The sequence below is a fragment of the Oncorhynchus nerka genome, linkage group LG12, assembly GCF_034236695.1.
Source record: "Oncorhynchus nerka isolate Pitt River linkage group LG12, Oner_Uvic_2.0, whole genome shotgun sequence".
In the NCBI taxonomy this organism is placed as follows: Eukaryota; Metazoa; Chordata; class Actinopteri; order Salmoniformes; family Salmonidae; genus Oncorhynchus; species Oncorhynchus nerka.
Genome location: NC_088407.1, coordinates 26478039 through 26721831, shown reverse-complemented (window position 1 = coordinate 26721831; position 243793 = coordinate 26478039). Strand labels below are relative to the sequence as shown.

The window sequence follows — 243793 nt, the reverse complement described above, 5'->3', positions numbered from 1 at the left end:
ACGCCCACACTACATCCTTCCTCGGGTACATCATCTCCAGGGGTGAGATCAAGATGGACCAAGAGAAGGTTCGGGCGGTTCGGGATTGGGCCCGGCCCGGTACGAGATTGCAGCTCCAGAGATTCCTGGGATTTGCGAACTTCTATCGGAGGTTTATCCGTGATTACAGCCGGGTGGCCGCGCCTTTAACTGCTCTGACGTCTTGCACCAGAATTTTCTGTTGGACTCCTGAGGCAGACCGAGCATTTCTGAACTTGAAGAGCCGATTCACCAACGCGCCGATTCTCTCTCAACCTGACACTTCCCATCAGTTTGTTGTTGAGGTGGACGCGTCTGATGTGGGGGTGGGCGCCATCCTGTCCCAGCGTAGCTCCACTGACGGTAAACTCCATCCCTGCGCCTTCTACTCTTGTCGTCTTTCACCAGCTGAGAGAAACTACGATGTGGGTAACCGAGAGCTTCTCGCTGTGAAGCTTGCCTTGGAGGAGTGGCGTCACTGGTTGGAGGGAGCGGAGCAACCGTTTGTGGTCTGGACTGACCACAAGAATCTGGCTTGCGTGCAATCGGCTAAACGTCTCAACTCCCGTCAGGCCAGGTGGGCTTTGTTTTTTGGACGCTTCAATTTTTCCCTGACGTTCCGACCTGGGTCAAAGAACGGCAAAGCGGACGCCTTGTCCCGGATGTTCTCCAAGACGGATGAGAGTGGGGCCAAGACTGAGACGATTCTTCCCCAGAACCTTGTCGTGGGATCCGTTACATGGAGGATTGAGGAGGATGTGATGGCGGCCCTTCGGACGCAGCCCGGCCCCGGTAACGGTCCACCCGGTCGGTTGTTTGTGCCTGAGTCGGTCCGTTCTGCTGTTCTTCAGTGGTCCCACGCAAGCAAGATAGCTTGTCACCCTGGCGTTGCTCGGACTATGGCGCTACTGCGCAGACGATTTTGGTGGCCTGCCATGGGAGAAGATACCCGGAGGTTTGTTGCCGCGTGTCCTGTTTGTGCTCAGAACAAAAGTACCAATCGGCCCAGCTCTGGGCTTCTTCACCCCCTACCTATTCCTCGGCGACCTTGGTCGCATCTGGCCCTGGATTTTGTCACGGGATTGCCCCCATCTGTTGGGAACACGGTCATTCTGACCATTGTGGACAGATTCAGCAAGTTTGCTCATTTTGTCCCTCTCTCCAAGCTTCCATCTGCCACGGAGACGTCCGAGATCCTGGTTAGGGAGGTTTTCAGGGTCCACGGATTGCCCAGTGACATTTTATCTGACCGTGGTCCTCAGTTTACCTCTGCTGTCTGGAGATCCTTCTGTTTGGCCATTGGAGCTACAGTCAGTCTCACTTCTGGATTTCACCCACAATCTAATGGTCAGGCGGAGAGAGCCAACCAGAAGATGGAGTCCACGCTGCGTTGTCTTGTCTCCTCTGATCCCACCTCTTGGTCATCTCAATTACCCTGGGTCGAGTATGCCCATAATACCCTTCCTTCATCTGCCACTGGGATGTCCCCCTTCCAATGCCTGTACGGACACCAACCTCCCTTGTTTCCTTCTCAGGAGAGGGATCTTTCGGTTCCTTCTGTCCAGGCCCACAGTCGCCGTTGCCACCGGACCTGGCATCGGGCCAGGAAGGTCCTCCTTAGAGTTTCTGACCGGTATCAGATCCAGGCGAATCGTCACCGTATTCCTGCTCCCGCTTATACCATCGGAGATAAGGTTTGGTTGGCTACACGGGATCTTCCTCTACGGACTGAGTCGGGGAAACTGTCACCAAAGTTCATTGGTCCGTTTGTGGTGGAGAGAATCATTAACCCTGTTGTGGTCCGACTCAAATTGCCGGCAACGCTTCGAGTACACCCCACCTTTCATGTCTCCTGCCTCAAGCCGGTTCTCCTCAGTCCTCTGTTGCCCCCTCCTCCTCGTCCTCCTCCTCCTCGGATGATCGGAGGTGGTCCTGCCTACACAGTGCGCCGCATAATGGATTCCAGACGGCGGGGTCAAAGTTTCCAATATCTCATGGATTGGGAAGGATATGGTCCAGAGGAGAGGAGTTGGATTCCTCGGCGTCAGATCCTTAATGACGACCTGCTTCGTGACTTCTCCCGCCTCCACCCTGGTGCTCCAGGTAGTCGCCCGGTGGCGTTCGTCGGAGGGGGGGTACTGTCACGAATCCCGCTTCCTGAGTCTGTATTTGCCTGTGTTTCTGTCCTGGAGTGTGTTTCCGGTGTCCTGGAACGCACCCTGTCTGGTTGCCGGGCGAATTACCTTGTTGGGAGATCGATGTTCACCCGCACCTGTATCCCATCAGTAATCTGCACACCTGTCCTGATCATCACCTCTCCCCTTCAAAAGCTCTGACCTGACATCCATTCCCTGCCGGATCGTTAGCCATGAACACCATTTACCCGGAACCCATACCCCATCCCTGTCTGCTCGTCGCCAGTATGTTGTTATCCATTGGATCTGCCTATCCACTCCCATCAACCCACCTCCGCTGCCCGCTCCTTCACCCGGAACTATCTACCTCCACGTTCTCATTGATTAATAAATATTCACCATCTTTTTACTCACCTTGTCCTGGTCTGCTTCTGGGTCCAATTCTGGTAAACCCTGACATACATAACTTCTATGAAGGACTTTACCTGTTACATACATCATTGATTTAATTGGTATGGACTTCTCTTACCTCTATACTGCAGACACTTGCTCTTGTTCATCTTGTACGTGATGCTACCAAGGACAATGATCAGAATGAACGAGAGACCAAACGTTGGGCTCAGTCAATACACCAAGAGAAGAGGGTGTGCTCCATTGTCTGTGAAAATAAATATTGTGCTAGAAGTATAGTAACTTCAAGGATGGTTGCATGTTTTCTTATGTGATATAAATAACTAGTGCTGTGTACAGTTTAACATAGTATATTATACAATAGATATGAACAAACTTGTAAGATGAATCACCTACTCTTGATCTCCAGCCTAGTCCCGTTTCCGAATGGTATCTCCCCACTTGAGGCCACAGCATAGCATTAAGTACTAGCATCAGAGAGGCTAAGGTTCCTCTTGGGGACCTCAAGAGAACACTGTTGTCCTGCACAGGTCTCAGTGTGTATTGTGCAGTTCAGAGGCACAGTCTCCAGGCTGGACTGACTCAGACACAGGCTGCTGTACAACGGTGGTGTTTCTGGATCCTGAACCTGATAAGAAGGTTTATATGTCAGTAAATATATGTGTTTAGATCTTAATTAAACATATGTCGAACACATAAAATAATATTTGATTATGGGAATACATCATTTTGTAGTCAGTATCATTGTATCCAGACGGTAAAGTGGAGAAAGTGCTCAAGATGTTCCCTCAGTTGCAGTCCATAAGTAACTAGTTATTTTCTCTCTAAATGTGAATTTTGTACCTTTTACAATAAGAATGTATCCTCCACATTCCACCATATTGTATTGTCTTCCTTCACACGTGGTTCTAATCCCATCAATTCCATGTTGTGTATTTAACCCTCTGTTTCCCCTCATGTCCTTGTCGGAGATTGTTTTGATTGGATGTGATGTGCTCTTTAGTGTTGGTGTCTGACGGGTTTTGTACTCACTTTGTTATTTTGTACATTTTGGTTGTTTTGGAGTTTTGTCAGCATTTATTAAACAACTCCGTTTATACCAAGTTCATCCTCCCGCGCCTGACTTCCCTGCCACCAACACACACCCCTTACAACGTCTGAGATCTTTAGGTGGTTTATTCCATTGCCGCTTTCCACTGAGACACGAGGGTTACCCTTAAAGTCATGGTAAAATATAGCATTCGTTTCATACTCATAAAAGGTTGACATGAGCTGAGGATTATTTCCAAAGGGTTGCTTGTACCATAAGAAGTGCATTGTCAAATTGCCTTCATGAAAGCAGTGCAAAGTCACTGTGTCTCCCACATTGGCTGACATGAGACGGATGGCTAAGCATTGTGCCACAGCTAGAATACACAAAAGTACAGAACTTCATTATATACCTCAATATACATGTATGAATTGTATCAATAAAGGTGTACATCCTATAAGCAGAGAAATATATATGTGTGACTTACCCATCACTCTGAAAAGTGGAAGTATGATACACAGTGCCATGACCATCTTTGATGTTGTCATCCTCTTTACTAAATGTGTCTTAAGTGGAAAAAGTCTACTATGTAGACAACACTTCTACAATTATTGGTGATTGGTCTGACTGGACACATGCGTCATTATTGTAAATGCATTATTCAGCTCACCATGGTCTAACTGAAAATCACTCATTTAATCAATGTTTAAAGTGGACCAATGCTTATTTTATAGGATATTTTGTGCAGGGTGGGTGAAGGACATTTTTTGTGTTTTGATGATGTCATTTTAAAAAAAACATTGTGTTGATTGCAAGTCTGGACAAAGCTGTCCAATCCTGAGGTTTCACCGTGGACAGAATAATATAAATGTCCATCAGTAATTGGGTTTGAAGTAATACTGTTGTCTGGTAAGCATGCAGAACATTTAAGCATACATTACATATACAGCACATACCTTTGTATGCTCTTAGTATCAAACTTAGTTGTGATAGAGTTGGCCCCACCCCATACCACAGTTACAGTTCTCCTGATGACCTATAGGAGGTCTGTTTGGTTTACAACAGGTCTTGATATGTAGCAGGGTGAACAGGGATGGAGCATCATGAGTGTATATGTGGGAATCACTGACAGGACTAAACAAGTCTACTTATATGTCAGTCTCATTAACTACCATTCACAGAATCATGCTCTATCTGAAGTGTAACACCTGTAGGTTTGGTAGGGGTCAGGGGTGAACCTGGGTGGGTAGGGCTTTTATCTGTAGCCTAGTACACATGTATACAACTGCTACTTTAAATCAATTATCGTAGTTAAGGACTGAACATGGACATGCTTCTAGGTCCAGGACTAGTCATGATCTGTGTCTGGGAAACTGGCCCATGTGATAGATAGAGGCTATATAGCATGAAGTATGTCAGTGGACTGTATTTCTAATTGTCATGGTTGTGATCAACAATGTAAACATGAGAGAAAACACACTGAGACCACATAGATATCCTGCTGAAACCACATAGTGAGTCAAGGCCAACCAGGCCTGTCCAAAGCAGAGACGGCGTCATTTTGAGCTCACATTAGGCCAAAGTGTTCAGGTACCTGTGAACAGTTCACTGAGTGCATGATGAGTGGATGGGTTTAGCATGGTAAGAGTAGGTTGTGTCTGCAGAAACCCTCTGGACAAACATTCATACAGACATACTGTATGTACAGAACACAAGAGAAGGAAGAATTCTATTTTAGTCTGTATCAGTTGTTAAAATGGATATTTATTCATGCAAAAAGGCATATTCTGTATACATGGTTTTCAGGAGAGCAGTTCAATCAATTACCACATACAGCATAAGCAAGGATGATGACGCTCAATTTAATTAAAAGTCGCAGGCAAATATTTTTCAAATGCAATACGAGCAACAAAGCAATCTCAGTTAATCATCATTTGCAATGCATAGCAATGATACAATATCTCCAACTTTATTCCAAAACCCATCTCTAGTCTATTGACACTGGTCTTATCTTTATCTATTTCCTGGTGATATAGACGATGATTATGATGATCAGACAGCAGAGGAGTATTCCAGATCTTATGATGGAGAGAAGGACCAGGATTTCCATCTGTGGATCAACGCCACAATCTGAAATAATAAAATTGCTCTATAAATGCCATAGACTTGTAATGCACACGGTAGGAGAGAGAGCTGGTTTCAAGCACAGAGCGTAGCAGGTGTTTATTGGAAGGAACCATGGGAGGAGGCAGGTAGCTGGGTCCAGGGGCAGGCAGAAGGTCATACACAGTTGGTACAAAATGGCAACAGTACAGGCAGGGAATAGGCGTTGTGAGTCAGTCAGGCAAAAACTATCATACACAGGAGGAGCGCAGGACGAGAAAAAACCAGCACTCCAAAAGGAGTTTGTCTCAAAACAAACAATACCTCACAGTGATGGGTTGCAAGGAACTGAACTAAATAGTGTGGGATGATGACATGCAGGTGTGTGAACAGGTGACTAGAATTCCGGTGATTGGGATCTGGAGAGTGAGCTGGAAAGTGGGCTGCGTTCTGGGATCTAAGTGTTTGGGAGTGTGAGTTGGTCGCAGACGTTACAAGACTGACCAGGTGAAAGCTATGATCTCGTATTGATGTAATTTGTTAAATCCACTTCAATCAGTGTAGATGAAGGGGAGCAGACAGGTTAAAGAAGGATTCTTAAGCCTTGAAACAATTGAGACATGGATTGTGTGATTCAGAGTGTGAGTGGGCAAGGCAAAAATATTTAAGTGCCGAATGGGATATGGTAGTAGGTGCCAGGTGCACCGGTTTGTGTCAAGAACTGCAACGCTGCAGGGTTTTTCACGCTCAACAGTCTCCTGTGTGTATCAACAATGGTCCAACACCCAAAGAACATCAAGCAAACTTGAGACAACTGTGGGAGGCATTGGAGTCAAGATGGGCCAACATCCCTGTGGAACGCATTCAACACCTTGTATAGTCCATGCACTGACTAATTGAGGCTGTTCTGAGGGCAAAAGGTGGAGGGGAGTGGGGGTGACATTTAAATATCAACATTAGGAAGATGTTCCTAATGTTTGGTATACTCAGTGTATACTGTATCCCTCCACTATATTGCAACGGTAAGTAGTCGATACCGCAAATCAATAATTAACCGTAATGTTTGTATTTTTAATAATAGCTTAATACATTAGGAAATGTAGTCTACCTTCAACATCCAGCTTGGTCCCGTTCCCAAACAGTATCACCCCACATGAGGCCACAGCACAGTAGTAAGTCCCAGCATCAGAGAGGCTGAGGTTCCTCTTGGGGAGGTTGTAGACACAGCTCTGTGTAGGAGACCCAGCCTCAGGGCTCTTCTCACACTGATCACTCCTGTCTCCATGGGTGTAAATGATTCCTGGATGGGATTCTCCTGAGCCATGTCTAAACCAATAGACACTGTGTTCTCCTGCACAGGTCTCAGTGTGTATTGTACAGTTCAGAGTCTCCTGGCTGGACCGACTCAGACACAGGCTGCTGAAGTATAGTCATATTTCTGGAATCTGATCTTGACAAGAAGGCCAAAAAAAACTATTTCATCTCTCTAGAATATCCCTGTGGCAAGTGTTTGTAACTCAACATTTATTCAATAAAGATCTCATCTGAGAATACCTCGTATTTACAGTGCATATCTGTATATTCGGATTTACAAAAAGTAAATAATAATAATAATGACTTTCTCTTTACCTTTTATGATGAGAATGACTCCTTTTCCAAGTAAAATGTTGCACTCCTGTCATACTTATAGATGGTCGAGATGAGCTGAGGAATAGTTTCAAAAGTTTGCTTGTACCAGGAGAACATTACTCCCACCTCGCCTTTGTTGAAGCAGACCAAAACCACTGCGTCTCCAACGTTGGCTGACATGAGACCATTCTTCTGACTGATGGATGAGGATTCAGTCCCAGCTACTCCATGAACTAGAGAACATGAAAAAATATTAGCTGTTACATACCTTAAATACAACTTTGGATTGTCATAGTGTCCGTAGAACAATAATGACATACCTTGTGTCTCCAAATCAAGAAATATAAAATGTGTAAGATGTACTTACCCATCTCTACGAGAAGTGGAAATATCAGACACAGTGTGATCATCTTTAAAGTTGTCAGCTCTTCACAACTTGGGTCTTGAGTGGAAAGAGTCCACCCATGTAGACAACACTTCAACAATGAAGTTACAGGTGATTGGTCGAACTGGACCGCATCATATTTGTTGACGCCTCATTCAGGCACGACTGTGGTCTTTACGTGTATCTTTTACAGTTCAGAGTCTCAGAATTGTCCTACAGGTAGAGTCTCATAGTTTAGTTTTGTACAAATTGAGCACACATTTTTGAAGCACGATTTCCCTCAATCTTTATCACTGCAGCTACTGTTGTCTAAGAGACTATTGTGTGACCTGTTTTGAACATGCATGCTATGACACTGTCATCCACTAGTGCTTCTATCAGTCACTTTAGACATGTGACATCTATGAAGAAAATATGACAAACACAGCTTATACAATACAGTAGTTTTATTCTAGTGATCTCCCCTTCAAGATTTACACTCAAATGAAAAGATAGATGGAATGCCCTCCTATGATATTGTTATTGAGTAGGTCCATGGTTCTCGTGGCCTAAAATCACACTGATTGAGAATACTGTACTGATCTCTACGTCAAATTACCTAATACATAGCTCATTGTGTTTTTTCATACATTTCAGTTGACTTGGTATTGCTAAGCTGCCTCCTTAAAATTGTTGGTTTACTGTTGCTAAAATGGTCAGTTGAAGAGTAAGTAGTAGAGCCTACAGTATGAGAGAAATGAGAGTTCAGAGACATCCGGCTGAAAAGCACAGAAAGAGAAAAAGAGATAGTGGGAGAGTAAAGAGCTGAGAAAGAGCGAGATAAGGATATTGCTTGCAATAGGCCAGCAGGCCCTAACAAAGCATAGATACATCCTCATTTTGTGTTCATCACAGACCACAATGTACCTGGAAATAAGTTGCTGTGTGTGTGATGGGGTGTTAGTGGCATGAGAACAGGAAACACTTTTCAACACTACAACTTACAGACGGCCCAAATAAATACATAAAACTTCCTTTGTCTTGATTATTGTTGAACAGTTGATTAATCTTATCACAAGCAAGTCAATATCAAATGGCAGAGAAGCAATTATTAGTAGCTGCAGTTACAATAACAAAGCTAATACAGTTAATGAAGCTCATTAATTTGAATGGAAATCTGTTTTAATTGTTCTGCTGTCTGATCCCAGAGTACACCTTCTCTTCCATGTTGCTTCTCTGTCTTCTAGACCTCTTTTCCTTGTTACTCAGATTCAGAGCTACCAGTGGAGGCTCCCCTAAGGAGGAAGGGGAGGACCATCCTCCTCTGTAAATTTCATGAATATAAAAATGTTAAATCATTTAAAAAGTTATACTTTTTTGATAACACTATTCTAAATATAATCACGTCACCAAATAATTGATTAAAACATACTATTTTGGAATGAAGGTCTACCGTAGCCTCAAAAGCACTCTGTAGGGTAGCAACATGGTGTAGTCGTAGGACAGCTAGTTTCCGTTCTCCTCTGGGTACATTGACTTCAATTCAAAACCTACGAGGCTCATGGTTCTCACCCTCTTCCATAGACTTAAACAGTAATTATGACAAATTCCATAGGACGTCCTCCAACCTATCAGAGCTCTTGCAGCATAAACTGACATGTTGTCCGCCCAATGAAAGGATCAGAGATTGATTCTGGAACTGGAAGCGTAAGCTACAGCTAGCTAGCACTGCATTGCATAAAATGTGGTGAGTAGTTGACTCAAAGAGAGAGAAAGACAATAGTTTAACAGTTTTGAGCAAATACATTTCTTGAAAAATGAAGGAGAAGCAAGAGAGAGATGGAAAGAGATGTTATCCTTTTTTTCACTTTCACTTACTTATCTAGCAAATGCAACTAGCTAGTTTAGCCCACTGAAACACTCTGCTCAAACAAAGAGATGCTATGTTAGCTAGCTGGCTATGACTATCCAACACAACATTGGAACTCTTCCAAGTCAAGGTAAGCTTTTGGTTTTCCTAATTCATTGCCCCCGGGGCCCACCGGTGTAAGTGCTAAACTGCTAACTGACTGCACACTGTAATGTTACTGCATGATTGTAGCAGGTTTACTAACACTTTAGTTCAATTAGCTATGTTGACTATGAAGTTACTTTAGCTAAAATGCTGACAACGATGTAGGCTGTGTGTAGCGGTTATGATATGGTTTGGCTTTGAAAGGTTTTTTCACCTGGTCACGTACAGATGATGTGTTGTGTATTGAAGTCCACAAGCATAGGGATGATGTGAGGGGATGGGGAGATCATAGATGCAAGAAGGAATACAACTAGGCTCTTATGAAAGTGAATTGGGTTTATGAGTGATCAGGGGTGTATTCATTACATTCTGTTGAAAAACATTTCTTATGGCTATGGAATCCTGACCTGTTCACTGGTCGTGCTACCTGTCCCAGACCTGCTGTTTTCACCCAACCGAGCCGCAACGCTTCTCGACACAATGCCCACTTAACCCAGAAGCCAGATGCACCAATGTGTCGGTGGAAACACCATACACCTGGCGACCGTGTCAGCATGCACTGCACCCGGCCCACCACAGTAGTCGCTAGTGTGCAATGGGACAAGGACATCCCTGCCGGACAAACACTCCCCTAATCCGGACAAAACTGGGCCACATGTGTGCTGCCCCATGGGTCTCCCGTTCGTTCGAGCCTGGACTCAAACCCAGAATCTCTAGTGGCACAGCTAGCACTGCGATGTAGTGCCTTAGACCACCATGCCACTTGGGAGAACCATGATTGAACTTTTTCTTTACCTTTCACTATGAGAATGGCTCCTTCTCCAAACTCCATGTTATTGCTATCAGAGCTCCCACAGTAGTATGTGCCTGAATCTGACAGCTGCATGTGTGAGATCCGTAGGTCATTATTTCATTGGCCATTTTCCACTGAGAAGCGAGGGTTATCCTTAAGCTCACTTTAGAATGTTGCGTTCCTTTCAAACGTTAAGACAGTTGAGAAGAGCTGAAGTTTATCTCCCAAGGTTTTCATGTACCAAGAGAACAATACAGCAATGTTGCTGGGCTCCCGAGTGGCGTAGCGGTCTAAGGCTCTGCATCTCAGTACTATATAGGTCTTTACTGACACCCTGGTTCAAATCCCGGCTGTTTCACAACTGGCTGTGATTGGGAGTAATATAGGGTGGTGGACAATTGGTTCAGCGTTATCCAGTGTAGGCCATCATCGTAAATCAGAATTTGTTCTTTACTGACTTGCCTAGTTGAATAAAGGTAACATTTTATGAAAGCAGTGCAAAATCACTGTGTCTCCGACATTGCCTGACACAATACCACTCTTTTGACATATTGATAAAGACTTAGTTCCAGTTTGCTTATCAAATCAAACTGTATTGGTCACATACACATGGTTAGCAGATGTTATTGTGAGTGTAGCAAAATTCTCATGCTTCTAGATCTGACAATGCAGCAGTATCTAACAGGTAATATCTAACAATTCCACAACAACACCTAATACACACAATCTAGTAAAGGAATGGGATGAGAATATATACAGTTGAAGTCTGAAGTTTACAACCACCTTAGCCAAATACATTTAAACTCTGTTTTTCACAATTCCTGACATTTAATCCTAGTAAAAATTCCCTGTCTTAGGTCAGTTAGTATCACCACTTTACTTTGAGAATGTGAAATGTCAGAATAATAGTAGAGAGAATGATTTGTTTCAGCTAGTATTTCTTTCATCACATTCCCAGTGGGTCAGAAGTTTACAATCACTCAATCCGTATTTGGTAACATTGCCTTGAAATTGTTTAACTTGGATCAAACATTTCAGGTAGCCTTCCACAAGCTTCCCACAATAAGTTGGGTGAATTTTGGCCCATTACTCCTGACAGAGCTGGTGTAAATGAGTCAGGTGTGTAGGCCTCCTTGCTTACACATGCTTTTTCAGTTCTGCCCACACATTTTGTATGGTATTGTGGTCAGGGCTTTGTGATGGCCACTCCAATACCTTGACTATGTTGTCCTTAAGCCATTTTGCCACAACTTTGGAAGTATGCTTGGGGTCATTGTCCATTTGGAAGACCCATTTGTGACCAAGCTTTAACTTTCTGACTGATGTCTTGAGATGTTGCTTCAATATATCCACATCATTTTCCCATCCTCATGATGCCACCTATTTTGTGAAATGCACCAGTCCCTCCTGCAGCAACGCACCCCCACAACATGATGCTGCCACCCCCGTGCTTCACGGTTAGGATGGTGTTCTTCGGCTTGCAAGCACCCCCCTTTTTTCCTCCAAACATAATGATGGTCATTATGGCCAAACAGTTCCATCATTAATTTTTGTTTCATCAGACCAGAGGACATTTCTCCAAAAAGTATGATCTTTGTCCCCATGTGCAGTTACAAAGTGTAGTCTGGCGTTTTTATGGCGGTATTGGAGCAGTGGCTTCTTCCTTGCTGAGTGGCCTTTCAGGTTATGTTGATATAGGACTCGTTTTACTGTGGATATAGATACTTTTGTACCTGTTTCCTCCAGCATCTTCACAAGGTCCTTTGCTGTTGTTCTGGGATTGATTTTCACTTTTCACACTAAAAAACGTTCATCTCTAGGAGACAGAACGTGTCTCCTTCCTGAGCGATATGACGGCTGCGTGGTCCCATGGTGTTTAAACTTGCGTACTATTGTTTGTGCAGATGAACGTGGTACCTTCAGGTGTTTGGAAATTGCTCCCAAGGATGAACCAGACCACAATTTTCTTTCTGAGGTCTTGGCTGATTTCTTATGATTTTCCCATGATGTACAACAAAGAGGCACTGAGTTTGAAGGTAGACCTTGAAATACATCCACAGGTACACCTCCAATTGACTCAAATGACTTAAATGAGCCTATCAGAAGCTTCTAAAGCCATAACATCCTTTCTGGAATTTTCCAAGCAGTTTAAAGGCACAGTCAACTTAGTATATGTACACTTCTGACCCACTGCAATTGTGATAGAGTGAAATAATCTGTCTTTAAACAATTGTTGGAAAAATTACCACTCCACAAAGTAGATGTCCTAACCGACTCAGTTATCTTCCTTAGACTTGGCCCAACCCCATGTAACAGTTACAGTTCTCCTGATGACCAATAGGAGGTCTGTTTGGTTTACAACAGGTCTTGATATGTACCAGGGGGAACAGTGATGGTGCATCATGAGTGTAATATGGGGGAATAACATACACTACAGAATGAAACAAGTCTATTTTTACGTCAGTCTCATTACCTATTATTCACAGAATCATGCTCTAACTGAAGTGTAACACCTGTCGGTTTAGTATGGGTGTAACGGTTAACTGGCAAGACCTTCTGGATGCAGCCTGGGATAAATAGATAAATGCTATTTAGAAACTATGAGCTAATGATTGTAGTCCAATAATTAATTCAACCTGGCCTTCTAGTCAGTTTTGGCGATAATATACTGTGTGGGTCTTACATGTCAGTGGACTGTGTTTCTAATTGTCATTGTTGTCAACAACAATGAGAGAAAACAGTGAGAGCACACAGACATCCTGCTGAAAACCACATACAGAGAGGGTGTGTAGAAGGCTTTCACGCCTGTCCAAAGCATAGTAGTGGGCTCATTTTGTGCTTACAGGAGACCGGCTGTATATACTATATATATGTATATATATATATTACCCTCTGTGGATAGGGTTCTACCTGGAACCAAACATTGTTCTTAAGAGGGTTATAATATGGGGACAGCTGAAGAACCCTTTAAGTTTCTAGATAGCACCCTTTTTTCTCAGAGTGTACAGTGTACTTTTTACCAAGGCCCATAGGGCTCTGCTCAACATTGCATCCTGGTCAAATGTAGTGCCCAATATTTGGAAGCACACTTGTCATTTGGTTGATGTTGTAGGTAGATGACGGTTTTAGAAAAAGTTAACTACGCCTTGATGAGTGCATGGCCTTACTGAATCCTCCTGTCCTCCTAAACAATGAGAAATGAGAAATGAAATCCGTGGGCTGTAAGTGTCACGTTCTGACTTTAGTTCTTTTATTATGTCTTTGTTTTAGTATGGTCAGGGCGTGAGTTGGGTGGGTTGTCCATGTTCTTTTTTCTATGATTTGGGATTTTCTGTGTTCGGCCTGGTATGGTTCTCAATCAGAGGCAGCTGTCAATCGTTGTCCCTGATTGAGAATCATACTTAGGGAGCCTGGTTTCACTTTTGAGTTGTGGGTGTTTATTATCCGTGTTAGTGTTAGTGCCACACGGGACTGTTTCGGTTTGATTACTTCACGTTTATTGTTTTGTTCAGTGTTCATTGCTTTATTTAAAAAACATGAACACTTACCATGCTGCGCTTTGGTCCTCACCTTCTTCCACCACAGATGATCATTACAATAAGTGTAAGAGGTCAAATTAAAGCTGTGACATTTGGTTTTCAACTTCTTCTGAATCCCTCTGTTCAGAACAAATATAGAAATTGAAAAAGTGCATGATGACCAAAGACATCACAAGGCTCATCACAGGCCTTAGAAACACAATGGGACAAATGATCTGCATTGGTATCAAACCATAACAAACAGTTAATGTCACACTAATAGATGAGGTGTGAACTCAAAAGTACCTAAGAAAAGTTGATACCAAATGTGTGAAGGCATAATGTCTGTTTGTTTAGTTGTTGAGTGGAAACTTCTGACCACAGAGATCTTTGTATGAGGTGTGTGTTATTTTCCATCCCTGTTCATACCAGCGAGGTGACACTGACCACAGGCCGGGGATGTAGCGTCTGCAGCGAATGCATCAGATGAGAGTCTGCAGAGAGGGTTGACACCTGCCTCTGTACACTCAACATTAGAGCAGTAAGTCTATTGTTTATGGATGAATTCACTCTGCATGCAAATACATAATGGATGCACCAAAACTGAAGTAGGCCTACAAGAGCTCCAAAGTGTTGAAGATGTTGCATAGAACACATTTATGGTCTTTTTAAAGATAGCCCACTAAAGTATGGTTATTGTACTAAAAAGCAGATTGCATTGTGCAGGTGTCCCAAACCCCCAGGTGTCCAACATACAGTATCATTGTACATCGTGCATCCAATTAAATTCATCTGTATTATGGTTTAGATCAGGGAGAGAGAGAGAGGTGTGATGAGAACAGAGAGAGATAGAGAGATACAACCTATGTATTATTATTATTTTATTCCCATTTTGTAATTTAACTATTTGCACATCATTACAACACTGTATATAGTCATAATATGACATTTGACATGTCTTTATTCTTTTGGAAGTTTTTTTAAAGTGTATTGTTTACTGTAAATTTGTATTGTTTATTTCACTTTTGTTTATTATATATTTCACTTGCTTCAGCAAGGCAAACATGTGTTTCCATTGCCAAGAAAGCCCCTTAAGTTAAATTGAAATGAGAGAGAGAGTGGTGTGAAGAGAACAGAGAGAGCACAAGAGATAGTGTCAGAGAGGGAGAGAGAGCGTGAGAGAGAGAGCGCGAAAGTGTGAGAGAGAGATTTCAGTGTTGTGAGAGCTGATAGCTCCAGGTCAGTCTTCCTGTGGTTCAGGTTGCTCGTCTTCAGCAGAGAGAGAGAATGAGATGAGTTTACCACAGTGGAAAATAACTAGGCCTATCAGTGTCACCATTATACATACACATTCAATTAACTTCAGCAAAACAATTATGATAACAACAGTAAATAAATATAATAGTGTTTGTCTTTGTTTGTACTCCTCTTACGTTGAACACAACTTTCTAGTCTAGAACCTGGTGTAGTTTGGTTATCAAATCAAATCACATTTTATTGGTCACATACACATGGTTAGCAGATGTTCATGTGAGTGTAGTCGAAATGCTTGTGCTTCTAGTTCTGACTACGCAGTAATATCTAGCAAGTAATCAAACAAATTCACAACAACTACCTTATACACCCAAATACACACAAATGTAAAGGGATGAATAGAATATGTACATAAAAATATATGGATGATCAATGGCGTGTGGCTTAGGCAAGATGCAATAGATGGTGTAGAATACAGTTTATACATATAAGATGAGTAATGTAGAATATGTAAACATTATTAAAGTGGTGTTATTTAAAGTGACTGGTGTTACCTTTCTTAAGTCCATTTATTTAAGTGGCCAGAGATTTGAGTCTGTATGTTGGCAGCAGCCTCTCTATGTTAGCGATGGCTGTTTAACAGTTTGATGGCCTTGAGATAGAAGCTGTTTTTCAGTCTCTCGGTCCCAGCTTTGATGCACCTCTACTAACCTCACCTTCTGGATGATAGCGGGGTGAACAGGCAGTGGCTCGAGTGGTTGTTGTCCTTGAATTATCTTTTTGCCCTTCTTGTGACATCGGGGGGTGTAGGTGTCCTGAAGTGCAGGTAGTTTGCCCCCGGTGATGCTTTGTGCAGACCTCACTACCCTCTGGAGAGCCTTGCGGTTGAGAGCGATGTAATTTCTGTTCCAGGCAGTGATACAGCCCGATAGGATGCTGTCGATTGTGCATCTGTTAAATTTTGTGAGTGTTTTAGATGACAAGACACATTTCTTCAGCCTCCTGATGGTGAAGAGGTGTTGTTGCGCTTTCTTCACCATGCTGTCTGTGTGGGTGGACCATTTCAGTTTGTCCGTGATGTGTACGCCAAGGAACTTAAAACGTTCCACCTTCTCCACTACTGTCCCGTCAATGTGGATGGGGGGGTGCTCCCTCTGCTGTTTCCTGTAGTCCACGATCATCACCTTTGTTTTGTTGATGTTGAGTGAGAGGTTATTTCCTGACACCACACTCCGAGGGCACTCACCTCCTCCCTGTAGGCCGTCTCTTCGTTGTTGGTAATCAGGCCTACCACTGTAGTGTTGTCTGCAAACTTGATGATTGAGTTGGAAACGTTCATGGCCATGCAGTCATGGGTGAACAGGGAGTACAGGAGAGGGCTGAGAACGCACACTTGTGGGGCCCCAGTGTTGACAATCAGCAGGGTTTAGATGGTGTTTCCTACCTTCACCACCTGGGGGCGGCCAATCAGGAAGTCCAGGACCCAGGTGCACAGGGCGGGGTAGAGACCCAGGGTCTCAAGCTTAATGACACGTTTGGAAGGTACTATGGTGTTCCTCTTGTCCAGATGGGACAGGGCAGTGTGCAGTGTGATGGCCATTGCATCACACTACACACTGTCAGTGGACCTATTGGGACAGTAAGCAAATTGGAGTGGGTCTAGGGTATCAGGTAGGGGGAGGTGATATGATCCTTGACTTGTCTCTCAAAGCACTTCATGATGACAGAAGTGAGTGCAATGGGGCGATAGTCATTTAGGTCAGTTACCTTAGCTTTCTTGGGAACAGGAACAATGGTGGCCATCTTGATGCATGTGGGGACAACAGACTGGGATAGGGATTGGTTGAATATGTCTGTAAACACACCAACCAGCTGGTCTGCGCATGCTCTGAGGATGCGGCTAGGGATGCCATCTGGGCCGGTCAGGTGTTTTTAGTCTGGAGTTATGGATGGAAAGAGATGTGGGGCCTGATTGGTGGAAAGAAGAAGAGAGAGTGTGACTTAGATGCAGAGAGAGAGAGAGAGAGAGAGGTGGAGAGGTGTGAAGAGAACTGAGAGAGAGGGGGGGTTTAAACAGAACAACAGATCAGTGTGGTGAGAGATAAGAGCTCCAGGTCAGTCTTCCTGTGGTTCAGGTTGCTCGTATTCATCAGAGAGAGAAAGAATGAGATGAGTTTACCACAGCGGAATATAAATAGGCCTATCAGTGACGCTATTATAAACACAAAGTACCCAAAAATGTATTTGCAGAAAATGTATTTATATATGTGTTATTTCCACTTAAATATAAAGTACAGTATACCACCACAAGTATTATGCGTTTGGTTAAAAGTTCCTTACCTCAGCTGATATCTCAAAGTGCTGTACAGAAACCCAGCCTAACACCCCAAACAGCAAGCAATGCAGGTGTAGAAGCACAGTGGCTAGGAAAATCTCCCTATAAAGGTCCGATCCTAGGAAGAAACCTAGAGAGGAACCAGGCTATGAGGGGTGGCCAGTCCTCTTCTGGCTGTGCCGGGTGGAGATTATAACAGAACATGGCCAAGATGTTCAAATGTTCATAGATGACCAGCAGGGTCAAGTAATAATAATCACAGTGGTTGTTGAGGGTGCCACAGGTCAGCACCTCATGAGTAAATGTCAGTTGGCTTTTCATAGGCGATAATTCAGAGTATCTCTACTGCTCCTGCTGTCTCTAGAGAGTTGAAAACAGCAGGTCTGGTACAGGTAGCATGTCCGGTGAACAGGCCAGGGTTCCATAGCCGCAGGCATAACAGTTGAAACTGGAGCAGCAGCACGGCCAGGTAGACTGGGGGCAGCAAGGAGTCATCAGGCCAGGTAGACCTGAGGCATGGTCCTAGGGCTCAGGTCCTCTGAGAGAAAGAAAGAAAGAAACATTATACTTAAATTCACACAGGACACTGGATGAGACAGGAGAAATACTCCAAATATAGCAGACTGAACCTAGACCCCCGACACAAACTATTGCAGAATAAATACTGGAGGCTGGGACAGGAGCGGTATCATCCTGATTCCTCCTTACAAGCAAAAAACTCAAACAGGAAGTACCAGCTACACCCTCAATGCGGAGGTGTTCCAATGAAGCGGATGTTAAGCTACACGACTGTTTCACTAGCACCAACTGGACCAAGACAGAATACTACTACACCGGTTCTGATGCTCGTCGAATGTGGCAGGACTTGCAAACTATCACAGATTACAAAGGGAAACGCAGCTGTTAGCTGTCCGGTGACGCAAGCCTACCAGACGATCTAAATACCTTCTATGCTCAAGTGTGATGTTAGGCCACTAGAACAATGCACCACCTCAATAACACTATCATGGGAGGGCATTCTATCCATCTTTTCATTTGAGTGTAAATAATGAATGAGAGATCACGAAAAAAAGACTACGTTGCTGTGTTTGTGTAGCCCCCCGACACCTAAACTACTGCAGCATAAATACTGGAGGCTGAGACAGGAGGGGTCGGGAGACACTGTGGCCCCATCCGACGATACCCCCGGACAGGGCCAAACAGGCGGGATATAACCCCACCCAATTTGCCGATGCACAGCCCCCACACCACTAGAGGGATATCTTCAACCACCAACTTACCATCCTGAGACAAAGCCGAGTATAGCTCACAAAGATCTCCGCCATACACAATACAATTCCAATACACAACTCAATCCACATAATTCGATATATTACCCAAGGGCTATGTCATCTTTAATTTCAAAAGATGGTAACATACAGGGAATCGATTCTAAATAGTTGTTCTTTAAAAAATATTCCACTGTCTCCACGACAAATGTTACGTCATGAGGCTAGTCTTGTTCACCTCAGCAGTGGTGAATCTCAATTGCAAACTCCTCACGTCCTCTCGCCTCTCTTCTCGCCTCCTTCTCTAAACTCATTGGATGAGAAAGCCAGAGGTCCCTCTCCTCTAAATATTTCATGCAATGGGATTTGAGAAGGTGGTGATACGTTGCTCACTGGTCCCTCCTACTCTACCTCAGACCCTGACCATGAAGCCTGCCAGAAGGGTATTTTTGACTACTGCTTGGAATACGGGGACAGAGCACAGCAACAACAACAACAGTCAATTATAAAACAACCATTCAATATCCACTGCGTGTACAAATCATTAAGATCAACTTCCTGATATTGAGTTGAAATGATCAACAACCAATTTGACAGAGCTTGATGAATTTGAAAAATAATATTGGCAAATGTTGCACAAACTAGGTGTGGCAAGCGCTTAGCGACTTACCCAGAAATTGTTATGCAGGTGAGTGAGGACCCAAAAGCGGTTTAACAGAAACAGAGTCTTTTAATGTCCAAACACAGGGAAGACATAAATCCTCTTCAGATGTATCGGTAGACGAAATAGACAACCCGCAGAGAGGGCGACAAATAAATCATAAAGTCCTCTGATCTTTACAGGAGAGTCCCCTTCTAGCAGTAGAGGAGAATAGCAGGGTTAGCGGCAACAGACTGCTGGTCTCTCCGGGTAGGCGCGGGTTGTAGAGGACAGAGGTACCTGATCACATGTAGCATCTGATGAAGAGGCAGATTACGACAGGACGGGACAAGGGTGAAGCAAACGAGAATCTGACAAAGACAGAAGCAGAAACAGAGAGAGAAATAGAGACCTAATCAGAGGGAAAAAAGGGAACAGGTGGGAGAGAGTAAACGAGGTAGTTAGAAGAGATGAGGAACAGCTGGGGGAAGGAAAGGGAGAGAAGGTAACCTAAAACGACCAGCAGGGGGAAACGAAGTGAAGAGAAAGAACAGGAACAAGACATAACATGACAATACATGACAGAAATAGTCACAGCTTTAATCGCTGGCAAAGGTGATTCCAACATGTATTGACTCAGGGGGTTGAATACTTAGTGAATCAAGATACGTTAGTTAGGGTTCAATTTTACATTAAGTTTTTACAAATGTAAAAAAAATTCTTCCACTTTAACATAGCAGAGTATTTTGTGTTAAAAAAAAGACAATTAAATCCATTTTTAACACAATAACATTTGGAAAAAGTCTAGGGGTGTGAATACTTTCTGAAAGAACTGTACAACCCTCAGTGCATCAAAACAACACACATTCTATCCACACTTCTCTTCATCTGTTTATCTGGATGATAAACACCAAGCACCTTTGCTGCTCAACAAGATGTTCAAACTATGTATGTAAAGAATACAAACAATGAGCTAAAAACCTTTAAATTCCCGAAAGCATTCAACAAGTGGAAAATATGCAGATACTTTGTAACCTTACAAAAATGTTAACTTTATTAATACATTTGTCAACTCTTTTCCTTCATGAAAACCTCTGACCCGTGCACTCAAAACATATCGACTTCAGTCAGTATCAATTTTCACAGTACTATTTATTAATTCTTACATACAACAGGTGCATATACAGTGCTTGGCGAAAGCAAGATTCATACTGCATATACTCTATTGATATTGGCCTTAGCTTTATCTATTTCCTGGCGGTGTAGATGATGATGAAGGTGGTCAGACAGCAGAGGAGAACTCCAGTTCTTGTGATGGAGAGAAGGACCAGGATTCTCATCTGTGGATCAGCAACTGAAATGATACGAATTCTCAGGCGAGGTTGATATAAGCTGCTATTGTACTTTATTTCTATTCTGTGGTACTTTCATGGTACATCATATCAATTAATTTCTGAAAGATTCTCACTTAAAATTACAGAATGAATATACCTTCTTCATGGTGCTCTGTAGACTCCTTGTCATAATCTTTGTGACCTTTTGAACATTTAGGTGAGTTAAATATTCTACTGTTATTCAAACTGTAATACTAGATAGTATTGTATCTCCAACATTAATTAAGTCAAAATTATATCATATACCTAGAATAAATGGTTGTGCATTTGGTGTCATAGCAGACAATGTATTGAAAAGATTACCTTGCACCTTCAGGACAGTCGCGTTGGTGAAGATTAAATAGTTATCCAACATTCCACAGAAGTACAGACCAGAATCAGCTACTTCCACCTTTGTGATTGTGAGAAAGATAGTTATATTGGTCATGACCATTTTCATATGATTGCCCTGAAATCCATTTTGATGATGAACAGTTGGCACGGAGCTCCACATAGACGTGATGCACAGCGGCTCTGAGCCGTTGACTTGCTTGAACCAGCCGACTTGTCCGGGTTTTTTAAGGACATTGATGCATTGCAGGGTGACATTTTCTCCTGAATGTACCACAATTAAGGGTGGCGGAGAGACACACACAACACGGGTCAGATCTGAAAGAGAGAGAACAAAAGTTAAGAAAGAGTTGTGAGTAAAACGTCACAACTATGTGAGAGACCAAATCTATTGATGAATCACAAAATCTGAACTGAAGATACAGTCACTTACAGAAGCCGTAGAGGACGAGGGCTGGTACATATATGCGTTCCATTCTGTGTTTAGATCTACACTGCCAGACCATGAATGAAGGACTGAATCTTCAAATAAGAGAGATGAAAGTAATTTGAGATTATGGGCGGACATAATGACAACCATAGCTGAATACAATGACCACAGATACAAATAATCTTATCACCAACCACTGATGTTCCACTCTTGCATTTGGTTTGATAGAGAGAATGATAAGATGTTTTAGTTGTAGAGTGTAGTTTATCATCATAGAGATTTGCAGACTTTTAAATAGTCATAATTGATCAAACGTACAGTTGGTCAAACATATTTTGTCCACTTTAAAGTAATACAATTTGAAAAGTGTCTGGATTACAGTAGATATTCGACATCTAAATCCGTTCTCACTGCGAGATTCTCCTCACAGTTGGGTTTATTTATTGTCGTGGGCAGAAAGACCTCCTGGAGTAGTTAACTATTGGCTGGAATTGGAACAACTGAGATAGCACCCACACTAACGTTAGCAGCAACAACAGCCACATTGCTTACACTACCTATGGTAGCCTAACACCATCACTATCACACTATCACCAAAATAGACAACAGGAGCGCTGTTTCAACAGGATGTGCATTTCACAGGCTCAGAATGCTGAAATGACAGCGACCGTAATACCTACCAGCTACAGCTAATGGGGATCCTAATTTAAAAAAAAATAAAAAGTAAAAATACCAAGCTCACTCCATGTAGGAGAGTGCACATTTTGCAAAAATACATAGGCCCGATAGAAAGACAGCAGTCACACACAGCATGATGCCAAAGAATAAGCAGTCCATTCACTCTGATATAATATCCAGTAGGTCTCATTCATAAGAACACAAAAAAGTATTTCCCAATCCTAATGTACAACTATTACTTCCCATTGCAAACATTTTTAGCAAATTAAGCACACACACAAACCAGTGATTTAATGGTTAAATGCAACGTTGATTCACTCTCATAAAACACACTAGTCTACAACAAACACTAGCTAGCTTAAACTGTGGGAAAACTACTTGCTCGCTATGATTCGAATCATGATTCGAGAAAGGCGAAAGTTTCCGTATGTTTTTGTAAAAATGTGAAATGGACTTGGGAGGAGTTATTAGACGGAGCAGGACCCTGGACACAGCCGGAGGAGTATCGCAGTCTTAAGGAGGAGTTAGAGGCAGCAAAAGCAGAACGGCGATACTATAAGTAGAAATACCGGAGAATAGAGGAACCTCGGCGATATGAAGGTACACGGCTAGCACGGAAGCCCGAGAGGTAGCCCCAATACATTTTTGGGGTGGGGCACATGAGGAGATTGCATGAGTCAGGTAGGAGACCTGAGCTTTCTGTGGGGAGCGCACAGTGACTCCAGTGCGCTATTCTAGCCCGGTGCGCTCTATTCCAGCTCCTCGCATTGGCCGGGCATCCAGCCAGGAAGGAGGGTGCTGGCTCAGCGCTCCTGGTCTCCAGTATACCTCTTTGGACCAGGATATCCTGTGCCGGCTCTGCGTACTGTGTCTCCAGTGTGCCTTCACAGTCCAGTACGTCCTGTGCCTGCTCCTCACACTCGCCCTGAGGTGCGTGTCCCCAGCCCGGTACCACCAGTGCCGGCACCACGCACCAGGCCTACAGTGCGCCTCCAGGGTCCAGTACGCCCTGTTCCTGCTCTTCTCACTCGCCCTGAGGTGCATGTCCCCAGCCCGGTACCACCAGTGCCGGCACTACGCACCGGGCCTACAGTGCACATCGGCAGTCCAGAGCGTCCGGCGACAGTAGCCAGTCCAGAGCGTCCGGCGACAGTAGCCAGTCCAGAGCGTCCGGCGACAGTAGCCAGTCCAGAGCGTCCGGCGACAGTAGCCAGTCCAGAGCGTCCAACGACAGTAGCCAGTCCAGAGCGTCCGGCGACAGTAGGCAGTACAGAGTGTCCGGCGACAGTAGGCAGTCCAGAGCGTCCGGAACCTCAATGGGCCACAGTCCGGAACCTCCAACGACGGGCCACAGTCCGGAACCTCCAACGACGGGCCACAGTCCGGAACCTCCAACGACGGGCCACAGTCCGGAACCTCCAACGACGGGCCACAGTCCGGAACCTCCAACGACGGGCCACAGTCCGGAACCCCCAACGACGGGCCACAGTCCGGAACCCCCAACGACGGTCCCCAGCCCGGGGTCTCCAGCGACGGTCCCCACCCCGGGGTCTCCAGCGACGGTCCCCAGTCCAGAACATCCGGTGATGATCCACACAGCGAGGGTACCCAGCGCGGGGCCTACGGCGAGGATCCGCAGTCCAGAGCCTCCGACAATGATCCACGGGTCAGTGATACAAGAGCGGACTCAGTGTAAAGAAGGGGTGTGGCATCCAGAACCAGAGCCGCCACCGAAGTTAGATGCCCACCCAGACCCTCCCATATAGGTTTAGGTTTGCGGCCGGGAGTCCGCACCTTTGGGGGGGGGGTTACTGTCACGCTCTGACCTTAGTTATCTGTGTTTTCTTTATTATTTTGGTTAGGTCAGGGTGTGACGTGTACTTTTGTCTTGTCTATGATTTTTGTATATCTATGGGGTTTTGGTATGTCTAGGTAAATGTAGGTGTATGGTGGCCTGAATTGGTTCCCAATTAGAGGCAGCTGTTTATTGTTGTCTCTGATTGGGGATCCTATTTAGGTTGCCATTTTCCATTTTGGTTTTGTGGGTAATTGTCTATGTGTAGTTGCATGTCAGCACTCGTGCAGAGTGGTCAGGCAGGCGGGCTCGGAGTCAGGGCAGGCAAGGGTCAAAACCAGGAGGATGAGGAAAAAAAGAGACTGGGAAAACCAGGAGCTGAGAAAAAAAATGGTTTACTTGGCAAACAAGATGAACTGGCACAGACAGACAGAAAACACAGGTATAAATACACAGGGGATAAGTGGGGAAGATGGGCGACACCTGAAGGGGGTGGAGACAAGCACAAGGACAGGTGAAACAGATCAGGGTGTGACACACTAGCTCGCCATTAACTTGTAAATAATGATCTTGTTATGATTTTATTTTCCTGAAATAATAAATACAAATTAGTTCAAGTTAAAACGTTGTCAGCTATATGATATGGTCATTATTTGGGTAGGTGGGTAGGTGCTCTCTTTGTAGGTGTACTAAAACATTCAAGGGACATTTTCTCAAAAGTGGGGTTTCAAGTTGATCAACTTTCAAAGCAGAATTACTTTCCCATTGTTCCTCAACTGTAGTGAACGATATACCATTTTCTAGCTCTGAGTATCTACTTTTATCCAATGTCAAAATCACAATTTCAAATGTTGCTGCATAAGACTGAATCGAGCCTGTTGGTCACAAATGGTTGGTCACAAATGGACTCTATGAACAAGTCAAAATGTGATTGGTTGATTCCGCTTAAACTCCAACATTCTGCTCTAATACGGTTGAATGGCAGATGCCTTCTATCGAGCTTCTGAGGACCTAGCCAATGGGGAGCTATCTAGTCATATTTATCAGAGCAGAGACCATGAAAGAAAAATCATGATTGGATATTTTTTCAAATATTATTGAAAAGATTAAATAGATATTCATATAAAAAACCCACAACAATTATTTTATAAATTCTTAGGCCTTCTCTAAAGGCGTAGGCCTTGACCGTTCCTTACTGCCTAAAGGGGAGTGGGTTGTTAAAACAACAATATCTATCCTCTGAAAATGAAGGCCAGGCTTTTGCTAAACTTTACACTTCATCCCAAAAAAGTGAAATTCTAACCTTCGCTGCATTACATTTGAAAGCATAGATAATATAAGATCAACACAATAGTGTCAGCCCAACAGGATGCTCATCTCTGTCCAGCCAGTCTCTTCTGGGTTATCTGGATAACGTCAAGCCACCACAGGGGCGCTTACTGTAGCCCACCTTCAGCATATCCTCGCTGTTCACTGCAGAAACTCTGAAATCTGCTGAAATACTATGCATCTCAGAAACGAAATAACCTAATTTGAGAAGTGTTGTTCTACAGAGGTAGACTGTTCCCGCTCCTTCTCTCTTCTTCTCTCCCTCTTCTTTTTCTTGGAGGTGAAATTCAGGGCAGCATAATTCAGTGCATCAGGATCTTGGTTCAGTAAACACCATGAAATACAATTATACATTTACACTGTTTCTGAATTTATCATATTTTCAAAATAATGTCACTGAACAAATAGCATTTACCTGATCTATTTGTGGTTGTCGTTGCGAGTCAGGTCCTGAATATGATATAAAACAGAGATGATAGAAGATATCAACTGATCATTCGATTGTAGTGTTCACAATATAACTTTTACTGACTCTTACAATTCTCAGTGTACAGTATGTCAGGGGTAGGCAACCCTGTTCCTGGAGTGCCACAGGTATTGCAGGATTTTGTTCCAAATAAACACCACACCTTCCTAACTAAGCTAATTGATCAGTTCAGTGATTAGCTAAATTGAACACACCTGTTCTTCCAGGTTGGTTAAATTAAAACAAGCACTCCAGTACCAGGGTTGCCTCCACCTGCAGTATGTCACCTGCAATATGTCATGTGAAACATTTTCTATGTCAGTGTTAGTCAAAAATATTTGGTCAATTTTAATGTAATAACCTTTGAAAAAGGTCTGGACGATAGTGAGTTTCCCAAATCCAAATAAACTCAGCAAAAAAATAAACATCCTCTCACTGTCAACTGACTTTATTTTCAGCAAACGTGTAAATGTTTGTATGAACATGACATAATTCAATAACAGAGACGTAAACTGAACATGTTCCACAGACATGTGACAAACAGAAATTGAATAATGTGTCCCTGAACAAAAGGGGTGGGTCAAAATAAAAAAAGGCAATATCTCCTCCTCATGGACTGCACCAGATTTGCCAGTTCTTGCTGTGAGATGTTACCCCACTCTTCTACCAAGGCACTTGCAAGTTTCTGGGGGGAATGGCCCTATCCCTCACCCTTCCGATCCAACAGGTCCCAGATGTGCTCAATTTGATTGAGGTCCAGGCTCATCGCTGGCCATGGCAGAACACTGACATTCCTGATTTGCAGGAAATCACGCACAGAACGAGCAGTATGGCTAGTGGCATTGTCATGCTGGAGGGTCATGTCAGGATGAGCCTGCAGGAAGGGTACCACATGAGGGAGGAGGATATCTTCCCTGTAACACACAGCGTTGAGATTGCCTAGAATGACAACAAGCTCTGTCCGATGATGCTGTGACACACCGCCCCAGACCATGACGGACCTTCCACCTCCAAATCGATCCCGCACCAGAGTACAGGTCTCGGTTTACCGCTCATTCCTTCAACGATAAATGCAAATCCGACCATCACCTCTGGTGAGACAAAACCGCAACTCATCAGTGAAGAGCACTTTTTACCAGTCCTGTCTGGTCCAGCGACAGTGGGTTTGTGCCCATAGGCGACGTTGTTGCCGGTGATGTCTGGTGAGGACGTGCCTTACAACAGGCCTACAAGCCCTCAGTCCAGCCTTTCTCTGCCTATTGCGGACAGTTTGAGCACTGATGGAGGTATTGTGCGTTCCTGGGAGAGAGTTATTGTCACGTTTTTGGAAATGAGGCGGATCAAGGCGTAGCGTGAGTATAGTTCCACATATTTATTTAAATGAAACTAACAAAATAACAAAACTTACAAAGACCGTGAAGACATAGTGCCCAAACACACTAACAAACAATCAATATCCCACAAAACACAGGTGGGGAAATAGCTACCTAAATATGATCCCCAATCAGAGGCAACGATAAACAGCTGCCTCTAATTGGGAACCATATTAGCACCAACATAGAAATATATATACTAGATCACCCCCTAGTCACGCCCTGACCTACTACACCATAGAGAACTAAGGGCTCTCTATGTTCAGGGTGTGACAGTTACACCCGGTAACCAAAGATGGACCGTCATCAGAGAACTCACAATCCGGTCCACGCAGAGACCCCATCGGTGACCTTCGACACGTAATTACATCAATATATTCTGACCCATAAGAGCAGCAGTTCAGGGCAAGGTTAGTTTTAAAATAAGCATATAGACAAATGCACCCAACTGTGTTTTTCTCTCATGCACTCTCACTCTCTCTCTTTCTCTCTCTTTTGAAATCCCCATATTGTGTTGCCTGCTAGGGACCTGTTTTATCGTACTAAGATCTAATCAATAGCCTAGACTGTGTGTTTGTGTATGTGAGTCTTATATTATCATTTTAGCTTGTTAGCAAATAAATAATCAACTCAATTGGTGTGGTACGAACTTATTTGGTGAGACTCGGGTTTGTGCAGATCCCTGGATTATGCGAAGTTCAGAATGAGACTATAGAGGAAATTGATTAATTAGTCACTGTTGTAAAATCGATATTCTGATATTCTTTGAGTTAATTTGGGAAATAGAAACTCAATAAATAAATTTTCCTAGGTAGCCCCAGATTAATGAGTTAAGGAGAGGTTTATCTAAAATTCCATGCATAACAGTTGTATCTTTTAGCAATGTTTATTATGAGTATCATTTAGCAATGTTTATTATGAGTATTTCTGTAAATTGTTGTGGCTCTCTGCAAAATCACCGGATGTTTTGGAACTACAGAACATAACGCGCCAATGTAAACTCAGATTTTTGGACATAAATATGAACTTTACCAAACAAAACATACATGCATTGTGTAACATGAAGTCCTATGAGTGTCATCTGATGAAGATCTTTAAAGGTTAGTGATTAATTTTCTCTCTATTTCTGCTTTTTCTGACTCATTTCTTTGGCTGGAAAAAATAGCTGTGTTTTTCTGTGACTTGGCTCTGACCTAACAAAATCGTTTGGTGTGCTTTGGTCGTAAAGCCTTTTTGAATTCGGACACTGTGGCTGGATTTACAACAAGTGTATCTTTAAAATGGTGTAAAATACTTTGTTTGATTAATTTTTATTATGGGATTTCTGTTGAATTTGGCGCCCTGCAGTTTCACTGGCTGTTGACGAGGTGGGACTCTACCGTCCCACATACCCTAGTGAGGTTAATGCAACCGCTGTGTCGGATTTCAACAAAACTTTACGGAAAAAGCACACCATGTAATAATCTGAGTACAGCGCTCAGAGACCAACACACCCAAAGAGATATCCGCCATGTTGTGTAGTCAGAAGTCAGAATTAGCATTATAAATATTCATCTACCCATGATTATCATCAGAATGCACTCCCAGGAATCCCCGTTCAACAATAAATGTTTGTTTTGTTCCATAATATCCATCATTTATGTCCAAATACCTCCTTTTTGTTCACGCGTTTAGCCCAGTATTCAAAATTCATGAGGCGTGATCACTAGGTGCAGACGAAAAGTCAAAAAGTTCCATTACAGTCCATAGAAACATGTCAAACGATGCATAGAATCAATCTTTAGGATGTTTTTAACATAAACATAAACCTTCAATAATGAAGAAGATAATTCCTTTGTCTGTAGTATTGCAATGGAACGCAAACTAACTATCACGTGAATGCGCATGGCCAGCTCATGGCTCTCTGGCAGACCTCTGACTCATTCCCCTCTCATTCGCCCCCAATTCACAGTAGAAACATCAAACAAGGTTCTAAAGACTGTTGACATCTAGTGGAAGCTTTAGGAAGTGCAATATGACCCCATTGACACTGTGTATTCGATAGGCAAAGAGTTGAAAAACTACAAACCTCAGATTTCCCACTTCTTGGTTGGATTTTTTTTTGCCTGCCATATGAGTTCTGTTATACTCACAGACATCATTCAAACCGTTTTCGAAACTTCAGAGTGTTTTCTATCCAACTCTACTAATTATATGCATATTCTAGCTTTTATGGCTGAGTAGCAGGCAGTTTAATTTGGGCAATCTTTTCATTAAAAATTCCCAATGCTGCCCCCTACCCTAGTGAAGTTAATAATTGCCTGATTCATTTAACCTCACTAGGGCGTCCCACTTGGCCAACATCCAGTGAAATTGCAGAGCGCCAAATTCAAAAACAGAAATACTCATAATGAACACACATAAAAGATACAAATATTATACACCAGCTTAAAGATAAACTTTTTGTTAATCCAACCGCCGTGTCAGACTTCAAAAAGGCTTTACGGCGAAAGCAAACCATGCGATTATCTGAGAACAGCGCCCAGCAGACAAATCATTAAACAGTTAGCAGCCAAGAAGAGGTGTAACAAAAGTCAGAAATAGCGTTACAATTTATCACTTACCTTTGATGATCTTCATATGGTTGCACTCTGAAGACTCCATGTTACACAATAAATGTTTGTTGGGTTCGATAATGTCCCTCTTTATGTCCAAAAACCTCAGTTTTGTTGGTGTGTTTTGTTCAGCAATCCATTGGAACAAAGCGCGGTAATCAATAATATTTCAACCGGACAAAAGCCTCGTCAATAGAAAGGAGAAACAAGAAAGGCGCGCTTCCGATTGCGCACTGGACTCATGTCTGGAAATTTCCACTGTCCACTCATTGAAAATGTTGTATCTCCCTCATTTTTCAGAGTAAAACCCTGAAACAATGCCCAAAGACTGGCCACATGTAGAAGAAGCCATAGAGATTGTGAACTGGGTACTAAGTCTTTGTATGGTGGATAGGGTTTCAATGGAAAAGCAGCCTTTCAAAATAATAGTACTTCCTGGATGGATTTTCCTCAGATTTTCACCTGCCATATTAGTTCTGTTATAGTCACAGACATATCTGTAAGGGATTTCTTCCATTGACGGAGAGGCGTACCAAAGCGCAGCGTGGTTATTTTGATTCATGTTTTAATAAATCACTTCACATGAACAAACTAACAAAACAACAAACGTGCGAAAACCTAAACCAGTCCTATCTGGTGCAAAACACAGAGACAGGAACAATCACCCACAAACACACAGTGAAACCCAGGCTACCTAAATATGGTTCCCAATCAGAGACAATGACTAACACCTGCCTCTGATTGACCAAAACATAGAAACATACAAAGCAAACGGACAGAGCACCAAATTCAAATAAAAAAATATAAAAATCAAACTTTCATTAAATCACACATGTAAGATACCAAATTAAAGCTACACTCGTTGTGAATCCAGCCAACATGTCAGATTTCAAAAAGGCTTTTCGGCGAAAGCATAAGATGCTATTATCTGATGATAGCACAATAGTAAACAAAGAGAGAGTAGCATATTTTAACCCTGCAGGCGCAACACAAAACGCAGAAATAAAATATAAATCATGCCTTACCTTTGACGAGCGTCTTTTGTTGGCACTCCAATAGGTCCCATAAACATCACAAATGGTCCTTTTGTTCGATTAATTCCGTCGATATATATCCAAAATGTCCATTTATTTGGCATGTTTGATCCAGAAAAACACAGCTTCAAATTTGCACAATGTCACTACAAAATATCTCAAAAGTTACCTGTAAACTTTGCCAAAACATTTCAAACTACTTTTGTAATACAACTTTAGGTATTTTTAAACGTTAATAATCGATAAAATTGAAGACGGGACTGTCTGTGTTCAATACAGGAAGACAAACTCATGCATGCTTTCAAACTGTACACATAATGTGACACTTCTTCAAGATGGCCGTACTTCTTCTTTACAAAAAGGAATGACCTCAACCAATTTCTAAAGACTGGTGACATCCAGTGGAAGCAGTAGGAACTGCAAACAAGTCCCTTAGAATTCTGATTTCCCAATGAAACCTCATTGAATAGACAGTGACCTCAAAAAAAGAAAAAATCTAAATGGTTTGTCCTCTGAGTTTTGCCTGCTACATCAATTCTGTTATACTCACAGACATGATTCAAACAGTTTTAGAAACTTCATAGTGTGTTCTGTCCAAATCTACAAATAATATGCATATTTTATATTCTGGTGATGAGTAGCAGGAAGTTGAATTTGGGCACGCTATTTATCCAAAAGTGAAAATGCTGCCCCCTATCCCAAAGAAGTTTTTAAGTCAACAATATCTATCCTCTGAAAATGAAGGCCAGGCTTTGGCTAAATTCGGACCTTTAGTGCATTACATTTGAAAGCAAAGATCTTAGAAGATAAAGACAATAGTGTCAGCCCAACAGGATGCTCATTTCTGTCCATCCGTTCTTTTGTCATCTGAGTTAGGTCAAGCCACCACATGGGCACTTATCCTACCTTCAGCATGTCATCGGTGCATACTGTGGAAACCTTGTAATCTGATGAAATGCTAAATGAGATAACACAGACTATACAATGCAACTCAGAAAGTAAATCAACTCATTTGAGAAGTGTTGTTCTTTAGAGGATAGACTTTTCCACTCAAGACACAGGTTTTGAAGAAGATGATAGCTATCAGGATGTTCGCACCACTGTGCACATTTTTTCTTCTTGGTGAGTATGGTATGTTTTATTTGCTTTCATTATGATGGCATGTTCAATATATACTGTATATATATTTTTTTTTACTCAGCCATAGCCATCATTAGGGAGTACAATGATACAATTTATTTTGATTGAAACTCTGAGATGTATTCCAGTCTTGTATTTTAATGTAATATACATTAAAATACAAGACTGGAATAACAGTAAATATATTGTATAAGATGTCTTTTCTTTAGTTGTAGTTTATGCGCGAGCTGGGACTGAGCTATACAACAGGAGAGTGGTCTCATGTCAGCCAACGTTGGGGACACAGTGACTTTGCAGTGATTCTATGAAGCGGCGTGGCCATGCATTTCCCCTGGTACAAGTAACCCTTGGGAGAAAAATCTCAGGTCATCTCAACCATCTATCTATAAGTATGACAAGCGTCCTACATTTTATCATGAGTTCAAGGGTAAACCTTGATTTTCAGTGGAAAGCGGCCAAGAAATCAGACATGAAAGCTCAGATTCAGCAATCTGAGGGAGCGTTCACTCAAATGTGGTAGAATTTGGAAAAAGAACCATCCTCAATATAAAAGGGACAGTACTGAGAAGAAATGCTTTCAATATACTTAAATATTTTCAGGGAAAATCAGGATTTTAGATCGATAAAGAGTAGTGATGAGTTAGCCTAATTCTTATTTTTTTCCTGTCTTACAGGAAATAACAGGTATTCTCACAATGTGATGATTCTCTCATTGAGTAAGAACACTTTCTATGGCGAAGTTGTAGATTGTTAACAGATTTAATGACATATTTAAACCCTCTTTTCAGATTCATGCTCCAACAGCAAGACAGTTGTAGAGCAGTCTGTGTCTGAGTCAGTCCAGCCAGGAGACTCTGAACTGTACAATACACACTGAGACCTGTGCAGGAGAACACAGTGTCTATTGGTTCAGACATGGCTCAGGTGGGGCTGTGGCGGCCATGACATTTTTTCAGCAGGTGATTGTCAAGCTGGACTTGCGTTAATTGACTGTTAATTAACACAAACACATATAGCATCTCCTGGCCTCCACGCATAGACTACAAGCCACCTTTCGGTCATCTACATTTAAAAAAGTCTAATAAATCCATATAATATAGCCTACACCATTACAATAAATCCATTATTACAAGACTAAAGAAACATGATATTAAGAAAATGAAGTCTATTTCAGAAGAATAGAATAGCATACTCTGAGTTGTCCTTGTGTTGAGCCCTGATCTGTTTGCTACACACGTTCATTAAGCAGACAAAATTTTCCTCGAATTCCGTGGCATTATTTTATATTATTGTACAGTATGAAAAATGCAATTGAAAATAGCTGAATAAAATAGAAAGGATATTTTCTCCAAACGATTTAAGCGTGCACATGCGGCTATTCTGTGTTACTCCTATATGGTTAATTTGTAGGTATTTGTGTAACTTTAGCTATTTGTTTAGATTTTTAATACATTCTAAGGCTGCATGATGCGACTCTAATGATGATTTGAAAAACTTGTATGAAAGGCATGAGCTCTGCTTGTTTTTTTTTTGTGCAGGCTGTACACACTTCATCAGTCTCTCATTCACAATTTGACAAGCACTTGATAATGCCTCGAATTTCCCATCTGTATCCCTTTTGTGTGGCCGTATTGCCCCCTAAAAACATCCTTGCCTTTTGTGGCCAGTGTCCATTGTGTCCTTGGGCTGAGTTTAATAATTATAATTCCCTTCTCCCGTCTGCGTGCCGAAGCACCTCTCACTCACATGGCTCTCAGTCTTTCTTACATGCTACAAGTGAAGACAGAAACATTGGGGACGCAACTGCACACGTCCTTATCCAATTCCGAGGCGTATATTGAAGATATTGGAAGTACTGTCCACATTTACTTTTTGTCAGCCAACAAGATGAACAGGCCTAACGAACAGCAAAAGCACTAGCCAATGTCAATCTACTTTCCCCCATAGTACAAAAGTTGACCTTTGGAAAATATTCAGACCCCTTCCCTTTTCCCATATTTTGTTAAGTTACAGCCGTATCCTAAAATGTATTAAATAAAATAAAAATCCTCATCAATCTATACACAATACCCCATAATGACAAAGCAAAAACAGGTTTTAACGACATTGTTTCAGCATTGAAGGTCACCAAGAATACAGTGGCCTCCATCATGGAAGTTTGGAACCACCAAGACTCTCTTCCTGAGTCTGTCCTCCCCGAACAAACTGAGCAATCAGGGAGAAACGCTTTGGTCAGGGAGGTGACCAAGAACCCAATGGTCACTCGAACAGAGCTCTAGAGTTCCTTTGTGGAGATGGGAGTACCTTCCAGAAGGACAACCATCTCTGCAGCACTCCACCAATCAGGCCTTAATGGCAGAGTGGCCAGACTGAACCCACTCCTCAGTAAAAGGCACATGACAACCCGGCTTGGAGTTTGCCAAAAGGCACCTAAAGGACTCTCAGACCTCGAGAAAAAAAAAGATTGTCTGATGAAACTTGTCCCGCAGCCACACTTGCGTTGTCTTGGCTGTGTGCTAAGGGTTGTTGTCCTGTTAGGGTCCTGTTAGGGAAACATGAAAAGAGGGTGAAATTCGTTAGTTAGTGGGGGGCTGTAATCTATATATCACCTCATTGACCCTCCAGAGTACCTTGAACGGCCCCACAAACCAGGGACTCGACTTAAGGGGCAGGCGGAGTGGGATGAACCAGATGGAGAGCCCGACGCAATCACCAGGATGGAACACAGGAGCCTCACTGTGGTGGCGGTCCACCTGCTCCTTCTGACGGCTGACGGTGCGCTGGAGCCTCATGTGAGCATCATTCCAGACCTCTTCTGAGCACCTGAACCACTCATCCACCACAGGAGCTTTGGTCTGGCTCGGGGTCCATGGAGCCAGGGCAGGCTGATAACCCAGAACACAGTGGAAGGGAGTCAGCCTGGTGGAGGAGTGAAGTAATGAATTCTGGGCATATTCCACCCAGGGAAGGAATCCGGCCCATTCATCCTGCCAGTGACTCCTCAGGAACCTCCCCAGCTCCTGGTTCATCCTCTCCACCTGCCAGTTAGATTGAGGCCGGTACCTCATGGTGAGAGTGAGTGGTGCTGTGATGTGCGTAATAGTGTCATATCCCAATGGTTGTTTATCCAGGGCTCGGACCGGAAGATGAGAGGAGAATGGGTATGTGGTGATGTTCAGGGAGGAGACGAGGGACTGGTCGATAAAATTCCCTGCCACACCGGACTCGACTAGAGCTGTGGAGACAACACCTGAGGGACAGCCAGCCAGTGAAATAGAAACCAGAAAGGGTTTGGTGGAAAACGAGGATGAAGGGATACTCTCGCCTAGCCTGGGAGATGGATGATCATGGGGCAGTCCTTCTGCCCTATTGGATTTTGAGTTGGGACGTACCAGCCACCGCCAGAGCTGATACACCTCCTGCCCGCAATAGGGACACAGAGTGACAACGTCGGAGACAGCTGGGGATGTCACGAACAGGTGTGTGACCCCTATCTCCATGGGTTCAGGCTCTGCCCCAGGATGGCCAAAGGAGGAGGGCGAGGGGCGCGCCGACGCTCCCGAAGAAGGTTGTCCAGACGGATGGTCATTGCGATGAGCACGTCCAGGGAAAGTTTGTCATCCCGGCACGCCAATTCCGTCTGAACCTCCTCGTGCATTCCTCTTCGTAATAGGGTGCGCAGCGCCGGCACATTCCATCCGCTGCCACGGTCCAGAAGATGAGGGCGTACTCCACAGCGGTCTGGGCATCCTGCCGGAGTTGGAGTTTTTGCTCACCTCCCTCTCTGCCCTCCGGTGGATGATCAAAGACCACGCTGAACAGAGCCATGAACCCCTTGTAGGAACCCAGCTCTTCCTCTCCTCTCTCCCAGACGCCCATAGCCCACGCCCATGCCAACGCCTGCCCGGTCAGCAGTGAAATGACCATGGCAACGTTGGACCTCTCGTGGTGGGGGCTCCCGTCTCCTGAGCGAAATAGAGGGAGCACTGGAGTGGGAAGCAGCTGCATTTGGATGGAGTCATATTTGTCCGGGAGTGACAGTTGGGCATCTCTGACCTGGGCGGACTGATGGGTAGGCTGGGGGACTGGCTCGCTGGTACGACTCATTGTAGAAGGCCCTCCGCTATTTGAAATGTAATCCTCTCAGGTGGTGTCGAGGTGGTGGATGACCTAATCGATAGTCGCACTCAGTTGTGCCATCTGATCGTGGTGTTGGTGGCGTAGGTGTCCCTGTTCGTCGACTGTCTGGTACATATCGTTCTCTTCTGCTTCTTCCATATTTTCTGAGAGAGTATTCTATAACGTAGATGCAGGGAATCATGAAACAAGTGCAGTGTGAGTTAATGAACATGGAACGAAAACAAAAAAGAGAAGCTTACAAGGAAACAAACAATACTACATGATGACTGACAGAACAGATGGTAAGTAATCAAGTTAGTAATGAATTCCAGGTGTGACTGATTATTTGGTGCAAGTGTGCATACTGATGGTTGCCAGGTGTGCGTAATGATGGTTGCCAGGATGGTGGTTAGTAAAGCTGCAGTTGAGCGCTGGAGCGGGGAACGGAAGTAGATGTGACACATGAGGTGTGCGCCTATGCTTTGAAAAAGTCACAATCATTCACAAGTGATAATATATCATTCACAAGTGATAGGCTAATATTGTCACCCATCACACTATTCTTGATTTAATCTTGTCTTTACATATAATAAATAATATATGTGTGAAATTTGTTTTGATTTAGAATGGACCATTATCATGCACCTGTCTCGAAACCGGTGCAGCGAAAGAAATGTAATCTATGCACTTAAATAGTGAATGGAGAATGCTTTTCCCTGTGGTTTATTTTCGTGCCAGCCAGGCAGGCTATTCTCCTGCTATAAAGAGTAGCTATGTGCTTAATATTAGGAAAGTTGAGAAATAAACAGATATAGTAGGCCTAGCCTACAGAAAGCTGATGGGATCCTCCTCTTCTTATTAGAGTCCATCATTTGTCCCACACAATTGCATAGGCTACAAAAACATTGCGCAACATGCGCTCATGGGATCTCATGAAGTGTCTGATTAGATTTTCGATTACATTTGCATTCATGTCAGAGTTATTAGAGGCACAATAGAGTACAGAGTATCAGGCAGTTATCAAGTTTGGTAGACTACTAATGACCATCAGCAGAATCAAAGCTTGGAGAAGCCTAATTACCGTGACTAAACGGTATCCTCTGTTGTTATCATCTATGCATAGTCTCTTTACTAACTCTACCTACATGTATATATTACCTCAACTAACTGGTGCCTCCCGCACACTGACTCTGTACCGGTACCCCGACTGTATATAGTCTCTCTAATGTTATTTTACTGCTGCTCTTGTTACTTTTATTTCTTATTCTTTTATATATATATTTTTAACTGAATTATTGGTTAGGGTCTTGTAAGTAAGCATGTGACTAATACAATTTAATTTGATATATATATTACCCTCTGTCGACCTGGAACCAAAACGTTTTCTTAAAAGGGTTATAATATGGGGACAGCTGAAGAACCTTCTTTTGCTGTTTACTGTTAACTTTTGGGATTGCTTATTCTGCACGTTGAACGGTGGAACGTGTGGATTGCTGAATCAAATGCGCCGACTAAACTGACTTTTTTGGGACTTTATTGAACAAAATGACCATTTGTTGTGTAGCTGGGACCCTTGGGATTGCAAACAGAGGAAGATCTTCAAAGGTAAGTGATTTATTTTATCGCTACTTCTGATTATTGTGATGCATCTGCTGGTTTGGAAAATGTTTTTAATGCTGGTGTATGTGGGCCACTGTCCTCAGATAATAGCATGGTATGCTTTCGCCGTAATGCCTTTTGAAATCTGACAAAGCGGTTGGATTAACAAGAAGTTAAGCTTTTAAACGATGTAAGACACTTGTATTTTCATGAATGTTTAATGTTACGATTTTTGCATTTTGAATTTCGCGCTTTGCAATTTCACCGGATGTTGTCGAGGTGGGGCACTAGCGGCACGCCTAGCCCAAAGAGGTTTTATGGTTCTAGACAGCATCTTCTTTTGTTAGAGTGTACAGTGCACTACTTTTTATAAGGGCCAATAGGGCTCTGCTCAACAATGGATCCCGGTCAAATGTAGAGCTCAATATTTGGAAGCACACTTGTCATTTGGTTGATGTTGTAGGTAGATAACGGATTTAGAAAATGTCAACTAAACCTTGAAAGTGCATGTTCTTACTGCACCCTCCTGTCCTACTAAACAATGAGGACATGAAACCCGTGGGCCATAAGTGTAAGAGGTCAAATTGCAGCTGAGACATTTTGTTATTAACTTCATCTAAATCTCTCTGTTCAGAACAAATACAGAAATTGAAAAAGTGCATAATGACCAAAGATATCACAACACTTATCACAAGCCTTAGAAACACAATGAGACAAATTATCTACATTGGTATCAAACCATAACAAACCGTTAATGCCATGAGGTGTGAACTCAAAAGTACCTAAGAAAGAAAAGTTTATACCAAATGTATATGTTTCTTTAGTTGTTGAGTGGAAACTTCTGACCACAGAGATCTTTGTATGAGGTGTGTGTTGTTTTCCATCCCTGTTCATACCAGCGAGGTGACACTGACCACAGGCCGGGGATGTAGCGTCTGCAGCGAATGCATCAGATGAGAGTCTGCAGAGAGGGTTGACACCTGCCTCTGTACACTCAACATTACAGCAGTAGGTCTATTGTTTGTGGATGCATTCACTGTGAATTCAAATACATCGTGGATGCACTATGACTGTTGGCCTACAAGATGTTGAACACAACACATTTATGTTATTTTTTAAAGTATGGTTATTGTACTAAAAAGCAGATGGTGGTGTGCAGGTGTCCCAAACCCCAGGTGTCCAACATACACTATCATTGTATATCATGCATTCAATTAAATTCTACTGTATTATGGTTTAGATGTGGCAGAGAGAGCGAGACAGAGAGAGAGAAAGAGAGAGGTGTGTTGAGAAGAGAGAGAGATAGATACGACCTATATATTATTATATATAACGACCTATACATTATATATTATATAATTTGACATTTGAAATGTCTTTATTATTTTAGAACTTTTGTGTAAAGTGTAATGTTTACTGTTCATTTTTATTGTTTATTTCACTTTTGTTTGTTATCTATTTCACTTGCTTTGACAATGTAAATATATGTTTCCCATGCCAATAAAGCCCTGTAAATTAAATTGAAATGAGAGAGAGAGCAAGTGGTGTGAAGTGAACAGAGAGAGCATGAGAGAGCTTAAGAGAGAGATTTCAGTGTTGTGAGAGCTGATAGCTCCAGGTCAGTCTTCCTGTGGTTCAGGTTGCTCGTCTTCAGCAGAGAGAGAGAGAATGAGATGAGTTTACCACAGTGGAAAATAACTAGGCCTATCAGTGTCACCATTATACATACACATTCAATTACCTTCAGCAAAACAATTATGATAACAACAGTAAATAAACATAATAGTGTTTGTCTTTGTTTGTACTCCTCTTACGTTGAACACAACTTTCTAGTCTAGAACCTGGTGTAGTTTGGTTATCAAATCAAATCAAATCACATTTTATTGGTCACATACACATGGTTAGCAGATGTTCATGTGAGTGTAGTCGAAATGCTTGTGCTTATAGTTCTGACTACGCAGTAATATCTAGCAAGTAATCAAACAAATTCACAACAACTACCTTATACACCCAAATACACACAAATGTAAAGGGATGAATAGAATATGTACATAAAAATATATGGATGATCAATGGCGTGTGGCTTAGGCAAGATGCAATAGATGGTGTAGAATACAGTTTATACATATAAGATGAGTAATGTAGAATATGTAAACATTATTAAAGTGGTGTTATTTAAAGTGACTGGTGTTACCTTTCTTAAGTCCATTTATTTAAGTGGCCAGAGATTTGAGTCTGTATGTTGGCAGCAGCCTCTCTATGTTAGCGATGGCTGTTTAACAGTTTGATGGCCTTGAGATAGAAGCTGTTTTTCAGTCTCTCGGTCCCAGCTTTGATGCACCTCTACTAACCTCACCTTCTGGATGATAGCGGGGTGAACAGGCAGTGGCTCGAGTGGTTGTTGTCCTTGAATTATCTTTTTGCCCTTCTTGTGACATCGGGGGGTGTAGGTGTCCTGAAGTGCAGGTAGTTTGCCCCCGGTGATGCTTTGTGCAGACCTCACTACCCTCTGGAGAGCCTTGCGGTTGAGAGCGATGTAATTGCTGTTCCAGGCAGTGATACAGCCCGATAGGATGCTGTCGATTGTGCATCTGTTAAATTTTGTGAGTGTTTTAGATGACAAGACACATTTCTTCAGCCTCCTGATGTTGAAGAGGTGTTGTTGCGCTTTCTTCACCATGCTGTCTGTGTGGGTGGACCATTTCAGTTTGTCCGTGATGTGTACGCCAAGGAACTTAAAACGTTCCACCTTCTCCACTACTGTCCTGTCAATGTGGATGGGGGGGTGCTCCCTCTGCTGTTTCCTGTAGTCCACGATCATCACCTTTGTTTTGTTGATGTTGAGTGAGAGGTTATTTCCTGACACCACACTCCGAGGGCACTCACCTCCTCCCTGTAGGCCGTCTCTTCGTTGTTGGTAATCAGGCCTACCACTGTAGTGTTGTCTGCAAACTTGATGATTGAGTTGGAAACGTTCATGGCCATGCAGTCATGGGTGAACAGGGAGTACAGGAGAGGGCTGAGAACGCACACTTGTGGGGCCCCAGTGTTGAGAATCAGCAGGGTTTAGATGGTGTTTCCTACCTTCACCACCTGGGGGTGGCCAATCAGGAAGTCCAGGACCCAGTTGCACAGGGCGGGGTAGAGACCCAGGGTCTCAACCTTAATGACAAGTTTGGAAGGTACTATGGTGTTACTGTTGTCCAGACGGGATAGGACAGTGTGCAGTGTGATGGCCATTGCATCACACTGCACACTGTCAGTGGACCTATTGGGGCAGTAAGCAAATTGGAGTGGGTCTAGGGTATCAGGTAGGGGGAGGTGATATGATCCTTGACTTGTCTCTCAAAGCACTTCATGATGACAGAAGTGAGTGCAATGGGGCGATAGTAATTTAGGTCAGTTACCTTAGCTTTCTTGGGAACAGGAACAATGGTGGCCATCTTGATGCATGTGGGGACAACAGACTGGGATAGGGATTGGTTGAATATGTCTGTAAACACACCAACCAGCTGGTCTGCGCATGCCCTGAGGATGCGGCTAGGGATGCCATCTGGGCCGGTCAGGTGTTTTTAGTCTGGAGTTATGGATGGAAAGAGATATGGGGCCTGATTGGTGGAAAGAAGAAGAAGAAGAGAGAGTGTGACTTAGATGGAGAGAGAGAGAGAGAGAGAGAGATTTAAACAGAACAACAGATCAGTGTGGTGAAAGATAAGAGCTCCAGGTCAGTCTTCCTGTGGTTCAGGTTGCTCGTATTCATCAGAGAGAGAGAAAGAATGAGATGAGTTTACCACAGCGGAATATAAATAGTCCTATCAGTGACGCTATTATAAACACAAAGTACCCAAAAATGTATTTGCAGAAAATGTATTTATGTATGTGTTATTTCCACTTAAATATAAAGTACAGTATACCACCACAAGTATTATGATTTTGGTTAAAAGTTCCTTACCTCAGCTGATATCTCAAAGTGCTGTACAGAAACCCAGCCTAACACCCCAAACAGCAAGCAATGCAGGTGTAGAAGCACAGTGGCTAGGAAAATCTTCCTATAAAGGTCAGATCCTAGGAAGAAACCTAGAGAGGAACCAGGCTATGAGGGGTGGCCAGTCCTCTTCTGGCTGTGCCGGGTGGAGATTATAACAGAACATGGCCACGATGTTCAAATGTTCATAGATGACCAGCAGGGTCAAGTAATAATAATCACAGTGGTTGTTGAGGGTGCCACAGGTGAGCACCTCATGAGTAAATGTCAGTTGGCTTTTCATAGCCGATCATTCAGAGTATCTCTACTGCTCCTGCTGTCTCTAGAGAGTTGAAAACAGCAGGTCTGGTACAGGTAGCATGTCCGGTGAACAGGCCAGGGTTCCATAGCCGCAGGCATAACAGTTGAAACTGGAGCAGCAGCACGGCCAGGTAGACTGGGGGCAGCAAGGAGTCATCAGGCCAGGTAGACCTGAGGCATGGTCCTAGGGCTCAGGTCCTCTGAGAGAAAGAAAGAAAGAAACATTATACTTAAATTCACACAGGACACTGGATGAGACTGGAGAAATACTCCAAATATAGCAGACTGATCCTAGACCCCCGACACAAACTATTGCAGAATAAATACTGGAGGCTGGGACAGGAGCGGTATCATCCTGATTCCTCCTTACAAGCAAAAAACTCAAACAGGAAGTACCAGCTACACCCTCAATGCGGAGGTGTTCCAATGAAGCGGATGTTAAGCTACAGGACTGTTTCACTAGCACCGACTGGACCAAGACAGAATCCTACTACACCGGTTCTGATGCTCGTCGAATGTGGCAGGACTTGCAAACTATCACAGATTACAAAGGGAAACCCAGCTGTTAGCTGTCTGGTGACGCAAGCCTACCAGACGATCTAAATACCTTCTATGCTCAAGTGTGATGTTAGGCCACTAGAACAATGCACCACCTCAATAACACTATCATGGGAGGGCATTCTATCCATCTTTTCATTTGAGTGTAAATAATGAATGAGAGATCACTAAAAAAAGACTACGTTGCTGTGTTTGTGTAGCCCCCCGACACCTAAACTACTGCAGCATAAATACTGGAGGCTGAGACAGGAGGGGTCGGGAGACACTGTGGCCCCATCCGACGATACCCTGGACAGGGCCAAACAGGCGGGATATAACCCCACCCAATTTGCCAAAGCACAGCCCCCACACCACTAGAGGGATATCTTCAACCACCAACTTACCATCCTGAGACAAAGCCGAGTATAGCTCACAAAGATCTCCGCCACGGCACAACCCGGCACAACCCAAGGGGAATTCCAATACACAACCCAATCCACAGAATTCGATATATTACCCAAGGGCTATGTCATCTTTCATTTCAAAAGATGGTAACATACAGGGAATCGATTGTAAATAGTTGTTCTTTAAAAAATATTCCACTGTCTCCCCGACAAATGTTATGTCATGAGGCAAGTCTTGTTCACCTCAGCAGTGGTGAATCTCAATTGCAAACTCCTAACTCCTAACTCTAAACTCATTGGATGAGAAAGCCAGAGGTCCCTCTCCTCTAAATTTTTCATGCAATGGGATTTGAGGTGGTGATACGTTGCTCACTGGTCCCTCCTACTCTACCTCAGACCCTGACAATGAAGGCTGCCAGAAGGGTATTTTTGACTACTGCTTGGAATAGGGGGACAGAGCACAGCAACAACAACAACAGTCAATTATAAAACAACCATTCAATATCCACTGCGTGTACAAATCATTAAGATCAACTTCCTGATATTGAGTTGAAATGATCAACAACCAATTTGACAGAGTTTGATGAATTTGAAAAATAATATTGGCAAATGTTGCACAAACCAGCTGTGGCAAGCGCTTAGCGACTTACCCAGAAATAGTCACAGCTTTAATCGCTGGCAAAGGTGATTCCAACATGTATTGACTCAGGGAGTTGAATACTTAGTGACTCAAGATTAACTAGTTAGGGTTTAATTTTACATTAACATTTTACAAATGTAAAAAAAGTTCTTCCACTTTAACATAGCAGAGTATTTTGTGTTTAAAAAAAGACAATTAAATCCATTTCTATCGCACTTTGTAACACAACAACATTTGGAAAAAGTCTAGGGGTGTGAATACTTTCTGAAAGAACTGTACAACCCTCAGTGCATCAAAACAACACACATTCTATCCACACTTCTCTTCATCTGTTTATCTGGATGATAAACACCAGACAAGACCTTTGCTGCTCAACAAGATGTTCAAAGTATGTATGTAAAGAATACAAACAATGAACTAAAAACCTTTAAATTCCAGAAAGCATTTAACAAGTGGAAAATATGCAGATACTTTGTAACCTTACAAAAATGTGAACTTTATTAATACATTTGTCAACTCTTTTCCTTCATGAAAACCTCTGACCCGTGCACTCAAAACATATCGACTTCAGTCAGTATCAATTTTCAAAGTGCTATTTACTAATTCTTACATACAACAGGTGCATATACAGGGGTTGGCGAAAGCAAGTAACATACTGCATATACTCTATTGATATTGGCCTTAGCTTTATCTATTTCCTGGCAGTGTAGATGATGATGAAGATGGTCAGACAGCAGAGGAGAACTCCAGTTCTTGTGATGGAGAGAAGGACCAGGATTCTCATCTGTGGATCAGCAACTGAAATGATTCGAATTCTCAGGCTAGGTTGGTATAAGCTGCTATTGTACTTTATTTCCATTCTGTGGTACTTTCATGGTACATCATATCAATTAATTTCTGAAAGATTCTCACTTAAAATAACAGAATGAATATACCTTCTTCATGGTGCTCTGTAGAGTCCTTGTCATAATCTTTGTGACCTTTTGAACAATTAGGTGAGTTAGATATTCTCTTGTTATTCAAACTGGAAGATAGTATAGTATAGTATAGTATTGTATCTCCAACATTAAGTCAAAATTATATCATATACCTAGAATAAATGGTTGTGCATTTGGTGTCATAGCAGACAATGTATTGAAAAGATTATCTTTTTCACCTTCAGGACAGTCGCGTTGGTGAAGATTAAATAGTTATCCAACATTCCACAGAAGTACAGACCAGAATCAGCTACTTCCACCTCTGTGATTGTGAGAAAGATAGTTATATTGGTCATGAACATTTTCATACTCCTGCCCTGAAATCCATTTTGATGAACAGTTGGCACGGAGCTCCACATATACGTGATGCACAGCGGCTCTGAGCCGTTGACTTGCTTGAACCAGCCAACATGTCCTGGTGTTTTAAGGACATTGATGCACTGCATGGTGACATGTTCTCCTGAATGTACCACCATTAAGGGTGGTGGAGAGACACACACAACATGGTTCAGATCTGAAAGAGAGAGAGAACAAAAGTTACAAAAGAGTTGTGAGTAAAACGTCATCTTCATGCACATTAAATACACACCTTTAACACAGCTATGTGAGAGACCAAATTTATTGATGAATCACAAAATCTGAACTGAAGATACAGTAACTTACAGAATCCGTAGAGGACGAGAGCTGGTACATATATGCGTTCCATTCTGTGTTTAGATCTATACTGCCAGACCATGAATGAAGGAATGAATCTTAAAATAAGAGAAATGAAAGTAATTTGTGATTATGGGCGGGACATAATGACAACCATATCTGTGGACAATGACCACAGATACAAGTAATCTTATCACCAACCACTGATGTTCCACACTTGTATTTGGTTTGATAGAGAGAAATATTAGATATTTTAATTATAGACTGTAGTTTATCATCATAGATGTTCGCAGAATTTTAAATTCTCAGAATTGATCAAATATTTTTTAACAGTGTAGCGAATCTCATCGTCGTCTGAGGAGAAGTAGGAAGGATCGGACCAATATGCATCGTGGTAAGTGTCCATGTTAATTTATTAGACTGAACACACAAAACAAAATAACAAAGTGAATGGAAGAAACAAAACAGTTCTGTCACGTGAATACACAAAACAGAATAAAACTATCCACAAATCATAGTGGGAACACAGGCTACCTATGTATGGTTCTCAATCAGAGACAACGATTGACAGCTGCCTCTGATTGGGAACCATACCAGGCCAAAAGCAGAAATACAAAACATAGAACAAAAACATAGAATGCCCACCCCAACTCACGCCCTGACCAACCTAAAACAGAGACATAAAAAAGGAACTAAGGTCAGGCCGTGACAGTACCCACCCCCCAAAGGTGCGGACTCCGGCCACAAAACCTAACCCCATAGGGGAGGGTCTGGGTGGGCATCTGTCTGCAGTGGCGGCTCCGGCACGGGACGTGGACCCCACTCCACCATAGTCTTGGCCCACTTAAGTGGTGCCTTTGGAGCAGTGACCCTCGCCGCCGACCTCGGACTGGGGACCCTTGCAGCGGGCTCCGAATAGACGGGAGATTCCGGCAGCGCCGGACAGGCGGGAGCTTCCGGCAGCGCCGGCGTAAAGGGTGACTCCGGCGGCGACGGAGTGAAGGGCGGCTCCGGCGGCACCTGACTGATGGGTGGCTCTGGCGGCTCCTGACTGACGGGCGGATCTGGCGGCTCCTGACTGACGGGCGGCTCTGGCGGCTCCTGACTGACGGGCGGCTCTGGCGGCACCAGACAGGAGGGAGACTCTGGAGGCGCCGGACAGGAGGGAGACTCTGGAGCACCGGACAGGAGGGAGACTCTGGAGGCACCGGACAGGAGGGAGACTCTGGAGGCGCCGGACATGAGCGAGAACCTGGAGGGAGGAGACTGAGAGACAGCCTGGTGCGTGGGGCTGCCACATGAAGCCTGGTGCGTGGAGGAGGCACCGGATACACAGGGCCGTGGAGGCACACTTGGAGGTCTCGAGTACCGAGCCTGCACAACCCGCCCTGGCTGGATGCTCCCTGTAGCCTGGCAAGTACGGCGGGGTGGAACAGACCGCACTGAGCTGTGCTGGTGAACCGGCGACAGCGTGTGTAGGGCTGGTGCCATATTACCCGGGCCGAAGAGACGCACTGGAGACCTGATGCGCTGAGCCGGCTTCATTACTCCTGGCTCGATGCTCACTCTAGACCGCCGATACGAGGAGCTGCGATGTAGCGCACCGGGCTATACGTGCGCACTGGGGACACCGTGCGCCTCACTGCATAACACGTTGCCTGCCCAGTCACTCTCTCTCCACGGTAAGCATGAGGAGTTGGCTCAGGTCTCCTACCTGACTTTGCCAATCTCTCCGTGTGCCCCCCCGAGAAATTTTTGGGGCTGCCTCTCGGGCTTCCTTGCCAGCCGTGTTCCCTCAAATTGCTGGCTCCCTTTACCTGCTGCCTCCGCTCTCCTGGCTGCCTCCACCTGTTCCCATGGGAGGCAATCCCTTCCAGCCAGGATCTCCTCCCATGTCTATTCCTCCTTATAGCGCTGCTCCTCCTTACCATGCTGCTTAGGTCCTTTGGTGGTGGGTAGTTCTGTAACGGTTGTCGTTGGTGGAAGGAGAAGAGGACCAAAGTGCAGCATAGTACATATCCATAATACTTTTAATAAAGAATGAATACACAAACAAAAACAACAAAACGATAAACTAACAGTTTTGTCAGGTGAATACACAAAACAGAAAACAACTACCCACAAATCATAGTGGGAACACAGGCTACCTAAGTATGGTTTTCAATCAGAGAGACAGCTGCCTCTGATTGGGAACCATACCAGGCCAAAAGCAGAAATACAAAACATAGAACAAAATCATAGACTGCCCAACCCAACTCACGCCCTGACCAACCTAAAACAGAGACATAAAAAAGGAACTAAGGTCAGGACGTGACAAACAGAACAGTTGGTCAAACATATTTAGTCCATTTTAAAGGAATAACCTTTGAAAAGGGTGTGGTTGACAGTAAACATTCAAAATCTAAATCTGTTCTCACTGTGAGATTCCCCTCACTGTTGTGTTTATTTATTTTAGTGGGCTTTAGGACCTCCTGGAGTGGGTATCTATTGGCTGGAATTGTTGATGGTTGGTGTAGGAGCAAAACTCATGACAATGATTACATTTCCAGTATCCGCAGTATCCGGACTGTCCACTTTGAAGTACTGAGACAGAATTATATGTATAAGGGATAAAACAAATGTGAGCTGAACTTAGGTAAAGGGACAGAGCTAGATAAACAAAGAGTTCAGCATTTGTCTACAGAAAAGCATAATGTCAGCAGAAAACAGAACTAATACTGGAAACATATGTATGCAATAAATGTATTCTTTTTAAAATTATAACCAGGGCCCCGCCAACATTATAATCTAGAACGGAGCAGATGTGGGCGTTAACAAGCAATAACTGAGACAGAAGATAATGAGGGCGAAAGGCCAAGGGGAGTTATCATCCATATAGAGGGACGTGACTCTATGTGTTATATAAAGAAGAACAACTATAAAGACAGAGCTCTGTGTTAAGAAAGTTGGTCATTCCATGGAATCGCTCGGCTCTGTTACTTTGTAATGAAGTCTAACGAATCTACAAGTTCTGGTATCGGTGCAAATATTTGACTCAACATTTGCCAATAGGGGAACTCTTCCTACTGCACCTACAGACCAATGAATTGAGGAACTCCTGCGATTGCCAGGAGCAGTAGCTTGTACTTCACCCACAGTATACCTTAAAGCCAGTGGCGTACCCTGGCTTTTGGACCTAGGCCTTCAGAGGGGGAAAAATCTTCCAAAACATTGTACCAAACTCAAAATCAAGATAAACAGAGACAGAACTGGCACTAACATAATAAGCAACAACAACCATATTGCTTACACAGCCTATGGTACCCTAACACCATCACCATCACACGATCACCAAACCAGACAATTGTGACACATCAAAGGATGTGAGTTTGACAGGCTCGTGATGCTGAAAGGACAGCAACCGTAATACCTACCACCGTAATACCTCACTCCATGTAGGAGAGTGCACTTTCTGTAAAACACTTAGACTGATAGAAAGACAGCAGTCACACACAGGATGATGTTAAAGGTATAAGCAGTCCATTTACTAGGAAATAATAGGCCAATAGCTCCCAATCGTAAGATCACAAAAACACAACCATTAGGCTAAACATTTACCAATAGAAATGTACAATTATTACTTCCCATTGCAAACGTCGTTATGACATTACGCACACACACTAACCATTGATCTAAAGTTTCACACGCATAACAGATTATTTTCAAAGGGATAGCTAACAACAGCAAGTGAGCTGCAATAAAAAAAACTGTTCCACGCACCAGATGATGATAATTTGAAACAACTTCTTGTTGAAAGTTAATTTCGAAAATCATGAGGCTAACAATATAGCATCAACATCTTCTGAATTTTCACCAACAAGAGCAGCCGCCGCACACTAGCCTACAACAAAACTAGCTAGCTTAGACAGTGGGAAAACTACTGCTTGCAATTGTGCGGGGACCTATCGGTCCTTAACTTCTTTGGAGTAGGGGGCAGTATTGGGTAGCTTGGATGAAAAATATGCCCAAATTAAGCTGCCTGCTACTCAGCCGCAAAAGCTAGAATATGCATATAATTCGGATAGAAAACACTCTGAAGTTTCTAAAACTGTTTGAATGATGTCTGTGAGTATAACAGAACTCATATGGCCGTCAAATCTGAGGTTTGTAGTTTTTCAACGTAGCCCCCATTGAAGATACAGGGTGATATTAGTTATGTTTCACTTCCCAAGGCTTCCACTAGATGTCAACCGTATTTAGAACCTGTTGTGAGGATTCTACTCTAAAGGAGGGGCTCATAAGTGCTCTTTGAGTGAGTGGTCTGGCAGAGTGCCACAGCCTCGGTCTGGCACGCTCACGTTCCACTTAATTTGTACAGACAAAGGAATTGTCCTGTTGGAACATTAAGTTTTATGTTAAAAACATCCTAAAGATTGATTCCATACTTAGGTTGGCATGTTTCTACGGGCTGTAACGGAACTTTTTGAACTTTTTGTCCGACGTTCGGCGCGACCTGAAAGCGCTTTTGGATTTGTTTACCAAACGCCCTAAAAAAAGAAGATATATGGACATAACTGATGGACATTATCGAACAAATCAAACATATGGTGGAACTGGGATTCCTGGGAGTGCACTCTGATGAAGATCATCAAAGGGAAGTGAATATTTAAAATGCTATTTATGAGTAATATTGACTACCCAATATGGCGGGTATCTTTTTGGCTGCTTTGTTGTCTAAAGGCTGTACTCAGATTATTGCATGGTGTGCTTTCTCCGTAAAGTAAAAAAAAAAAAATTTGACACAGCGGTTGCATTAAGGAGAAGTTTATCTAAAGTTCCATGTATAATAGTCATATCTTTATCAATGTTTATTATGAGTATTTCTGTAAATTGATGTGGCTCTGTGCAATATCACCGCATGTTTTAGAACTACTGAACCTAACGTGCCAATGTAAACTCATATTTTTCGATATAAATGTGAACTTTATCAAACAAAACATACATGTATTGTGTAACATGAAGTTTTATGAGTGTCATCTGATGAAGATCATCAAAGGTTAGTGATTCATTTTATCTCTATTTCTGCTTTTTGTGACTCCTCTCTTTGGCTGGAAAATGGCTGTGTTTTTCTGTGGCTTGGTGGTGACCTAACATAATCGTTTGTGGTGCTTTTGCTGTAAATCCTTTTTGAAATCAGACACTGTGGCTGGATTAACGAGGATTTTATCTTTAAAATGGTGTAAAATACATGTATGTTTGAGGAACTTTAATTATGAAATTTTTGTTGTTTTGAATTTGGTACCCTGCACTTTCACTGGCTGTTGTGGGGGCCAGTCCTAGACAGGTTAAAGAATGGTGGAAGTTTCCATGCGTTTTTGTAAAAATGGTCCCACTCTCGTGAACTGAAAAAATTATATCAGAATGTCATTGAAAAAATAATATAATCAGAATACTTTATAAGTCCTTGTGCCTTCTGTGAAGACTTAGAAGGCCTTGCGCAATCCCCACTCCTTAAAGGGGAGTGGGGAGTGAGTTGTAAAGGGGAGTGGGTTGTGAAGATGATAATTTTTGTCCCATAAAAAGGCCAGGCTTTTGTTAAACTACATTTTTCATCCAAAATGTGAAATTCTGACCTTTCATTTACATTTGAAAACATAGAACTACATTTGAAAACAGAAAACAAAATAACCTCATTTTAGAACTGTTGTTCTATAGAGGTAAACGTTTCCACTCAAGACACAGGTTTTGAAGAAGATGCACAATTGTAAGCATTTTTGCTTCTTGGAGAGATAGGTATGTTTTATTTACTTTTATTTTGATGGCATTTTTACTCAGCCACGTTAAAACATAGCCTTCACCAGTGAGTGCAATTATACATTAAAAAAATAAATGCATCTTTATTGAAATAACATTTAAAAAAATATTCAATTCTGGCAAAATTACACATGACATACATTATGGAATGTTAATATATTCAAACAACACTATTTCACAGCTGTTGCTGTATTGGAGCATAAACAAACATCTCCACACTGCCCTCTCCCTCTTCCACACTCAGATCTGTTTATTGAGAAGCTCAGTGCAGCATAGTTCTCTCTGTCCACGTTCAGAATCTAAAATAAAGAGAGAGATACATACTTCCTCCACAATTACTAAATTACTCCATCTACCTACAATAAGCATGAGAATGTGAAGCAATTTAACATCATGCCAAATATGTAATGCAAAATTACTCACTTGGACTGAGGGTGAAATGTCCTTGGTCACCCCTAGATTAAATAACAAAACATATACTTTTTGTGTATTATTGTTTGCCATTAATACATGATATAATATACATTTATTCATCATATATTTTGTATAAGGCATGACAAAGATACACTTTAACACACTATTTAAATTCTTGCAGAACTCTCCTCCACAAGATTGTCAGGAGAATGTGTGTTACTATCAGGATAATACTGATAGCAACAATGTAATGTAGCTCAGCAATTCTGTTTTTTTTTTCTCTTGAGAAGGTGAACAATATATACATACAATAAGGGATTTCTTAATGTTGCTGACCAGAAAAACACAAACACATAATTTATAACACTCTACCTACATTTGGTGCCCCGTGTGAGGATAAGATAACATGTACAGACATTTTCAGAGATCAGCTCTTCAAATGTCTTACCTTCATTGTCAGACTTGGTTCCTTTCACTTGAGTAGATTCATTGGCTAAAAAGAACCATGCAACATTTAAAAATTCTTAGTGGGAAAAAAATTGGAATATTTATACTCAATGTTTTTACTGTCTTGCAATCTCTTCCCATTTCTATACTGACCTTGAATCATGAGATATGCACCATTTCCAAAATAGCATTCATTATACCAGAATATTCCACAATGATACAATCCAACATCAGTGAGGGCAAAGCTTCAGATTAAAGTTTATTTAATCCTTTGCAACATGAAATTGCACTTTTTAATAGTAGGCTGTTACAATGGGTAAAAGTCCATGTCCTTGGGTGTGTTTCAGCCATTACCAGGATAACACTGAGTCTAATGTGGAGAAACATTCAAGGTTCACAGACCCCCCAGGGTCACTGGTTCTGTCCACACAGGCTGAGATACATTCAGATGCATGGACATGTCTGGAACTAACAGGACAGCGACCATAGTTGGAGAGGAAAATATCTGCCCACAGTGTAAACCATTTAGAGGTAAAGGGCTCACTTTTCGCTAAGATTTAGACATAAAATAATCCATTTGCATTCTTATTTGCATACAGTATGGGAGTTGTGCTAAGGTAGAGGGCAATTTCAGTTACCTTACAGTCAAGGTTGGGGTCAATTCCATTTAAATTCCAGTCAATTCAGGAAGGACACTTTGCAATAAAATGCAAATGAATTACTTAAAAATCATACAATGTGATTTTCTGGATTTTTAGATTCCGTCTCTCACAGTTGAAGTGTACCTATGATATAAATTACAGACCTTTACATGCTTTGTAAGTAGGAAAACCTGCAAAATCGGCAGTGTATCAAAAACTTGTTCTCCCCACTGTATGTATGTATGTATGTGTATATATATATATATACATATATTATCTATGAGCTAGCACATTGTGGACCACACCGCTCCACGTCATTCATTATTTTCCACTGAACGCATAGCCCCTCGTTCATTATCCCTTAAATAAACGGTACCAGTCAAAGGTTTTGACACACCTACTCATTCAAGGGTTTTTCTTCATTTTTTATTATTTTCTACATTTTCTACATCAAAACTATGAAATAACACATATGTATTCATGTAGTAACCAAAACAGTGTTAAATACATCTAAATATATCTTATATTTTAGATTCTTCAAAGTAGCCACCCTTTGATGGATGACAGCTTTGCACACTCTTGGCATTCTCTCAACCAGCTTCATGAGGTAGTCACCTGGAATGCATTTAAATTAACAGGTGTGCCTTGAGAAAAGTTTTCAAACAGTATCACTGTATAACATGAGGCCACAGCACAGTAGTATGTCCCTGCATCAGAGAGTCTGAAGTTCCTCTTGGGTAGGTTGTAGAACCAGCTCTGTGTAGCAAACGTTATTATTAATTTCCCAGAGCTGTTTGCTTTTCTAGTTAGAGACTAAAGTTAGGCCGTGTTTGCACTTTGTTCATTGTTGTTTAACAAGCTAACGTTAGCTGGCTGTCTCGTTAGCTAACGTTACGTGAAGTGGCTACGACACCCGTTGTATATGGCCGGTGTCAGTAAACATCTGCAAAAAAAGCGTAATGAAATTGTTGCCAGCAGAGCTGGTTAGGCTGTTTTCACGTTATCCAAAACTAAACAAATCATCGGCCAGAGTGTCAAGTGTGCGCTCCAAGAGCAAAACGAGATGGGTGGGACTAAAGCTTAAGAGAGTGTGAACGATGCTGAATGGGTGTAGACAAAAAAGAGCTCTTCACTAGATATCAAAACATTCAATGGCGATTTTCTCAAAAGTGAATTTACAAGTTGATCAACTTTCGAAGAATAATTACTTTCCCATTGTTCCTCAAATGCAGTGTATGATATACCATTTTGTAGCTCTGAGTATCTACTCTTATCCAATGTAAAAAACACCATTTCACATTTTTCTACATAAAACCGAATCCTAAAACCGAAACCAGTGAGTCACATTTGGAACATGTACGATATGACACTGTCATCCACTAGGGCTTCTATTACCATACAGTCACTTCACCTCACCAAAAACATACAGTATATGGAAAAAACACAGCAAACACAATACAGTAGTCTTTAGTGATCTCTCATTCAGGATTTCCATTCTCCTGGACAGGTCTCAGTGTGTATTGTACAGTTCAGAGTCACAGAGTCTCCTCACTGGACTGACTCAGACACAGACTGCTGTCAAATAGACTTGCTGGATCCTGACTGCAAAAATAGTAAATGCAGTTGTGAACTAACGTAACATCAGAATAAGTAACAACGTACTGTAATGACCCGGCTAGATCATAAATTAACAATTGTCCAGACAGAGCGTTGAGTTCACGAATTCCTGGTGTATTAACCCAACTCAACACAGGCAACTGTTTGGCCGTAGCCCACGCCAACTAAATCAAGGATACCTGTGTAAAACAACCATGAACATCTCTTGTTAAGACCAGAGGTAAGAGAGAGAACAATGGTTAAACATGGTCTTAAACTTCCAATGCTAGGAATCCAGCCAGACAACGTTAGCTAGCTAGCTAACAGTAAACAACTAAATCAAGGATACCTGTATAAAACAACCGTGACCATCTCTTGTTAAGACAATCTTGGTTTCATCAGACCAGAGAATCTTGTTTCTCATGGTCAGAGTCCTTTCGGTGTCTCTTGGCAAACCAAGCGGGCTGTCGTGCATTTTACTGGGGAGTGGCTTCCGTCTGGCCACTCTACGATAAAGGCCTAATGGGTAGAGTGCTGCAGAGATGGTTGTCCTTCTGGAAGGTTCTCCCATCTCCACAGAGGAACTATGGAGCTCTGTCAAAGTGACCATCGGGTTGAGTGACAACCTCCCTGACCAAGGCCCTTCTCCCCCGATTGCTCAGCTCTAGGAAGAGTCTTGGGGGTTCCAAACATTTTCCATTTAAGACTGATGGCGGCCACTATGTTCTTGGGGACCTTCAATGCTGCAGAAATATTTTGGTACCCTTCCCCAGATCTGTTCCTCGACACAATCCTGTCTCGTAGCTCTACGGACAATTCCTTCGACCTCATGGCTAGATTTTTGCTCTGCACTGTCAACTGTGGGACCTTTTTATAGACAGGTGTGTGCCTTTCCAAATCATGCCCAATCAATTGCATTTACCACAGGTGGACTCCAATCCATTTCTAGAAACATCTCAATGAAACAGGATGGACCTGAGCTCAATTTCAAGTCTCATGGCAAAGGGTCTGAATACCTATGTAAATAATGTATCAGAGTTTTTTATTTGTAAGAAATGTACAAAAAATTCCCAAAACCGGTTTTCACTTTGTCATTATAGGGTATTGTGTTTAGATTGATGAGGAAAAAAAATTGATTAAAATACATTTTTAATAAGAATGTAATGTAACAAAATGTGGAAAAAGTCAAGGGGTCTGAATACTTCCCAAATGCACTGATTGTCTTAAAATACTATAAAGTCAGAGTTAATGGTTTGTATTTTTTCATCATTTGGGTCGGTGGCTGAGACTACTGGTACATATGTCCTGTTTGGCCCTGTCCGGGGGTATCGTCGGACGGGGCAACAGTGTCTCCCAACCCCTCCTGTCTCAGCCTCCAGTATTTATGCTGCAGTAGTTTATGTGTCAGGTGGCTAGGGTCAGTCTGTAATATTTGGAGTATTTCTCCCTGTCTTATCTTGTGTCCTGTGTGAATTTAAGCATGCTCTCTCTAATTCTCTCTCTCTTTTTCTCTTTCTTCCTCTCTTTCTTTCTTTCTTTCTTTCTTTCTTTTCTCTCTTTTTATTTTTATTTATTTCACCTTTATTTAAACAGGTAGGCAAGTTGAGAACAAGTTCTCATTTACAACTGCTACCTGGCCAAGATAAAGCAAAGCAGTTCGACACATACAACGACACAGAGTTACACATGGAGTAAAACAAACATACAGTCAATAATACAGTATAAACAAGTCTATATACGATGTGAGCAAATGAGGTGAGATAAGGGAGGTAAAGGCAAAAAAGGCCATGGTGGCAAAGTAAATACAAAATAGCAAGTAAAACACTGGAATGGTAGATTTGCAGTGGAAGAATGTGCAAAGTAGAAATAAAAATAATGGGGTGCAAAGGAGCAAAATAAATAAATAAAATACAGTAGGGGAAGAGGTAGTTGTTTGGGCTAAACTATAGGTGGGCTATGTACAGGTGCAGTAATCTGTGAGCTGCTCTGACAGTTGGTGCTTAAAGCTAGTGAGGGAGATAAGTGTTTCCAGTTTCAGAGATTTTTGTAGAATGTTCTAGTCATTGGCAGCAGAGAACTGGAAGGAGAGGCGGCCAAAGAAATAATTGGTTTCGGGGGTGACTAGAGAGATATACCTGCTGGAGCGTGTGCTGCAGGTGGGAGATGCTATGGTGACCAGCGAGCTGAGATAAGGGGGGACTTTACCTAGCAGGGTCTTGTAGATGACATGGAGCCAGTGGGTTTGGCGACGAGTATGAAGCGAGGGCCAGCCAACGAGAGCGTACAGGTCGCAATGGTGGGTAGCATATGGGGCTTTGGTGACAAAACGGATTGCACTGTGATTGACTGCATCCAATTTGTTGAGTAGGGTATTGGAGGCTATTTTGTAAATGACATCGCCGAAGTCGAGGATTGGTAGGATGGTCAGTTTTACAAGGGTATATTTGGCAGCATGAGTGAAGGATGCTTTGTTGCGAAAAAGGAAGCAAATTCTAGATTTAACTTTGGATTGGAGATGTTTGATATGGGTCTGGAAGGAGAGTTTACAGTCTAACCAGACACCTAAGTATTTGTAGTTGTCCACGTATTCTAAGTCAGAGCCGTCCAGAGTAGTGATGTTGGACAGGCGGGCAGGTGCAGGTAGCGATCGGTTGAAGAGCATGCATTTAGTTTTACTTGTATTTAAGAGAAATTGGAGGCCACGGAAGGAGAGTTGTATGGCATTGAAGCTTGCCTGGAGGGTTGTTAACACAGTGTCCAAAGAAGGGCCAGAAGTATACAGAATGGTGTCGTCTGCGTAGAGGTGGATCAGAGACTCACCAGCAGCAAGAGCGACATCATTGATGTATACAGAGAAGAGAGTCGGTCCAAGAATTGAACCCTGTGGCACCCCCATAGAGACTGCCAGAGGTCCGGACAGCAGACCCTCCGATTTGACACACTGAACTCTATCAGAGAAGTAGTTGGTGAACCAGGCGAGGCAATCATTTGAGAAACCAAGGCTGTCGAGTCTGCCGATGAGGATGTGGTGGTTGACAGAGTCGAAAGCCTTGGCCAGATCAATGAATATGGCTGCACAGTAATGTTTCTTATCAATGGCGGTTAAGATATCGTTTAGGACCTTGAGTAGCAGGACTAACTGGCCTGTTGACTCCTTGCTGTCCCCAGTCCACCTGGTCGTGCTGCTGCTCCAATTTCAACTGCTCTGCCTGTGGCTATGGGACCCTGACCTGTTCACTGAACGTGCTACCTGTCCCAGACCTGCTGTTTTCAACTCTCTGGAGACAGCAGCGGTAGAGATACTGGGTGGTTACTTTGAAGAATCTCAAATATAAAATATATTTTTATTTGTTTAACATTCTTTTGGTTAGAACTGGTTTTGATGTCTTCACTAGTATTCTACAATGTAGAGTAAAAATAAAGAAAAACCCTTGAATGAGTAGTTGTGTCCAAACGTTCGACTGGTACTGTATATATTCAGCAAAATTAGGCCCCTGCAATGACATCCGACAGTAAATCAGAAGTGTACAAAATAGCCAGGTCACAAGGACAATGTCAAGATCAAATTGGAGTTCAGAGAAGGGGTGGGGCTTAACTTAGAATGATGCTGATTGGATGACCCTACTCTGTTACACCCTGTCTTGATGACTCACACCTGAGTAGATGGTTTCTTCCTCTCTCTGTTCTCTCCGTTCTCTCCTCTGTCTCTGGCCTGGTACTATTCTTGTCAGTGAACTTCAGGGCAGCTTAGTTCATGGCATCATTCCCATCCTGTAGCTACAGGATGAAGATGAAACACAGCCTCATTCAATTAAGACTCTGGGTCAAATGTAATGCTGTAATATTTTGCTTTAATACTCTTAAAAGTCTCATTCTTGATACAGCAATCCTGCTGACCTGTTGGTCTGATGTGTTGGCATGAGGATTCCCATAATTTCTCTGCTGAGGCGTCCCCGCTAAAAGATGAATTATAAAACATTGAAAACACTTGAAACATACTACGTCTGTCATTTTATTCTTAAAGTCAAATGTCTGCCCTGCTAAAGCTGCCCTGGTCAACTGGTCAAAGTGCTGTTATTGTGAAGTGGAAACTTCTAGCAGCAACAACGGCTCAGCCGCAAAGTGGTAGGCCACACAAGCTCACAGAACAGGACCGCCGAGTGCTGAAATGTGTTGCACGTAAAAATAGGATGTCCTCTTCCAAACAGCCGCTGGAATCAGCATCAGCACAAAATCTGTTCGTCTGGAGCTTCACAAGTGTGACAACCCTCCCACTCTGTCTGCCGTATTCTCTCTTTGTTCTTGTTTCCTTATTAGGATGCTGGTGGGCGGAGTTGGGAGGGTCGTCAGCTACATGGGAAACGCCTGGGCCAGGTGTGTCCCAGGATAAATACACTACTTCCCCATTCATGGAGGAGACTCTCTCCATGCAGACACCTTTACAGATTTTGTTGTGTATCTTGGTGGTCTTTTGGTTGTTTGCTTTGGCACCTTTCAACACCCTGCATTATCACATTCATGCATGCAAAACACTCACTTACATTACTGATTACACACACCATTGTATATTGTACTTAGTGTACTTTATTCAATAAATATATATTTTGTTACTCCTTATCTCTACGTTGTCTCCCTTTTGTTATGGGCTTTGAGCCGGTTTGTGACACAAGCCTAAGATCACCATGCGCAATGCTAAACGTAATCTGGAGTGGTGTAAAGCTCCATGCCATTGGACTCTGCAGCAGTGGAAACGTGTTCTCTGGAGTGTTGAATCTTGCTTCACCATCTGGCAGTCTGACGGACAAATCTGATTCGGGGCTTTGTGGAAAGAGTTTGGGGAAGGCTCTTTCCTGTTTCAGCATAACAATGCCCCTGTGTACAAAGCGAGGTTCATAAAGAAATGGTTTGTCGAGATTGTTGTGGAAGAACTTGACTGACTTGCACAGTGCCCTGACATCAATCCCATCGAACACCTTTGGGTTGAATTGGAACTCGGACTGCGAGCCAGGCCTAATCGTCCAACATCAGTGCCTGACCTCAATCATTTTCTTGTGGCTGATTGGAAGCAAGTCCCCACAGTAATGTTCCAAAATCTAGTGGAAAGCCTTCCTAGAAGATTGGAGGCTGTTATTGCAGGAAAAGGGGGACCAACTTCATATTAATACCCATGATTTAGGAATGAGATATTCGACGAGCACGTGACCAGATACTTTTGGCCATGTAGTGTAGGTCACCATATCAGATGAACCAAAGCAAGGGATAGTCACACTACCTCCCATCCCAGAACAAATCCCAGGGTTGAATAATGTCCTTAGACAATGCACAAACTGTAAAAGATCTGGTCAAAAATAATTTCTACCCATTATGGAGACAGTACATCTCATTATACTTTTCATATGCATACTACTAGTCATTTAAATGGATTCATAAGACTATGGCATGAAATTATTTGAAAAAGCATCCACATTCAAAATTTGTACTTACTGAAGTTGGTGTAAAACAAAAACATTGACCAATGTCTGATCTTCATTGTAATGTCAAACCTTTCTGCATTGTATCGTGTGAAGGTTTGACAACAGGAAACCTCTTTTATGATGACACTTTACATGTAGCCGTCATACAGTAGAAGGGAACACTGAACGGAGAGACTTTATTGGCTGTCTGAACAGGAATAAAAGCTACTGTTTAGCAAGTGTATTTATCATAGTTTGAGAAGCCCAGACAGACTTTTAAAGAAGACAATCAAGTCAGAGTTATTAGATCAAGCCGACAAAATCGTGGCTTGATAATCTGCTTATTTATCTGGGAAATGACATATATTAAGACCAGTTTTCTTTTGATGTTTGGACAAATAGTAAAGGATCCTATTCCCCTCTCTAGTGCCTGGTACTGAGCCCATCCCAACCCAGCCTAGCCCAAGCCCAAGTTAAGTTTCTCCCCTACAGCATATACAATCTCCAATTTTGTCTCTTGGTTTTCATCTTAGGCCTCCAACATGACATAATATTACCAGATGTGGAATTATAGCATGGTCTATTAATTTCAGACCTTTTTTGGTTGTCAATGCCCTTTTAAATATGGAATGGCTACATTTTTTGCCCTTTTTTATGTGTTAGCCCATATCCTTTAATTAACCTCAGTAGTGCCACTCAACTGTGTCCCTTATAAGTGTACAGTATTTTGAAACTAAAGTTTTTGAAAGAAAATACATATTTTTTGGTCCAGCTGGTCAATTTATTAAGACAGTTATAGTACTCCAGATGACCCATAGAAGGTCTGTTGTGTCTAGAACATGTCTTGCCATGTACAGTATAAAGGCGAAGGGGGATGGCAGAGTACATATGGGAAAACACCAACAGAATGAAACAAGTCTATTGTATGTCAGTCTCATTCCCTCTATATCCTTCACACTGACTAATGTGTAACACCCGAGAGTGCATGTCTGATTGGACACCAGTCAACCAGTCAACCATTACATGACACACTTCATCTAGTCTGTTTCACTCTCTGTTTAGTGTTTTACAATTTGATTTGATTCTCATACATCTATCAGAATGAGGATCCTCCTCTCCTCTCTAAAGATTGTGTAAAAATTGTGAGAAGTGAAGTGGAGGAGATTATGAGAACAACAGTGACACCACATAGACATCCTGCTGAAAACCACATAGAGAATCAGAGACACAGAGAGCAGGTAGGAGGGTCCTGTGTGCACAAAGCCAGCAGGCCCACCTGACCAAAGCATAGATACAACCTTTTTTGTGCTAAAAGAAGACCGCAGAGTGCCTCTGAACTTGTTCACTGTGTTGGGGTGGTTGTAAGTGACAAGCTATCAACACTACTAAAAGAGGACAACACATTACAGAGGAGAGATGCCGGGATTAAATAGATTGTCTCCCATTCTTATTCAACTACTCCCTGGAACTCAATACAAATGTACACGTCAACACAAGTAATTATCTTTGTCATATACAGATCATTCTGCTACCAATTTTATTTGGAGTATTTGTGACTCCTAGTTACTAAACTTTTAATGAATTAGCTGATGTTAGTAGTAATAGTCTAGTGATGATGACACCCTATGCTGTTTGATGCATGTGACTTTATGACGCTGAAATGGGTGTATAACATGTTATAGATGTGTAATAAGAATGTAATAACTATATCACCCATGTTATAGAGTCTAACATACATCTTTGTTGGTCATTTGCATTTGTTTGACAGCTATTTCGACTATGCACATGAACCATCACAGGAAAGCAAGTTTTCAAAGATACTTCATCAAATTAGTGAACAATTTGAACCTTTTGACAACTTCTTAAAGTTGCTGCGAATCTACTGGTAAAACAGTGACAGGGACTTGTATATGCACTGCTGCCCCCTATTGAAAGATATTTGAATTGCAGTCCTGCAAGGTGGACTTATATATTCACATTTTGTCAATAGTTAACATTTTACATTTGAGTAATTTAGCAGACGCTATTATTCAGAACGACTTACAGGAGCAATTAGGGCTTCAAGGGCACATCAATAGATGTTTTCAAATAGTTGGCTTGTGTAAGGAATTGCTATTTCGTATGCAGGTGACTAACTTACTGCTAATTACATGGCTACAACTCACAGTAAAGCCTGTGGGGTCCCCTACAGGATAGCTCCCACATTACACACAATCTCCTTTTAATTTTAACCGAACACTGTGTGCCCGAAGAAGATCCTACGATGATGGACAGACAACTGAGCCAATGGCAGAAGACTACAGACTACAACCAGCTGAACCAATCCGGAGATCCGATCTTCCTAGGGTCAACCTACTTTCTGTGACGTATATAAGAGCTGTGCGGACTGTTTACGCTCTCTGCCTGCCGTTCCACACGAACTAACGGAAGAGCCGTAATTACGTTGTAATACATATTTTCACTCTGAATAAACTGTTTACTTGTCATAAAATTTACCACTTAGTCTGAATCGATCCTTGACCGGCTCACCCATCTACATATCCAATTGCTAACACTTGGTAACTGGCCCAACGCTCAACGCATTTAACCGCAAGGTTACGTGCAGTTTTGTTAAAACTGCTCAGTCACAATGTGCACATTGTCATATTTGAAACCAGTCTCTCAACAATACAAAATATGTTGAAAATGTACTCAGATAAGAAGTTTGTTTGTATTTCAGTCTTTTCTCAGTAAAAGAGAGTTGTGATCTTAGGGGCCGATTCCGACCCAACCTAAGATCGCGTGAATGGAACATAATTTCCTTTTATGCACCTTTCTCTCTAAGCGTATTCTGACTTTGAATTTAAGTTTGAGAATAGCATGCTATTAATACACTATTCGTTTTGTGTGGAGTTCAAAGAAATGAAGGTGTGTCTACAGACACGCCATATTCTGACCTCATAATATCACCAACTTTATGCACAATGAAGTTTTATAAAGGTCCAGCAACCTCAGTTCCAAGTGGAACAACAACTACATTCTTTTTTCTGATAGAAATACAGTTTTCCATGCGCTGTAATTTACAAATTGATAAAGGCTGTTGATAAGAGCAAGATAAATTAGTAATATTTTGGGATGAAGGGATTGTAAATATACATTACAATTGTTTTATATCTATTTTACCTAATGATCGCTTGAGACAAATATGAAACCAGTCACATAGCAGCAAACTGAAGCATATCAACACATCACCTTTTCCACAGTGAAATTCTGGCCTCATAACTATAATTCTATAATGTTTTAATTATATGCCCAAATTGTTCACTGTATCTTTTACAATTTGTATCGCGTTACACCCTAATATTAGGAACAGTTCCCTCTATATATTCTAGTGAGACTGGCGAGAAATTCTAATTAAAAGGTACACCAAATGTAGGGATAGTAAAAAAAAAAAGAAGGTACTTAATACCTGATTGAATGAAAACTCCATTAGAAAATCAGCTGGTCAGTAAGTGGGAGGGTTTTCAGCGGTTGAATTGAATTTATTCAGAGTACGCAAGGGAACCACGCCTGCAAAGCCCGTTACACACCTGCATAAAGTAAGTCTGAATAGCAACTTCTGAGAAGTGTGTAGGAAAGGAGTGCGTAGGAAGGGTGTGTATTGCCTAAGTCTGAAATGGGCCCTCAGTGACATGGGTGTGTTGTGGTTACAATGCACTAAGGTGTGTGTAGAGAGCGTGTGATGAGGGCTGACAGTCATTGCTGGGGGTTAGAGATGAGTTTACATGAGTGGAAAATCTATTTAGGGGCATTCAGAACACCACAGAGAGATGTGATACAGGATACAGCTTACAAAGGAGAGATGACTGAAAGAGTTAGTCAATAGAATGGACTCCATGCATGCATATATGCACATATTGTCATCAGGATGAGATAATGTTACATTGAGCATAAACCTCAATCTACTCTGATGTTGTTGCCCAAAATCAGTTGTGGTGTTATTGTTCTTCCCTGCAAACCCACCAGTGAAACCGCTGTAGAAATTTAAGAGCGAGAGAGAAAATCACACAATACCTCTGTATGACAGCAGTTTAGTATTTGATTTAATCTGCACAACATTACCAATGTAAAAAGGAATTTGACAGAATACAAGGCATTGAAAGACACTTCACTAATATATAAAGCTTTATACAGTGAGAAACACATACAAGCAATTCAAGTTAATAAAGAGGCAACGCTGACGTTTCAGTCCATGTTTTCTTGTAAGACACAATGAAAACTTCCCTGATATATTAAGCTATATGCAGTGGGAAACACATACAACTAATTCAAGTAAAAGTCTACATTTCAGTCCATGTTTTGGCGTCTCACCCCAGAGTAAACAGTGTCTCTCTCCATGGCGCTCCTCTCTCTCCCGGCCTTCACTTTCTTGTGGACGACGTTCAGAGCGGCGTAATGGAGTGTGTCAACATCTTGATCCTGAGAGGAATAACAACAATAAAATCAAAATATTTGGTATTAGACTAAAACATTAATGGCGAAGCAAAAATTGAAAGTGTAAATTTTCATGTTTTGATTGAATGAAAAAAAAATGTATTCAGCGACAGCTCAACAAATGCAAGGTCTGTGTACCTGGTTATGACTGGGGACCTCCGGAGTACTTGGCTGAGGGGGCGCCCCTTTTAATCAAACATTATCATCATCATTAACAACAACAACATCATCATCATCATCAATAACAATATCATCATCATCAACAACAACAATAACAACAACAACATCATCATCATCAACAACAACATCATCAACATCATAATTCTAATCAAACAATTAATTAGTCAAGTTTTATGATCAAAAACATGTCATGTTCCCTGTACCAACAGTTTCAGCATATTGTGCACATTGATAAGACTTACCTCTGCACTGTTCACATTCTCCCCTGCTGATCTTATACAAAACACAACCAAGGACAATGATGATGATGAAACACAGACCCAACGCTGCACCCAGACAGTACACCAAGAGAACACGGTCCTCCTTACAACCATCTGTAGAAATTCAGACAGTGATAGAGGAGATTCAGGACATGTTGCTCCACCAGACATTGAGTTTCTTCACAGCACCATGAAAGAATATCAGAAGTAACACTTACGGACAACATCCAGCTTGGTCCCGTTCCCAAACAGTATCTCCCCACATGAGGCCACAGCACAGTAGTAAGTCCCAGCATCAGAGAGGCTGAGGTTCCTCTTGGGGAGGTTGTAGACACAACTCTGTGTAGGAGACCCAGCCTCAGGGATCTTCTCACACTGATCACTCCTGTCTCCATGGGTGTAAATGATTCCTGGATGGGATTTTCCTGAGCCATGTCTGAACCAATAGACACTGTGTTCTCCTGCACAGGTCTCCGTGTGTATTGTACAGTTCAGAGTCACAGAATCTCCTGGCTGGATTGACTCAGACACAGACTGATGTATAACAGGCATATTTCTGGACCCGGAACCTGACAAGAAGGTCAATAAACACATTTCATCTCTCTAGCGTATCCCTATGGCAAGTGTTATAAATCAAAATTGATTCAATGAAGATCGCATCTTATTCAGTGAATGCATCATATTTACACTGTATACCAGTAAATTCAGATTAACAAAAAAAAAAATCATAATAATAAACTTTCTCTTTACCTTTTATGATGAGAATGACTCCTTGTCCAAACTCCACATTGTTTCCAAAAGCACTTCCACAATAGTATGTGCCTGTATCAGAGAGTTCCACATCTGCTATCATTAGGTGATTTTTTCCTTGGCCACCTTCTACTGAGAAGCGAGGGTTATTCTTAAACTCGTGGTAAAATGTTGCATTCCTGTCATACTTATAGATGGTCGAGATGAGCTGAGGAATATTTCCAAAACTTTGCTTGTACCAGGAGAACATTATTCCCACGTCGCCTTTGTTGAAGCAGAGCAAAACCACTGTGTCTCCAACGTTGGCTGACATGAGACCATTCTTCTGACTGATGGATGAGGATTCAGCTAGTCCATGAACTACAGAACATTATTATATATTAGCTGTTACATATCTCAATTACAACTTTGGATTGTCAGAATGTCTGTAGAACAATAATGGGATGCTTTGTGTCTCCAAATCAAATGTGGACATCACATAAGCAGAGAAATGTAAAATATTGACTTACCCATCTCTACGAGAAGTGGAAATATCAGACACAGTGTGATCATCTTTAAAGTTGTCAGCTCTTCACAACTTGGGTCTTGTGTGGAAAGAGTCCACCCATGTAGACAACACTTCAACAATGGAGTTACAGGTGATTGGTCGAATTGGACCGCATCATATTTGTTTACGCCTCACTCAGGCATGACTATGGTCTTTACGTGTATCTTGTACAGTTCAGAGTTTCAGAATTGTCCTACAGGTAGAATCTCATCGTTTAGATTTGTACAAATTGAGGACACATTTTTGAAGCACGGTTTCACTTATTATTTATCACTTCAGCTACAGTTGTCTAAGAGACTCAAATTTGTGACCATTTTGAAATTTGCATGCTATGACATTGTCAAATCAAATCAAAATCAAATCAAATGTATTTATATAGCCCTTCGTACATCAGCTGATATCTCAAAGTGCTGTACAGAAACCCAGCCTAAAACCCCAAACAGCAAGCAATGCAGGTGTCAACCATTCGAGCTTCTATCACAACACAGTATCTTAACCTCTTCAACCTATGGGGGCGCTATGTCATTATTGGATAAAAAAACGTTCCCGTTTTAATTGGCAGCTTTGGAAAGAAAACACTCTGACGTTTTCAAAACTGCAAAGATATTATCTGTGAGTGCCCCAGAAATGATGCTACAGGCGAAACCAAGATGTAACCTCAAACAGGAAATGAGCTGAATTTCTGAAGCTCTGTTTTACTATCGTCTCCTTATATGGCTGTGCATGTGGTGTGAACGAGCTTATGCTCTCTGCCGTTCGTCCAAGATGTCTGCAGCATTGTGACGTATTTGTAGGCATATCATTGGAAGATTGGCCATAAGAGACTACATTTGCCAGGGGTCCGTCCGGTGTCCTTTGTCTAAGTTGGTGCGTAATTCCCAGTGGCAATCATTTTACCATACGATAACAGAGGGAGAAGCACACTTCCAGGAACGATACATCATTGAAGAGATATGTGAAAAACACCTTGAGGATTGGTTCTAAACAACGTTTGCCATGTTTCAGTCGATATTATGGAGTTAATTTGGAAAAAAGTTTGGCGTTTGGATAACTGAATTTTCGTTTTTTTTTGGTAGCCAAACGTGACGCACCAAACGGACCGATTTCTCCTGCACAAAAATCTTTCAGGAAAAACTGAACATTTGCTATCTAACTGAGAGTCTCCTCATTGAAAACATCCAAAGTTCTTCAAAGGTAAATTATTTATTGAATGTTTTTGCTGGTTTTTGTGAAAATGTTGCCTGGTGATGCTAACGCTAAATGCTAACGCTAAATGCTAAATGCTAGTTTTGCTATGGTAGAGAAGCATATTTTAGAAAATCTGAGATGACAGTGTTGTTAACAAAAGGCTAAGCATGAGAGCTAGCATATTGATTTCATTTCATTTGCGATTTTCATGAATAGTTAACGTTGCGTTATGGTAATGGTCTTGAGGCTGTAGTCATGATCCCGGATCCGGGTTGGCTCGACGCAAGAAGTTAACCTCACTTAAAACATCTATGAAAAACATATAACAAACACATCAACGTAGTCTTTTTTTAGTGATCTCTCATTAATTATTTTCACTTAAATGAAAAGATGGATAGAATGCCCTCCCATGATAGTGTTATTGAGGTGGTGCATTGTTCTAGTGGCCTAACATCACACTCGAGCATAGAAGGTATTTAGATCGTCTGGTAGGCTTGCGTCACCGGACAGCTAACAGCTGGGTTTCCCTTTGTAATCTGTGATAGTTTGCAAGTCCTGCCACATTCGACGAGCATCAGAACCGGTGTAGTAGGATTCTGTCTTGGTCCAGTCGGTGCTAGTGATCTCTCTCTCTCTCTCTCTCTCTCTCTCTCTCTCTCTCTCTCTCTGCATGCTGGGTGTTTTTGGAGTTTGGGTGTTTGGTGTGGAGAGCTCTATCCTAACTAACTTTCTTGATTCTTTTCTTTACATGTTATTTTCTATGGTGGAGGGTTAATGCAATATTTGTTTTTAGCGGTATCCAAAGTTTTTTTTCAAAGTTAGGGTGGAAGAGGACAGAGTAACTTTCCTGGGGGTTGGAAGGTGTTGTGTGCGCAATGGCTTCTCAGCCTAGCGCGGAGGAGACGCTGTCGATATAGCATGGATTCAGGTGTGTTCCTGAGAACGGAGTTAAGGTGGAGGAGGTTCTGCTCGCGGTCGGTGAACAGGTAGGAGCTGAGTTTATACATTCTGCTTCTAGAATGAACAAAGCGGTGGTTGTGTTCATGAAAAGGGCTAATTTGGTCGGTAGGCTAATTGCTAGCGGAATATTTGTAAGGGATGTGTTGGTGTCAATTTCACCTCTCTCTACCTCTGTCAGCAGGTTTTCAGGCAGATGCCGTTAAGCACGTTGTTTCGTTCAGGAGGCAAGTGTTTATGTTTCTGAACAATAATGAGCAACAGCTAAATGTGCATTTCAAAGTGAGGCATGGGGAGGGGCTCTATGCAGGTTTTGCCAGCACAGATAGTCTACGGTGTTTTGAATGTGGGGATTTGGGGCACAAGAGCTTTGCGTGCCCACATAAAGGCCATAGACAAAGTGAGGGTACTAGCGCAAGTGGGGGAAATCGAGGTCAAAATGCAGGGGGTAAGGAGATGCAGACAGCAGAGGCTGGGCCTAGTCAGTCTAGAGATGGTGGTGTAGATGAGGCTGGGCCTAGTCAGGCTAGAGATGGTAGGGTAGTGGAGGCTGGGTCTAGTCAGGCTAGAGATGGTGGAAAAGCAGAGGCTGGGTCTAGTCAGGCTAGAGATGGTAGGGTAGTGGAGGCTGGGTCTAGTCAGGCTAGAGATGGTGGAGAAGCAGAGGCTGGGTCTAGTCAGGCTAGAGATGGTGGGGTAGCTGAGGCTGGGCCTAGACATGCTATGGAGGGTGGTGCAGATGAGGCTGGCCCTAGTCATGCTATGGAGGGTGGTGCAGATGATACTGCGTCTAGTCAGGTTATTCTAGTGGATGAGGAGAGTATAGTGGGGAAGTGTAAGAGATTAGGGGGGGAGGAGGAGGGTGTCAAGAGGAAAAAGAAAAAGGGTGTGGACAAAGGCACCATGGAAATGTTGCCTGTTGCTGTGGGTGAGGCCCTAACCAGAGAGAAAGGGCAGGTGGTCAGGGTGGGAGATCGAGAAGAGGAGGAAAGTGAGTCTGAGGAAGAGGATGATGAGTTATTTTTTTCAGACTCCTCTTCAATTGGCCCGGAGCTGACAGCCAGTCAACCAGAGGGGTCTAAGTACACGTTGAGAGAACTGACAAGGTTCCTGAATGAGACGAAGGGGAAAAAAGTTAATCTTGAGGCTTTTTTTCCTGATCCTAGAAAGTTTGTAAGATCAGTACAACATGCTATGAGTAATGAGGGGCATGGTGTCCTCTCACCCAGGAAACGGTTTAGGTTGAGGAAGTGGGTCACAACAGTGCGTAAAGGTTTACCTTCAGACACTGTTTAAATGTTTAATTTCTTACTGACACTGGGGCTTTTTGAGCTTTGCTATTGGTCTATTTCTCTGCTGGCTTTTCTCCCACTTCTTATGGAGACTCTTCGGGTAGGCTCGCTCAATATAAATGGCGCCAGAGATGCGGGAAAGAGGAGTGTGTTGGGTGAATATGTAAAACAAAAAAAAAGTACAGGTGTTGTTTCTGCAGGAGACGCATAGTGATGTGGTGAATGAAGTTGATTGGGGGCTCTGGTGGAAAGGGGCAAGTGTGTTGAGCCATGGGACAAATCTTAGTGCAGGGGTGGCAGTCCTTTTTGCACCGGGTCTGTCTGTAAAAAATTGCTCATCAAAGGAGGTGTGTAGGGGTAGGTTGCTTGTTGTTAAAGCAGAAATTAACAACATGTGTTTTGTCTTTATAAATGTGTATGCGCCTAACACAGGGAGAGAAAGAGGGGTTATATTTGGGAGTCTTAGACAGGAACTCTCACAAGTAGCGCCTGAGGAGACGCTGGTGATCGGAGGTGACTGGAACTGTACAATGGATTTTACAAAAGACAGAAATGGGGAAGAGCCTCATTCAGTGTCAGTGGGAGTGTTAAGGGACATCTTTAATCAGTTTGACCTAGTGGATGTTTGGAGAACTAAACATCCAAACACAAGACAGTATACGTGGGTGAAGGTTTTTGGGGCTAGGGTGAGTGCAGCTCGGCTGCTGGGTGCTACCATTCTCCCAGTGGGGTTTTCGGATCACCACATAACCATGGCTCGGCTGTCTATTTCACCAGGGCCCCGGCAGGCATCTTATTGGAAGTTCAATGTAAAGCTCTTACAAGATGCCACTTTTTGCTCAGGTTTCCAGACTTTTTGGGAAAGATGGGGGCAGCGAAGAGAGGAGTATGAGTCTCTGAGTCAATGGTGGGATGTGGGGAAAGTGCAAATTCGGCTTTTCTGTCAACAGTACACAGCTCTCTCATCCTCAGAGGCTAGGAGAGTATTGGGGGAACTAGAGCGGTGTATTAGTGAGATGGAGGTAGAGATGGTGGGGCAAGGCAATGTAGGCCTCCAGGCTAACTTAGCCGAATTACTTAGGGACCTGGGCAGTTTTTTTCCAGGTTAAAGCAAAAGGAGCACTTGTAAGAGCTAGGTTCTCCATGCTCAAGGAGATGGATGCTCCCAGCTCCTTCTTCTTTGGTTTGGAAAGACAGAGCAGTGAAGCCAAGGGTATGCATTGTCTACGGCTGTCTGATGGGCGGGTGACCTCTGTGGTGGGGGAGATGCGGGAGCGGACTGTGGAGTTTTATACTGAATTGTATAGGGCAGAAATGTGTGATCCTATGTGTGCTCAGGTCTTGTTCGCAGGACTCCCTAAGCTCTCTCGGGCACAGAGGGATGAAATGGACATTCCTCTGTTGTCACATGAACTGGCAGAGGCAGTAACCCAGATGTCCCCCGGTCGTGCACCCGGGGTCGATGGACTTCCAGTGGAATTTTACAAAAAATTCTGGGGAACAATTGGACAGGATTTCTTTTGCGTGTTGCGTGAATGCGTCGGGGTAGGAGAGTTGCCGATGAGCTGCCGTCGGGCGGCTCTGACTCTCCTGCCCAAAAAAGGGGACTTGTGTGAATTTAAGAACTGGAGGCCTGTGGCATTACTCTGTGCGGACTACAAGATTTTTGCCAAGGTCCTCTCTAACAGACTGAAGTCCCATCTGGACTCTATAATACACAAGGACCAGACATATTGTGTACCGGGACGCTCAATCACGGACAACTTGTTCTTGATTAGGGACATGTTGGACTTGTCGAGAGGTTCTAATGTGAACTTTGGACTGGTCTCTTTAGATCAAGAGAAGGCTTTTGATAGAGTGGATCATGAGTATCTGTTTAATGTGATGTCTGTGTTTGGGTTTGGGAAGAGTTTTGTGACCTGTGTGAAGCTGTTGTATGCTGGGGCATCATGTATGGTTAAGGTGGGAGGGGGGCTCAGTAGGCCAGTCTGGGTGAGACGGGGCATTAGACAAGGATGCCCTCTATCTGGGCAGCTGTACACAATAGCCATTGAGCCTTTTTAGGACTGCTACGCAGGAGACTGCGGGGAGTGTGCTGGACAGGCATGGATGTGGTGACAGGAATAGCAGTCTCAGCATATGCAGATGATGTTTCTGTGATGGTCAGGGATGGGCAAGATATGCAGGAAGTAGAGACCAGTCTGAAGGTGTACGAGGGAGCTTCATCAGCTAAGGTAAACTGGGGAAAGAGCAAAGCTCTGTTATGTGGGGCATGGGGGATAGGGCTCCTCCTCTGCTTCCAGGGGTTTGCAGTGGGGTTGTGAAGGGCTTAATGTGTTGGTGGTGTACCTGGGCTCGGAGAGGTGGGTCAGCAAGAACTGGGAGGGGCTGTCACAGGCAGTGGTGTCAAGACTGGCCAGGTGGAGGTGGCTCCTGTCCCAAGTGTCATATAGAGGGAGGGTGCTGATAATCAACAACCTGGTGGCATCTTCCTTGTGGCATAAACTGGCTGTCCTCAACCCCCCCGCCGGTCTGCTTGCAGACCTGCAACGCAAGCTGGTGGACTTCTTTTGGTCGGGACATCACTGGCTGAAGGCAGCAGTTTTGTACATGACCGTCCACGAAGGAGGACAGGGCCTGGTGGAACTGGAGAGCAGGATGGCTGCTTTCCGACTAAAGGTGGTGCAGAGACTGCTGTACCACACTGATGTTGGCTGGAGGGAACCAGCATGCGCGCTGCTGAGGAGAGCTGGCGGATTAGGGTTGGACCGGCAGCTGTTCCTTATGAAGCTGGAGAGGCTGAGTACAGCAGGTCTCTCAGAGTTTTACTCTGCGGTGCTGAGGGCCTGGCAGCTGCTAAGGCCCACACGAGAAGGGGGTGTGGAGCCTGGGCAGTGGGTGTGGGAGGAGCCTATCTTCCACAACCCAGCCATCCCTTTGAGATCGGTTCAGTCGGCCACCCTGCAGAGGCAACTGATGGCAGGGGTTTACAAAGGCTGGGTGACCTGAGACTGCTGGGAGAGGAGGGGTGGAAAACCCCGGAGGTCTTGGCGCAACAAACAGGAATAATGTCTCTTAGGCTGCTGGAGAGATTCCTGGAGGAGGTCCAGGAGGCACTGTCTGAGCCGGTAAGGGGGGTGTTTGAGAGGCCAAAGGGAGAGGGGCCACCAATGTTCCCGCCACTGCAGGTGACGGCAGAGACTGGAGACTGGCAAGGGGGTCTGGAGGACTTGTTAGATTTTAACACTCCGAGCCTGGGGGAGTTTGAGGGGGTGGGAGGTAAAGCCCTCTACAACCTCTGCGTTAAGGTTAGGAGCATTAGAAGCCTAACAGGAGTGAAGGCACATCAGTGGCAGGGGGTATGTGGGGCGGAGAGTATGGTGGGTTTTAGATGGAGGGCGCTCTACAAACCCCCAGTACCAAAGAGGTCAGGGGACCTCCAGTGGAGGGTTCTTCATGGAGCCCTGGCCACTAACAGCTGGTTGGCACGGGTTGATCCGGGAAATGGGCAGGGGTGTCCTTTCTGTCAAATGAAAGAAACTGTAATTCATTTGTTTTCTGTGTGCACCAGGTTAATGCCATTAATGTCTCTGTTGGAATGTCTGTGTGACAGGTTGGGGGTGGTTTTTGCTGTTGGGATGTTTATAATGGGATACAGGTATTCGAGTAAGGAGAAAGAAAAATGTGTTTTGTTGAATTTTCTGTTTGCTCAGGCAAAGTTAGCTATTTGGCTAACAAGGAGGAACAGGGTCAAAGGTGGGGGGATAACAGACCCTTTACTACTGTTTAATGGGATGGTCTCTGCGCGCCTTAGGGTTGAGTTTGAGTTCTATAAAATGATCAAATGTGTGGAGATGTTTGAGGAGATATGGTGTGTTGGGGGGGCTGTCTGTATTGCTGGGGAAGATGTTTTGGATATACGGTTGTAGGAGAGGGTTTTTGTGTATGGTGATTTGTACAGGATATATTTTTATTTTATTTTTTATTTTAGGAGTTTTAAATGAATTGAGAATGTTTCAATAAAGAAAGACCAAAAGTCAAAAAGTCTCTCTCTCTCTCTCTGGACATGATCCCTAGGACCATACCTCAAGACTACCTGGCCTGATGCATCTTTGCTGTCCCCATTCCACCTGGTCATGCTGCTGCTTCAGTTTCTACTGTTCTGCCTGCGGCTATGGAACCCTAACCTGTTCACTGGATGTGCTACCTTGTCCCGGACCTGCTGTTTTGGACTCTCTCTCTCTTCCGCACCCGCTATCTCTAACTCTGAATGATCAGCTATGAAAAGCCAACTGACATTTACACCTGAGGTGCTGTCATGTTGCACCCTCTACAACCACTGTGATTATTATTATCTGACCCTGCTTGTCATCTATGAACGTTTGAACATCTTGGCCATGTTCTGTTATAACCTTCACCCAGCACAGCCAGAAGAGGACTGGCCACCCCTCAGAGCCTGGTTCCTCTCTAGGTTTCTTCCTAGGGTCTGGCATTTCTAGGAAGTTTTTCTAGCCACTGTGCTTCTACATCTGCATTGCTTGCTGTTTGGGGTTTTAGGCTGGGTTTCTGTACAGCCCTATGTGACAGCGGCTGATGTAAAAAGGGCTTTATAAATAAATTTAATTGATACAGTTATGGTCATATTTAAATGGTGTGCCAGGGAGAGCTATGTATGCGTCTCTGTGTGTGGAGTAAAGGTGATCTAGAGTGTTTTCGCATCTAGTTACGCAGGTGACATGTTAACAGAAGTGAGGTAAAACAGATTTTACTTTTCCTGCATTAAAGGCTCTGGCCATTAGGAGCTCCGCCTCTGGGTGAGCATTTGGTTTGTATTGGTAAATAGTATGGTCTACACCTTATCATGGGGTATTCTAACTTAGGCGAGCAGAGCCTTGAGAATTCCTTAATATTAGATATTGTGCACCAGCTGACATTAACACAGAGACACCCCCTCTCCTCAGTTTCCCCAAAATCACTTATTACAAATTCAATGCCGGTGACTGTTATCAGCACCTCGCAACCCTGAGCTGCACACTCCACTCCTGTTCCTTCCTCTCAAACTCGCCCTGATAGGTTTCTAGGGAGGTTACTATGGGGCCGGACACTTGCCCACCCTCTTAACTATACAGGTCACACTGGCAGCGGCAGAGGCCCTGCCGTCCTCTGACTCTCTGCCTGTCGCTGCATTAGGAGACCCTTCAGCAGCACTGAACCCACCTGCTGCTAACTCTGATGACTAGTCCAGCCCTAACCTGGGCCCATTGGGGGCCCCAGCCACACCACTGTCACCAGCTGTAGACAGTACAGCCTCAACTGACCCAGCCACAGCCCTGGTCCTGCTACCACTGAGCTCAACCTCCCAACCTGATTATGGGGGACATACTACCTATTCCTGCTCCTGTGGTCCGAGCTGTTCCTCCATCTACCCTGGACACACCATCACTGCCTCCTGATCTGGCCCTGACCCTGGGTCTACCATAGGGGCCTGCAAGTAGAGATACTGTGGAGCAAAAGAGCAAGAGGGTAAGTAATAATATGGGGATGAGGTAGTTGGGTGTGCTATTTACAGATCGGCTGTATACAGGTACAGTGATCAGTGAGCTGCTCAGACAGCTGATGCTTAAAGTTAGAGAGGGAGATACAAAACTACAGCTTCATGGATTTTTGCAATTCGTTCCAGTCATTGGCAGCAGAGACCTGGAAGGAAAGGCGGCCAAAGGAAGTGTTGGCTTTGGGGATGACCAGTGCAATATACCTGCTGGAGTGCATACTACAGGTGGGTGTTGCTTTGGTGACCAGTGAGGTGAGATAAGGCGGGGCTTTACCTAGCAAAGACATAGATGACCTGGAGCCAGTGGGTTTGGTGATGGATATGTAGTGAAGGCCAGCCAACGAGAGCATACAGGTCGCAGTGGTGGGTAGTATATGGGGCTTGGTGATAAAACGGATAGCACTGTGATAGACTACATCCAGTTTGCTGAGTAGAGTGTTGTTGGCAATTTTATAAATGACTTTGCCGAAGTCAAGGATCGGTAGGATAGTCAGTTTTATGAGGGTATGTTTGGCGGTATGAGTGAAGGAGGTTTTGTTGCGAAATAGGAAGCCGATTCTAGAAGGAGAGTTTACAGTCTAACCAGACACCTAGGTATTTGTAGTTGTCCACATATTCTAGATCAGAACCATCCGGCGTAGTAATGCTAGTCGTGCGGGAGGGTGCGGGCAGCAATCGGTTGAAGAACATGCACTTAGTTTTACTAGCATTTAAAAGCAGTTGGAGGCCACGGAAGGAGAGTTGTATGGCGTTGAAGGTTGTTTTGAGGTCTATAGAAGGGCCAGATGTATACAGAATGGTGTTGTCTGTGGAGAGGTAGATCAGAGAATCACCAGCAGCAAGAGCAACATCCTTGTTATATGCAGAGAAAAGAGTCAGACAAAGAATTGAACCCTGTGGCACCCCCATAGAGACTGCCAGAGGTCCGGACAATAGGCCCTCTGATTTGACACACTAAACTCCATCAGAGAAGTAGTTGGTAAACCAGGCGAGGCAATCATTTGAGAAACCAAGGCCATTGAGTCTGCCAATAAGAATGCGGTGATTGAGTCGAAAGCCTTGGCCAGGTCGATGAAAACGGCTGCACAGTACTGTCTTTTGTCGATGGTGGTTATGATATCGTTTAGGACCTTGAGCGTGGCTGAGGTGCACCCATGACCACATCTGAAACCAGATTGTATAGTGGAGAAGGTACGGTGGGATTCTAAATGGTTGGTGATCTGTTTATTAACTCGGCATTGAAGATTCCATAAATGTCAGGGCAGGACAGATGTAGGTCTAGATAGGTCTAGAGTGGTCTAGATTGTCTAGAGTGGTCTAGAGTGACTAGAGTGGTGTCTCCCCCTTTGAAGACGGGGTGGGGGGGGGGCAAGTTGCTGCAAGGGGTGCTGAGATGTTGGCTAGGGTAGGAGTAGCCAGGTGGTAAGCATGACCAGCCGTGAAAAAAAAAGCTGCATATCGTAGGAGATATTCGATGCTATTGCAGAATGCCGCAGTATAAGGGTGAACAGGGGTGGAGCATCATGAGTATATGTTACTCGTTTCAGGAAACTAGGGGTATGTTGCGCGTCACTACTTCACAGGAGAGCCATTTTAACGTAAACTTTTTTTTATAATCAAACATTTTGGGGGGGGGCAGAAATTCCTCCTGGAATATGTGAACGTTCATATGCCTTATTAAAAAACTTGTATGCCAAATTGTTAAATTAGGAGCACCTCTTGGTGCACCTATCCCTTTAGCGGGATAATTGTCATCAACTTCCGCTGAATTGAAGAGCACCAAATTCAAATTAAATTACTAAAACTATTTCATTTTCACGAAATCATAAGTGCAATATAGCAAAACACAGTTTAGCTTGTTAATCCACCTGGTGTGTCAGATTTCAATAAAGCTTTTTGGCGAAAGCATAACAACTGACCATCCTACCGATTCTCGACTTTGGCGATGTAATTTACAAAATAGCCTCCAACACTCGACTCAAAAAATTGGATGCAGTCTATCACCAGTTTGTCACCAAAGCCCCATATACTACCCACCACTGGGACCAGTACGCTCTCGTTGGCTGGCCCTCGTTTCATACTTGCCGCCAAACCCACTAGCTCCAGGTCATCTACAAGTCTCTGCTAGGTAAAGCCCCGCCTTATTTCAGCTGACTGGTCACCATATCAGCACCCACCCGTAGCACACGCTCCAGCAGGTATATCTCACTGGTCAGCCCCAAAGCCAATTCTTCCTTTGGCTGCCTTTCCTTCCATTTCTCTGCTGCCAATGACTGGAACGAACTGCAAAAATCACTGAAGCTGGAGACTCATCTCCCTCACTAACTTAAGCACCAGCTGTCAGAGCAGCTCACAGATCACTGCTCCTGCACATAGCCCATCTGTAAATAGCCCATCTGTAAATAGCCCATTCAACTACCACATCCCCATACTGTATTTATTTATTTATCTTGCTCCTTTGTAGACCAGTATCTCTACTTGCACATCTACCATTCCAGTGTTTAATTCCTATATTGTAATTACTTCGCCACCATTGCCTATTTCATGTGTAACTTCCATAGGCGAGAGAAAGTTGTTTTATGTGTCGAACTGCTTTGCTCTATCTTGGCCAGGTCGCAGTTGTAAATGAGAACTTATTCTCAACTAGCCTACCTGGTTAAATAAAGGTTTTAAAAAATATGTGGGGGGAAACACTTAAAGAATGAAACACGTACATTTTAGTCAGTCATACATTCCCTGTATATCATTTACAGAAACATGCACTAACTGATGTGTAACACCCGAGAGTACATGGCTGACATGACACCCCAGCTTATTAACTAATTCATGTGACACATTTCATGTAGTCTGTTTCATTCTCTGGTTAGTGCTGTTCTAATAGGAAGCAATCTATCAGAGGGAGGATCCTCCTCTATTGCTCTCCTTCTGACAGAGCATCCTGCAGTAGTCTTATAAGACTTGTCTGATTGAGAATGTACTGAAAGTTCGCCCATGACATCATCATAAACTGGCCCCTCCCCCTGAGCCGATGAATCTAGAATAAATGTATCACACATGAGTCGGTTCACTCAGAGAGTTCAAATACGGTTCATCAGCAGTTCTCTGTGGCGTGTAACTGATTTCAGGTAACTAAATATATTTTGGAGTCAGTTTAATAAATAACTGTTTTGCTGTGGCTGTAAACTGTCAGGGGCAACATGAATCACAAGTAAAGATAGGAAGAACAACAGTGACACCACAAAGACATCCTGCTGAAAACCACATAGAGACAGAGAAACAGAGAGCAGGTAGGAGGGTCCTGTGTGCACAAAGCCAGCAGGGCCACCTGACCAAAGCATAGATACGACCTCATCTTGTGCTTACAGTAGACTGCAGAGTACCTGTTAACTTGTTCACTGTGTGGGGGTGGGTGTGAATGACATGCTATCAACACAACTAAAAGAGGACAACACATTACAGAGGAGAGATGACGTGAATAAATAGGTTTTCTCCCATCCTTATTCAAATACTCTGGAACTCGATACAAAATTACACACAAACACATGAGTCATTGTCTTTGTCATATAGAGAGCACTCTTACTACCCATTTTTATTTTGAATGATTGTGTGGCTCCTCCTGGTAACTAAGCTACACTTTATAATAACTTAGTTGATGTTAGTAGCAATGATCCAGTGATGATGACTACCTACCCTGATGGATGCAAGTAACTCTATGATGCTGAAATATAGGTGTGTTTTTCCCATGTACTAAAGGTGTATATTACATTTTTATAGATTGTTAACAGCAACACAATGTATTTTTGGGGTCTTTGTTGACAGATATGACTATACAGATGATCTATCACAGGAAAGTACATTTTCAATGATTCTTAGGGAACAATTTGAACATTTTGACAATTCTAAAAGTTGTTGACAACTCTACTGTTCAGGCAGTTATAGGGACTTCCTGGTACACTGCTGCACCCTATTGAAAGATAATTGAAGTGCAGTAATTCAAGCTGCACCTATGCATATTCACATTTTGTATTGTTTGTGAAAACGTCTCAGTTACAATGTTTACATTGCAAAGCAAAGGTAACTGAACTAAATTAATTTCACCCCGTAGCACCCACTTCTGTCATCATTAAGTGCTTTGAGTGTCAAGTTAAGGATCAGATCACACCTACCTTACCTGACACCCTAGACCCACAGCAAATTGCTTACCGCCCCAATAGATCCACAGACAATGCAATCACCATTGCACTGCATACTGCCCTATCCCATCTAGACAAGAGGAATGCCTTCGTCAGAATGCTGTTCATTGACTATATCTCAGCCTTCAACACCATAGTACCCTTTAAGCTCATCATTAAGCTCGGGGCCCTGGGTTTGAACCCCACCCTGTGCAATTGGGTCCTGGACTTCCTGACAGGCTGACCCCAGGTGGTGAAGGTAGGAAAAAAGACCTCCACCTCGCTGATCCTCAACACAGGTGCCTCACTAGGGTGCATGCTCAGCCCCCTGCACTCCCTATTCACCTATGACTGCGTGGCCACACACACCTCCAACTCAATCATCATGTTTGCAGATGACACAACAGTAGTAGGCTTGATTACCAACAATGACAAGACAGTCTACAAGGAGGATGTGAGGGCTCTGACGGAGTGGTGCCAGGAAAATAACCTCTCCCTCAACGTAAACAAAACGAACGAGCTGATCGTGGACCACAGGAAAAAGCAGAGGGAGCATGCCCCTATCCACATTGCCAGGATCGCACAACTGAGAGCATCCTGTCGGGCTATATCAGTGACTAGTATGGCAACTGCACTGCACACAACCACAGGGTTCTCCTTAGGGTGGTGCGGTCTTCCCAACCCATCACCGGGGGCACACTGCCTGCCCTCCAGGACACCTACAGCACCCGATGTCACAGGAAGGGCAAAAAGATCATCAAGGACATCAACCACCCGAGCCACGGCCTTTTCACCTCGCTATTTTCCAGACGGCGAGGTCAGTACAGGTGCATCAAAGCTGTGACCGAGAGACTGAAAAACAGCTTCTAGACTTTTAAATAGCCATCACTAGCCAGCTGCCACCCGGTTAGTCAACGCTGCACCTTAGAGGCTGCTTCCCTATATACATAGACATGGAATCACTAGTCACTTAAATAATGTTTACATACTGCTTTACTCATCTCATATGTATTTACTGTATTCTATCCTTCTGTATTTTAGTCAATGCCACTCCGACATTGCTCATCCTAAAATTAATTAATTAATTAATTATTTTACTTTTAAATTTGTGTATTGTTATGAATTGTTAGATACTACTGCACTGTTGGAGCTAGGAACACAAGCATATCGCTACACCCGCAATAACATATGCTAAATATGTGCATGTGACCAATACAATTTGATTTGACATGATTTGACATTTAGATGATCTTTTCAACAATATCAGCTCTCTTCAAAATATACTCAGGTAAGAAGTCTATTTTTAGTTCAGGCTTTTCTTAAGAAGAGAGGGAGTTGTGCTCTTAGTGACATGGATGTTTGTGGTTTTGATTCACTGAGGTGATGGTCATTACTGGGGGTTACAGATGACTTAAACTGAGTGGAACATCTAATTAGGGCCGGAGAGATGTGATGCAGGAAACAGCTTAAAAATAGTTTAAGACAACTAAAGTGTTAGTCAATAGAATGTACTCTATGCATGATACTATGTGCATTATGTAATCAGGATAAAATGTCCCTGCAAACTTCAAAATCACATGCACCGAATACAACCTTACGGTAAAGTGCTTACTTACAAGCCCTCAGTTTAAAGATTTTTTTTTTAAAAGAAATAAAAGTAACAAATAATTAAAGAGCAGCAGTAAAATAACAGTAGTGAGGCTGTATACAGGGGGTACCGGAGTCAATGTGCAGGGTCACCGGTTAGTCGAGGTAATATGTACATGTAGGTAGAGTTATTAAAGTGAATATGCATAGATTTACTAGGCAAAGCAGTTAAGAACAAATTCTTATTCACAATTAAGGTCTAGGAACAGTGGGTTAACTGCCTTGTTCAGGGGAGAACAACAGATTTTTACCTTGTCAGCTCGAGGATTTGATCTAGGAACTCTTCGGTAACAAGCCCAACACTAACCACTAGGCTACCTGCCGCCCCATAGATAACAACAGAGTAGCAGCAGCGTTAAAAAGGGGGAGGCAATGCAAACAGTCTGGGTAGCCATTTGATTAGATGTTCAGGAGTCTTTTGGCTTGGGGGTATAAGCTGTTTAGAAGCATTTTGGACATAGACTTGGTGCTCCAGTAATGCTTACCACACGCTAGCGAAGAGAACAGTCTATGTCTAGGGAGGCTGGAGACTTTAACCATTTTTAGGGCCTTCCTCTGACACCGCCTGATAAAGAGGTCCTGGATGGCAGGAAGCTTGGCCCCAGTGATGTACTGGGCTGTATGCACTACCCCATGTAGGGCCTTGCCATACCAGGCAGTGATGCAATCCATCAGGATGCTCTCGATGGTGCAGCTGTAGAACCTTTTGAGGATCTGAGGACCCATGCCAAATCTTTTCAGTCTCTTGAGGGGAAATAGGTTTGTCGTGCCCTCATCATGACTGTCTTGGTGTGCTTGGACCATGTTAGTTTGTTGGTGATGTGGATGCCAAGGAACATGAAGCGCTCAACCTGCTCCACTACACCCCATCAATGAGAATGGGGGCGTGCTCGTTCCTCCTTTTCCTGTAGTCCACAATCATCTCCTTTGTCTTGATCACGTTGAGGGAGAGGTTTGTGTCCTTGCACCACACGGTCTGTTCTCTGACCTCCTCCTTGTAGGCTGTCTCATCATTGTCGGTGATCAGGCCTAGCACTGTTGTGTCATCAGCATACTTAATGATGCTGTTGGTGTCGTGCCTGGTCATGCAGTCATGATTGAAAAGGGAGTACAGGAGGGGACTGAGCACACACCCCTGAGGGGCCCCTGTGTTGAGGATCAGCGCGGTGGATGTGTTGTTACCTACCTTTACCACCTGGGGGCGGCCCGTCAGGAAGTCCAGGATCCAGTTGCAGAGGGAGGTTTTCAGTCCCATGGTTCTTAGCTTAGTGATGAGCTTTGAGGGCACTATGGTGTTGAACACTGAGATGTCATCAATGAATAGCATTCTCACATAGATGTTCCTTTTTGTCCAGATGTGAAAGGGCAGTGTGGAGTGCAATAGAGATTGCATAATCTGTGGATCTGTTGGGGCAGTATGCAAATTTGAGTGGGTCTAAGGATTCTGGGATAATACTGTTGATGTGAGCCATGACCAGCCTTTCAAAGCACTTCATGGCTACAGACGTGAGTGCTATGGGACGGTAGTCATTTAGGCCGGTTGCCTTAGTGTTCTTGGGCAGAGGGGCACCCGAATGTCGGAAGACCTGCTTTCCCTTCCCTGTGTTCCACGTCAGTTGAGAGTCCTAGGGTTGCCCTTCAGCCAACATCCCGGGGGTATACCAGGATCTTTGGGAGTTTTTTTTCCAAGACCCGCGCCACCTGTCTCCTTCCTTATCGCCCCTGGGACAGTGCTATGGACATGCTTGCAGGCTCTGCGTCTCCGCATCTACCCTCTGAAACCAAGACTATGTAGGAGTACATCCAGGAGGCTCTCGAGGGTTTAATTCACACGTCCACCTCCCCTGCCTTGGCACTCCCCTTCTTCGTGACCAAGAAAGACGGAGGATTGCGGGGCCCGTTTTTTTTTTTTGCCAAGTTGGACCTGCGGAGTGTCTACAATTTGTTCTGCTTTCAGTACGATGTCTGGTCACTACGAGTACTTGGTGATGCCTTTTGGATTAGCCAATGCTCCGTCAGTGTTCCAGGCATTCGTCAATGAGGTTTTCTGGGACATGCTTGGACTCCAGGTGATCGTGTATATTGACGACATCCTTGCCTACACATCTACCTTGGAGAATCACATCACTCATGAACAAGTAGTCCTGGAATGCCTCCTGGCCAACCACCTGTACGTCAGAGCGGAGAAGTGCCAATTCCATCAGGAGGATGTCTTCTTTTTGGGTTACCAGATCGGCCCACAAGGAGTCATGATGGATTAAAAGAAGATGGGATGCTGTCAGGTCATAGCCAGTCCCAACCACCATAAAGGGGTTACAATATTTTGGGGGATTTGCAACTTCTACAGCTGATTTTAATTGTTTTATTTAACCTTTATTTAACTGGGCAAGTCAGTTATGAACAAATTCGTATTTACAATGACAGCCTAACAAAAAGCGAAAGGCCTCCTGCGATTAAAAAGGGGATGGGATTAAAAATGAAAAATAAGTCAAATATAAATATAGGACAAAACACACATCATGACAAGAGAGACAACACTACATAAAGAGAGACCTAAGACAACAATATAGCAATGCAGCAACACATGACAAAACAGCATGGTAGCAACACAACATGACAACATGGTAGGATCACAACATGGTAGCAGCACAAACATGGTACAAACATTATTGGGCACAGACAACAACACAAAGGGCAAGAAGGTGGAGACAACAATACATCACACGAATCAGCCACATCTGTCAGTAAGAGTGTCCCTGATTGAGTCTTTGAATGAAGAGATTGAGATAAAACAGTCCAGTTTGAGTGTTTGTTGCAGCTCGTTCCAGCTGCTAGCTGCAGCGAACTGAAAAGACGAGCGACCCAGGTATGTGTGTGCTTTGGGTCCTGTAACAGAATGTGACTGGCAGAAAAGGGTGTTGTATGTGGAGGGTGAAGGCTGCAGTAGATATCTCAGATAGGGGGGAGTGAGCCCGAAGAGGGTTTTATAAATTAGCATCAACCAGTAGGTCTTTCGACGGATATACAGAGATTACCAGTTTACAGAGGAGTATAGAGTGCATTGATGTGTCCTATAAGGAGCATTGGTGGCAAATCTGATGGCTGAATGGTAAAGAACATCTAGCGGTTCGAGAGCACCCTTACCTGCCGATCTATAAATTATGTATGGGTAAATTAAATTTAAATTTAGCATGGGTAAAATGTTAATCTGAATCAGGGTTAGTTTGGCAGCAGGGGTGAAAAAGGAATGATTACTATAGAGGAAACCAAGTCTAGATTTAACTTTAGCCTGCCTGAGAGAAGAATAGTGTACCGTCTAGACATACTCCCAAGTACTTGAATGAGGTGACTACCCCCATCTTTAAACCCTGAGCGGTAGTAATCACACCTTACCAAACCACATGACCTTTGTTTTGGAGGTGTTCAGAACAAGGTTAAGGACAGAGAAAGCTTGTTGAACACTAAGAAATCTTTGTTGTAGAGCATTTAGCACAATATCCAGAGAGAGTCCAGCTGAGTATAATACTGTATCATCTGCATATACATGGATGAGAGAGCTTCCTACTGCATGAGCTATGTTGTTGATGTAAATTGAGAAGAGTGTGGGGCCCAGGATCGAGCCTTGGAGTACTCCCTTGGTGACAGGCAGTGGTATGTTCGTTATCATTAAACTCACTAACTGCACCTGCTTCCTGACTCCCTGTGTCTATGTTACAGTAGGTCCCAACGTCCTCTTGCTTTGTGGCAGAAATATTGAGGTGAAATGTATTTTTGTCAGCCATCACAGTGAATCACCCATCATCAAATTTATTGTAGAATAGCACATCCCTCAGGTACTTAGAAGATTTAGCAATGTACTGAAACACTGATGTTGTACCATACCATGTAGTTTATGTTCTCACTTGTCATGTGTCGTTCAATAGTCACATTGTCGCCCAGCTTTGCTTTCTGAGAAGACGTGGGATAGACAATAACTGGTGTTTGAGATGCTACTGAAAAAACAACTATATTTACTGCATTTAAAACATTTACCAAACGCCTATGGTAAACACTTTAATTGTATAGTAAACATGTATAACAGTCAATTGAGCTAGATGTTACTTCCATGCTTTCCAGAAAGGTGAGGAGCTTATTAATCTTTTATGCTCCTTCAAGGGATGAGACTGACTTGTGTAAAATGCAGTCTCTCTACAGAAAATAATGGAAACTTGCGTTTGCGATCATTGGTTCATCTCAGGTACCGTCTGTTTTTGATGGTCAAATTTGATTGGCTGAACATTCGATAGAACGCACAGTAGGCCACGAATGGAACAAACACTGTCCTCTTATTTTGTTGTACAGCTTGATTCTGTGTTGCACAACTTTATCACATAGCAAATTTGAATATGTCGATGTTCAGGTTTATTTTTTCAACAATGTCACTACTGTTGATATGTCCTTTATTAGGTATAACTACAGCTCATACTGTCTGCAATACTATGTACTGCAGCTGGCCAACAAAGGGCTTGTCCACACAAAGTAAAAAACACAACAGCAAGCATCAATGGATCCCTTTACTTAATGTTTTTCTTGCCATTGTGGTCCATGGGAGTCATACAGTAGTTAGGACCTGGTTGGCCACATGTTATGACACTGTCATCCTCTAGGGCCTCTATGACTTCCACACAGTCACTTAGTAACACAGAGAAACAATTTATTTTCTAATGTATTGACGGATAAAATCCCTTGGGTTATATAATTAGGAGGCTCTTTCTTCTTGGCCCCGATGATGCTAATACTTTACATCACACTTCAAACCACGGTTTGTGTTTAACTACGGACTTCAGATCTCCATGTCTAATTACCTAATAAATAGTTAATTTAGTTTTTTCACAGATGTCAGTTGACTATATATAGAGAACTAGCTACCTCATAAAAATAGTATTATTTTGTTGATAAAAAAGGACAACATGAAGAGCAAAAGAGTATGTGACTGACACCACTGAGACATCCTGCTGAAACCACACAGAGAGACAGAGAGAGAAAGACACAGAGAGAGAGAGACAGAGGGTCCTGTGCAGAAGGCCAACAGGCCTTAAAGTGTAGATGGCCTCAGCCTTGTGTATTTTTCACAGCAGACCGCAGAAAACCTGTAAATATTTTGCTGTGTATGTGAAGGTTTGTGTGGCATGCAATCTGTAGGCCTATGTCTTAAAGAGAAAACAAAGAAGAAAACCTCCTACAATTTCACTATGAGTAATTATGTTGAAAGAGGCCTACGTTATTTAATGTAACATGATGGATGGGACCACCTGACTTCACATAAATGAGAAGACATTGACCTTTACATTGTAAGCACTGTGTGAAGAGACCATTTGTGCACTCAGGGGTATGAACAGTACTTTGGCCCTGAGAGGAAAAGTATAGTGAAGTGTGTTGCTGCAGGTCAGTCTTCCGGTGTTAAAGGTCTATGAAAGGTTAGTTTCCAATATTGGAAAGTCACTGTAACACCCTCCACTATGACCACAGAGGTGTGTGAACAGAATGCATTCAGTTCAACTTATTAAAATATATTTGGTTTAACAGTTGAAAATTATTTATTTTTCTTGACAAATGCAAATCAAATGTAAAATAAGTTTGACAGAGAAGCAATGCATGAAATGATGCATATTACATTAACAAAAGCGTTAACAACTGATTTCATAACCTTTTCCCGCATATCCATTCATAGAATTAGCTAATGAAGCTAAGAGCTAGTTAAAGAGCTAAATAGTATGAAGGGTAAAGTATTTAAATCATCCAGTACTACTTGTCAATCCCTGATCTGTTTTACCTGTATTTGTGCTTGTCGCCACCCCTCTCCAGATGTCGCCCATCTTCCCCATTATCCCCTGTGTATTTATACCTGTGTTCTCTGTTTTTCTGTTGCCAGTTCGTTTTGTTCATGAAACCTACCAGCATTTGTTCCCCTGCTCCTGTCTATTTATTGCTCCTGTTACCTAGTCCTTCCCGGTTTTGACCTTTCTGCCTGCCCTGACCCTGACCCTGAGCCTGCCTGCCATTCTATACCTTGCCCTACCTCACTGGATTATTGACCCCTGCCTGCCCTGACCCTGAGACTGCATTGACCCCTGCCGTTCTGAACCTGTTGCACCTTCTCTGGATTACTGACCCCTGTCTGCCTTTGACCTGTCGTTTAACTGCCCCTCTATTAGAAATAAACTTTTGTTTCTTCGACACTGTCTGCATCTGGGTCATACCTGAAACGTGATACTACTGTCTAATTCCAGAGTACATGACCACTGTCTCTTCCTCCATGTTTCCTCTCTGTCTTCTAGACCTGTTCTTCTTGTTGCTCAGAGGCAGAGCTACGTAATGGAGACTGTCTGCATCTTGGCTCTGTGAAGAACAAAATTGTTTTGTTGATATTAGGTGTATTACATTTGGCACAATTTGGTAAAGCAAGCCAAGTCTAATAATGTGTATTTGTATAAGGCATGCAACGTTTTTTTTAAAATTTCCTCTTACCCCTGCATCTGACCGGGAAATTGTAGGACCTCTTGTCTGAGAGACCAGTTCTGAGAAAAAAGACACAAAACACTATAGATACTGCCACGTCTTCCAGTTTTTCTACATATAGAGATGGTGACATCAACGAAAAGCCACTTTTAAATCACTTACCACTACACTGCAGACATGTTGTCTTCTTCATCTTGTAAATCATGCAGGCAAGGAGAATGATCAAGATAAACGCAAAGGCCAATGCTACGGCCAGGCAGTATACAAAGAGAAGAGGGTCTACACTCCCGCCTGCTGAAATTTTAGACAAAATAGAAGAAACTCAGAATAGCAACCATATGTATAGGAGATATGAACAACAATGAAAGCTGTTTAACCTACCCTCAATATCCAGCTTGGTACCATTCCCAAACAGTATCTCCCCACATGAGGCCACAGCACAATAGTAAGTCCCAGAATCAGAGAGGCTGAGGTTCCTCTTGGGGAGGTTGTAGACACAGCTCTGTGTAGGAGACACAGCTTCAAGGCTCTTTTCACACTGATCACTCCTTTCTCCATGCGTGTAAATTATTCCTGGATGGGATTCTCCTGAGCCATGTCTGAACCAATAGACACTGTGTTCTCCTGCACAGGTCTCAGTGTGTATTGTACAGTTCAGAGTCACAGAGTCTCCTGGCTGGACTGACTCAGACACAGGCTGATGTATAAAAGGCATATTTCTGGAACCTGAATCTGACAAGAAGGCCAATAAACCAATTTAATCTCTCTGGAACATCTCTGTAGCAAGTGTTGTAAATTAAAAAGTATTAAATCTAGATTTAGTTTAATTAAGAGAATACATAATATTTACACTATATCTGTAAATTCAGATTTACAAAACAATGTATGGGAATAATAACTTTATCTTTACCTTTTATGATGAGAATGACTCCTTGTCCAAACTCCACCTTGTATCCATAAGCACTTCCACAGTAGTATGTGCCTGAATCAGAGAGTTCCACGTCTGCGATCATTAGATTATTTTTCCCTTGGCCACCTTCCACTGAGAAGCGAGGGTTACCCTTAAACTCATGGTAAAATGTTGCATTACTGTCATACTTATAGATGGTTGAGATGAGCTGAGGAATATTTCCAAAAGTTTGCTTGTAAAAGGAGAACATTATTCCCATGTCGCCTGCATTGAAGCAACGCAAAACCACTGTGTCTCCAACGTTGCTTGAAATGAGACCAATCTCCTGACGGATGGATGAGGATTCAGACCCAGCTACTCCATGAATTAGAGAACATAAAAATATATTAGCTGTTATATACCTTAAATACAACTTTGGATGGTCAAAGTGTCTGTAAAACAATAATGGGATACCTTGTGTCTTCAAATCAAGTTTGGACATCACATAAGCAGAGAAATATAAAATATTGACTTACCCATCTCTACAAGAAGTGGAAATATCAGACACAGTGTGATCATCTTTAAAGTTGTCAGCTCTTCACAACTTGGCTCTTGTGTGGAAAGAGTCCACCCATGTAGACAACACTTCAACAATGAGGTTACAGGTGATTGGTTGAACTGGACCGCATCATTTGTTAACGACTCATTCAGGCACGATTGTTGTCTTTACATGTATCTTGTACAGTTCAGAGTCACAGAATTGTCCTACAGGTAGAATCTCAAAGTTTTGTACAAATTGAGCACACATTTTTAAAGTATGGTTTCCCTTATTCTTTATCACTACATCTGCTGCTGTCTATGAGACTCAAATGTGACCTTTTTGGACCATGCATGCTATGACACTGTCATCCACTAGGGCTTCTATCACCACACAGTCACTTCACTTCACCTCACCAAAAACATCTACGAAAAACATAACATAGCAAATACGATACAGTATTCTTTTAGTGAGCTCTCATTCAGGATGTACACTCAGTAGAATAGATGGATAGTATGCCCTCCCATGATATTGTTATTGAGTAAGTCCATGGTTCTAGTGGCCTAACATCACACTTAAAATCAGGGATTGTGTTTACATTTACATTTAAGTCATTTAGCAGACGCTCTTATCCAGAGCGACTTACAAATTGTTTGATTGAGAATAATGTACTGATCACTACATCGAATTACATAATACATAGCTCACAGTTGACTTGGTATAGATAAACTGCCTCGTCAAAATAGTTGGTTTATTGTTGCAAAAATTGTCAATTTGAATTGGAAGTAGTATGACCTACAGTATGAGAGAACTAAGAGTTCTGAGAAATCTGGCTGAAAACCACATAAATAGAGAAACAGAGGGAGAGAGAGAGTGAAAGGAGTAGAGAGACAAAGGTATTGTGTGCCTGAGGCCAGCAGGCCCTAACATAGCATAGAGACATCCTCATCTTGTGTTCATCACAGACCACAGAGTAACTGTAAATCAGTTGCTTGGTGTGTGAGGGTGTATAAGTGGCATGAGAGAGGAAAACAATTTTCAACACGACAACATCAAGATGCCTGAGTATGGCCCAAATAAATACATTCAACTTCCTTTGTCTTGATTATTGTTGAAAGCTTTATTCATCTTATCACAAGCAAGTCGATATGAAATGGCAGAGAAGCAAAGCATTTCTTGTATTAGTTGCTACAGTTAAAATAACAAAGCTAATACAGTTAAATAAGAGCTCATGAATTTTAATTGACGTCTGTTTTATTGTTCTACAGTCTGATCCCAGAGTAGACCGTCTCTTCCTCCATGTTGCTTCTCTGTCTTCTAGACCTGTTCTTCTTGTTGCTCAGATTCAGAGCTACATAATGGAGACTGTCTGCATCGTGGGCCTGTGAATGACAATGATAAAATGGAGGAGAATATTACTAACTATATGTTATTATTAATTTTAACTGAAACAATTTAAGCAATTCTACTTACCCGAGTATCCAAAGACGAGACTGGCTGCACCTCTTGTTTGAGAGATACAACCCCTCACTACTGATACAACTGTAGATGGTGATATCAAAGAAGAGCAACTTCAAAGAATAAGTCACATACCTCTGCACTGCAGACATGCTCTCTTGTTCATATTGTAAATGAAGCAAGTCAGGAAAATGATCAGGATTAGAGAGAGAGCAAATGCTACTCCTATGCAGTACACCAACAGTGGAGAGTCCATTGTCTGTGAAAATAAATATGGGGGTATAAGTATAGTAACTATATAGATGATTGCATGTTTTCTTATGTGATTTAAATAAGTAGTACTGTGTACAGTTTTACATAGTTGATTATTCAATAGATATAAACAAAACTGTAAGATGTATTACCTACCCTTGATCTCCAGCGTGTTCCAGTTTCCAGACAGCATCTCCCCATGAGGCCACAGCACAGTAGTAAGTCCCAGCATCAGAGAGGCTGAGGTTCCTCTTGGGGAGGTTGTAGACACAGCTCTGTGTAGGAGACCCAGCCTCAGGGCTCCTCTCACACTGATCACACTGATGGGTGTAGTTGATTACTGGTTGGGATTCTCTTGAGCCATGTCTGACCCAATAATCTCTGACAAGAGAATGAGTAAGATCATTTCCCTATTTTCCTGCTAGATTAATTCATTTAGCATTTTATGAACACAAAATGAAAGAAGCAATTTAAGTTTCCTTTGACAGCTAAAAGAGTTCCTTCTCCAAATGCGTTGTCAGTTATGAATAAAGCACACTACAATAGTATGTAGCTGAGTCCCCTGACTCTGTCTTGGAGATGGTCAGGTCACAGCTGTCAACTCCTCTCTTCACACTCAGATGTTTAGTTTCCAGGGAAGATAAAGTTGTTGTATAAAAACTATCTTGATTGGTTTGAAGTGATGATGCCATGAGTAAAGGCATATGTCCAACAGCCTGATTGAACCAATCAACATAGTTCATCAACCTAGATGGACAAAAGCAAGGGAGAGTCACACTACCTCCCAGATGAGTTACTATCATCATATCTGGTTGTCCATAGTAAATGCACAAACTGTAAAATACAAAAAAGAAAATGGATCAGAGATATAGATTCAAAAACATATATACCCATCACAGGCAGTTGAAGTTGACACAATGCAAAGTTGTTATGCTTCCAACTTTGACAGATACTATAGACAAAGGGCTGACTGGGACTGTGTCACAGATATAAACTTGATCTAGACACAAAAACAACATTACTTATTCAAATATATTAGCCATTATACAAAATACAACCATTCCAGTGTTGGATATAGATACCCCAAAGTGTGTGAATAATACAAAAATACCTCTTGTATTTTTTAGGAAGCACATTAACAGAAATATTAAGGTTTAACTCACCCATTTGTTTGTGAAATATCATACACAGTGACATCATCTTTGAAGAGATTATTGCGTGTGGAAAGTGTCTACCCATTTGAACAACACTTCAACAATGGAGTAAAAGGTGATTTGATCTACTGGTAGGCATAGGGTGTTTCTCAATATGCATACTCCGTGCTCCACACTCTCATGCTCCAAGTGGATTCTCCTAGGACGTTCTCTTGAGTATGTTCTTGTGAGGACGAGAGTGGGGAGAATGCATAAAACATTACATTTGAGAAGCACTCGCACTCCACCTACTGTATTACCACACGCTGCCCCTCCCCATTCACTTCACTTCACCTTCTTCCAGCCATGATAACGGCAACAATAGACGAAACAAGACCTACACAAAGCAAACGTTTTCCTTAATGATTATAAGCTACATGTGTGAATCGTAATAATCTATCTTGCCATATAGTTAAACAGGCAAAAATCACCTAAAACTAATATTATACAAGGTAGATGTACATTTTTCATGGGTAGCTACCAATTCTTTGTGGCTAGCTAGCTATCCAGTTAGCCCTATTGATTTACTATGGACTTGGGACTTACCCATTCACTAAACCATCTTCCAGCCAGGACAATGGCAGTAGAGAGGAAACAAGATATACACAAAGCAAACATTTTACTTTATAACTATCAGTTACTGTACCTATTTGTAAATCGTAATAATGTAGCTAACCAGATATTTTAACAGGCAAAAATGTTAAGGCGATGGGTTCCCCTACAGGAACTCCCCCCCCTCTCCACCCCCCCCCTCTCCAGAAACTGTAGAAATGTCATTTCCATCACAGTCCTTTCCATCACAAACTTATGTGTGGAGGAAATTACAAAGTGGTGGAAATGACACAAATCCATTATCTTATTCGTTTTTACTTAACTTATAATTTTTTTTTTTTACTTTAGGCTTATTTAATCATGTTTAAAATGCATTGAATCTAGAAAATGCTCCAAGGTGTGCACAAATTAAAAACTAAGTAGTATTTGTCTTTATTTTTAGAAGATGCCACATAAAACAACACAGAGGTCACAGACACATAGAAACAACATTTTAAAAAATCATATATGATACCAGGAACATCTGCAAAAAGACAGGGAGAGATACTGGAAGAAAAAAATAGAAGGGAGAAGTGAAAGAACAAAGAAACAAGAGATTGTAATGTAACCAACGGAATAGAAGACAGACTTTAAAGAAAACAGTTGCAATGGAGACCTATCAGCCAACACACCACCTCAGTCAACAGATGACTTGCAGCCAGAACATGAGGCTAACATGCCTGCCCCTAACTTACCTACTACCCCTGATGCACACCCTGGTACCCCTTCCTCATCATCTGCAACATGAATGAGATGTTGAATACTTACTGGAAGGAAAAAGGTTGGAAGAGGTCGCTCAAAAGCATACAGAGATCTTAGTATGACAAATGTCAAACTTGATAATGCTTTAATAAGGAAAGTGAAAAATACAAAAAAAGGTATGATCGACTGATGAACAAAATGAAGAGACAAGATTCCCCAAAGACAAAGACAGAACAGCAAATGAAGGGAACTCCGAAGAACTTGAGAAGGACTTTATTGTTTCGGAATGCCATCATTGAAGAGTTGAAACAAAAGTATAAAAAAATGTGCAGTGTCAAAGACAAACAAATGGCATCAAAAATTCTCAGAGGCAACATCCTGAGAAAGTATGGCCTGGTCAAAGCGCAAACAGAGAATTCGGATTTTCAGCAAAAGCAATGAGGGCAAATGAAAACAGGCCATCAAGTCTTCAATACTCCAGGAGGAATCAGTATAACAGAATTAACAGAGCCACAGAAAAGAACATCACTAAATTATATGAACGTGATGACAACCGCAGAGCAACAACAGGGGAAAGGGACACACTAACGAGGAACAAGAAGAAAAAGCAGAAGCACTTCTTGAACGGCACAAAACAGAACCTTTATCAGAAGTTTAAGAGGGAATATTCAGAAATTCAAATGTTCTACTGTGAATTCTGCCAAATACGTCCTTTTGGGGTTGTCAAGCTAACAGTCCAGGATAGGGACACATGTCTCTGCAAAACCCACACCAACCTCCAGTTCATGGCAGACAAACTTCAGCATCACAAAGTGATCAACTGCAGCAACGTTGAGAACCTTAATGAGTCTTTGTGCTGTGAGAACCTTTCTTATGTCTTTGTGCTGTGAGAACCTGAAGAAAGAGTGCATGTATAGAGAGTGCTCCCTTTGCCAAGCAAAATAGCTTAAAACATCTGACTTTGATGCTGTGAGAAAAACAAAGCTGAAGAGAGAGAGAAGAAAAACAAAGTGGGAAACATGGAGAAGTTCCCTGTACATTTGACAGTAAAATAAAATGTATGTGGCACACTGCAAATTCTGTTGGAGGACTTCTCCAAAGGTTTGAAAGAGAAGTTGGGGAAACACGTTAAAACATCTGAACTTTAAGAGAATGCATGTGCATGACTTTGCAGACATGGTGGAAATTTGACCCTCCACACCTGTGTTGGATATACCACAAATTAAACAGTTTCTGCTCACTGAGCTCTTCTAAATCTGGGCCCATTTCTCAAAAACAAACTTGCTCTGCCCATCAGCTACTGCTGTACACTTTGTGAGTGATGGGCCTACTACCCAGTATAGGTCTGAAATGTTTAATTAAAATGGTTGTTGTTCAAAATGTTTGCAATAAAATATCGTTTTCATACTATTTTTTTTTTTATGCATAAATGTCATTTCCACCAACATGGAGATATTATGTATAATTTACATACATTTATATGTTTTAGATATGGAAATCATATGGTTGTTAATCTCATAAAAAGGTTGTATGGAAATTTGATTTTTCAGTAAAATAAAATTTTCAGCTTTCACCAAGGAAAGTTTATACACACTGCAAATCACTTTAAATAATATTCAATACAAGTTCATGTAGAAATGTAATTGAAATCCATTATAAATAAATTGTATGATATTTCATTTTCAACTAAAATGTATGTTTAATGACTTGATGGAAATGACATTTGTGTATGTGTCACGATCGCCGTAATGAGCGGCAATCGTGGCGCAGCGTGATTGAAGTTCCACATCTTTATTTCGGTGGAACTTTAAACATAAACAATAAACCAACAACAAAACGTGAAGAAGTGGTGCACATCCTCAAACACAAAACAATATCCCACAAACACAGGTGGGAAAATGGCTACCTATATATGATCCCCAATTAGAGGCAACGATTACCAGCTGCCTCTAATTGGGTACAATAAAAAAACACCAACATAGAAAATTTGAACTAGAACACTCCTTTGTCACGCCCTGACTTACTACACCATAGAGAAACAAGGGCTCTATATGGTCAGGGTGGGACAGTATGGCTGTCTGGGAAAATTGACAAAAATATATAAATTCCTGAATAGTACAATCGCAGCCATTATCAGATATAGTTTCTAGACAAACAAAGACAAGTACAATACTGGTAAAATGGTGTTTGAATAAGTTTTCATTTCTGAATGTTTGCACGGCCAAAGTGCCCGAAGTTGCATAATCACCCGTGTATTCATCGATGAATCACTGATGCCTCTCTCTAAAAATGCATACTCTATCAAGAAGGTGTTCAAATGGTATGAAGTCAGAGTTACTGGTATGTATTTTTTCATCATTTGAGTTGGTTTCTGAGACTACATTTACATTTAAGTCATTTAGCAGACGCTCTTATCCAGAGCGACTTACAAATTGGTGCGTTCACCTTAAGACATCCAGTGGAACAGCCACTTTACAATAGTGCATTTAAATCTTTTAAGGGGGGTGAGAAGGATTACTTTATCCTATCCTAGGACTAGTAGCACATACAGTGCCTATAGAAAGTCCACACTAACATTGGGTTTCTTCACATTTCACTGTGACACAAAGTGGGATTCAAATGGATTTAATTGCCATTTTTATGTCAACGATTTACACAAAACACTCATGTCAAATTGGAAGAAATTCAAACATAAGATTAATGGTAAGAATTGGGCAAGTCATTAAACATATGAAATAAAATCATGTTTATTGAACCATCACACACATATAGGCAGGTTACAGAGTTCCATGTTACAACTATTATCATCAAAGGGAGGAGTTCAGACATTTGCAAAATCATTATATACATTTTGTTGTACACTTCTACAAAAACAAATGTGTCCAGTCAGTCAACCTCAGCCACTGTTGGTGAGTATTTGAGACTTCTGAAACCATCCTAGTATCAGGTTTCACACTTGCTGGACACTTATGCTCTGCATCTGAGCGATTCTATGTCATTATTATGAGAATATGCCAATGCAGTGACTGTCTCTACAGCTATTACATTTTATAGCAAATGAGGAATGTACAAAACAGAAAAGTCACACAGACACAGTCAAGCTCAAAGTGGAGGTCAGTAGGGCTCAACTTAAATAATGATGCTGATTGGAGGACTGTCACATCCTGACTTGATGACTCACACCAGAATAGATGGTTTCTTCCTCTTTCTGTTCTCTCCTCTGTCTCCTGGGCTTCTTGTCAGTGAACTTTAGGCCAGCATAGTTCAGGCCATCATCGTCACCGTGGAGCTGTGGGGATGAAACAGACTCACTCAGTTCAGACTCTGGGACAAATCTAATGCTGTACTCTTATGCTTATCCAGACGCACTCTTGATACAGTGGAACTGATCCAGCTAACCTGTTGGTCTGTGGTGTTGGAATGAGGATTCCCATAGTGGCTTTGCTGAAAAGGGGTCCCCGCTAAAAGGCAAAGGTCAAAATATTCAAAATATTCTAAACCTTTTCTTGTTTACTAATAAAAATACATACTTCTGTGAATGTCATATTTTCTGCTTCAAAATGAAGTAGGCCAGAGAGGTAAGTGGTAGAAGGAGGTCGAGCCTTCACCATTCTTTATGATCTATAACTATTATTACTATTACTATTAGTATGAAGACATTTACTGTACCTGCACAGTGTTCACATTGTGACCTCTTCATTCTCACACAGAGGATAATGTTGACAATCACACTCAGAATCACAGTAGTTGTCAGGCAAGATATGATGATGAGGAAAAGAAGATTACTCTGATCGCCCAACAGGTCTGAAACTTAAAAAGCAAGGCTTAATTATTTTCTATATTTATTTATTCCTCAATGCATTTGACATAAAAGTTAGCTATTAAAGTTTTATCATTTGAAATCTACTATATTTCAAACCATTTGAGAGAAAAGTAGTGCTGTATTTTGGTTATGCACAACTTACCTTCAACATCCAGCTTGGTACCATTCCCAAACAGTATCTCCCCACATGAGGACACAGCACAGTAGTAAGTCCCAGCATCAGAGAGGCTGAGGTTCCTCTTGGGGAGGTTGTAGACACAGCTCTGTGTAGGAGACCCAGCCTCAGGGCTCCTCTCACACTGATCACTCCTGTCTCCATTGTTGTAAATGATTCCTGGATGGGATTTTCCTGAGCCATGTCTGAACCAAAATACACTGTGTTCTCCTGCACAGGTCTCAGTGTGTATTGTACAGTTCAGAGTCACAGAGTCTCCGGGCTGAACTGACTCAGACACAGGCTGCTGGAGCACAGACATGTGGTTGGACCATGAGTCTAAAGAGAGTGAGTAAGATCATAGTTTGTACATTCTTTCCTGCTAGATTAATTATTTTAGCATTATATGAATGCACTTCAGTACCAACATTTAAAAAAACACAAGTTACCTTTGACAATTAAAACAGTTCCTTCTCCAAATATGGCTTCCCTCGCTAACAAATTAACACAGTAGTATGTAGCTGAGTCCCCTGACTCTGTCTTGGAGATGGTCAGGTTACAGCTGTCAACTCCTCTCTTCACACTCAAATGTTTAGTCTCAGTAAAGTCTTTGTTAAAGTTGTTGGAATAAAAACTATTTTGAGTGTGATAAAATGATGATGCCATGAGAAGAGGCTTCTGTCCAACAGTTTGCTTGAACCAAGAGACTTTGATCAAATGAGATTGACAAAAGCAATTGAGTGATACACTTTGTCCCAGTTGTGTAACTATCACAGGGTCTGGTTGGATTACATCCTTGTTAAGTGCACAACCTGTGAAGCAAACAAACTAAATCAATCAGACAAAGGTAAAGTACAGAATTATACATTATTGTCATTATTCAGACTACATAGTCATTCAAATGGATTCAAAAAGACTGACATAAGTAAAAGGATCCAAAAATATCTAAAGAAACCGTATTAAAAAGGCTTACTTACCCAAATTGGCGTAAAACAAGATTGTCCAATATATAATCATAATTTCCTTTCTGAACTGTATAGTGTGAGGGGTCTGACAACAGGGCACCTTTTATATGATGACACTCATTGGGTAATCATTATGAAGTAGGAGGAAACACTGAACTTAGTGATTTTATTGGCTGTCTGAACAGGCATTAAACGTGTAATAAAATCTACAATGTAACATGTGACCTGTGTCATACCATAGTTAGAACAGCTGTTCAAGTTATGTAATGTCAGAGTTACTGGTCTGTATTTTTTCATCATTTGAGTCGGTGGCTGAGACTACTGGTACATACAGTGGGGAGAACAAGTATTTGAAGCACTGCTAATTTTGCAGGTTTTCCTACTTACAAAGCATGTAGAGGTCTGTAATTTTTATCATAGATACACCTTAACTGTGAGAGACAGAATCTTTTAAAAAAACATAAAATCATCACATTGTATCATTTTTAAGTAATTAATTTGCATTGTATTACATGACATAAGTATTTGATCACCTACCAACCAGTAAGAATTCTGGCTCTCACAGACCTGTTAGTTTTTCTTTAAGAATCCCTCCTGTTCTCCACTCATTGCCTGTATTAACTGCACCTGTTTTAACTCGTTACCTGTATAAAAGACACCTGTCCACACACTCAATCAAACAGACTCCAACCTCTCCACAATGGCCAAGACCAGAGAGCTGTGTAAGGACATCAGGGGTAAAATTGTAAACCTGCAGAAGGCTGGGATGGACTACAGGACAATAGGCAAGCAGCTTGGTGAGAAGGCAAAAACAATTATTAGAAAATGGAAGAAGTTCAAGATGACGGTCAATCACCCTCGGTCTGGGGCTCCATGCAAGATCTCACCTTGTTATGCATCAATGATCACGAGGAAGGTGAGGGATCAGCCCAAAACTACATGGCAGAACCTGGTCAATGACCTGAAGAGAGCTGGGACCACAGTCTCAAAGAAAACCATTAGTAACACACTAGGCCGTCATGGATTAAAATCCTGCAAGGTCCCCCTGCTCAAGCCAGCGCATGTCCAGGCCCGTCTGAAGTTTGCCAATGACCATCTGGATGATCCAGAGGAGCAATGGGAGATGGTCATGTGGTCTGATGAGACAAAAATATAGCTTTTTGGTCTAAACTCCACTCACTGTGTTTGGAGGAAGAAGAAGGATGAGTACAACCCCAAGAACAACGTCCCAACTGTGAGGCATGGAGATGGAAACATAATTCTGCACGACTGCACCGTATTGAGGGGAGGATGGATGGGGCCATGTATCGCGAGATCTTGGCCAACAACCTCCTTCCCTCAGTAAGAGCATTGAAGATGGGTCGTGGCTGGGTCTTTCAGCATGACAACGACCCAAAACACACAGCCAGGGCAACTAAGGAGTGGCTCCGTAAGAAGCATCTCAAGGTCCTGGAGTGGCCCGAATAGAAAATCTTTGGAGGGAGCTGAAAGTCCGTATTGCCCAGCGACAGCCCCAAAACCTGAAGGATTTGGAGAAGGTCTGTATGGAGGTGTGGGCCAAAATCCCTGCTGCAGTGTGTGCAAACCTGGTCAAAAACTACAGGTAACGTATGATATCTGTAATTGCAAACAGAGGTTTCTGCACCAAATATTAAGTTCTGCTTTTCTGATGTATCAAATACTTATGTCATGCAATAAAATGCTAATTAAGTACTTAAAAATCATACAATTTTATTTTCTGGCTTCTAATTAAATAAAGGTTAAATAAAATAAAAGTGATGACTATGTATTTCATGTCTGTACGCTTGTGTTTCATGTCTAAACGCTTGTGTTTGTTATATTGTTCTATGTTCCGCTTATTATTAAACTCACCAGATGCACTTGTTTTCCCACTCCCAGCATATACATTACAGAATACTGCCTAAAGAAATGGAAGCAGCAGTTAATCAAGACATCTCCCAGACGGTTGAAGAGAGTGAGCCAGCACCAAGTGAGCTAGCACACCAGTCCACTCAGCAGTAAACCCAAGTTAACGGATGACCATCTGTCCCTCCCAGATAAATATGATGGAACCCTATCTAAATTCTGTGGAATCCTAATCCAGTGCTCCCTCTATTTTGCACCCAGATGGGAGCTCCCACCACTGAGAGGTCCAAGGTTGCCACGGTTTTTTCTCTGCTGACTAGGAGAGTGTTGGAGTGGGCTACAGCCGTCTGGGAGAGAGGAGAGGAGGAGATGATTCATTTAATTCATATGGCTCTATTCAGAGGTATCTTCGATCATCCACCGGAGGGGGGTGAGCGCCTATTCCAACTATGGCTGGATGACCAAACCACTGCTGAATAGGCGCTCACCTTCCGGACAGTAGCAGCATCCAGCTGATGGAATGATCCGGCATGTCGAGATGACAACCTCTCCTTGGATGTACTCATCGCGATGGCCATTCGTCTGGATAACCTACTTCGGGAGCGTCGGTACGCTCATCAATGTAGACGGAAACAGCTGGGGCTCTGTCCCTATTGTGGTCAAGGAGTGCTTCAGCAGTGTGCGGTACGGCCTCACTCGGGATCCAAAGGAGCAGAGGGACAGTCATGTGATCTTCCACCCCCTGGGGCAGGTGTGAGTACCTCATCCTTTTCTGCCAGACCCTTTTTAGTGTCTATCACACTAGCTGGCTGTTCCTCAGGTGCTGTTTCTACAGCGCTAGTGGATTCCGGTGCCGCGGGGAACATTATTGACCAGACCCTTGCCTTCTCTCTTAATATCACCTCATACCCTATTTCCTCTCCGTTTCCGGTCCAAGCCCTTGATAATTGACCACTAGGATCTGGAACACATCACCACACCACTCACCCTCACCGAGGAGTCCATTCATCAGGAGAATATTCCCTTCCTCATCACGAGTGCACCAGCTCCCGATCATCCTCAGCCTCCCACGGCTCCAACACCACCTTCTTGCGGTTAAGGATGAAAATGCCATAGAACCTGAATGCCATAGAACCTGCTTTCCTGTTCAATTCTCATATCGTATCCCCTGTGGTCTGGGACGTAGATGTGGACATTCGCCAGGCTCTGGAGAGGGAACCCACACCCACTAACTGTCCTCCTGAGCGCATCTATGATCCCATAGAGGTAAGGGAGCGGCTGTTGACTTGGGCACACACAGCTGTTGTCGCTGGACATCCTGGGATCTCCCATACTATTCAATCTTTCCGAGTATTGGTGGCCCAACTTGTCACAGGATGTTATTCGGTACATCAACTCCTGTTCGGTGTGTGCTCAAACTAAGTCCCCCCGGCACGCTCCAGCAGGGAAGCTCCTTCCGCTTCCTGTGCCTCAGCAGCCTTGGTCTCATCTCTCCATTGACTTTGTTGCTTTGTTATCTCCCCTCTGACAGTTTCACCACCATTCTTGTCGTTGTGGACACATTTTCAAAATCATGCCAGTTTATTCCTCTCTCTCGTCTCCCCACAGCAATCCAGGTCGCTGAGGCACTGTTAAAGCAGGTCTTCTGGCACTATAGCCTTCCGGAGGACATCGTTTCTGACCGTGGCCCCCAATTCACCTCACGGGTATGGAGGGCTTTCATGGAGAAACTAGGAGTCATGGTCAGCCTCACTCCGGGTACCGGCCTCAGTCCAATGGGCAGGTGGAGAGGATGAACCAGGAGCTGGGGAGGTTCCTGAGGAGTCACTGCCAGGACTGACAGGGGGAGTGGGCCCGATTCTTTCCCTGGGCAGAATGCAACCAGAATTAATTACGTCACTCCTCCAATGGCTTTGTCCCTTCCAGTGTGTCCTGAGTTATCAGCCGGCCCTGGCTGCGTGGACTCCGAGCCAGACTGAGGCCCCTGTGGTGGATGAACGGTTCCGACGAGCAGAGGATGTGTGGAGTGATGGTCATGTGAGGCTCAAGTGTGCCGTCCACTGTTGGAGGACATTCTGGACCCCAACATTGTCCGTGACTTCCAACTTCGCCAACCGGCCCGCTCCTCATCCTCCAGGCCGCCTCTCTGGCCGGCGTCGTCCTGCGGTTGGAGCCACGCTTTGGGGGAGGGGGGGGGTACTCCCGCTCCTCCCGCTCCTCCCCTCCGGCGTTCGACATTGCCGGTTTACCAACCACCGGTCATGGCATTCATCATTACTCTCACCTGGCATTCATCATCACATGCACCTGCAATTCATCGTTAGGCTAACCTGGAGTCCATAATTTCACTGGTTACATCCCTTATATCTGTCACCTCCTTAGATCCTGTCACGACTTCCACCGAAGGTGGCTCCTCTCCCTGTTCAGGCGGTGCTCGGCGGTCGTTGTAGCCGGCCTACTAGCTGCCATCGATCAACTTTTCCTTTTCGTTTGTGTCTGTCTGTATTGCTAACACCTGTGTCCTATTAGTTGATTTCGGTGGCTTTATTTACCTCCGCTGCCTGCTAGTCTTTGTGCGGGATTGTTTGCTGTGGTTATTTTGTTAGGGGTGCGTGTCTGCACCACAGGGTTTTCTTTCACAAATGTACCGTTTTGGTATGTGTTTAGGAGTAGAGGTTTCTCCTCAGTGTTGCGTTTCTTTCCCTGTGTGTGGCGACCTCTTTTGGGCGTATTCCCCCCCATGTTGTTGTTGAGTTGGGACTTCTGAATAAACTATTGTGCCACTGGGACTTCCTTGCTCTCCTTTGCTCCTGATTCCTGCACCTCCCTCCTTCAAGGAGACATGTAACAGTTCCATTCCTAACGCAATATTGACTGTGTGTTTCCTGTCTGTTTGCTATTTCTGTTTGTTCTATGTTCCATTTCTTATTAAACTCATCGCTGCACTAGCTTTCTGACTCCCAGAATGTACATACACCTTTGTCTTGATTATTGTTAAATGCTTCATTTATCTTCTTACAAGAAAGTCATTTTCAAATGAGTTTGGCAGATAAGCAATGCACTTAATTCATTACAGTTACAGCCAATAAAGTTAACAATTAAGGCTGTCATTCATCCAGTTCTACTGTCTGTTCCCAGAGTACACCGTCTCTTCATCCATGTTGCTTCTCTGTCTCCTAGACCTGTTCTTCTTGTTGCTTAGATTCAGAGCTACATAATGGAAACTGCATCGCAGGTATTCTGCTTACCCCTGCATCTGAAGGAGAGACTGCTGGACCTCTTGTGTGAGAAACGGGTCCTGAAAAAAAGATACAACTGCTTATTCCATTACAGATACATCTGGTGATATCAAGAAGAGCAACTTCTAAAAAGGAATTTACTTGCTACATGCAATATTCATTTGTTTTTTATGGACTTCCCTTACCTCAAGGTTTTCCTACTTACAAAGCATGTAGAGGTCTGTAATTGTTATCACAGGTACACTTCAACTGTGAGAGACGGAATTTTGGCCCACTCCTCCATACAGAACTGTGAGAGACAGAATCTAAAACAAAACTCCTTAAAATCAAAAGTAAAGGGATTAATTACTTTAAAATCATACAATGAGTATGATTTTAAAGTAATTAATCCCTTTTGTTTTTCTTCCATTGTGGTCCATGGGAGTCATACAGTAGTTGGGACCTGGTTGGCCACATGTTATAACACTGTCATACTCTATGACTTCCATACAGTCACTTTATAATAAGGAGAAACAGAAAACATAGTCTTTGCTTAACCAACAATATCTCATATACTATTTATTCTTATAAGGGCACAAGGCGAGACCCAGATGCAGACACAGGATGCAGATGGTTAAAGTCCAAGATGTTTATTAACAATCCAAAAGGGGTAGGCAAGAGAATGGTCGTGGACAGGCAAAAGGTCAAAACCAGTTCAGAGATCCAGAAGTTAAGAATGGCAGGCAGGCTCGAAGTCAGGGCAGGCAGAATGGTCAGGCAGGCGGGAATGGAGTCCAGAAAACAGGAAAAGGTCAAAACTGGGAGGACTAGTAGAAGAGAATAGAAAGTAGGAGCACGGGGAAAAACACGCTGATTGACTTGAACATACAAGACGAACTGGCACAGAGAGACAGGAAACACAGTGATAAATACACCAGGGATAATAAGCTACACCTGGAGGGTGTGGAGATAATCACAAGGACAGGTGAAACAGATCAAGGTGTGATAATTATTTAATGTATTGATGGAATAAAGCCCTCCCGTTATTTAGTTTGAAGGAGGCTCTTTCTTCTTGGCCCAGATGATTTTGATACTTTGCATCACTCTTCAAACCATGGTTTTGTTTAACTACGGACTTCAGATGTCAAGGTCAAATTACTTAATAAATAGTTGGGTTTTTACACAGATTTCAGTCTACTATGTATAGTTAACTAGATGCCTCGTAAAAATAGTGTTCTATTGTTGATAAAAAGGGCAACATGAAGAGTAAAAGAGTATGTCATACATCTAACTGACTGACACCACTGAGATCCTGCTGAAACCACATGAAGAGAGACATTTAGAGACAGAGACAGAGAGGATCCTGTGCAAAAGGCCAACAGGCCTTACCAAAGTGTAGATAGGTACAGCCTCATGTTTTGTTGATAGCAGACCGCAGAGTACATGTATATATGTTGCTGTGTTTGTGAGGGGGTGTGTGGCATGCAATCAGTAGGCATACTGTATGTCTTAAAGAGAAAATAACTACAACTGGCCTGTCCTCCTTCTGTGGTGGGGGCTGTTGTGCCACTTTCACTGTGAGTAATTATGTTTAAAGGGGCCTACGTTATATACTGTAACGTGATGCAAGGGACTACCTGACTACACATAAATAAGAAGACATTGACCTTTACATTGTAAGCACTGTGTTTAGAGACCATTTGTGCACTCAGGGGGAGGAACAGTAGAGTACAGTGTGTTGCTGCAGGTCAGTCTTCCTGTGTTAAAGGTCTATGAAAGGTTAGTTTCCAATGGTGGAAAGTCACTGTAACACCCTCCACTATGACCACAGAGGTGTGTGAACAAAATGCATTGAGTTCAATTTATTCAAATTAATTTGGTTTAACAGATGGAAATGCTTTATTTTTCTATTTGCACTTTATATTACACTTGAAAAACTATGACCACTGATTACAACACATTCTACTGAAGCATTCATATAAAGCTAATGAAGTTAGGGCAAGTTAAAGAGCTATCTGGTCTAAAAGGACAACTGTTTAATTCATCCAGTTCTACTGTCTGATTCCAGAGTACACCGTCTCTTCCTCCATATTGCTTCTCTGTCTTCTAAACCTGTTGTTCTTGTTGCTCAGATTCAGAGCTACATAATGAAGACTGTCTGCATCTTGGGCCTGTGAAGAACAATTATAAAATGGAGGGTGAATATGACTACACGTTATTGTTAAATATATTTTTTTTACATAGTAATAGAAAATATAATGAATTTTACTTACCCCTGTATCTGAAGAAGAGACTGTTGGACTTCTTGTCTGAGAGACAGGTCCTGAAAAGAAAGACAGAAAAGATAAAGATAAACTCCTTCTTCCATTACAGATACATCTGGTGAAACCAAGAACAACTTCTATGAAGGACTTTACCGGCTACATACATCATTCATTTATTGAATTTGGATGTTTCTTACCTCAACACTGCAGACACTTTCTCTTGTTCATCTTGTACATAATGTAACCAAGGAAAATGACCAGGATAAAAGAGAAACCCAATGCTCAGCTCAGGCAGTACAATAAAAGAAGAGGGTCTCCGCCAGTGTCTGGGAAAATAATTTGACATTTTCTTACATGATATAAATAACTACAACTGTGCACGGTTGGACACAGTAGTTTAAACAATAGATATAAACAAAAACTGTAAAGATGTATCACTTACCTTTGATCTCCAGTTTGGTCCCATTTCCAAACAGTATCTCCCCACATGAGGCCACAGCACAGTAGTAAGTCCTAGCATCAGAGAGGCTGAGGTTCCTCTTGGGGAGGTTGTAGACACAGCTCTGTGTAGGAGACCCAGCCTCAGGGCTATTCTCACACTGATCACTCCTGTCTCCATGGGTGTAAATGATTCCTGGATGGTATTTTCCTGAGCCATGTCTAACCCAATACACACTGTGTTCTCCTGCACAGGTCTCATTGTGTATTGTACAGTTTAGAGTCACAGAATCTCCTGGCTGGACTGACTCAGACACAGACTGCTAAGTAAGATGCTGGTTTCTGGACTCTGCACCTATTACTCAATATAACGAAGGTCCTAATGTTGTCCTTGATGATCTTTTTGGCCTTCCTGTGACATCGGGTGGTGTAGGTGTCCTGGAGGGCAGGTAGTTTGCCCCCGGTGATGTGTTGTGCAGACCTCACTACCCTCTGGAGAGCCTTACGGTTGTGGGCGGAGCAGTAGCCGTACCAGGCGGTGATACAGCCCGATAGGATGCTCTCGATTGTGCACCTGTAAAAGTTTGTGTGTTTTTGGTTACAAGTCGGCTTTCTTCAGCCTCCTGAGGTTGAAGAGGCGCTGTTACGCCTTATTCACCACGCTGTCTGTGTGGGTGGGCCATTTCAGTTTGTCCGTCATGTGTATGCTGAGGAACTTAAAACTTTCCACCATCTCCAGTACTGTCCCGTCGATGTGGATAGGGGGCTGCTCCCTCTGCTGTAGCCTGAAGTCCACAACATGCTCCTTTGTTTTGTTGACGTTGAGTGTGAGGTTATTTTCCTGACACCACCTCCTCCTTGTAGGCCATCTTGTCGTTGTTGGTAATCAAGCCTACCACTGTAGTATCGTCTGCAAACTTGATGATTGAGTTGGAGGCGTGCATGGCCATGCAGTCATGGGTGAACAGGGAGTACAGGAGAGGGCTGAGAACGCACCTTTGTGGGGCCCCAGTGTTGAGGATCAGCGGAGTGGAGATGTAGTTTCCTACCCTCACCACCTGGGGGAGTCCCGTCAGAAAGACCTGGACCTAGTTGCACAGGGCGGGGTCGAGACCCAGGGTCTCGAGCTTAATGACGAGTTTGGAGGCTACTGTGGTGTTAAATGCTGAGCTGTAGTCGATGAAAAGCAATCTTACATAGATATTCCTCCTGTCCAGATGGTTTATGGCAGTGTGATTGCAATTGCGTCGTCTGTTGACCTATTGGGGCGGAAGCAAATTGGAGTGGGTCTAGGATGTCAGGTAGGGAGGAGGTGATATGATCCTTGACAAGTCTCTCAAAACACATCATGATGACGGAAGTGAGTGCTACAGGGCAATGGTTGTTTAGCTCAGTTACCTTAACTTTCTTGGGAACAGGAACAATGGTGGCCCTCTTCAAGCATGTGGGAACAGCAGACTGGGATAGGGATTGATTGAATATGTCTGTAAACACAGCTGGTTTGCGCATGCTCTGACGATGCTGCTAGGGATGCCGTCTGGGCCGGCAACCTTGCAAGGGTTAACACGTTAAAATGATTTACTCGCTTTGGCTGCGATGAAGGAGAGGCTGCAGATTTTGGTAGTGGGCTGTGCCGGTGGCACTGTATTGTCCTCAAAGCGAGCAAATAAGTTGTTTAGTTTGTCTGGGAGCAAGACATCGGGGTCCACGACGGGGCTGGTTTTCTTTTTGTAGTCCGTGATTGACTGTAGACCCTGCCACATACCTCTCGTGTCTGAGCCGTTGAATTGTGACTCTACTTTGTCTCTATACTGACACTTAGCTTGTTTGATTGCCTTGCGGACGGAATAGCTACACTTTTTGTATTTGGTCATGTTTCCGGTCACCTTGCCCTGATTAAAAGCAATGGTTCCCACTTTCAGTTTTGTGCTATTGCTGCCATCAATCCATGGTTTCTGGTTGGGGAAGGTTTTAATAGTTGCCGTGGGTACAAAATCACAGATGCACTTACTAATAAACTCGCTCACCAAATCAGCGTATACATCAATGTTGTTGTTCGACGCTGTCCAGAACATATCCCAGTCCACGTGATTGAAGCAATCTTGAAGCTTGGAATCAGATTGGTCGGACCAGCGTTGAACAGACCTGAGCACGGGCGTTTCCTGTTTTAGTTTCTGTCAAAAGGCTGGGACCAACAAAATGGAGTCATGGTAAGATTTGCCAAAAGGAAGGCGAGGGAGGGCTTTGTATTCATTGCGGAAGTTAGAGTAACAATGATCCAGAATTTTGCCAGCCTGGGTCGCGCATTCAATATGCTGATAAAACTTAGGGAGCCTTGTTTTCAGATTAGCCTTGTTAAAATCCCCAGCTACAATAAATGCAGCCTCAGGATATGTGGTTTCCAGTTCTTTCAGGGCCGTCGAGGTGTCTGCTTGGGGGGATATACATTCCTGACGGAAGCCACTCCTCAGTAAAAGGCACATGACAGCCCCCTGGAGTTTGCCAAAAGGCACCTAAAGACTCTCAGACCATGAGAAACAAGATTCTCTGGTCTGATGAAAGCAAGATTTAAATATTTGGCCTGAATGTCAAGCGTTATATCTGGAGGAAACATGTCACCATCCCTACGGTGAAGCATGTTTTTCAGCTTTAGGGACTGGGAGACTAGTCAAGATCGAGGCAAAGACAAACAGTGCAAAGTACAGAGAGATCCTTGATGAAAACCTGCTCCAGGGTGCTCAGGACCTCAGACTTGGTTGAAGGTTCACCTTCTAACAGAACAACGACCTTAAGTACACGGCCAAGAAAACGAAGGAGTGGCTTCGGGACAAGTCTCCGAATCTCCTTGAGTGGCCCAACCGGAGCCCGGATTTGAACCCGATCGAACACCTCTCGAGAGACCTGAAAATAGCCTCGCAGCAACACTCCCCATTCAACCTGATAGAGCTTGAGAGGATCTGCAAAGAAGAATGGGAGAAACTCCCAAAATACTTGTGTGTCAAGCTTGTAGTGTCACACCCAAGAAGACTTGTTGCTGTAATCGCTGCCAAAGGTGATTCAACAAAGTACTGAGTAAAGGGTCCGAATACTTATATAATTGTGATATTTAGTCTGTTCCCGGTTCCGACCAAAATTTTTGCTTAAAAATGGATCTGTGGACACCGTAGATCAACATTTCTTGCATTGAGCAATAGCGCTGGTTCCCACGGACACAGAGGTATATTTTTGTGTGACATAGGATGTGAAATCTGAAACGACTTAAAGATGGGATGTCCCTCCCACCATTTAATTCGCTCATCCAATCAACCCGTGGCTGAACCCTACATCACAGCGCAGCAGGAGAGAGTTGTTTCATCACTATAGCACATTAAGAGATCGATTTATGGTCGTTCATCTAAAATAATTAATAGATTTTAAACAAAAAACACTTTTTGTTTGTCATAGATGGACAAGATTAGTACGAGATGAAAGACAAGTTCCTAAAAAGTTCACTAAACATACAAATATGCATTTTACAGTTATAAGGAGGTTTAAATCTGTAGTTAGGGGTTTTATCATTTAATTTTACTATATTTAAAAAGTGTTTTCAAGTCTCACTCATGCAGTTTTGTTGAATAGAAAATGTCATGCAATTTTTTCACATTTGTACTGTGTACTTGAGCTTTGTCCTCAGAAGTGACTAAGCAATTTATAACTATTTTTTTTTACCAGAAAGGTGCAATTTGAGTATGCAGCATTACTACTTATTCTTTATGTCCGTCTCATGATAAATTATTACTTTTGGGGATTTCATAGTTTATATTTTAGATTACATTTTAAGTTACATTGAAGAGGTTAAAGTATTTTGTTAACATTGTCAGATGAATATCATGACAACAACAGGTTGTGGTCTGCATATAAATGTAATGTGTGTATGATTCAGACAGAGGGTTTGGTGCAGAGGGTGAGGACGGAGACCTTGGTTGCATCCAAAATGGCACCTTGTTCCCTATATAGTGGGACCATAGGGTGCCATTTCAGAAGCACACTTGTCATTTTGTCGTTTTGTTATCTATAAGTAAACAGAGTGCATGGCCCTACCTCCCTGAAAAGTGTGAAAACTATGGTCTGACAGTGTTGGACCTGAGGGTTGGTCATCAACCTCCTCAGAATCACTCTGTCCAGCAGAAATAGTGACATTGAAAAAGTGACAAGGCTCATCACAGGCCTTAGAAACACAGTTAGAAAGTATCTGCATGCAAATCAAACTGCATTGGTAGCAAACCATAACAAACCCCTTAATGTCACAGTAACAGAGGAGGTGAGAACTCAAAAGTACCTAAGAAAAAAAAAGTTCAAGCCAAATGTGCGACGGCATGATGTCAGTGTGTTTAGTTGTTGAGTGGAAACGTTGGACCACAGAGATCTTTGTATGAGGTGTGTTTTTTCCATCCGTGTTCACGCCAGCGAGGTGACACTGACTACAGGTCGAGGATGTTGCGTCTGCAGTGAATGCATCAGATGAGAGTCTGCAGAGAGGGTTGACACCTGCCTCTGTACACTCAACATTAGAGCAGTAGGTCTATTGTTTATGGTGAATTCACTCTGCATGCAAATACATCAAGGATGCACTATGACAGAAGCAGTCCTACAAGTGCTCAAAGTGTTCAAGATGTTGCATAGAACACATTCTTTTGAACATAGCCCACTAAAGTATGGTTATTGTACTAAAAATCAGATGGTGGTAGGTGTGGTAGGTGTCCCAAACCCAAGGTGTCCAACATACAGTATCATTGTATATCATGCATTCAATTAAACTCAACTGTATGATGATAACAACAGTAGATAATTGTTTGTCTTTATTTGTACTCCACCCACGTTGTGCACACATCTAGTCTAGAGCCTGGGGTAGTTCGGTTTTGGTTTTGGTCAGGTATTTATAGTCTGGCAGTATGGATGGAAAGAGATGTAGGGCCTGATTGGTGAGAAGAGAGTGTGTGGTTAACATGTGCAGAGAGAGAGAGCGAGAGACTGAGTGAGAGAGTGAGTGAGAGAGAGTGAGAGACTGAGTGAGCGAGAGAGAGACTGAGTGAGAGAGAGGGACTGAGTGAGAGAGCAAGAGGAAGAGACTGAGTAAGAGAGAGTGAGAGGAAGAGACTAAGTGAGAGAGTGAGAGAGAGAGAGAGAGAGAGAGAACTTCTGTGAGTGTAATATTTACTGTTCATTTTTATTGTTTATTTCACTTTTGTTTATTATCTTCTTCACTTGCTTTGGCAATGATAACATATGTTTCCCATGCCAGTAATGCCCTTGAATTGAATTGAATTGAGAGGGAGAGAGAGTGGTGTGAAGAGAGAGAGCGAGAGAGAGAAAGAGAGAGCGAGAGAAAGAGAGAGTGGAGTGAAGAGAGAGAGAGACCAAACCTGATAATATACATTAAAGGGGGAATCAGCAGTCGCTACAAGACATTTTCGAACTTATAAATTCATGATATGTACCCATTGATTCTTCAACTGTCGTACTCCACCGAAAATATAAGTTTGTTTTACTCAAACATTTGTAAACAAAGAAAGTGTAAACAAACACTTTACAGGCTCAAAACATGGTTAAAACTATCATTTTGATATCATGGATCGGCAGTCCTTAGAAGTTAACCGTAGTTATGTCTATTAATTTGAGTGGTTACAATTATCCAGCCCAATCCCTCAGCTTTTTCTGTGTGTCTTGTTTCTTACTGCTGATAAATTTGCTAAATTAAATGTATATTTAGCAAATTAGCTAAGATACTGTGCTTACCATTCTGTTGGCATATACTCTGTCCTCATATTAGATTCTAGGATGGATGATCCAGTCAATCTTATTTTCTATGTTATGTTTAACAGTAGCCTACTTACTCAATACATAGACCAGTAGAGCTGGTATAGAGTAGAGCTGGTTCTCACCATTATGTGTGTAGATCTGATCTCCCTCGTCTAGCTGTGAATCAGAGAATATCTCTTAATTCACTCTGAGATCAGACTGGGTCAAAGGGCATTTCATTGGCAGGGGGAGCTGTTGTTGGTTTTGGACCACAATGTCAAGTTACAGAAAGCAGAATATACACTCTTACAGAGGTTTTATGGTGGAATTCTCAGGGTATCAAAATAGACAAGTGGTTTATAGATCTTACAGTAAAATCCATAACCCGTAGCATTTGACATGTTTGGGGAAACCCTAAAGGTAACCCTTGACTTCTAGTAGGTGACCACAAGGCCATTCTCAGGGTTACTGCTGCTGGTGATGCTTTATTTGGAGAAGTGGTTTATAGATGTTCAACTAATTATGCGCTAACCCCAGCCCGATCCATAACCCTAGCCCTACCCCTAGCCTAAATCTAGCCCTAGCCATAACCCTAAAGGTAACCCTATAGCCCTAGTGCTAATGATAAAGATAACGCTATAGCCCTAGTCCTAACCCTAAAGATAACCCTATAGCCCTAGTGCTAATGATAAAGATAACCCTATAGCCCTAGTCCTAACCCTAAAGATAACCCTATAGCCCTAGTCCTGACCCTAAAGCTAACCCTATAGCCCTAGTCCTAACCCTAGTCCTAACCCTGTAGCCCTAGTCCTAACCCTAAAGCTAACCCTATAGCCCTAGTCCTAACCATAAAGCTAACCCTATAGCCCTAGTCCTAACCCTAAAGATAGTCCTATAGTCCTAGCCCTAACCCTATAGCCCTAGTCCTAACCCTAAAGCTAACCCTATAGCCCTAGTCCTAACCCTAAAGCTAACCCTATAGCCCTAGTCCTAACCCTAAAGCTAAACCTAGTCCTAACCCTAAAGCTAACCCTAGTCCTAACCCTAAAGATAACCCTATAGCCCTAGTCCTAACCCTAAAGATAACCCTATAGCCCTAGTCCTAACCCTAAAGATAACCCTATAGCCCTAGGCCTAACCCTAAAGCTAACCCTATAGCCCTAACCTGACCCTAAAGCTAACCCTAGCCCTAGTTCCCTAAAGCCCTAGTCCCCTAAAGCTAACCCTGGTCCTAACCATAAAGCTAACCCTAAAACCCTAAAGCTAGCCCTATAGACCTAACCCTAAAGCTAACCCTATAGCCCTAACCCGAAAGATAACCCTATAGCCCTAGTCCTAACCCTAAAGCTAACCCTAGTCTTAACCCTAAAGATAACCTTATAGCCCTAGTCCTAACCCTAAAGCTAACCCTAGTCCTAACCCTAAAGCTAACCCTAGTCCTAACCCTAAAGCTAACCCTAGTCCTAACCCTAAAGAAAACCCTAAAGCTAACCCTATATCCCTAGTCCTAACCCTAAAGCTAACCCTATAGCCCTAACCCTAAATATAGCCCCAGTCCTAACCCTAACACGGCTGTAGCTACAGCTACAAAGGCAGACAGGTCTTTCAGAGACAGGTCTTATAGCTCATCATCAAAGCCTGCAGTTTCAGAGCTACTAACCAATAATATCAGGTCATCTCTGGCTCCTGACTTGTAGTTCCTGTCACCTCACGGTGTAGGCAGTCATTGTAAATAAGAATTTGTTCTTAACGGACTTGCCTAGTTAAATACAAATATAAAACGTTTTACAATTCGGAGGGCATGGACTACAAGGTGTCAAAAGCATTCCACAGAGATGCTGGCCCATGTTAACTCCAATGATTCCCACAGTTGTGTCAAGTTGGCTGGATGTCCTTTGGGTGGTGGACCATTCTTGATACACACAGGAAACTGATGAGTATGAAAAACCCATGCAACATTGCCGTTCTTGACACAATCAAACAGATGTGCCTGGCACCAACTACCATACCCCATTCAGAGGCACTTGCATCGTTTGTCTTGTCCATTCACCCTCTGAATGGCACACATACACATTCCATGTCTCAAGGCTCAAAAATCATTTTTAAACCTGTCTCCTCCCCTTCATTTAGACCAATTGAAGTGGATTTAACAGGTGAAATCAATAATGGATTCACCTGGATTCAGCTAGTCAGTCTATGTCATGGAAAAAGCAGTGTTCTTAATGTTTTGTACACTCACTGTATATTTATGTATATTTGTGACTATCAGGATCTCCTAGTGGTTATATTGTAATTTAACAAAGAGGCTTGAGGCTGGGTCTCCTACACAGAGCTGTGTTTACAACCTCCCCAAGAGGAACCTCCGCCTCTCTGACGCTGGGACTTACTACTGTGCTGTGGCCTGAAGTGGGGAGATACTATTTTGGAAAGGGACCAAGCTGGACATTGAACATAAGTGATATTTCTGTCATTTCTGAAAATGTTGAACATTCTTTCACATTGCTGTGAATACAACGTATGCCTGGTTGAACAAAATGTTCTGAATTTCCTTTATCACTATCTATATTTCCACAGATGGTTGTAAGGAGGATCCTGTTATCTTGGTGTACTGTCTAGGTGTAACGTTGGCTCTTTGTGTCATCATCATCATTGTCCTTGGTTGTGTTAAGTATAAGATGACCAAGAAAACCTCTCTGCTGTGAAGAGGTAAGCATTATCATTGCCCACAATATAATATATATATATATATAGAATGTGTCGGAGAGGATGGCTGATGTTTTACGTGCTCCTGACCAACTGTGTGATTTTGTTAGTTTTTTTGCAATGTTTATAACTTATTTTTTTACTTATTTTGTTCAATAATGTTGCTGCTACTGTCTCTTCTGACCGAAAATAACTTCTGGACATCAGAACAGCGATTGCTCACCACGAACTGGTAGAAGCTTTATTCCTTTATTCCTATATGTTTCACTGAGTCGTGGCTGAACGATGGGTGTACAGCTGACGGGTTGAACAGCTGGCGGGTTTTACACTGTCTCAGCAGGAGAGAACAGCAGCCTATGGTAAGGCAAGGGGGGACAGTCTATGTATATTTGTAAACAACAGCTGGTGCACAATATCTAAGGAAGTCTCAAGGTTTTACTCGCCTGAGGAAGATCATCTCATGATTCATCTGTATTTTTCGTAGCTGTCTACATACCACCACAGACCAATGCTGGCGCTAAGACCGCAGTCAATGAGCTGGATACTGCCATAAGCAAACAGGAAAACGCTCATCCGGAGGTGGCGCTCCTAGAGGCCGGGGACTTTAATGTAAGGAAACATTATTCCGTTCTACCAAATTTCCACCAGCATGTTAAATGTGCACCCAGTGTGGAAAAAAACTCTAGACCACCTTTACTCCTCACACAGAGACGCGGACAAAGCTCCCCCTTGCCCTTAATTTGGAAAATCTGACCTTAATTCTATCCTCCTGATTCCTGCTTACAAGTAAAAATTAAAGCATGAGGCACCAGTGACTGGGTCAATAAAAAAATGTCTCCTTTCTCGTCCTCCTGGTTTTGACCCATGCCTGTCCTGACTCAGAGCCCCCCTGCCTGACCACTCTGTCTGCTCCTGTCCCTGAGCATGCCTGCCGACCTGTACCTTTCACCCATCTCTGGTTTACTGACCCTTGCCTGGCTTTATCTGTCTATGGCCTGCCCCTGTTGGAATATTTGATCATTGTCAATTTGACGTGTCTGCATCTGGATCTTACCTTGATCCCTGATAGTACGAACTGGCCATGACTGACCCAGCATACCAGGGCCAGCTGCGCAACGTCATCTCCACCCAGGGAACCACAATCAGTAGGCACGAGGAATTGCTTCATGGCCTTGTAGATGGGGTCCAAACTTTGGCTGAACACCATGACCTGTGTTGGACAGTTTGCTGGAGCAATTCCACGGGTAGTCTGGGAGGCCGCCTACCATGGTGGTAACCACACAGCTACTTTGCGACTCAACTGCTAGCAGCGCCATCTCATCGGTCACTCCACCTTCTCGGGAGCCCTGCTTACCTTCTCCGGAATGCTTCTATGGAGTGGAGAGCACCTGTCGGGCATTCCTTGCTCAGTGTGCCCTCGTCTTTGAGCTTCAGCCCTCCACCTTTCCCTCGAATTGCTCCAAGATAGCCTACCTCATCATGCTGATGTCCGGGAGGGCACTCGTCTGGGAACAACAGCCGGCCACATGCGCTAGTCTGGAGGGGTTTGTGGTAGAAGTGAGAAAGGTTTTTGATGCTCCGCCTGGAAGCTAATCCAGATTTGTAAGCACTCCCTCAGTGTAGCTGATTATGCAGTGGATTTACACACGTTGGCAGCGGAGAGTGCTTGGAATCAAGAGGCACTGTTCGATATGTTCCTGCACGGCGTCTCGGAGGAGGTCAAGGATGAGCTTGCAGCCCGGGAGTTACCTACGGAGCTCGATTCCCTCATCGCTTTGACGATCCGTATCGATGGGCACTTACGGGAACAATGGAGGGAGAGGAAACTGGATTTCGCTCGCACGCCCAGGGATCACACCGTGCCTCCGAGTCATCCAGGAAGCTCCCGACGGTCTAGTGACCGAAAGAACCTGATGGCTTCCCGCTACCACAAGAGTGTCAAGCCAGATGCACTGTCTATAGCCCCACAGGTACCACCTCGCAGCCCGAGACCATCCTTCCCACCTCGTGCCTGGTGACGGCACTCAACCGGCGTATAGGGAAACAGGCCCGGGAAGGTGCAGTGGTCCAAGCTGAACCCAGGGGGTAGGGGCTGATAATCGGATGTTTGTCCCTGAAGCTTTCCGCTCTACGGTCCTGGAGTGGGCCCATTCCTCCAGGCTTTCCATCCACCGGGGATCACGTTGAACACATGCAATCATGCAATAACGCTTTTGGTGGCCTACAATGTCTCCGGATGTTGCCGCATTTGTCTCCGCCTGCATGGTCTGTGCTCAGAATAAGACTCTTCTGCAAGCTCCGGCTGGTCTTCTTCAACCACTGCCTGTCCCTCATCGTCCCTGGTCCCACATATCCCTGGATTGCGTCACGAGTCTCCCCCATCTGAGGAAAACACTGAAATCCTGACTGTGGTCGACCGGTTTTCCAAAGCTGCTCACTTCATTCTTCTCCACTAAACTACCCTCGGCCAAGGAGACGGCCCAGCTCATGGTGCACCACATCTTCCAGATATATGGTCTGCCGTGGACATGTTCTCCGACCGGGGGCCTCAGTTCTCGTCCTGGAAAGCATTATGCGCCCTCATTGGTTCGTCGACCAGCCTGTCTTCTGGGTTCCACCCCCAGTCCAATGACCAGTCGGAGCGAGCCAACCAGGATCTTGAGACTACTCTGCGCTTCCTGGTCTTTGCCAACCCCTCCTCCTGGAGCCAGCACATGGTGTGGGTCGAGTACGCCTGTAACAACCTTCCGTGCTCTGCCACAGGCCTTTCTCCGTTTGAGAGTTCCCTGGGGTCTTAGCCCTCACTCTTCCCCGAGCAGGAGGAAGACGTCGGGGTACCTTCTGCCCAGATGCTTGTCCGCCACTGTTGTCACACCTGGAGAGCCCGGTCGGCTCTCCTCAAGACCACCTCCAGGTATTGACGACAAGCGGATCGCCATCGGACACGGGCTGCCCGATATCGTCTTGGCCAGAAGGTATTGCTATCCACCCGGGATCTGCCCCTCTGGGTGGAATCCCGCAAACTCTCCCCCAGTTCATCAGCCCATTTCCCATCTCCAAGATTATTAGACACACCGCTGTTCGTCTTCTGTTGCCACGTACCCTTCATATACATCCCACCTTTCATGTGTCCAGAGTCAAACCTGTGTCTCAGAGCCCTTTGTCTCCTTTTTCCAGGCCCACTCCTCTTCCTCGTATCATCGACAGTCAACCGGCCTGCACGGTGAGACATCTCCTGAAGTTTCGACCTCGGGGCAGGGGGTTCCAGTACCTGGTTGACTGGAAGCGTTATGGCCTGGACGAGAGGTGCTGGGTCCCCGCCAGGGACATCCTGAACCCAGGCCTTATCGTGGATTCTCAACGCCGACACCACGGTCAACCAGGTATTCACACAGGTAGGACGCCAGGTGGTGCCCCTAGGGGGGGTACTGTCACACCCTGATCTGTTTCACCTGTCTGTGTGCTTGTCTCCACCCCCTCCAGGTGTCGCCCATCTTCCCCCATATCCCCTGTGTATTTATACCTGTGTTCTCTGTTTGTCTGTTGCCAGTTCGTCTTCTTTGTCAATTCAGCCAGCGTTTTTTGTATCAGCTCCTATCTCTCTTTTCTCATCCTCCTGGTTTTGACTCTTGCTTCTCCTGACTCTGAGCACACCTGCCTGACCACTCTGTCTGCCCCTGACCCTGACCCTGAGCCTGCCTGCCGACCTGTACCTTTGCTACCAACTCTGGTTTACTGATCCATGCCTGCCTTGACCTGTCTATTGCCTGCCCCTGTTGGAATATCAAACCATTGTCAATTCGACATGTCTGCATCTGGGTCTAACCTTGATCCCTGACAGGAAGCTCATAAGAAATCCTGCTATGCCCTCCGACGAACCATCAAACAAACAAAGTGTCAGCTCAGGACTAAGATCGAATCATACTACACAGGCTCGCAAACTATTACAGACTACAAAGGGAAGCACAGCCGAGAGTGGCCCAGTGACATGAGCCTACCATATTACTTCTATGCTCACTTCTAGTCAAGTAACACTGAACCATGCATGAGAGCATCAGATGTTCCGGATGACTGTGTGATTATGTTCTCCGCAGACGAAGTGAGCAAGACTTTTAAACAGGTCAACATTCACAAGGCAGCAGGGCCAGACAGATTACCAGGAAATGTACTCCAAGCATGCGTGGTTCAACTGGCAAGTGTCTTCACTGACATTTTCAACCTCTCCCTGTCTGAGTCTGTAATACCAACATATTTCAAGCAGACCACCAAAGTCCCTTTGCCCAAGAACACTAAGGTAACCTGCCTAAATTACTACCGACCCGTAGCGCTCACGTCTGTAGCCATGAAGTGCTTTGAAAGGCTGGTCATGGCAAACATCAACACCAGTATCCCAGAAACCAAAAACCAGGGCTGCCCAACCCTCTTCCTGAAGATCTACAGTCCTGTGGGTTTTCAGTCCAACCCTATTTTAACACACCTGATTCTACTTATTAGCTGCTCAACAAGACCTTAGCTAGCTGAATCAGATATGCTAAATTAGGGTTGTACTGAAAACCTACAGAACAGCAGATCTCCAGGAAGATGGCTGAGCAGCCCTGCCCTAGACCCACTCCAATTTGCATATCGCCCTAACAGATCCGCAGATGATGCAATCTCTATTAAACTCCACACTGCCCTTTCCCTCCTGGACTAAAGGAACCCCAATGTGAGAATGCTATTCATTGACTACAGCTCAGCGTTCAACACCATAGTGCCGTCAAAGCTCATCACTAAGCTAAGGACCCTGGTACTAAACACCTCCCTCTACAACAGGATCCTGGACTTCCTGACGGACCGCCCGCAGGTGTTAAGGTTATTTAACAACACATCCGCCATGCTGATCCTCAACATAGGTGCGTTGTCAGTCCCCTCCTGTACTCCCTGTTAACTCATGACCGTACGGCCAGGCACGACTCCAACACCATCATTAAGTTTACCGATGACACAGTGGTAGGCTTGATCACCGACAACGACGAGACAGCCTATAGGTAGGAGGTCAGAGTCCTGGCCATGTGGTGCCAGGACAACAACATTTCCATCAATGTGATCAAGACAAAGGAGATGATTGTGGACTACAGGAAAAGGAGGACCGAGCATGCCCCCCTTTTCATCGACGGGGCTGTAGTGGAGCAGGTTGAGAGCTTCAAGTTCCTTGATGTCCACATCACCAACAAACTAACATTGTCCAAGCACACCAAGACAGTCCTGAAGAGGGCACGACATTACCAGTCCCCCTCAGGAGATTGAAAAGATTTGACATTGGTCCTCAGATCTTCAAAATGTTCTACAGCTGCACCATCGAGAGCATCTTGACTGGTTGCATCACTGCCTGGTATGGCACTGCCTGGTATGGCAACTGCCAAGCTTCCTGCAATCCAGGACCTCTATACCAGGCGGTGTCAGAGGAAGGCCCTAAAAATGGTCAAAGACTCCAGCCACCCTAGTCATAGACAGCTCTCTCTGCTATCGCATGTCAACTGGTACCAGAGCTCCAAGTCAAGGTCCATGAGGTTTCTAAACAGTTTCTACGCCCAAGCCATAAGACTCCTGAACATCTAATCAAATGGCTACCCATACAATGATACTCTCTGTTATTATCAATGCATAGTCACTTTAATAACTCGACCTACAGGTACATAATACCTCAATTACCTCGACTAACCGTTGACTCTGTGCTGGTCGGTTCCCCTTGTATATGGCCTCGTTAGTTATTTTACTGCTGCTCTTTATTAATTTGTTACTGTTCTTATAGGTATTTTTTTATTATTATTTAAACTGCATTGTTGGTTACATTCCTTGTAAGTAAGCATTTCACTGTTTGTTATTCTTCTCAGGATGAAGATGCTGAAAACTCCATGACACTGCTCTGAACGTCATCCACAAGAAAGTAAACGCCGGGAGACAGAGGAGCGCCATGGAGAGAGACACTATTTACTCCGGGTGAGATGACAAAATATGGACAGAAATGTAGACCTTTGCTCTTCAATAACTTTCATTGATTATCTTTTCTACACTATATGTATAACTATGGCTTTTTCATTGTGTGTTACAAGTACTTTCTGTTAATCTCCTTTTAACATTGATACTGTTGTGCATTATAATTCAAATAAAGCATTCAAATGCTTTCATATAGAGATATTGTTTGATTTGATATTTTTCGCTGTCCTTAAATTTCATCCACAGATTCAGTTTGCAAGAACCATATTAGACTGATGCTCAATGTAACAAAGCTATCTTAAGTTGCATAATGCACTGTGAATATGCATCTATTGACTGGTGTTTTAGTTTGTCTCAAACTCTTTTTTAGCTGTATCCTAAAAACATCTCTGTGGTGTTCTGAATACCCTAAACAGATTTAACACTCAGCTAAACTCATCTCTAACCCCCAGCAATTACTGTCGGTCCACACCATGTGCTCTCTACACACACATCTGCGGCTCTAAACCACACACAATGTCACCAAGTGTACAACTCACTCTCTTCATGAGAAAAGCCTGAACTAAAAATACAAATACTATAATTTGAACAGTGCATTGTTGAGAGACTGGTGTTAAATATGATGTACACATTGTGATTTGGCCGTTTTCAGAAACTATTGACAAAATCTTAACGTATAATTCCAAATTTCAGGATTGCAATTAATTTATCTTTCAATAGGGAGCAGCAGTATTTACAGAAGTCTCTGTGACTGCTTAACCAGTAGAGTTGGCAGCAACTTTTAGAAGATGAAAATGTTCAAATTGTCCACAAATTTTATGAAGAATCGTTGAAAACATACTATCCTGTGATAGTTGATGTGTGTAGTCATAATATCTGTCAACAAAGGCACAACAAAGACACTGTGTGGCTGTTAAGAATCTATAACAAGGTAATATATACATTTATTACATACATATTACACATCTGTATCATGTTATAAATCCATTTTAGAATCATAGAGTCATTTGCATCAAACAGTCTGGGTAGTCATCATCACTGGATCATTACTACTAACATCAACTAAGTTACTATAAAGTGTAGATTAGTTAACACAAGGAGCAACACAATCACTCAAAATGAAAGGGGCAACAAAGTGATCTCTATATGACGATGATAATGACTCTTGTTGACGTGTAGTGTGTATTGACTGCCAGGGAGTCAACCAATTTATTCAAGTCATCTCTCCTCTGTAATGTGTTGTCCTCTTTTAGTTGTGTTGATAGCATTTCAATCACCCCCACCCCGACACAGTGAACAAGTTCCCAGGTACTCTGCACTCTTCTGTAATCCCCAGACGAGGCCATATCTACTCTTTGGTCAGGTGGGCCTGCTGGCTTTGTGCACACAGGACCCTCCTACCTGCTCTCTGTGTCTCTATGTGGTTTTCAGCAGGATGTCTATGTGGTGTCACTGTTGTTCTCACCATCTTTACTTGTTGTTCATGTTTCCCCTGACAGCTTACATCCAACATAAAACAGTTATTTATTAAACTAACTGTAATATATATTTAATTATCCAAAATCAGTTATGAACCACAAATAACTACTAAATAACCCTTTTTTAACCATCCGAGTTAAGCACCTCATGTGTCATACAGCACCATCTATTTTAACTTGTGGTCCGGGGGGGAGGGGCCATTTTGTGATGATGTCATGGGAGAACTTTCAGTACATTCTCAAACAGGCATGTCTTGTGAAGCACAAAGTCAACTGCAGGTTCCTCTTCCAGAATGAAACTTGAAAAAGTAGGATCCTCCTTCTGATAGATTGCTTCCTTTCAGGACCACACTAACCACAGACGTAAACAGACTAGATAAAGTGTGTCACATTAGCTGAGTGGCTGGGGTATGCAGTCAGGCATGCACGCTCAGGTGTTACACTTAGTGAATGTTTCCGTGAATGATATACTAGGAATGGAGGAATGACGTGCACTTGTTTCATTGGGTAGGTGTTTACACTTACTCATATTCACTCTTGTACATATATACAAAAGTATGTGGACAGCCCTTCAAATTAATGGATTTGGCTAATTCAATCACTGAGCCTTATTGAAGAGCTAAGTGACTTCCATCATTGGATGCCACCTAACTAACAAGTCAGTTAGTCAAATTTCTCTCCTGTTAGAGATGCCCCTGGTCAACTGTAAGTGCTGTTGTTGTGAAGTGGAAATGTCTAGGAGCAACAATGCTCAGACGCGAAGTGGTAGGCCACAGAAGCTCACAGAACGGGATCGCCAGGTGCTGATGCATAAAGCGTGTAAAAAATCGTCTGTCCTCGGTTGCAATACTCAGTCCGAGTTCCAAACTGCCTCTGGAAGTTGTCAGCACCCGACGTCAGCACAAGAACTGTTCATTGGAAGCTTTATGAAATGAATGTCAAAGAATGAGCAGCCCTATACGCCGCTCTGAACATTGTCATTTAACATTTACATTTAAGTCATTTAGCAGACGCTCTTATCCAGAGCGACTTACAAATTGGTGCTTTCACCTTATGACATCCAGTGGAACAGCCACTTTACAATAGTGCATCTAAATCTTTTAAGGGGGGTGAGAAGGATTACTTTATCCTATCCTAGGTATTCCTTAAAGAGGTGGGGTTTCAGGTGTCTCCGGAAGGTGGTGATTGACTCCTCTGTCCTGGCGTCGTGAGGGAGTTTGTTCCACCATTGGGGGGCCAGAGCAGCGAACAGTTTTGACTGGACTGAGCGGGAACTGTACTTCCTCAGTGGTAGGGAGGCGAGCAGGCCAGAGATGGATGAACGCAGTGCCCTTGTTTGGGTGTAGGGCCTGATCAGAGCCTGGAGGTACTGAGGTGCCGTTCCCCTCAAAGCTCCGTAGGCAAGCACCATGGTCTTGTAGCGGATGCGAGCTTCAACTGGAAGCCAGTGGAGAGAGCGGAGGAGCGGGATGACGTGAGAGAACTTGGGAAGGTTGAACACCAGACGGGCTGCGGCGTTCTGGATGAGTTGTAGGGGTTTAATGGCACAGGCAGGGAGCCCAGCCAACAGCGAGTTGCAGTAATCCAGACGGGAGATGACAAGTGCCTGGATTAGAACCTGCGCCGCTTCCTGTGTGAGGCAGGGTCGTACTCTGCGGATGTTGTAGAGCATGAACCTACAGGAACGGGCCACCGCCTTGATGTTAGTTGAGAACGACAGGGTGTTGTCCAGGATCACGCCAAGGTTCTTAGCGCTCTGGGAGGAGGACACGATGGAGTTGTCAACCGTGATGGCGAGATCATGGAACGGGCAGTCCTTCCCCGGGAGGAAGAGCAGCTCCGTCTTGCCGAGGTTCAGCTTGAGGTGGTGATCCGTCATCCACACTGATATGTCTGCCAGACATGCAGAGATGCGATTCGCCACCTGGTCATCAGAGGGGGGAAAGGAGAAGATTAATTGTGTGTCGTCTGCATTTACTTGTTGTCCACAAGTAAGTAAACGCCGGAAGACAGGGGAGCGCCATGGAGAGAGACACTGTGTACTCTGGGGTGAGACACCAAAACATGGACTGAAATGTCAACTTTTGCTCTTTAATAACTTGCATTAAGATTGTGTTTTCTACACTATATGTATTACTTGTATTGCTTTTCATTTGGTGTTACAATTACTTGTATTCTGTCAAGCTCCTTTTAACATTGATACTGTTGTGCAATTTAGATCAAATAAAACATTTCATACAGATGCATTGTTTGGTTTGCATTCATATTTTTCTCTGTCTTTAAATTTCACCCACCAATTTAAAATGCAAGAACCATATTGGGCTTATGCTCAATGTAACAAAGCCATGTTTGGTTGCATAACGCACTGTGAATATGCATCTATTGAATGGTGTTTTTGAACTGTATCCTGAAAACATCTCTGTGGTGTTCTGACGGCCCTAAATAGATTTTCCACTCTGCTAAATTCATCTCTAAGCCCCAGCAATGACCTTCAGTCCTCACCACGTGCTCTCTACACACACCTCAGTGCATCTAAACCACAAACAACCATGTCACTAAGAGCACAACTCACTCTCTTCATGAGAATAGTCTTGAAGTAAAAATAAACATCTTAGGTGAATATACTTTGAGCAGAATTTATATTGTTGAGACTGATTTCAGATATGACAATGTACACATTGTGACTGAGCAGTTTCCACAAACTATTGACAAAACGTGAACGTATAAGTGCACCTTGCAGGATTGCAATTCGTGTATCTTTCAATAGGGAGCAGCAGTGTATATGAAGGTCCCTGTGAATCAAATCGAATCAAGTGAATGGCGCCAGAGGGGATGGCTGCTGTTTTACGGGCTCCTAACCAATTGTGTTATTTTAAATCGTTTGTAACTTATTTTGTACAAAATGTTGCTGCCACCTTCTCTTATGCCCGAAAAGAGCTTCTGGATATCAGAACAGCGATTACTCACCTCGAACTGGACATAGATTTTTTATTTAATGAGTCTGACACTTAGGATATAGTGTTGCTCCCGGACAAGGCCCAAATCCCCATTATTCACATGAAGAAAATAAGGAAATACAGGGGTAGCAGATCAGGGTGCCTTGTGTGAATTTGTCAGCGAGTGGGTAACCCGCCTCTACCATACATTCTATTGGCCAACGTGCAATCACTAGAGAAAAAATTCAATGAGCATAGTGACTTTACAAATGACCTTGACTAACCTGTACCCCTGCACATTGACTCGGTACCTGTACCCCATGAATATAGCCTCGTTACTGTTATGTCATTTTCTTGTGTTTTTTAATTTAAAAAAATGTACTTTCTATTTCTTGAACTGCTTTGTTGATGTCATCCACAAAGTAGATAACCGACTTGCCAAAACTATAGCTTGCTAACAAGAAATTAGTGGAGTGGTTGAAAAACGAGTTTTAATGACTCCAACCTAAGTGTATGTAAACTTCCGACTTCAACTGTATATCGAAGTATCACTAGCCACTTTAACTATGCCACTTTGTTTACTTTGTCTACATACTCATCTCATATGTATATACTGTACTCGATACCATCTACTGTATGCTGCTCTGTACCATCACTCATTCATATATCCTTATGTACATATTCTTTATCCCCTTACACTGTGTATAAGACAGTAGTTTTGGAATTGTTAGTTAGATTACTTGTTGGTTATCACTGCATTGTCGGAACTAGAAGCACAAGCATTTCGCTACACTCGCATTAACATCTGCTAACCATGTGTATGTGACAAATAAAATTTGATTTGATTTGATTTGATTTGACTATGAAACAAATAGGACATGGCCTGCTTATGAGTTGCCATGAAAGAAAGCTAGATTAATTCAACTGAAAATGGCAAGAACAGGTGTTCGTAGCTAAATGCTTTTGGTTAGCTTGAGAATAATAATTGAGTGATTTATCATTCTATGGTATGTAATATAGTAGAATGTTATAAACCGACACTGAATCATAGGAGCTAACTACTAGCTATGTAAAAGTTGAACAGAAGAATGCCCAGTGCTGCTTACCTGAGATGCTATCATCACACAGTCCTTCTTCAAGGGGGCCGCTATGACCTCCTTTTTGCCAGAAAAAAATTACTTTTTTAAAACTTTTGATAGAAAATAAAAAAGTTTTGCTCTCGACAAAAAGACATAAATGTACCTCCATTACATTTAACAATTTGCCTGTGAACAACCACACCTTCATACAAACATGCTACTGTATGCAGAATTCCTGACGCACAACCGAAGTTGCTGCCGTATCCTGACAGCACCTCCACTAGCGAGCCACTCAGGCGCAGAATAATGACACTTGGAAGAGGGAGATGAACGAGATGGGAGTAATAATTTGTTGCAAGTTGGGGAGTGGGGCTAATAGCTGAACAACAGACTAACCCCCCCCCCCCCCCCCCCCTAATCACAGACCAGATTTTCCCTAACGACCAAGGGGTAGCTTGCTGCTCAATGTAATAAAGTACTTACTTTTCAAATAAGTTACCTTACACGTTATGTTGGCTGACAATTTGTTAGCTACGCCGTCCTTACGGACCACATAGCATATCATTACAGCAGTATGTACCAGTATGTTAGCTAACTATCTAACGTTAGTAGTTATACATCAAACTTGCCAGTATATTAACAAAATCTAACTACGCAACGTGTATTGACTTGATTATTCCCGTCATTCTTAGTTTAGCTCAAGGGTATAGTCATTGTGAGTTCTCAATGGACATTCGGGTGCTTTCGTAAATTCGCTCCGGCTATCTACACCGATTTCAGAGCACTCTTGTCTGAGTGTACTGCCAACTCTACTGTTAAGGCGGTAATAGTGATTTCCATGTACACTGCTGCATCCTATTGAAAAATAAATTAAGTGCAGTGCTTCGATCTGCGCGTATGCATTTTCACATTTTGTATTGTTTGTGAAAACGTCTCAGTTACAATGTATACATTGTCATATTTTGATTATATTTTCAACAATATCAGCTCTCTTCAAAATCTACTTAGCTAAGAAAACTTTTTTATTAGTACAGGCTTTTCTCATGAAGAGAGTGAGTTGTGCTCTTAGTGACATGGATGTTTGTGGTTTTGATGCACTGAGGTGTGTGAAGACTGGGTGATGAGGACTGATGGTCATTGCTGGGAGTTTGAGATGAGTTAAACTGAGTGTTCAATCTATTTAGGGCTGTCAGAACACCACAGAGATGTGATGTAGGATACAGCTTTAAAAATAGAGTTTTGAGACAACTGAAAGTGTTGGTCAGTAGAATGTACTCTACGCATGCTATTATAAACATCATGTAATCAGGATGCAGTGTACCTGCAAACCTACCAGTTTAACTTGAAGAATATAAGAGAAAATCTACATTTCAGCGAATTAAAGTTGTATTTGATCTAAAATGCACAACAGTAACGTAGAAAGGAGTTTGACAGAATACAAGAAATTGTAACACAATTATAATGATAAAAACACGTTCTGTAACAGAAAAAGCAACGTAAAAAATCTGAAATGTCACGTTTACATACATTTTCAGACCCTTTACTCAGTACTTTGAAGCATCTTTGGCTCTGATTACAACCTCGAGTCTTCTTGGGTATGACACTACAAGCTTGGCACACCTGTATTTGGGGAGTTTCTCCCACTCTTCTCTGCAAGTCCTCTCAAAATCTGTCAGGTTAGATGGGGTGCATTGCTGCCCAGATATTTTCATGTCTCTCCAGAGGTTTTCGATCAGATTTAAGTCTGGGTTCTGGCTGGGCCACTCACGGACATTCCGAGACTTGCCCTGAAGCCACTCCTGCGTTGTCTCGGATATGTGCTTAGGGTCGTTGCCCTGTTGGAAGGTGAATCTTCGCCCAAGTCTGAGTTCCTGAGTGTTCTGGAGCAGGTTCTCATCAAGGATCTCTCTGTACTTTGCTCCGTTCATCTTTCCCTCGATCCTGACAAGTTTCCCTGTCCCTGCCGCTGAAAACCATCCCCATCCCTTAGTAAAAGGAACATACCCATGATGGTGCGACCACCATGATTCACCATAGGGATGGTGCCAGGTTTCCTCCAGATGTGACACTTGACATTCAGGCAAAGGAATTCAATCTTGGTTTCATAAGACCACAGAATCTTGTATCTCATGGTCTGAGAGTCTTTAGGTGGCTTTTGGCAAACTCCAGGCGGGCATTCATGTGCCTTTTACTAAAGTGTGACTTCCATCTGGCCACTCTACCATAAAGGCCTGATTCGTGGAGTGCTGCAGAGATGTTTGTCCTTCTGGAGGCTTCTCCCATCTCCACAGAGAAACTCTGGAGCTCTGTCAGAGTTACCATTGGGTTCTTGGTCACCTCCCTGACCATGGCCCTTCTCCCCCGATTGCTCAGTTTGGCCAGGTGGCGAGCTCTAGGAACGAGTCTTGGTGGTTCCAAACTTATTCCATTTAAGAATGATGGAGGCCACTGTGTTCTTGGGGACCTTCAATGCAGCAGAAATGTTTTGTACCCTTCTCCAGATCTGTGCCTTGACGCAATTCTGTCCCGGAACGCTGCGGACAATACCTTTAACGCAGATGGACTCCAATCAAATTGTACAAACATCTCAAGGATGATCAATGGAAAGAGGATGCACCTGAGCTCAATTTCGAGTCAAATAGCAAAGGGTCTGAATACTTATGTAAGTAAGGTATTTATGTTTTAAATTATTTATACATTTGCATTTAGTGTACTGCCAACTCTACTGTTAAGTAGGAAGTAGGAAAACCTGCTAATTCGGCAGTGTATCAAATACTTGTTCTCCCCACTGTATATGTTGTCATTATGGGATTTTTAGAATAACGATGTAACATAACAAAATGTTGAAAAAGTCAAGGGGTGTGAAAACTTTCCAAATGCACGTTATACTGCACCAACAGTTTATTCCTATACTGTGGGCAATGATACCGCTCACCTCTGGACAGCAGAGAGGTTTTCTTGGTCATATTATACATAACACAAGCCAGGACAATGATGATGATGACACAAAGAGCCAAAGCTACACCCAGACAGTACACCAAGAGAACACGATCCTCCTTACAAACATCTGTGGAAATATAGACAGTGATAGAGGAGATTCAGGACATTTTGCTCCAACAGGCGTACCATGTTAGAAACATTTTAGAAATGTCAGAAATATCACTAACAGTCCATTTCCAGCTTGGTCCCGTTCCCAAATAGTATCTCCCCACATGAGGCCATAGCACAGTAGTCCCAGCATCAGAGAGGCTGAAGTGCCTCTTAGGGAGGTTGCAGACCCAAATCCTCTCTTCACATTCAAATCTTTAGTCTCAGTAAAGTCCTCTGTCAAGTTGTTGAAATAAAAACTATTTTAATTACCGTAATATGATGATGCGACAAAAGCAATTGAGAGATACACTTTGTCCCAGTTGTGTAACTATCACAGGGTCTGGTTGGATTACATCCTTGTTATTGGCTGTCTGAACAGGCGTAAAACATGTGATAAAAACTACAATCTAACATGTGTCCTGTGGCATACCATAGTTAGAGCAGCCCTTCAAATGATGTACAGTCAGAGTTACTGGTTTGTATTTTTTCATCATTTGGGTCGGTGGCTGAGACTACTGGTACATATGTCCTCTTTGACATACACAGGGGGTTTACATTTCTTACTTCATGTCTGTAGAAGGTAATTCAAAGCTTTCAGGAGGAAGTGAACTCTGGTGAGGTTGGCACATTTTTGACAAAATAAAGATGTGATCCTTTGATACCTGGTGCAAATAAGTGATAATAAGTAAGAAGTCATTAAACTAGGGAAAAAAAACATCTTTACTGAAATATCACACAATCATAAACGCATGTTACAGAGTTCCATGTTACAACTAGTATCATCAAAAGGAAGAATTCAGACATTTGCAAAATCATTATATACATTTTGTTGTACAATTCTACAAATATAAATGTATGCTGACAGTCAACCTCAGCCGCTATTGCTAAAGATGTGAGACTTCTTAAACCATCCTAGTATCAGCTTTCACACTTGCTGGACATTTATGCTCTGCACCTGAGAGTTTTTACATTAATATAAGGTGAAGCTAGGACCCTGCTGTCAGGATTTGGCCAGGGTTGTTCCGGTTTTTGGTCACTAGATGCCCCCATTGTGCCTTTTGACCTTTTGTTTTCCCTTGATCCCCATTATTATTTGCACCTGTGCCTCGTTTCCCCTGATTGTATTTAAACCCTTTGTTTTCCTCAGTCCTTTGCTCTGTGTTTGTATGTTAGCACCCAGCCCTAGTATTCTGTTAACTCTTGTTGATCCCGGTGGACGCTCTTGTGGAATTCTGTTTTTTGTTCTTGTTTATTTATTTTTGAGTATCTTTTGAGGCTTTTTGTGCTATACCTACCACCTTGTGGATTTACCTTTTTGTCTTGGAGGATTACCTTTGTTCTTGTGGAATTCCTTTTGAGGTTGTGGAGTTACATGTGTTCCTGAAGGACTTCACTTTTTACTACATTAAATACACCGTCTCAAGTACTGCTGTGTCTGCCTCATCTTCTGGGTTCTGCCGACTATTCGTGGCTCAGTTGGTTAAGTGACTGTTTCTCACTCCGGAGACCCGGGTTCGTAACCGGGTCCTGACAGAAACACAGAGCCAAAAATGAACCCAGAGGCAGCCAGTTCCCAGGACCTTGTTGCCATGCTGTCCCACCACCAGGAGACTGTCCAACGCCACGAAGCCGCCCTGGTTCAGCAAGAGGCCTTAATGGCTAGACATTCTCATCTTCTGTCGGAGATGCTGACTTCCATAAAGCAGATATCTGATCGACTTACCTTGGCAACAGTTCCCGTCCCAGTACCTCAGATTCACGTACCCATGGCAGTTAACCCTCTGACTGAACCTCGCCTTCCACCTCCCCAACGGTTCTCAGGTGATCCAAGTGCTTGTAAAGGGTTTCTCACCCAATGTTCTCTCTCCTTCGAGCTGCAACCCTCGTCGTTCCCCACCGACCGGTCTAAGATCGCATATATCATCACCCTGCTGTCGGAAAAAGCCCTGGCCTGGGCTACTGCTGTGTGGGATGCCCATAGTTCCTGCTGTGCCAGCTACTCTGCCTTTGCTGAGGAATTCAAACGAGTGTTTCAAGGCCCAAGCAGTGGTCCTGACTCAGCCAAACAGCTCCTGACTCTCCACCAAGGTCGGCGCAGCGTGACGGACTATGCCATCCAGTTCCGCACGGTGGCAGCAGCGAGTGGTTGGAACAACGAGGCGCTCACTGTGTGCTTTCTGAAAGGCCTTTCCGACACTATCCAAGATGAACTGGCCACTCGGGAACCACCGGACAATCTCGAGTCCCTGATCAAGTTGGCCTCACGCATTGACCAGCGTCTGAGAGAGAGAACTCAACCGTAGACCTCTATCCCCTATCAGTCCCAGCTCCGAGTCCCCACCTTTATCCTCGCTGGCTCCACCGGAACCCATGCAGATTGGACGCATCTCCCAGGCTGAGAGAGACCGCCGGATGAGGGAGCGACGCTGTCTATATTGCGGCAAACCGGGCCATTTCCGTTCCACGTGTCCCGGGCTCCAGGGAAACGCTTTGTCCCGTACAGACCGGGGGAACTGTAACGGGAAACATAACCTCCTCCCATCCGTCCAACTCCCGTCTGCTCATTCCAGTCACCCTTTCCTGGGACAACCACAAGCTTCACCTTCAAGCCTTGGTAGACTCTGGAGCCGCAGGTAACTTCATGGATGGTGTCTGGGCGAAGGAGAATGGCGTTCCCTCTGAACCTCTAAGTGACCCCATGAGGGTTACTACATTGGATGGAAGCCCTTTGGGATCTGGACTTGTCACTCATGTCACTACCTCCTTGCGACTTTCAGTTTCACAACACAAGGAATTGATGAACTTTCATTTGATCTCCTGTTCCGAGTTCCCTCTCGTCCTTGGATACCCCTGGCTTCACAGCCATAACCCTCACATCGACTGGTCTGTGGGCACTATCAAGCAGTGGGGTCCTACGTGGCAAGCTACATGTATTTTCCCGAATTCCCCTAGTTCTACTCCCGAGTCTATAGAATCCATCGACCTGACCCGAGTTCCCGAGTGTTACCATGACCTCAAACTGGTATTTAGCAAACAGAGGGCCACCATGCTACCACCCCATAGACCTTATGATTGCCCCATCGAACTGTTTCCGGGCACTTGCCCCCCCAGGGGTCGGATCTTTTCCCTATCTCCACCCGAACGAGCTGCTATGGATACCTACATCAAGGACGCTCTGGAAGCAGGCCTCATGCGTCCATCCACCTCCCGGCGGGAGCAGGGTTTTTCTTTGTGGCCAAGAAAGACGGTGGATTACGTCCTTGCATCGACTACCGGGGACTCAATGCCATAACCGTCCGTAACCGTTACCCGCTACCCCTTATGGCCACAGCCTTCGAGCTGCTCCAGGAAGCAGTTGTTTTCACTAAGCTTGACCTGCGGAACGCATACCATCTTGTGCGGATCAGACCTGGTGACGAGTGGAAGACCGCGTTCAACACGCCTACTGGTCACTATGAATACTTGGTGATGCCCTTCGGCCTGACCAACGCCCCAGCGGTGTTCCAAGCGCTCATAAACGATGTGCTTAGGGATATGCTTAACATATTTGTGTTTGTTTACTTGGATGACATCCTCATCTTTTCGAGCTCTCTTCAAGAACACACAAAGCATGTCAGACAAGTACTCAAACGCCTCCTAGACAGCCATCTGTACGTTAAGCCGGAAAAATGTGAATTCCATTCATCCCGAGTACAATTCCTGGGATTTGTAGTGGAACCCGGTCGAGTCCAAATGGACCCCAGGAAGGTAGGGGCGGTAGCGGATTGGCCCACCCCCAAATCCGTTAAGGAAGTTCAGCGTTTCCTGGGCTTCACAAACTTTTACCTCAAGTTCATCAAGAACTTCAGCTTGGTGGCAGCCCCTCTCTCAGCTTTAACCAAGGGTGGCAATGCAAGGTTTTTGTGGGGAAGAGAAGCTGAGACGGCCTTCCAAGGACTCAAGCAGCGCGTCCTCTCTGCTCCCATCCTGATACTACCGACTACAGATGAACCGTTTGTGGTGGAGGTAGACGCCTCAGAGGTTTGTGTTGGAGCTGTCCTGTCTCAGAGGGGTGAAGACAAGAAGCTTCATCCGTGCGCTTTCTTCTCACACCGGCTTACCCCGGCTGAGGAGGAACTACGATGTGGGGATCGTGAACTCCTAGCGGTTAAGATGGCATTGAAGGAATGGAGACACTGGCTCGAGGGGCTTCTCACCCGTTTCAAGTGCTTACGGACCACAAAAATCTGGAGTATATCCAGCAGGCGAAGCGGTTGAACTCTAGACAAGCTAGATGGTCTCTTTTCTTCAATCGATTCCAGTTTATCCTCACCTATCGGCCCGGATCGAAGAATCTCAAACCGGATGCCCTGTCCCGAGTCTACGCTCCTGCCATTCGAGATGACACGGACATGCCTGTCCTTCCTGCTGCTATGATCGTGGCTCCGATTTCGTGGCAAGTTGAGGATACCGTGAGACGAGCTCAAGCTATCGAACCGGACCCGAAAGGGGGTCCTGCCAATCGGTTGTTTGTCCCCAAGGCAGTGAGGACTCAGGTCCTTCTGTGGGGGCACTCCTCTCGCCTCACCTGTCACCCGGGCGTAGGTCGCACCTTGGAGTTCATCCAGCGTAAGTTCTGGTGGCCTACCATAAGAAGACGTTGCCTCTTTCGTCAATGCCTGCCCCGTGTGCTGCCAGGGCAAATCTTCTCACCTCCGCCCTCAAGGACTCCTTTACCTATTCCCCACAGACCCTGGTCCCATATCTCGTTGGACTTTATTACTGGCCTTCCTCCATCCCATGGCAATACTACTATCCTAGTCATAATCGACAGGTTTTCAAAGGCGGCCAGGTTCGTCCCTCTGACTAAGTTACCTTCTGCCAAGGAGACGGCTGAGTTGGTAATTAATCATGTGTTCCGAGTCTTCGGCATTCCTCAAGATATGGTTTCTGACAGAGGTCCCCAGTTCGCCTCAAGGTTTTGGAAGGCCTTCTGCCAACTCATGGGTGCTTCTGCCAGTCTATCTTCAGGGTACCATCCGGAGTCCAACGGCCAAACAGAGAGGATGAATCAAGAGCTGGAAGCCACCCTCCGATGTATGACTCGTAACAACCCGTCCACATGGTCGTCCTTCATTGTTTGGGCCGAATACGCGCACAACACCTTGCGCTCCTCCTCCACTGGTATGTCCCCGCACGAGTGTCAGTTTGGCTATGCCCCTCCATTGTTCCCAGACCAGGAGGCAGAAGTCAGAGTGCCTTCAGCCTTGAAGTTCGTCAGACGCTGTCGGCTTATGTGGAGGAAGACCCGTCTTAATCTTATGCGTTCCTCACAGAGGTACCAACAACAAGCCAACAGACGTCGCCGTCCCGGGCCTACCCTGCGCCCCGGCCAGAGAGTCTGGCTCTCCACAAGAGACTTACCACTACGGGTGGAGTCTCGCAAGCTGTCCCAAAAATACATCGGTCACTTTAAGGTTGCCAGGAGAGTTAACCCAGTTTCTTATCGCCTACACTTACCCAGATCCCTTAAGATTAATCCCACATTTCACATTTCCTTATTAAAACCTGTTGTTTTTTCTCCCCTTGTCCCGGCAGACAGACCTCCCCCTCCGCCTCGTGTCATTGGAGGCCAGCCGGCTTATACCGTCCATCGGATACTGGATTCCCGCCGGGTGCAGCGGTCCTGGCAGTATCTGGTGGACTGGGAAGGCTACGGTCCCGAGGAGCGCTCCTGGGTTCCTGCCAAAGACATACTGGACCCTGACCTCATTCGTCAGTTCAGGGCTCTCCACCCTGAGAGAGCTGGTAGGAACGTCAGGAGCCGTTCCTAGGGGGGGGATTCTGTCAGGATTTGGCCAGGGTTGTTCCGGTTTTTGGTCACTACATGCCCCCATTGTGCCTTTTGACCTTTTGTTTTCCCTTGATCCCCATTATTATTTGCACCTGTGCCTCGTTTCCCCTGATTGTATTTAAACCCTTTGTTTTCCTCAGTCCTTTGCTCTGTGTTTGTATGTTAGCACCCAGCCCTAGTATTCTGTTAACTCTTGTTGATCCCGGTGGACGCTCTTGTGGAATTGTGTTTTTTGTTCTTGTTTATTTATTTTTGAGTATCTTTTGAGGCTTTTTGTGCTATACCTACCACCTTGTGGATTTACCTTTTTGTCTTGGAGGATTACCTTTGTTCTTGTGGAATTCCTTTTGAGGTTGTGGAGTTACATGTGTTCCAGAAGGACTTCACTTTTTACTACATTAAATACACCGTCTCAAGTACTGCTGTGTCTGCCTCATCTTCTGGGTTCTGCCGACTATTCGTGGCTCAGTTGGTTAAGTGACTGTTTCTCACTCTGGAGACCCGGGTTCGTAACCGGGTCCTGACACCTGCAATAGCATCCTACAATAAATGAGATATGTATTTAATAGTCAGATCACACTGGCTCTGTCAGGATCAAAGTGGAGTTCAGAGGAGGGGTGGGGCTTAACATAGAATAATGCTGATTGAATGACCCTCATATGTCACATCCTGTCTTGATTACTTACACCAGAGTAGATGGTTTCTTCCTCTCTCTGTTCTCTCCTCCGTCTCCTGGGCTTGTTCCTCTTCTTGTCACTGATCTTCAGGGCATCATAATCACCGTTTAGCTATGTGGATAAAACAAGGATTCAGAGTATGGGTGAAATCTAATGCTGTAGTATATTGCTATAATACTATTTCCCTGTCTCATCCTACTAACCTGTTGGCATGAAGCTTCCCATACTGGCTTCGCTGAGAAGGGGTCACCGCAAAAAAAAAAGACTAAATGTTTTAAACATTTGAAACCTCTTTTTTTTTTTACAAATTAAAAGGCATACTACCAAGTCTTAAGTTCTTATTTGTTAAATAACAGAGTACCTGTAAATAGGTTGCTGTGTGTTTGAGCGGTTGTTAGTGGCATGAGAAGAGAAAAATACTGTTCATCACTGGAACATAAAGATGCCTGAGTATGGCCTAAATAAATACCTTCGCTTTTTCATGTCTACTTCCGTTCCTCACCTCCGTTGTTCGACGTCGCTGGTTTAGTAACCACCAGTCCTGGCATTCAACATTATGCACACCTGGACTCCATCACTTCACTGATTACCTCCCCTATATCTGTCAGTCCCCTAGTTCCCGTCCCCAGGCAGTTCTTAAACTGACTTGCATAGTTAAATAAAGGTTAAATAAAATAAAGGTTTTGACTGTGTTTCATGTCTATACGCTACTTGTGTTTGTTATATTGTTCTATGTTCCATTTATTATTAAACTCACCAGCTGCACTTGTTTTCCGACTCCCAGTGTATACATTACAGAATACGGCCTCAACAAATGGAAGCATCAGGTAATCAGGACATCTCCCAAATGGTTGAAGAACAGGGATACCTACTTCTTCAACACCACAACCAGCTGGTGAAACTGGGGAAGACTATGGAAGAGGTTCTTCGCAGTCTTCCCGAGAAGCGTTGCCTTCATCTAGCAGACAATACTCTGACACCAGTCGACCCAGTGAGACAGCACACCAGTCCACTCAGCAGTCCACCCAGGTCAATAATGACCGTCTGTCCTTCCCGGATTAATATGATGGAACCCCATCTCAGTGCCGTGGCTTCCTACTCCAGTGCTCCCTCTATTTTGTGCACCAGATGAGAGCTCCCACCACTGAGAGGTCCAAGGTTGCCACGGTTATTTCTCTGCTGACTGGGAGAGTGTTGGAGTGGGCTACGGCCGCCTGGGAGAGAGGAGAGGAGGAGATGGATTCATATGAGGGGTTCATGGCTCTATTCAGAGGTATCTTTGCTCATCCACCGGAGGGAGTGCAGAGAGGGGGGTGAGCGCCTAGTCCAACTGGGGCAGGATGACCAGACCGCTGCTGAGTACCCACTCACCTTCTGGACTGTAACAGCATCCAGCTGATGGAATGAGCCAGCAGTTCGTATGCTATTCAAAAGAGGACTGCACGAGGAGGTCCAGACGGATCTGGCATGTCGCGATGACAACCTCTCCATGGACACACCCATCGTGATGGCCATCCGTCTGGATAACCTACTTCGGGAGCATCAGTACCCTCATCGGTGACCCTCAACGCTCGGTGACCCTCAACGCTCGGTGACCATTCTGTAGCAGAGCCTGAGCCCATGGAGGTAGTGGTCACACACTTCCCCGTGGCTGAACGACGCAGATGGAAACAGCTGGGGCTCTGTCCCTATTGTGGTCAAGGAAGGCTCCAGCTTCAGCAGTGTCTGGTACGTCCTCCACAAGAGCAGAAGGACAGTCATCTTCCACCCCCTGGGGCAGGTGTGATTACCCTCATCATTTTCTGCCATTCCCTTTTTAGTGTTGATCACACTAACTGGCTGTCCCTCAGGTACCGTTTCTACAGCGCTAGCGGATTCTGGTTCCACGGGGAACTTTATTGACCGGACCTTTACCACCTCTCTAATATCACCTCATACACATTCTCTTCTCCGTTTCGGGTCCAATCCCTTGAAACTCGACCACTAGGATCACATCACCACACCACTCACCCTCACCTTGGAGTCCATTCATCAGCAGAATACTCCCTTCCTCATCACGAGTGCACCAGATCACAAGATAAAACTCAGCCTCCCTTGGCTCCAACGCCATAACCCCTCATGGTCGAGGATGAAAATCACGGACTGGTCAGCCAAATGCCAGAGGACCTGCTTTCCCGTTCCATCTCGCATCGTATTCCCTGTGGTCTGGGACATAGATGTAGATTTTCGCCAGGCTCTGGAGCGGGAACCCACACCCACTAATTGTCCTCCTTAGCGAATATACGATATGGGATAAGGGAGTGGCTGTTGACTTGGGCACACACAGCTGTCGTCGCTGGATATCCTGGGATCACCCGTACTATTCAATCTATCTCCGATAAGTATTGGTGGTCCAACTTGGCACAGGATGTTATTTGTTACATCAACTCAAATCAAATCAAATCAAATTTTATTTGTCACATACACATGGTTAGCAGATGTTAATGCGAGTGTAGCGAAATGCTTGTGCTTCTAGTTCCGACAATGCAGTGATAACCAACAAGTAATCTAACTAACAATTCCAAAACTACTGTCTTATACACAGTGTAAGGGGATAAAGAATATGTACATAAGGATATATGAATGAGTGATGGTACAGAGCAGCATACAGTAGATGGTATCGAGTACAGTATATACATATGAGATGAGAATGTAGACAAAGTAAACAAAGTGGCATAGTTAAAGTGGCTAGTGATACATGTATTACATAAGGATGCAGTCGATGATGTAGAGTACAGTATATACGTATACATATGAGATGAATAATGTAGGGTAAGTAACATTATATAAGGTAGCATTGTTTAAAGTGGCTAGTGATATATTTACAACATTTCCCATCAATTCCCATTATTAAAGTGGCTGGAGTTGGGTCAGTGTCAATGACAGTGTGTTGGCAGCAGCCACTCAATGTTAGTGGTGGCTGTTTAACAGTCTGATGGCCTTGAGATAGAAGCTGTTTTTCAGTCTCTCGGTCCCAGCTTTGATGCACCTGTACTGACCTCGCCTTCTGGATGATAGCGGGGTGAACAGGCAGTGGTTCGGGTGGTTGATGTCCTTGATGATCTTTATGGCCTTCCTGTAACATCGGGTGGTGTAGGTGTCCTGGAGGGCAGGTAGTTTGCCCCCGGTGATGCGTTGTGCAGACCTCACTACCCTCTGGAGAGCCTTATGGTTGAGGGCGGAGCAGTTGCCGTACCAGGCGGTGATACAGCCCGCCAGGATGCTCTCGATTGTGCATCTGTAGAAGTTTGTGAGTGCTTTTGGTGACAAGCCGAATTTCTTCAGCCTCCTGAGGTTGAAGAGGCGCTGCTGCGCCTTCTTCACGACGCTGTCAGTGTGAGTGGACCAATTCAGTTTGTCTGTGATGTGTATGCCGAGGAACTTAAAACTTGCTACCCTCTCCACTACTGTTCCATCGATGTGGATAGGGGGGTGTTCCCTCTGCTGTTTCCTGAAGTCCACAATCATCTCCTTAGTTTTGTTGACGTTGAGTGTGAGGTTATTTTCCTGACACCACACTACGAGGGCCCTCACCTCCTCCCTGTAGGCCGTCTCGTCGTTGTTGGTAATCAAGCCTACCACTGTTGTGTCGTCCGCAAACTTGATGATTGAGTTGGAGGCGTGCGTGGCCACGCAGTCGTGGGTGAACAGGGAGTACAGGAGAGGGCTCAGAACGCACCCTTGTGGGGCCCCCGTGTTGAGGATCAGCGGGGAGGAGATGTTGTTGCCTACCCTCACCACCTGGGGCGGCCCGTCAGGAAGTCCAGTACCCAGTTGCACAGGGCGGGGTCGAGACCCAGGGTCTCGAGCTTGATGACGAGCTTGGAGGGTACTATGGTGTTGAATGCCGAGCTGTAGTCGATGAACAGCATTCTCACATAGGTATTCCTCTTGTCCAGGTGGGTTAGGGCAGTGTGCAGTGTGGTTGAGATTGCATCGTCTGTGGACCTATTTGGGCGGAAAGCAAATTGGAGTGGGTCTAGGGTGTCAGGTAGGGTGGAGGTGATATGGTCCTTGACTAGTCTCTCAAAGCACTTCATGATGACGGAAGTGAGTGCTATGGGGCGGTAGTCTTTTAGCTCAGTTACCTTAGCTTTCTTGGGAACAGGAACAATGGTGGCCCTCTTGAAGCATGTGGGAACAGCAGACTGGTATAGGGATTGATTGAATATGTCCGTAAACACACCGGCCAGCTGGTCTGCGCATGCTCTGAGGGCGCGGCTGGGGATGCCGTCTGGGCCTGCAGCCTTGCGAGGGTTAACGCGTTTAAATGTCTTACTCACCTCGGCTGCAGTGAAGGAGAGACCGCATGTTTTCGTTGCAGGCCGTGTCAGTGGCACTGTATTGTCCTCAAAGTGGGCAAAAAAGTTATTTAGTCTGCCTGGGAGCAAGACATCCTGGTCCGTGACTGGGCTGGGTTTCTTCTTGTAGTCCTGTTCTGTGTGTGCTCAAACTAAGTCCCCCGGCACACTGATGTAGATTTTCGCCAGGCTCTGGAGCGGGAAACCACACCCACTAATTGTCCTCCTTAGCGCATATACGATACGGGATAAGGGAGTGGCTGTTGACTTGGGCACACAGAGCTGTCATCGCTGGATATCCTGGGATCACCCGTACTATTCAATCTATCTCCGATAAGTATTGGTGGTCCAACTTGGCACAGGATGTTATTTGTTACATCAACTCCTGTTCTGTGTGTGCTCAAACTAAGTACCCCCGGCACACTCCTGCAGGGAAGCTCCTTCCCCTTCACGTGCCTCAGCATCCCTGGTCTCATCTGTCCATTGACGTTGTTACTTTGTTATCTCCCCTCCTCTGATGGTTTCACCACCATTCTGGTGGTTGTAGACAGATTTTCAATATCATGCCAAAAGGGGGAGTGGGCTAGATTCCTTCCCTGGGCTTAGTCACTTCCAATGTGTCCTGTGTTATCAACCGGCCCTGGCTCCGTAGACTCCGAGCCAGACCAATGCCCCAGTGGTGGACAACTGGTTCCGGTGCGCAGAGGATGTTTGGAGTGATGCTCATGTGATGGTCCAACTTGCCGTCGTCGCCAGAAGGAGCAGGCGGATCGCCACCGCAGTAAGGTGCCCATGTTCCATCCTGGTGATTGCGTCTGGGTTTCCACCAGGACCTTCCCACTCCACATGCCCTGCAAGATGCAGAGCCCCCGGTTTGTGGGGCCGTTCAAGGATCTCCGGAAGTTCAACAAGGTGACATATAGGTTACAGCTTCCCAGTGACTACCGTATCTCACCTTCGTTTCATGTCTTCCTTTTCAGGCCGGTGTTTCCTGGTCCCTTGGCTGACGCTGTCCCCCCACGACACCCCTCCGCCAATAACTGGTGTTTGAGATGCACATGAAAAAAACACTATATTTTCTGCATTTTATTACATTTACCAAATGCCTCTAGTAAGCACTTTAAATGTATAAAGAACATGTATAACATTAGTCAATTGAGCTAGATGTTACTGACATGCTTTCCAGATCAAAGAAAGGTGAGGAGTTTAATCATTTTGGTTGCTCCTTCACTGGACGAGACTGACCTGTGTAAAATACAGTCGCTCTACAGAAAGGAATGGAAACTTGTGTTTGCGTTCACTGGTTGATTTCAGGTAACGTCGGATTTTGATGGTCAAATTTGATTAGCTGAACACTCGATAGGCCGCCTAGTAGACCATGAATAGAACAAACACTATCCTTTCATGTTGTTCTACAGCTTGATTCTGTAATGCACTACTTTATCTCATAGCAAGTTTGAATATGTCGATGTTCCGTTTTTTTGTTGATTTTTTAAAATGTCACTACTCTGGATTTATCCTTTATTAGGCAAAACTATGCTCACACTGTCTACAATACTATGTACTGCAGCTGGCCAACAGAGGGCTTGTCCATCCAAAGTAAGGGACACAACAGCAACAGAGACACAACAACACAACAGCAACATCTGACTGACACCGCGGAGACATCCTGCTGAAACCACATAGAGAGAGACAGAGAGAGAAAGACATAGAGGGTCCTGTGCAGAAGGCCAACAGGCCTTAACAAAGTGTAGATAGCTACAGCCTTGTGTATTCTTCATAGCAGACCACAGAAAACCTGTACATATGTTGCTGTGTATGTAAGGGGGTGTGTGGCATGCAATCTGTAGGCCTATGTCTTAAAGAGAAAACAAGGAAGAAAACCTACACTAACTGGCCTGTCCTCCTTCTGTGGTGGGGGCTGTTATGCCACTTTCACTATGAGTAATTATGTTTAAAGGGGCCTACGTTATTCACTGTAACGTGATGCAAGGGACTACCTGACTTCACATAAATGTGAAGACATTGACCTTTACACTGTAAGCACTAAGACCATTGTTGCACTAAGGGGCGTGAATAGTACGGTGGCCCTGAGAGGAAAAGTAGAGTACAGTGTGTTGCTGCAGGTCAGTCTTCCTGTGTTAAAGGTCTATGAAAGGTACATTTCCAAAAGTGTAAGGTCACTGTAACACCCTCCACTATGACCACAGAGGTGTGTGAACAGAATGCATTGAGTTCAACTTATTCAAATTAATTAGGTTTAACCACTGGAAATGCTTTCTTTTTTCTTGACAAATGCAAATCAACCATAAAAAAAAGTTTGACAGAGAAGTTAAACATGAAATTATTTATACTTTTAATTACATTTAAAAAAAGATTTAACAACTGTTTTCATCACATTTCTTCAGCATATCCATTCAAAGAAATAGCTAACGAAGCTAGAGCTAGTTAAAGAGTGTCTACTGTCTAATTCCAGAGTACATGACCACCGTCTCTTCCTCCATGTTTCCTCTCTGTCTTCTAGACCTGTTCTTCTTGTTGCTCAGAGGCAGAGAAACGTAATGGAGACTGTCTGCATCTTGGCTCTGTGAAGAACAAAATAGTTTTTTGACATTAAATGTATTACTTTGTGCACAATTTGGTTTTGCAAGCCAAGTGTGAAAGTTTGTATTTGTACAAGACATGCAACATAAACTTTTTTCTGCTTACACTTGCATCTGACCGGGAAACTGAAGGACCTCTTGTCTGAGAGACCAGTTCTGAGAAAAAAGACACAAAACACTATAGATACTGCCACATCTTCCAGTTTTTCTACATATAGAGATGGTGACATCAACGAAAAGCCACTTTTAATCACTTACCACTACACTGCAGACATGTTGTCTTCTTCATCTTGTAAATCATGCAGGCAAGGAGAATGATCAAGATAAACGCAAAGGCCAATGCTACGGCCAGGCAGTATACAAAGAGAAGAGGGTCTACACTCCCGCCTGCTGAAATTTTAGAATAATTAGAAGAAACTCAGAATAGCAAGCGTATGTATAGGAGATATGAACAACAATGAAAGCTGTTTAACCTACCCTCAATATCCAGCTTGGTACCATTCCCAAACAGTATCTCCCCACATGAGGCCACAGCACAATAGTAAGTCCCAGAATCAGAGAGGCTGAGCTTCCTCTTGGGGAGGTTGTAGACACAGCTCTGTGTAGGAGACACAGCTTCAAGGCTCTTTTCACACTGATCACTCCTTTCTCCATGGGTGTAAATGATTCCTGGATGGGATTCTCCTGAGCCATGTCTGAACCAATAGACGCTGTGTTCTCCTGCACAGGTCTCAGTGTGTATTGTACAGTTCAGAGTCACAGAGTCTCCTAGCTGAACTGACCGGGACAAAGGCTGCTGAAGCACAGACATGCTGTTGGACCCTGAATCTGAAGAGAGTGAGTAAGATCATAGTGTGTACATTCCATTTTTTTGCTAGATTCATTAATTTAGCATTATATGAACACACATTAGGAAGCTATTTAAGTTACCTTTGACAATTAAAAATGTTCCTTCTCCAAATGTGACTTGGCCCACTTCCATAACACCACAGTAGTATATAGCTGAGTCCCCTGACTCTGTCTTTGAGATGGTCAGGTTAAAGCTGTCAACTCCTCTCTTCACACTTAAACGTTTAGTCTCATTAAAGTCCTTGGTAAAATGAAAACTATTTTTAGAGAGATAATATGATGATGCCATGAGAAGAGGCTTCTGTCCAACAGATTGCTTGAACCAAGAGACTCTGAACATCAAATCAATTTGACAAAAGCAAGTGAGAGATACACTTTGTCCCAGTTGTGTAACTATCACAGGGTCTGGTTGGATTACATCCTTGTTAAGTACACAACCTGTGAAGCAAACAAACTAAATCAATCAGACAAAGGTATAGTACAGAATTATACATTATTATCATTATTCAGACTACATATTCATTCAAATGGATTCAAAAAGACTATGAAGTAAAAAAGTAAAAGGATCCAAATTTATATTTCTTGCTTACCAAAATTGGCGTAAAACAAAAAGATTGTCCAACAAATAATCATAATTTGAATGTCCTTTCTGCACTATACACTGTGTGGGTCTGACAACTGGGCACCATTTATATGATGACACTCATTGGGTAATCATTATGAAGTAGGCGGAAACTCTGAACTGAGTGATATTATTGGCTGTCTGAACAGGCATAAAACATGTGATAAAAACTACAATCTAACATGTGTCCTGTGGCATACCATAGTTAGAGCAGCCCTTCAAATGATGTACAGTCAGAGTTACTTGTCTGTATTTTTTCATCAGTTGGGTCGGTGGCTGAGACTACCGGTACATATGTCCTCTTTGACATACACTCTTTGAAATACATTGTATTTCTCACTTCATGTTTGCAGAAGGCAATTCAAAGCTTTCAGGAGGAAGTGAACTCTGGTGTTTTTGGCACCTTTTTGACAAAATAAAGATTTGAAAAATCTATACATTTTGTTGCACACTTCTACAAAAACAAGTCAACCTCAGCCACTACTGCTGAGGATTTGAGACTTATGAAACAATCCAAGTATCAGCTTTCCCACTTGGAGGACAATTATGTTCTGGAAAATAGTTATTTTACATTTATATCAGGCAAAACTAGGCCCATGCAAAGGCATCCTACAGCAAATGAGAAATGTATATAATAGCCAGTTCACACTGGAACAGTCAAGATCAAATTTGAGTTCAGAGGAAGAGTGGAACATAACTTAGAATGATGCTGATTGGATGACCCTTACATGTCACATCCTGTCTTGATGAGTCAACCAGAGTAGATGGTTTCTTCCTCTCTCTGTTCTCTCCTCTGTCTCCTGGGCTTGGTACTCTTCATTTCAGTGAACATCAGGGTAGTATAGTTCAGGGCATCATCGTCACTGTGGAGCTATGGAGATGAAACACAGACTCACTCAATTCAGACTCTGGGTCAAATCTAATGCTGTACTATTTAGCTTTAATACTCTTATCCAGTCTCACTTTTGATACAGCAATTCTGCTAACCTGTTGGTCTGACGTGTTGGCATAAGGATTCCCATACTGGCTTTGCTGAGAAGCATTCCAATCTAAAAGACAAAATACAAAAGATTTCAAACCTCTTCTTGTTTACTAATTTAAAGCCGTACTACCGTGTCTTATTTTCTGAGTATGGCTGAGTATGGCCCAAATAAATACCTTCAACTTCCTTCGTATTGATTATTGTTAAATGTTTCATTTATCTTATCACAAGGTAGTCATTGTCAAATGAGTTTTGCGGAGAAACAATGCTCCTTATTCATTCCAGTTACAGTGAATAAAGTTAACAATTAAGGCTGTGTCATTCATCCAGTTCTACTGTCTGTTCCCAGAGTACACCGTCTCTTCCTACATGTTGCTTCTCTGTCTTATATACCTGTTCTTCTTGTTGCTCAGATTCAGAATACATCATGGAAACATCATAGAAACATAGATAAAAAAGATACAACTTCATCTTCCATAACAGATACATCTGGTGACATCAAAGAAGAGCAACTTCTATGAAGGTGTCAGCGATTGGGTGCAGGGATGTAGCGGAGTCAGGCACAGGACACAGGTTTGAGCAACACAACGGGGTTTACTCACAAAAGTCAAGCAAGATTCCAAATAGGAAAATACATACAAACTAACACCTACAACAACCACTAAGACACCAACAATCACGGACAGAACAGAAATGTATGCCAGAGGGTTAAATAAGGAAGATAATATGGGAATTGAAACCAGGTGTGATTAATACAGACAAAACAAAACGAAACTGAAACATGGTGGAACCCGAACAAGGAGAGGGACCAACTTCGGCGGAAGTCGTGACAGAAGGACTTTACCTGCTACATACATCATTCATTTATTTGGTATGGACTATACTTACCTCTACATTGCAGACACTTTCTCTTGTTCATATTGTACATGATGCAACCAAGGACAATGATCAGGATAAACAAGAGACCCAATGCTGAGCTCAGGCAATACAACAAGAGAAGAGGGTCTGCGCCATTGTCCCGGAAAATGATTGGACATTTTCTAATGTGATGTAAATAACTACAACTGTGTACAGTTTGACACAGTAGATTAAACAATGGATATAAACAGAAATGTAAGACATTTCACCTACCCTTGATGTCCAGCTTGGTCCCGTTCCCAAACACTATCTCCCCACATGAGGCCGCAGCACAGTAGTAACTCGGTTCCTCTTGGGGAGGTTGTAGACACAGCTCTGTGTAGGACACCCAGCCTCAGGGCTCTTCTTCTGACACTGATCACTCCTGTCTCCATGGGTGTAAATGATTCCTGGATGGGATTCTCCTGAGCCATGTCTGAACCAATTAACACTGTGTTCTCCTGAACAGGTCTCAGTGTCAATTGTACAGTTCAGAGTCACAGAGTCTCCTGGCTGGACTGACTCAGACATAAAGTGCTGAACAACAGTTGTGATTCAAAACTTAAAGTGCAAAAATGCTGAAGATTAATTTCAAGTTATTTTCTCTCTAAATTCAGATGTTGTACCTTTAACAGTAAGAAAGGATCCTTCTCCAAAATCCACCTTGTTGGAATAAGAACTTCCACAGTAATATGTTGTATCTGAGAGCTGCATGTCTGAGATCCTTAGGTGTTTTATTCCTTTGCCGCTTTGCACTGAGAAGTGAAGGTTGCCTTTAAATTCATTGTGGAATGTAGCATTAATGTCATACTTGAGGATTGTCACCCAAGGTTTTCTTGAATCATAAGTGCAGTGCTAAGTTGCCTTCATGGAAGCAGTGCAAAGTCACTGTGTCTCTTATGTTGGCTGACACAAGGTGCATGGCTGAGGATTGTACCGCAGCTAGAATACACACAAAGACAAATATGAATAGCATCAATAAAGTTCCTGGGTGTCTACAAATTTAGGGTGTACCCCCTCCCCTATAAGCACTTAAAAATACAAGTTGGACCTACCCATCTCCCTGAGAAGTGGAAATATCAGGCAGAGTGTGATGATCTATCTAGACACCGTTGCCCTAGAGCACACAAAAAACTATACATACCTCGGCCTAAACAGCAGCGCCACAGGTAACTTCCACAAAGCTGTGAACAAACTGAGACACAAGGCAAGAAGGGCCTTCTATGCCATCAATAGGAGCATAACATTTGACATACCATTTAGGATCTGGCTAAAAACACTTGAATCAGTTATAGAACCCATTTCCCTTTATGGTTGTGAGGTCTGGGGTCTGCTCACCAACCAAGAATACACTAAATGGGAAAAACACCAAATTGAGACTCTGCACACAGAATTCTGCAAAAATATTCTCTGTGTACAATGTAAAACAACAAATAATGCATACAGAGCAGAATTAGGCCGATACTCGCTAACTATCAAAATCCAGACATGAGACGTTAAATTCTATAACCACCAAAAAGGAAGGAATTCCCAAACCTTCCATAACAAAGCCATCCCCTAGAGAGAAGAGCCCTCTAAGCAAGCTGGCCCTGGTCCCTAACACAAACAGACCGCACAGAGCCCCAGGACAGCCACACAATTAGACCAAAACAAATCATGAGAAAACAAAAAGATAATTACTTGACACATGGGAGAGAATTTACAAAAAAACAGAGCAAACTAGAATGCTATTTGGCTCTAAGAATTTACAAAAAAACTGAGCAAACTAGAATGCCATTTGGCTCTAAACAGAGCGTACACAGTGGCAGAATACCTGAACACCTTGACTGACCCAAAATGAAGTACATCTTTGACTATGTACAGAATCGGTGAGCATAGCCTTGCTATTGAGAAATGAAGGCAAACCTGGCCCTCAAGAGAAGACAGACTATGTTCACACTGCCCACAAAATGAGGTGGACACTGAGCTGCACTTCCTATCCTCCCGCCAAATGTATGACCATATTAGAGAGACATATTTCCCTCAGATTACACACACCCACGATGATTTTGAAAACAAATCCAATTTTGATAAACTCCCATATATTTTGGGCAAAATACCACAGTGTGCCATCAGAGCAGCAAGATGTGTGACCTGTTGCCACAAAAAAAGGGATGTTTTTATTGTTTATTTCACTTTTGTTCATTATCTATTTCACTTGCTTTGGCACTTACGTTGGCACTTGCTTCGCCAATAAAGCCTTTTAAATTGAATTGAATTTGAAATGAAAATTGAATTGACATTGAATTGATCGTCTATTAGGTTGTCACCCTCTTTACTAACTGTGTCTTGAGTGGAAGCAGTCTACCCATGTAAACAACATTTCAACAGTGGGCACTTTGGTGATTGGTTGAACTATACGCATCCTTTTTGTTGATGCCTTATACCGCCCACCATGGTCTTCACAGGTTAACTGAGAATCACTGACTGTATATAATCAATGCTAAAAGTGGACCAATTCTAGTCATTTGCAACAACTGGCTGGATGAAAGCTGTCTAATACTCTTATCTGGATAGTCTGAACAATTCAAATATCATCCAAAAACCATTTTTCTTTTTTTGGCAATCATCGTTTTCTGTACAGCACTTTGTGACATCGGCTGATGTACATTTGATTAATTGATTTAACACCTGATTTACCATCACAGGTTGTTGTTGTTTTTTAAATAGTATTTTGCACTTTGTACTTTTTAAGCATACATTACATGTACCTGTATGCTCTTGGTATCAACATCAGTTGTGTGCCTTAGATATCTTTGGTTCCACCACACGCAGCAGTTACAGTTCTCCTGATGACCTATAAGGAGGACTGTTATTCATAGAACATCACTTGATACTGTACGTTCAGGATGAATAGGGGTGGAGCATCATGAGTGTATAAGGGGGTAACACCTACAGGATGAAGCAAGTCTATTTTATGTCAGTCTTACTTTCACTATTTCACAGTAACATTAAGTGTAACACCTTAGAATTTAGTAGGGGTCAGAAGTGTACCTGGGTGGGTAGGGATCTTGGCTGTAGCCTGGATACACCTTCTACTCTACACTCTGTAAACTAATGATTACAGTTCAAGATTTGATAAAACCTATGATCTTGTAAGTGATAAGATGTTAGTCTACATGTCATGCAGTATGTCAGTGGAACTGTGTTTCTAATAGTGATGGGCATGAACAACAACTGAAGAGAGTAACTGACTGACACCACATAGACATCCTTCTAGAACCACATAGTGAGTGAAAGGTCAACCAGGCCTATACAAAGCAAAGAGACAGCCTTGTCTTGAGCTCACCACAGATCAAAGTGTTCAGGTACCTGTGAACAGCTCACTGAGTGTATGATGTGTGGGTGGGTTCAACATGGTAACAGTAGGTTGTCTCTGCAGAAGCCCTCTGCACAAACATTCATACAGACATACTGTATGTACAGAACACTTCTACAATGGGCTTATTGGTGATTGGTCGGACTGGACGTGTGCGTCATTTTTGTAAATGCCTTATTCAGCCCACCATGGTTTGCATATCTGAAAATCACTCATATAATCAATGTTTAAAGTGGACCAATGCTTACTTTCTATAATATTTTGTGCAGGTTTGGTGAATCACACGTATTGTCTTGATGATGATGTCATTTTTTTTGTAAACATGGTGTTGTTTGAAAGCACTATCTGGACAAAGATGTCCAATCCTGAGGTTTCACTGTGGAAAGAGAAATATAAATGTCCATCAGTAAAATGTGTTTAAAATAATAGCATGCAGTATGTCAGTGGACTGTGTTTCTAATTGTCATGGTCATGATCAACAATGCAAGCATGAGAGAAAACGCACAGACACCACATAGACATTCTGCTGAAACCACATAGTGAGTGAAAGGCCAACCAGGCCTATCGAAAGCAAAGAGCTCACAGCAGACCAAAGTGTGCAGGTACCTGTGAACAGTTCACTGAGTGCATGATGCATGGGTGACTTTAGCATGGTAACAGTACAGTACAGAAACTAAGAGATGGAAGAAGTCTATTTTAGTCTGTATCAGTTGTTTAAATAGATATGTATTAATGCAAAAAGAAGGCACATTCAGTACACAGGGATTTCGGTTCAATCAATTAACACATACAACATAAGCAAGGATGATGATGCTCAATTGAATTAAAAGTCGCAGGCTAATATTTTTCAAATGCAATACGAGCAAAAAAAAAAAAAGCATCATTTGTAATGCATAGTGATGATACAGTATCTCTGACTTTACTAAAAAACCCATCTCTAGTCTATTGACACTTTATCTATTTACTGTTGGTGTAGATGATGATGAAGATGGTAGGACAGCAGAGGAGAATTCCAGTTCCTATGATGGAGAGAAGGACCAGGATTCTCATCTGTGGATCAACATCACCATCTGAAACCATAAAATTGCTCTTTCCATAACATAGACTGACCAGGTGAAAGCTATGATTCCTTATTGATGTCACTTGTTAAATCCACTTCAATCAGAGTAGATGAAGGGAATGAGACAGGTTAAAGAACAGGGTATGGTAGTAGGTGCCAGGCACACCGGTTTGTGTCAACAAATGCAATGCTTCTGGGTTTTTCATGCTCAACAGTTTCCTGTGTGTATCAAGAATGGTCCACCACACAAAGGACATCCAGCCAATATGAGGAACGTGCCACAAGAGCATTCATGAGGTTGTTCACTGATGTTGGGCGATTAGGCCTGGCTCACAGTCGGCGTTCCAATGAATCCCAAAGGTGACCGATGGGGTTGAGTTCAGGGGTCTGTGCAGGCCAGTCAAGTTCTTCCACACCGATCTCGACTAACCATTTCTGTATGGACCTCGCTTTGTGCACATGGGCCTTGTCATGCTACAACAGGAAATGGCCTTCCCCAAACTGTTTCCAGGTTGGAAGGACAGAATCATCTAAAATGTCATTGTTTGCTGTAGCATTAAGATTTCCCTTCACTGAAACTAAGGGGCCCCAGACCATTATTCCTCCTCCACCAAACTTTACAGTTGGCACTATGCATTGGGGCAGGTAGCATTCTCCTGGCATCCTCCAAAACCAGATTCGTCCGTCAGACTGCCAGATAGTGAAAAGTAATTAATAACTCCAGAGAACGTGTTTCCACTGCTCCAGATTCCCATGGCGGCGAGCTTTACACCACCCCAGCGCTTGGGTGCGACTGCTCGGCCATGGAAACCCATTTCATGAAGCTCCCAGTTATTGTGCTGACTTTGCTTCGAGAGGCAGTTTGGAGCTCGGTAGTGAGTGTTGCAACCGAGGACAGATCATTTTAACGCGCTTTGCGCTTCAACACTCGGCGGTCGTGTTTTCTGAGCTTGTGTGGCCTACCACTTAGTGGCTGAGCCTTTGTTGCTCCTAGACATTTACACTACACAATAACAGCACTTACAATTACCTGGACAGCTCTAGGAGGGCATAAATTTGATGAACTGATTTGTTGTAAAGGTGGCATACTATGAGTGACACATTGAAAGTCACTGAGCTCTTCAGTAAGGCCATTCCACTGCCAATGTTTGTCTATGGAAATGGAATTCCTGTGTGCTCGATTTTATACACCTGTCAGCAATGGGTGTTGCTGAAATAGCAGAATCCACAAATTTGAAGGGGTGTCCACATACTTTGGAAAAATAGAGTGTATTTTTTAATTTGTTATATTTAACCTTTATTTCACGAGGCAAGTAGGTTAAAAACAAATACTGATTTACAATGATGGCCTACTCTGGCCAAATCCTTACGACGCAAAGCCAATTGTGCTCCGCCCTACGGGACTCCCAATCACGGCCGGTTGTGATGCAGCCTGGATTCAAACCAGGGACTGCAGTGACGCCTCTTGCACTGAGGTGCAATGCCTTAGAACGCTGCGCCACTCGGGAGCCCTTGTATGTACAAGTGTGAACATGAGCGGGGTAAACACCTACACAATGAACCAAATACATTTCATGTCAGTCCTCCATTGCTTGTATATCATTCAAAGAAACATTCACTAAGTGTAACATTTGAGAGTGCCTATTCTGATTGGACAACCCCAGCTAAACAGCTAGTGACACACTTTATCTAGTCTTTTTAACTCTGTGGTTAGTGTGGTTCTAAAAGGAAGCAATCTATCAGAAGGAGGATCCTCCTCTATTGGTCTCATTCTGACAGAGGAACCTGCAGTAGTTTGTGTGCTTCATAAGACATGTCTTTTTGAGAATTTACTGAAAGTTCTTCCATGACATCATCACAAAATGGCCCCTCCGCCCTGGACCACAAGTTAGAATAGATGGTGCTGTACCACTCATGAGATGCTTAACTAAGAGGGTTCAAATATGGTTCATCAGCAGTTATTTGTGGTTTGTAACAGATTTCAGATAACTAAATATATATTAGTCAGTTTAATAAATAACTGTTTTGCTGACTGTAAACTGCCAGAGGCAACATGAACAACAAGTAAAGATAGTGAGAACAACAGTGACACCACATAGACATCCTGCTGAAAACCACATAGAGACACAGAGACACAGAGAGCAGGTAGGAGGGTCCTGTGGGTACAAAGTCAGCAGGCCCACCTGACCAAAGCATAGACACAGACTCATCTTGGGCTTACAGAAGACTGCAGAGTACCTGGGAACTTGTCAACGTGTAGGGGTGGGTTTCAGTGACATGCTATCAACACAACTAAAAGAGGACAACACATTACAGAGGAGAGATAACTTGAATAAATAGGTTGTCTCCCATACTTATTCAACTACTCCCTGGAAATCAATTTAAATAAACTACATGTAAACACACGCATCATTGTCTTCATCATATAGAGATCACTCTACTACCAGTTTTATTTTTAGTGATTGTGTGGCTCCTGGTAACTTAGATACACTTTATAATAACTTAGTTGATGTTAGTAGTAATGATCCAGTGATGATGACTACCTAGACTGTTTGATACAAGTGACTGATTCTGAAATTGATTTATAACATGGTACAGATGTGCAGTACGTATGTAATACATTTATATATTACCTTGTTACAGATTCTTAAAAGCCACACAGTGTCTTTGTTGGGCCTTTGCTGACAGACATTATGAGTACACACATCAACTATCACAGGAAAGTGAACAATTTGATCATTTTCACAACTTCTAAAAGTTGATGCGACTCTACTGGTGAAGCATTCACAGGGACTTCCATATACACTGCTGCTCCCTATTGAAATATACATGAATTGCAGTACTGCAAGGTGTACTTAGAAGTTCACATTTGTCAATAGTTTCTGAAAACTTCTAAATCCAAATGTGTACATTGTCATATTTGAAATCAGTCTCTCAACGATAGTGACATGGTTGTTTATGGTTGTTACGTCCGTTGTTGGAATGAGACTAAGGCGCAGCATGGTAAGCGTACATCTTTCTTTATTTTGATGAACACCAACAAAAAAAAAAGATAAACGAACGTAACATTCTGCAGGCTACACAGTAACTGTACAAAAACATGATCCCACAAACTAAGGTGGGGAAAAGGCTGCCTAAGAATGATCCCCAATCAGAGACAACGATAGACAGCTGCCTCTGATTGGGAACAATACCCGGCCAACAAAGAAATAGACCAACTAGAATGCCCCCCCCCCAAAGGTGCGGACTCCTGGCCGCAAAATCTAACTCTATAGGGGAGGGTCCGGGTGGGCATCTATCCTTGGTGGCGGCTCCGGTTCGGGACATAGCCCCCGCTCCGCACACTCTGATCCCTCAGCTTCCGTGGAACCGGGCCATGGATCGTTGCCGGGGACTCCGGACCTTGGACTTTTGCCGGAGGATCCGAACCTTGGATCACGTCCGGAGGCTCTGGACTGGGAACCCCCACTGGAGGCTCTGGACTGCAGACCGTCACTGGAGACTCTGGAATGCAGACCGTCTCAGGAAGTTCCATACCTTTGACCGTCTCAGGAGGTTCTGTACTGTGGACCGTCTCAGGAGGTTCCGGACTGTGGACCGTCTCAGGAGGTTCCGGACTGTGGACCATCTCAGGAGGTTCTGGACTGTGGACCGTCTCAGGAGGTTCAGGACTGTGGACCGTCTCAGGAGGTTCAGGGCTGTGGACCGTCTCAGGAGGTTCCGGGCCATGGATCATCACTGCAGGCTTCGTGCCATGGATCATCACTGGAGGCTTCGGGCCATGGATCATCACTGGAGGCTTCGGGCCATGGATCATCACTGGAGGCTTCGGGCCATGGATCATCAATGCAGGCTTCGTGCCATGGATCATCAATGCAGGCTTCATGCCATCGATCATCACTGCAGGCTCCGGGCCATGGATCATCACAGGAGGCCTCGGGCCATGGATCATCACTGGAGGCTTTGGGTCATGGATCATCACTGGGGGCTTTGTGCCATGGATCATCATTGGAGTCTTCGGGCCATGGATCATCACTGGAGGCTCTGGGCCATGGATCATCACTGCAGGCTTCGTGCCATGGATCATCACTGGAGGCTTCGGGCCATGGATCATCATCGGAGGCTTCGTGCGTGGAGCAGGCACAGGACGTACTGGACCGTGGAGGCGCACTGGAGGTCTGGAGCGTAGAGATGGCACAACCCGTCCTGCTGGATGCTCACTTTATCCCGGCAAGTGCGGGGCGCTGGCACAGGACGCACTGGGCTGTGAAGGCACACTGGCGACACAATGCATAGAGCCGACGCAGGATATCCTGGACTGAGGAGGCGTACAGGAGAGCGCTGAGCTGGCACAACCCGTCCTGGCTGGATGCCAACCTTAGCCCGACAAGTGCTGAAAGCAGGCAAAGAACGCACCGGGCTAAGGGCGCACACTGGAGGCACGGTGCGCAGAACTGGAAAATATGGTATCTGAACCGTGACCAACTCCTCATCGTAATTACAGGGAGTTGGTTCTTGTTCCCACCTTTGCTCCGCTCGCCACCCCGTGTGCTCCACCCCGTGTGCCCCCCACCAAAACATTTTTTTGAGGCTGCCTCTCGGGCTTCCATTGTTTCCTTGATTCCTGGTTTGGTCACATACCTCTGCACAGCAGAGAAGTTTGTTTTCTTGGTCAACTTTTACAAAACACAAGCAAGGACAATGATGAGGATGACACAAATGTCATGATGTACGACTTTACGACAGGTCATAAATACCTGATAGAAACTGTCATGCAGTATTTTGACGCCCCATGCCCGAGGAATCTAAAATAGAATGAGGTCTTCATGATTGAATTAGGTATATATATTAATTATGCAAACAGATTGCTGTACAAACAGACTGTGTTAGATACAAATAGAGCCATGTGGTGTGTTGCTATATAAGTTGTCCCAGTGTCATGTATCAGATGATGTCAGATTGTCTTATGAGTTGCAAAGTCGTGATTACATGTCTAGTACTTGGATAATGATCCAGCTACTTATTGAAATTTGACAAATTGACGCGTTGAGCCAAACGTGCTATTTCTGTCTCTTGTGTTTCAGGACCGGGTATACACGGTCATTATTAATTTCTCAAGCAAGGACAAAGAGCCAGCCAATTGAAATTTGAGATATTAGCTTGACAAACGATAATTTTCTGTCCCTCGCCTCTTCAGTAGCGTGAGGAGACCACGGTGCATTCCGGTTAAAACATTGCGAAAATAACGCTGGAAAGGGTTCGAACGTAAGACGTTATTAGTAAAACCATTCCCTTGTTTAAAGGGATCTGATGTTATGTTTGAAAGTGTACAAAATAGCATTAGCTTGCCCGAGATGCTAAGCTAACAAAGGAACAGCAGCCATTTTGTTTTTCCTGTGTCACTTGGAAATGTTTCCGTCTTACACAATGGACGTCCCGCCCTTTGTACTTCCGTACTTCAGTTTTCTGCAATCAGTGACCCCCTGTGGGTAAAGAATTGCCAGTAAATGTATTTTCTAAATAATTATTTAGGTGACACCCAAACGTGGATGACGTTTAACACGTGGTTACTTATGATATCCAACCAGTCTCAACTGATTGGATATCGATGTCTCATTTATTTTAGAGGTAAAATTGCCAGATTTACCTTTTTCCAATGGACATTTTAAACAATATTTAAATTGATTGGTTTCTAGAAATGAGACAATTTTAACTTTTCCACATTAACCTTGATACAGCAACACTCTCAAGTTAAATCAAATGTAATTCCCAAATAGCCTATATAGGTTTGATTCATCATTAACACTGATTAATCAGTAAAATTTGCTTCCAATACTTAACCTCTTAAGTCGACCCTCTACTTTTTTGAACATTTTGTTAAAAATCGCGCAACATTTCAGCGCCCTGCTACTCATGCCAGGAATATAGTACGTTCATATGGTTAGAATGTGTGGATAGGAAACCCTCGGACGTTTTTAAAACTGGTTAAATCACGACTGTGGCTATAACATAACGTGCGTTACATCGGAAAGCGCAGGAAAACCTGATCACAGAAAATGGAAATAAATATCCTTGCGCCACTTCCAGCAATTGTTAACAGTGAGCCGAATTAGATAAGACCGAGCATTCAACTCCCACAGCATCCCCATGTTGTCTAGAGTCTTGTGAATTGAATCATCTTTGATTCTTGGTTGAACCGAAACAGGGGCACCACTTACCTCCGGTCTCCGCCCAGATCATTCCGGAAGAGCTCTCTCGTGAAATTTTTTCCAAGACGACAGCTAATGATTTTTACATCGCCTAAGGATGATTTTTATCGCTTATTAACGTTTACTAATACCTAAAGTAGCATTACAAACGTATTTCGAAGTGTTTTGTGAAAGTTATCGTCTACTTTTTGAATTTTAAAAAATGACGTTACGTTGTGAAATCGCAGTTTTTTTCGTTTATCACACAGTCTACATATAACGATATCTTGGCTTTATATGGCCCGATTTAATCGAAATAAAGACCCAATAGTGTTTATGGGACATCTAGGAGTGCCAACAAAGAAGATGGTGAAAGGTAATGACTGTTTTCTATTTTATTGTGCGGTTTGTGTAACGCCGAAATGCTAATTATTTTGTTTACGTCCCCTGCTGTGTTTTTGTGTTGTAGTGTATTGGTGCATGCTATCAGATAATAGCTTCTCATGCTGTCGCCGAAAAGCATTTTAAAAATCTGACTTGTTGCCTGGATTCACAACGAGTGTAGCTTTAATTTGATACCCTGCATGTGTATTTTAATGAACTTTTGAGTTTTAACTAATACTATTAGCATTTAGCGTAGCGCATTTGCATTTCCAGAGCTCTAGTTGGGACGCAAGCGTCCCAAGTAGAAGCAAGAGGTTAAGGAAGTCACGCCTCCAGCGGGAATCCCATGTGGCCTCTCCATAAGGGACGTGTACCTTGTGATGAATGTACCCTAACATTTAAACTACTATTTACACTTATGATAATCCAGACAATCTCAATTGAATGGATATTATCGGTCTCATTGAATTTGAACTAAAGTTAAAATTGCCTAGCAAATCTTTTCTGGTGGATCTTTTAGATAATACCCAAAGTGATTGGTTTCTACAAATGAGACAATTAAACATTTGCCACATTAATCTTGATACAGCTATGCTCTCAGGTAAATTAAAGTTTAATTTCCAAAGGGAAACCAATGACAAAAGCAGAAAAGGGAAACAATTCTGCTAGCTATGGACCTGCGTTTGAAAACTGAACAATTCAATGTAATTGTAAAAACCTATGACAAAGAACGAGCGTCTTCTACAGGAACAAAATTGTCTTCTACAGGAACAACTTGATTTAGCCCAAACTAAATACGAAGAGGTCCACGTCAAACTAGAAACAGGAGCGAGCAACTTGATAACATGCGGTTTTGTTGAACGTTACTCAAAGTAACAATGTTCTAGTCAAAATGCTGCAGACCAAAGACGATCAGTTAATGAACACAATGACTAAGTTGGATGACAGGTCAGCAAAACTTTGAAGTCGTCGACCAAATAAATGATGAAAGAACTCAGGTGATGAAGATGGAAATAGTGATTTCTAAGCAAGGATTACATCACTGAATCTCTTGCTCTGTACTCAAGACCTACATCTGCAAACAATGACAGATACGGTTGAGACCGAAAGGAGCAAGTGCAACACGTGTTCAAAATCAGTACTCTAAGCGCTCATATGGACTCTGCAATGCAGCAGAATACCACTCTTAGGTCAAATCTGGTGGAATTCCAGAACAGTCACGCACTACAGCGTGACTACCAAACCAAGCAACCGGAGCCCAGTACTCAAAGGAGTGAAGATGATAGAAGTTTTCAGACTTTGCTTCCCTCATGTGTCCCTCATTCTTCTCCTCTTGGCCATTTGGCACTGATTAATATGGCGCCTCTTCGCCATCAAAGCCAAATCTTGGCTTCTCCTGTTGGCCTTTCAGCCCCTATTTCCTCACAGGATGAAGCCAACCCTCTCCTCCCACTTGGCGTGGAACACCTTGACAAACGTGTCAAGAATTTCCCCACCTTTGACCCCATTCCATGTCAGCCAAACGATACTGAGATGTCCCTAGCCGACAGAGGATGCATTGGATGCCAAATGAACACTACGGGATCTGACAGGCTTTACCTGTTCATTTGTTTACAACAGCAACACGTGCTAAATGACTACGCTAAACTTGCCACAGCTTTGAAATTAGAATGTAGTTGTTCTGCGTCTCTCAAACACGATAGCTCACTGGCAAACACTGTCAAACAAGCTCGGAATGAACACCCACAAGTTTACTATCATAGCCTTCGTTCAGCTTACTTTGGCCACCTCATTGAAACAGGAATGGAAGAGCTGTTACCATTCAAACAAATGTCTCTGTAGAACATATATCCCAGCTTCATTACCTACTTGGGCCTTACAGCCCACGTTGGCTTGACTATCGTACAACTCAGAGAGCTTGCAAGCACAACTTTTGAGGCATCAAAAGCTTGCAATGCTAAGACCCCTGACCACTCGGTTTTGAAGGTTGACCAGCAGCACTCACTCCAGTTACAGGGTGAGAGAGATGAAGCCCAACAATGGTTTCTACCACGAAACCACGATTCCAATAACCACCGCGGTCGAAATAACTGTTAAGTATGTCGCCATCGAAATGACTAGCGCTGCAATCAACCTGTTCGCTAAGTTCTTGCACCCAACCACAAAAGTGTCAGTGCACAAGGGTAACAAAGGGTTAAAGGGCAATCAAAAAGTAGACCAATGTTCTCTAGAAGTTTGACTATCTGAAAAACTAAAGCAAGAACATTTTGAGGAAAAAGGTAAAAGATAAGACGGGGAAATGCCAGACACCAGGTCCACAGGATTTAACACCCTTAGCAAGGACGTTAAAAAACAAATCTCTCCCGCCCTCACTCGAGACCCTATCCAGGGCCCGCTCTATGAAGGAACAAGCCCACAGGCTTTGTATATAGACTCTGATACAAACGCTGCAAAGAAAAAGGTCAAAAGCTTCGTTAAAGCCAAGCCCACTCAAAACCCGAAAAGTCGATCTGCCTTCACCTCTAACAGAAATGGCACATCACATCGTTGCGAATGAACACTTCACATTGTGGGGAATATGTCCACTAAATGCAACTCTAAACGGTAATACCTGGAAAAAGTCCTAGAGGACTGCTTAACTTGGTGGAATTCCAGAACAGTCACGCACCCGAATCACTACAGTGATTCGGGTGCGGCAATATCGCTCATCTCTCAAACATTGTTCGATGATCTCAAAAGGGCTTTAAAGCCAACCTAACATTGCTTAAAAGTGGAACAATGCATCACTGCACTCCTGAGGTTTCACTCAGACTACCTCGCCTCTCACATTGAGAGTCATGCTGAAACTCCACTTCCAGGACGTATCACTCGTTCACCCTGTGTATGTTACCAGCCTCGAATCTGAACCCCTGCTACTCGGATCAGACTTAACGGATCGGTTACTCCCACTGGTGGATTGGAAAACCAACCATGTACTGTCACAGGTCACAGTGCCTTCTCCACTGACCACACTGTCTTTCCCTAACGCTAGCTGCAAAAGCACCCCTTGGGAAAAAGACGTTTCGGAACCTCTTGGTGCAGAATCCCATTCAAAGAAATATTACGATATCTCGACACATTCCATCAGCAAATCTGAATTAACATTTTTTTCATGATTTCGAGCCAGCAGTCTCTGTGGAAGAGGGGGGGGGGGGTCGAGACTATGTGCAACAACGTACGAGGCTACCAGAGCAGAAAAGAAGATATCTAGTTGTAAACTCCCCTATGAGAACAGTGAGGAGCAGACAGGCCCCTGGGGGAAAATCTTAGAACACATATAAGATATTACTGAGGTGTACCACACTGGTCGTAAAAGAAGTCCAGTGGACTTCCACCTTCAAAACAAATGGCAAAAATAGTCATGCCTTATATAAGTTTAGTTTCAACTACAATACAACTAGTAAAGTGATCTAATCACGTGTTCCGGTAGGATAATATTTCAGAATAAATCGGTAGAATAACTGGTCCCCTTGAGTACCAGTATCAATGCTACCACAGACAGTCCAGCAACAATCATTAAAGAAAGAAGGATTGGAGAGAAGGATTGGAGAGAAGGAGGAGTGTCCTAAGTGGGATATAAATATCTGGATGGGACAAATGTTGGGTTGTCGGATTACAGCTGTACAGGACCTTTGGGAATAATTCAACTTGGTTATAGCTTCTCTAGTGTCCGTGGGTTATTTACTCTGAAAAATAAGAAACTAACAAATGGCAGTGGTCTGTTTTTCTAATTGTGACGGGTGTGAACAACGAAGAATGAGAGCATCTGACCGACACCTCATAGACATCCTGTTGAAAATTACAGAGTTTGTACAAGGCCAGCAGGCCTGTCTAAAGCATAGATACAGCGTCGTTTTGAGCTCACAGCAGACCAAAGTGTTGAGATACCGGTGAACAGCTCACTGAGTGCATGTTGAGTGTGTGGGTTTAGTATGTTAACAGTAGGTTGTCTCTGTAGAAGCCCTCTGGACAAACATTGATACAGGCATGCTGTATGCATAGAACACAAGAAAAGGAAGAGTTCAATTTCAATTGGTATCATTTGTTTAAGCTGTTGACACAGGCTGCTGTAGAATCGTATTGTAAGTAACTGTCTGAAAGGTTTTACTTTTTTGTCGGTTTGTGGTTGTCTCGCCACTCTGGATAGACCTGGGTTAAAAAGTAAACTATTTGTTTTCTCACAATTACTTCAAGTGCACTTGATTTATCTTGCCTCCATTGTGCTGGTCAAGCTAAAGCAAGCATACCCAAAGAATTTGAAATAAATCTAATACTAATTTGACTATGTAATTTAACAGTAACATGACTGTCCTGGCTGAGGATCCAAGGCCCTCAGATCACCTTGACAAATGGCTGTCAATGACCAAATCCTTCTCAACCACAGAAGAAGAGAGAGGGGGCTGGGCCAAGTTTTGACACCATAACACTCTGTCAATGAGGGGAATCTCCCTCTTGCTCTTCAGTATTACTAATACAATGTGCGTTGTTACATGTTGCCGCCCAAAAACTCAAACGTCCAAAAAGTGAACATTGGAACAATATGTGACCCAATTCAGGAAACTAGGCATATGTCTCAAGTCACGACTTAACAGGAGAGCCGTTTGAACGTACATTTTTTTTTTATCAAAATGCTTTTTTTTGGGCAGAAATGCCTTCTTGAACATGTCAACTTTCATGTGCCTTAACAACAAACTCGTATGCGATCTGTAAATATGAATGTATGAATATGAAGATTTTTTTTTTTACAATACTTTTTGGTTAAGCCACAGAAAAAGGTGGCAACCTACCCACTAGCCATGATTGGCTGACATAATGAGTGGGCTGGACATGCCGTGAGAGAAGTTTGGATTGGTCTGCCATAGAAGCTCGTCAGTCTGTGTTGGTGATCCTGTCGAATGCGGCTTTTAAATTTGTTATATTGTGTAGTGGAGCTGCATAAGTGTAGCTCTCCACTTTCTGGAGGATTAGGTTTTGAAATCAGTGGAATATGATAGCTAAAGAGATGGAGGAAATACCTGTCTCCGGATTCCATCTTCAAACTAAGGGAAACCGTGGCATGGCATTCTTGACAGGGAGATGATCTATACAGGTAAGATAGTCTAGCTAGTTAGCTAGCTAATGTTACATTTTCAGATATGACATGTTTTCTAATTTTGACAGAAAGTGGTTTCATTTCAAGCTAACGTTAGCTGGCTGGCTCCCTAGCTGATGTTATTATTAATTTCCCAGATCCGGTTGCTGTTCTAGTTAGAGCCTAATGTTAGTTAGCTAACATTGAACATGGTTGGTTAGCTCCCAGCACTGTGGAATTGTTGGCACTGTTCATTGTTGTTTGACAAGCTTACATTAGCTGGCTGGCTCGTTAGCTAACGTTATGTGACGTGTGTGAACTTACACTTTGTTTACCTAGCTAGGTACATTGTTTACCTAGCTAGCAAGCTATATGTCTTAAGCTAAACTGTACTGCTAGCTAACTAACGCTACCTGGCTGGCTCCCTAGCTGACATTATTATTTGTTTCCTTGAGCTGTGTGCTGTTCTATTTAGAGCCTAATGTTAGCTAGCTAACATTGAACATGGTTGGTTAGCTCCCAGCGCTGTGGCATTGTTGGCACTGTTTATCATTTAACTAGCTAACGTTGGCTGGCTGGCTCGTTAGCTTACGTTACGTGGCGTGTGTACAACAACCGCTGAATATGGCCGGTGTCAGTAAACGTCTGCAAAAAAAAGCGTAATGAAATTGTTGCCAGCAGTGCTTATTAGGCTGTTTTCATGTTATCCCGAGGTAAACAAATCATCGGCCAGAGCGTCGAGTGTGCCCTTCGAGAGCGAAATGAGATGGGTGGGGCTAAAGCTTAGGGTGAGGGTGTGAACGATGCTGAATGGGTGTAGACAAAGCAGAACTCTTCACTAGATAACAAAACATTCAAAGGTTATTTTCTCATAAGTGAGTTTAAAAGTTGAACAACTTTCAAAGCAGAATTACTTTCCCATTGTTCCTCAAATGCAGTGTATGATATACCATTTTGTAGCTTTGAGTCTCTACTTTTATATAATGTAAAAAGCACAATTTCAAATGTTGCTACATAAGTCCGAATCCAGGTGGTGAGTCACATGTACCTTACATCAGAATGTGGGGAATGGTCAGTGAGAACCTAAAGAATAATCATGTCATATTGTTTTTCATTTTGTGATGTTATTAAAAACTGTATGAACCTAATTCTGTAACTTAGGAAGGTAACCCCTTTTAGCTGACAAGTTTTCATCCAATCAGATGTGAATACAATATGAAGAATGATGAAACTATTTTTATGAATGTGATTTTGGTTTGAGCACTTCTAATCATATCCTTTGCACATTAAGTAGCCACCTCCCGAATGAGGTCAGAGAGCTTGTCAGCATGATAGAACTGACCTTTTCGATCAGAGTGCTTTAAAATCGTCATGAACACTTACCACGCTGCATCTTGGTCCGATCCTTACTCCTCTTCAGACGAAGAGGAGGAAATCTGCCGTGACACTTCCAATGTAATTGTCTGCATCATTTCCAATCCCCCATATTTTTTGGGTAAATATATATATCCATACACGCATGCATACATATACTCATATATACATACACATACCTATATAGACATACATACTTTTTAAAAGAATATACGTTTATTATTATTCCCCGCAAACCCTTCCGCCAATCCCCCAATTGGAGTAAACTAATAAACACTTCTGCTTTTACCTTCAATTTATACATCTTATACACACTTTACAGACACATTCTACTTTACAATAGTTCTCTCTTGTTTGTTCTTAGTCCTTCCTCTATTTCTGATGTCCATCCAGTTTGATTTCTATTTGTAACTATGCTATTTCACAAAAGTTCCGAACCTATATACATTTTACAGATCCCGTATGCTTTACATTGTTTATCTTGCTATTAGTCCCACCCTTCAGCTCCATTCAACCCCTCCCATCTATCTCTCAACATCATCCATTTCGGATTTCTATTTGCCATATATTTTTCAACTGTGCTGTGATGCTTCACAAAAGAATTGAACCTTCCTATTCTCATAGCTTCTACAGATTGTAAATTAAAAATAAGCATTTTTGCTAAAATAATTATTATATTATTGATTGACTGACTATGGCTTTTCAAATCACCCAGTATTGCTATCTGTAGTGTTAGTTCTAGGCAAATGTTGCAATTCTTCAGCCATTCCTGGACCTTTGACCAAAAACGAGCTACATATGGACAATACCAAAATAAATTAAGATTGTATCCCCCATATATATAACATTCTATTAGTTGCAATAATTTTGTATAGTAATTTATATTGAAAAATTTGAAGTTTTGAATCCGGTGTTGTTTTGCATATCAATTCATGAACCATGTGCCATGGAATGGGTACATCGAAAATCTCTTCCCAACTATTTTGCAATTTATATGGCACAGTTGCCAGTTTTTGGTCCTTAAATGAAATTGGTATATGTTTTTATTTATCACACTTTTCTTTAACCATTTATGTTCTTTAATACAGGGCCGACATACAAGTTCCTTACTTTTTCCCCTTCTACTTGCCTCTTCCATTTTTGTGGTAATGCTGCAATTAATTGGTTGTAATTTTGGGTGGAGCAGACATTTCCATCTCGTTTGTTTTGTTGACGTTGAGTGGAGTTGTTTTCCAGGCACCACACTCCCAGAGCCCTCACCTCCTCCCTGTAGGTTGTCTTGTCATCATTGGTAATCAAGCCTACTACTGTTGTGTTATCTGCAAACTTGATTATTGAGTTGCAGGGGTGCTTGGCCACACAGTCATGAGTGAACAGGGAGTACAGGAGGGGGCTGAGCATGCACCCTTGTGGGGCCACAGTGTTGAGGATCAGCGGAGTGAAGGTGATGTTTCCTACCTTCACCACCTGGGGGTGGCCTGTCGGGAAGTCCAGGTCCCAGTTGCACAGGGCGGGGTTCAGACCCAGGGCCTCGACCTTACTGATGAACTTGGAGGGTACTATGGTGTTAAATGCTGAGCTATAGTCAATAAACAACATTCTTACATAGGTATTCATCATGTCCAGATGGGATAGGACAGTGTGCAGTGTGATGGCGATTGCATCATCTGTGGATCTATTGGGGCGGTAATCAAATTTAAGTGGGTCTAGGGTGGCAGGTAAGGTATAAGTGATATGAACCTTGACTAGTCTCTCAAAGCACTTCATAATGACAGAGGTGAGTGCTATGGGGTGATAGTCATTAAGTTCAGTTACCTTTGCCTTCTTGGGTACAGGAACAATGGTGGCCATCTTGAATCATGTGGGGACAGCAGACTGGGATAGGGAAAGATTGATTATGCCAGTTAACACACCAGCCAGCTGGTCTGCACATGCTCTGAGTACGAGGCTTGGGTTGCCGTCTGGGCTGGCAGCCTTGTGGGGGTTAACACGTTTAAATGTTTTACTTACGTTGGCCACGGAGAAGGAGAGCCCACAGTCCTTGGTAGCAGGCCTGTCCGGAACCAAGACGTCAGTCTGAGCGATGTGGCTGGTTTTCCTTTTGTAGTCTGTCATTGTCTGTAGTCCCTGCCACATACATCTCGTGTCCGAGCCCTTGAATTGCAACTCCACTTGATCTCTATACTGACGTTTAGCTTGTTTGATTGCCTTGTGGAGCGAACAACTACGCTGTTTATATTCTGCCATATTACCAGTCGCCTTGTCATGATTAAATGCGATGGTTCGCACTTTCAGTTTCACGCGAATGCTTCCATCTATCTACGGTTTCTGTTTAGGGTAGGTTTTAATCATCACAGTGGGTACTACATCTCCTACACACTTCCTTATAAACTCAGTCACAGTATCTGTGTATGCGTCTAGATTATTTTCACAAATTACCCTGAACATATCCCAGTCCACGTTATCAAAACAATCCTGAAGAGCGTGGATTACGATGGGTCAGACCAGCATTAAATAGTACGAAGCATGGGCACTTAATGTTTGAGTTTCTGCCTATAGGACGGGAGGAGCAAAATGGAGTCATGGTCAGATTTGCCGAAAGGAATGCGGGGGAGGGCCTTGTTAGTGTTCCGGAAGTTTGAATAGTAATGGTCGAGAGTCTTAGCAGCGCAATTGGTACAGTCGATATGTTGATAGAACTTCGGCAACCTAGTACTATGATTTGCTTTGTTAAAATGCCCAGCTACGACAAATGCACCCTCAGGATATGTGGTTTCCAGTTTGCATAAAGTCTAGTGAAGTTCTTTGAGGGCTGTCGAGGATTCGGCTTGAGGTGGGATGTAAACGGCCGTGGCGATGATAGAGGAGAATGCTCTTGGGAGATAATATGGTCGGCATTGAATTGTGAGTTATTCTAGGTCGGGTGAACAAAAGGACTTGAGTTCCTGTATGTTCCTAGAATTACACCATGAGTCGTTAATCATGAAACACACCCTTCCGCCCGGAGAGATATTTATTCCTGTATTCCTGTACTGCCATCTCCGTCGGCGCCATTTTCACTTGCATCATGTTACAGTAAATATCATGCAGCTATAGTGTAGGAGTGTTTTTCATCTTTGTTTTCTCTTTAAGACATAGGCCTACTGATTGCATGCCACACACCCCCTCACATACACAGCAACCTATTTACTTGTACTCTGATGTATGTTATGAACAATACACAAGGCTGTAGCTGTCTATACTTTGGTAAGGCCTGTTGGCCTTTGCACAGGACTCTATGTCTTTCTCTCTCTCTGAGAGAGTTATTGGTCAGCCCACTTCTTCCCAGAAAGCAAAGCTGGGAGGCAATGCAACTATTGAATGCCACATGACCAGTGAAGAACAGGTATAGAAGACCGAGAAGCAACATGGAAGTTGTACTCTGGGATCAAATCAAATTTTATTTGTCACATGCGCCGAATACAATTGTAGACTTTACCGTGAAATGCTTACTTCCAAGCCCTTAACCTTCCAAGCCCTTGTTGTTATTTCCTACGTTTAATGACTTGCCCAATTCTTACCAATTATTTGCACCAGGTATCAAACGATCACATATTTTTTTTGTCAAAAAAGGTGCCAACCTCACCAGAGTTCACTTCCTCCTGAAAGCTTGAACTGCATTCTACAACCATGAAGTGAGAAATGGAACGTAAACACCCTGTGTATGTCAAAGAGGACAAATGTACCAGTAGTCTCAGCCACCGACCCAAATGCTCGAAAATACAAACCAGTAACTCTGATTTTACATCATTTGAAGGGCTGCTCTAACTATGGTATGCCACAGGACAGATGTTAGATTGTAGTCTTAATCAGATGTGTTATGCCTGTTCAGACAGCCAATAAAATCACTTAGTTCAGAGATACCACCTACTTCATAATGATTACCCGATGAGTGTCATCATATAAAAGGGGCCCACACACAAAACCCACACTCTCTACAGTTCAGAAAGGACAGTGAAATGATGATTATATATTGGACAATCTTTTTGTTTTACCGCAACTTTGGTAAGTAAGAAATATTGATACGGTTCCTTTTACTTTTTATGTAATGGTCTTTTTGAATCAATTTGAATGACTATGTAGTCTGAATAATGTTAATAATGTATAAATCTGTACTATGCCTCTGTCTGATTTATTCACTTTGTTTTCTTCACAGGTTGTGCGCTTAAAAATGATGTAATCCAACCAGACCCTTTGATAGTTACAAATCTGGGACAAAATGTATCTCTCACTTGCTTTTGTCGATCTAATTTGATAGTCAGAGTCTCTTGGTTCAAGCAAACTGTTGGACAGAAGCCTCTTCTCATGGCATCATCATATTATCGCACTCAAAATACCTTTTATTTCAACAATTTTACCAAGGACTTCAAGGAGACTAAACGTTTGAGTGTGAAGAGAGGAGTTGGCAGCTTTAACCTGACCATCTCCAAGACAGAGTCAGGGGACTCTGCTACATACTACTGTGGTGCTATGAAAGCGGGCCAAGTCAAATTTGGAAAAGGAACTGTTTTAATTGTCAAAGGTAACTTAACTTCCTTCCCTAATTTTGGATTTTAAATTTTGCACCATTAAAATAGAAATATACTTTAGACTTTGGCACTACATGAACATACCAGGCTAATACAATACACACACTATGATCTTACTCCGTCACTCTCTTCAGGTTCAGAGTCCAACAGCATGTCTGTGCTCCAGCAGCCTGTGTTTGAGTCAGTCCAGCCAGGAGACTCTGTGACTCTGAACTGTACAATACACACTGAGACCTGTGCAGGAGAACACAGTATCTATTGGTTCAGACATGGCTCAGGAGAATCCCGTCCAGGAATAATTTACACCACCGGAGACAGTAGTGAACAGTGTGAGGAGAGCCCTGAGGCTGGGTCTCCTACAAAGAGATTTGTCTATAATCTCCCCAAGAGGAACCTCAGCCTCTCTGATGCTGGGACTTACTATTGCGCTGTGGCATCATTTGGAGAGATACTGTTTGGGAATGGTACCAAGCTGGACGTTGACTGTTCGTGATATTTCTGACATTTTTTAAATGATCTAACATTTTATGCCTGCTTAAACAAAATGTCCTGAATCTCCTCTATCACTGTCTGTATTTCTACAGATGGTTGTAAGGAGGACCATGTTCTCTTGGTGTACTGCCTGGGTGTGGCGTTGGCTCTTTGTGTCACCCTCATCATTGTCCTTGGTTGTGTTATGTATAAGATTACAAAGAAAACCTCTCTGCTGTGCAGTGGTAAGCGTTATCATTGCCCACAATATATGATTAATCTGTTGGTGTGGTATACATTACATGTTTTAGTAATGAAACTGGGTTGATTCAATGTATGGTGATGATCATGATGAAGATGATTCCTTCATGTGTTTAAAAGGAAAGCATCCTCAGTCAGGTAGTCCGGCAGTCCCCAGTTGTCATAACCAGGTATGCAGAACGTATAGTGAATTATTCTGAGTATTACTCTGATGAACTGTAAACAGATCCCTCAATCAGTTTATTTCCTGATGTCTTTGAAATTTGTTTTGCTTTTCCTCTTAGGATCAAGAACACGATGACACACTCACATCGGTCCATTACGCTGCTCTGAATGTCATCCACAAGAAGCCAAAGACCCAGAGACAGAGGAGCACCATGGAGAGAGACACTGTGTACTCTGGGCTGAGGTGCCAAAACATGGTTTGAAATGTCAACTTTTATTCCGTAAAGACTTGCATCGCTTTTTCTCTTATACACTGGCTTTTTATCATTATAATTGTGTTACAATTGCTTATATTCTGTCAAACTCCTTTTTACATTACTGTTGTGCATTTTAGATCAAATAAAACATGAATTCACTGTAATTTAGATGTTTTGTTTGATTTTCTCTCATATTCTTCAAGTTGTCTCAAAAAATTTTAAGCTGTATATACTGTATCACATATCTGTGGTTTTCTGACAGCCTTAAATATATGTTCCACTCAGCTTAACTCATCTCTAACCCCCAGCAATAACAGGTAATCCTCACCACACACTGTCTTCTCAGACCTCAGTGTATCAAAACCACAAAATAATATGTCACTAAGATCACAACTCACTCTTTAATGATAAAAGCCTGAACTAATAATGTACTTCTTAGCTGAGTATATTTTGAAGAGCGCTGATAATGTTGAAAATATAATTAAAATATCACTACACATTGTAACTGAGACGTTTTGACAAACAATACAAGTTGGCAGCAACTTTTGGAATTGTCAACATTTTCAAATAGTTCACTAAGAATTGTTGAAAACGTACTTACCTGTGATATTTCACGTGTGTAACAGTGATGGAAAAAGTACCCAATTGTCATACTTGAGTAAAAGTCAAGATACCTTAATAGATTATGACTTAAGTAAAAGTAAAGTCACCCAGTAAAATACTACTTGAGTAAAAGTCTAAAAGTATTTGGTTTTAAATATATTTAAGTGTCAAAAGTAAATGTAATTGCTAAAATATGCTTAAGTATTAAAAGTTAATATATAAAATTGTTCACATTCCTAATATTAAGCAAACCAGACGGCACCATTTTCTTGTATTTTTATTTATTTACGGATAGCCAGGGGCACACTTCAACACTCAGACATCATTTATGAATGAAGTATGTGTGTTTAGGGAGGCCACCAGATCAGAAGCAGTAGGGTTGACCAGGGATGTTCTCTTGATAAGTGCGTGAACTTTCCTGTCCTGCTAAGCATGCAAAATGCAAAGAGTACTTTTGCGTGTCAGGGAAAATGTATGGAGCAAAAAGTATATTATTTTATTTTTACGTAGTGAAGTAAAAGTAAAAGTTGTCAATAATATAAATAGTAAAGTAAAGTACAGATGCCCCCCCCAAAAAACACAAGTAGTAATTTAAAGTAGTTTTACCTAAATCACCTTACACCACTGATGTGTAGTCATAATATCTGTTAACAAAGGCCCAACAAAGACACTGTGGTGCTGTTAAGAATCAATAACAAGGTACTATATACATTTATTACTTACATATTACACATCTGTATCATGTTATATAAATCCATTTCAGAATCATAGAGTCATATGCATCAAACAGGCTAGGTAGTCATCATCACTGGATGGATCATTACTACTAACATAAACTAAGATATTATAAAGTGTAGCTTAGTTACCAGGAGGAGCCACACAGGCACTCAAAATAAAATGGGTAGCAGAGAGATATTTAAATGACGAAGACAATGACTCATGTGTTTGTGTCTAGTTTTGTATTGAGTTCCTGAGTAGTTGAATAAGTATGGGAGAAAACCTATTTATTCAAGTCATCCCTCCTCTGTAATGTGTTCTCAACACCTCTTTTAGTAGTGTTGATAGCATGTCACTCACACTCACCCCCACACAACAAGTTCACAGGTACTCTGCGGTCTTCTGTAAGCACAAGACGAGGCCGTATATACATTTTGCTCAGGTGGGCCTGCTGGCTTTGTGCACGTAGGACCCTCCTACCTGCTCTCTGTGTCTCTGCCTCTATGTGGTTTACAGCAGGATGTCTGTGTGGTGTCACTGTCAAGTTTTTTGTAAGGATCGGACCAAGGCGCAGCGTGAGTAGAGTTCCACATCATTTTAATAAATTGAAAATCACTGAACAAAACAACAAACAACCAAACGAACCGTGAAGCTACTGATGTGCACAAAGGCAACTATACATAGACAAGATCCCACAACACAAATGAGGAAAATGGCTACCTAAATATGATCCCCAATCAGAGGCAACGATAATCAGCTGTCTCTGATTGGGAACCATATCAGGCCAACATAGACATACAAAACCCCCTAGACATACAAAAACTAGAGTACCCACCCTAGTCACACCCTGACCTAACCAAAATATATAGAAAAACCGAGATATCTAAGGTCAGGGCGTGAAAGTCACTGTTGTTCTCACTATCTTTACTTGTTGTGTTAGATATACAGGGAATGTAAAACTAACTAAAATGTACTTGTTTTATTCTGTAGGTGTTACCCCCACATAAACTCATGATGCTATACTGTACATGACTGTACATACTGTACATACTATACTATACTGTACATGACAAGACAAACATGTTCTTTGCACAACAGACCTCCTATTGGTCGTCTGGAGTATTGTAACTGTTGTCGTGATGTGACTTTCATTAATGCGATAACTGTCCACTATTCAGTCCACTAACTATGTTTAATTGTTACCCGATTAAATTAATCATGTAACAATTATCTCATTAGGAATTTTGGGCACCACGGAAGAAGTTCTTTAACGTGTTACCATCTCCTGAATTAAACTCTAAAAGATATAACTTATATAACAGTATATCGATAACAGTCACTTATTAATTATTACGTCATATCAGTCTCATTCTGAACAGTCGTAACCCTCTTGGATCCGCTAGAACCCCAAACCATTGCTGATTATTCAGCAATACACAAATTGGTTTAATTATTTATTTACTAACTAACTAAATAATAACACAGAATACACATACACACTTACATGAGACGAAAGTCCCTAGTGGACTGACAAGAAATGACAGCTTGTTACAACATAACATTAGATGGAGAGGGGGAAACAGAGAGACAGAGACAATGGGACAAAGATAATACTTATTGTATGTTTGGAAACTACGCTCACAGTAACCATATACTTTGCACGCGAACCACTACCCATTTTTGGATAAGAAGTAATGCATGTATTAACGTGTAGATGTCTTTGTTCGTTGTCTATCTCTGTTGAAACCAATCAATCCTTCTATGGGGAAGGCTCTGGTTGTCCACCAGAGGTCAAAATGTCCTTATTCTTAGTTGTCCTGGCTTGTAGTGGAATGTTTTCAAAGGGAAAACTCAGATACTTGTCTGAGATGGGATTTTCTCCTTCCTTCCTCGGGTAGATAGTCAAAGTTCCAAATCACATTACACGCACAGCTGCAGACTGGCGGTCTTTCTGGTCTGGTAGGTGAGGTTATCTTCTCCATTTCATGTTGAGGTTGAGAGTTTCAACCATTTCCAACATGTAGCTAACTCTCCACACTTCTCTGGTCTAAAGGAATTATTTAGGGTTTAGCTCCCGACCACTTTACCGCCAGTAGCAACCCGGCAATGTTTTGGTCTGATATGTTAATTCTTAGCCAGTCCTTTAATAAGAAAAGCACTGAACACTATGAAATACAAAAACAATAAACGAAAACGTGAAATAACCAAACCGAAACAGTACCGTGGGGCGACAAAGACACACACGGAAACAAACACCCACAAACCAACAGTGAAACCCAGGCTACCTAAGTATGATTCTCAATCAGAGACAACTAACGACACCTGCCTCTGATTGAGAACAATACTAGGCCGAAACAGAAACCAAACATAGAAAAACAAACATAGACTGCCCACCCCAACTCAGCCCTGACCATACTAAATAAAGACAAAACAAAGGAAATAAAGGTCAGAACGTGACAGTACCCCACCCAAAGGTGCAGACTCCGGCCGCAAAACCTGAACCTATAGGGGAGGGTCTGGGTGGGCGTCTGTCCGCTGTGGCGGCTCTGGCGCGGGACGTGGACCCCACTTCACCACAGTTTTTGTCCGCCTCCTCTACCGGCCCCGTGGCCTCTTATGAGCGGCGACCCTCGCCGCCGACCTCCGACTGGGGACCCTAGCCATGGGTCCCAAATGGACGGGAGACTCCGGCCGCGCCGGACAGGTGGGATACTCCGGCAGCGCCGGACAGGCGGGATACTCCGGCAGCGCCGGACAGGCGGGAGACTCTGGCAGCTCCGGAGTGAAGGGCGATTCTGGCATTGCCTGGCTGACTGACGGCTCTGGCAGCTCCTGGCTGGATGACGGCTCTAGCAGATCCTGGCTGGATGACGGCTCTGGCAGATCCTGGCTGACTGACAGCTCTGGCAGCTGCTGGCTGGCTGACAGCTCTGGTGGCTCCTGACTGGCTGGCGGCTCTGGCAGCTCCTGGCTGACTGGCGGCTCTGGCGGCCCAGGACAGACTGCCGGCTCTGGCGTCCCAGGACAGACGGGAGCCTCTGGTGGCTCAGGAGAGACGGGAGACTCTGGCGGCTCAGGACAGACGGGAGACTCTGGCGGCTCAGGACAGGAGGAAGGCTCTGGCAGCGCTTGAGAGGAGGAAGGCTCTGGCAGCGCTGGACAGCCGGGAACACCTGTAGGCAGAAGACGGAGAGACAGCCTGGTGCGGGTGGCTGCCGCTGGAGGGCTGGTGCGTGGAGGTGGCACTGGATAGACCGGACCGTGCAGGCGCACTGGAGCTCTTGAGCACCGAGCCTGCCCAACCTTACCTGGTTGCATGCTCCCGGTAGCCAGGCCAGTGCGGCGAGGTGGAATAACCCGCACTGGGCTGTGCTGGCGAACCGGGGACACCATGCGTAAGGCTGGTGCCATGTACGCCGGCCCAAGGAGATGCACTGGAGACCAGATGTGTAGAGCCGGATTCATGGCACCTGGCTCGATGCCCACTCTAGCCCGGCCGATACGAGGAGCTGGAATGTACCGCACCGGGCTATGCACCCGCACCGGGGACACCGTGCACTCCAAGTTGGCGCAGGTCTCCTACCTGGCTTCGCCACACTCCCCGTGTACACTCCCCGTGTGCCTCCCCCAAGAAATATATTGGGGCTGACTCTCGGGCTTCCAACCGCACCGCCGTGCTGCCTCCTCATACCAGCGCCTCTCTGCCTTCGCTGCCTCCAGCTCTGCTTTGGGGCGGCGATATTCCCCTGGGCACAGGGTCCTCTCTCGTCTAGAATTTCCTCCCGTCCATGAGTCCAGTGTCTTCAGCCGCTGTTGCTGCTGCTGCTGCCCATTACCACGCCGCTTGGTCCTCTGTTTCCGTGTGTGTGTTTGTCGCCACACGGTACTGTTTCGGTTTGGTTATTTCACGTTGTTTTTGTATTTCATAGTGTTCAGTGCCTTTCTTATTAAAATCGTCATGAACACTTACCACGCTGCATCTTGGTCCGATCCTTACTCCTCTTCAGATGAAGATGAGATCTGCCGTTACAGGAAGCAACCTTCTTTCCGCAATATTAAGCTGATCCACCCCTTAAAATAAATATTTTTAAAAACGAGATGGTGGACTTCAGGAAAGAGCAGAGGGAGCACCCGCCTATCCACATCGACGGGACAGCAGTGATAAAGGTGGAAAGCTTCACGTTCCTTGGCGTAGACATCACTGACAAACTGAAATGGACCACCCACACAGGCAGTGTGGTGAAGAAGGCACAACCTCAGGAGGCTAATTAAATTTAGCTTGTCATTAAGCTCGAGGCTTGTCATTAAGCTAGCACTGCCTGCTACGGCAACTGCACCGCCCATAACCGCAAGGCTCTCCAGAGGGTGGTGCGTTCTGCCAACGCATTACCTGGGGCAATCTACCCACCCTCCAGGACACCTACAGCACCCGATGTCACAGGAAGGCCAAAAAGATAATCAAAGACATCAACCACCCGAGCCACTGCCTGTTCACCCCGCTATCATCCAGAAGGCGAGGTCAGTACAGGTGCATCAAAGCCGTGACCGAGAGACTGTTAAACAGCCATCACTAGCACATTAGAGGCTGCTGTCTATAGGCATAGACTAGAAATCACTGGCCACTTTAAGGAATGGAACACTTTAATATGTATATGTTGTATTCTATACTATTCTACTGTATCTTAGTCCGTTCCCCTCTCACGTCGCTCGTCCATATGTATATAGTCTTAGTTCACTCCTACTTAGATCTGTGTGTATTGGGTATATGCTGTGTAATTTGTTAGATATTAATGCACTATAGGAGCTAGAAGCACAAGCATTTAGTTTATGTGACCAATATACTGTAATGTGATTGGACATTGAACAGAATGGTGGCCCTGAGAGGCAAAGTCGAGTACAGTGTATTGATGCAGGTTAGTATTCCTGTGTTAAAGGTCTATGAAAGGTTAGTTTCCAATAGTGGAATGTCACTGTAACACCCTCCACTATGACCACAGAGATGTGTGAACAGAATGCATTGAGCTCAACTTATTCAAATACATTTTGGAGTTGGAAATTCTTTCTTTTACTTGCAAATCAAATGTTTGACTGAGAAGCAATGCATTACATTTTTTTGTACCTTGTTACAACTATGACCACTAATTTCAACACATTTTACTGAAGCATTCATACAAAGCTAATGAAGTTAGAGCTAGTTAAACAAACAAAGTTGTTAGAGACTATTTGATTTGAGCCAGTTTAAATCTGTTAATAATTGTATAATTCGCATAGTAGTAGTAATTATTGTGTCATGGGTCAATTGGAATGATCTTTGTGCATTGCATTTGGGCAGAGGGAAATAATAAAGGCTGATTGCAAGAATGATTCCATAGGGGTTGAGCAGGAGCCATGTGTCTGATGGATCGTAATTTCTGTTCTATAACATTGTCTTATATAGTTACTGTTTGATATCATTATACTCTCTTTTTGTGAATATACAGTTTTTTATTCTTAGAGATTGAAAGTAGTGTTAGGTTTAAGCTGTAAATATCTAGTGGACTGCAGTAGACTATAGGAATATGTACTTCCCAGTGGTGACCCATCATTCAGGGCAGGTGTGGCTGAGCCTCACATTTGAGCCCCACATTTATTTTTAATTGTTTTGGCCTTTCCTGATTTTCATGTTAGTTTTGCATTCACATGTGTCACAAATCCATTTGCAAACAATATATATATATATACTTTTTTTGTTGTTGAGTAAGGCAGCTCCAATATGCAGGTGTTTCACCCTAGCTCAGTGCTTTCTGTAGTGGTGGGGCAAGCCAGCAGAAAATATGAAGCGTTGCGCCATGATTGGCTCAGTGTTCTGTCACTCATGGGACACTACGTCAACGCCAAGTCTAAGGGTAGAGCTAGAAAAATTCAAGCCCCTTGGGTGCTGCCATAGAGTTACATTAGAAGTGCCTATCAAAGAAGGCTCAAGGTTATCGGCCGCAGATACAATGATGTCAAATCTCATATCTACAGTGGCTTTGATTGGACTTTCAAAATCTTAGCTAGCTGTCATTATCATGAATCAAGTCGACAATCTACAAAAACATTTTTAATCCTTGTCATATGAAGATAAATAATGAAGAGAAATTATAGATTAATTTATCGGTGCAAATCCTTTTTAATCCTTGTCATATGAAGAGAAAAAATAAAGAGAAATTATAGATAAAATATATTTGTAATCATCGGCCATTGGACATAAACATTACAGAACAAGTTGGAAATTGCAAATTCAACAATGAGTGGTTTGGAAGGAATCAGTGGCTAACTGCAAGCATCGCAAAGCAGTCTTTAGCCTTCTATTCAGTGCTGTGGCTGTGTGGTCCCAAGTCTAATTTTAAGTGTCTCCTTTCCTAGTTTAAAATTATAAACATTCAACATTGTCCATGCTGTCAATGAAGCATGATTTATGCCACGCTCAAAACAACTGTTAACTCGGAACTGCAAAGTCTGACTTTAGTGAGTTCAAGACAACTGGGAACTCGTGAAAAATTAGCTACAACTGGGAAAATATGTTTTGAATTTATCCAACTTGAGCCTTTTTACATTTACATTTACATTTAAGTCATTTAGCAGACGCTCTTATCCAGAGCGACTTACAATCTTGAGATACGACCTGAAGTTCACTGATGTCATCATGATTCAACCTTTTTTTCCCGAGATCCTAGTTGTCTTGAAAGCACCATAAATCCAGAGAATTCCTGACTTTGATGACAAAGTTTAACGACAAAATTTGCCCACGAAGGACCGTCTCGCAACCTTCCTGTTCAAGTGAGCACAGCACAACAGGTGAATGCAAAAATGGCTTGTATGCTGCTGGATAAATTATGTAACATGTCAGGGAGATATGTATACTATAGCTAAGAAAGTAATACAAAGTGTATGTTGTGTAGTAAACTGTTAGTAGCCCATGTGCCTCAGCCTAATAATTTGGTCTATTTTCACCTCTTAATTTCGCCTACTGTTCTGACTTGGTGGTGCACATGTAGCCTATAATCTGTTTTTGAGAAATGTAATCATTGAATATTGTAAGAGCTTTCATTGTCTCTTTATATGCCCCTTTTATTTATCCTACGGTTTTGACTTGGTGAACAGGGAGAACACTGTAAGAGTGGCCCATGTTCTGAATTCTGTTGCTGAACATTTCAAAAGTGCTGAACAAATATTTGTATTAACTACGTCCGTCCTAGCTCGCTCATTAATCTCTTAATCGAAATTACGGATTGCCTCTTATCCGCTTGTCGTCCCCTTATGCCATAGTTTGTACATATCAATTGTCAGTAGAAACCACATTTCTTTAAGAAAGTCAGCCATATCAGCTATGTTTTTTTTTAAAGGCAGTAAATGAGGCTGAATTAACTGTTTTACTGCCAGACAAGGCTACGCTGATAGCCAGGTGTAGCATTGGTAAGGTGTTGGGACAGCTTTATGTAGGCCCTAACAGTTTGTGGGCACCGTTTATCACCGCTATTGTGCAATTCATGTATTGTTTAATGTTGTGTTGTGTAGAGGCTTTGTTGATTTGTTTTTGGGGGGGTCCCCACCAAGATTTACATGCTAAAATCGCCACCGGTACTCCCAATTACTCAATGTCTCTTCTGACTGATAAGAAGACATGTGAAAGGCACAGAGGAGTATGAAGGTTCTGGACTCGACAGGCTGGGACACAATAACATCAATGGGAGGAACAGACTCAGTCTCTGCCCAGCAACAGAGCCTAGTCGTAAGGTATAAATATATATGCGTCTGTGACATGTAGGTGTGCTTTTGCAGCTGCCACACCTAGTTTGGTGAATACATTTAGCTTGTATCCATCTGGATTATTATAACAGAAATTAGAACCTAACACAATACTTCTGATGGTATATAGGAGGTATGTTGTGCATTTAACATGTGTTGACAAGGGGTAGAGCAACGTCAGTGTATATAGGGGAAACACCTACAGAGTGAAACAAGTACATTTTATGTCAGTCTCGTTCCCTGCATATCATACACAGAAACATCCACTAACTGAAGTGTAAACCTGAGAGTTCCATGACTGATTGGACACACCAGCCTAACTAATACATGTGACATGCTATTTCTATTCTGTTTCACTCTCTGGTTAGTGTTGTTCTCATAGGAAGTAATCATCCTCTATTGGTCTCCTTCTGAAAGAGAATCCTGCAGTAGTCTTACAAGACTTGTCTAATTCAGAATGCACTGAAAAGTTCTCACATGACATCATCATAAACTGTCCCCTCCCCTGAGCCCATAGATCTAGACTAGATGGTGCTACATCACACATGACACAGTTAACTCAGAGAGTTCAAATAGAGTTCATCAGCAGTTCTTTGTGGTTTGTAACTGATTTTAGATAACTAAATAGTCAGTGTAATAAATAACTTTTTCGGCTGTCGCTGCAAAATGTAAAGGGCAACATGAACAAAATGTAAAGATTGTGAGAACAACAGCGACACCACATAGACATCCTGCTGAAAACCACGTAGAGACACAGAGAGCAGGTAGGAAGGTCCTGTCTGCGCAAAGCCAGCAGACCCACCATGACCAATGCTTAGATATGGCCTCATCTTGGGTTTACGGAGGACTGCAAAGTACATGTGAACTTGTTGTGTGGGGGTGGGTGTGAATGGCATGCTATCAACACAAATAAAACAGGACAACACATTCCAGAGGAGAGATGAATTGATAAATAGTTTGTCTCACATACTTATTCAATTACTCCCTGGAACTAAATACAAAACTACACATAAACACCTGTGTCTTTGTTATACAGATCACTCTACAACCAGTTTTATTTTGAGTGTCTGTGTGGCTCCTCCTGGTAACTAATCTACACTTTATAATATCTTAGTTGATGTTAGTAGTAATGATCCAGTGATGATGACTACCTAGACTGTTTGATGCAAATGACTCTATGATTCTAAAATGGATTTATAACATGATACAGATGTGTAATATGTATGTAATAAATGTATATATTACCTTGTTATAGATTCTTAACAGCCACACAGTGTATTTGTTGGGCATTTGTTGACAGATATTATGACTAGTCAAATCAACTCTCACAGGAAAGTACTTTTTCAACGATTCTTAGTGAACAATTTGAAAATTTTCACAACTCTTAATAAAGTTGCTGCACACTCTACTGCTCAGGCAGTTATGGGGACTTCCACGTACACTGCTGCACCCTATTGACTTCCTGTACTTCAACCTTCACATATGCATATTCACATTTTGTGTTTTTTGTGAAAACGTCTCAGTTACAATGCGTACATTGTCATATTTTGATTGAATTTTCAACAAGGACACAGGACACAGTTTAAAAAGAGACTTTGAGAAAACTGAAAGTTTTGGTCAGTAGAATGTACTCTATGCATGCTATTATAAACATCATGTAATCAGGATGCAATGTACCTGCAAACCTACCAGTTTAACTTGAAGAATATGAGAGAAAATCAAACAAAACATCCACATTGCAGTGAATTAGTTTTATTTGATACAAAATGCACAACAGTAATGTAAAAAGGAGTTAGACAGAATACAAGAAATTGTAACACAATTATAATGATAAAAACACAATGTGTAACAGAAAAAAGCAATGCAAGTCTTTTCAGTCCGTGTTTTGGCACCTCACCCCAGAGTACACAGTGTCTCTCTCCATGGCTCTCCACTGTCTCCGGGTCTTTGGCTTCTTGTGGATGACATTCAGAGCAGCGTAATGGACCGACGTGAGTGTGTCGTTGTCTTTTTGATCCTAAGAAGAATAGCAGAACAAATTCCAAAGACATCAGGATATGACCTGATCATTTGTTTTACAGTTCATCAACGTCATAATGTCTGAATACCTGGTTATAAGAACTGTGTGTTGCCGGACCACATGGCTGAGGGTGCGTTCCTTTTAGACAAACACATGAAGGAATCATCATCATCATCACACAATAAATTAACCCAATTTCATGGCTACAACGTAATGTGCAGTGCATTTGGAATATCTTCAGACCCCTTGACATTTTACACAATTTGTTACGTCACAGCCTTATTCTAAAACAGATGACATTGTTCTTTCCCTGATCAATCTACACAATACCACATGCAGCAATTAATTTTTTATTTCTGCATTGTTATTAAAAATAAAAATCTGAAATAAAACATTTGCATAAGTATTCAGACCCTTTACTTAGTACTTTCAAGTATCTTTGGCAATGATTAGAGGCTCGAGTCTTCTTGGGTATGACACTACAAGCTTGGCAAACCTGTATTTGAGGAGTTTCTCCCACTCTTTTCTGCAGGTCCTCTCAAAATATGTCAGGTCGGATGGGGAGCGTTGCTGCACAGCTATTTTCATGTCTCTCCAGAGATTTTCGATCGGATTCATGTCCGGGCTCTGGCTGGACCACTCAAGGACATTCCGAGACTTGTCCTGAAGCCAGTCTTGCGTTGTCTCGGCTGTGTGCTTAGGGTCGTTGCCCTGTTGGAAGGTGAACCTTTGCCCAAGTATGAGGTCCTGAGGGCTCTGGAGCAGGTTTTCATAAAGGAACTCTCTGTACTTTGCACCATTCATCTTTCCCTCGATCCTAACTAGTCTCCCAGTCCCTGCCGCCAAAACACATCCGCTCAGCATGATGCTGCTACCCCCATGCTTCACAGTAGGGATGGTGCCAGGTTTCCTCCAGATGTGACACTTGACATTCAGGCCAAAGAGTTCAATCTTGGTTTCATCAGACCAGACAATCTTGTTTCTCGTGGTCTGAATGTATTTTGGCGGCTTTTGGCACACTCCAAGCGGGCATTCATGTGCCTTGTACTAAGGAGTGGCTTCCATCTGCACACTCTACCATAAAGGCCTGATTGGTGGAGTGCTGCAGAGATGGTTGTCGTTCGGGAAGGTTCTCCCATCTGCACAGAGGAATTCTGGAGCTCTGTAAGAGTGACCATCATGTTCTTGTTCACCTCCCTGACCAAGGCCCGTCTCCCCCGATTGCTCAGTTTGACCGGGCGGTAAACTATAGGAAGGGTATTGGTGGTTCCAAACTTCTTCCATTTAAGAATGATGGAGGCTACTGTGTTCTTTGGGACCTTCAATGCTGCAGAAATGTTTTGGTACCCTTCTCCAGATCTGTGCCTTCACACAATCCTATCTCGGAACTCTACGGACAATTACTTTAACAGAGGTGGACTCCAATCAAGTTGTACAAACATCTCAAGGATGATCAATGGAAACATGATGCACCTGAGCTCAATTTCGAGTCAAATAGCCAAGGGTCTGAATACTTATGTAAATAATGTATTTCTGTATTAAATAAATTAAAATTTGCAAACGTTTCTAAAAACCTTTTTTCACGTTGTCATTATGGGATTGTTTTAACTAAAACATGTTGAAACAGTCAAGGGGTGTGAATACTTTCCAATTACACTGCACCAACAGTTTCATCATATATTGTGGGCAATGATAACGTTTACCTCTGGACAGCAGAGAGATTTTCTTGGTCATTTTGTAAGTAACACAACCAAGGACAATGATGATGATGCCACAAAGAGCCAACGCTACACCCAGGCAGTACACCAAGAGAACAGGGTACTCCTTACAACCATCTGTAGAAATACAGACAGTGATAGAGGAGATTCAGGACATTTTGTTCAACCAGGCATAAAATGTTAGAAATATTTTAGAAATGTCAGAAATATCACTAACAGTCCATTTCCAGCTTGGTTCCATTCCCAAATAGTATCTCCCCACATGAGGCCATAGCACAGTAGTAAGTCCCAGCATCAGAGAGGCTGAGGTTCCTCTTGGGGAGGTTGTAGACACAGCTCTGTGTAGGAGATCCAGCCTCAGGGCTCTTCTCACACTGATCATTACTGTCTCCATGAGTATAAATGATTCCTGGATGGGATTTTCCTGAGCCATGTCTGAACCAAAATACACTGTGTTCTCCTGCACAGGTCTCAGTGTGTATTGTACAGTTCAGAGACACAGAGTCTCCTGGCTGAACTGACTCAGACACAGGCTGCTGGAGCACAGACATGCTGTTGGAACCTGAATCTGATGAGAGTGAATTAGATCATGGTTTGTACATTCTTCCCTGCTAGATTAATTATTTTAGCATTATGTGAACACACTTCAGTACCAACATTTTTAAAGCAACTTATTGAGTTACCTTTGACAATTAAAACAGTTCCTTCTCCAAATTTGTCTTCCCTCGCTAACAAACTAACACAGTAGTATGTAGCTGAGTCCCCTGACTCTGTCTTGGAGATGGTCAGGTTACAGCTGTCAACTCCTCTCTTCACACTCAAACGTTTAGTCTCAGTAAAGTCCTCGGTAAAGTTGTTGAAATAGAAACTATTTTCACTGCCATAATATGATGATGCCATGAGAAGAGGCTTCTGTCCAACAGTTTGCTTGAACCAAGAGACTCTGATCAATTGAGATTGACAAAAGCAATTGAGTGATACACTTTGTCCCAGTTGTGTAACTATCACAGGGTCTGGTTGGATTACATCCTTGTTAAGTGCACAACCTGTGAAGCAAACAAACTAAATCAATCAGACAAAGTTATAGTACAGAATTATACATTATTATCATTATTCAGACTACATAGTCATTCAAATGGATGAAAAAGACTGACATAAAAAGTATAAGGAACCGTATTAATATTTCTTACTTACCCAAATTGGCATAAAACAAAAAGATTGTCCAATATATAATCATCATTTTAATGTTCTTTCTGAACTGTATAGTGTGTGGGTCTTGTTTGTGGGCACCTTTTATATGATGACACTCATTGGGTAATCATTATGAAGTAGGTGGAAACAGTGAACTAAGTGATTTTATTGGCTGTCTGAACAGGCATAAAACATGTGATAAAAATTTCAATCTAACATGTGTCCTGTGGCATACCATAGTTAGAGCAGCCCTTCAAATGATGTACAGTCAGAGTTACTGGTTTGTATTTTTTCATCATTTGGGTCGGTGGCTGAGACTACTGGTACATATGTCCTCTTTGACATACACAGGGGGGTTACATTGTATCTCTCACTTCACGTCTGTAGAAGGCAGTTCAAGGTTTCAGGAGGAAGGGAACTCTGGTGAGGTTGGCACCTTTTTGACAAAATAAAGATTTGAAAAATCTATACATTTTGTTGCACACTTCTACAAAAACAAGTCAACCTCAGCCACTACTGTTTTTCACTAGTCATGTGGCATTCAATACTAACATTGCCTCCCAGCTCTGCTTTCTGGGAAGAAGTGGGCTGAACAAGAACTGGTGTTGAGATGCACCTGAAAAAAAACTCTATGTTTACTGCATTTATTACATTTTCCAAATGCCTATAGTGAACACTTTAAATGTATAGAGAACTTGTATAACATTAGTAAATTGAGCTAGATGTTACTGACATGCTTTCCAGATCAAAGAAAGGTGAGGAGTTTAATCATCCTGGTTGGTCCTTCACGGGACGAGACTGACCTGTGTAAAATGCAGTCTCTCCACAGAAAAGAATGGAAACTTGCGTTTGCATTCATTGGTTCATCTTTGATGGTCAAATTTGATTGGCTGAACACTCGGTAGGCCGCCCAGTAGACAATGAATGGAACAAACACTGTCCTCTTATGTTGTTGTACAGCTTGATTCTGTATTGCACAACTTTATCACATAGCAAGTTTGAATATGTCGATGTTCAGTTTAATGTTTTGAACAATGTCACTACTGTAGATTTGTCCTTTATCAGGTCTAACTACAGCTCATACTGTCTGCAATACTATGTACTGCAGCTGGCCAACAGAAGGCTTGTCCACCCAAAGTAAGAGACACAACACAAGAAGAGTCAATGGATCCCTTTACTTAATGTTGTTCTTGCCATTGTGGTCCATGGGAGTCGTACTAGTAGTTGGGACCTGGTTGGCCACATGTTATGACACTGTCATCCTCTAGGCCCTAGAGTGACTTCCACACGGTCACTTCATAACACAGAGAAACAGAACACGTGTCAATAGTCTTTACTTAACCAACAATATCTCATACACTATTTATTCTGAATGTATTGACAGGTAAAATCCCTCCCATCGTATAATTAGAAGGAGGCTTTTTCTTCTTGGTCCAGATGATGATGATACTTTACATCACACTTCAAACCATGGCTTGTGTTTAACTACAGACGTCTGATGTCTAGGTCAATTAACTAGTAAATAGTTAATTGTGTTTTTACACAGATTCAATGTCGACTATGTATAGTTAACTAGATGCCTCGTAAAAATAGTGTTCTATTGTTGATTAAAAGGGCAACATGAAGAGTAAAAGAGTATGTGATACATCTAACTGACTGACACCACTGAGATCCTGCTGAAACCACATAAAGAGAGACAGAAAGAGACAGAGAGGATCCTGTGCAAAAGGCCAACAGGCCGTACCAAAGTGTAGATAGCTACAGCTTAATGTTTTGTTCATAGCAGACCGCAGAGTACATGTAAATTTGTTGCTGTGTTTGTGAGGGGGTGTGTGGCGTGCAACCATTAGGCCTATGTCTTAAAGTGAAAACAAGGAAGAAAACCTCCTACACTATGACTGACCTGTCCTCCTTCTGTGGTGGGGGCTGTGGTCCACTTTCACTATGAGTGATTATGTTTAAAGGGCCCTATGTTATTTACTGTAACATGATGGATGGGACTACCTGACTTCACATAAATGAGAAAACATTGACCTTTACATTGTAAGCATTGTGTTTAGAAACCATTGTTGCACTCAGGGGTAGGAACAGTACTCTGGCCCTGAGAGGGAAAGTAGAGTGCAGTGTGTTGCTGCAGGTCAGTCTTCCTGTGTTAAAGGTCTATGAAAGGTTAGTTTCCAATGGTGGAAAGTCACTGTAACACCCTCCACTATGACCACAGAGGTGTGTGAACAGAATGCATTCAGTTCAACTTATTCAAATTAATTTGGTTTAACAGATGGAAATGCTTTATTTTTCTATTTGCACTTTATATAACATTTGAAAAACTATGACCACTGATTTCAACACATTTTACTGAAGCATTCATATAAAGCTAATAATGTTAGAGCTAGTTAAGAGCTATCTGGTATTAATTTAATTCATCCAGTTCTACTGTCTGATTCCAGAGTACATGACCACCGTCTCTTCCTCCATGTTGCTTCTCTGTCTTCTAAACCTGTTGTTCTTGTTGCTCAGATTCAGAGCTACATAATGAAGACCGTCTGCATCTTGGGCCTGTGAAGAACAATTACAAAATGGAGGAAGAATATGACTACACGTTATTATTAAATCCTTTCTTTAAATTTATTTTTACATAGTAATAGAACATTTTATGAATTTTACTTACCCCTGTATCTGAATTAGAGACTGCTGGACTTCTTGTCTGAGAGGCGGGTCCTGCAAAGAAAGACAGAAAATATAAAGATACGACTACTCTTTCCGTTACAGATACATCTGGTGATGTCAAAGAAGAGCAACTTCAATGAAGGACTTTACCTGCTACATACATCATTAGTTCATTTAATTAGGATATTTCTTACCTCTGCAATGCAGACACTTTCTCAAGTTCATCGTGTACATGATGTAACCAAGGAAAAGTATCAGGATAAACGAGAAACCCAATGCTGAGCTCAGGCAGTACACCAAGAGAAGAGGGTCTCCGTAATTGTCTGGAAAAACATTTCTTATAAATATAAATAACTTGTACTGTATGTAGTTGGACAAAGTAAATTATACAATAGATCTAAACAAAAACGGTAAAGACGTATCACTTACTACTAATCTCCAGCTTGGTCCCATTTCCGAACAGTATCTCCCCACATAAGGCCACAGCACAGTAGTAAGTCCCAGCATCAGAGAGGCTGAGGTTCCTCTTGGGGAGGTTGTAGACACAGCTCTGTGTAGGAGACCCAGCCTCAGGGCTCTTCTCACACTGATCACTCCTGTCTCCATGGGTGTAAATGATTCCTGGACGAGATTCTCCTGAGCCATGTCTGAACCAATAGACACTGTGTTCTCCTGCACAGGTCTCAGTGTGTATTGTACAGTTCAGAGTCACAGAGTCTCCTGGCTGGACTGACTCAGACACAGACTGCTGAGTAAGATGCTGGTTCCTGGACCCTGCACCTTTTACACAATAAAACCAAGGTCCTGATGAACTTCTAATTACAAATGAAATTCAGAATTTCCATATGCAAAGCCACTGAAACAGTAACAGTCCGTATTAACTTCTGTGTTACTCACCTTTATGCATCAGAAATATACCATTTCCAAAGATCATGCCATCATAATCACGTGCAGCACAGTAATACATCCCCACATCCGATGTCTTGGCATTTGAAATGGTCAGCACAAAACTGTCTCCGTTCTTCTCTGCAGAAAACCGAGGGTTGTTGTCAAACTCCCCATAGAGCGTTGGATCTTTTGAGTCAAGGTAAAGAGATACTATCATCACTGGAGCTTGTCCTACTGTTAGTTTGAACCAGTTGTAGTAGTCTCCGCCAGTCCCAGAGATGAAGCATTTCAAATCAACAGTGTCTCCAGGGATGAAGGTCTTCAAAAGATCAGACTGAGTAATGATACCAATGGACAACACTGAAACAAATACACGTTTTATGTCAAAGTCTACACATCAGATTCATGCGTTTACAGGTCCCGTAACATTAAGTACCCTTATTCCACCAGAATTTTTAAAAATCTTGTCAACACAATGTCTTACCTGCTCTAAATAAAAGAGAGATTACGAGACACAGTTTTGTCATCGTCCTCTTCTGTGGATTGCATGTCCTTTTGTCGTCCTGTGTGTCAGATAAGAGTGAGAATCAGGAGGTTATGGGTGTCTTTTTATACATGACTGGAGAGATGGTCCACAGGCCTGATTGGCTGCTGTGACATTAGTAAAGACACGGAACAGGAAAGTTGAACCCTCCCCTCTGATCTTTTTCTATCCTCATTCTACATGAGTACACTTTCCGTTTTCTTCAGAAAGCTATCGCCTTAGTGGTGATTGAGAGATATGGACACCAAATGCTTATACAGTATATTCTTGTCCACATTTCAGTTTCTGAATGTAAGTGTTTATGATAATATGTCTTGATTACGATTGGCAGGCTCCTATCTACACACTCATAGAAGTGTAATTTAATAAACATATCTTTAACATATTCATGAGGATGACAAATGCCTGTGAATGTCTTCCCAAGCAGTTGAAAACATTTCAAATACTAAGTCATTGTGGTGGAGGGGGGGGTTCTACTAAGATAACATATGGAATTGTTTTAAGATGGTCATACCATGAATCAGTTACCTATTTGATTTTGAACTTTAGAACCCTTTAGGTATCAAAAACGAATAAAGTATTTGATAAAATATTGAATGTGGCCTTTACTGCTATAGTCCATTGAAGCGCATTGAATTACACATTTTTGATTGTAGAAAAAAAGACAGTAAAGAAATCACAAGGAATAAGGTTTTGAGGTATCTGTCCTATATCTATGAGATATAAGAAAGCTTTAGGTTTTGTGGACATATATTTAACCCAGAAAGATATTAATCTCTCCAGAAATAAGTCTCTCACTGTCGCCGCCTGTTATAGACCCCCCTCAGCTCCCAGCGGTGCCCTAGACACCATATGTGAATTGATTGCCCCCATCTATCTTCAGAGTTCGTTGTGTTAGGTGACCAAAACTGGGATATGCTTAACACCACGGAAGTCCTACAATCTAAATCCATAAACATGGGCACCCTCATAGATATCATCCTGACCAACTTGCCCTCCAAATACACCTCTGCTGTTTTCAATCAGGATCTAAGCGATCACTGCCTCAATGCCTACATTCGCCATGGGTCAAACGACCACCCCTCACCACTGTCAAACACTCCCTAAAACACTTCTGCGAGCAGGCCTTTCTAATCGACCTCGCTCGGGTGTCCTGGAAGGATATTGACCTCATCCTGTCAGTAGAGGATGCCTGGTCGTTCTTTAAAAGTAATTTCCTCACCATCTTAAATAAGCATGCCCCTTTCAAAAAATGTAGAACTAAGAACAGAGATAGCCCTTGGTTCACTCCAGACCTGAATGCCCTCGACCAGCACAAACACATCCTGACTGCACTAGCATCGAATAGTCCCCACGATATACAACTGCTCGGGGAAGTCAGAAACCAATGCACACAGTCAGTTAGGAAAGCAAAGGCTAGCTTTATCAAACAGAAATGTGCATCCTGTAGCTCTAACTCCCAAAACTTTTGGGACACTGTAAAGTCCATTGAGAATAAGAGCACCTCCTCCCAGCTGCCCACTGCACTGAGGCTATGAAAAACTGTCACCACAGATAAATCCACGAAAATTTGAGAATTTCAATAAGCAATTCTCGACAGCTGGCCATGCTTTCCCCATGGCTATCCCAACCCCGGCCAACTGCTCCGCATCCCCTGCAGCTACTTGCCCTGCAGCTACTTGCCCAAGCCTCCCCAGCTTCTCCTTCCCAAAATCCAGATAGCAGACGTTCTGAAAGAGCTGCAAAACCTGGACCCGTACAAATCAGCTGGGATAGACAATTTGGACCCTCTCTTTCTAAAATTATCCACCGCCATTGTTGCAACCCCTATTACCAGTATGTTCAACCTCTCATTCTTATCGCCCGAGATCCCTAAAGATTGGAAAGCTTCTGCGGTCATCCCCCTCTTCAAAGGGAGTGACACTCTAAACCCAAACTGTTACAGACCTATATCCATCCTGCTCTGCCTATCTAAATTCTTCGACATCCAAGTGAACAAACAGATCCCTTCGAATCCCACCGAACCTTCTCCGCTGTGCAATCTGGTTTTTGAGCTGGTCACGGGTGCAATCTCAGCCACGCTCAAGGTACTAAACGATATCATAACCACCATTGATAAAAGACAGTAATGTGCAGCCGTCTACATCGTCCTTGCCAAGGCTTTCGACTCTGTCAATCACCAAAATCTTATCGGCAGACTCAACAGCCTTGGTTTCTCAAATGACTGCCTCGCCTGGTTCACCAACTACTCTCAGATAGAGTTCAGTGTGTCAAAACAGAGGGCATGTTGTCCGGACCTCTGGCAGTCTCTATGGGGGTACCACAGGGTTCAATTCTCGGGCCGACTCTTTTCTCTGTATATATCAACGATGTCGCTCTTGCTGAGTGTGATTCCTTTACCCACCTCTACGCAGATGACACCATTCTGTATACATCTGGCCCTTCTTTGGACACTGTGTTAACTTCTTATGGATCATTGGGACGCTACCGTCCCACCTGGCCAACATCCCGTGAAATTGCAGAGGTCTAAATTCAAATTACAGAAATTGTAATATTAAACATTCATGAAAATACAAGTATCATACATCATTTAAAAGCTTAACTTCTTGTTAATCCAGCCGTGTTGTGAGATTTCAAAAAGGCTTTATGGCGAAATCACACCATGTGATTATCTGAGGACAGCACCCCGCATACAAAAGCATTACATACAATTTCCAACCAAGCAGAGGCATAACGAAACTCAGAAAATAAATCATTTACCTTTGAAGATCTTCATCTGGTTGCAATCACAAGGGTCCCAGCTACATAACAAATGGTCCTTTTGTTTGATAAAGTCCTTCTTTATGTCCCAAAGAAGTCTGTTTCATTGGCGCACTAGATTCAGTAATCCACCGGTTTCCCTCGTTCAAAATGAATACAAATGAATCCCGTCAGTTACCGATAAACTTCTTCCAAACATATCAAACAAAGTTAAATCCTCAGGTACCCTAATATGTAAATAAATTATTACATTTAAGACGGAGAATACCGGAGACCATTACCGGAGATAAATAACAAAGTATGCGCACTCACCGGAAAGCGCAACAAACACTACAGCCAAAATGGGAGACACTTACTAAAACTTCAAATTCTAGCTCATTTTTCCAAAAACAAGTCTGAAACTCTTTCTAAAGATTGTTGACATCTAGTGGAAACCATTGGGACTGCAATCTGGGAGGATTTCCTTTTATATTCCCATTGACAGCCATAGTAATCAAGGGTGAGCTGTTTTTCGCCTGCAATATCAGTTCTGTTATATTTACAGACATTATTTTGGAGTGTTTTAGAGTGTTTTCTATCCAATACTACCAATTATATGCATATCCTAGCTTCTGGGCTTGAGTTACAGGCAGTTTACTTTCATTCACCTCATTCGAATACTGCCCCCTAGCCCAAAGAAGTGAACAAACTTCCAAACGAGCTTCAATGCCATACAACACTCCTTCCGTGACATCCGACTGCTCTTAAACACTAGTAAAACTAAATGCATGCTCCTCAACCGATCGCCACCCGCCCGCCCGACTGGCATCACTACTCTGGATGGTTCTAACTTAGAATATGTCGACAACTACAAATACCTAGGTGTCTGGCTAGACTGTAAACTCTCCTTCCAGACTGATATTAAACATCTCAAATCCAAAATTAAATCTAGAATCGGCTTACTATTTCGCAACAAAGACTCCTTCACTCAACATTACCCTCTTATAAAAATGTAAAAGACAGAAATACCTTATTTACATAAGTATTCAGACCCTTTGCTATGAGACTCTAAATTGAGCACAGGTGCATCCTGTTTCCATTGATCATCCTTGAGATGTTTCTACAACTTGATTGGAGTCCACCTGTGGTAAATTCAAATGATCGAACATGATTTAAAAAGGCACACACCTGTCTATATCAGATTCCACAGTTGACAGTGCATGTCAGAGCAAAAACCAAGCCATGAGGTCAAAGGAATTGTCCGTAGGGCTCCGAGACAGGATTAAGTTGAGGCACCAAAACATTTCTGCGGCATTTAATTTCCCCAAGAACACAGTGGCCTCCATCATTCTTAAATGGAAGAAGTTTGGAACCATCAAGACCCTTCCTAGAGCTTGCCACCCGGCCAAACTGAGCAATCGGGGCGAGAAGGGACTTGGTCAGGGAGTTCACCAAGAACTCGATGGTCACTCTGACAGAGCGCTAGAGTTACTCTGTGCAGATGAGAGAACCCTCTAGAAGGACAACCTTATACATCTATGCAGCAGTCCACCAATCAGGTCTTTATGGTAGAGTGGCCAGACGGAAGCCACTCCTCAGTGAAAGGCACATGACAGCCTGCTTGGAGTTTGCCAAAAGGCACCAAAGACTCTCAGACCATGAGAAACAAGATTCTCTGGTCCGATGAAACCAAGATTGAACTCTTTGGCCTGAATGCCAAGCGTCATATCTGGAGGAAATTTGTCACCATCCCTACGGTGAAGCATGGTGGTGGCAGCATCATGCTATTGGGATGTTTTTCAGCGGCAGGGACTGAGAGAATAGTCAAGATCAAGGCAAAGATGAACAGAGCAAAGTACAGAGAGATCCTTGATGAAATCCTGCTCCAGAGCGCTCAGGACCTCAGACTTGGGCAAAGGTTCACCTTCTAACAGGACAAGTACACAGCCAAGAAAAGGCAGGAGTGGCTTCAGGACAAGTCTTTGAATCTCCTTGAGTGGCCCAGCCAGAGCCCAGATTTGAACCATATCGAACATTGACCTGAAAATAGCTTTGCAGCAAAGCTCCCCATCCAACCTGACAGAGTTTGAGATGATCTGCAAAGAAGAATGGGAGAATCTCCCAAATTACAGGTGTGCCAAGCTGGTAGTGTCATACCCAAGAAGACTCGTTGCTGTAATTGCTGCCAAAGCTGCTTCAACATAGTACCGAGAAAAAGGTCTGAATACTTATGTAAATGTCATATTTAGCAAAAACAATAAAGAATGACCTGCTTTTCTTGTCATTATGGGGTATTGTTTGTTGATTGATAAGGGAAAAAAGATATATCCATTTTAGAATAAAGCTGTAACGTAACAAAATGTGGGTAAAGTCAAGGGTTCTGAATACTTTCCGAAGGCACTGTATATAGACGTCTCCTTAATTATTGTATCCTCTCAATACTTTATTGAAAGCATTCTAATATTTGTCAGACATCACGTGATAAAAGTCCATGTTTAGGGGACCTGCTTGGTTCTGGTCCCGGTTCTGACCGACCAACATTTTCACTTATAAATTGACCTGTAGACACCGTAGATCAAAATGTCTTGCATTGAGCAATAGCCCTGGTTCCCACGGACACAGTAGTATATTTTTTGTGTGACTTAGGATCTGAATTCTGAAACCACTTAAACCTGGGATGTCCCTCCCACCATTTAATTTGCTCATCCGACTGTCAATCAACTCCTGGCTGAACCCTACATCACAGCGCAGCAGGAGAGAGTGGTTTCATCACTATAGCACATTAAGAGATCGATTTATAGCCATTCATCTAAAATAATGACTATATTTTAAACAAAAAACACTTTCAGTTTGTCATAGATGGACAAGATTAGTATGAGATGGAATTCATTAAACATGCAAATATGTAATTTACAGGTATAAGGAAGTTTAAATCTATAGTTAGTGGTTTTATAATTTAATTATACTATATTAAGAAAGTATTTTCAAGCCTTTCTCATACAGTTTTGTTGAATAGAAAATATGTCATGCAATATTTCATATTTTCACATTTTTGTCATATTTGTACTGTTTCTTGAGCTTTTGTCCTCATAAGTGACTAAGCAATTTACAGCTATTTTCACCAGAAAGGTGATATTTTAACCTTTCTTGGAGCATGAAGCATTACTAATTATTGTTTATGGCCCTCTCATGATAAATTATTACTTTTTAAATTTTTTATTACATAGATTACATTTTAGATTACATTTAAGAGAAAGTATTTTGTTAACATTGTCAGATGAATATCATGACTACAACAGGTTGTGGTCTGCATATAAATGTAATGTGTGTATGATTCAGACAGAGGGTTTGGTGCAGAGGGTGAGGACGGAGGCCTTGTTTGCATCCAAAATGGCACCTTGTTCCCTATATAGTGCACTACCCTTGACCAGAGGCATGTTTTTTGACCAAGGCCCAGAGGGAGCCATTTCAGAAGCACACTTGTCATTTGGTTGATAACTGTTTTGTTATCTATAAGGAAACAGACTGCATGGCCCTACGTCCATGAAAAGTGTGAAAACTATGGTCTGAAAGTGTTGGACCTGAGGGTTAGTTATCAACCTCCTCAGAATCACTCTGTCCAGCAGAAATAGTGACATTGAAAAAGAAACAAGGCTTATCACAGGCCTTAGAAACACAGTGAGAAAGTATCTGCATGCAAATCAAACTGCATTGGTAGCAAACCATAACAAACCCTTAATGCCAAAGTAACAGAGGAGGTGAGAACTCAAAAGTACCTAAGAAAAAAAAAGTTCAAGCCAAATGTGCGACGGCATGATGTCAGTGTGTTTAGTTGTTGAGTGGAAACGTTCAACCACAGAGATCTTTGTATGAGGTGTGTTTTTTCCATCCGTGTTCACGCCAGCGAGGTGACACTGACCACAGGCCGAGGATGTAGCGTCTGCAGCGAATGCATCAGATGAGAGTCTGCAGAGAGGGTTGACACCTGCCTCTGTACACTCAACATTAGAGCAGTAAGTCTATTGTTTATGGTGAATTCACTCTGCATGCAAATACATCAAGGATGCACTATGACTGAAGCAGTCCTACAAGTGCTCAAAGTGTTCAAGATGTTGCATAGAACACATTCTTTTGAACATAGCCCACTAAAGTATGGTTATTGTACTAAAAAGCAGATGGCGGTGTCCCAAACCTCCGATGTCCAACATACAGTATCATTGTACATCATGCATTCAATTAAACTCAACTCTATTATGATAACAACATTGGATAAGTGTTTGTCTTTATTTGTACTCCTCCCACATTGTGCACAAATCTAGTCTAGAGCCTGGGGTAGTTTGGTTTTGGTCGGGTATTTATAGTCTGGTGGAGAGAGAGAGAGAGAGAGAGAGAGAGAGAGAGAGAGAGAGAGAGAGAGAGAGAGAGAGAGAGAGAGATTCATCTAGCCTAGCTAAAATGACCATCTGATCATTTATCACTCCAGTGTTAATCTGCAAAATTGTAATTATTCGCCTACCTCATGCCTTTTGCACACATTGTATATAGACTCCCCCCTTTTTTTTCTACTGTGTTATTGACTTGTTAATTGTTTACTCCATGTGTAACTCTGTGTTGTCTGTTCACACTGCTATGCTTTATCTTGGCCAGGTCGCAGTTGCAAATGAGAACTTGTTCTCAACTAGCCTACCTGGTTAAATAAAGGTTAAATTAAAAAATTTAAAATAAAAAAAAAGTCTAGCTAGCAACAATTCATGGTCAGATGAATCAATAGCTGCATGTCATTTGAAATGTCTTTATTCCTTTGGAACTTCTGTGAGTGTAATATTTACTGTTCATTTTATTGTTTATTTCACTTTTGTTTATTATCTTCTTCACACAGGACAAGAACGCCAAGGTAACCTGTCTAAATGACTATCGCTGCTTGGTACATACATCTGTAGCCATGACATGCTTTGAAATGCTGGTCATGGCTCACATCAACACCATCATCCCAAACGCCCTGGACCCACTCCAATTTGCATTCTGCCCCAACAGATCCACAGATGACGCAATCTTGATTGCATTCCACACTGCCCTCCACACTGTCCTTTTCCACCTGGACAAAAAGGAATACCTACGTGAGACTGCTGTTCATTGACTACATCTCAGCATTCAACATCGTAGCACCCTCCAAGCTCATCCATAAAAAAAAAAATCTGGGATCAAACACCTCCCTCTGCAACTAGATCCGGCACTTCCTGATGGGCTGCCCCCAGGTGGTGAGGGTAGGCAACAAATGATATGCTCGCATTAGACTAAATCATGCATGAGCGCACCAGCTGTTATGGATGACTGTCTGATCACGCTCTCCGTAGCCGATGTGAGAAAATCCTTTAAACAGGTTAACATTCACAAGGTCGCAGGTCTAGACGAATTACCAGGACGCCAACTGAGAGCACGCGCTGACCAGCTGGCAAGTGTCTTCACTGATATTTTCAACCTCTCTCTGACCCAGTCTGTAATACCTACATTTTTCAAGCAGACCACCATAGTCCCTGTGCCCAAGAACAACAAAGTAACCTGTCTAAATAACTATCACCCCATAGCACTCAAATCTGTAACCATGAAATGATTTGAAAGGCTGATAATGGCTCACATGAACACCATCATGCAAGACACCATGGACCCACTCCAATTTGAATCCCCCTCCAAAGATACACAGATGCACAGATGCCGCAATCTCTAATGTCCTCAACACTTTCTTTTCCCACCTGGAAAAGGCAGTGTCTTATGACTGCTGTTCACAAGCATTTCATAAAACCCCACAATAACATCTGCTACATATGTGTATGTGACCAGTACAATTTGATTTATTTTTACCTTTATTTAACTAGGCAAGTCAGTTAAGAAGACATTCTTATTCAGTGTTAACTGCCAATTCAGAACAACAGATTTGTACCTTGTCAGCTCAGGGATTTGAACTTGCAAAATTTCGGTTTACAAGCCCAACGCTGTAACCACTAGGCTAACCTGCCACCCCGTTTGACTTGACTAGAGCTCAGCATTCAACACCATAGCGCATCCAAACTCATTACGAAGCTAAGGAGCCTGGGATTAAATACCTCCCTCTGCAACTCGATCCTGTACTTCCTGAGAGGCTGCCACTAGGTGGTGAGGGTAGGCAACAACACATCCGCCGCACTGAACCTCAACACCGGGGCCCCTCAGGGGTGCATGATTAGTCCCCTCCTGTACTCCTTGTTGGCCCATGCCTGTGTGGCTGCGCACGACTAAGACACCATCATTAAGTATGCATATGAAACAACTGTTAGACTTGATCACAGATTACAATGAGACAGGGAGGTCAGAGACCTGGCAGCGTGGTGTCAGGACAACAACCTCTCACTCAATGTCAGCAAGACAAGGGAGCTGATTGTGGACTATAGGAAACAAAGTGCAGAGCATGCCCCCATCCGCAATAACGGCGCTGTAGTGGAGCAGGTTCAGAGCTTCAAGTTCCTCGGTGTCCACATCACTAAGTAATTATTATTTTCCACACACACCAACACAGTAATAAAGAGGGCAGAGCTCCCTGCCATCAGGCGGTGTCAGACAAAGGCCTTTGTCAAAGACTCCACCCACCCAAGTCATACTGTTCTCTCTGCTACCGCACGGTAAGTGGTACCGATGCACCCAATCTTGAACCAACAGGACCCCGCACAGCTTCTACCTCAAAGCAATAATACTGCTAAATAATTAGTTCAATATTTAACCAATAGCTAGCCAGAGTATTTGCTTGATGCTTTTTGTACTAACTCTTTTGACTCATCACACATGCTGTGATCACTGTTTATTATCAATCCTGTTGCCTAGTCACTTTATCCCTACCTATATGTACATACCTACTTCAATTACCTCGTATCCCTGCACATCGACTCAGTAGTGGTACCCAGTGTATATAGCCAAGTTATCATTACCCATTGTGTGTTTATTCCTTGTGTTATTATTTTTTTATTCAGTCTCTTTTTCTCTCTCTGCATTGTTGGGAAGTAAGCTTTTCACTGTTTGTTTACATGTGACAAATACATTTGATTTGATTTGCCAAGTAGAGACGCATCGGGTCCCATATTTACAGTCTTTGGAGTTGGATTTTAGCCAGACTAAAAAAGTACTATATAAAAATGTCAACTCTGAGTTGGGCTGGGTTGCGATGGGCTCAGTATCATAGGCACTAGAGACTGGAATAGGATCATTCACTGTTTGTCCAATTATCAAACGAGAATAAAAGTTTAATTTCCCAAATAAATAACCAGCCGCATCAAGCCACTATTTAATTGTCTTGGTACAATAACTCTGACTTGCTTTACAATGTCTTCTTTAAAAAGAAATCTGCTCAAACTGTGGTAAACCAGACCAAAAAAAAATGGATTCCTGTTAACACAGCCAATACAATCTCTTGTTTCAGTGTTCCCTCCTACATTGTATAAAGGCTATGTAAAGTGTCATCATTTAAAAGGTGGACCGTTGTCAGACCCTCATTCTATATAGTCCAGAAAGGACTGACGTTACAATGATGATCAGACATTGGACAGTCTTTCTGTTTTTTTTTGCCAACTCTGGTAATACATTTTTATTTAGATGCTCTTTAAAGATCTACATATTATTGGCTTTTAGAATCCATTTGATTTAGTTTGTAGCAATTTTATTTGAGATGTTTTTCTATCTTTATCTTGGTCTTTGGTCCGTATTGTTTGTTTGCTTTGACAGGTTGTGTGTTAATAACCAAGGACATTGTTCAACCAAACCCAGTGATGGTTACTCACCATAGAGGTGGTGTGAATATCACTTGCTTTTGGCCAACTGATGTCAATACCAATGTCGCTTGGTTCAAGCAGACTCTTGGACAGAAACCCCTTCTCATGGCGTCGTCATTTTAAAGTGGCTAAGATATTTTTTACTTTAACAACTTTACCAAGGATTTTACTGAGACTAAACATCTGAGTGTGAACAGAGGAGTTGACAGCTTTAACCTGACCATCTCCAAGACAGAGCCATGGGACTCTGCTACATACTACTGTGGTGCTATGAAAGTGGGCAAAGTCAAATTTGGAGATGGAACTGTTTTAAATGTCAACTTCCTTCTCTAATTTTGGATTTTAGGTTTGTACCATCAAATTAGAAATATACTTTAGAATTTGCTTATGAATGAATATACCAGGCCAATGCAATTTACACAATGATCTTACTCCGTCACGCTCTTCAGGTTCAGAGTCCAACAGCATGTCTGTGCTCCAGCAGCCTGTGTCTGAGTCAGTCCAGCCAGGAGACTCTGTGACTCTGAACTGTACAATACACACTGAGACCTGTTCAGGAGAACACAGTGTCTATTGGTTCAGACATGGCTCAGGAGAATCCCGTCCAGGAATCATTTACACCCATGGAGACAGGAGTGATCAGTGTGAGAAGAGCCCTGAAGCTGGGTCTCCTACACAGAGCTGTGTCTACAACCTCCCCAAGAGGAACCTCAGCCTCTCTGATGCTGGGACTTACTACTTACTATGATATTCCTCTTAGGATCAAGAAGACAATGACACACTGATGCCGGTCCATTACGCTGCTCTGAATGTCATCTACAAGAAGCCAAAGACCCAGAGACAGAGGAGCACCATGGAGAGAGACACTGTGTACTCTGGGGTGAGGTGCCAAAACACGGACTAAAACGTAGACTTTTCCTCTGTATAGACTTTTATTTATTTCTCTGTGTTTTATGCGTATGTGTAACTTGTGGCTTTTCAGTGTAATTATTGTACAAAACAATGACTTGTATTGTGTGATTTGAATTCATATTTTCCTCTGTCCTTACATTTCCACAACAATTTACCCCACAGATTCAGTCTGCAACACTTATGCTCAATATAACAAAGCTTTTCTAAAACTCTTTTTAAGCTGTATCCTGTATCAGATCTCTGTGGTAATCTGACGGCCCAAAATTGATTAACCACTCATCTTAACTCATCGCAAACCCCCAGCAATGACCATCAGTCCTCACCACACACTGTCTTCACACACCTCAGTGCATCAAAAGCACAAACATCCATGTCACTAAGAGCACAACTCACTGTCTTCATGAGAAAAGCCTGAACGAAAAATACATGTCATAGCTGAGTATATTACAGTTGATATTGTTGAAAAAAATATATTCAATTATCACAATGTGGACACTGTAACAGAGCAGTTTTAATAAATAATCTACCAACTGTGTATTTATTTTATGTGGACATTGAAGTATTGCAATTCTACTAAATTGCAATAGGGAGCAGCAGTATACATGGAAGTCCTCATGACTGGATCAACAGTAGAGTTTCAGGAACTTTTAGAAGTTGTCAAAATGTTTAAAATGTTAGATTCTATGACAAGGTAATATTTAAATGCTTACACATCAATTACAGGTTTTGAATCAATTTCAGCATCATGGAATAACATGCATCAAATGGGAGACAATCTATTTATTCAAGTCAACTCTCTCTAACGTGTTGTCCTCTTTTAGGTGTGTTGATTGCATGTCACTAACACTCACCCCCACACAGTGAACAGTTTCACAGGTACTTTGCAGTCTGCTGTAAGCACAAGATGAGGTCGTATCTACATTTTGGTGGGAGGGCCTGCTGGCTGCTGTAAGCACACGGGACCCTCCTACCTGCTCTCTGTGTCTCTGTGTCTCTATGTGGTTTTCAGCAGGATGTCTATGTGGTGTCAATGTTGTTATCAATATCTTAACTTTTTGATCATGTTGCCCCTGACAGCTTACATCCAAAGCAAAACAGCTACTTTTAAAACAGACTCTATATATTTAGTTATCATATATCAGTTACAAACCACAACAAACTGCTGATGAACCCTACTTGAACTCTCTAAGTGAACTGTCTCCTGTGTGATACATTTATTCTAGATCTATGGGCTCAGGGGGAGGGGACGGTTTATGATGATGTCATGGGAGGACTTTCAGTGCATTCTGAATCAGACAAGTCTTATAAGACTACTGCAGGATGCTCTGTCAGAAGGAGACCAATAGAGGAGGAGCCTCATTCTGATAGATTGCTTCCTATTAGAACAACACTCACCAGAGAGTGAAACAGACTAGACAAAATGTGTCACATGTATTAGTTAAGCTGGGGTGTCATGTCAGCCATGTACTCTCAGGAGTTAGCAAATGATATACAGGGAATGTAAGACTGACTCAAATGTACTTGATTCATTCTACAGGTATTTCCCCCACTTATACTCATGACGCTCCACCCCTGCTCACTCTTATACTGTAGATGACAAGACAAGACATGCTCTGTGCACTACAGACCTATTGGTCGTCTGGAGTATTGTAACTGTTGAATGACATGGTCAAAATAGTGTTCGTTTCCTTTCCAATTCTTTAGGTACACTTGTTTAGCTTGACCGGCGCAATGGAGGCCAGATAAATCAAGTGCACCTAAAGGAAGTGTGAGAAAACAAATAGTCTACTATTTAACCCAGGTCTGTCCAAAGTGGTGAGACAACCATAAACCAACAAACAAATAAAACCTTCAAAACAATTACTTACAAGACCATTCAACAGCATCCCGTGTCAACAACGTAAACAACTGATACCAACTGAAATTGAACGAATCTTTCTCTTGCATTCTGTACATACAGTATGAATGTTTGTGCAGAGGGCTTCTGAAGGAAACAACCTACTGTTACCATGCTAAACCCACCCATGCATCACGCACTCGGTGAGCTGTTCACAGGTATCTGAACACTTTGGTCTGCTGTGAGCTCAAAACGACACCATCACTGCACTTTGGATAGGACTGAAACCCTTGTGCACACTGTGTGGTTTTCAGCAGGAAGTCTACTGTATGTGGTGTCAGTCAGTTGCTCTTATTCTGTGTTGTTCACGCCCATGAAAATTGGAAACACAGACCACTGCCATGCAGACCAACAAAGTATCTTATTACTTACAAGTTCAAAGGTTTTATAAATTCTTCAACTGTAATTGTTAGTTTACAGAGCGTAGAGTAGAATGTGTATCCAGGCTACAGCCACGAGCCCTACCCACCCAGGTATGGGTCGCTTGGAGTATTGTAACTGTTACAAATTCCCTGCTGTTGACTTGTATCCCATCATATTATTCTCAGAGCCCTTTCCCAGGGACAAACTCTTTAACTTTCTAACTCCTGCAGTAGGCTCCCCTCCCCTCTGGAGCCTAGCAGGCTAGGGGTCGTAAACTGGCCCCTCACACCTCTGGCCCTAGCCAAAACGATTGGTTGCTAGGGGTCATGGTTGCCAGGTGCTTTATCACACCATGGTGTCAGCCGATCACAGGCAGTCATCTTGGGTCCCAGATCCCAAATTCCTGTCTCCCCCTCTCAGTCACCAGTAACAGAAAGAGCAGCAAGCTCATCTCTGTCCTTCAAAACAAAAAGCTGGATATCTCTTTGGACATGTGGGATGGTGTGCATGCACGAAGTGAGTTGTGAGACATGTCTATATTGTTCTTAATAGTTAGCTATTGTTACATTATGTATGCTGCCTCTGTACAGTTTGTGGCCTATAAACATTTTCAGGGATTATATACCATTCATACATTCCTGTATTACTGTTTACTACAGCTCTTGTAATATCGCATTTACAGTATATTGATTGCATTTGAATTCCTTCTACAGAACCACAACCTTTCCCACGTTCCATCCCCGTGTACATCTCCTGGGCGTGTGAATGAAGTTCCTGTGTGCCAACTCTTTGACTGTCAGTTGGTCACAGACTAGTAAACACGTAAAGCTGGGTTGCTGTTTTTCAGTAACTGCTGAATGTCCCGGTCAATATTGTATTTGTTTTCTTTCAAAGACGTAGGGTACACTTGTATCATAGAAGACACAGTGGATTGTGTGTGGCTGTCCATGTGGGTGCTTGAGTGAGAAAGACACAGGAGAGAACCTATCAGTAAAAAAGCACAGCCCCTTTCATTTTCGACTCTGAAGTCAGGAGGTTTTCTAGTTAGTTGTCAAAAGGAGGTAGCCTAGCATGAGCCTTGGCTTTTGCGAGCCAGAACAGCTCATAGGAACCGCAACCTATATCCTGTTTCTGTAGAAGGAGGCAGCTTGATGCACAAGTACACCCCCTTGACAGGACTGTAGTCGATCATATTGCCTTATCCGAAATCTATTTCCATAATACTGAGTGCATAATGCTGATTTTTATGTGGAATGGCGCTGGAGGGACCAATTGTGCTATTTTGTGTATTTTTGGAACGGATCTTAACTTTTTCTTGTACATGATGTTTCCACCATGGTTTCCTATGATTAAAATAGCTTCTGAACATCAGAACAGCTATCACTAGCCTCAGTTTGGATGAGGACTTCTACTTCAATGAGTCAGAGGCGATACCATATTGATTATCCAGGACCAGGCCCAAATCCCGACACTTGAAGATGGAGGAGGCAACCCAAATATAGACGCTGGTGTGCGGGATGCCTGAAAAACTATGTCAAAGAGTGGATAAACCGCTTCTAACCTCCATTCTAGTTACGAAGGTACAATCACTGGAGAATAAACTGAATGAAATCCGTTTGAGACTAGCCTATCAACGTGATCTGAAGAACTGTAATATCCTATGTTTCTCCGAGTCGTGGCTGAACGCAGACATGTTCACTCATGACTGCATGGCCATGACGCCTCCTACTCGTTCATCAAGTTTGCAGACGACACAACAGTAGTGGGCTTGACTACCAACAGCGGGAGGAGGTGAGGGCACTCGGAGTGTGGTGTCAGGAAAACAAATTCTCACTCAACGTCAACAAAACAAAGGCGATGATCGAGGTCTCCACGAAACAGCAGAGGGAGCAACCCCCATCCATATTGACGGGACAGTAGTGGTGAAGGTGGAAAGTTTTAAGGTCCTCGGCGTACACATCACTGACAACCTGAAATGGTCCACCCACACAGACAGTGTGGTGTAGAAGGCGCAACAGCCCCTCTTCCACCTCAGGAAGCTGGAGAAATTTGGCTTGTCACCTAAAACCCTAAAACATTTACAGATGCACAATTGAGAGCATCCTGTCGGGCTGTATCCCCGCCTGGTACGGCAACTGCTCCGCCCACAACCGCAAGGCTCTCCAGAGGGTGGTGCAATCTGCATAACGCATCACCTGCCCTCCAGGACAGCTACAGCACCCGATGTCACAGGAAGGCCAAAAAGATCATCAAGGACAACAACCATCCAAGCCACTGCCTGATCACCCCGCTACCATCCAGAGGGTGAGGTCAGTACAGGTGCATCAAAACTGGGGCAGAGAGACTGAAAAACATCTTCTATCTCAAGGCCATCAGACTGTTAAACAGCCATCACTAACAAAGAGAGGCTGCTGCCTACATACAGACTCAAATCATTGGCCACTTTAATAAATGGATCACTTGTGACTTTAAATAATGCCACTTTAATAATGTTAACATATCTTACATTACCCATCTCATATGTATATACTATTTTTTATACCATCTATTGCTAACTTGCCTATGCCGCTCAGCCATCGCTCAATCATATATTTATATGCACATATTCTTATTCCATCCCTTTACATTGTGTGTAACAGGTAGTTGTTGTGGAATTGTTAGATTGCTTGTTAGATATGACTGCACTGTCGGGAACTAGAAGCAAAAGCATTTCGCTACACTCGCATCAACATCTGCTAACCATGTGTATGTGACCAATAACATTTGATTTGATTTGATTTTGACAAGGACAAGGTCAATAAAAATCTAGCTGCTTTTTCAATACATCGGCAGGACAGAACAGTGGTGAAAGAGAGTGAACCGGCTCTACGTATTCGACTGGTTTGCCGACCCACTGACACCGCCCCCAGATAGAGGGACAAAAGGCAGTCCAAGAGTTGACACACACAGGAAATGTATTTACACACACTGGAGATGAATGTGGAGATGGACATAGGAATGTACAAGGGAATAAAAAGTGGGAAAGGAGGTGGAATGGTAGTACTTCTAAAACAGAGGTAATGAATCCACGGTACACAATACTATCTAATAGCACAAGTAGAGCAACAAGGCTATTAAAAAGGGGAGGGCTGTATGAAAATGTATATGCTACCTACACATTACAATACGGCTATACACAAAGGCAGCATACAACAATCGTAACTAACTATGAAGAACAAACAACAAATATCACATAACTCACTGTGCACGCACACCACCCCACAAGCCCAGATAGATGTTATTGAGTACAGTTGTTGATGGGTAGAGACAGAGATGTTGCTCTCTGGCACGGATTGAGGGAGACTGTAAGTATTGTGTGACCTGCATCGTCAAGAAGATGAACAGATGTCCGACCCCCTAATAACCTCCCTAACAACCTGTCAGGGCAGTGACACAGGTCAGAGAGAGTTTGAGAGGCAGGTTTATGTTACCCGCTAGACTCTTAGGTTCCAGACGGTCATGGGGGAAGGGGAGTGGAGTGTGTAGCTCAGGGTTGTGAGGTGCTGATTATTTCACCCACAGATTCAGTGTGCAACACCATATAAGGCTTATGCTCTATATAACAAAGCTTTTCTAAAGCTCTCTTTTTAAGCTGTATCCTGTATCAGATCTCTGTGGTGTTCCGACGGCCCCAAATGGATTTTCCACTCAGCTTAACTCATCTTTAAACCACAGAAATTACCATCAGTCCTCACCACACACTGTCTTCACACACCTCAGTGCATCAAAACCACAAACATCCATGTCACTAAGAGCACAACTCACTCTCTTCATGAGAAAAGCAGTGCAAACTGAGCAGTTTTAATGTATTTAATGTGCACATTGAAGTATTGCAATGATATGATCTTTCAATAGGGAGCAGCAGTATACATGGAAGTCCTCATGACTAGCTCAACATTAGAGTTTCAGCAACTTTTAGAAGTTGTCAAAAGGTTCAAAATGTCAGACTCTATAACAAGGTAATAATTACATACTTACACATCAATTACAGGTTATGAATCCATTTCAGCATCCTAGAGTAACATGCATCAAACAGGCTAGGCAGTCATCATCACTAGTTTATTACAACTAACATCTACTATGTTATAAATTGGAGCAAAACAATCACTCAAAATAAAATGGATAGAAAAGTGATCTCTATATGATGAACACAATGACTGGTGTTTGTGTGTAGTTTTGTATTGACTTCCAGGGAGTAGTTGAATAAGTATTTATTCAAGTCATCTCTCTGTAATGTGTTGTCATCTTTTAGTTGTGTTGATTGCATGTCATTCACCCCCACCCCCCACAAAGTGAACAAATTCACAGGTACTCTGCAGTCTGCTGTAAGCACAAAATGAGGTCGTATCTACATTTTGGTCAGGTGTGCATGCTGGCTTTGTGCACACAGGACCCTCCTACCTGCTCTCTGTTTCTCTGTGTCTCTATGTGGTTTTCAGCAGGATGTCTACGTGGTGTCACGTTTGTTCTCTCTATCTTTACTTTAGGATGGGCCGATGTCTGACCCCATAATAACCTCCCTAACAACCTGTCAGGGCACAGGTCACACAGGTCAGAGAGAGTTTGAGAGGCAGGTTTATGGTACCCGCTACTCATGGTTCCGGACGGTGGTGGGGGAAGGGGAGAAGAGTCGGGAAAGCTCAGGGGAAAGAGTGTGTGTGTCACTTTGTTAACAGCTGGTACGCGATCTCTAAAAGTAAGGAAGAATTAAGGTTCTGCTCGCTTGAGTTAGAATACCCCATGATAAGCTTTAGACCATACTATTTACCAGTAGAGTTTTCATCTTTATTTTTTGTAGCTGTCTATTTACCACCAGAAACTTGCACTCAACAAGCTGGATAGGTCCATAATCAAACAACAAATTGCTCACCCAGAGGTGGAGCTCCTAGTGGCCGGAGACTTTAATGCAGGAAAACTGAAATCCGTTTACCTAATTTCTGTCAGCATGTTACCTGTGCAACTAGAGGCTAAAGAACTCTAGATCACCTTTACTCTGTACACAGAGACGTATACAAAGCTCTGTCTCGCACACTATTTGGCAAATATGACCACAGCTGTATCCTCCTGATTCCTTCTTACAAGCATCAACTCAAACAGGAAGTACCAGTGGCACCCTTAATATGGAAGTGGTCAGATGAAGCTGATTTTAAACTACAAGACTGTTTCGCTAGCACAGACTTGAATACATTTACCACATCAGGCTTCATTAATAAGTCCATTGAGGATGTCATCCCCATAGTGACCGTATGTATGTATCCCAACCAGAAGCCATGGATTAGAGGTAACATCTGCGATGAGCTAAATCTGAGGGACACTAATCCGGGTGCTTATAAGACATCCTGCTATTCCTTTTGACTAAATATCAAACAGGTGAAGCGTCAATATTGGACCAAGATCGAATCCTACTACACCGGTTTTTACGCTCGTCGGATGTGGCATTACTTGCAAACTATCACAGATTACAAAGGGAAAGCCAGCTGCGAACTGTCCAGTGATGCAAGCCTTCCAGACGAGTTAAATATCTGTTCACTTCGAGGCAAGCAACACTGAACCATGCATTAGAGCACCAGCTGTCCCGGACGCCTATGTGATCATGCTCTCCGTAGCCGATGTGAGTAAGTCCTTTGAACAGGTTAACATTCAAAAGGCAGCAGGTCCAGACGGATTACCAGAGCATGCGCTGACCAGCTGGCAAGTGTATTCACTGACATGTTCAACCTATTCCTGACCCAGTCTGTAATACCTACATGTTTCAAGCAGACCACCATAGTCCCTGTGCTCAAGAACGGCAACATAACCTGTCTAAATGACTATCGACCCTTTGTACTCACATCAGTAGCCATGAAATGCTTTGAAATGGCTCACATCAACAGCATCATCCCAGACACCCTGAACCCAATCCAGTTCCTCGGTGTCCACATCACTAAGGAATTATCATTTGTATTTATTAAGGATCCCCAGCTACCATTCCTGGGGTCCGGCAACATTAAGGTAGTTATATACAATTTCAAATACTTTTCATAACACTTTTCACAATACATTAAGTGTGTTCCCTCAGGCCACCACTCTACTACCACATATCTACAATACAAAATCCACGTGTATGTGTGCCTGATAGACACCTTATCATGTGTATGTGTAAGTGTTTGTTTGTGCCTCTGTGTGTGTCTCTTTACAGTCCCAGATGTTCCATAAGGTGTATTTTTATTCTGTTTTTTAAATCTGATTCTACTGCTTGTATCATTTACCTGATGTTGAATAGAGTTCCATGTAGTCATGGCTCTACATAGTACTGCGCATCATACTCTGTTCTAGACTTGCGGATTGTGTAGATATGTGGGGTATGCATGGTTGTCCGAGCTGTATGCTAGAAGTTTAAATAGACACCTCGGTGCATTCAGCATATCAACAGTTCTTACAAAAACAAGTAGTGATGAAGTCAATCTCTCCACCACTTTGAGCCATGAGAGATTAACATGCACATTATTAATGTTTGCTCTACGCGTACATTTAAAGGTCAGCCGTGCTGCCCTGTTCTGAACCAATTGTAATTTTCCTACGTCCCTCTTTTGTGGCACCTCACCACATGACTGAACAGTAGTTTAGGTGCGACAAAACTAGGGATTGTAGGACCTGCCTTGTTGATAGTGATGTTAAAAAGGCAGAGCAGCGCTTCTCTCCATCTTAGCCACTGTTGGATCACCATGTTTTGACAATGACAATTGACAATCCAGGGATACTTCAAGCAGTTAAGTCACCTCAACTTGCTAAATTTCCACATTATTTATTACAAGACTTATTTGAGGTTTAGTGTTTAGTGAATGATTTGTCCAAAATACAATGCTTTAAGTTTTTGAAATATTTAAGACTAACTTATTCCTTACCACCCATTCTGAAACCAACTGCAGCTCTTTGTTAAGTGTTACAGTGATTTCACTCACTGTAGTAGCTGACGTGTATAGTATTGAGTCATCTGCGTACGGTCTTTACTCAAAACCAGTGGTATTTCATTAGTAATGTTTGAAAAAGTAAGGGGATTAGACAGCTGCCCTGTGGAATTCCTGATTCTAAATGGATCATGTTGGAGAGGCTTCCATTAAAGAACACCCTCAGTGTTCTGTTAGACAGGTAACTCTTCATCCACAATATTGCAGGACTGTAAAGCCATAACATTTACATTTTTCCAGCAGCAGACTATGATCGATAATGTCAAAACCCGCACAGACTGTTGTCAATTTGTTACAGTAAAATACCATTGTGGTCGGGTCAAACACAACTGTTCCCATGTTCCACACACACCAACACAGACGTGAAGAGGGCACAACAACACCTCTTCCCCCTCAGGAGGCTGAAAAGATTTGGTATGGGCCCTCAGATCCTCAAAATGTTATACAGCTGCACCCTTAAGAGCATCTTGAATGGCTGCATCACCGCTTGGTATGGCAACTGCTAGGCATTTGACTGCAAGGGACTACAGAGGGTAGTGCGTATGGCCCAGTTAATCACTGGGGCCGAGCTCCATGCAATCCAGGGCCTCTACAACAGGCCCAGAGGAAGGCCCTAAAAATTGTCAAAACTCCAGCCACCCAAGTCATACTGTTCTCTCTCCTATTGCACGGCAAGCAGTACCGATGCACCACGTCTGGAACAAACAGGACCCCGAACAGCTTCTACCTCCAAGCAATAAGACTGCTAAATAGTTAACCAATAGCTACTCAGACTATTTGCTTGACGCTCTTTCGACTCATCACATACGCTGCTGTCACTGATTATTTTGTATTCTGATGCCTATTCAATTTATCGCTACCTTTATGTACATACCTATCTCAATTACCTCATATCCCTGCACATCGACTTGGTAGTGGTATTCCGTGTATGTAGCCAAGTTATTGTTAGTCATTGTGTATTTATTCCTCATGTAATTACTTTTCTGTTATTTAATTTTTTTTCTCTCTGCATTGTTGGGAAGATTCCGCAAGTAAGCATTTCACTTTTAGTTTGTGAAGCATGTGACAAGTGAATTTGATTTTGATTTAATTAGCAAAGCTTATCAGTCCCCATTTTTACTGTCTTTGGTATGAGTTACGTGTCAGACAGACTAAAAACATACTATGGATTCATTTAACCTTTGAGCTGGGCTGGGTTGGGATGGGCTCAGTATCGGGGGCACTAGAGAGCAGAATAGGATCATTCACTGTTTGCCCAAACATCATAAGAGAACTGGTATGTAATTAAAGTGTAATTTCCCAAATAAGTAACCAGCTGAATCAAGCCACTATTTGATTGTCTCAAAACAATAACTCTGACTTGCTTTACAATGTCTTCTTTAAACGTTTTTTTTTCCTGCTCAAATTGTGGTAAACCAGACAACATATTTTCTAGACAGTACTCTTTTATTTCTGTTCAAACAGCCAATACAATCTCTTGTTTCAGAGTTCCCTCCTACACTGTATAAAAGCTATGTAAAGTGCCATCACATAAAAGGTGCTCCGTTGTCAGACCCTCATTCTATACAGTGCAGAAAGGTTTGACGTTACAATGATGATCAGACATTGGGCAATCTTTTTGTTTTATGCCAACTCCGGTAAGACATTTTTATTTACATCCTTTAAAACAATCTATATATTATTGGCTTTTAGAATCCATTTGAATGACTTTGAAGCAAGTATTTTAGATGTAATTTTGTCTTTATCTTGATCTTTGATCCATGTTTGTTTGGATTTACAGTTTGTGCATTAACCAAGGACATTGTTCAACCAAACCCAGTGATGGTTACTCACCGGGGAGCTAGTGTGAATATCACTTGCTTTTGGCCAACTGATGTGAATACCTATGTTGTTTGGTTCAAGCAGACTCTTGGACAGAAACCCCTTCTCATGACATCAACACTTTCCAGTGGACAATATTTTTACTTCAACAACTTTACCAAGAATTTCACTGAGACTAAACATCTGAGTGTGAAGAAAGGAGTTGACAGCTTTAACCTGACCATCTCTAAGACCGAGCCATGGGACTCTGCTACATACTACTGTGGTGCCATGAAAGTGGGCAAAGTCAAATTTGGAGATGGAACTTTATTGATTGTAAAAGGTAACTTAACTTCCTTCCCTAATTTGGGATTTAAATTTTGCACCATTAAATTAGAAATATACCTTAGAATTTGGTACTAAATGTACAGTATATATCAGGCAAATACAATTTAAACACTATGATCTTACTCCGTCACTCTCTTCAGGTTCAGAGTCCAACAGCATGTCTGTGCACCAGCAGCCTGTGTCTGAGTCAGGCCAGCCAGGAGACTCTGTGACTCTGAACTGTACAATACACACTGAGACCTGTGCAGGAGAACACAGTGTCTATTGGTTCAGACATGGCTCGGGAGAATCCCATCCAGGAATCATTTACACCCATGGAGACAGGAGTGATCAGTGTGAGAAGAGCCCTGAGGCTGGGTCTCCTACACAGAGCTGTGTCTACAGCCTCCCCAAGAGGAACCTCATTCTCTCTGATGCTGGGACTTACTACTGTGCTGTGGCCTCATGTGGGGAGATACTGTTTGGGAACGGGACCAAGCTGGATGTTGACCGTAAATAATCATTCTGATATGTTCTGATATTCTTTCATGGTGCTATGAATAAACTCAATGTCTGGTGGAGCAAAATGTCCTGAATCTCCTCTGTCACTGTCTGTATTTCCACAGATGGTTGTAAAGAGGACCATCTTCTCTTGGTGTACTGTCTGGGTGTAGCGTTGGCTCTTTGTGTCATCCTCATCATTGTCCTTGCTTATGTTTTGTATAAGATGATCAAGAAAACCTCTCTACTGTGCAGAGGTAAGCATTATCATTGCCAACAATATATGATTAAGATGTTGGTGCGGTTTACGATATGTTTTAGTCATGAAACTGATTGTATGATGATGATTCCTTCATGTGTTTTACTAAAAGGAACGCACCCACAGACAAGTAGTCTGGCAGTCGCCAGTTCTCATAACCAGGTATGCAGACCATAAAGATATATAACATTTTTGGATTAACTGTAAACAGATCCTTCTATCAAATGATCAGGTCATTTCCTGATTTGTTTTGTTATTGCTCTTAGGATCAAGAAGATGATGACACACTCACGTCAGTCCATTACGCTGCTCTGAATGTCATCCACAAGAAGCCAAAGAGCCGGAGACAGAGGAGCACCATGGAGAGAGACACTGTGTACTCTGGGCTGAGGTGCCAAAACATGGACTGAAACATCAACTTTTGCTCTTTAATAATGTGCATTGATTTGTTGTTTCCTACACTATATTTATAACTATGGCTTTTTCATTGTGTGTTACAATTTGTTGTATTCTGTTCAAGCTCCTTTTAATAACTTTTCATGTTCAAAATTGTGCACTCTCCTCAAACAATAGCATGGTATTCTTTCACTGTAATAACTACTGTAAATTGGACAGTGCAGTTAGATAAACAAGTATGTAACCTTTCTGCCATTATCAGATATGTCTATGTCCTGGGAATTTTTCCTGTTACTTATAACTTCATGCTAATCACATTAGCCTATGTTAGCTCAACCGTCCCGTGAAAGGGTCACCGATCCCGAATTAAAACCTCTTAAGGATTACCTCCTTTTCTTTCAATTTTCGCCTAAAATAACATACCCAAATCTAACTGCCTGTAGCTCAGGCCTTGAAGCAAGGATATGCATATTCTTGGTACCATTTGAATGGAAACACTTTGACGTTTATGGAAGTGTGAACGGAATGTAGTAGAATATAACACAATAGATCTGGTATAAGATAATACAAAGAAAAAAACAACCATTCTTGTACCATCTTCTTTGAAATGCAAGAGAAAGACCATAATGTATTATTTCAGCCCAGGGAAAATTTAGATTTTGGCCACTAAATGGCATTAGTGTATGAGACATTTTTTAGACTGATCCAATGAAACATTGTATTTATTTAAAAAATGTTGTATCAAGATTGCCCAAATGTGCCTAATTTGTTTATTAGCATTGGTGTGGTTGAGTATTTTAGAGTAGATCCAATAAAACATTAAACTGCTTACATATAGAGATCTTGTTTGGGTTACATTCATATTTGTCTCAGTTCTTAAATTTCACCCACAGATTCAGTGTGCAACAACCATATTAGGCTTGCGTTCAGTCACAAAGCTCTTTTTAGTTGCATAATGCACTGTAAATATGCATCTATTGACTGGTGTTTAAGTTTGTCTGAAACTATTTTTTAGATGTATCCTAAAAACATCTCTGCGGTGTTCTGACTGCCTTATCTAGATTTAACACTCAGCTCAACTCATCTCTAACCCCCAGCAATGACTGTCAGTCCTCATCACGTGCTTTCCACACACACCTCAGTTAATCTAAACCACAAACAACCATGTCACTCTCTTCATGGGAAAAGCCTGAACTAAAAATAAAAATCTTAGCTGAATATAATTTGAACATTATGTTGTTGAGAGACTGATTTCAAGTCTGACAATGTACACATTGTGATTTAGCAGTTTTCAGAAACCGTTGACAAAATGTGAACGTATAAGTCTACCTTGCAGGACTGCAATTAATTTATCTTTCAATATGGAGCAGCAGTGTTTATTGAAGTTCCTGTGACTGCTTCGCCAGTAGAGTCGCATACATTTTTAGAAGTTGTGAAAATGTTCAAAATGTTGATTAGTTGAAAACGTACTTTCCTGTGATAGTTTGTGTCTAGCCGAAATAGTGGTCAAACAAGTGCCCAAATAACACAGCGTTTGGCTGTTAATAATCTAAAACAAGGTAATATAGTTAGTACATGCTTATTAGAAGTCTCAAACAGGCCTGGCATTCTACATCACTGAATCATTAATACTAACATCAACTAAGACATTATAAAGTGTAGCTTAGTTACCAGGAGGAGCCACGCAATCACTCAAAATCAAATGGATAGCAGAGTGATCTCTATATGATGAAGACTTTTATACTTTTATTGAGTTCCAGGGAGTGGTTGAAGAAGAATGGGAGACAACCTATTTACACCCACCCCCTCACAGTGAACAAGTTCCCAGGTACTCTGCAGTCTTCTGTAAGCCCAAGATGAGTCTGTGTCTATGCTTTGGTCAGGTGGGCCTACTGACTTTGTACCCACAGGACCATCCTACCTGCTCTCTGTGTCTCTGTGTCTCTATGTGGTTTTCAGCAGGATGTCTATGTGGTGTCACAGTTGTTCTCACCATCTTTACTTGTTGTTCATGTTGCCTCTGGCAGTTTACAGTCAGCAAAACAGTTATTTATTAAACTGACTGAAATATATATTTAGTTATCTGAAATCAGTTACAAACCACAAAGAACTGCTGATGAAAACTATTTGAACTCTCTGTGCTGTATCACACATGATACAGTTAATTGAATCTATTCTATATCGATGGGCTCGGGGGGGGGGTGACTTTATGATGATGTCATGGGAGAACTTTCAGTACATTCTCAACCAGACAAGTCTTGTACAGCACAAAACTACTGAAGGTTCCTCTGTCAGAAGGAGACCAATAGAGGAGGATCCTCCTTCTGATAGATTGCTTCCTAGGAGTGAAAAATAGAGTGGATCAAATGTGTCATGTATTGGTTGGAAAGTTGACTGGTGTCCAATCAGACATGCACACTTAGGTGTTACACATCAGTCAGTGCATGTTTCTGTGAAGGATATAGAGGGAAAGAGACTGACATACAATAGACTTGTTTCATTAAGTTGGTGTTTTCCCATATGTACTCTGCTACCCCCCTTCACCTTTATACTGTACATGACAATGTTCTAGACACAACAGGCCTTCTGCTGGTCATCTGGAGTATTGTAACTGTTGAATGACCAGCTGGACAAATAATATATATATTTTTTCAAATTTCAGAGACATGCACAGTGCAGTGGCACAACTGAGGTTAATTAATTAGAGGATCTGGGCTGACATAAAAAAGGGCATAAATATAGCTATGCCATATTTAAAAGGACATTAGTAACCAACAAAGGTCTGAAATGAATAGGCAATGCTATTGCCACACTAATAATACTATTTAATGTTGGAGGCCTAAGATGAAAACCATGAGCCAAAAATGGAGGTTGTATACAGTATGCTGTGGGCGAGAAACTTACTACATTTTGGATTCATTTAACCTCTGGGCTGGGCTGGGTTGGGATGGGCTCAGGGCTGGGTTGGGATGGGTTCAGGGCTGGGTTGGGATGGGCTCAGTACCAGAGGCACTAGAGAGCGGAATATGATCCTTTACTGTTTGTCCAAACATCAAAAGAAAATTGCTCTTAATAAGTTTCATTTCACAAATAAATAAGCATTGTATCAAGCCACGATTTAATGAGCTTGATATAATAACTCTGACTTGATTGTCTTCTTTAAAAGTCTGTCTGGGCTGCTCAAACTGTTGTAAACACACTTGCTAGACTGTAGCTTTTATTCCTGTTCAGACAGCCAATAGAGTCTCTCGGTTCAGTGTTCCCTCCTACTGTATGACGGCTACATGTAAAGTGTCATCATAAAAGAGGTGCCCCGTTGTCAGACCTTCACACTATACAATGCAGAAAGGATTGGCATTACAATGAAGATATGACATTGGACAATGTTTTTGTTTTACGCCTACTTCGATAAGTAAGTAAGAATTTTAAAAGTGGATGCTTTTTCAAATAATTTCATGCCATAGTATTTTGAATCCATTTACATTAGTTGTACTATGAGTATGGAAAGTATAATGAGATGTACTGTCTTTATAATGGTTAGAAATTCTTCTTGATCTATTTATATTTTTATATTTTACAGTTGGTGCATTGAATATGGACATGGTTCAACCAGACCCTGGGATTTGTACTGAGATGGGAGGTACTGTGTCTCTCCCTTGCTTTTGTTAATCTGATATGATGACCTATGTTAATTGGTTAAAGCAGACCTTTGGAGAGAAATGTCTTCTGATAGCATCATCATTTCACCACGCTCAAGAGAGTTCATATGTCTACAACTATACCAAGGACTTTAACGAGACTAAACGTCTGAGTGTGAAGAGACAAGATGGTAGCTTTAACCTGACAATCTCCAAGATAGAGTTAGGAGGCTCTGTACATAATACTGTGATGCAATGTTAGTGGGCAAAATCAATGTTTAATTGCTTTAACTGTCCAAGGTAACTTAACTTCCTTCCCTAATTTTGAATATTAATTTTGCACAATAAAATTCAAATAAAATGGCAATAAATAAAAATAGCAGGAAAATACAATTTACACACAATGATCTTACTCTGTCACCCTCTTCAGAAGTCTGTCGGAGTAAGTCCAACCAGGAGACTCTGTGACTGAACTGTAGAATACACACTGAGACCGTTGCAGGACAACACAGTGTCTATTGATTCAGACATCGCTCAGGAGAATCCCATCCAGGAATAATTTGCACCCATAGAGAGAGTAGTGATCAGTGTGAGAAGAGCATTGAGCCTGGGTCTCCTACATAGCTGTGCATTCAAGAAGTATTCAGACCCCTTGACTTTTTTGACATTTTGTTACGTTATAGCCTTATTCTAAAATTGATTAAATATGATTTTCCCTCATCAATCTACACACAATACCCCACAATGACAAAGCAAAAACGTAGGAATGTTTGCAAATTTAAATGTGAAATATCAACATTTTACTCAGTACTTTCTTGAAGCACTTTTGGCAGTGAATACAGCCTCAGGTCTTCTTGGGTATGAAGCTACAAGCTTGGCACAACTGTATTTTGGGAGTTTCTCCCACTCTTCTCTGCAGATCCTCTCAAGTTCTGTCAGGTTGGATGGGGAGTGTTGCTGAACAGCTATTTTCAAGTATCTCCAGAGATGTTCGACAGAGTTCAAGTCCAAGCTCTGGCTGGGCCACTCAAGGACAGGTCCTGAGCGCTCTGGAGTAGGTTTTCATCAAGGATCTCTATGTACTTTGCTCCGTTCATCTTTCCCTCGATCCTGACTAGTCTCCCAGTCCCTGCCACTGAAAACGGCATGAATCTGCCACCACCGTGCTTCACCGTAGGGTTGGTATTGGCCTGGTGATGAGCGGAGACTGGTTTCCTCCAGACGTGACGCTTGGCATTCAAGCCAAAGAGTTCAATCTTGGTTTCATCGGACCAGAGAATCTTGTTTGTCGTGCTCTGTGAGTCTTTTATGTTTCTTTTGGCAAACTCCAAGTGGGCTGTCAAGTGCATGTTACTGAGGAGTGGCTTCCATCTGGCCACTCTACCATAAAGGACTGATTGGTGGAGTGCTGCAGAGATGGTTTTCCTTCTCCCATCTCCACAGAGGAGATCTGGAGCTCTGTCAGAGTGACCATCGGGTTCTTGGTCAACTTTCTGACCATGGCCCTTCTTCCCTGATTGCTCGGTTTAGCCGGGTGGCCAGCTCTAGGAAGTGTATTGGTGGTTCCAAACTTCTTCCACTGTTCTTGGGGACCTTGAATACTACAGATATTTTTTGGTGCGCTTCCCCAGATCTGTGCCTCGACAATACTGCCTCGGAGCTCTATGGACAAGTCCTTCGACCTCATGGCTTTGTTTTTGCTCTGACATGCACTGTCAACTGTGGGAGCTTATATAGACAGGTGTGTGCTTTTCCAAATCATGTCCAATCAATTAAATTTACTACAGGTGGAATCCAATCAAGTTTTAGAAACATCTCAATGATGATCAATGGAAACAGGATGCACCTGAGCTCAATTTCGGGTTTCATAGCAAATAAGGTATTATGGTTTTTAATTTTTAATACATTTTCAAACACTTCTAAAAACCTGTTTTCACTTTGTCATTATGGGGTATTCTGTGTAGATTGATGAGGGAAAACAATTATTTAATGCATTTTAGAATATGGCTTTAACGTAACAAAATGTGGAAAAAGGGAAGAGGTCTGAACACTTTCCAGAAGCACTATAGGGCTTTGTCACTTTATATAACTGTGAAGAGATAGTTGATCCTCAACTTTTAAGCCAAAATCACCAGTCTATGAGTAAAAGTGTTTGAGAAGAAATAGTAGAAAATCATTTTAAAGTATTGTATATTTTGTTTTTTAAGTTTCAGATCTGTTGGGTGATCAGAGTAAGCATATTTTTGTCATTATTCTATCTTGCCTGACAACTGCTGTGATCCTGAGTGTGATTGTCAACATTTTCCTCTTCATGAGAATGAAGAGGTCACAATGTGAACACTGTGCAGGTACAGTAAAAGTCTTCATACTAAGCAATAGTAACAATAGTTATAGATCATAAAGACCGGTGAAGGCTGGCCCTCTTCTTATCACTTCCCTCTCTGGACATTGTTTTCATTTCACAAACCTACTTCCTTTTGAAGCAGAAAATATGACATACATAGTATGTTTCAAGTGTTTTGAATATTTTGTTATTAATCTTTTAGTAGGGACCCCTTCTCAGCAGAGCCAGTACGGAAATCCTTATGCCAACACGTCAGACCAACAGGTTAGCAGAATTGCTGTATCAAGAGTGAGACTGGATAAGAGTATTAAAGCTAAATATTACAGCATTAGATTTAACCCAGAGTCTGAATTGAGTGACTCTTTGTTTCATCCCCATAGCTCCACAGTGACAATGATGCCCTGAACTACACTGCCCTGATGTTCACTGAAATGAAGAGTACCAAGCCCAGGAGACAGAGGAGAAAACAGAGAGAGGAAGAAACCATCTACTCTGGTGTGTCAGATAGACAGGATGTGGCAGTCCTCCATTCAGTATCACAGGTGGCACTTTAATTGGGGAGGGCGGGCTCATAGTAATGGTTAGAACTGAATAAACGGAATGCTATTGAACGCATCAAACATATGGATACCATTGCATTCACTCCATTCCAGCCATTGTTATTAGCTGACCTCCCCTAAGCAGCCTCCTGTGATCAGCATAATTCTAAGTTAAGCCCCACCCCCTCCTCTGAATTCCACTTTGATCTTGACTGTGTCCGTGTGACCTGGCTATTTTGTACACTTCCGGTTTGCTGTAGAAGGCCATTGTAGGGGCCTAGCTTCACCATAATTTTGCCCATATTATGAAAGCTGATAAGTCTCAAATCCTCACCAATAGTGGCTGAGGTTGACTGACTGGATACATTTGGTTTTGTAGAAGTGTACCACAAAATATATATTATGATTTTCAAATGTCTGAACTCTTCCTTTTCATGATAATAGTTGTAACATGGAACTCTGTAATCTGCCCTTATACTTGTGTGATATTTCAATAAACATGTTTTTATTTCCTACTTTTAATGACTTGCCTAATTCTTATCACTTATTTGCACCAGGTATCAAATAAACACATCTTTATTTTGTCAAAAAGGTGCCAACCTCACTAGAGTTCACTTCATGCTGAAAGCTTGAACTGCCTTCTACAGACATGTAGTGAGAGATGCAATGTAAACCCCCAGTGTACTGTATGTCAAAGAGGGCAGTAGTACTATCCGTAGTACCAGTAGTCTCAGCCACCGACCCAAATTATGAAAAAATACAAATCAGTAACTCTGACTTTATCGTATTTTGAGACATATGTGCCAGTAGTCTGCCACTGACCCAAACGTAAAGAAATACAAACCAAACACTTTAACTTTATAGTATTTTAAGAAGGGGTTGGAACTGAAATTATTTTCCAATCGTTTCGTTCAGAACAAAATCAATATTTATTTAGTTCTGTTCCACTGTTCCGAAATTGCAAAATAGAGTTCTGAACTGGATCTAACCAATAAAAAGTAACAGTTTATATCGTCCCCTCTGTTCCCTTTGGAACATCAGATGTAGTAATTATTTTACATTTAGCTCAACATGAATGAATTACTTCAGTGCAGATAGAGCAGCTTGCTATGGAGCGGGCAAAGTATTTACATGCGTTGGACAGACGAGTTTAGGGCACGAGATGCGACTGAAATTTTGCAAGATGGCGCCAACAGAGAGGGTCGCCTCGCTTCTAGTGCTCAGGAAACTATGCAGTATTTTTTTAAATGTATTATTTCTTACATTGTTAGCCCAGGAAATGTTTAGTGTTATTAAATACAGCCGGGAAGAACTATTGGATATCAGAGCGACATCAACTTACCAACATTACGACCAGGAATATGACTTTCCTGAAGCAGATCCTTTGTTCGCACCACCACCCAGGGCTTTGGATCTGATTCCAGAGGCTGACCCAAAACAATGTCACCGCAGAAGAGGTAGACGGAGCGGCCTCCTGGTCAGATTCCGGATGCGTGCACACACCCACTGCTTCCGGATATATTACTCGCCAATGTGCAGTCTCTAGATAACAAGGTAGATGAAATTAGGGCAAGGGTTGCTTTCCAGAAGACATCAGGGATAATAATACACTCACATGGGATACGTTGTCGAAGTCGGTACAGCCAATGGGATTCTTTATCCGTCTCACCGACAGAAAGAAACATTTCTCTGGGAAGAAGAGGGGTGGGGGTGCATGTTTCATGTGTCACGCCGTGACCGTAGATTGCTTTGTATGTTTCTATTGTTAGTTTGGTCAGGGTGTGATGTGGGTGGGTATTCTATGTTGTATGTCTAGGTGTTGTGTTTCTATGTTTAGGCCTGGTATGGTTCCCAATCAGAGGCAGCTGGTTATTGTTGTCTCTGATTGAGAACCATACTTAGGCAGCCTGTTTTCCCACTATGGGTGTGGGTAGTGGTTTTCTGTTTAGTGTATGTCACCTTACAGAACTGTTTCGTTTCTTTCATTCGCTTTGTTATTTTGTTTTTGTGTTCAGTCGAATAAATTAACATGGACACTTACCACGCTGCATATTGGTCCGATCCTTCCTACTCCTCCTCAGACGACGAAGAGATTTGTTACATCATGATTAACGACTAATGGTGTAATCGTAACAACATACAGGAAATCAAGACCTTTAGTTCACCTGACCTAGAATTCCTCACAATCAAATGCTGACCATATTATCTCCCCAAGAAAATTCTCATTGGGTATTGTCACAGCAGTGTATATCCCCCTCAAGCCGATACCACGACAGCCCTCAAGGAACTTCACTGGACCCTATGCAAACTGGAAACCATATATCCTGAGGCCGCATTTATTGTAGCTGGGGATTTTAACAAAGCAAAATTGAGAACAAGGATACCTAAATTCTATCAGCATATTGATTGTAGCACTCGTGCGGGCAATACACTAGATCACTGCTACTCTGCGATGCATACAAAGCCCTCCCTCGCCCTCCCTTCAGCAAATCTGACCACAACTCCATTTTGCTCCTCCCGTCTCATAGGCAGAAACTCAAACAGGATGTACTCGTGATGAGAACAATTCAATGCTGATCTGACCAATCGGAATCCACGCTTCAAAATTGTTTTGATCACACGGACCCGGATAGCCTAAGAGAATAATATTGATTTATACAGTGATTCAGTGAGTGAGTTTATAAGGAAGTGCATTGGAGATGTGGTACCCACTGTGACTATTAAAACCGACCTTAACCAGAAACTGTGGATAGATACTGTGGATAGATGGCAGGCATTCGCGTCAAACTGAAAGCAGGAACCACGCATTTAACTATGGAAACATGACTGGGAATATGGCTGAATACAAACAGTGTACTTATTCCCTCCGCAAGGCAGCTTTGCTTCCAACCTAATACAACCTTAATACCTTGAACTACACGTATGCCTTTTCCGTTTTACCCCTAGAGCCTGCACAGGTTTTCCTGAGTGTCGCCCCATTGTGACCTCACCAACTTATATATATTTAGCAGAATGCATTATGTAACATATGTTGCATTATGTTACATTACGTGGTGTTTTGTTGTTTGACTATCAATACTTTGAAGTGTCGGTAAAGGGACAGAGTGGAGTCGCAATTCAATGGCTCAGACACGAGACGTACAGAATGTGGTAGGGTCTACAAGGCAATCACAGAATACAAAAAGAAAACCAGCCACGTCTGCTTTCAGACAAACTAAACACCTTCTTTGTCTGCTTTGAGGATAATACAGTGCCACCAATGCGACCCGCTACCAAGGACTGCGGGAACCCCCTCTCCTTCTCCGTGACCAATGTGAGTAACACATTTAAATTCGCAAGGCTGCCGGCCCTGACGGCATCAATAGCCGCGTCCTCAGAGCATGCACAGACCAGCTGGCTGGTGTGTTTTACGGTCTTATTCAATCTCTCCCTATCCCAGTCTGCTGTCCCCACATGCTTCAAGATGGCCACCATTGTTCCTGTACCCAAGAAGGCAAAGGTAACTGAACTAAGTGATTATCACCTCGTAGCACTCACTTCTGTCATCATGAAGTGCTTGAGAGACTAGTCAAGGATCATATCACCTCCACCTTACTGGCCACCCTAGACCCACTTCAATTTGCATACCGCCTCAATAGGTCCACAGATCATCACAGTGCACACTGCCCTATCCAATCTGGACAAGAGGAATACCTATGTAAGAATGATGTTCATTGACTGCAGCTCAGCATTCAACACTATAGTACCCTCCAAGCTCATCATTAAGCTTGAGGCCCTGGGTCTCAACTCCGCCTTGAGCAATTGGGTCTTGGACTTCCTGATGGGCCGCCCCCAGGTGGTGAAGGTAGGAAACAACATCTCCACTTCGCTGATCCTCAACACCGGGGCCACACAGGGGTGCATGCAGAGCCCCCTCCTATACTCCCTGTTCACCCATGACTGCGTGCCCATGCACGCCTCCAACTCAAACACGACACAACGGTGGGGCTTGATTACCAAAAATGACGAGACAGCCTACAGGGAGGAGGTAAGGGCACTCGGAGTGTGGTGACAGGATTAAAACCTCTCACTCAACGTCAACAAAACAAAGGAGATGATCGTGGACTTCAGGAAACAGCAGATGGAGCACCCCTATCCACATCGAGTGGAAAAGGTGGAAAGTTTTAAGTTCCTCGGCGTACACATCACAGACAAACTGAAATGGTCCACCCACACGCAACAGCGCCTCTTCAACCTCAGGAGGCTGAAGAAATTTGGCTTGTCACCTAAAACCCGCCTGGTATGGCAACTGTACCGCCCACAACCACAAGGCTCTCCAGAGGGTGGTACAGTCTGCACAACGCATTACCGGGGGCAAACTACCTACCGTCCAGGACACCTACAGTACCCGATGTCACAGGAAGGCCAAATAGATCATCAAGGACAACAACCACCCGAGCCAGTGCCTGTTCACCCCTCTACCATTCAGAAGGCGAGGTCAGTATAGGTGCATCAAAGCTGGGACCAAGAGACTGAAAAACAGCTTCTATCTCAAAACAATACGACTGTTAAACAGCCATCACTAACACAGAGGCTGCTGCCTACATACAGACTTGAAATCATTGACCACTTTAATAAATGGATCACTAGTCACTTTAAAAATGCCACTTTAATAATGTTTACAAATCTTGCGTTACTCATCTCATATGTATATATTTTATTTTATACCATCTATTGCATCCTGGCTATGCCACTCTTTCATTGCTCATTCATATATTTGTATATTTTCTTATTCCGTCCCTTTACTTAGATTTGTGTGTATTAGGTAGTTGTTGTGGAGTTGTTAGATTACTTGTTAGATTTTACTGCACTGTCAGAACTAGAAGCACAAGCATGTCGCTACACTCGCAACAACATCCGCTAACCATGTGTATGTGATCAATACAATTTGATTTGATTTGAAAGAGATCGGATGGAGGAGTAGCTTGAAGCGCTAGGTATCTTGTTGTTAAATCAGAATTAGGCCCACATAATTATACCTATGTCACGACTTCCGCCGAAGTTGGCTCCCCTGCCTGTTCAGGCGGTGCTCGGTGGTCGTCGTCACCGTCCTACGAGCCGCTACCGATCCCTTTTTCGTTTGTCTGTTGGTTTTGTCTTATTAGTTTCACCTGTGTGTATTTTAGTTTAATTAGCGTCCTTATATATAGTAGGTTGTCCCGCCCTTGTTTTGTGCGGGATTGTTTTTGTTACTCTCTTGAATGGTGGTTTTCATATGTGTAGTCTCCGGACTATTTGGTCCTGTGTTTGGGCTGGTCTATTGTATGCGCCCTGTGTGTTGGCGTGACAGTTTTGTTCCCCGGAGAATAAATTTACTATATACTGAACCCTGCTCTCTGCGCCTGATTCCAACCCACCACTCCTAGTATCCCGTGACAACCTACCACCAACCCACCTTCTTCTATGAAGGAACTTTTAATGTCTTTGAACTTCAGAGACTTGGCTTAATGTTGGACCAAAAACTAGCTTTGGTGTGCAGAGCAGCACCAGAATTAAAATAAAAAAGTCTTACATTTTTGTAGTTAAAAAAATCCAAACTGAAATGTGATAACTATAATTAATAAAACATATCTCTCCCTAATTTCTGAATCAACCTTATAACATCAGTAGTAGGCTAGTAGACTAGGCTTCGGAGGGGAGGGGCAGGTAGCCTACACACACAGTGGCAAATATTTTCAGCTGGCAGGCAGATACTGGAAGGCAGTTTGTTGCGTTTTTTTCTGAGATTGGAAAAAAAAGGCTCTGAACATAAAATGAAGTTATTAACCAGTTCCCATGCTTTTAAAATAACAGTTCTCGTCTGGAACAGTATAGATCAAGTTCTTTCCCGGTTTTGTTTCTGTTTCTCGAAAAATGTGTTATTTTTCAGATTTCGGTTCTGCTCCCTGAACTGTTTCCAACCCCTGATTTTACAACATATGTGCTAGTAATCTGCCACCAACACAAATGTAAAGAAATACAAACCAATAGCTCTAACATTATAGTGTTTTAAGACGGAAAGCAAACCATGTTGATAGCATAAGCATTTTTGAGAGAAAAACGTAAATTATTAATCAATGAACACAATGTAATGAACACATTAATCAATGTAAAACTTTCTTAATCGCACTTCCTCTTCAAACAACCAATGGAGCCAACCTAAAAGTTGTGGAAATAGATCAAGCTAAGGCCAGTGTCAATAGACTAGAGATGGGTTTTAGACTAGGAGATACTGTATCATCGCTATGCATTGCAAATGATGATTAATTGAGATTGCTTAGTTGCTCGTATTGCATTTGAAGAATATTAGCCTGCGACTTCTAATTCAATTGAGCACCATCATCCTTGCTTATGCTGTATGTGGTAATTGATTGAACTGTTCTCCTGAAAACCCTGTGTACAGAATATGCCTTATTTTCCTATGAATAAATATCTATTTAAACAGCTAACATGGACTAAAATAGAATTCTTCCATCTCTTGGGATTTGTACATAATGTGTGCCTGTATGAATGTTTGTCCAGGGGGCGTCTGCAGAGACAAATTACTGTTACCATGCTAAACCCACCCACGCATCATGTAGTCCCTGAGCTGTTCACAGGTACCTGAACACGTTGGTCTACTGTGAGCTCAAGACAAGGCTGTCTCTTTACTTTGTACAGGCCTGGTTGGCCTTGACTCACTATGTGGTTTCAGCAGGATATCTATGTGGTGTCAGTGTGTTTTCTCTCATGTTTACATTGTTGATCACGACCATGACAATTAGAAACACAGTCCACTGACATACTTCATGCTATATAGCCTCTATCTATCACATGGGCCAGTTTCCCAGATACAGATTATGCCTAGTCCTGGACAAAAAATACATGTTCGTGTTCATTCTTGAACTACAATAATTGATTTACAGAGTTTAAAAGTATAAGTTGAATCAATGTATACTAGGCTAAAGCCTAGAGCCCTACTCACCCAGGTAAACCCCTGACCCCTACTTAACTATCAGGTGTTACACTTAATGTTTCTGTGAATGATAGTGAAAGTAAGACTGACATAAAATATAGTTGCTTCATCCTGTAGGTGTTTCCCCCTTATACACTCATGATGCTCCATCCATATTCATCCTGAACGTACAGTATCAAGTGATGTTCTATGAATAACAGTCCTCCTGTAGGTCATTAGGAGAACTGTAACTGCTGCGTGTGGTGGAACCAAAGATATATAAGGCACACAACTGATGTTGATAACAAGAGCATATGTAAAGCATATGCATTTGTTTTCCCCATTTAGCCTCTGAATCACACAATCCATGTCTCAATTGTCTCAAGGCTTAAGAATCCTTCTTTAACCTGTCTCCTCCCCTTAGTCTACCCTGATTGAAGTGACATCAATAAGGGATCATAGCTTTAAACTGGTCAGTCAATGTCATTTAAAGAGCAATTGTATTATTTCATATTGTGACGTTGATCCCCAGATGAGAATCCTGGTCCTTCTCTCCATCATAAGAACTGTATTTCTCCTCTGCTGTCTGATCATCTTAATCATCATCTACACCACCAGGAAATAGATAAAGCTAAGACCAGCGTGAATAGACTAGAGATGGGTTTTGGAGTAAAGTAGGAGATACTGTATCATTGCTATGCATTGCAAATTATTATTTATAGAGATTGCTTAGTTGCTTGTGGTGCATTTCAAAAATATTAGCTTGCAATTTTAATTTAATTGAGCATCAGCATCCTTGCTTATGCTGTATGTGTTAATTGATTGAACTGCTCTCCTGAAATCCCTATGTTCAGAATGCACCTTCTTTTTGCATTCATTTTGCATTGTTTAATCTATTTAAGCAACTGATATGGAAAAAACCTTATTCCATCTCTTGGGTTTTGTACATAGTTTGCCTGTATGAGTGTTTGTCCAGAGGGCTTCTGCAGAGACAACGTACTGTTACCATGCTGAACCCACCCACACATCATGCACTCAGTGAGCTGTTCACAGGTATCTGAACACTTTGATCTGTGGTGAGCTCAAGACAAGGCTGTCTCTTTGCTTTGTATAGGCCTGGTTGACCTTTCACTCACTATGTGGTTCTAGAAGGATGTCTATGTGGTGTCAGTCAGTTACTCTCTTTCGTCGTTGTTCATGCCCATCACTATTAGAAACACAGACCCACTGACATACTGCATGACATGTAGACTAACACAGTATCTTATCACTTACAAGATCATAGGTTTTATCAAATCTTGAACTGTAATCATTAGTTTACAGAGTGTAGAGTAGAAGGTGTATCCAGACTACAGCCAAGAGCGCTACCTATCCAGTTACAAACAGTGGCCCCTACTAAAATATCAGGTGTTACACTTAATGTTTCTGATAATGATAGTGAAAGTAAGACTGACCAAGTTTATTCACCCAGTGGGTCAAGCAGCTACAAAGACAAAGACATGTTTCCACCAGCACAAGTATTTATACTCCCCTTTAGGTAGAGTCCCTTCCTTTTCTCAAACACTACATCTTTGTTGCTAGGCAAGACGTTAAGTGACGTGGGTAATAAACTGTTCCTTCTCCCTTCATGTGACCTGACCTGACCTCGGCCCATTCTTCCCATTCTTCACTAATCCACAGCTACCCTTATCAGTGACCGCAACCATGTGATTGCCTTTTCCCTTACTTAGTAACTTTTCAGGCCCATGGCACTTATCTACCCTCACTTGACCCCACCATATACATTCCTCCTACATATAACCATTACCTTCTGGTGTAGTAAGTATTTCAAATTACAACCCAACAGAAGACACCCAGGTACTTTATTGATACAATTCATATTTGTCTTTGTGTGTATTCTAGCTGTGGTACAATCCTCAGTCATGCGCCTTGTGTCCACAATTAATTTAAAGGCAATTCCAACTTATTCCAACAAGGTGGATTTTGGAGAAGGAGCCATTCTCATTATTAAATGTTCACAATCTGAATTTAGAGAGCAAATAAATAGAAACTAATGTTCTGCAACTATAATCTTGATCATTCTTGCACTTTACATTTTGGAAATACAAGGTCTTATTTAAATGTGAGTTATTTGCAAAATCAGACATTAATGCAGCTTAAGTTTTCAACAAATGTTTAGTTCGGACACAAAATAGGTGTCAAATTTTAGTGTGCAGAGGTGAGGACGGAGTCAGGCGCAGGACAGTGTACAGAGTAAAATAACGTACTTTACTCTGAAAATAATGAACCATGAAATCCACGCAGGGAATAACCCACCCTAACACAAAAGACTAACACAAAACAAGGAACAATCATGCACAAAACATAATGAGAACCAGAGGGTTAAATAGGGAAATAATAATAACGTAATGGGAAGCAGGTGTGTAAAATCAAGACATAACAAATGGAAAAAGAAACGTGGATCGGTGGCGGCCAGAAAGCCGGTGACGACGACCGCAGAACGCCGCCTGAACAAGGAGAGGCACCAACTTCGGCGGAAGTCGTGACAATAGGAAACACCTTTACTGACATCAAAACCTTTTTGTCAGGTTCTGCATCCAGAAACCCAACCGTTGTACCTCAACCTGTTTCTGAGTCAATCCAGCCAGGAGACTCTGTGACTCTGAACTGTAAAAAACACACTGAGACCTGTGCAGGAGAACACAGTGTCTATTGGTTCAGACATGGCTCAGGAGAATCCCGTCCAGTGAGAGGAGCCCTGAGGCTGGGTCTCCTACACAGAGTTGTGTCTAGAACCTCCCCAAGAGGAACCTCAGCCTCTCTGATGCTGGGACTTACTACTGTGCTGTGGCCTCATGTGGGGAGATCCTGTTTTTAGAATGGGACCAAGCTGGACATCAAGGGCAGGTGAGACATCTTACAGTTTTGTTTTTATCTATTGTATAATCTACTGTGTAAAACTGCATACAGTACTAGTTTTTTAGTTCACACAAGAAATTGTGGCATAATTTCCCAGACAATAGCGCAGACCCTCTTCTCTTAGTGTGCTGTAACAGGTAAAGTCGTTCATAGAAGTTGCTCTTCTTTGACATCTCCAGATGTACCTTTACTGGAAGAAGGAGTTGTATCTATCTTTTCTGTCTTTCTTTTCAGGGCCCGTCTCTCAGACAAGAGGTCCAGCAGTCTCTTCTTTAGATCCAGGGGTAAGCAGAATTCCTGATGTTGAACTACCATATAAAGAAGTGTGAAAGGGGTAACAATAAAAACATGTAGTAATAGTCCCTGACATTTTATAATTGTTTTCACAGGCCGAAGATGCAGACAGTCTCCATTATGTAGCTCTGAATCTGAGCAGCAAGAAGAACAGGTCTAGAAGACAGTGAAGCAACATGTTGGATGAGATGGTGTACTCTGGGATCAGACAGTAGAACTGGATGAATGACGCAGCCTTAATTGTTAACTTTGTTAGCTGTAGCTGTAATGAATTAGGTGCATTGCTTCTTTGCCTCACTCATTTGACAATGACTTGTGATAAATAAAGCGTTTCACAATAATCAAGACAAAGTAAGTTGAATGTATTTATTTATTCCATTTGCAGGCATCTTTATGCTGTAGTGATGAATAGTTTTTACTCTTCTCATGCCACTAGCACCCGCCTCACACACACAGCAACCTATTTACAGGTACTCTGGTATCATTTGTTAATTCAGAAGAAAAGAAGACATGGTAGTCCGCCTTTTAAGAAGAGATTTCAATTCTTTTACACGTTTTGTCTATGTCTTTTAGTGGGAACCCCTTCTCCGCAAAGCCAGTATGGGAATCCTCATGCCAACACGTCAGATCAACAGGTTAGCAGAATTGCTGTACCAAGAGTGGGACTGGATTAGAATATTAAAGCAAAATAGTACATTATTAGTTTTGACATAGAGTTTGAATTGAGTGAGTGTGTGTTTCTTCCTCATAGCTCCACCGTGACAATGATGGCCAGAACTATACTGGCCTGAAGTTCACTGACAAAAAGAGCACCAAGCCCAGGAGACAGAGGGAACAGATAGAGCAAACTTCTGGATGTGTAATGTTTACTGTTAATTTTTGTTGTTTTTCACTTTATATATTCACTTTGTATGTTGTCTACCTCACTTGCTTTGGCAATGTTAACACATGTTTCCCATGCCAATAAAGCCCTTGAATTGAAATTGAATTGAGAGGAAGAAACCATCTACTCTGGTGTGTCATGGAGGCAGCATGTGACATGTGAGAGTCATCCAATAGGCATCATTCTAAATTAAGTTCCACTCTTTCTATGAACTCCACATTGATCTTGACTGTTCCAGTGTGACCTGGCGATAATATACATTTCTATCTTGTTGTAGGATGCCATTGCAGGGGCCAAGATTTGCCTAATTTAAATGTAAAATCACTCTGATGCAGAGCATAATTGTTCAGAAAGTGTGAAAGCTGATACTAGGATGTTTTCAGAAGTCTCAAATCCTCAGAAATAGTGGTTGAGGTTGACTGACTGGATACATTTGTTTTTGTAGAAGTGTACAACACAATGTATATAATGATTTTGAAAATATATGAACTCCTACTTTTAACGATAATGGTTGTAAAATGGACCTCTGTAACCTGCCTTTAATGCTTATGTGATATTTCAATAAAACACTTATTTGCACCAGGTATCAAGTATTGCATTTTTTTTAAAGTTGCCAAACTCACCAGAGTTCACTTCCTCCTGAAACCTTGAACTGCCTTCTACAGTCATGAAGTGAGAGATACAATGTAACCCCCCTGTGTATGTCAAAGAGGACATATGTACCAGTTCAGCCATCGACCCAAATGATGAAAAAATACAAACCAGTAAGTCTGACTGTACATCATTTGAAGGGCTGCTCTAACTATGGTATGCCACAGGACACATGTTAGATTGTAGTTTTTATCAGATGTTTTATTCCTGTTCAGACAGCCAATAATATCACTCAGTTCAGTGTTTCCTCCTACTTCATAATGATTACCCGATGAGTGTCATCATATAAAAGGTGCCCCATTGTCAGACCCACACACTATGCAGTTCAGAAAGGAAATGATGTTTACATATTGGACAATATTTTTGTTTTACGCCAATTTGGGTAAGTAAGAAATATTCCTATGATTCCTTTTATTTTTCATGTCATAGTCTTTTTGACTATGTAGCCTGAATAATGACAATAATGTATAATTCTGTACTATACCTTTGTCTGATTGATTTAGTTTGTTTGCTTCACAGGTTGTGCACTTAACAAGGATGTAATCCAACCAGACCCTGTGATAGTTACACAACTGGGACAAAGTGTATCTCTCACTTGCTTTTGTCAATCTAATTTGATAGTCAGAGTCTCTTGGTTCAAGCAAACTGTTGGACAGAAGCCTCTTGTCATGGCATCATCATTTTATCACACTCAAAACAGTTTTTATTCCAGCAACTTTAACAAAGACTTTACTGAGACTAAACGTTTGAGTGTGAACAGAGGAGTTGACAGCTTCAACCTGAGCATCTCCAAGACAGAGTCAAGAGACTCAGCTACATACTACTGTGTTGCTATGGAAGTGAGCAAAGTCGGATTTGGAGAAGGAACTATTTTAATTGTCAAAGGTAAAATAACTTGCTTTTAAACAAGTTGGTACTGAAGTGTGTTCATATAATGCTAAATTAATTAATATCTCAGGAAAATAGAACGTACACACTGATCTTACTCACTCTCCTCAGATTCGGGGTCCAACAGCATGTCTGTACTCCAGCAGCCTGTGTTTGAGTCAGTCCAGCCAGGAGACTCTGTGACTCTGAATTGTACAATACATACTGAGACCTGTGCAGGAGAACACAGTGTATTTTGGTTCAGACATGGCTCAGGAAAATCCCATCCAGGAATCATTTACAACAATGGAGACAGGAGAGATCAGTGTGAGAAGAGCCCTGAGAATGGGTCTCCTACACAGAGCTGTGTCTACAACCTCCCCAAGAGGAACCTCAGCCTCTCTGATGCTGGGACTTACTACTGTGCTGTGGCCTCATGTGGGGAGATACTGTTCGGGAACGGGACCAAGCTGGACATCGAAGGTAAGCTGTGCATAACCAAACTATCACACATTTTCTCTCAAATGGTAGAAAATATCAATATGTATTTCTATTACTTTCAATTCATATTAGATTTCAAATATAACTTGTATAGCTCATTTTTATGCCAAAATCACAGGAATAAAGAATAATCGAAAATAATCACGCCTTGTTTTTTAAGTTTCAGACCTGTTGAGCGATCAGAGTAATCTTATTTTCCTCAACATTATATCTTGCCTGACAACTGCTGTGATTGTGAGTGTGATTGTCAACATTATCCTCTGTGTGAGAATGAAGAGGTCACAATGTGAACACTGTGCAGGTACAGTAAATGTCTTCATACTAATAGTAATAGTAATAATAGTTATAGATCATAAAGTAGGGTGAAGGCTCGACCTCCTTTTATCACTTCCCTCTCGGGCCTAATTCATTCTGAAGCAGAAAATATGACATTCACAGCAGTATGTGTTTTTATCAGTAAACAAGAAACGTGTTCCAATATATTGAATATTTTGACATTTGGCTTTTAGCAGGAACCCCTTTTCAACAAAGCCACTATGGGAATTCTCATTCCAACACCTCAGACCAACAGGTTAGCAGGATCAATTGTACTGTATCAAGAGTGAGTCTGGAGAAGTTTGTTAAAGCAAAAGATTACAGCATTAGATTTGACCCAGAGTCTGATTTGAGTGAGTCTGTTTCATCCCCACAGCTCCACGGTGACGATGATGGCCTGAACTATGCTGGCCTAAAGTTCACTGACAAGAAGCCCAGGAGACAGAGGAGAGAACAGAGAGAGGAAGAAACCATCTATTCTGGTGTGAGTTATCAAGTCAGGATGTGACAGTCCTCCAATCAGCATCATTTTAAGTTGAGCCCTACTGACCTCCTTTTTGAGCTAGACTGTGTCTGTGTGACTTGGCTGTTTTGTACTTTCCTCATTTGTTATACAATGTAATAGTCGGGCCAAGCAGAAGAGACTGTCACTGCATTGGCATACTCTCCTAATATCAATGTAGAATCATTCAGATGCAGACCATAATTGTTCAGCAAGTGTGAAAGCTGACACTAGGATGGTTTCATAAGTATAAAATCCTCAGCAATAGTGGCTGAGGTTGACTGACTGGATATATCTGCTTTTGCAAAAAATACTGTATGTTTAATGATTTTGCAAATGTCTGAACTCTTCCTTTTGATGGTAATGGTTGTAACATGGAACTCTGTAAACTGTCTTTATGCTTGTGCGATATTTAAATAAACATGTTTTTATTTAATGCTTTAATGACTTGCCAAATTCGAAGACATCCAATGTTAGCGTTGATTTTCTATAGGCACTGTATGTGCCTCTCGTCTCAGAAACCAACTCAAATTATGAAAAAATACAAAGCAGTAACTCTGACTTTACACCATTTGAAGATAGATATCACAACTTTTTGAAATCATAAGCATTTTAAAGAGAAACTCATCACTGATTCATCAGTGAATACAGACTGTATCAAATCAAATCAAATTGATTTATAGACCTTCTTACATCAGCTGATATCTCAAAGTGCTGTACAGAAACCCAGCCTAAAACCCCAAACAGCAAGCAATGCAGGTGTAGAAGCATGGTGGCTAGGAAAAACTCCCTAGAAAGGCCAGAACCTAGGAAGAAACCTAGAGAGGAACCAGTCTATGATGGGTGGCCTGTCCTCTTCTGGCTGTGCCGGGTGGAGATTATAACAGAACATGGCCAAGATGTTCAAATGTTCAATGATGACCAGAATAATAATCACAGTGGTTGTCGAGGGTGCAACAGGTCAGCACCTCAGGAGTAAATGTCAGTTAGATTTTCATAGCCGATCATTAAGAGTGTCTCTACCACTCCTGCTGTCCCTAGAGAGTTGAAAACAGCAGGTCTGGGACAGGTAGCATGTCCAGTGAACAGGTCAGGTTTCCATAGCTGCAGGCAGAACAGTTGAAACTGGAACAGCAGCATGGCCCGGTGGACTGGGGACAGCAAGGAGTCATCAAACTAGGTAGTCCTGAGGCATGGTCCTAGGGCTCAGGTCCTCCGAGAGAGAGAAAGAAAGAATTGGAGAGAGCATACTTAAATTCACACAGGACACCGGATAAGACAGGATAACTACTCCAGATATAACAGACTGACCCTAGCCCACCGACACATAAACTATTGCAGCATAAATACTAGAGTCTGAGATAGGAGGGGTCGGGAGACACTGTGGCCCTGTCCGACAATACCCCCGGACAGGGCCAAACAGGCAGGATGTAACCCCACCCACTTTGCCAAAGCACAGCCCCCACACCACTAGAGGGATATCTTCAACCACCATCTTACCATCCTGAGACAAGGCCGAGTATAGCCCACAAAGATCTCTGTCACGGCACAACCCAAGGGGGGAGGCGCCAACCCAGACAGGAAGATCACGTGTTGTTTGACTTGTTTGGATAAGTTTATTGGTAAAGTTTTTGATTAATTTTGTATGCATTTTGAAGGAGGGAAACCGGTGGATTATTGAATGAAGTGCACCAGATAATTGGTAGATTTGGATAGGAAACACTCTAAAGTTTCCAAATCTGTTAAAATAATGTCTGTGAGTATAACAGAACTGATATGGCAGGCGTAAACCTGAGGAAAATCCATCCAGGACGTGGGATTGTTTTGATGTGGGTGCTTTTCAATTGAATGCTTATTGAGTTTCTCATGGGTCAGGACCAGATTGCAGTTCATGTGGCTTCCACTAGATGTCAACAGTCTTTAGACAGTGTTTCAGGCTTCTTTTCTGAAAAATGAAGAAGAATAAGACCTTTCTCTCAGTGGACTGAGGAAAAACGCAGAGCTGGTTTGCGGCGTGACCGATTGCACGCCCTTCATTGTTTTTCCTTTCTATTGAATATGCTATTGTCCGGTTGAAATTTTATTGATTATTTAGACAATTGACAACCTGATTATTAATTATAAACATCGTTTGACATGTTTCAACGAACTTTACCGATACAATTAGGATGTATTCATCTGCATGTTTTGACCGCCTTTGAGCTTGTGGATTACTGAAAAAAATGCACTAACAAAAATGAGTTTTTGGGATATAAAGAGGGACTTTATCAAACAAAACAAACATTTATTGTGTACCTGGGACTCTTGTGACTGCAACCATATGAAGAGCTTCAAAGGTAAGTGATTAATTTTATCGCTATTTCTGACTTTTGTGATTCCTTTACTTATGTATATGCATAAGTAGCCTAGTGGTATCCTCGGGGCGGCAGGGTAGCCTAGTGGTTAGAGCATTGGACTTGTTACCCCCTTGCTGACAAGGTACATATCTGTCGTTCTGCCCCTGAACAAGCAGTTAACCACTGTTCCTAGGCCGTCATTGAAAATAAGAATGTGTTCTTAACTGACTTGCCTGGTTAAATAAAAGTTTAAAAAAAGAAATATCCTAGCTTCTGGGTGTGAGTAACAGGCTGTTTACATTGGGCACCTCATTCATCCAAAATTCAAAATACTGCCCCCTACCCAAGAGAGGTTAACTGATTTTTGTACTCTGACGTACTTGGGTAGGCGGAGGGAGTCTGGGAAGGCATCTAAGAATCTTTGGGTTGTCTGAGAATTTATAGCAAGACTTTGATGATCCTTTGTTGGTGTCTGAGCAGATTATTTGTTGCGATTGCAAATGTAATAAAATGGTGGTCCGATAGTCCAGGAATATGAGGAAAAATATTAAGATCCACAACATTTATTCCACGGGACAAAACTAGGTCCAGAGTATGACTGTGGCAGTGAGTAGGTACGGAGACATGTTGGACAAAACCCACTGAGTCGATGATTGCTCCGAAAGCCTTTTGGAGTGGGTCTGTGGACTTTTCCATGTGAATATTAGAGTCACCAAAAATTGGAATATTATCTGCCATGACTACAATGTCCGATAGGAATTCAGGGAACTCAGTGAGGAACGCTGTATATGGCCCCGGAGACCTGTAAACTGTAGCTATAAAAAGTGATTGAGTAGGCTGCATAGAGTTCATGACTGGAAGCTCAAAAGACTAAAACGTCATTCTGTATCTGTATGTAAGTTGGGAATCCTGTCTAAGAATAATTTACACTTATGGAGACAGTAGAGTTCAGTGTAAGAAGAGCCCTTTAGTTTACTTTATTAATTCGACCATTTAAAAAAGCACACATAAAACTTAAAAGCCATACATGCACATGTATAAAATCATTGAGGATAACACACAATAAAGTATGAGACTTATTTCCATTGTGGTCCTCTTGAGACAAGATGGCTGGACAAGATGGAACACAGTATGGCGGGTGAAATAATTAAACAAAAACATAAAATAAGATAATCTATCTCATCATTCCAGTTACATCATAGGGGTTATTCATATGGGCACAGAAGACATCAAACACATTTTTACCTTATTTTTAAAGCTGTCCAGAGAGGATGTTGTTTTTATAGGCAGAGAAAACTCATTCCATTCTGAGGCTCCAGTATACAAGAAAGTACCTTGCCCAGCATTACTCCTGAACCTGTATAAGCACACCTCAGCAACACCTGATCTGGTGTTGTGATTGTGTGCATCCGTAACATGAGGAAAGTAATCACTTAGATATCTGGGCGCAGGACCATAAATACTCCTGTAAACCAAACCTAGTCGAATCTGGGACACCCTAGCCTCAATAGGCATCCAGTTTAGTTCCTGAAAGCAGCTCCTACCTATGTGAGTACGTGGACTCACCTTCAATACGACCCTGATCAACTTATTCTGGGCTATCTGTGAGCTTCCCCTTCATACGTTTAGATAAGCCCCCAAACCAGGAAGTACTGGCATAGTCAAAATGGCATTGAATGAGGGCAGTAGCTAGCACTTTCATGGAGTCCTTATCAAGCAGCTTGGACTTTCTAGCCAAAACCTTCCCTAGCACCTTATTGGCCATGCTCACACCTCCCAAGCTTCCATCAAGGATACATCCCAAGTAGCTAACAGAGGTTTTAGTAGTCAGCACCTCACCCCCTAACTCCACTCTGATTTCAGACGACCTACACAATTTAGGTCTGGATCCAAAAATAATTGCTTCAGTTTTCCCTAAGTGCAGAGGTAGCTTATTATCTCCAAGCCATTTGCTAATGTTAGTAAGCTCTGTGCGAAGTATGCTCTCCAACATAGGTTTACTTTTGTGAGACACCAGAAGTGTAGAGTCATCCGCATAAAGAAAAAGACGGCAAGAACAAGTGTCTTTCATATAATTAATATACAATAAAAACAGCAGAGGCCCAAGCACGCTCCCCTGCGGAACGCCACAACTCATTGGTTTTGCCTGAGACAGTGAACCATTAACCTCTACTACTTGCTCCCTTCCTGATAAATAGGACTTTACCCAGCCTAGAGGGATACTGCTTAACCCCAGTGCCTCCAGTTTGGAGATTAGGAGACAGTGGTGAACTGTATCAAAGGCCTTCTGTAGGTCAAGCAGTACCATTCCACACAGACTTCCCTCATCAATCTCTTTCCTGATGAAGTCAGTCAAGTAAAGTAGACATGAATCAGTGGAGTATGTTTTTCTAAAACCCGACTGAAAATCATACATTAGACCCTGTTTGTTAACATATTCATGCATTTGCTAATGTACAATTATCTCCAGGATCTTTGATGTTACACAGAGGATAGATACAGGCCTATAATTCCCAGGGTCAGACTTTATCCCCTTCTTATACAGAGGTATAACTTTAGCTTGTTTCATGTCCCTGGGAAAGGTGCCTTGTTCAAGAGAGTGATTAACAATATGCGTAAAGAAGGGCCAATTTGCTCATCAGAATCTATTAGATTGCAGGAATATTATCCAGACCTGTGGCTTTGGAGCATTTAAACTCTGCCAGCATACTGACTATTTTGGCTGTTGCTACCTTTGCAAAAGAAAAAGAGTTTGGCTGAACCCCTAACTCTACATAATACTTCTTGACTTGGTTGCTTCAATTACAAACCAGAACTGGTGGGCAAGCTTGCTAACCAGCTTGCTGGCAACCGAAGTAAAAAAAAGAGTTGAATTCATTGGCAACCTCTGCTTTTTTATATACCATATCCCCTTTGATGTTCAGTACAATGCTATTTAGTTTGTTTTTGGTAGTACTACTACAGCCTAATTCCTTAATCATGAGATTCTAGAATCTATCCAAGCAAGGAATAAGGCCTTTAAGAAATGTAAGAACTCCTAAGAGCAGCATGATTTTGTCCTATATAAACGTCATAGAAATGAAGCACAGAGCCAGACAGATGAAGCTAAGAGGGGTTACTTTGCTGAGATAATAATCTCTTATTTACCCTGACCCGTCTAATGGGAGCCATCACATTCACCACATCAAGGAATCAACATTTAAAGGCTTCCCAGGCACTGTCTACCCCTACACTATCTAGCACAGGTGACCAGTCATTTTTACCCACTTCCACCCTAAACTTTTCTGCACAGTATTTTTTGAGTCCTCTGATTCTAACGGTTTTGTGACACTTAAATATATCTTAAAAAATCCTCCTTGTGCAAAATGTAATAAAATGATCACTGATTCCATAGACTATTACTCCACTCTGCGATATTTTAGGTTTATCAGACACCAATATTAAGTCAATTGTACTTTGCACTGTTTCACATATCCTGGTGGGGTTATTTTATCATTTGGGTCAGACCAGGTGATCTACAAAAGTGCATAAATACATTGTGGGTTGGGCTATTCTTTTTGCAGACATCAGTATTGAAATCCCCTAACAAAATGATTTCCGTCAACAGGGAATCATTACAGTTTGACAACACAATTTCAAGACCTTCATAGAATGCATTCTGCTTGGGCGGCCTATAACATAACACACCAACAACAAAATCGGCTTGGTTTTGGGAAGGCAGATATCCAGCCAGACAATCTCCAGATCAGCGCTTAAATCTGATCTGACGTTAAAAGCCATGTCTGATCTTACAAACGCACATATTACCCCACCGTTCTGATTTCGATCCTTCCTGACAACAGAGTAATTACCTATCTCAATTTCTGAGTCACAAAAAGATGAACTATGTCTCAGTAAAACATGACACGCACCTCTGATTTGCAAACCAACAGGCGTATCTCATCGATCTTCGGTAGTAGGCTTCGGACGTTTAAGTGCACAAAATGTAAGCCCTTCTTCCCCAAAGGCCTCATTGAATTTCCGATCCACTTGTAACTCGCCTCCCACTGTGCTGCCATCTTCCCACTGCCCTGCCTCCGGTGGCCTCTCTGTTGCCATGGAGCACCCCTCCCCAGGTGCTACTCCATCATCCTCACCACTGTGTCCCCCGTCACTCGCCTCTGGTTGTCTCCGCTCCGCTGTGGACCGCCCCCTCCTCCGGTGCACTCTCCACCCTCAGTAGTCCTCTGGTCCCACTCCACCTTCAATGCTCACACACCCCGCGGGTACAGCACACCGACAGCAACGGTAAGCTTCATTGACCCCAAAGCTAGAATCGCTGCATTTTAAATGAATCCACTGCGCGCATTCCAAACATACCAAAGCTTTGCTGTTACTCTTTATCCACCGTTCACAAGAGGAGCATGGGTGCATAGGCCGTTTGATGGGGTTCGTGATAAAGTGAGGTCCAGGGCATTGATGGATATCACCCGATAAGAAGTTATTATAAGATCTCCACCATTAAACCTACAGGACAGTAATTTTCCAGGAAGATGGTTGTGCAGCCCTGTCCCTGTACTGTATATAACCTCACTATTGTTATTTTACTGCTGCTCTTCAATTATTTGTTACTGTTATTTCTTATTCTTATTTTCTTTTAGGTATTTTTTAAATGTTCTTTTCTTTTTAAACTGCATTGTTGATTAGGGCTTGTAAGTAAGCATTTCACTGTAAGGTCTCCAGTGTATTCGGTACAATACAATTTTATTTTATATTTGATATGCTTAATCTGTTGATGCAGTATACGTTTAATGATTTAGTCATGAAAATGGGTTAATTCGTTGTATGATGATGATGATGATGATGATGATGATGATGATGATGATGACGATGATGATGATTCCACCATGTGTTCGTCTACAGGAACGTACCCCTCAGTCAAGTACTCCGTCAGTCCCCAGTTCTCATAACCAGGAAGACAGACATAACACTTGTCCAGCTGCTGCTGATTCAATGCATTTTTTCTTCATTCAAATATGAAAATAGGCATTTAGCTATAGGTGTTGTTTCACTATGAATATTTTTGTCTGATGAACACTTATTTTTGTTATTCCTCTCAGGATCACGATGCTGAAAACTCCATGACACTGCTCTGAACAACATCCACAAGAAAGTAAACGACGGGAGACAGAGGAGCACCATGGAGAGAGACACTGTTTACTCCGGGTGAGATGACAAAATATGGACTGAAACGTAGACCTTTGCTCTTTAATAACTTGCATTGATTATATTTTCTACACTATATATATATAAATATGGCTTTTCATTGTGTGTTCCAGTTACTTCTTTCTGTCATGCTCCTTTTTAATGTTGATTCCGTTGTGCATTTTAGTTCCAATAAATCATTCAAATGCCTTATTTTGTCTCTGTACTTTGATATTTTTCTCTGTACATCCACAGATTCAGTTTGCAGGAACCATATTAGGCTGATGCTCAATGTAACTAAGCTATTTTTGGTTGTTTAATGCACTGTGAATATGCATCTATTGACTGGTGTTTTAGTTTGTCTGAAACTGTTGATAGGTGAGAATTGTCTGTTAATTGAATGACTAGAATATTCCGCCCTGAAACATATAATTGTATGGAATTGATTAGAATGTATAAAATCATAATCAATAAATGTGTAGTCCTAGTCAGAATTAGGGTAAAACAATATGTCTTTATGGTATTTTAAACAAGGACTGTCTGAGCTCGGTGCCGACCTGACTAGAGATTTGGGAGAGAACGGGGAGTACGTCTCAAGGACAAGGTCACTATCTCTGTCGGCTGGGTAGTGAGACAGACAGTGTGTGCGTAGCAGGACATGTGTGTGCATCTGTTTGTGTGCATGTGTGTGTGGGTATGTGTGTATGTGCGTCTTGTGTGTGTGCGTATGGCTGTGTGAATGTGTGGGCGTGAGAAGTCAGTATAAAATGACTTGTTTTGTATTCTTGACTTTAGAACGTTCCCTGAATAAACCTTCATTCGACCACGATCTTACAAATTCTGGTTTGCAGACAGAGAGTAATATAATTAAATTGGGTGATGTACCTGGAGAACACAATTCTCTTATCAGCTGTATCCCGAAAACATCTCTATGGTGTTCTGAATACCCTAAATAGATTTAACACTCAGCTCAATTCATCTCTAACCCCCAGCAATGACTGTCAGTCCTCACCACGTGCTCTCCACACACACATCAGTGCATCTCAACCACAAACAACCATGTCACTAAGAGTACAACTCTTCATGAGAAAAACCTGAACTAAAAATACAAATATTATAATTTGAACAGCATATTGTTGAGAGACTGATTTAAGTATGAAGTACACATTGTGATTTGTCCGTCTTCAGAAACTATTGACAAAATCTTAACTTACAATTCCATTTGGCAGGATTGCAATTCATTTATCTTTCAATAGGGCGCAGTAATGTTTATGGAAGTCCCCTGTGGCAGCTACACCAGTAGAGTCACAGCAACTTTTAGAAGTCAAGAAATGTTCAAATTGTTCACTACTTTTATGAAGAATCATTGATAAAACACTTTCCTGTGATAGTTGATGTGTGTAGTCATAATATCTGTCAGCAAAGGCACAACAAAGACACTGTGTGGCTGTTAAGAATCTATAACAAGGTAATATATACATTTATTACATACATTTAACACATCTGTATCATGCTATAAATCCATTTCAGAATCATAGAGTCACATGCATCAAACAGGCTAGGTAGTCATCATCACTGGATGGATCATTACTACTAACATAAACTAAGTTACTATAAAGTGTAGCTTAGTTACCAGAAGGAGCAACACAATCACTCAAAATGAAATTGGCAAAAAATGTCTGTATGACAATGACGGATGTTGACATGTAATTTTGTATTGACTTCCAGGGAGGAGTTGAATAAGGATGGGAGACAACCTATTTATTCATGTCATCTCTCCTCTGTAATGTGTTGACCTCGCTTAGGTGTGTTGTAAGCATTTCAATCACACCCACCCCAACACAACAAGTTCACAGGTACTCTGCAGTCTTCTGTAAGCCCAAGACGAGGCCATATCTACGCTTTGGTCAGGTGGGCCTGCTGGCTTTGTGCACACAGGACCCTCCTACCTGCTCTCTGTGTCTCTGAGTCTCTATGTGGTTTTCAGCAGGATGTCTTTGTGGTGTCACTGTTGTTCTCACTATCTTTACTTGTTGTTCATGTTGCCCCTGACAGCTTACAGCCACAACAAAACAGTTATTTATTTAACTGACTGTAATATATATTTAGTTGAAATCAGTTACAAACCACAAATAACTACTAATGAACCCTATCTGAACCCTCTGAGTTAAGCACCTCATGTGTCATACAGCACCATCTATTTTAACTTGTGGTCCGGGGGGGAGTGGACATTTTGTGACGATGTCATGTGAGAACTTTCAGTACATTCTCAAACAGGCATATCTTGTGAAGCACAAAGTCAACTGCAGGTTCCTCTGTCAGAATGAAACCAAAAAAGTAGGATCCTCCTGATAGATTGCTTCCTTTCAGAACCACACTAACCACAGAGTAAAACAGACTAGATACAGTGTGTCACATTAGCTGAGTGGCTGGGGTATCCAATCAGGCATCCATGCTCATGTGCTACACTAAGTGAACGTTTCTGTGAATAATATACAAGGAATGGACGACTGACATGTACTTGTTTCATTGTGTAGGTGTATACACTTCTCATGTTCTCTCTTGTACATACACTATATATACAAAAGTATGTGGACAGTATGGTGGAACAACTGCAAGATTATGTTATAATACTTTATTGCATCAAATGGTTGTGTTATGAATAGACTGTTCTGTTAACTATTGTGTGTGTGTTCTACTGAGGATTGGCTTCTGGGAGATAACACTGACAGGAGATTTATGATGTCTTTTGGGTGATAAAACCTAAAGATCATTCCAGAGCATGAGTTAATGCTTCTGTTCTATACCGTACCAGAGAGAGATGGCTCCAGTCTGGAGTCAGAGGGCCAGACACTGGTCTCTACACAATGAAAACTGTTGACACAAATCTTAACCTTTTGACCCATTCTATATATCTATTGTTCGTCATGTAGGTTGAAAAAGGTGTATCTTGGCTATAAAATACCTTTGTACTTTTGTCTCGGGGCTCTCAACGAATCATTTGATCGTGAATCGTCGACCTGCCATGACCAGCCATCATTATCGTAGAGCACACAATCGATTCACTCTATATGTGTGGGTTGTATTGACCTGCTCCCTTATTAATAAGTGATTAAAGATTTAGTTTAAGTAGAACTCTGACTTGTGTGATAAGTTTGTCTCTCCTCATTTGATAGTAAAGAAATTAACCACCAGAACAGCCCTTCAAATGAATGGATTCGGCTATTTCAGCCACTGAGCCTTACTGAAGAGCTCAGTGACATCCAACGTGGCACCGATACTGGATGCCACCTTTCCAACAAGTCAGTTAGTCAAATGTATCTCCTGTTAGAGTATCCCCGATCAACTGTAAGTGCTGTTATTGTGAAGTGGAAATATCTAGGAGCAACAATGCTCAGCCGCTGTGTGGTAGGCCACACAAGCTCACAGAACAGGACCGCCAGGTGCTGATGCGCATAGCGCTTAAAAATCGTCTGTCCTCAGTTGCAACACTCACGAGTTCCAAACTGCCTCTAGAAGTAGTCAGCACCCGACGTCAGCCCAAGAACTGATCGTCAGGAGCCTCATGAAATGGATTTTCATGGATGAGCAGACGTATACAAGCCTAAGATCCCCATGCGCAATGCCACACGTCGGCTGGAGTTGTGTGAAGCTTGCCGCCATTGGACTCTGGAACAGTGGAAACGAGTTCTCTGTAGTGATTAACCACGCTTCACCATCTGGCATTCCGACGGACTAATCTGCGTTTGGCAGATGCCAGGACAATGCTAAATGCCCCAATTTATAGTGCCAACTGTAAAGTTTGGTGGATGAGGAACAATGGTCCAGCGCTGTATTTCATGGTTCGGGCTAGGCCCTTTAGTTCCAGGGAAGGGAAATCTTAACGCTACAGCATACAATAACATTCTAGATTATTCAGTGCTTCCAACTTTGTGGCAAGAGTTTGGGGAAGGCCTTTTCCTGTTTCAGCATGGCAGTGCCAATGTACACAAAAGAGGTCCATGCAGAAATTGTTTTTCAAGATAGTTGTGTGGAAGAACTTCACTGGCCTGCACAGAGCCCTGATCTCAACCCCATCAAACACCTTTGAGAGGAATTGAAACGTCGACTGCGAGCCAGGTTTAATCGCCCAACATCAGATTACCAAACTTCAATAATGCTCTTGTGGCTGAATGGAAGCAAGTCCCCGCAGCAATGTTCCAACATCTAGGGGAAAGCCTTCCCAGAAGTGTGGAAGCTGGTATAGCATCAAAGGGATCACCAACTCCATAATAATGGCCATGATTTTGGAATGAGATATTTGACGAACAGGTGTCCACATACTTTTGGCAATGCAGTGCAATTATTGATTTGCGGTATCGTCTACTGCCAATAGCAATATAGTGGAGTGATACAATATACACTGAGTATACCAAATCTTAGTAACACCTTTCTAATATTTAGATGCACCCCCACTCCCCTGCCCCTTTTGTCCTCAGAACAGCCTCAATTCTTCTCTGCGTGGACTCAAGGTGTCGAAGGCCTTCCACAGGGATGCTGGCCCATTAACAAGTGACATCAGTAAGGAATCATAGCTCTCACCTGGTCAGTCTAAGTCATTTAAAGAGCAATTGTATTATTTCATATTGTGACGTTGATCCCCAGATGAGAATCCTGGTCCTTCTCTCCATCATGAGAACTGGAATTCTCCTCTGCTGTCTGATCATCTTAATCATTGTCTATATCACCAGGAAATAGATAAAGATAAGGCTAATAAGTGTTAATAGACTAGAGATGGGTTTTGGAGTAAAGAAGGAGATACTGTATCATCGCTATACTTTGCAAATTATGATTAATTGAGATTGCTTAGTTGCTCGTATTGCATTTGAAAAATATTAGCCTGCGACTTCTAATTCAATTGAGCATCATCATCCTTGCTTATGCTGTATGTGTTAATTGATTGAACTGCTCTCCTGAAATCCCTGTGTTCAGAATGTGACATCTTTTTGCATGAATAAATATCTATTTAAACAACTGATATGGACAGAAATAGACTCCTTCCATCTCTTGGGTGCTGTACATAAAGTGTGTCTGTATGAATGTCTGTCCACAGGGCTTCTGCAGAGACAACCTTGAGCTGTGAGCTCAAGACAAGACCATCTCTTTGCTTTGTATAGGCCTGGTTGACCATTCACTCACTATGTGGTTCTAGAAGGATGTCTATGTGGTGTCAGTCAGTTACTCTCTTTCGTCGTTGTT

At 42.6% G+C, this 243793-nt stretch overlaps 10 protein-coding genes, 2 long non-coding RNA genes and 2 pseudogenes across 22 annotated transcripts; 5 read left to right on the top strand and 9 right to left on the bottom strand.

Annotated features, from left to right (window-relative positions):
- Positions 1-5350: 5350 nt before the first annotated feature.
- LOC115138032 (uncharacterized) lies at positions 5351-16309 on the bottom strand (annotated as a pseudogene).
- A 22943-nt stretch (positions 16310-39252) lies between these two features.
- LOC135574306 (uncharacterized) lies at positions 39253-44766 on the bottom strand. 2 transcript variants are annotated; one of them, XR_010465311.1, is made up of 4 exons: positions 44595-44766; positions 41746-44457; positions 41201-41401; positions 39253-41061 (listed from the first exon to the last, which is right to left on the bottom strand). It is a non-coding gene; the product is annotated as an uncharacterized LOC135574306 (long non-coding RNA). The 2 variants fall into 2 exon arrangements; XR_010465310.1 differs by having other exon boundaries at positions 41201-44457.
- A 297-nt stretch (positions 44767-45063) lies between these two features.
- On the bottom strand, positions 45064-47393 carry LOC135574305 (uncharacterized). Its single transcript, XM_065025430.1, has 2 exons — positions 45300-47393; positions 45064-45150 (listed from the first exon to the last, which is right to left on the bottom strand). The coding sequence occupies exon 1, from the start codon at positions 46833-46835 to the stop codon at positions 46041-46043; it is 795 nt and encodes a 264-aa protein (XP_064881502.1). The 5' UTR covers positions 46836-47393; the 3' UTR covers positions 45064-45150; positions 45300-46040.
- Positions 47394-51040: 3647 nt separating this feature from the next.
- Positions 51041-63204, bottom strand: LOC115138035 (uncharacterized). 2 transcript variants are annotated; one of them, XR_010465312.1, is made up of 3 exons: positions 63083-63204; positions 51507-51538; positions 51041-51382 (listed from the first exon to the last, which is right to left on the bottom strand). It is a non-coding gene; the product is annotated as an uncharacterized LOC115138035 (long non-coding RNA). The 2 variants fall into 2 exon arrangements; XR_003864882.1 differs by having other exon boundaries at positions 51041-51538.
- A 483-nt stretch (positions 63205-63687) lies between these two features.
- LOC115138022 (uncharacterized) lies at positions 63688-65936 on the bottom strand. The gene is made up of 6 exons (XM_029674411.2): positions 65807-65936; positions 65298-65657; positions 64766-65116; positions 64530-64661; positions 64246-64292; positions 63688-64092 (listed from the first exon to the last, which is right to left on the bottom strand). The coding sequence occupies exons 1-6, from the start codon at positions 65847-65849 to the stop codon at positions 63961-63963; spliced, it is 1065 nt and encodes a 354-aa protein (XP_029530271.2). The 5' UTR covers positions 65850-65936; the 3' UTR covers positions 63688-63960.
- A 20285-nt stretch (positions 65937-86221) lies between these two features.
- Positions 86222-88633, bottom strand: LOC115138024 (uncharacterized). Of its 2 annotated transcripts, none has more exons than XM_065025423.1 (5): positions 88060-88633; positions 87531-87881; positions 87312-87443; positions 87159-87208; positions 86222-87029 (listed from the first exon to the last, which is right to left on the bottom strand). In XM_065025423.1, exons 1-5 carry the CDS (start codon positions 88538-88540, stop codon positions 86904-86906), a joined length of 1140 nt encoding a protein of 379 aa, XP_064881495.1. In that variant the 5' UTR covers positions 88541-88633; the 3' UTR covers positions 86222-86903. The 2 variants fall into 2 exon arrangements, with proteins under 2 accessions (XP_064881495.1, XP_064881496.1); XM_065025424.1 differs by having other exon boundaries at positions 87312-87440.
- Positions 88634-89793: 1160 nt separating this feature from the next.
- Positions 89794-186704, bottom strand: LOC115138025 (uncharacterized). 5 transcript variants are annotated; one of them, XM_065025428.1, is made up of 6 exons: positions 186598-186704; positions 186123-186473; positions 185655-186005; positions 185420-185548; positions 185227-185276; positions 89794-89958 (listed from the first exon to the last, which is right to left on the bottom strand). In XM_065025428.1, exons 1-6 carry the CDS (start codon positions 186638-186640, stop codon positions 89839-89841), a joined length of 1044 nt encoding a protein of 347 aa, XP_064881500.1. In that variant the 5' UTR covers positions 186641-186704; the 3' UTR covers positions 89794-89838. The 5 variants fall into 5 exon arrangements, with proteins under 5 accessions (XP_064881500.1, XP_064881501.1, XP_029530275.2 ...); XM_065025429.1 differs by lacking the exon at positions 89794-89958 and adding an exon at positions 104840-104969; XM_029674415.2 differs by lacking the exon at positions 89794-89958 and adding an exon at positions 184824-185114.
- On the bottom strand, positions 95525-143518 carry LOC115138018 (uncharacterized). Of its 4 annotated transcripts, none has more exons than XM_065025425.1 (6): positions 143433-143518; positions 97199-97561; positions 96738-97088; positions 96442-96582; positions 96172-96233; positions 95525-96061 (listed from the first exon to the last, which is right to left on the bottom strand). In XM_065025425.1, exons 1-6 carry the CDS (start codon positions 143473-143475, stop codon positions 95930-95932), a joined length of 1092 nt encoding a protein of 363 aa, XP_064881497.1. In that variant the 5' UTR covers positions 143476-143518; the 3' UTR covers positions 95525-95929. The 4 variants fall into 4 exon arrangements, with proteins under 4 accessions (XP_064881497.1, XP_029530267.1, XP_064881498.1 ...); XM_029674407.1 differs by lacking the exon at positions 143433-143518 and adding an exon at positions 97727-97798; XM_065025426.1 differs by lacking the exons at positions 95525-96061; positions 96172-96233; positions 96442-96582; positions 96738-97088; positions 97199-97561 and adding exons at positions 141723-141975; positions 142100-142149; positions 142252-142383; positions 142471-142821; positions 142924-143280 and having other exon boundaries at positions 143433-143505.
- LOC115138019 (uncharacterized) lies at positions 166806-168682 on the top strand. The gene is made up of 6 exons (XM_029674408.1): positions 166806-166861; positions 167013-167378; positions 167520-167870; positions 167970-168101; positions 168238-168287; positions 168402-168682. The coding sequence occupies exons 1-6, from the start codon at positions 166816-166818 to the stop codon at positions 168543-168545; spliced, it is 1089 nt and encodes a 362-aa protein (XP_029530268.1). The 5' UTR covers positions 166806-166815; the 3' UTR covers positions 168546-168682.
- On the bottom strand, positions 179503-182604 carry LOC115138027 (uncharacterized). Its single transcript, XM_029674418.2, has 6 exons — positions 182562-182604; positions 182051-182413; positions 181585-181935; positions 181353-181484; positions 179738-179787; positions 179503-179646 (listed from the first exon to the last, which is right to left on the bottom strand). The coding sequence occupies exons 1-6, from the start codon at positions 182602-182604 to the stop codon at positions 179503-179505; spliced, it is 1083 nt and encodes a 360-aa protein (XP_029530278.2).
- Positions 186705-196948: 10244 nt separating the features above from the next.
- On the top strand, positions 196949-197937 carry LOC115139070 (uncharacterized). Its single transcript, XM_029676242.1, is given in 3 exon segments — positions 196949-196994; positions 197143-197509; positions 197637-197937. Coding segments are annotated over 3 exon segments (714 nt in total).
- Positions 197938-208941: 11004 nt separating this feature from the next.
- LOC115138028 (uncharacterized) lies at positions 208942-211380 on the top strand. Its single transcript, XM_029674419.2, has 6 exons — positions 208942-208984; positions 209128-209490; positions 209636-209986; positions 210101-210232; positions 210347-210396; positions 210501-211380. Exons 1-6 carry the CDS (start codon positions 208942-208944, stop codon positions 210642-210644), a joined length of 1083 nt encoding a protein of 360 aa, XP_029530279.2. The 3' UTR covers positions 210645-211380.
- Positions 211381-220854: 9474 nt separating this feature from the next.
- On the top strand, positions 220855-231437 carry LOC115139069 (uncharacterized). Its single transcript, XM_065024992.1, has 9 exons — positions 220855-221178; positions 226982-227010; positions 227257-227306; positions 227890-227951; positions 228068-228175; positions 229175-229232; positions 229370-229735; positions 229850-230789; positions 230910-231437. Exons 1-8 carry the CDS (start codon positions 220855-220857, stop codon positions 230347-230349), a joined length of 1497 nt encoding a protein of 498 aa, XP_064881064.1. The 3' UTR covers positions 230350-230789; positions 230910-231437.
- Positions 231438-234477: 3040 nt separating this feature from the next.
- Positions 234478-243793, top strand: part of LOC115139068 (uncharacterized) — a 12142-nt pseudogene continuing 2826 nt past the window's right edge.

Excerpts from the sequence above, each read along its gene's own strand:
- LOC135574305 (XM_065025430.1), bottom strand. The coding sequence starts at position 46,835 with ATGAAGCCGGCTCAGCGCATCAGGTCTCCAGTGCGTCTCTTCGGCCCG.
- LOC115138022 (XM_029674411.2), bottom strand. The coding sequence starts at position 65,849 with ATGATCACACTGTGTCTGATATTTCCACTTCTCGTAGAGATGG. Across the intron at positions 64,662-64,765 it reads GACCAAGCTGGATGTTGTCC|ATGGTTGTAAGGAGGACCGT; the intron begins GTAAGTGTTACT and ends GAATTTCTACAG. Across the intron at positions 64,293-64,529 it reads AGAATGTGAACAGTGCAGAG|GGGCGCCCCCTCAGCCAAGT; the intron begins GTAAGTCTTATC and ends TTTGATTAAAAG.
- LOC115138024 (XM_065025423.1), bottom strand. The coding sequence starts at position 88,540 with ATGTCCAAACTTGATTTGAAGACACAAGGTATCCCATTATTGTTTTAC. Across the intron at positions 87,882-88,059 it reads AGTCATTCTCATCATAAAAG|ATTCAGGTTCCAGAAATATG; the intron begins GTAAAGATAAAG and ends CCTTCTTGTCAG. Across the intron at positions 87,030-87,158 it reads TTTCCCGGTCAGATGCAGGG|AGCCAAGATGCAGACAGTCT; the intron begins GTAAGAGGAAAT and ends TGTTCTTCACAG.
- LOC115138018 (XM_065025425.1), bottom strand. The coding sequence starts at position 143,475 with ATGATTATTTGTTGGACAATCTTTTTGTTTTACGCCAATTTTG. Across the intron at positions 97,089-97,198 it reads AACTGTTTTAATTGTCAAAG|ACTCATGGTCCAACCACATG; the intron begins GTAACTTGTGTT and ends CACTCTCTTTAG. Across the intron at positions 96,062-96,171 it reads CCAACACCACAGACCAACAG|CTCCACGGTGACGATGATGG; the intron begins GTTAGCTGGATC and ends TCATCCCCACAG.
- LOC115138019 (XM_029674408.1), top strand. The coding sequence starts at position 166,816 with ATGATGATTATATATTGGACAATCTTTTTGTTTTACCGCAACTTTG. Across the intron at positions 166,862-167,012 it reads TTTGTTTTACCGCAACTTTG|GTTGTGCGCTTAAAAATGAT; the intron begins GTAAGTAAGAAA and ends TTTTCTTCACAG. Across the intron at positions 168,288-168,401 it reads TCCCCAGTTGTCATAACCAG|GATCAAGAACACGATGACAC; the intron begins GTATGCAGAACG and ends TTTTCCTCTTAG.
- LOC115138027 (XM_029674418.2), bottom strand. The coding sequence starts at position 182,604 with ATGATTATATATTGGACAATCTTTTTGTTTTATGCCAATTTGG. Across the intron at positions 179,788-181,352 it reads AATCTCTCTGCTGTCCAGAG|GAACGCACCCTCAGCCATGT; the intron begins GTAAACGTTATC and ends TTTGTCTAAAAG. Across the intron at positions 179,647-179,737 it reads CACACAGTTCTTATAACCAG|GATCAAAAAGACAACGACAC; the intron begins GTATTCAGACAT and ends TATTCTTCTTAG.
- LOC115138025 (XM_029674415.2), bottom strand. The coding sequence starts at position 186,640 with ATGACAAAACTGTGTCTCGTAATCTCTCTTTTATTTAGAGCAG. Across the intron at positions 186,006-186,122 it reads TATATTTCTGATGCATAAAG|GTGCAGGGTCCAGGAACCAG; the intron begins GTGAGTAACACA and ends ATTGTGTAAAAG. Across the intron at positions 185,277-185,419 it reads AAAGTGTCTGCATTGCAGAG|GACCCGCCTCTCAGACAAGA; the intron begins GTAAGAAATATC and ends CTTTCTTTGCAG.
- LOC115138028 (XM_029674419.2), top strand. The coding sequence starts at position 208,942 with ATGATCAGACATTGGGCAATCTTTTTGTTTTATGCCAACTCCG. Across the intron at positions 209,491-209,635 it reads AACTTTATTGATTGTAAAAG|GTTCAGAGTCCAACAGCATG; the intron begins GTAACTTAACTT and ends CACTCTCTTCAG. Across the intron at positions 210,233-210,346 it reads AACCTCTCTACTGTGCAGAG|GAACGCACCCACAGACAAGT; the intron begins GTAAGCATTATC and ends TTTTACTAAAAG.
- LOC115139069 (XM_065024992.1), top strand. The coding sequence starts at position 220,855 with ATGATGTTCATTGACTGCAGCTCAGCATTCAACACTATAGTACCCTCC. Across the intron at positions 228,176-229,174 it reads TAGAGCAAACTTCTGGATGT|TTCAGAAAGGAAATGATGTT; the intron begins GTAATGTTTACT and ends CACACTATGCAG. Across the intron at positions 229,233-229,369 it reads TTTGTTTTACGCCAATTTGG|GTTGTGCACTTAACAAGGAT; the intron begins GTAAGTAAGAAA and ends TTTGCTTCACAG.